The 288,358-nt window shown below is 42.1% G+C and overlaps 1 protein-coding gene and 1 long non-coding RNA gene across 8 annotated transcripts; one reads left to right on the top strand and one right to left on the bottom strand.

Moving 5' to 3' along the window:
• Window positions 1-114,083: 114,083 nt before the first annotated feature.
• Window positions 114,084-263,794, top strand: KCNMB2 (potassium calcium-activated channel subfamily M regulatory beta subunit 2). 7 transcript variants are annotated; one of them, XM_061353552.1, is made up of 5 exons: window positions 114,101-114,481; window positions 247,449-247,559; window positions 252,498-252,668; window positions 255,108-255,303; window positions 261,645-263,794. In XM_061353552.1, the coding sequence occupies exons 1-5, from the start codon at window positions 114,444-114,446 to the stop codon at window positions 261,927-261,929; spliced, it is 801 nt and encodes a 266-aa protein (XP_061209536.1). In that variant the 5' UTR covers window positions 114,101-114,443; the 3' UTR covers window positions 261,930-263,794. The 7 variants fall into 7 exon arrangements, with proteins under 7 accessions (XP_061209540.1, XP_061209538.1, XP_061209536.1 ...); XM_061353555.1 differs by lacking the exon at window positions 114,101-114,481 and adding an exon at window positions 162,219-163,011 and having other exon boundaries at window positions 252,519-252,668; XM_061353553.1 differs by lacking the exon at window positions 114,101-114,481 and adding an exon at window positions 162,224-163,011.
• LOC133212307 (uncharacterized) lies at window positions 173,463-222,030 on the bottom strand. Its single transcript, XR_009725452.1, has 4 exons — window positions 221,895-222,030; window positions 177,029-177,158; window positions 176,804-176,952; window positions 173,463-176,450 (listed from the first exon to the last, which is right to left on the bottom strand). It is a non-coding gene; the product is annotated as an uncharacterized LOC133212307 (long non-coding RNA).
• Window positions 263,795-288,358: the final 24,564 nt, after the last annotated feature.

Below are 288,358 nucleotides of genomic sequence, written 5' to 3'. Positions count from 1 at the left end.
TGGTGCACTTTTGTCTTTGGGACAAAAGAGAAGCTGTGGTGGGCAAGGGGACTGATGGCTGTGAGTTTTGGGAAGAAGCTGTAGTGTTTGCATGTCACAGAGGGAAAGTTTGCATAATGAGTGATATGTTCCCGGGTGGTATTATAGGCCCATTCCATCAACAAAATATTTAACAAATCTCTACTGACATCAGCTCCCAGTAGGCTCATACGTTATGGTGCCGTGGAGATAAAATCAAAACCATGTGATTGCTGTCCTGCTTGGTGAGGTGACCAAAGGGACTCAGATTACAAGCCCTGGCAGCTGGGGGTCACTTCTGGGGACCTTGGCTGGCATCATAGAGCAGGAGGTGTGGAGAGGAGAGAACACCAGCCTGTTTAATGCTCTTGAGTCTGGGAGATCTTGTCATGCAGAAAATCTTGCAAATCGTGCAGCTTGCAAAACCAAGCCAGCATCCTGCGCTCGTGCGGAAGCAACTGCCTTCCTTGGTCCTGCCTGGCCACAGCTGCACTGGTGGTTCAGTCAGGTCCAGGGGGAATCCTACACACGGAGGGCTGCTTCCTTCTCTCCTTTGCAGCTGGTCCCTCTGACTGCCATCTGGAAATACCTTTCCTCCTGCATCAGCGCCAAGGAACAGCTTGCTTACACCTTGCTTCTGTGCTACAGGGCTCCATGGCTCTCCCTCTTGCCAAATTCCTCCCAGCAGTCCCCAGTGAACAGCTCAGCTCTCTCTTCACTTGCATGTTTTTACTGCCTGTCTATAAGCTTTCCAAAAAGTGCTTCATCCTTAGAAAAATATCCTTCCTTTTAGCATTTTGATGTTGTTTGCCCAGCAAAAGCCTTGAAGAGATATGGATTCTGAACCATCACGATTTTAAAGAGGGCCTAGAGAGATCATAGTGCTGATTTTAAACAGATGGGCCTTGACAGTAAAAGATACCTTGATTAAATTAAATCTGTGCTCAGCAAAGCTCTGACATAACTACGGTGACCCTATTTATGGAAGATGCCATTGTATCGGTAATCTGTAACACACAGTACTCTGCTTAGGCTCAGTTGGGTGTTGCCTGAAGGAAATAAACAGCACTGTGAAACATAAAACCTTTTCTTTTTTCCTTTTTTATTTTTGCTGTTTTCTGAAGCAAGTTATGCAGCAGGTAAGGTTTTCTTTGCAAGGAAGTAATTATGCCACATAGCAAGTGCCATGGGAACAGTAGGGCTCTGAGCACCCGTTCCCAGCTGCCTCCACGGGGAGCTCCCCAGGGAGGCCCAGCCATGCCAGCTCCTGCGCCTCGGAAAGTGCTGTAGCACCGGAGAGAGCTGAGAGCAGAAATGCAAGATATGCATTTAAACTTTAAAAATTAATGTTGACATTTATTTTTAAATGTGAGTTGGCAGCTCTCCAGTGGTTCACTGAGTACATTAACTCAGTCAAACGCCCATTACTTCCTCCCTACTAACAAGAATGTTTTGAGAAGAAAAGCTTTGCAAGCTTTCAGCAAAGCATATACCCCCTTCTTTTTTTTTCTCACCTAAGCTGCTGAATGCAAAACCTATTTATAGAGAGTGGATCAGAGACAGGCTTGTAGAAAATCTAGACCAGGGTGCTTCAAAATTTAGAAGCAAGAAAGGATTGTCTGAGGGCCAAGATTTAAAATCAGAAATATGGGTTCAGCCTTGACTTTCCTCTGTGAATCTCAGCAACCCCATACTGCTTCCCACCAGCCCTCCCAGCAAGGCTGAGAAGCCTTGGTATACTTCTCCATTCAGTTGGCTCTGATCTTCACTATCATCTTAGAGAGTCACAGTAATACAAATAATTTCCCAGGAAAGTTCATACCTGATTTTGTCCCTAGATGCTATCCTGACACACCATTGACCTATGAGTCTCCAGCTAGGGCTGTCCCTCCCCTGTATGAGCCCCAGGTCCTAAGCTGTTTCTGACAACAAACACCAAGCCCAGTGCTTTTGCAACAGCATTTGTGATATTTGGGGTGCAGTAGTTCTTTGAATACAACTGTGCAATAATGAGTACATTTTTGCAGCTGTCTTTTGGACATGGGGGATGTAACTACAGAGCTGCTTGGGGAATTTCTAGCTCATCCGCTGTTATAATATCACAGCATTCAGACATATGAGCTGACAAATTCTGTGGTTGTAAACAGCAGAGGCTTGCTGAGAATCTGGACACTAGTGTATAAAATGGGAATACTTTCCTTATGTGAAGACAAGTGAAATCCATATGGTCTTTCCAGGCATCCTCTCAGCCCACTGGAAAGCCTGCAGCTGCTACATGGGAATAGTGTAATTCCTATACTGCCAGCTCCCATAACGATTTAGCACTGAATAGTGCATTAGATACTGGTTTCAGAAGCTAGCTCTGTGAGCCTATGGAAATAGGTTTTAGGCTACACTGCTGCTGTAATGGAATGAGAAAAGAACACCCTTAAATAAATCTTTCATGATTACGAGTATGTCATCTACAGACCTCTGGTTCCCAGACCTGCTCTGAGCACAGAAGCCAATTAATTTCCAGAAAGAGAAGACAAAATCAGCTCCACTGGTGTATTTCCCAGCAGATACCAAGGAAAGACAGAATAACTGGAGTCCTTGGCTTTTGTCCCACATCGTGCCAAATCAACCGAGATCAGATTTTGACCTAATTACAGCTTTTAATTATTTTCCCCTTCAATATATGTTTTAAAATGTTTTCTTCTGAGGAAAAAAAAAAAAAAAAAAGGATGTGGTTTCGTTTTCGAGGAAACTGTGCTGCAGTGCGTAAGGAGCCAAATCCTGTTGTGCGGGTGATAAACCTGCAGGGAACCACTGGGGTTCCAGAGGGCAGGAAGGGACCAAGAGACATGAAGCTGTGCACACCTAGCCCACCTCTGCTGTAACGGCTACATAGGGCCAACAAGAGCAAAATCCATTGATAATGCGTTCTTCTACACGTTATTACTTCTCTCATAGGTTATATTCATATTAGTAAATTAATTAAGCCCAAGAGGTGAAAGTCCAGAGCCTTCCGCGCAATGCTTGGCATGAGGAGGCAACCTTTGTTGCAGTGAGGCTGTCACATTCAGGGGCCTTTTCTTCCTCCTGCAGCAACCACAGCAGCAACCTTAGGGATGATTTGAGATAAGACTTCTGCTTTACTGACCCTGTACGCTTCCCATACAAGAAGAACCTTTACATTGCTTTGGAGAGAACAGGATTATTTTTACCCAGATGGCAGGAGAACAATGTTGCAGATAACTGATACTGAAAGCCCTGTTAAGCTATGTTGCTGTTCAATCTTTGCCATATATTTTAGCAAAATACTTACTCTCCATGCAAAATCTCATTTAAAAAAACCCCAAAAATTAAAATGGAAACATTCACCCTTCCTATCTCATAAGTTTATTGCATGTGTTGCATGTGGGTGGTGAGCATGTTAGGTACAATTTAGAGCATAATTTCCTGAGAATTGAAATGTCACCAAGAAAAGGATTATAAATAATGAAACTTTGAAAGGAATCTGTGATCTTTGTAACAGATAATCATATTTTAATTCTGACTTATTGCTCATTCAATTGCCTACAGTTAGGAAAAAAACCCAATTCCTTTACTGACTGTATGGTAATCAGATGAATCAGATTAAAAGCAATCAACATCATAGCTTGGAAAACATATACCAGTGTTCAGTGATGCGAGTAAAGCCCATGAATCTACTTCAGTTTGTGGCCCTTTTTACTGTTTTTCCTCAAGTACTTATAATATGCCTATGTTCATAAAAATGTTAGTTGGAGAGTTTTCTAAAGTTACTGCGGATCACAGAATTGTTGAGGTTAGAAAACCAAGTTCATTGAACAAGTCCTGCTGAGGTAGGCTGGTAGGAGAAGCTGGAAATCTTTTTTCCTCCCTGTAGGTTTTTTTGAAGATCCGGCCAAGTACCAAAATTAGCATGCAATCACATGGTTGCTCAATCATGGATTTGGAAGAACAACTATTGAATGGTAAATAGTCACAGTGAATAGTTTATCCATAGCCCCAACAGGCATGAGTATGCTGGCATAATGCTTTGGATCTGATCTGAATATAAAAAAAAAATAAAATAAAATAGAGAGACATCAAACACTGCCTTTGTATAATTAGAAAGAGTAAAATTGGACAAAATGCATCAAATAAATTATTGCAAATGCTTTGCCTAATGACTGATATCACAAAGATACCCTGCAGAGGCCAAGAAAAACAAGGCTGGAGGATTTTGATACTTAGACTTGCTCTGATTTTCGTTCCAAAAGCCTTGCAGTTTTATACTAGGGAATTTCCAATAGCTGGGGCTTTTTGCAGCTAGAGGACCAGATCAGAAGAATTTCTGATTTGAGCACACTTCCAGCCAATCACCAAGAAGCCAACAAGGTAAAACAAGCCATAAGGGTAAGTTTTTTTGTAAAGTCCGTCACCGCTGCAAAGCAAAGCTGTATCCCAGAGCGTCCACCAGCACATGGGCAGGGAGGGAGGGAGGACCTGAGGATACATTTGCCTCCCCTCCTAACTTCTTGCCTTTTGCCACAGCTTTTGAATTTCCCGGTTCCCCTTACCCACTGCTGCTGAATTATACACATGCTGACGTCCTCACGCACACATCATTCAAAAGCAAAATAAATAAAAAGCTGCAGAACAACTTCCAAATAATGCAGTTATTTGTAATAACTTCAGTATTAAGTATAAGTAATAACCTCAGTCATTTTCTGCTCCAGAACCCTTATTTCTGGTCCTCCATCATCCTGTTTTTTGCTGAACAAAATCAAGATTGGTGCTTTATAATTCTCTTCTTAAAGGGGAATGTACAACACTAGGGCTACAGCTTGAAGTGATTCACCCAGGAAGACTCCACAAACATAGAGGGTACTACAGGATCACAGAGCAAGTCCTCATCACTCTTAAAGCTGCATCCCAGTTTCCATTGGCCTTACACCGAGGTCGCATATTTGACCCATGAGCGTGTGAATCTCTAGGTAGCTGGGTGCTAGGAACTGCCCGAAACACACCACAGCCCTGCAAATAACTTTTTTTCTTGTTCAGAGGCTATCCAAAAGAAGTTAGGGGAGGTGGAATAAAAAAGGAAAATAAATCACTTTGCATTGATGCAAGGCAGCAGCTTTTCCATGTTTTCTTGGCAAGAAACAATAAAGCTAACTAGCAAAAAAAAAAGCGTCCATTTAAGATCTGACTAAACAGTCCCTTTGTGTGTTTGTTAACCCTGTTCCTGCCCAAAGCTGGGCTACTCTATACATGAGAATATCATTTTGAAAATCAAAAAAAGGGAGGCCATCTTTCCCCCTTTCTCTTCCCTTCTTCTCTCTACCAACCAGACTCCCAAGCAGTTCACTGCCAGACACCCTTTGCATCTCTGCAACCTCCCTTACTGCCCACCTCTTCTTTTTTTCACAGTTTTCTTTTAGGTGAGAACCCATCCTTTCTGGGGGAGATGTTCTGCCTCAAAAACACAATTATTTGAGACTTTGGTATTGGCCTAATCTAGTATTTTATGTTATTCCTTCAATTACAGTGAATCACCTTAGTATTAAAAAGGAAGAAAACAGGGAAATGAATAATCCCATCTGTGCTGCTATAAGACCTGACCAGAAACCATCACATACCAGCTTCAAACCATATTCTCCAGAAAAACAATGTTTCCACAAATTTAGACTCCTGGTGATAGCCATACACTTCCGCAGGTAAACACAAAGAGCCAGAGCAATGCTTTGGTTTGGGTCTGTCCTGGGATGCTCTGTGCCAGCACGTGAGACAGCTTTACTGTCCAAAAGGTGAGTATTTGTGTGAAAACAGGATGTTTCCAAACAAGAGGCAAGTTTAATTTCTTACACACTGCAAAACCGATTGGTAATTTTTTTAAATAACTACATATGTTTTATTATCTTGGACTTTTTCATGACTCACATCTCTAATTGTGCTAGTAATTATTAGCTCAGGTAATGAAAGCTTTGGAAACAAGATTGTGTGGGAGTATTTCAAGTCATGAGTTAAGTCTTTTAACTCAGTAATTGCCAATGATTAATTCATTTTTCTATTCAACTGCTGAAAAGCTGAAATATTATTTCCTTGAATTGTATTTGTGCTTGGCAGTTCTGAGTTAATTACTACTCTGTGAACACCCTTAAATCAAATCCAGAGGTTTCCAGGTATACGTACCATGAGGGCGTGGTAAATCCTTCAGCATCTTCCTGGAAAAGGATTACTGAACTTGACTGATGATGGTGTTCTTCTGAAGGTGTACCTGTTATGTGCTTACAGCCATTAAAGGCACTACAACTGCAACGGTAGTAAAGAGCTTAGCCTTGTGGAAGTTCTCACATAAATAAGGATTATACTTATGAATGTCTGGTTTGGAAATCATCCACCTTAATTTTTTGGGGTGGAGACAAGGTCTTGGTCAAAATCCTGGAAAAATACATGCGCATAAATTGCTGGTTCACTTGCTACAGCTGGTGGAAGAAGCCACAATTCCCCCAGAAACTGTAACAACCGCAGTTTACGATTGAGCTAATGTGGCCTAGGATTTGGGCTGATTTGGCCCACTTCAGTAATTTCAGCTCCAGATATGGTTCTCTTACCTGAGCAGTAGGGTAGAGTGCACAAAGAGAGGGACACGGGGAAGACCAAGAAGGTGGAAAGGGTAAAAAGGACAGCAAAAAGAACACAGAAAGAGGGATTCAGGGCAGCCTAGCACACAGCCAAGCACTTCAGCTGCTCTCCTAAATCATGCCTTTCCCACAGCACTGCTGGTTTCCCTGCCAGGACCATACGAAAACATCTCTATAAAAGACAGAAGGACTGAGGACAAGAAATACCAAAGGGGCATTTTTACCGGTAGCAAGAAATAACCTTTTCAAACCCACGGAGAGCATCTCTGTCAGAGTGCTAATCCTCCTACTTAGTGTCAGCATGGGTCTTTGTCATTAGCAGCTGATTTCCTCTTCCTTAAAGATTCTCCCAAGCTGCTTCATGGCCCAGTTGATCTTTGCTTTCCTGGTTCAGGGCTTGGGGAGCCTGCTAAAAAAGCATCCCCCTTGCCCCAAGGGTAACAGCGGCACTTGCCAGTACGGCACTCTACTGTGACTTCCCAGCAGAGGAATATCACCCAACAGGAAAGTAACAGCCATGTTTGTAAAGAGACCAACATATGTTCTGAGCCTCAAACAACGTGTTACAATTTCTGTAATGCACTGAAGCCCACTCCTAATCCTGATCCTTGCTTCTAGCACATTTTCTGTATTTTCTCCATTGAGCCTCAAGTAAGATACATAAAAAACACTAAGAGCAGAACTGTGACCCAACACTGCCCTTTCCAAGAGCAGAAACAAGTCCTCCAGCTTTCCTTGCTCACACTGAACAACCCCAAACACTATGCAATGCAGTCTCAGGTGTTCTGGCTTGCCTCAGATCTTGCTGTCTGTCTCTCTGGCTCAGTGAAATGGCTCTAACAAGAGAGGCAGATGGTGCTGAACATGTAGCCTTGAGGTTGGGCCACTCTTCTGGGGGGAAAGGTTTGAGCCCATCAGTGTGGGGTAACCCCACTACTACCTCCTGCTCCCCTTTCCTGCAGAATGCTCCAGAATACTAATGCCTTCTCAAATGCTCCCTATCCTTGTTAACTTTTTCAAGCCCTGCTGCCAAGCAATAACAGTGAACAACCCCCATCTGATCATCAGAACATGCCCCATTCCCCCCCCCCCCCCCTTTTCTTTTTCTTTCTCTCTGTTCTTTTATTTTGAAAGAAAATGTCAGATGCACACAATCTGGGTGAGCAAGGTAGGACCTTGACCCTAACTGAGGAGAGGCCTCCACTTGTACCCCTGATGCAGATGCCTGCACAGCAAGACAATACTGAAGGTACAGTCCTCTACTAGGTATCGCCTGTGGCTCATTCCAAGCTGGAAATGTTGCCTAGATCACCCCTCCACACTGTCAGAGAGAAGCCAGCCAGCCTGGGTCCTTGATACCCTGTCTTTCTAGATGGCAGAAATGGTGGGAACTACCTTGAAGATGCCCAAAACACTGAGTTTGTCTAATCCTCTGCCTTGGGCACAGCCTGGCAAGCAGACGCAAGACCTTCTGAGCTGGACAGCTGTTGGAGGAGCCTGCTCAGATACAGACCTACTCATCTAGAAGTTGTATTTGGGCCCAAAAAACCTCCTCGCCTTTCATCTCTCTCAATTAGAATACTGTATTCCCGTATTTATTGTAGTCTACTACTCCCTATTGGCAATCCAAGATTTACTAAAAATTAACGTCTTGTTAACCAGAGACACTTATTCAGACTTTTAAAGTTCTTGGGTGCAAATTAACTCGGAATTCTAAATAAAAAGAAAACAAATGTCTCTACTAAATCTTGTAGAGCATTTTTTTCAGTGGCTGTTAAACTGAAAATTATTTCCTTTTCCTCATCTGGTATGAGCACAACTCCCTGCTGCTGTTCAAAGCAGTACAGAAAATTTTAATCAAACTTGTTTGGTTTTTCTCTGCATCATTACACTAAAGTAAATCAATAGATTTCAGGTGGGAGGAAGAAATACATGATTTTCTTGTTAGCGCTTTGTGCTATCATCTTTCTTCATTACAGACACCTGGTACCCAGGTCAGAATACACGTTTTAACATACAGACCAACTTTTAAACTGCCTTCTTTATTATTCATGTTTTTCGAGTGCTGTTGGTAACTGTCACATCAGAGAACTGGTAGGTTATAAGTGGAATCATTTAAAATTGCTCATTTTAGTAATAACACAGCACTATTCATATTTTATTCAGTATTTAGCAGTCCACAGGAGACTCTTATGCTTTCTTATTTGCCAGATTGTCTCTTCTAAATGCCACTGTCAACCATTCACATCCAGTTCATCCTCCTGAGCAAAATGGGTTTCATAAAGCCTACCATAACCAAAAAAGCTAAACAGATGGTATGCTGCATCCTTGCAGTTTCCTCAGGCTTGAGTTTCAGCCCTTTAAAATAATAGTTCCCCTTGAAGTAAGCGTGTTTCTTTATATTAAAACATGAAATATAATAATTACAGAGACTACAGAACAATTCACTCAGTCATTGAGTAAGCAAGATAAATAAATCCAGGAGCAGGTAACTAGACAGTAGAGAGGCCTGCAGGTTTTCTGCTAGCATGTATAGCGTCAGTTTATGTGAAGCATGGTGTCAGCCTTCTGGGTTGGCCTTTGACAGTATCAGCTCTGAGAGACAAGCTCAGAGCTCCAGCTGTGGAGCTTTTCCAACTTACTCTTACAGCTGCCTCTTCCTCATCATGCAGAAAAGTGGTGTGCCACACCCCCTGTCCCACCTCACAGTCCTCATTGTAGCCTAAATTGGTGCCAAAGATTACTTTGTGGTTAATGCCAGGTCATAACAACATCCTTCCGTACCGTGTACGGCTATATTTCCCTTTGCCTTGACCTAGCTTTAAGGGCTGTTAACCAGCACCAGGCAAATGGTGTTTTAAACTATTGGAGCCCTAGCTTGCATCACTACTCTGCATGCAGACAGAGCTTTACAGCTGCCCTCAAGAGGGTTTGCAGACCATACCATTGGGTGCATAATACCCCCAGGCGCTCCTCTCTGGGCCGGACAGTACCTACAGATGCCCTTGCAAATGGTACCTTGGCATTATCCTACACACCTAAACACAGCTTTGATTCAAGGTGGTCCCGGCTATGTGCAGAGAACTAGACTCAGATTTAAGTCCCTGTTTTTAGTTTTGCTGGAGCAGTACTTGTCTTAAGCTAATTGACTCCCCATGACAATTCCGTGTATAGAAGTGAAGAAAGCAAGTGTTTCAGTACAAGACTCACAGAAAGCATCAGTGACTTAAACGTCTCAAGTGACATGTCATCACTGGCACATATGCCATCACACCCATTTGCACCACAGCCTGCGGACAATGGTCCAGGGCAATGTAGAGCCTTGTAGCACATGGTTTCTGTTGTCTGCTAACATGGCCCTTGTGGCTTCACTAGCACCAGGCTTCAAAACCAAAACCTGTGCTTCACAACAGCAAGGCATCATTAGGCACGCAGCAAATAGAACAAGAAAAGTGAGGAAAAATGTGGGAAGCAGCATGAATGCTTTTGGGCCTGAGCTTTTGCTCTGAGAGAAAGCTAAACTGCAGTCCACCTCCTCTGGCCAGAGTTAAATACATAACAATAATAATTGGGGTCCTGCAGTCAGAGTGCTTGCAGCCCCATGCAAACAAAACTGCAGCAGCGTCATCCTTGTCAGGACCAGCCCTGCTCTTCCTTGCCTCCCCATCACCCGGGCAGCCTCTGTTTTCCCCCTTTCCAACATTTTTGGGAGAAAGATGGAGGATACCAAATGCCCCCTGCCATGAACTTCTGCCCCCAACAGTGTAAGACATAGCCTCCTGCAGAGTGAAGGCATTTACTCCCACTGGAAAAACATCTCCAAGCATGGGTACCTGAACAGAGATCAACAAAGCCATAGTTAGTGATCTCAACAGATACTGTAGTTTAAATGCTGACTTAGAAGAATTCAGCACCTCAGAAAATTCAAGCCATTCCAGGGATGGTCACAGCGTGTCAAGATCCCGAGCTAGTGCCAAGGAAGTGGCAGGTCTATATGGCACAACCACTGTTGTTCAGATTAAGACTGGTGCCTGGGCAGCTGTGTGAACTGTTGGTCTTCCCACCAGTACCATCAACAGACTCAAAAGGTTCTGTGCATCAGCCCTACCCACTGCCTCTCCAGGAGCAGCTTTCTGTGGAGATTTAACTTGATCAACATACCACTCCTCTTCTTTGAGAAGTCCCAGCCATGAAAAGCTGCCTGTGGGTATCTTGCAAGCTGGTGACCCTGAAGCCTGGATTACAGAGGGAAATTAAAAATGCTGGTCTATGCAGTCATAGCTTCTAGTTTGGGATGGCTAGTTCTTCTGTTTTCATCTCCTTTCCCATCTGATTTATTTGGATTATAAACTCTAACCCTTACTACAGTTTATACAGTTCTTATCATAAGGAAGTTCTAATCTCTGTGTGGATAACTGTAATATAAATGAGAGTAAATCAACATCATAAGAATATATTAGTTAAACTGTTTCAGTCAAGGAGATTAAGAGAAAAAGATTATACTGGCATTAAACTTTAAAAAGTTCAATAAATGCAATCTATTTGCATATTCCTTTTTTGAGGAATATTATTTAGTTGCAGTTTATAGAATGGCTTTGCAATGAACTTCAAAGCTTTATCTGAAGGATTCCCTTTCTCTGATACAGCCACCTCTGAGGTTGGCCCATGACAGCTGTTCAGCCTCACACTGGGACACTAGTAATAATAGTACTTGCAGCACTTACATAGTGTTTTATACTTTCAGAGCTCTTTAATTAATTAGTTACAGGGTTACAGTAAGGATTCAGGCAGGATGTGCAAAAGAAAATTGTATCCAATGGAAACTACAGGGAGAATTCAGGGAACTGTAATGTAATTACACAATTTGGAATCTGGCCAGAGCACTGCTGCTGGAAATGCCATGGGATCTCTAATGACCACATGTGGTCAGGACCTTGCCTTCTCATCTGCTCCAAAAGATGAGGTGAGCCCTAACAAACTGCTCTCAGTCATGAGGTACAGGAAAAGGATGATTATACGAAATCCGTTTCCCCCCCAGATGCCTTGTAGCTACAGGCGCTGAGCTGGGCTCAGCGGAGCCACAGGCACTTCTGTCAAGTCAGACCTCAGAACTTCAAAATGCTTTTCAGTTAAACAGTTCCAACTTCTGGTGATATTTACAAATAATCTACCCCATCAGTCTATTAACTGGTCTTAATTGAGTTAAAATCCCCAATCAATTAGTCATCTTAGCCATTCCCCTCTGAGCCCCCCAGCACTCACACGCGTACCCTCATTTTAGCTAAAACAGGCACATCAGGTGGTTGCGTTGCTGAGCTACAACATTTCTCCATGCCAAATTGGAAATGTTTAAAGCTTTGTAAACACGCAAATGTCACAAGGGGCCAATTTTAGGATGCACAAAAGAGGGACCACTAATTAGAAAGAAGGGGGAGAAAGTGATTATAATTCCCGCTCACCTCAGTGGTGCTGCAGGAAAGAAAGCAAAATGCTGACAAAAACCAGCCAGTCTTGCCAACAGTATTTGACGTGTGCCATGTAGTACTGGGCTGGTGGGGAAAGGGACATTTCAGCTTCACAAACTGTGCAGGGCAGTAAGCCCCACGTGCTGGTTTTGGGCAGAACACCCACCACCTGATGCTTTTTCACACAGCTGGATTTCTGCAGTGTTTAAATTCTCAGCAACACGTGAAAGTGGGTGCTGAGGGATCTTTGGCTAGTTTTGAAACACAACGTGCAAGAAGAGGCTCCTGGCAGCTGCCTGCCTGAGCAGCTTGAGAACTCAAGCTCAGTACAAAGAGCCCTAGAGCAGCTTAGGAATGGTCTGAAGGGAAAACGAGGAGCTGAGCAGCCTGCCTGGGAAGCTGAGGACCAAGAAGTCTCTTGTGCCTGTCAAGGAAGTCAGATTCTTAGGCTTCATAATCAGCTTTCACGATGACTACCAAGAGCTGAAGGTGCAAGGGGTAAGGAGGTACTTTGTTACAAACATTAAAAAAAAAAAAGAACAATTGGAAAAATGGATTTCTTTTTCTCAGAAAATGTTACATTTTTTAATCAGTTCTCCAACAGGTTAGCAGAGAGCTTCTCACGAGCTCTTCTGACAAGCTCCTGCATCCCTCAGCTCGCTAAGTGTTACTCAACCCTCCATGGCCTCAGCGCAGAATAATGAGTCACAACACGACTCATTGCTCAGCCATGCACAGCTCCAGCCCTGGCAGCAGCTCCAGCACGGAAGCTGTGAGCAGCCTCTTGCTGCACCAGATTTGCCTTTGGAAACCCTTTGTTGCTGATAACTGCACTGTGCTGCAGCCCTACTCCTGGGTTCACCCACCTCGGTGCTGTACCCAACACATCTGTTCCTTCCTTCTCTTTGTCACAGCAGTACCTGGAAGCTTTCCTGGAGAGCCTCAAGGGACCTGAGCAAAGAAGATATATTTTCTCCTGCCTTACGCTGTCCTCAGAGGAAATCTATGAAAGTCACTGTTCCCGTACATGGGCACCTCTTCTAGAGCAGCACCAATGGCTATTAATTACGTTCCCAATTTTGCATTCTGCTTCAACATGTGGGATGCACAGGAGCTTTATTTTTTGCTATATACATTGGTAGGTAAGCAACAGAAACATAAAGACAGCTCTTGATAACGTCACACTCTTTGACGGACTGCAGGGGCTGACTCCTCTCATTTACACCTCTCTCGTATAACCATCACTCTAACAATTTCCATGGATTTATTCTTGATTTGTGCTAGCATAAGTAAAACCAAGCTTAGACTTTTGCTTCCATTTTCAACTCTGGAGGACTTTCATCTCTTGTAGTCCTTTTCAGTTCACAGCTGAGCATGTCTGGGGTTAATTCATCCAGTATATTAATTCTGGTTGTGTTTGTAAAACACTGTCATTGGTGGGGAATACTCTTCATGCCTGAACACTGCATTGGCCACACAAATGAGTCCCAAGCGCAGATTGCCCTGCATACACATTTTCACTCAACACCACCAACACAGCCCTTTTTAAAACAACAATCCTCTGCCTATTAGTATGTTCAGCCAGCTATAATTAGGTTGTTTGCTCAGTACCCAGCTTTGACATGCCGTTGGCAGTCATCACATTTGTTGTTTCTCTGCAGAAGATTTTCATGCCTTGCTTAAGCAACAGGGACCCCAATATCCCCACCCAGCCCTAGTGTACCCAAAATGGTCTCCTCCACCCGAAAAGACAGAAACCAGTGTTTGAACTTGGAATCTCCAAGGCATATTCTGTAAATTAGATGTGGCAGCTGGTTTTGCATAGCTTAGAGAGCCCTTTTGTTGAATTAAAACTCATTGCTCCTTAGATTATGGCTTGGAAATTACCAGGCAGCAGAGAGTTGGAGGAGGAAAGAGACGTCTTCTCATTAGAGGCTGCTGCTTGTTGGGTGAAAATAAAAGGTCTGAACCTAAACAACTCCGGGTGGCACAACAGGACACAGTGAGGACATGGGATTCAATCTCAGCATGATGGATGCATTCAGCATTCAGCTCTGCCATACCTATGCTCTAATGAGCTGCCAGGTCACAAGGGCATCAGCAGTGCTAGTTTGCTTTTACTGAAAAGGGCTCAGTGCTCTGTGTTGGGTAATGAGCTTCCTTACACACACAGAAACAAGCACAAAAAACTGCAGCGTGTGTCTCCAGCAACACAGGCTACTGCAAACACAGCACGTCTGACCCCTGTCACCTCACAAGCCATTCACAAAATCTGGAGACATATTCAAGATCTCAGCTGTCATCTCTGAAGTGCTCAATACCCCAATAATATGACACCCATGTGGGTACTTAAAGCTCCCAGGTACAAGGTGTTTCCCACATGACTGCTGTTTTGGCACAGTGGAGCTCTCCTCAGTGGTGGGCTTGTCCCTGCAACACCAAATTTTACAGGGAGCTGTATGTGGTGGGACAGACAACTGGGAAAAACAAGCAGGGCAACATTTCTAGCACAAGGCTGATTTTCCAGAATTAGCTATTATTAATGTGAAAAAGTATAACACATTCTTAAAACTCTTCCAAAACCAAGGCACTGCTGAGCACTTTCTTTCCCAAAAGCAGTTACAGAAGGACGGAGGCTCAGGGGGGCATGTTGCAGGAGCTCCACAGTCACTGCCAAGAGGAGCATGGAACAGCAGCCCACAGGGAAAACCATTTCACAGCAAAAACTCAAGGGGACTATAATCTGAGGGAATTCAGCTCAGTCATTCCTGTGGCTTTGGGCTCCTTCTAATGAGGCCCACCAGTTCACCACTGTTCTACCTCTCTCCTTACAGAGAAAGTTTTGTAAGGCAGCATGTCTCTCATGAGCCTCTGATTTTCCTCTTGCAGAAGACAGTCTCACTCCAGTGGGAGGCTGGGGAGGAGAGAGCACTGTAACAGGTCCTGGGCTCTTTGGGGTGGGTGGATGAGGAGAACATAAGAAAACGGGCTGTAGTGTGCAATGAAGGAAAACATAAGCCAGCTATAAAAGCTAATGAAGTCTGTGACATCTCTCTGAGAGGGTCAGATGCAAATGTGAGGAGCAGAGACTTCATAGAGCTTATTAAGGAGGCGCACACACAGACACTTACAGACCATCTGTACAGACAGTCACTGTGCTGCCCCTGGGATGCTGTCCTAAAGTCTCTGCAGCCATGCTGGTGACACGGGGCACGAACTGGTGGCTTTCAACCCTGTCAGATGGCACCAGAACTGAGATGCATCTTCTGTGGATGTTTTTATTTTTTGCAGTTTTTGTAGAAAGACACACTGTTAGATCTGAGGTACTCCCAAGAGCCTGGACACATTTTGTATGTTTTCTTGCAAGTTCATACTCCAAGTACAGCTTTTATGCTATGCACAGTCAGGCAGTGAGTCCAAAAGAGAGTGGGGCATGATGCTGGTATACTGACTTTGGGTGATCTTACAGTGACTGGGGCAGAACTCGCTCTCAAGTGAACAGGGTGAGAGAGACAAAGGGTTTTGCATGCATAGCCTGCCCTCGGAAGAGGCTGAGGCACTATGAGTCCATACCTAGTCCTGCTCTACCCCTTTCTGGCTGCATATAACAAGCAGTAAATCACAATATTAAAATGGTGCAGCCTATTCCCATTGCCTTCCACACTTCCTAGAGAAACAAGCCAATTTCTGTACTTATCCAAAGTCAGGACAAGCCAAGGAAAGACCAGAGAAGGACTGACTTCTCAAATCAGCAGACAACAGGAACAGAAACTGGCTTCGCTTCAGCACCGTTTTGCTGTGTACCCAAGTCTCTCTCATAACACTGAAGCTTGGGCAGAAAACAAGTCATCTCCCTGAGCTGTCAGCTCCCCAGGAGGAATTACCATCAGCAATACTGGGCAGCAGTGCAACCCGTCTCTCCATCACACAACCTACTGCACAGTTCCACGTGGACTTCTGTTACATTAACTCATTTTACTTTTCTAGATACATTATCTTTTAGTGAAAGGAAGGGAATTAAGTTTCACCAAGGAGCTTTTCAACAAGCTGTCACCACCTCAATGATTTAGGGTAGGCAGAACACCTCATATTCCCAATTGCCCTCATGCCACCGCAAGCTGCCAGTTGGTGTGAAAGCATAGTTCACTATAGCATCTGGAAAGGTTAGAGTTGAAGTGTTTTCATGGAAAGATAATCATGCCATAAGACAAATGCCTCATCAGGAGAAAGTGGCAGCTCCTGAATGAGGACAGTTATTGTATAAGACATTTCTTTAACTAGAGGAAGCAGGTTAATATGCCTCCAAATTACCTACTTATCACACCATATAATGATCAATTTCCAGTGTAATTTTCACCATGCTTTTTATACCATGTTTGGAAATCCATTCAGAGATCAGTGAATCCTTATTTGTGAATTTTTACAGCAGCAAGTCAAAAACTAATTAAAGAAAGCCACAACTAAGCAAAAGACCATGTAACGAGGCAAAATAATTTGAGATGGGCGTTTAAAACACGTTCTATGCAAACCCTTGTCAGTTCAGATTTAACATATCACTTTGACATTTCGTCTTTTGCAGCTTGAATGGGAAAGACTGAAGAGGGAGTGTGCTTTGGGTTCCAGCAGGAAAAGCAGAAGGTGACAGTGGAGAGGAGAGGAGCTCAGAGCAAAAAGCTAGCAAGAAGCACAAAAGGCATTTAAAAAATGTCTTGAAGGAATTATCAGCACAAGGTAGGTATAAAAGCATGAGAGAGTTCATGCAGGAGCCCTGGGAGAAGAGTCAGAGAGGCAGCTTGTTGTGAAGGAAGCCAACAACGGTGTAAGAATTGGAGAGGGCTGGAAAAAGCCACAAAAGCACTGTGAGAAAAAAGGGTGATGCCACTCAAAAGAGATGAAAAGTTAAAGGCAAGTGCTTTTAAGAGCACCACACATAAGGAGAGTGATGGAGTGATGGTGAATTTGAGACTGTCAGAATGAGGAGCAATTTCCTTTCAGGAAATATGAGACCTTTAAAAATAAAATCCACTGTTGAACACTTTCCAATGGACTCTAAATAACAAGCAACTCTTTTTAAGCTTTTCAATGACTTGCAAAGCAGCCTAGATTATTCTTACTGCAATATCTTCCTTCTTCCTCTCCTCGGCTGAAAGTCCTCCTTCCCAGGCTTGCTGCATGACAGGATGGGAACCTGCTCACGGGGTGTGCTGAGAACAGTCCCCTCCAAAATCCCTCCCTGCACAGCCTCTGCCCTGAGGTACTTGGGAATAAACTTTCACCAAGCATCTCACACCTGATCAGAAGATTCAAACCAGCTACATTTCCTCCTCAGCAACTCTCAAGTCATCCAAGATATATATATTAGCCTTGCTGACAAGACCTACTTTGGGCCGTGTTGCTTCTCACCCACCACCTTGCTCTAATAACAGTTACATTTTACAATTTTCAAAAGCCATCAACATCATCGATCTTTCAGACTGAATATACTTGTCTTCTATTATATGCGTTGAATTGCTTGTGCCACAATTAAGTCTTTATTTAGCTGAAGGCAGCTTACCTCCATGGCAGTGTGTCATTTGTTCTCTAGCACAGTAATGATGGTATAGGTCTAAAAACCACATACGTAATTTTGAAAAAAAGAAAACAAAAAAAAAAAACCCAGCTCCAGCAGTTTCTGGTAAGGTGGACACACTCCACATGGCAAACTATCACTCTGGCAGGATAACTGGTTTGGTTTGATCAAAACTGCATGCTTTTGCAGAATTGAGTGTCTCGCAGTGCTCACAGATCAGCATTATAAGAGAAGACTGTCTTCGTCAGATCTGTCATGAAAACTGAAAAAGGACAGACTGGACTGTACTGAGTAAAAATGAAGGGACTTCCTCTAAATCCAAAAGACCATGTGCCTTATTTATCCTGAAGCTACATTTAGCCTCTACTGTAAATTTCTCTACAATCTAATTTGATATCTTCTATTAAAGAGAAGGAAAGCTGCTAGAGACAACTGATGTCTCCCTGCCTTTTTCAAGAGGCCACAATAAAATAAGCACTGCTACATCATGCAGACAATGAAAAATGAATTAATGCTACCTGCACTTTTAATTGGAAAATACATATAATTTTATTGCCACCTAGTAAAATGACTCTTGAAGTCTATGGCTGACACACTCCAGGTCTGCATATAGGAAAGGGGGTAGAGACCATGGCAAGTATCTGTCCTGATGGCCTCATCTCCCAGCTGCAGCACTTGTGAGCATCGAGTCCTGCTTGGGCAGAAGCATCTCTCCCAGAAAAACACCCCACCTTGTTGTAAACCCTGGAAACGCACAGCTTTCCACTGCCCTGTGCAAGTAGTTTCGAAAGCCAGCTGCACTCCCTGCAAGCACTGTGCCCATCAGTAAGTTTTTACTGATTATTCATAGTATCTCCCAGACTTTCTGCACCTGGATCCTTTGTGGTGATACTCTAAAACTCCTGGCATTTAAAATCATCCCTGTCTCACTTGATGGACATTTGTAAAAGATATGTTTTGATTTGCAGAACAAAACCAAATTTGGTCTAGAATCCTGCCATCTGGTGACTCCAAATAATTCTTACATATGGTTACGAAGGCTTGCATCTTTTACGTTGCTTTGCTGCATTACTTAACTGCTGGTCAGCTATCTGCCCTTCCACAGCCCTTTACTTTGTGTATTACACAACTCGGAATAAAAAAGGGTCCTTTCAGCTGAAGACAGCAGTTTTGTCATTGTTTTACAAGCAAAACTAAGATGACGCACGTAGGCAAGAGACTTGGCCAAAACCACTAGGCATGCCAGAAAAAAAGGATGAGATCCAACTCTCAATCTTTTGCATCCACTTTGAAACAACACTACCACCAGCCCACTAACAGGCTTGGTTTGGGTTTTATAAGGTAAACTCCTACTCTGTTACAATACAAAAGGAGGAAAAATGTAGCCAGTCTTTATGTCATTAGACAGAAGATGCATCATCATCTTAAAAGGACTTTGTGCCCCATTGTTCTGTGCAATGGAACAGAAACAGGCTTAGAAAACAGCTGGCATTCACCCTGTCCCAGTCTTCCTTCACCTCTTGGGGCCTTTCAGTGCCATTTAGTGTGTCCCTTCATGGCAGATACCAGGTCACCACCCAACTCCCTCATATCAGTACTGCATGGGCTACACAGCCATGGCTTACAAACAAGGTAACTAAGGGGATACCTGGGGAAAATTCCAGCTCAAGCCTTCCCTGCTCCCTAGCACAGCCTCAGACACACAGCCTAGCTATCTTTACATGCCCCTCTTGCAAGGTGGGAAAATAAAAGTTCCTCCCTGAAGGGACTCTGGCATCACCTGCTTTTAAAATAAAAATGAGATGTTCATGCAGCCAGACCTGATTTGCTGATAAAACAGCCATCATGGCAGCCAGCCTGCAGGTATTGAAACAGAGGGCTCAGCTCTGCCTCCCAGCTTGATGCTGCAGCTGGAGCAGACGCACCCTGCTCAAGTATCCTGCCTACGCAGCTGCTCTGGGAGCAGGTCCCAAACTCGGGTCTGCCACATGAGTCCTCTCTCCAAACCACTCCGCTTTCTTTGGCATGTGTCAGATTGAGAGAACCTGCCTGCTGTCCCAGCTCACCCAAAACACCATACTCATGATTTTAGCCCTGGAAACAGGAGGAAAATGCAGCCTAGAGTCTGAACCAGAATCATCAAGTGATGTAAACAAGATTTTATTAAGATTCAGATCACATAATTTATGCAGCCTGTGCTCTTTTGCAGCTAAAACAAGGGCCAGCTCTGCAGCTAGCAATTCCTCCCACTACATTCAGGGAAACTGAGATAGTCCTGAGGATACATGTCATGATTTTCTTTATTTGCAAAATCCAGCATATGCCACAATGGCCTGAGCAGCAGGGCACAGGATCCTCTCTATACCAGAGATGTCAGACAGTTTCAGGAAAACAGGGAAAACCACCATCCTAGAGAGTGACAGCCACTTTGAAAGCAACCCAAACCTTTCCCTCATCTGTCCAGTGGGTGAAAAGGAAGGAGAGGAGAGAGTTTCAGATCACCAAGGCATGTGAAATTGTATGCTGTTCTTTCCTTCTCCTCTCCCCCTTCTCATAAGTGTCTTGGAGTGTGATTGCCCCCAGAGGTACAAACACATATATTGAAGGTGTCCTGTTTGTTATCCCACAAGAAACCCTCTACTGTTATTACCAAAGAGGTGGTTAAATGAGAAAACCTTCTCTTGGAAGCCTCCTTTCACACTCAGCTCAATCTGATAATATTTTCATTCCTAGTGAAGGGCTTGTGCAAATAGAGACTGCTGCCGATGGAGGAAGAAAAAAACCAAACTAAACTGCACTTGCACTGCTAAAGACTCAAAAACCAGACGTAAAAATAACAGGCTGGCTATCTTTGAGACCCTTGGCTGAAAAAGGAAGTATTATCATCATCATGGAAGGTGTCCTTGTCCATGACAGGAATACTGGAAGTAGATGAACTTTAAGGGACCTTACAATCCAAACCATTCTGTAATCCTATGATTATTTATCTTCCTGTTATTTTCTGACAGAGCTGAAACACATGGAACCCAATGCCACCAGCTCCCTTGAGCTCAGTACCCCAAACACTGAAGTTCCAACTGAGCTCTGCCCCAGGTCCATCTCATCTTTTTTACTGCCTTCCAGATTCTCTGCTTGGATCCAGCCTCAGCACTGCAGAAAATAATAGTGGGCAGCATTCTGCATCTCACAGCATGCATCCACAAAAGGACAAAGAGCTTGTATGCTCAAACAGCCACAGGGCTTCCCAGGGCTTCCCAGCTTCAGACCTCCCATATATTGAGATGAAGTTGGAGAATGGGTGGGAAGCCCGAGACCCAATAGACGGATTCATGTTCAACCATCCTGAGGGATGGAAAGTCTGTGGCTCTGAGGTTTTGGTCCCAATCCCATACTGGGTGTAACTGTGAAAGCAAAACAATGTTCCCTAAAGTAAGCATGATCAGGCTTTCTCCATAAATGTTATTTATGGAGGGCAGGGCTGTGCGAGTGAAAAGCTAAGGAGAATTTCCATTCTGCCTGAACAACTCACAAACCATAGATTAAGTGATGAAGTTTAGTGACTGGGAATCTTGCCCAAACTCAATCTTAGTGAAGAAATTAGCAGACTAGTTTAATGGGTCAATGTTTTAACTCTGTTCTGTGATGCAACAGCAGAGATGTGAAGTTTGGAGGTGGCTATGTACGTCTCACAGAGATTTTCTACAAGTTCGTGTCTGACTTGTGCACCCCCATGTGAAAGCAAGCTACCTCCCCTGCCCACAACAACCTGGCAGAATATCATAACAGAGTAATCAAACGTGTGAAAAATAGTCAATCCTGCTCCCTATTTTCCTACCCTAAGAAGTATATTTTTACAATTATCACACTGCCATGTTGAGCAGTTAAACAAGGATGCAAGTTCAGTTTTGTCTCAGTTCACTGCTTAACAGCTGTTGCTATATATATATATATATTTTACAGTGCTCCCAAATGGTTTCTCCTGAGAAAGCAGGCAATAGCGGGTGCATACTTTTTGCTTTAGATGGATTTGTTTTCACTACATGCAGAAAACAATAAAACAGATCAGACAAAAAGGGTGAATCAGAGAAAATAGGGAAAAAATAGCAATCATTCTGGAGGAGATGAAAGCAAACCAATATGTCTGCAATTTTATACCCAAAATGCTCACCTCTGAGTGCTATGAGACCCCTCAGCACAGCTCCGACACCCTGGTGCACCGGGTGATTACCCAAAGCTCATGTAAGTCTGTGGGCATACATCTACCAATCAGCTGGCTTCAGTTCAGCCTTTAGTCATGCATGAAGATGACTGAAAACTTGAAGAAAACCATTCACACAAAAGGAAGGGTGAGAAAGGCATGAGGAGGAGGGATGTTTCTTACATTAACATTTCTGAAAACCAGCTTCTTCTGCAGCTCTCACTAAAGCTGGGGCAGCAAGAACAGGTTTTGGGAAGCCTCTCATTTGGGCAGCACTGAAGAGCATTTGTTCATTTTTAATTGAGCATGTCCTTAAATATGTCCATTAATTAGGGACAAAATTCTCAAACTAGTTTGCATTCCTACCGTTGTCTGGGGCAGTGTGTGGAGAGGGGGTGAAAACTTCAGACAAGTCCATTTGCAGCTGAGCTCCATCTGAGGGTAACAACTTATCACAGGAAAACCTGGAAGAAAAAAGTGAATAACTGAGATAAAGTGCCTTTGATGCTGAGAGCAGCACAGCATGCAGCAGCTATGGCTGCAGCCTGCTGCCAGGAGCTCCCACCAACACTTGTTGGGAGGGCCAACACTGATATCCCCTATGTCACTTTGGAGACAGATAAACCAATTTATGGTAGTAAATTTGTTGCCACGGGGTGCCCATATTTCTGACACCAACTCTGCGGTCACCATATCGTAAAGTGCAGGATACAAGATAGGCTCCAAAATCATTATTTAGGGACCATACTCTACCAGCAGCAAAACCCCTAAAACACAACTTGAAGAGCCCTGGAAGTGACCATTAAGTGCTACCGGACCTCTGCATTGAGCATCTTGCTCATGGTGCTCTGCCCCTAAAGCCCCCATGACCCTACATCCGTGGGCGTTCCTGGAGCTGCCCTAGATTCCCAGGGCATGGAGCATCTCACTGATCTGCTCATTAAAAAAATCTGATTTTGAAAATGAGCCCCATGGTGTTGTGTTCAATGCAGGAGTGGTACTCAGCGACAGACTGCCTGCGAAAAGCTGTGGAGGTGAAGGGAAATTATAGTCCTTCATTTACACAGCTTTCTTGCATTTGATTAGTGTGGGGGTAGAGGAAAGCAAAGACAAATGCAGCCACTCTCTTCCCCACACACCCACCCCAATCGCCCTGGCTCGTTACGAACTGCATCCTCTCAAGCACTGCTTAGGCAAAGCTGTGTTCCCATGGTTACGCCGAGGATTTTCTGCCGAGGGCTGCACGTGATGCAAGCAGAGTGACTCGGCTGATATGCTAAACACAAAGCGGAGTCCCCTTCCAGACCCAAAGATGCATGCTAGGAGTGAGCACCCCCAGGGAGCTGAGCTCTCAGTGAATCACTACAGCAGCCAGGCAGGGCTCGGGTATTTTGAGTGAGCATTTCCATGGCAGAGCGGTTGGAACTAGATGATCTTAATGTCCTTTCCAACCCAAACCATTCTGTGATTCTATGATTCTATTCTATGGTGCAGATAAAGACGTTTCTTCCCCCACACCACTGTAGGCTTCACCTGCAGGTTGCTCTTGCTGTGACACCAAGCACCCTCCTGCTCACTCCTTCCAGGGTAGCTGCAGACCTGATTTTAAACTGACATGCAGTGAGAAAATAGAGGAAATAGTTCCTTAAAAAAAAAAAAAAAAAAAAAAACCAAACAAACAAACAAAAAAAAACCAAACCACCCCAAAAGAAGCAGCCAGAGCTGACACTGTGTTATGGAACCTACACTGAACACCCTGGTGGGCCTAGCAAATTTGATAGTGTGAGAAATGCAAGCAGGGCAGGCGTCTTGAATGGCAAAGATGTTCTGTCTGTTATGAAACATGAGCAGGAATCCAAATGGAGACCCGAGAAGGATCGTGCTGGTTCATGTCACAGCTGCTAGAAAGAGGGAGAAATTTCAAGTCCCACATGAAAGGTGGTTCCTCAGTATGATGAGGCAGCACATAACACTGCCCACCAAACAGCGCCCAGGGAGGGAGCAACAAAGCCCATGCTATTCCATGCTTCTAAAGACAGAATTCTTCCACATGAAATATATTCTGCATGTTGAACTACTTAAATTATTATTTCCATACAAAAGAAGTGGGAATGACATGTTTATATAAAAATAATTTGGAGTTTTGCTTTTGCTGGGTATCTCTGGCAAGAATCACAGTAATAATCAGAAATAGGTCTGGAAAGAAATTCAAGAAATTACTTAGCCCATCCTTTTTCCAAAAGCAGGCCCAGCCCTACATACACACTTCTCGTCAAAGGTCCCCACATGTTTTTAATGGCCCCAGTGTTGGATATGTGTGATGATCCACAGAAAATCTATTCGATTTCTTTTTTTAAATGCATGTTTTTTGAGAGGCTTTTGTCACACATCGGTCACCAAATCACAGTTTCACACAGAAGTAGTCCTCCTACTCCTGGAAAATTAAAACCTTCTCCAATGTCATTTGGTGGCAGGCAATGTGGGAAACAACTTGTATTCTCTGCATATTAAAACTTATTCCTCAGCCTTCAATCTTCCTGAACAGAAATGATACTGAAAACGTGCTCTGGGTATAATTAGTTTGGTGATTAATCATCAATGTGCAGTGATATGGTACCATTCCTTTTCTTTTGGGTTTGGAAAGAGCCATCCTCTTCAGCAGAAGGAAGCTCAGGATGATGCTACATCAACAGGCAGATCTGCAGGTACTCTGTAAGACCATCACACCTACCCATACTGGCTCTCATCAAAACCAGGGAAGAAACACCTGCCAACTGCTCTGCACGGTGAGCCCTCAGTCCTCACTTGGCTCTACCCCTCCACCAATAAAGCATTTTAATATTTCCAGGGCTATACTGTTGGCTTACACCCCCTTGCAAACACTGTCTTTGTTACTGCAAGTTGTGAATTTATTTCGCTTTCTCCAGGAGCTCTCATACCATCAAGATCAAATTTAAGGTGTTAATTAAATGGAATGTGTAACACTTTACAGCCCAACAGACAACAATTTGGCTAATGGCAATGGCTACAGGTGGGTTACAGCCGCGGGCAGAGAAGGCTCCGATTGCCCCCTGTTGGCATCTCACTTACCAATGTTCCTGTTTTCTTATATATTCCCCTTCTCCTTGGATTTCAATAATTATTTGACTACACCTCATTGACAGCACATATTCAATTTAAAGGCTTTACTTGTCAGCTTATATGTGCTTATCTGCAAAAATAATTCTCCATTTTTACAGTTTTCAGCTCCTCAGCCTCCCACATGTTCTTGAAGTTCAACTCTATTTTGTGGTCATCTTAATTCAACTGCTGCAGAGGAAGACACAGCAACTCCCAAGTTACCTAGCCGATGCTTTTTAACCAAACATCATAAAGAGCTCATGGTCGATCATAAACTCATCCAAGGCGACAGGAAGCACACCAGGTCAGAGTCTCTGCACCATAACAACGAGCCTGCAGCAAAACCCACTGCAAACACCTATCAGAAAAACCCCAGGAGTGCCCCAAGAGTGCCTCTGCCTTGCCCTGGTCTGTGCACCTTGTATGCCAATATAAAAATATATTTTAGAATAAAACTTTGCTCAGGAATTCTTTTGAAATAGTGAATTACACTTTCCCTGATAATTGGATGGCTTCTATTTTGATAAGCTTGTACTAAAAGTTGAGCTGATTGATTTGACAGAATAAGATATCTTCTAGGTACAAACTGTCCAAAAGCAGCATCAGATTTTCCAAACTGACTTACTATCAGTCTGAATGATTTTCATGTCAGTTGGAGTTGTTCATAGGAATTTGGTATTTGATACTGGAGATGCAGGGCTTGTTCATTAATTTGGACAAGATATATATAGATAGTGGTGTCCTATTTTGGCTGCTCTTATTGAAAAAATTTCCAGTGGGTATACTTATATGTAAAAGTTGAAAATGTCTTTCTAGGCACATTCTTTGCCAACAAACTCTAATTCCCTTCTTATGTGGAAGTCTTTGCAAACAAACTGATCTGTTACAATCTCCTCAGAACAAAATACAGGATGGGTGCAAACACCAGCAAAGCCAATCCAGGGTTTTATTTACTTATTTGCAGATATCTTCTTGAGGGATTTTCCCTGCTTCCATTAAGAGTTGCTTTGTTTTTTCTGCAGCAAACTCACCAATCCACCTCAGTTTCTGTCATGGTGGAATGGCAAACCCAGCAGAGAAACAGGGGATAAAGTCAAGTGAATGCATTAATATAGTACACACTCTTTGCTCCCCATATTTCCAGGTAACATTCAGTTTTAGCTCACTTCATAAGTATGAACAACTACACTGCTATAATAAAATTATATGCTAAGATAAAAAAATCTTCATCAGTGTTCAGACCCAGCACCTTTTCATTCTGGAAACTGCATTAGTCCCTCACCACATCATCACTACCTCTGCAATCACCAGCATCTCACATTAAACAGAACAGGTTAATTTTTCCAAGGCTGAATCATCACAGAATTAATCTACAATAGCCCATGCAGAATAAAAAGCTGGAGATGCATTTAAATATCCCCAAGGTAATTTGGTCAGTCAATGAACCAGTATCTTCTCCCCACTCACTGGTTGACTTGGCATCCATCACTTTAATTTTGTATCAGACACTCATTGTCTGGAACAATAACAGATGCATGATCCAAAGAAAGGAGCATCCCTTTGAATTGCTGGCACACAGTGTAACACTGTCATTATGCAGCATCGTGACGTAAGCCAAAACACCATTTTTAATGCATTCTCTGCAAAGAAATGATGGCATCCACAACTCTGCTACATAACTTTAGCAAGCTATTAAAACTGGTAGCACTCCTGGTTTGGCTTTATCCTGAGCAAGCTAACATGGATTGGTCTTAATTTTGAACACCTAGTTCCACAAATATAGATGTTGCTGACACTTTTTAAAATTATTTTTTTGCAGAATAACATTTTTAATGTTGAAATCAACTTTCCAGATTTACATAGAATCATAGAATGGTTGGGGTTGGAAAGGACCTTAAGATCATCTAGTTCCAGCTGGCCTTCTTGTCCCATTTCCTTCTTGCCAGCTTGTAGCAGGTGATCCTTGAATATTAACCAGCAGTGTTGGGAGCCCATGCCCTATAGGGCTTTATCCCATGGAATCTGACTGAGCAGGTTTCCTGAAGATATCAAAGTCTGTTCTCAAAGTCCAGGACAGTGAACTTGCTGCTCACTTGCCCTTCTTACTGCCTTGGAGATTTTGAACTCCACCATCTAGTGATCACTACAGCCAAGTGATGACTTAAGCAATAAAATGCTTATACAATTCATCAGCTGGGGCTGCCAGGCACACCTAGTGGTAATCTTGGGCTGCAAACCTCCAAGCACCAAAACAAACCAGTGCTCAGTGCAGTATATATCAAAGCTGAGGCTCAGGGGTTTGGCTTTCATTCAGATGTCCAAACATCTTTAATTTGCTGATTCCTGGCCTACACAAGAGGTAAAGTTTAAAGGTTAAGTGAAATGGCAACAAAATCAAAGACACTGATTTTTTAACAGGGCAAGAGAACACTGGTTTGCACCAGCTCTTTGGAAAGGGAATAATTGTAAATAAGCAGCCCCCACACCTTCCTCCCACATGTGCAGGCAAACACACTCTAAGCTGCAATCTCATTTCATTCAGCTCTGACAGCACCCAGTATTAAAGGTAATTAACCCTTTTTGTTTTTCCACTAATTCCAATGTATGGCATGCCTGCATTTTGCTCTTATATCTTTGTATCCCAATGCTTCTAACTCAGACCCATTAACCACTTAGGATAGAGACAAAAGCAGGAAAGAAGAGCTGTCATTACAGAATTATACTTGGGCAGCCCATCCTATAGGTACATGTGAGCTAAAGTGAGGGATCAACGCTGTCCCTTCAATGCATGCAGAGCCAGCACTAACATGTTGCCCACCTCCAGATAGAAGGCACTCGTGAGCAGCTGACCAACCTCCTACAGACTCTGGTGCCATCATATTTGTCTGTACCGAGCACACAACACTTCTGTAATGCAACATTCATTTGAATCCTGAAATCCCCACTCCAGACAAACAACACTGCCTATTTAGGTTACTTTAGCCCAAAATAAGCCTATGGCAATTACTTGTTCTGGGGAATAAAGCAAGCATAACTGCTTTCCACATAAGCTCAGCAGAACCTGTATCTCTGCGCTTGACCTTTCTCTTCATCACTAGTATTATTCAGAGAGCTGGGAACACACAGTCAATACAGATTTAGGAAATATCAGGGGGACTTAAAAATATAAAAGTCCAACATAGGCTCAGGTATCTTCCAAACACGAATACTATTCAGGCTTCCAAAAGAAGAGATATATATGTACTTATGCATATATATATGCATATACATACACATATACATACACAGGCACTCATACCATGGGCAGGGTACCTGGACACTACTGCAGAGCAAAAATAAGTTATTCCAGCAGCCCTACGGAAGGCTCCAGAAGGCTCCAGCCTTGCAGAGCCAACAATCAGGTTTGGACTCATGGCAGCTCCTCTGGCTGCAGCAGTGGGCATGACGAGGGCTATGTCAAGCTTCTGCAGCCTCTTTCCTGCCCTGCAAGAGAGAAGAGAATAGCTGCAAACCTCTGGAAAACTCCTCTCCAAGGCTCTGGGTGAATGCTGGGGCCAGCAACTCTCCAGCCATCCAAGCCAGTGCTCTTGTGCAGGGCCTGACCCAGGAGCAGTGTCACTGGCTGACAGGCTGTTGGCCACCACACAACTGTCCTCCTGCAACAGAGAATTTCAGTTCATTTCTCGTATGGGTGCTTTTTCCACTTCTGCAGCCACAGCAAGGACACTGACTTGGCTGCAGCACCCTGGTATGTGTGTGAGCACAGCCAGGAGCTGAGATAGAGCTGGGGACATGAAGGTGCTGAGACAGGGTTTCACCCCTCACCACTGCATGCCACTGGGGCCAGTCTCTCCACAGGGCAGGAAAAAGCTCGGCTGCTGTTACGAAACAGCATCTGAAAATGTGTTTCCATAGTGAAATTATGAGAGTCTTGACCTGCTTTGCAGGCAGCCTGGAACTCTGCCAGGCTGGTGAATCAAGTGATGCTGAACTGCCAAATCCACCAAACATCAAAGGAAATGAAGCTGTTCCTATGAGACTCGTTGTGCTCTCTGGCCACAGAAATGTTACATCAGAGCCAGGCAATGAGGTGCAGCAGGATCCCATGCAGGTCCTCAGCAGGACTAGCTGCCTCATCCAAACAACACTAACTTCTCTGCAGTACAAACCAACATGTCTACAAGTGACTGTGAAAAATCCATTGCAAATGTAATAGGAATGAATAAAAGGAGAGGTAAAAATAGCTAAGAAAAGGAAAAAGGTAGTGAAAGAATTAAGGCCATTTGCAAATGGTTTGTATTTCCAAAGAAATTCATTACTGATTGCCAGCTGTCTGAACCCTGAAACTTGGCATAACTACAACAGACACTGAATTTGATATAGACATTTGGTTCCCTGTATTAATCATGTAGAGTAGAAATGGAATGTGTTACTTATGCGTTTTCCTCATCACCTAAAGATTTGTCCCCATTAGACTTAATGGAAACCTTCCCTTTATTTTCCCTGTGGCCAAGACTTCAGCTCCAGAGCACACCAATGAAATCCAGGAGACATCACTGTGGGGAAAACCTCCACGCACCTGCAGCCCACCACACGACAAAGAAATTCAGACAGTGCAGGCTTATCTCTTGCACAGTCAGGACCAAAGTGGGCTGCACTTTTATTCATTACAGAGAACAGAAGTCCAAAAAGACCAAAGGAAGAGAACATCAGAATCAATGGGCTGCTTGTGCCAGAGAGTAGAGCAAGCACATAGAGGGAGAGCTGAGGAGCTAGGGAAGTGACAGATGGCTGGTGCGCCCTGGGCAGTCAGGACAGCCCTCTCTCAGGCAGCATTTACTGGACTGGATTATGTCAAGTGAAGCAAAATGGTCCCGTGTTACCTAAAAAGACATTGCAAGGTCAATGCACGTCTTTGTTTATAGTGAGAAAAAACTTTGAAGCACCACCAGTCTTGTACCCATGGCGCAAAAGCCAGGAGGGAAACAGGAGGTGATTCATTGCAGTATCTCTCCTTTCTCCTTCAAACACGAAACACCCACACAATTACTCTAAAACCATAGCACATCAGGGGAGCTAGTGTTATAATATGTGCCTTATGCCAGTATTGTTCTAGAAATGTCTTTTTTCTTTCTTTCAGCTACTCCCACAGGGCAGTAAGCACAATACATGTGCATAGATTCGGTGTGCCACAGACATCACAAAATGAGTCAGGTCCTCAGCTGGTATTGTTCAGTTTGACTGTCCTGAAGGTTTTAATTTTTTGTTTAATTTCTGTGCCTTCTTCCAAATATTTTCCCCTCATATTCTGCCTGCAACAATAGCACCATAATACATAATTGCATAATAGACATCTCTGCAGTCCCTCGCAAAAGAAAAAAGCAGATGTGCAGACGTTGCTGACAAAGCGGCTGTGTTTGGATGGCATTTTGCTTAACAATTCCTGACACCAGATTCCAAATCCTACCTTCACTTTGCCTTATAAAAATGGTTTCTCCTTCAATTCTGGTTATATGCCATACTCATCCTAAAAAGATGCTTTTGAATATCTTTATGCTGGGAGTGGATTCGCAGGTTATTTAAGTCTGATGCAGGAATGCCAGTCCCTGCCTCTGCACTCACAAGTCTCCACATCACATCATTCCCTGTGCACCACTAATCATTTTGACCCATTAGTGTTACCAGAGTTCACAGTTGCCTGCTGGAAAGGAACCCTCTTCCGATTTCTGAAAATGTTAAGCTTTTGCTAGAACTATTAATCCCACACATAAAAGAAAGCATTTTACCTTTTTTTTTTCCCCTCCATCATTCTGGGGAGAAAAAGCAGCTACATTTTGCCCTCTGCTTATTTAAAAGGTCCACTGATTATCTAAGCAGTGGAATTGGTTACATGGCATATTTCTATGTCTGGTTGTAGACACCACTTCATTTTTCTGACTCAGAGAATTGCACTGCATGCAGCTACGCTGCTGCAAAGCCCTCGAGTGATTTCCAAATCACATTGAACAAAACCATTTGATTCTTGCAAAATGTTATGTTTTGATCCATTGCAATGCATCCCAACACAAGAATTATCATACCAAGCCAGACCAAAGGTCATTCTAGCTCAAACCCAATGCCTTCCTGTGGCCCAGGAGAGAGCAAAAGTACAGGCAAAGCTTGCTTACTTCAGTAAACTGTCCTCCCTTCCAAATATCTGCAAGGAGTTTCTAGAAGTTATGTATGAACTATTAGCATCAAAAATCCTGTATGAGGAGTACCATGTTTCAACTGCATCAAAAGCACTGATTTCACTTGATGCTCTCTGGTTCCTGCATTAGACGAAAGAGTAAATGATTGTTTGCTGCCCACATTCTTCATACAGTTCCACAGCTTCCCTACTACCAGAATCTTCAAAGGAGTGCCAGAAAAGCACTGTAAGAGACAGTCTTATGACAAAGTTGCCATAAAGCTTTATGACAAAATCTTATGACAGAGTGTCTCATGACAAAGTTATGGTAATAACTTTCAGTGTGGCCATTTGTCACCCTCTGGAGGTGGCTAGGCAATAAAAGCCCAGCTGTCCAACTCCACTCCTGGCTGCTGAGGGGGAAGCCTTATAGGTCCCAAGGACAGGACCTGCTTGTTTACAGCCTACATCCAAGAATGGCAGGTTAGATCTCCTGGTCTTGCTACCTGTGTCATTACAGGGCATCGTACACAAAGACCTGCCATCCAGACTCCACGCCACAAACACCCAAGAGACCTGAAACATGCTATCTGCGAAAATCCTGTGAAACAGATCTGCGCTTACAAATACTCATTTTTTAAAGGGTTGTCCATGAACAAATACCATAGTGCAAACCCACCTCTTACCCCACAACAACTGAGCTCCCATGGTAAACACAAAATTTGCTGATTGCCTGTTAACTGAAATAACAGATTTAGTCTCTGTAAACAAATACTGGATATGGGGTGGAAAAGAGCCAAGTGATGAACTCTTTGCTATGTATTGATCTACCAGCAATGTGACAAATAGAAAGAAAGCTGAAAAGCTATCTATGTGCCTTATCTTACATATAACTAAAAATAGATCAAAATCTGCAGAAGAAGGAGGAAACAAAATACATTATTATCTATTTCTTACTTTACTGTGGTGGTTTCTGAAAGCATACTCTACCATGCTAGGATCTCTGTGAACACAGAAGGAAAAGACATGCTATCCCACATCACTGAGCTAAAGACTGATATTGCTTGAGTGAATTAGCATGGCCCTCTTGCTTAAAGTGCAGCCACCTCCATTTGTATCATCTGAAAGTAGTTTTCTTGTTTCTTGCACTTAATACAAAGGAAGAACCTAGGCAAAACCTAAGATGCTCCCATTTTTTTGGCATCTCTTAGTCATAATGCATCCAGCTCCTCTGCCTCTAAGGAAACTACCAGGCAAAGTGGACAGGCTCAGCAGAGCCCTCAAGTTTTGCTCACACAGACTGATCCTTCTGGCACCAACATGTGGTGTTGGTCCATGGCCTGCATCTGCAAAGCCTACACCACCAAGATCCAATGAGCAAAACACCACAAACACTTTTTCTTTGTCAGCACCTGTGTTACTGAATGAAGTGCTTTCCATACTAATGCTCACAACCCATTTAACAAGTGCCACCATGAGCTGGGACATGTATCTTCCTTGCGAGTGACCATACACAGACACGTGGAGGAAAGAAGCCAGTGGCTGGGTGACAACAGGGTCATTCTCTTTGCACCACTTGGCTTTGTCTTACAAAAACCCCTCATGTCTGGGAGGGCTACTGAAAAGCAACTTAGCAAAGAGGCATGAGGAAGCAGTGCAGGTGTTGACAGATCAGTTTGCAGAAGGTGACCACTGAATTTCACAAGCTGAGCTGAAATATTGGTCAGAGGCCAAGCTGTCTGTCTCTTTGTCTTTCCTGATATTTCATCACAAGCTTTACTCTGCTAGAGAAGACAGCCATGCAAACAGGACAGCATTTGGAGTTCAGCAGAATTGCATAACTCCAGTTATCTTACATACATCTGTGCTTATTTACCCAAAAGGGGAGTCTGCTTCAAAAAAGCAATCATCAGCATCTGCTTCTGAAAGGATTATTGCTTTATTCCCATCTTTCTGAGGAGTCAGGTAAAAAACCCATCATAACCCAGGTTAATGTGTTCTTTGCAAAACCTGCAATTCCTGCCACAAAAAAATGTAACACAGACTTCACTTTCCCTGGGTCACTTAGTGATAGCAGCTTCATTAAATTCAGCAGCACATTTCCACCAAAGAACTTGGACCACTATTCCCATTTAAAGGGGCAGTAAAAGAAACGTGCATTCCCAGTAGAGCTTGCAGTGCCATTCTCTTCCCTTTACCTCATCAAAAGACACAGAACAAAAAGAAACTTTTAAACTTTCACATCTAAGATGTGAAGAAAAATATTAAGAGGACATTAAGCACTTTTCTGATCTCCAAATTAGTAAAAGGATAACTCCTGAATGCTGGCTGTTTTCCATTGGACTTCCACTTAGCCCATTTAATTCTTTAAATCTGAAGTGACAAGATCTGCCTGTTCCTTTTGAAGGGCTGTTTTGAAATATTTAAGCATGTGTTGGCTCCTTAGCTCTACAAGAATAAGTTTAGTATTTCAGTTGCATATGCTCCTTCCCCCTCCACATTGCTATTTGGGACTTGCTTGTGAAGCCCAGAAACAAAGAACACAACTTCAGTGAAACACCTCTGGAAGGACTCACTCCATCAGTCTGTGCAGAAGCCCTTTTTGGCACGAGCAGCTATTTCAGAGAAAGTTCTTACAAAAGCTACATCTGTGCTCAAACAGCAGACTGAGCTGTACTAGGTAGTTAAATGCTACCATTATTATGCTGTCTAATGCCCCTTTAGTCCAAGTATGTCAAACATTTTTGACATCATGTATTTCTCTCATACTGACAATATTTTGGATCTCTTGAATCTTGTCAAACCATTGAGTCTAGTTTCACTTAGGTATTCCCCCACCTAGACAGCCCTGCTGTTCACCAAGGCTCTTATTCTTCAGCACAGCTTTTCTCTCTTAGGATTTCCTAATAAAGTTAACATCTTTGCATGTATTTTATACCTGCAATAATCAAAATGCTACAATAATCTCAACTGGTGACATGATGAAGCAGTCAGAAAGAGAAGATGCAGTAAAAATGGCACCTATCACAGATAGTTGTAGGACATGCATTCGCTAATGAACTGCCAGCCAAGAATTATTTGGGACGATTAGTAAGATATAATGACAGATGATGAATATCTTAAGAGCAACTCCATTCCTCCTACTTACTCTATGAGTGTAACAGAGCTGACCTTTTCATAATGCCTAGTAATTTTCATATTACATCCTGAAAACACAGCTAAAATGAGCATGCTGAATTGCAATATGGGACCACAAGGGACACACCAAGCAGAGGAAGAGTTAGCAAAACGTGACAAATTATTTATCTGCAACTTCACACTGAGGTTCAAGCCCATTTTGAGGTTCCGAATGATATATATTTGATGGATTCAGCTTAGCTGTATCAGACCAGCCTATAATCCACTTTATACCTGTCATATATTAGTTGATAATGCTTAAGAGAAGATTGGCAGGACAGAATGACATGATAACAGAATTACCTTCACCATCCTCCTTGGGTATATTGTTTATTGAACTCAGATCAAAACTAGTGAGTCAGTGTTCAGGACCTCATCACAACACAATCTGTTCAGAAACCACATCTCTCAGTTGCACAAATAACCTTCTTATTCCAGCTTGCCCAGCAGTTAGAAAAGGTTGAAAATAAGAATTGTTTGGGGATGAAAAATTGTTTGATTCACTTTGAGCTTTCTGAAAATAAGAAGGGATGGGATGCATTTCAAAACCCAAAATGTTCAATTAAAATAAAAATACCCAAAATTTATTCCTTGACAAATATTTAAATCAAATATTTCAGTCATTCTTTTTTTGTGTGTGTATGACTGGTGCTTTCCTTTCTTACTGAAATATTAGCTGAGGTTTATATTAATTTGCAAAATATATCAGTTAAGGTATTTTTTCATTTTCATCCAAAATTATCTTAAAATTACAATTGTATTTCATGTTCTTACACCTCACAGGCATTCTCTCTTTCCAGAAAGTACACAGGATTACCAGTGTTGAATGTGGACAGGCAATGATAGGCCAAAGATACACATATCTTTCTATGAACTTTCCTTGCACCCATAGAGGAGCACTTTGTATGAGCAACTGAAGTTTTCAAAAAGCATTGCCCATATCTAATGGGGACAACTTCAAAAGACTCAGCTGTAGCTAAGTGATACTGTGGTCAATCGCAATCAGTTGGTCAGGTCTGTTTCCTTCAGCTTTGCTGGATCTCTTCCTTTTTCTGTCCCTGCTAAAGATCTTTGTGAGCATTATCTTCTTGACTCTCCTTAGGCCCACAGTTAGGTTAAATGGGCAGACTGTCTCTGCAGAGGTTCACCTTCATCTGCTGCTTGGTGGGAATAGGGCACAAAAAGAACAACTGCTGACAAATAATAGAGCATCATGGGGTAGAGGTCCACAAGAAGCAAAAAGAGTTTTCTGGAACTAATGTGATATTCTTTCTTTAATCACCAAGTCAATTACAGCCACACGGCTCATTTCTTCTCCCATTGCTTTCCTGGACTATTTAAACTGAGAGTTTGTCAACGGACGGATTTTGGTCTGAGTTTGTCAGAGGTAAAGGCAGAGTGGCCTTAACAAAATAATGCCACAGCAGTCCACTTCACATCCCTTGTGCACATCTGTGAGGCGCCAAGAACACTTTTTGGTGTCATACAAAAATAATAAAGATAGATATAGTTAATAAATAGGTAAGTACATTTTCAGCCCTCTGAGCTCCTTATTTTCTTTAAGCGTAAGCCCATTTTTTACAGCTGACTGCTGTGATCTTCCAAAGGATGTGCTGATGTAGCTTGAACCAAGTTAATTTGCTTCCTTTTTTTTTTTTTTCCCCCAGGATTGCAGATGTCATCAAAAATAAACAGTACAAAGGGGGGGGGGGGAAAGAATAGGCAAAGCAGAAACTGATTCAGAAACTAATTAAAATAAAGCATAGCTCTCAAAACCTCTTTAAATTATTCAGATGTCACAATCCAAGGAAAAGCTGTTCTTTTCTAAGTGTTCTGCTTTTTTTTTTTCCTTCTTCCTCTCTGCTGAAATAACTAGTCTAATTAAATGTTGAAGATATCTCGTTCAGGTTACCACATTAGACAGCTTTAGAAGCATCTGGGGGTCTCCAAATTAGAGCATCTCTGAAAAGCTAAATACACGTTTGTTGCCAAAAGCGGTGAAATTCAGGACTCAGGAACTAAGAGGTGGGGAACCTGGTACAGCTGCCAATAGTCCCTATTCTTGAACAAAGTCATAACTGGGCACTGAACAATGAAGGGAGCAGCAGCTCCAGCACACTTGGAGGCTTGAGACTGAGTTATAGCGCAGGGATTCACAGTCCTTTTCTACTTGCCGTCAGCACAGAGGACAGCTGGTAGAGAGGCAATAAATGGCTTTTGCTGCTGCACCACTCCAGCCCCTCTGTGTGTATTTATTTACAATGAAGAACATGCAACCACCATGGCCATCATCTTGCAATGAAAGTACCAGGCAAAGGGATGCTTACTCTATTTCAAACCATAATACTGAAACCATTCTGCTGCCTCATTTGCAACAAATAACACAAATTCCAAATACAAGCTACCAAGAACTATTTCAGATTGATATAATCTTAGTGCATTAGTAAACTCTTCAAAGTTTTCATCCAGTTGGTAGTGTTTCCACCAAGAAAGTAATTTTCTAAAGCCTTCTTTTCATTCCATATCTCCTCAAGAGAAAATGTAGCAACCCCGAGTGCAGCAAGACAGGTCAGCATTTATCCACCACAGCAGCTCTCCTCCTGCCAGACGACGGGGATAGCTGAGCTCTGAGCCTTTTGCACCCTAAAGTAGGAACAAGGTCTCCAGTTTTGTTGAGGAGAAAAGAAAAAATTCCTTTAGCATGACCTTTTCTCCCCATGCAAATATTTAAGGGAAACACCCAAGAAAATAGCTATTTCTGGCTGGTTGTGGAGACATTTGTGCTGGCTGAACGTGCTAGCAATGCATTAAAAGACTGCAAGAGATCATAATTTCTGCTTTACCTATTTAATATCCCCAGCAGTTATCATTGCTGCCAGTGCACACCTTTCCTAACCTATAGAAAATACCTGAGCTCAGTTACTTTGCTGCTGCGTCTCAGTTCCTACAGTGCCAAGACATAACCTCCAATGCGAGGCTTCCCTCACCCTAGGAACCACTTCTTCTCACATTCATAAGTGCTTTTCTTATATTGTTCTCTGTCTTACAGATGCTCAGCCTTGTGTAAATCCTCCACCCATTTCTTGCCTCCAAATCCAGCCACTGCCCACAGGCCTTCAGCTTTGCTCACTGAATGGCTTCAGAGAGCCATTCGCAGAACAATCATCTTTCCTGCACCTGTCATTAAGTGTGCCATAAGTCAACCAGATATACTGAACCATTACAAAACCTCAACAGAGTGGAAAAAATCATTTGCTTTTCTGTCAACATAAAAACATTTTATCTTCATTGACAGTTTTATTTAGAAAAAATCTCTGCTATATTTTAATTTGTCTCTAATGGTAGCTCTCAGAAAGCAGTGTCTGCATGTTAAAGTTTAGTGTCTTAGCATCTGCTAATTTTCTTTTTCCACTTTTTGTTTTGTTTAACAGATATTCCAAAGAAAGAATGTTTCCGGGATTTTTTTGTTGTTGCAAAAAAAGCACATATTTCTGACAACGCTGCAAACTGGCTAATTACCAATGGCTGCTAAAACCAGCTTCCTCCATCAGCACTGAAATTTAAAGAGCCATCTTTAAGTCTTTGTCTGGTAGGACACCTACAATTTACTTTCAAGAGAGCATGTTACGCATTTTAGTGCAAAAAACAATGACTTGGAATGGAGTCAAAATGCAGGGGCTAGTGAAATAGTTTTGGATCTCTAATTTCAGTGAGCAGGCTTGGTGCTGAGGAAGGAGGCAGCACTAATGGTCTGAGGCCCTTCCGTCTGCAAAATAAGTGAAAGAAGTGAAGGTGTCATTGCTCTATCCATACTTCTGAGTTCATTCTGTCTTTCACTGTGACAGCATTAGCCAGGTTTTCTTCATTCAAGCCCACAATGAATTGGTGCATGGAGTGAGTACATAGAACAGCAGCTGAAGTTCTCAAAACTTACCTGACTTCTATAACATGCTTCCTTTAGAAATTGCAATACTTCTCATAACCTTCCAGATCTGATTTTGTGAATCAAAGTTCATAAAAATCTATAGGCCACATACTTGCTGGTATAAATTGGCTTGTAACAGGCTGGTACTCCAGTACAGGAGGTTGTCTCTCCTGCTAACCACTCCAAACATCAAGAAACACAATGCCAAAACCCCAGGAAAGGTGGCATGGAGATGGGAACATGGAGACAATCATCAGTTTTGGGGGGTAGTTCCCAGTACACAAAGATCTGTGTAAGACCATAATACATGTGAAACCAAACCCACTACACTCTTCTTTAAGAAGTTAAGCATGGCACAGGATTTTCAGTAACATCTGACAAAAAACTCACCAGAAGCTGTAAAATAAATAGTTTTAAAAGACGTTCCAAAGGGATTGTGCTGGCTTTGACTAGACACGGACAACAAGAATGGCGGTTGGTCTGAATTTCTGCAGGCTCTGTTTTTGTTTGTTTTGTTTTAAATCGTAACAATATGAAACTGATCTTCCAAAACACTTTCTTTTTTCTTTCTAAAAAATAAAATCCCAGAGCAAGAATATTTGTGCTGAAAAAAAGTCTCTCAGATGAATAGCTTTGTACATAAGAGGATAGAATTGCCTGAAATAGCTTTGTTTTGAAACAATGCATTGTCTCCCTGGAATTTTAGACATTCTTTAAGAAGGCAGCACTTGGCATTATATTTCATGCCTTTCAAAGTATCTATTTTCTTAGGAACTGAAGGAGGGGGATGGGAGAGAGATGATTTTCACTGAACGACTCTGCAGTTGTAAGGACTGCAAGCAGGAATATGAATAAAAACAGACAAGATTGAGTTATTCTTCACAAATGGCAATAGGAAAAGTAAAGAGACACTGTCTCCAGAGCATGTGTGTGAAGAGACACTTTCTTTGAAGAAAATCTTCTCTTTAATTAGTAAAATCCTATTTCAGCTTGACTGATAAATGTTGGAGAACTGCTTTCAGGTGAATGCAGGAGACCACAGCTGACAAATATCACAGCAGGACAATCACTCTATCATCTCAAATAGAGTCTCTGTGTTTTTTTATCAGTTTATTTTCCATTTCATGCATGCATGTTAAGCCTTTTTTTTGCTAGAGCACATACAATGTGGTAACGTTTGGACACAAGCCTCCAAAATGTGAAGGGTCTGAGCTAGTGGTCTGGTTCATATTTATCTGCCTCTAAAGTCCAAGGCAAAATCTCCAATTGCTCCAAGCCACACAACTTCACCCATCCCCTTTTCTCCCCTCTGTGTTACTTCACTTTGTGGTTTATGCCTGTTTCTACCATATCTTGCCAGAGGGCTGGCTCACACCTCAGCTTCCTGGCTTCATTTTCAGTTGGTAGTTAAATCCATCATTCTAATCGTTTTTCATTTGCATATTTCTTCTGAAGAAAGGTCTGTGGTGGGCACGTTATTACTCACTCTCTATTTCCAGTATAAATTTTAAGTCACCCCTTTGTCCCTCGTGCAGCCCACACACTGACGCAGCATCTTCTCACACTTCTCTCCCCCACAGGCAGCTCATGAAATTATACTCTTAAACCACACAGGAGATGATGGATGGCTGGTATTTATCTATTCTGTGAAGGACTGGCTTACTCAGAGACTGGTAATGGGTAAGAGAAGTTTTAGCTGGCTCAAGCACCGTGCAAGATGTGATGGCTGCCTACGTATAGATCCTTAATTGCTTAAAGAGTTGACTTCAGAAAAATACATTTCCATGACTGACAGGTTTACAGGCAGCCTCGGGCAAGGGGTCAAGGATCAGAGGCAGCTGATTGCCAGCTGGTGCTGAACACTACCAATTCATCAATCGGCACTACCCCAGAGGAGCATTGACTAGGGGGTTGTGTGCAAAATGTTCAGTAATAGGTTGCTAGAGAATGAAGCTGCTAAGGCGAACGGATTGAAAAGGTGGAGGAGGGTTTTCACCAAGGAATGGGAAAAGTGAAGTTGAATGTGGCATAAGCACCCTTGCCAGATAATAGTACCATAAGAGATTGAAAAACTAGCTGTAGAAATCTGTTTTTCTACTTTACCCCTCACATCAGTAATTGATTGCAGGAGATCACCCCACTGCAGACACACTTGTAAAATGCACTTGGCAACCTGTCTCACTTTCATGCCGGGGCTTGTTGGGGGCTTTTTGATCCTTGCCAAGGTGTTGAACAGGAGGCAAATAAATTTGCCTCAGGAAAAAAATCAGTTTGTAGAAGCTGCTTCATCATCTTCCTTCTGCTTTTCTGTAACAGTGTGGCAGTAACCATTTAAGTTTAGAAAGCATATTGTTACAGGATGTGTGGGATCTGCAAATACCATCTGAGGCCAAATTACAGTAAATCCTATTCTTAGTGTCATTAATGGAAGTGCTTCTTTCTCGTTGCAAAAACAAATGAAAGAAGGTCCATTAATTTTTCGGTCCTGGAGCAGTAAAAGAAGGCACTTTATAAAAAGGGAAGGAAGGACTCCAGTCAGGTACATGGGTAGCTTCAGACCTTGGCACATTGCTGAGCCCAAAAGCTGGAAACCAGTATGGGCTGTGAATGGGCAATGCTCAAGTTCTGCTTGTTGTTTTATATCTTAAATAAAAGCTCAATTTGAATCTGTAATTATGCTTGTGTTACCATTAGATTAGTTATTAAGGCCAAACATTGCAATAAACAGCTAATCATTATTTGTGCTGTTCCTGTCTGCCACTGGCCACTGACTGCATTACAGTAGAATAAATCAGAAGAAACAGATTTTCTACTACTATGAATTTGATAAGACATGAGACAGTAAATATGTCAATTGGTTTTAGCATTTACACTCCACGGACTTGGTAATCCCCTGATTTATACCAAAGTGAATTAGGAGCAAATCCACCTAAGACAATGGAGTTAAGATAGAGTAAATCAAGCCCTCTATTACCAAAAATCAAGTTTCCATTTGTAATAACAATATTAATTTAAATGAACTCACTTGATATTCTCACACCTCTGGAATGCACACATAATTTATGCCACGGGTTAATCTTGAGCAAACCTGTGTGTTTATGGCTTCTCAATCCACTCAAATTTGAATAACTACTTCAAATACAAGTTCATACACTGAAGCCAAGCCCAGGCATCCAGTTTAAGTTTAAAGCACATAGCAGGCTTCAGCCAGTCAAGCATGTTGTTACTGCCCATCTCTGTTACCTTGGGGTTCCATTTACATTTACATTTTTAGCTACACACCCACTTGTATTATGGCTGTGAAGGCTGGAAAAACTTCCAGTTAGAAGTGCAAGAGGCAGACCCCATTTCTGAGCCTGCCTCTTTAGCAGCTTTGGGGGTTAAACTCCTCCTGCTCTCTTGGTCTACCTTGCCAGGTTTTGTGCCTCAAGAAGTAACCAAAGCATCAGTTAACTGGTTTCCATATAAGACAGTAAAGAGGAAAAAACAGATCTCTTTCTAGTTTTATCCTGCAAAGACCCACATCCACTCAGTGTCTGAACATGAAAATACCTTGGTAATTTCACTGTAACAATGCATGTGAAAACGTTACAGGAAGAGACAGGGCTAAACCACATCCACCTAGAGATAACAAGTGGGGAGAAACCTCCAGAGGAAAAGAATGTTCCAAGGAGAAGATGCTTGCTTTTTTTCTAACCAAGATTTGCAAGTGGCAGAAAAAATTGATCAGCTTCTGGGTTATAAATCCTTTGTTCAGGGCTGGAGTGGAAGCAAACTGAAAACTAAATATGGTTACAAAACTATTACTCTAAGTTGCTGGCCATTGGTGACAGAGAGGGAAAGACAGTGGGAAAGGTCATTTTTGCCTTGAGAACTTGGCTGCAAGTGGCATGCGGGGATTGTCTGCCATGAAGTCAAAGGACCCAAGTCACCCTGATTTTTACCTCCCTGGAAATTTGGAAATTTAGTACCCAGGGCTCACCTCTGAGTCATGCTCCCTTGAGCATCAGACCCAAGGGAAGGATCTAATGTCACCTCGTCTGGAAAAGTGACAAAATCTTACACCTAAAGAATGCACGAAAACTACATCACCCAATCAAGTCTCTTCAAAAAAGATCACCCAGTGCAGTGTACAGGACTCTGACAGATAACATAAAGTACTGTCTTTAATAAATAGGACATCAAGTTCCTAGAGAAGTCTATTTCTTGTTGCTTCATAATGTAGTAGTGAAGACTGATAGCTACAATAATAATAATAAAAAAAATCTTAGCATGTCTGCATTTTCATATATTAGGAAGATTAGCAGAATACTTCCATCAGAAGTGCTGTAAACAGAAACAAATTATAGTTTGTGTATCCTGTGAGCTGCTAGTATTAAAAGTCTAAATATTTGATCAAACACATACATCAGATTTCTTTTCCTCAGCTCATAAAGCAAACAGTGCAACCAACAAGCTCTTGAAAGAAAAACAAGGACCCATCTCTGAGAGCTGGCTGTAGAGAAAGAGAATGCTCTGTACAGTCACAAGACTACTCCAAGACCTGAAAAGTCCTTCTCAATGAACCACAATGAATTAAAATTCATCCTGGCTTTGCGAGGCACCAGCTAAGCAACCACATGATGAACAAGAAAGTATGTTTTCGGGTATAGACCCAATTCTTTTGCTTGTGCAGAAGTAACACTTTGAGCCTGCCTTGAAACCCACCTTGACTTTCTGCAGATGTGGCCCTGCAAATTTTTGCCAAGATAAGGTCATGTTAGTGCATTACTTCAAGGGCAAAGTGAAGGCAGCAAGGCAAGGAGGCAACGAGGGAATGATGGGAGACAAGAGAAAAGGGGAAAAATAAGGAAAGAAAACTGAATGGGAAGGAGGGGAGTGAAATGAAAGCAAGTAGAGGAAAGCTGCTGAAAAAGGACCAAGGAAATCATCCCCACAGGACAATACACTTGTTTCCATTACTGTTCTGCTCTGAAGTCTTGGTTTGCAGATTCTGCATCACTCCTGACTGCCCAGAAACTCAGCCTCGGGAGAAACAATGCATCTGTCTGGGCCAGCATCCAGGATGCTGTCTGCCTAAGAACATTTTTAGTCAACTTGAGGTTACAATTCTTTGTTTCTAAAAATGTAACATTTGATAAAATCCCAGAGTGCTGACCTATTCCTTTGGCTTTTAAGAGAAAACCTAAAAAAAAAAAAAAAAAAAAAATCCTATGAAAATTGCACACTAAACCCATTTTAATTTCCAGTAACCAAGGGGAAAACAACCATAAGTGGAGGGAGGAGACACATATATAAGTAACTTTAAGGAGGTTATTAATTTTCCTTAATGAGGTTCTTTAACAGTATGATGGCTCATGCAATATAGATAAGCAGAAACAAATAAATTAAATAGATAACAAATGGAAAATTTACAAGAGAAAGGATTTAATAAAAAACTTGGGGGGGGGGGAAGGGGAAGAAATGAACTACCTACCCTCCTGATACCATTGGGCTCAGGTTTTTGCCCTTCATAAGCCATTTCTTTTGCCTACATCTTATGACAAGAAAAGTCTTTGGGAGTTCGTAGAGCTCCCTCATTCCCTCCAGTGACAGAGCTGGTACAACAAGGAGGCCAAATCTTTCCCATGTCTTCTTTCAGAACCTAGCTACAGACCCCTTTGTCACTCACCTGTCTTATCTCTTAGAAGCAAAACCCTTGCAGGAACTGCAAAAGGGGTGCTGTTGGGACAGATGTTGTGCAGAACAAGTACAATCTTCCACTGTAAATCTACTACAGATATAGGAAAGAGATCATAGTATAAAGTGGCTATGGGGCTATCTCTATTGCATTTTTAAATTTGGATTTCAATGCTTCTCTGTCAAGATGGCCCCCAGCATGGACAAGCATATGTATTTTTTGATTTTGAGGTTCTCCAATCTTGGCAGGTCTGTGCAGCAGTACATTAAGACCTGGAATAAGGGATGGCATGAATTGTACAGTTAAATCAAATGCACCTTACAGTATTTTTGTCATCATCTTTGTATTTAACACCATTATTTTAGAATTTTAAAAGTTATCAGAGCTAGGTGATACACCCAAAATGCACAATGGCTTTATTGAAATGCCACCTTTCTTTTGTCTTTCAACCTGAGAAAATGCTTCTACTCTTTAATGCCCATCATTGTGGCATTTGCTGATGCTTTGTTTTAATGATGACAATCTGTTGCAGCTCAGACATAGAACTTGCATTTTCCCCCAGACACCCAGTCATTTGTTTCTTTGTTCGTGTGCTTTATTTTTTATGGGGCCAGCTGCTTTGTGATCAGTGAAATGTCAGAAAAATCATCTTACCATAACAAAGCTAAAAATAAAATATTCAAGGAAGCAAACTCCCATGGAAAGCTTTAAAGCCCTAACAAGGGAGAATTCTCATCTTTGTGCACATGGGTGACTCACTGAAGCAAATGGGAATTACGTGACTGCATCAAAGACTTCAGTATGAAGAGCACAGATTTTCTCCCAGGTTTGGCCTTTTGGAACAAACTTACAAATAAGTTTTGAAGATTCTAGATAGAGATAAAACTGCTCAGTGGTGTCAGTCATCATCAGAATACAAGAACGATTTGAGTTACAGTATTTTCCTATGAAGATTAATTATGTGTTTAACATAATATGTCCTTAAATGCTTTTTATAAATCAAGCACTCACATTCAACTGTCCAATTTGCAAATCAAATGAATGGTACTTAAAGGTCAATGCAGATGTGTCTTTGCAAAGATAGATGTTAATTGACATAAAACTTGTTACAACTTGCAATATGAAAAAAAGCTGTTTCTGTAAATATTGCAATTAAACAGAATGTTGTTTTTCTAATTGTTCAAAAAGAAAGCCCCAAATTACCAGGAGGAAAGAAATTAGAGCAAACAGATCTGCGGAAAACGTTCTCATTTTAAGTATCAGTTAAAATATAAACTGCCTATGAAAACTTCACAGAGATATACTCATGATGAACCAAATTATCCTCTCGGGTTTCATAATTCTGTGAGTGAGTGCAATTAGTTAAAGGTGGTGGTGTTATAAAACTACATACTGTGGCTGGTGAGTTCTGAAGCTACTCCAGAAACCAAAGTCTGACACTAAACAACTATTGTGTTTGGGTATTAGGCAACAGGAAATCTGCCTGATGATAACTGAGTTACACCAAGCCCTGCAGCAGCCACTGAGACACTGTGTCCATTTAATCTGCAGATGGCAAAGTAGATAGGCCATTCACAGCTGCATGCATGAGGATATGACATCTTTGTCTATATTCATCTCATGGCTGGCTTCACATGACTCATTCAACCTTCTTTTCTATTACATGAAAGGGAAGTTAGCTGGCAAGACCTCTGGTGATTTTTAAATATGTACAGCCCTGCTGTGCTGTACATTTCAAGCAATACAATATAGAGCTACTCTCCATGTTCCTAAAGCTTTCATGCCACACAGTTGTGTAGGTCCACTGTATCTATGCAAATTCCCCATATGTGTCATTAGCTCATTTCCAAAGCAGTCCTGTTAGAACACACAGGCTGTGATGCCAAGAATATGACAAGTGGGTCAAATGTATGAAGACAGATACTGAGACAGACAACATCAGCAGACTTTGTTATCCCAGTTATCAAAAGGAAGATAGAAGACTCAAATACATAAATGACCTTAATTGAAAAAAAAGAAAAAAAAAAAAAAGAAAAAAAAAGAGAAGAGGGAAATATCTGCACTATCTGTTTCATAAAGACAAGCTGACAGCTAAGGCAAAACATGGCTATGCCCAAAGGCAGTAGGAGCAGTGCAACAGTCTTCCTAGCTCTACTCATCCTCTGCGGTTAAGAAAACACCATGGGTTTAGCTCCAAGTGCTGTTCAGAGTAGCTTGATTTTGAGATCTTGTGCTCTGCTTTTCAATCAGTATTCAGATAAATACATCTTCAAAGTGGCATATCACCAGGGGAAATATATTGAGCTTTTCATCATCTTTTCCTGGAAAAATGCAAAGAACCCTCGCAGGTTTGAGGACGTCCACCCAGTAGTACTATTTTCAGGTATAGCAGCTCCTTCAAACCTCAAAGGAGACTCTGTTTTGAAAAGAAAGACACATTCCCCCCTCAAACTCCCCGGAGAAGTAACTCCTAGAGTTAGGTGAGATACCGAATGTGAGGAAGAAACAGAAGCAGGAACCAGTCATGGTTAACAGTGGTCATACAGACCCCTCAGAGCAGGGTTTAACTGAGGATGCAAAAGGAAAATAGAAAAAAATAAAAGTAATCCTTCTTAAAACATTTTCATAAGGAAAAAAAATGCCCAAAACAAAAAAAAAAAAAAACAACAAACAAACAAAAAAACAGACAAATAAACAAAAAAACGACCCAAACATTTTCATGCTAAATTCTTATTTTGAAGTTCAGAGCCTGTTTCTTCCATAATGATCCCATCTGGGTTTTTCCATAATGATCCCATGCAGCCTTATACAAACTAAAATAATCAAACAAGAGTGGAATATTTTTCCCATAAATACTTCTCTCATGTGGACAGGAAGCTCCAGTTGCAGAAAGCCGAAGCTGAAGAGTTAGGCTCCAGCCCTACTGACAAGTTCTTCAAGATTTTATTGTTTGCATCTCTCTGCCCCATTAACTGCATGCTGCCTGCTGAAAGCTAAGGTCAGTATACTCAGAGCATAACACACTATCTGTAGAAAATAATTTGTGGAGATAGCATCTGTCCTGGAGAAGTGGAACCAGATCCTAGTGAACTGTTTTAAACCTCACAGATAAGTACGAAAGGCCACAGGCTTCTGTAAAATATATATTATCTCCACTTTTTGCGCATGCAAAAAGAAGCTAAATACTCAATATACTCTAAAGTATTTGAATATGTCCAGATGCTTTTGAAAGGCAAAATTAAGCTTTACAGAGGCTTTTTGATGATCAAGAGCCAGAACAGCATTCTGCTTGAAGCAAGTTCATTAACTGCGCTTGAGAAGAATTTTAACTTCAAAGACTGATGTGCTTGTGGGGCAGCAAAACAAAAACAATCTGTTCAAAAATTAAAAAATCTAAGCACAGTCAGACAGATTTTGATGTGTACCTGTGTTGACCAGGGAGCTGAATCACAGTAGCCACATCTGTGAGTTATACCATGTTTAGAACAGAAGGAAGTAACCAGAGTCTTGCAGAACTGGGAAACCAATAGAAATTCTTGGACGTTGCAAAGCACATCGAAAGCTGTGTCAGATCTTGGCACAGCTTCCCAAGACACATCACTTGTAGGGAACTCATGTATGTATGTTAACACTTTTCACTTTTCTATTTTCTTATAAAACAAGATCAGAGATGCTATTGGGTATGCCTAAAACCCTCCAGCAACAACAGTTTCAGTACTGTCCCTAGGCAAACTGCAGTTACAAACTTTGTGTCTTTCAGAACCCCTGTGCATTGAACTAAAAGAACATTTCCTTTAACAGATCAATGCTTATGACACACAGATAGCTCTATTTATTCATTAATCCTCCTGTGCTATTACCTCTTTGCGTGCATGAGATGTAAATTAAGATATTGATATGGATGTGGAAACTATGAATAGGTAAGGAGACATACAGGGCCCTGCTCATGCTGCTGATTCCTAGCACGAAATACCACAGGGTATCCGAATAGCAAGATGAATGTTCACATTTCTGCTAAGCAGGGGCAAAAGTGTCTCAGTCAAACTTAGAATTTAATGTCTAGCATGAAGGTAGTCCTGGATTACATTAACCACTTTCAGTGATAACTAAACTTATTTGCTGTGTTACCATGAGATAAAGCAGTGGTACTGCTACAATATAACCGTGGAGTTACTCTAGTTTGCAAGGAGCTGCTGGGTTTTTATCACACATCCATTGTAAGTTGCTGTGCACTGTTTCTGAAGTAATATCTTAGTAAGTAACCCACCAAAACTGCAGCAACCCCCTCACCACACAGGTCATTATCCCTGCAGGTGTAGTTGGTAAAGAGGAGCCAATCCCTCCTTTGGAAACAGAACAGAAATCTGAAATCTTGCAATCATACAGTGAGAAAGGCAGAAACACTTTTGAAATTGCTTTTCATTCTCTTACAATCCCGCTCTTAACCCTTCACTCCACTGGTAGGAAATCGACATTTACAGGCACTATCTCTCAACTGTAAACCTGACAACAGAATTAACAGTTCTGGTAATTAGTAGGAAAAGTACCTCGCCAGGCACAAGGCTCAAAGTGAAAGGTGCCTTTTCCTTCTCCACGGTCAGGGTATGGGTAAAATCATAAAAATAGTGAATTGCTTCTGATTTGAACAGAGGAGAGACAGCTGAGCCACAGATTTTAGCTCAGCAAATTGTAGTCAGATACTCTATAAAGACACCTGTTAACCTATACATCAAAGCTTATTAAAAACAATGTAAGTATATTAGAAGAATATACTTGTAAATTAGATATACTGCAGACAGTTAACAGGAATAAAAGAGGTTAAGTGGACACTAGTCATGCTTTCAAAACCAGAGGAGAGTTTGGTACTCATCTGAACCGCTTCAGACACAAAACACTCTCCCCTCCCAACAATGCAGAAACTAAAAGTATGAATCTTGGGCTGAGAGGCTTGCTGACCACTTTTAAAATTAACACCACCATAATGGTTGGGCTTGTGATCTTAAAGGTCTTTTCCAACTCTGTTAATTCCATGATTCTTTATTTCTTGAGATGAAAAAGCATGAAGAACTACCTGAAAAACAGATGTTCACACTTCCTTGCACTTGGTGTACAACATTTGGCAGCAGAGCAATTCCAAGGAACCCAGAGCCCCAGCTGTATTAACAGCATTACAGATAAGTGATAAAAACAATCATGGATGTGCTATGTGCTCACTGTTGCAGAAATGGTCTTATTGTCTTTGTGAAGAAAAATTACTTTTCTATCGAAGTGGACATTTCCAGCAAAAAAGCACGCTTAAGTTGGAAAGTGATCGGTTTCAAATGATTCCTGTTTGGAATACAAAAACTGATTAAAAAAAACCAAAACCAAAACCAAACCAAAACCAACCTCACAAAATTGAACAAAAAATCCCCAACCAACAAAAACAAAACAAAACAAAAAACAGAGGAACACGCACTGGTGAAGATTTAAGAAATTAAACAAAAACTCACATACACAACGCTCCTCCTCCCCCCAACAACAAGCAGAAAACACAACTACAGAAGAAGAAACCATGAGTGCGCTCTTTGTTTTTGTTGTTTTTTTTTTTTTTTCCTCTGTCAGGAGGAAATACAGCCTCCCAACCAGCTGTTCTCACTATTCAGAATGAGTAAATATTGAAGCAAAACAGAAACAAGCAGTACGGAAATATTCTTGAGGAATGATAGACTATGTAGGGGCCTAGTCTACAATTCTAAGGGTAAATTACAGCAAAACCCTCTTTCTAGATAGCCATTAAGAAAAAATTCAGAAGATGGGCTGACAGAGCAGAAAGCTACACAGCACTGCACCATATCAGCAGCAGCCTCAGGAAAGCACTTTGAGGACACGGATGACACACACAATGACTTACCAGGAGTAACATGACACAGCAAAGCAGCACAATAAAATAGCATGAGGAAGAACTACCCTCATTTGTTACTAATTAAACTTTGGAAAATACTGAAAATCAATATGGGTTCAAATTTTAAACTAGTTCTCCTTTGTATTTGAAAGCATTATTTTTTATGTGTATTAATAATAGCCAAGATAAGCAATTCTGAGTGTTAGCAGCTACCCTAGAACATGATGAGGCAGCCATTGTTCTTTTTGTGCTCCTAATCTAAATATACAGAGAAAGCACTGGGGAAAGAAAATGTTATTATTCCCACCTTAGAGCTGGAGAATTGAGATAGATAAGAACTGAACAATTTTCCACCCGCAGAAGGGAAGTCCATGGCAGAAGCTGGGACAGAATGCAAATTTCTACAGCTATTTTTAAAACAGTTTTGTTGGCATAATTGTTTTTTAACTGCACAGGTTGCAAAGGAATCTTGAGGAACACTTATGGAAAGTGAACCTTAAATGTGCTATTCAGCTAAGAGCCCTTTCATGGTAAAAAGGTGGATAGAGAGAGATTCTGTGCAGCTAACTTCAGAAAATCATAAAGTGGAAAGAGTGACAAAAGTAATGGAAGAATGTACGATTCAAGCAAAAGTGAAATGCAGTCACGTCAGATACCACGAGCACAAACTGCAGCATGTGATGGAAGATGGTACCCAAGCACAGCTGGGTGGTCTGTTAGCAAGATGTCAACTAAAGTCACTGCATACAGCAGTGTCACTGTGATCATCTAAAATAACTGCGATGACTGATTAACAAGGTGAGATTTAGATGGAAGGTATGGGGTTTTTTGCTGAAAAAGAGCTATAAATTCTGAGGATCATATGCTGCCACAAATGTAACAAAACCTAACATGCACTGTTGGTACCACACTGGACTAAATGTGTTTCCACCCACCAATAGAGGTACAATTTCAAGACTGGCTGTGCAGAAATCCAAACATATTGAGATTTACTGAGGAAGACAAAATTATAGGCTGACTGCACTGCAGACCACAATCACAGTATTAATGTGGTTTGACCTTTTATCAAAACCCTCACCAGAGGAAAAAAAAACATACTGTGCTTGATTCCAACCTCAGATTTGTTATTATATAAGTCTATTTGGTTAGGAACAATTCGGTTAAGTATAGCACTTAAAGATGTGTCTCAAAGGATTTCTTTCCCACAATTCTTGTATGTTGATGGGATACTAATAGAGTGTTGCAATTACGGTTCCAGTTACCCAAGATTTTAAACAAAACACCAATACTTATATGCAACAAAACCAGCTCCTTCTTTTCGTATGGTAATTCTGCATTCATAAACAGCTAGACAGAAGAGATTTAAGAGGTAACCATCACTGGTTTATATTACTCTAATTTGTAAACTGCTTTTACAAAGTAACAGCTTTTCTACCTTTAAAAGCAAGGAAGTGTTGCCTGGGTTGTGGAAAGTCCTTATTAGCACATGAACTCCGGCAGAGTAACAGTTAGGGGCTGTGTTTCTCACTGCTGCAGCTGTAGCTAGTTCTGCCAGTAATATGGTTAAGACCAAGGGCTACGCCTGCCCCACAGCCAGGTGGAAGCCCTAGTGTTGCATGGTGCAGAGGTATAGAAATGTACCAGCCTGAGACACCTTCATACAGCAGCGGCTGGCACCAATGCTGCCAGAGACACAGAACATGTGCTCACAGCAGAGAGTTCTGCAAGGATGAATCAAAACTAAGCTGAAGCAGCAATGGCTGCAGAATATCACTAGACAGACTGCTTTGCTTATTTAGCTCTGCTTTTCCCTGAATGCACGTTACGTTTCATCCCATTGAACAAAAGGATTGAGACCAAGCATAGTATACTTATGGGTGTCTGTGTATTTGTGGCTGAATACAGATATGACGGTGATGGGTGGCTTTGCTGGTTGCTGTGCCCTATCAGATCTTCCTTGTGTTGACTTTGCCAGCCTGATAGACACGGCAGAGATGTTATCAGGATTTATCAGCAAAAGCAATGTCAGAATAAGACCCTATGCACTTCCCACTACAGCCTGCGGTAAAAACATGATTTCCTATTTGGGAGTTACTAATCTATCACACATTAATTAATTGTATAGACTGTAGATAGAGCACGGTTAAACAAACTCAGTAGAGAGAGGAATCTGAAGCCACTCCAATATCCTGGGGGCTTCTCATAGCTCTGCCCTTCATATTCAGAAATGTCATTCTCTAAAGTAGGTCTTACATCTTTAGAAGATGAGCACGGGAAAGAGCTCTCATCTGGGATATAGACACAGTTTCAGGCAAAATAGCAAGAGTGGTTGCTCTAGTTCAAATGAGGGCTTACCATTACGTTCTGTGCATTTCAAATGTGAGTTTGATTTTGTAATGATATTGCATGACATTTTCTGAGTCTCTGGGGGCTGAATGGAGGATTTAAGAAATAAATATATTAGCAGGAATAGAAATAATATATATAATATATTAGCAACTTAGAAGAAAAATATATATATACATTTTTCCTGATTGACAACTTATGTGTGCCACCTACAAAGGCTTGTGTTTCTCTGCTGTGGATTTTCCCAGGCTCTGAGGTACTTCAATTAATTGCCATTTATATAACCAATGCAACCCTTTCTCAAGGGCAATGAAAGCTCTGACTCAGGAGAAAGTCATTAGAGCCCTTTCATCACTCAGGAGCAGGACCAGTGACTAAAAAGCATAATATTTCATTTGGGTTTAGTCTCATCTCTGCAGCACATTGTAACAGGCAGCTCTCTTTGCTGACTAGTTTTTGTTTGCAGACTTCAGCAGTGTACTTCAAAAGCTCCCTGTCCTAATGAAAGTGCTATGCCTGTCTTTTATCATATCCTTTGTTCTGAAGTTTAGCCCACATTCCCAAATGTAAGATGAAGACTAGAAAAATTTATTCAGCATGACAAAACAGTCATTGTGTTAGAGAAAATGTAGCATGTGTGTAAGTGAAAACGTTAGAGAAAGAAACTCCTAATAAAGAGTAGACCTACTGAGATACATTTTTCTCTTAACATAGTGGCCCTGGCCAAAAAAAAAGGAACAGGGAAGCAGAATGGTCATATAGAAAGGAAAGGTTCATCCAAGCCCAGCTTTAAGGAATCCTGTTAAACAAGGCCAGAGATATGTGACAGGATGTAGCTCATCAGCTGCTCATGAATGCTTTGCCCTTGGCTCTATAAACATCATGGCCCAACTTCTTTGGGATCAAAGGAAGCTAAAACAACCTTTAAAGAAATAAAGTGCTGGAAGAAAAAAAAAAAAAAAACAAAAAAAAACCTGTATCTGTAAGGTGCTTTATTAAAAAAAAGCTTTTCCTTGGCTGATTTCTGTCTGATTCAAGAAATTATTTTTAAGGTTTAGTAACGGTTTGCAGTTGTATCTTTGGGATATATTTTTGAGTTTGAAAAGAAGAGGTTTAACAGAAAGGCTGTAGTCTCAGGATTATTTATATCTCACTACGATTACAAAATTTAGTATTTCTACTTAGCAAGCTCAGTCTAGTCTTAGCGTTCTTTCTGGTGAGACTTACACAATGCTCACACCTACTTCTTAGGTCTGATTTCTCTAACAGCACTTTAGACTACATTTGCACAGGTTAATTAGCCATTCCAGAACAGCACAACAAGCACTTTTCAATCTTCATCTCTTTTTCTGTTACCTGAAGTGGATTTAGTTAGAATAAATCTTCTCTCCCAGTTTTCTATGCAGCTTTGAAGAGCTACTCATGCTCCAGGATATTAGGATAAAATTCTTCACTGAAAGGGTAGTCAGGCACTGGAACAGGCTTCCCAGGGAAGTGGTGGATTCATTGTCCCTGAAGACATTAAAAACCACATTGATGAGGCCCTTAGTGACATGGTTTAGTAGTGGACTTGGCAGTCCTAGGGTAACAACTGAACCTGATGATCTTAGAGATCTTTTCCAACCTAGTTGATTCTACAATTCTACATGGCATTTGTCTCTTAAAAGCCCGATTTACCTGGGGTTTGAACTGCAGAGTCCTGGCAGGAGGGCAGCACACACCACATCAAGCCTCCTGCGAAACTCATAGCTGTATGTCAGACATAAAAAAAACACCCACAGATCCATCTACAAGTGAGAGTGCTCTGTATCTGTTCTCCGAGAGCCTTTTCTCAGAGAGGCCCTGTGCTCCCTGCACTCTCAAGAAGTACCTTCACAGCATGAACACTCAGCTGTGACTTTGATACACCAGAAACTCACCTTCACTAGCTAGGATCTACTGCGTTTTTCAAATACAACAGATCACACCGAGCAAAGCAACAATGACACTACATGTCTGCATTTCCTGATTGCATTTATTTACATTGCTGCTCCAGTTAATTAGTGACAGCACTCTTTCAGTTTCACTCTCTGTGTAGACCCTCAGTAACTCACTCTCAACTATAAACCTGCCTTATCCTTTTTCTCTTACTTCACAGCTGGCAACCCAAACTGGTCTCTATCCTCAAAGTATCTTCTTATTTGTAATCTGGGTGGCCTTAATCTACTAACTCACACTCAAGATGAATTATTTGTAAAAGGTAAAAAACAATTTTTAGACTTCCACAAAGAGTATGAGCTGTTTTGTTCCAGTTAGTTAAAGACCACTGGTCCCTACGGGTCTGAGCAGGTTACAGATCCCTGGTACGTGCACATATTTTCTTTAACTGAAAAGTCTCCAGCTTAAAGAAATTTATCTCTCTCACTTGTTCATTTTACTACTCAACTTCAATCAAAACTACCTCCACTGAAGTCATTCTACAGATTTCATTTCTGTACTTAAACACACCATCTATCCTCACTTGTACCACCTCCTTCCTCCTACTCATTTAAATGGGCTGTTATGCCAGGGTAGATTAATGTCACATTCGTTTCCCTTGATTTAAACAGTGTTTGATTATATCTGTCAGGATATACTTCTCTTTAAGTATGTGTTCTTGCCTGACGTGTTAATCTGATGGAGTAAATGGACCTAGAGACATGGCCTAATCATTGCACAATATTAAACAGTTAAGGCAAGGTTCAGGCTTCCAGGTACAGACTTGTATTAGTAATCTCTACAGGTGGTGGAAAACATGCTAGGTTTTGATGGTATAATGGCCAAAACTCAAAAGGAAACCAGCATTCTCCAAGCATGAGATATTCAGCAAATACCACATTTCCTACATTTTTACTTTTTTTTTTTTTTTTTTTTTTGAGTTAGCCTTAGAAAAAGCTGCTTCGTCTCCAGTGCAACTTCAAAGCTGGGCCATCAGCCATGAAAGCTGCCTTTCTTAAACTGAAGAAGGAAAGTTGAGCTTTTGCCCTGTGGCCAGCCTCCCCAACACTCCCCTGGGGAAGGGGAGCTGGATGGACCATGTCACCTCCTTCAACACACAACCCCATGGAAGCAAAGCAAAGCCTCATGTTTTAGGCCAGAACTTACTGGAGAAGATTCAGACCCTCCTTCAGGGTCATAGCTTTTTTTGGGGTACAGTGTGTGTTAGGCAAGGATTTAGTAAATGTATGATCATAGAATCATAGAGTAGTTAGGATTGAAAAGGACCTTAAGATCATCTAGTTCCAACCCCCCGCCATGGGCAGGGACGCCTCACACTAGACCATGTCACCCAAGGCTTTGTCCAGCCTGGCCTTGAACACTGCCAGGGATGGCAGTACTGTACCTTTGTTGTGTACTTCCATGTCTGTTGCTGTCCTTCAGGTTACTGCAGCCATTGCCTTCATAAAAGAATTATTGGGATTGCTAATACTGGCCTTCATTCTCTGCACCTCAGCCCAGGGCCAAATCCATTGTAAAGACCCTTACTCAAAACTGTCCTATCACAGATAGATTCATGATTTATACTGAAAAAGAAGGAAATAAAATGGAGAATAAACTTCCCTGAAGTGAATACATCAGGTAAGGATGAAAATCTTCTCTACCAAAAAAAAAATAATCTTTCCTCAGCAACCTATATTTGTGATAGGTCACAAACAAGGAAGCAAAGGGAATGCTGAAGAGATAAATGAAGGCTTCCTAATAATACTAGATGCACTAGATTTTTTTCTTAGCTGCAATTTTATGACTAAACATAACAGTTCTTATGAATGATAGTAGTAAAGAACCATAAAGCTGACAGCATAATGTATGATTGTGGTCCAAAAGACTGAAAGATAAATGCATGAGGAGAGAAGAAAGCTAGCCCAGAAAGGAATTGTTCTAGAGCTCTGCAATAAGGGACTTGTTAAATAGTTTTGTGGCAGTTACACCCAGTATCAGGTGTACATACTATGGAAGTAACCATGATAACAGCTTCATATTTCTCTAGCACCTTCTTTTTAAGTAGATCATTATTTATATAGCACCTGAGTGTGGGCTAGACATCTCCTATAGGAATTTACAATCTCATTTTATTCATTATGTTCATTTACAGTGGTAAAAAGAGCGATTTATATCTAGAGAAAGACAAGCAGTAAGAGTGGAAAACAACAGGGAAATGCACTGCAAGAAAAAGAAGCATAAAATCAGGATCCCAGAGGGCTTATTCACTGAGAAGTTTGGGGTGACTTCCTTCTGCTACAAAGAACAGTTGCTTTGGAGTGAAGGTATATTATGTTATACTTGATATCAGTACAAATACTTCCTATGCATATTCATTGTGTTCAAACTCATTCCTCATTCACATTCATTGGATCAAGCCTGATCCAGGGGACAGCAACTTTCTCAGCAATGGGAAAATGTGGTTAGCTATACACCAAATCAAAAGCTAACAACACTAAACCACAGAACATTCATCACTAGTCCAGCTCCAGAGAACAAGACAGCTCAGCAAAGTGGGAGGACAGGTGGACTTGTGAAGTCCACACTGAAGCCGAGTTAAATTCCATCAGAGAAGATGCACTGACCACAGGAAAGGAGGTAGCTCCAATCCATTGCTAGCCAGTTCTGCTGCATGTCTGTAGCCTCCCTGGGTCAGCCTGGGTCCCTTGGCAGCCCACATGTGAGAAGAGTGCACAGATCCCAGGGAGAATGCCCAACAAATTCCCTTCTCCACAATCATTAATGAATTGTACAAGAGAAAAGGAAGCATTGATATTGAACCTAATATGCAACTTGGTTATTTCCAGCCCTTGATCTCTTGTTTTATGTTTCATTACCATAACATCAAGGTTTCCCAAAGCCACCTGAAACAGAATACTGGTAAAATGTTTTCTTTGTCTATTAAAATGACACATTTTTGAACCAAAAAGGTTTATTGATTGTATAAGCGTGAGAGTGAGTTGCTCCTAATCACATGCCTAAAAACAAAGGAGGTTTTGGGGCAAGCACGGAAGCATGGTGAGGCTCTAAAGAAGGTTTGGGAAGGATCTTATTCACTATTAAGAGAAGCTTAATGGTAATAGGAAAAATATTGGTTGAGAAAATCCTCTAGCAACTGGAGTAGCAGTGATTCACCACTTATTCTGCATGTATTAGATCTGATGACAGTATGCAAGACCTCACCCATCCATCAAATGGTTTTCATCATCATTCATCTGTCCATGTAGGTAATGGGATAGTGGTATTTACAAGGCTGTATACAGTAATGATTTCTACTTAACAAATCAGACATAGTATTAATTACTTTCTTTCACCCTCATAGAATGCCACGACAAAGGTATTTTATCATCACTTCTGTCAAATCACCATTCTACTCCCTTTAACCCTTAGTCCTTTCATACTGGCTAGCAGCTATCCAGACAGTCTCCCATGTAGCCAGTACTATTGCACATATAACAAGCTACTCATAGGCACAGTATTACTCATGAACACTGTCTATAGCTATTTTGACAAAATCCACAAAGAAAAGAAAAAGAGAAATTGTAGTTAGTTGGCAGATAAAAAATATCTTTCAATTAAAATGAGATTGCATGAATTCAATCATATAAGCCAAAATACTCTTTCCTAAACAATGTTCTAACATGGCTCTTTTCACAAGCATTGATAGGTATGCAACATATAGTTGTATATGTGTGTTGGGAGAAAGTTTTTAGAATTGTTCATCTCGAGTGGAAGGTGGATGTTACATAATCAAAATAACTGTGCATAGAGAAACAAATGAAAAGAAAACAAACCCAGCCACTATCCACACTCAGCTCCATGAACAAAGTGTTAGGCTGAGCCAAGCACTGCTATCAATTTTCTTTGCTTAATGAAAAGGTTTTCCGAGCTGTAGTCCTTTCTGCTTCTCTGTGGATTGACAATACATTCTGACCTAACTGATGCTGATTACTGTTTCGATTATGCAAGGTTGACAGAAACAGTATTTCTTCAAACCACAACCTGTTGTTAAGTACAGAGCTATTGTAGTGTAACTCTGTGTTACAAAGGCCTTTTCATATCACATGTTCCTCATCTGCTTTGAACCACCAGCCAGCCTCTCACATGGCAATAGGAAGACCTGGGAGGCTGTCCTGCCATCACATCTGCAATATCACCACTCGGAAATAAAACAGAACCATCTGGAAGTCTTGGTTCAACGTGAAAACCAGATGAGACACATACTAAAACTTTAAATCTCTAAAGACAAATATGAAGTAAGCACCACAAACAAGAGATTGACTGGGTGGGAACTCTTTAGCTCCCCCTTATCCCCCTAAGGCTTCAGCTGAGCACTACCAGAACTGGCACAAGAAACCACATCCTTATTGCAAAACAGAAAACTTTAAACAGGATTACTGTGTACAACTTGTATCTACCCGACAGCTATTTCTATTTGGAGGATCTGGTAATTTACCAAAGCAGGGGCAGAGTCTGTGCTGCTTGAGCCAGGCCTGTGCTCAAAGGCATTACATACAGCCTTTCCTCTGGCTCCTCTCAAAGCATCTTGCATACTCAAAACTTTGATTGTATTTGTTGATCCCATACATCAGTGTCCTTTCCACCATTTACATTTCATAGTCTAACAGCTGAGACACATTCTCCCAAGCTTTGATAGCACACTAGATGCTCATTTTTATAAGTGCACTATGGGCTGTATTTCCCAAGGTGAGCTTCAGACGTCCCTTCCCCCCACAACAAATCAGCCTGGTCGATGCAGAGTGCAGTTAATCTCACAGGACTGTGTGAAATAGAAAAATATCAGGCTGATGTCTGACATGCTGTGCCATTGCCAAGTGCAACACACAGCAATGTGTCCTGAGTGCCAGAAGTGGGAAATGAAGAAGAAGTAAAATTGCAAGCACATGGAATGTTTTTGAGGGAAAAATGAAGGTGGAAATTCCAGTGTGAGAGGGAGAAGAAAGCATATTCAACTGAGGAGAAGAGCACCCACTGTCACCCATGCCTGAGCTGTCACTGCGGGAACTGCTCTGAGGCTACTCAGTGCTTTACCTCCCACTTGGTTTCAGCATCACTGTGCCAGGCAGCCATTTCAGGGGAGACCCTCCTAAGTGCTTTACTTTGCTCATGTGATCAGTGTTGCTATAGTTTGTGGGAAACCTCAATACCCTCTAAATTAGACACATCCTTGCTAAACCAGCTGTGAAACATGCTTGTACCTGCAGAGCCTTAGGGAATGGGGAAAAAAAAAAAAAAAAAAACCAACCAAGAAAACACCACTAAATGAAAAGAAGCCTTTTCCAAAGAATATTAAAGGAGAACTAACATGGTTTTCACATACTGGGTGGGGAGTTCTGAGTCAGCACAAGGAAGTGATTGTTTCTCTACACCACCTCAAACCGCTCCCAACTATACCAAGCCTCTGAGTGAATCTTCTCTCAGAAAGAACAAACTAACTGCTAAAACATCTTCCTGGGTTTTCGTTCCCCATTTAGCTTATATTCACCTCAGCTATCTGCTGCCAGAAAAACATTGCAGCAAGTGACAGGGCACCACTGGCACTGGTAAGTGTTGCCTGGGCCCTGCTGCATGCCAGACAGATGACCCCTCGCCCATCAGCCACCAGCCCTCTCAAGTCTCTGCTGACCTTACAAAGAGCAAAACCTCCATGATTGCTTGGAGGATTACTTTCTGTAAATCTGTTATATCCAGGGACTCAGCTGCCAAGCTGTGGGTTGCTGCATGACAAATAACCAAAACAAAACATTGCTGGATGTGATTATTCTGCAGGAGCCTACGTGCTGGCATGGTGCCACAAAAGGCACAGCAAGATGGAGGTGGGACAGAAACATGTGAAAAGCCATGCTCCAACCAATTGCCAGAAAAAAACCGGCATTTCTTGTGCACTCACGTTTTTATTTTTGTGGCAACCAAGTGGGACCTAGGGTTCTATAGCTCCATGAACCACAAATTTTCACACTAGGATATTACAGGTAATCTACTTCTATGCTAGTGAAAATACGCTGCGGTCCTAAACTTGCCCAACACAAGCACAACTCCGCTCAGTGAACAGCTACGGAGAGGATAGTACTCAGCCAGTGTCCTGCAATGTGAACTACCCTCATTACCCCAATTTCTTCTTGGTTTTCTCTGAAGAAAAATGTGTACCTTCTTTGCCAGCCACTTGGAACTTACACTGGGTTATCTGTAGTCAGGCAACTTGATGCCTGCCCAGGGCCCAGCACTTGGCTCTGACACTTAGGGGTAGGCCTTTGCTTGTCAGTCAAATCTGAGGTGTAGACTTTTGTCTAAAAAGTACTGTATCAGCATCCTGAATGGCCACCTAATGGCACCAATGATCAGTGGGACAATGCCCATGCTATGCAGGTTTCCTACTTAAACTAAAAAAACCATGGAAAAGGCAACAGATGAACTGACCTCTTTAAAATCAACAGAGGGACAAGTAAAACCACAGCTCTCCCAAGCTCTGAGCCACAGATTTATTCTTGGAGCCACAGAGTACAGCTCTAAGAAGTTGCTTGAATTCAAAAGCCTGTGTGGGTGAATAAGAGCAGCAACTCTTTCTAGTTCCCTTTTACTATGCGAGATAATTCTTGTGTATGTCACGTCATTGATGCATCCTTTCACTTGGGTGGCTTTCCTGCATTCTGATTATCTGTTTGTGCAGGACAAATAGATTTGGTTGTGAATTACTCACAGTGCTGTGCACGGAAAATACGAATTATGTTTGCTATTCTTGAGCTACTGGGATCCTATATCAATATTGTGTAGGAAACAGTTATGGACACATGCCTCGTGGATAACTATGCTTTGCCATCACACTGCTAAAAACTGTACACACTCTAAAACTGATTGTGACTTACATAATGTGGAAGTCTTTGCCAATGGAAACTGTACTCACAAAACAATTCCTTAAGACATGCAGCCCCACTGGCATTTGCATATTTCTATGCTTCATTTAAAAGGGTCTGCTATGTGCTGCGGCTTATTTTCCAGACAAGGGTAAGTCATGTTTTGCTAGCTCTTCAATTTGTAACAAATTTACTCTCCGTTACTTCCAGTTTGCTGTGAACACTGCTGCTGCAACACTGTTCCATTTAGATAAACAAGTAAGTGGCACAGACCCTTGGAAACTGTTACCACAGGTATTCAGGACATAGCTGGCAAGAAGAATGTTGTGGGTTTTATTCCCCTGGGGCAAGCAAAAAGATTGTGTAAAACCAAGCCAAAAAAAAAAAAAATAAAAAAAAAATTCAAAAATACAGATGAAAAGAAAATTCAGCATAAGCCTTTTCCAAAGCTGTTCCGCAGTGAATCTCTGAGATGACAGGCTGAGAACGTGTCTGGGTTTCTGCTGACATTATCATGGCTGGTAAGGCTTTGGCAAATAAGTAGCAGGGAATGATCAAGCAAAACAGCTTTTGCCTTCTTAGCTGGGCTTGAAATAGACCTCCAGCTGCATCTCACATAACCTTAGCAGGAAATTTCACCATTTGAAAGCAGCCCTGGAGCAACCTCCGAAGCAGAGCTGGGAGACCACTGTACCAACACAGAATACTGCTTCACGGAAACAAAAATGCTTTGCAAAAGGATACTGATTATCGTAACAAGGCAAATCAGGGAAGTGTATAATAGAAACCCAGTGATGACCTTGGGTGCTGGGAACTCACCTGACAGGCTGATTGCCACCAATCTAGGAGCCCTGCTTTCCAAAATCCTATTTTCTTTCATTTCTTTGCCAATTAGGCTGTAGCTCCCGGGTAATGAACACTGCCTGGTCTCTGGTTGTGCAGAGGAGTTTCCCCCCTCCTTCTCAGTGGCTTGTTTTCTGACTTTTTTTTCCCCTACAAGCCGGTTCCAAATATGAATTTCAGCTTTTATTTCTAGCAATAAAATCCAGATCCTAATTTACTACAGATATCTATATCTCCATTGATGATAAGGTTAACACCTGACTGAAGGTACCAGGTTGTATTTCAGGAAACAGTGTGATCTGACTTCAGCTCCAGCCAGGCCAGGATTTGGGGAGCTCAGGGTAGAAACTATACTTTTGAATTTCCTTCAGTATGGTGCTTGACTTTTATCCACAGCTTTCTGTTAAAATCCAAGCACTATCAGATTGCATAATCTTTTGTCATGTGTTACTTTAAACATTTACTGCTTGTCATTTCCTCTTTTGGATCTGTGTAGAAACGTCTCTAATGATGCTATCCTAAAAGCAAGTTAATACAAACTTATAAAAGCCTATTAGCCTGTAAGTGGTCACACTGATTTAAATGGAAAGACTCCAGCTGACTTCATGCAAAGCTGAATCAAGTCAGTAATGAAGGTTGCAAATTCAGGTTTGGTTCAGTCACACGCAAGTTCAGAGACTTGTCTAGATCTGTTGAATATGTGAAATCACCAAGACTTTCACACTTTGCAAGAGCAAATGCTACCATAAGAGTCCTGAAAATGAGGATGCTGAAAGAGAGCCTTCACATGACATGTCGCTATACTGAGAACTGAAACAAGAAAGGAGAAAAAAGTGCATTTGGTATAGAAGTCAATATAATCTCATAAAGAGAATTTCCCCACCCTGGATGCTCATCTTTATTTAACTTCCTTTATGGCATCTGCTCTTTTCATCTGAAGAAACAGTATGCTTCTCACTGCTTTCTCAGGAGCTAGCCTTCGTCCGAATTGTAATCTTAACCCCATATATTATTAGTTACATGTCTACTGCCATTAGCTCCTCTCCTCAACAAAAGGCTTCTGCTCCCTTATTAACAATATTTCGTTGCTTCATGGATAGATGTAAAATGACAAAAGCATGCTAAATAATGAACAACACAATGAAAGCCCCTTGGATTTTCCTATTCTACCCATAGTACAGGACAAGAATAAGAAGACATTTCATGAAATTAGAAAGGCTACAAAGGCAGACACAGATTAAAGGAAAGGCTTTTCGTTTTTGAGCATAGCTTAGAACCAGCATGTGAAATTAACTGCTGCCTACTCAGAGATGAGGAAGAATGAGATCATATTTTCTGTGTCCTTATTTCATGTGGGATCTAGCAATACTCATTCCCAAGGAAAAATCTGAAATAAAGTAACAAGGAAACTTCTTAGTTAAAAGGGAAGTTGAAACAGGAGGTGTTGATCTGCACAAGGCCCTTATAGAAGCTGTTGGCTGCTGACTGGCTTGATTAGCCTTAACAAAACTCTTAAGGAGGCTTACAATAAGACACCTGAAAAGCAGATGGGGGCAAGTGAGATAATAAGGAAAAGGGAGAGGCCAAGGAAAGAAGGGAGAGATGCAGAATCAACAAGCTGAAGACCTTCAGAAATCTGGGTGGACTTCTGGAGTAGGATGGGCAGTTCTGTGTATCCCACAGCAGTAATGTTTGAGGCAACTCACCAATGCCTTGCTGAACTGGGGCACATAGGAACAATGGATTCCTGAACAAACAGGGGGTACTGAGTTGTCAGTGCTTGCCCCAGCCTCAGGAGAGAGGGGCAGAAGCCAGGTGCTGAGCCACTGCCTGCCAGAACACAAAAGCCAGGTAACCCTAGAAGCAGTCCAAGCTCCACACTACTGTGTGAGTTGCAGTTGGCCATAAACACTCATCCGTACAGCTTTTATTATTCAGAAAACTGCAGTATGCTACATTATGTGGTGCCAAGCATCTTTAAATAAGAAAACTGAATCATAGAATCATAGAATAGTTAGGGTTCGAAAGGACCTTAAGATCATCAAGTTCCAACCCCCCTGCCATGGGCAGGGACACCTCGCTCTAAACCATGTCACCCAAGGCCTCGTCTAACCTGGCCTTGAACACTGCCAGGGATGGAGCATTCACAACCTCCCTGGGCAACCCATTCCAGTGCCTCACCACCCTAACAGGAAAGAATTTCCTCCTTATATCCAATCTAAACTTCCCCTGTTTAAGTTTTAACCCATTACCCCTTGTCCTGTCACTACAGTCCCTAATGAAGAGTCCATCCCCAGCATCCCTATAGGCCCCCTTCAGATACTGGAAGGCTACTATGAGGTCTCCACGCAGCCTTCTCTTCTCCAGGCTGAACAGCCCCAACTTTCTCAGCCTCTCTTCATATGGGAGGTGCTCCAGTCCCCTGATCATCCTCGTGGCCCTCCTCTGGACTTGTTCCAACAGATCCATGTCCTTTTTATGTTGAGGACACCAGAACTGCACACAATACTCCAAGTGAGGTCTCACGAGAGCAGAGTAGAGGGCAGGATCACCTCCTTTGAACTGCTGGTCACACTCCTTTTGATGCAGCCCAGGATACGGTTGGCTTTCTGGGCTGCAAGCACACACTGAAGCCGGCTCATGTTCATTTTCTCATCAACCAGCACCCCCAAGTCCTTCTCCTCAGGGCTGCTCTGAATCTCTTCTCTGCCCAGCCTGTAGCTGTGCCTGGAATTGCTCCGACCCAGGTGTAGGACCTTGCACTTGGCATGGTTAAACTTCATGAGGTTGGCATCAGCCCACCTCACAAGCGTGTCAAGGTCCCTCTGGATGGCATTCCTTCCCTCCAGCGTATCAACCAAACCACACAGCTTGGTGTCATCGGCAAACTTGCTGAGGGTGCACTCAATCCCACTGTCCATGTCAGCGACGAAGATGTTAAACAAGACCGGTCCCAACACTGATCCCTGAGGGACACCACTCATTACTGGGCTCCAGCCGGACATTGAGCCATTGAGCACAACTCTTTGTGTGCGGCCATCCATCCAGTTCTTTATACACCAAGTGGTCCATTCATCAAATTGATGTCTCTCCAATTTAGAGACAAGGATGTCGTGTGGGACAGTGTTGAACACTTTACACAAGTCCAGGTAGATGACATCAACTGCTTTACTGCTGTCCATCAGTTCTGTAGCCCCATCATAGAAGGCCACCAAATTTGTCAGGCAGGATTTCCCCTTGGTGAAGCCATGCTGGCTGTCACCAAGCACCCTGTTGTTTTTCATGTGCCTTAGCATGCCTTCCAGGAGAATCTGCTCCAAGATTTTGCCAGGCACAGAGGTGAGACTGGTCTGTAATTGCCCGGGTCATCCATTTTCTCCTTCTTGAAAATGGGGGTTATATTTCCCTTTTTCCAGTCATTTGGAACTTCACCTGACTGCCATGATTTTTCAAATATGATGGCCAGTGGTTTAGCAAATTCATTTGCCAGCTCCTTCAGGACCCACGGATGGATTTCATCAGAACCCATGGACCTGTGCACGTTTGGATTTTTAAGATTGTCTCAGTCCAATTCCTCTCCTACAGTGGGCCCAAGGTTTCCAGTCTCACAGTCCCTGCGTCTGCCTTCCAAGACTTGGGTGGTGCGGTCAGCGCCTTTGCCAGTGAAGACCGAGATAAAAAAGTCATTCAGAACCTCAGCCTTCTCCAAATCCTGTGTAGCTAGTTCACCCGAGAGCTTCCTGAGGGGGCCTACATTCTCCCTAGTCTGTTTTTTATTTGCTATGTACTTGTAGAATCCCTTCCTGTTATCCTTAATATCTCTAGCTATGTTTAATTCTAACTGGGCCTTAGCTTTCCTAACCTGGTCCCTAGCTTCCTGGACAACATCCCTGTACTCTTCCCAGGCCCCCTGTCCTTGCTTTCACTTTCTATAAGACTCTTTTTTCATTTGAATTTTCCTCAGCAGCAATTTATCCATCCAAGGAGGTCTCCTGGCCCTCCTGCTGCACTTCCTCCTAGTTGGGATGCAACACTCCTGAGCTTGTAGCAGGTGATCCTTGAAGACCAACCAAGAGTCTTGAGCCCCCCTGCCCTCTAGGGCTATATCCCATAGAACCTTACAAAGCAGGTTCCTGAAGAGGCCAAAGTCTGCTCTCTTGAAGTCTAGGGCAGTGAGCTTGCTGCACGCTCTTCTCACTATCCTAAGGATCTCAAATTCAACCATGTCGTGATCGCTGCATCCAAGGCTGCCCTGGAGCACCACATTTCCAACGAGCCCTTCCCTGTTGGTGAGCACAAGGTCAAGCATGGCACCTCTCCTTGTTGGTTCCTCTATTACTTGCAGAAGGAAGTTGTCTTCCACACAACCGAGGAACCTCCTGGATTGCTTGTGCCGGGCCGTACCATCATTCCAACAGATGTCAGGGTGGTTGAAGTCACCCGTGAGAACGAGGGCCTGTGAGCGTGAGGCTTTTCCTATCTGCCTATAGAGTGCTTCATCCACAGATTCCTCTTGATCAAGTGATCTGTAACATATCCCCACAGTAATGTCTCCCACTGCTGTTTTCCCTTTAATCCTGACCCACAAACTCTCTGTTAACAGCTCACCTGTCCCCAGGCAGAGTTCCATACACTCCAGCCTATCCCTAACATAAAGAGCAACTCCCCCTCCCTGCCTGCCAGGCCTGTCTTTTCTAAAGAGTCTGTAACCTTCCTTTCCAACACTCCAGTCATAGGAGCCATCCCACCATGTTTCTGTGATGCGTATTATATCATACCCCCATAGACGTGCACACATCTCTAATTCCTCCTGTTTGTTCCCCATGCTATGGGCATTTGTATAGAGGCATCTGAGTCGAGCTCCAAATGAAGCCAGCTCATTGGCTGGAGCAGCTGGAATATCTCTACATTGCTCCAAGCATTTATTATAGGTGCTGGCAATTGACTGGGTGTGTTGTGATGCAATGATGCCCCCCTCCCCCAACACATCTAGCTTAAAGCCTCCCTGACCAGTCTGGCAAGCCTTCTACCAATACTGCCTCCCCTTCAGGCCAGCTCCACCAGCCCCCGCTAGACCTGGCCTACAAACTTGGGTCCCATGTTCAAGACATCCAAACCCCTGACTATGACACCACCCTTCTAACCATTTATTAACCTGGCTAATCCTCCTAGCTTTTTTTAGGTCCTCCCCTCTATCCTGGAGAATAGACAAAAAGACTATCTGAAGGTGGTCTAATCCTCTCTCATAGTAAACGTAATAATGAAACCATACTCAGCTCCTTTTGTAAACTTGTTTCAGTGCACATGAATTCCTGATGCTAACTTGATTTCTCCAGAGCAATTCCTGACAGCACTGCTAGTCACAGTCCTCTCCCTCCACTGGCATGAGCAGCTACCCTGCCTGGTCCCACTGCCATTTCTGCAAAGAGGCAATATAAAGACAAAAAAAGGACTGATGGGGAGTCCTGCATGGTAAGATGAAAATCACGTGGTATATTCAGAAGCATACAGCAGTAGCTGAAGATCCACTGGAAAAATTAATAGTGATAAGGGATGTTAATCTTCATGCTCTAGGGTATAAACTAATTGCCATCTGGAGTTATGGGAGGAAGTTTCCCTCTTTATACTAATACAGACTTTTATTGTTGCCTGGGAAAATTACATTTGGAAGAGGCTGTTCCTCTCCCTGATGCAATAACCTTTGTCAAAGACTGGATTCTCAGCTAGTGGATCAATGGCTTATTTTAGGATGACATTCCCGTGTTGATGTATCACCTTCCATTCAAATACACCCATTTGGTTTAACACCGATTAGCAAGGTAATGCCCCAAAGCCTTATATTTGTCAAACTGTTTGTTTACCCTTTTTATTCTGGAGATTAGTGCAGTCTTACATGCAAAGTGCCAGGGAACACATTCATTGCCCCATAACTCGACTATCATCTGAAAGGTTAGTGTTCCCTCCATGAGGCAGCAGTAATAGTGACACTGGTACAGGCCTAAGCCCTTTATGAATGAGTGGCATGGCAGGTCTATTTGAGCCCTTGCTGACACCTAGACTCTGTAATTCAGTCTGACAGATTGAGGCCATGTTCCAAATCTCACAAAAGCAGCAGAGGCGGGTATTGATTTTTCTGTTATTGTTGGTGATTTGCTGCTTCATTCCTTTAACAAATGTTAAAAAAAAAAAAGTCAACAGGAAGGTCACAGCTGCAGGCTGGCAGAGCACACAGCACTGTTTCCCCTGTTGCTCTGTCCTGCCTCTTTCTGATTCAGTGGGCATGTTCCACAGACCTTGAGCAACAACACTGCATAAATATGAAAAAATAGCCATGATGCTGCTAACAACCCAGAGGGACTGCAGGAGAAATCTGGTTCCAAGCATCTTTCACACTGCAACTTCGCATAATGCTCCCAAATCACAGTTCGGAGTAACAGCTGTATTTATAGCTTCTCCTGCACTAACTCGGCCAGTGTAGACCCAGTGTAGGTCCTATCACAGATGTACTGAATGATGCTGGCCATGTTCCTTTACTTCTCTGGGTACCATGTGGTACATCTGCATCATCTGCTGCATTTGTTTAGCAAGGTGGAAACAAATTAGTCCTGATGTACAAAGATGTGAAAGTGTCAATCTCCCATTAAAGCCAACAGAACTCAAACACCCAGGTCCCTTCCATAATCTTCTCTATTGGTTCCCGTGCTTTTGAGAGATTTATAATTTCCAATCATACCAGAGTAAACAAAAGATAAACCTTCATGGGTCTGTTACCTCTATCATACTTCATCTTGAAATGCTCAGGATTTCTTTTCTGGCAGTTAATTCAGGATAGAACATGTGCAGATTTATGTGTGGACTACTGGACAGGGCATTTCCATGCATGGAAGCATAAGACATTTGTAGTAATTCTCAGATAGATTCTGAATTTATTCAGTGTCTCCAAGTTTCCTTAAAAAACAAAAAAACAAAAAAACAACCACCAAAACACAACAAACAAAAAAACCCAACCCCTACACACTGAACACTGCTTCGTGTTTAGCACTGTGTGAAAAAAACAGTTGCAGTTGCTCAGGATTGGGTATTTTTGTTTCTTGGGGGACAGGCCAGACTGCCCCCATGTATCCTTGGTAGAGCAAAGAAACAAAACATCAAGCACTTTAATGGTATGCTGATGTCTCTAGTCTAAGTACAGAATACATAAGGGATTTTTTTTTAGCAGACTTTCAGACTTCGAGATAAGTAATATCTTTGTACTGTGAACGGAGCCATTTTTACTAGAACAGGGCTTTGACAAACAGCTTCCTACGCAATTTGTCATGATGAATGTCATGAATACTGTCTGAATACTGATATCTTTCACTATTTTTTGTTAGGCTTCATGTAAAGATTTTATGTATTTAATTCAGCAACGGCATTGATAAGCAGATATAAATCTTTGGAGTGGCTACTGATGAAAAACTCCTTTAATATCACATTGATGTCTGTGCTGTGTTAGGCTTCAATAGTATTTACATTTTATCCTTTTTCATGAGCTCAATGACATTGCAGTGATTGTTCTTAAAGTGATTGAAAAACACTGACAATTGAAAAATACAATACTGTCCTGGGAACACTGACAAATCTGGAGTAACTCTGTTGTTTGTAGTGAAGAAAATCGTGCATTATTGGGAGTGCTATTCAGCCATCGGATTGTGTTATACCGATGACTACCAGTAAGGAGAAATACAGCTACTTAGCTTCCTACATGTCTTTGTCCTTTCTTTTCAAAATCCTTGACTTGTGTGCCAAAATAAGTATTTTCCCATCCGTGATGCCAGTAAATGCCAGTGATGTGCAATACATTCTTCTGGCACTGGCTCACGAGAAGCATTTTCTGCTTTCCCAGAGGATGGTCCAGCAAAGAAGAAACCTGCTCCTGCATGTGTCACTGGTCAAAGAGAAGGAAGCAGGACCACCAGAATCAGCAGAAATCTTGACCTACTGCTCCTGATACTGCTGACCTTCCCATCAGCTGGCCTCAAAAAAACCATAAGGGCATGTCTTTAATGACAAATCTCCAGCAGGGAGTTTGCAACATGGGCTACACAGGACAGCTGTGGGCTGAACAAACATCTGTTTCAGCTAGAAAACACTGAGCTACCCATGGGTTTGCTTTTACCAGTTGTAGCATTAGGTGTTCTACTACCTTTTTCAATTTTTTTTTTTAATATTTAAAAATAGATGTGATATTTCTGAGGAGGTAAGTCACTGTTTGCTCTGTCTCTCAGGAGTTCATCTGTGCTCCCAGGCAGGACAGACTCCTTTTAAAAAGGTGTGAGGATGTGAGGTTTAATTCCCACAGTGCTACTGCATTTCTATTTTACACAGTCTGGCCTGGAGATGATAACAGCAGTGGGAGCACATCACTTCGCACCTTAAGGATGCTGGCTTTTATCTCACAGGGATGCTGACATGTCAATGGACGCAGCTTATTAGCAGTCCTGTAGCCCCACTGAAAGGGAAGGTGTGACTTTTCACTGTTTCTACTAGCACTGTGCCAAGAGGTCACAGCAAAGGCTGAAGGAAGTAGGATCACACTGTGGGTGTAAGCACAAGCAGGTAGTCAGCAGTAATGTATTTAGCCAAAATATCAAAGCAGAGAGACATAGAATAAATATGAAGGCAGAGAGAGATGATGTGATTGGCCCAAGGTCAAAGAATAGCTCTTTGCCAGAGCTGGAAATACAGCTCTCATGAGTGCATCTACAGAGCTCTGCTGATCCTCTGAGCAGTTTTCCTGCGAGTGGGATACGTTCCTATTTTGTTAGTATTTTGTTTGTGTGCAGCTATAATTGTGAGCTTGTCATGGTAAATTGCTGCATGAAACTTGGTCCTATTTAGACTATTACTTCTTCACAACATGTAAGAAGTCTAGAGGGAATGCCGTACAAGCATTATTCATGTTACACCTCATGGGCAAGATAAACAGCACAAGAATTGAACGAACACCAGGGCACATTAATGGGAAAGGTTATGCATCTTCAACTAGCCTATGAACTTTTCCATTTTCCTAACAGAAATTGTGTCTATTGATATTTTATTTTAAATTGGGCTGAAAGAGAGCAAGGAGGAAAGTTTAATCAGAAGGTTGTCAACAAACTATATTCGCTTAAAGATCAGTAGACAGAGGCCACTGCTTGCAGTTTAATATAAAATTCATACAGATAGTATTTTTTGTACCATTACTCCTAATTTTATACAACTTTCCTCACTGTTGGGAGACCCATGGTTAGCTGTTAGAAAAAGTTGTGCTAACTGAAATAATGATAGCTACAGAAACGCTTTCTGCTGTTAATAGATACAAATCACTGCCATCTTATCAATTAAGCAGATGAGGAGCCACCATCTTTGCCTTTGGATTCACCATCCTCAGCAGTTCCTACTCTTTCTCCTGGCATGATCCCGTGTGACATTCAGCCCTTGATTTACATAATAAGCTCTACTGAGCTTTGTTTAACTCCTGTAACATCTCTTATTCCTAATGCAAGCGATTAACAGTAACACCATAGCAGTGCAAAGCCTCACATGCTGTCCAGCTTGGTGACAAAGTAAACATTCACCATTATCTTCACAGTCAACTGAGATTTAAGAATTTGAATTAGAAGAGACCACTGTGTCACCTAGCTGTCAAAGGTTAACTTTAGCTGAATAGACGTATATCTACCCTCCAGAAAAGCTTCTCTTCCTATCAGGTGCATAGGAGTTGATCGTCCTGCTTCACAATGGCCTTACTTCACAGTGCCCTTTCCCCTCTAACCCAGATACCCCTGTATCAAGCTCAACAGCCTGCTATTTCTGGTGATCATTGATAGCCTATTTTTATTAACATAGACAAACAACCCAAACAAAAAAAAAAAACCCACAAACAAAAAACCCATAACAACAGCAACAAATAAAAAAACCAAAACAAAACAACAATAAACCAAAAACAAACAAACAAACAAACAAACACAAAACCACACACAACCAAAACCAAACAATAAACACTGATCCTTCACTGAAGTACTTCCTGAACCTTGCCTTTTATCTTTTCAGTGTTGGGAAATTCCCATTTTTCAGTGACAATATCAGCCAGGGATGGAAGGAAATATTGTTCATCTTAGATTAGTATAAATCTGTTGACCTAAGGAGAGCTTACTTTCTCAGAAGAGAGTATTAACACTTGTGATGACACAAGAAAGAACTCAGAAAGGCAGGAGAAGTTGAAAAGTAACACAAAGCAAGATGTACTTGCATCTCATGGTTGCTTTTTCCCTGCCCACACTGGCTGACCTGATGACAGCATCATTTACAACAGGAGATGAGCTTAGCCCATGAATGATGGCAGCTGCTTGGTAGGCTGGTGAAAGGAAAGATAGGCAAGGATTTGGTAAATGTATGATCATAGAATCATAGAATAGTTAAGGTTGGAAAGGACCTTAAGATCATCAAGTTCCAACCCCCCCTGCCATGGGCAAGGACACCTAACACTAAACCATCTCACCCAAGGCTTTGTCCAGCCTGGCCTTGAACACTGCCAGGGATGGAGCATTCACAACTTCCCTGGGCAACCCATTCCAGTGCCTCACCACCCTCACAGTAAAGAACTTCTTCCTTATATCCAGTCTAAACTTCCCCTGTTTAAGTTTTAACCCATTACCCCTTGTCCTGTCACTACAGTCCCTAATGAAGAGTCCCTCCCCAGCATCCCTATAGGCCCCCTTCAGATACTGGAAGGCTGCTATGGGGTCTCCACGCAGCCTTCTCTTCTCCAGGCTGAACAGCCCCAACTTTCAACATTCCTACACTCACAGTTGTAATACTGGCAAGGGAAGCAGAAGACCCAGGAATCTGGGGAAATTTGGAGGGAGAGGATAGCAGAAAGATTCATATCTGAACAGTCATATACTTCATTGTCCAATGACATAATGAAGTCCGTACAGGTTCTTTCATAAAAAAATTAGCAGATTTAGGTGATGTTGTTTGTTGGTTTGTTTGGGTTTGTTGGGGTTTTTTTTGTGGTTTGTTTGGTTGCTGTTGGTGGGTTTGGTTGGTTGGAGGAAGGGTTAGTTTGGGGTTTTGGGTTGGCTTTCTTTTTTTTTTTTTTTGGAGGGCGGGTTGCTTGTGTGTTTTTTTTGTTTTTTAATAAAATGCTAATTCAAAGTCAATAGTAAATACCTGTAATTTTACAAGTAGCAGGACAGACAAAGTTGGCCCAGAATACAAAATATATTAGAACAGGGAGCAAATCAAGAAGTGCTTATAAACTTCTGGTGTTGAAGCCTGAGGAACAGCAAATGAGGAACACTCCAGTCAGCTACAGAAAGACTCTCCAGTCAAAAAAACAAAAAACAAACAAAACACAAACACAAACACAAAAAAACAATCTAAAAATAGAAAGGAAAATGCAAAGTCTTTGTTGTGAGCAGGTGTGTTAAGTCCTTACACTGGGAAGAAATATAGTCAAAACAGTAAAATTGTTTAGTAGATAGTATAAAATCCAAGGAGAACAGAAAGAATAGTTTAGAAGGAAATAATTTGAAATCAACAGAAGGAAGCACCCTGGCTAGTTATTTATTCTTGAAAATTATAACAAATATCTAAATTCCTTTTCAGTTCTGGCCTTCAAGCAATTAGAAGGCAGGTTCATTTAGAAGTCCACATAATATCAGTTCACTTGCACAAAATATCCTTTACAGTGAGATTAAGCTCTTGAGTCACTTCAGTAGTTTGGAAAATACCACTTTGAGGCCAAATGTAATACCAGACCAAAGCTACACCAACCAAACCCTCCTCTTTATTCTGCCATTCCACACTTCAAATTGAAATATATTCTATATGAACAATCAAGAGCATAACTTTCAAAGCTTACAAGACCTTCCTGCTCATAACAGAGAAAAGCAGATCTACCATTACCTGTTGGGTGTTTAATCAGATGATCTAATCTTCTGCTCTTTTCCTAAAATCTTGTTTCTCCCAAAATGAGACAGTTGACACGTAGCTCCCAGCAGACCCTTGTTATTACATGGCTCTTCCAAGAACATAAATACCAGTCTCTTTCTCCACAGTGGAGCTACTCAACAAAAGTAAAAGTGTACCATTTTCACAGGATCTTTTGCGCTGTGAAATCCTGATCTGCAGCCAGCTCACACCTCTCCAAGCAGAACCAGCCTACTCCTACATTGCACATAGGCATTCGGTGACATCTCTGAACATTTCCAGCGCTTCATTAAAGCACTAAACTTTGAATGTCACATTTCTAGTCTCACAGTCCTTGCTGGCCTCTAAGCTGTAGAAATCCCAGCAGTTCGATACAACAATGGTTATTTTATCATATAGGAAATAACATTGATGAAAAATTTACTTCCTATGAGCACCTACAGCATAATATACAAATTACTTAGCAAACAAACGTCATTAAACTTTGCTTAATAATCTTATAGCAACTGGCAAACATACAGTTCAATAAGTGCCTTACATTTAATTTCTATATTTAATTCCAAGGGCGAGCATGTATTATTATAAGATATGGAACACAACAGTTGGAGTAAGTGATTAAAAGACCTCAGAAGCCTAAACAAAAGTCAAGCTGGAAAATGGTGCTGAAAATTGCCTGGATATGGAGTTTACAGTCATTTTAAGGGCTAGGCAGTTTCAGGATGTCATCTGTAGGTGTTTAATGACCAGCAGGTCTGTATTGGCCTGGAAAAACACAAATACAAGTGGAAAACATGAAACAAATTTCCTATTAGTAAGAGGGCAACTTTTGGAGGATTTCACACTCCTTTAGATATAGCCTTGCAGGTACTGAAGTGATAAAACGAAAAAAAAAAAAAAAAGAACAAAACTGTGGTGAAGTCACAAAGGTAACTATTTCCCATCTGCTGGTCAGCTTGTCTTGACTATGTGGATGAGAAAATCTGAACTGGAAGAAGGATAACGAGTAAGCCTCCTTGTATTCAGGACAAGTTGATGAATAAGAGTTACAGTCATGGATGTAAAGAATGACTATAACCAAGCCATAGTATGACACATTAAAAATAAGAAAATAGTTTATAATTATTAGAAGCACAAAATGTAATTCAAAGTTCACTAAAGGAATGAAATATACACATTAATGTCTTGTTCTGATTTAAAAGTGAGTCATTGGAGAAGGGACCAAAACTTAAAGCCACATACTGAAATGGAGAGAATAAGTTTTCACAGTTCTATTCAAGAAGGGAGAATTATACTAAAAATACAAGATTTAACAGGCTAAATAAGTAGCTGTTGTTATAACATCACAGTCAGAAACCTCATTGAATTCAACAGTTAAAATAAATAATAAACAAATTGGAGATGATGTATTCCAGGACTGTTTTATCATGTTCTCAGTTACTATATACTGACCTCAGCAGCACTCATTTGATTCTGACCAGTCAGCTCCACTCACCATATACAAAGACAGGTACCACACAGAGCTTCCTAAATACTTTATCTCTTTGCCAATGAAATACAACGACTTCCCAGTAACTGTGATGATAACAATGCAAAGATCCTAAGCCTAAAGAAACATGCCAGAAAATCAACATCTTTTTATATGAAAAACTCAAAGAAAATCCTCATGTATATTTTTTAAATGGGGAAAACTGATTTTCTCCCCCATCATGAGACTGAAGCTGGTTTCAAACTTTTCAACATTTTGATATTAGCCAAAATATTTTGAATAGCTATACTCTTTAACAGAAACTGAAATGATAACTGAGACAAAGACGTCAACTGATGGCCCACAGGCTGCCACAGTTGTCATCTCCCAACTCAGAATCTGAGCTTATCACATAAAAAAAACCTATTTGTTAAGAAACAGACACACAAAGGACTTTAACTTGAGTTATCTTGTCCAGGTAACCAACACCTGGCAGCCTTACAATACTTCGATTTATAAGCCTCAAAGCTGAAGTAATGCCTTTTAAATACATCTGAACTGGCACAAGTCTGTGTGAAATCAATAGGCAGCATTCATTTAACAAGAGATTGAAATTATGCCAATCCTGACTGAACTAGAAGGTCAAATAAACAGATTTCAAAAACAAGGTTTGGCAAAATTAATTGATCTTTTATATGCTTCTCAAATTATATCTTTAGTTCTGGGAACCCATAACAGGAGCTGGAGCTCTCCAGTGTCTAGATCACATCACTTTAATTTAGTAATGATGCCATTGATGCAAAACACAGACGTAACAGGCTCTGTGGTTTGCCCACATTTGTTCACATTTTCTAACCAGTACAACAGCTTCTGGAGGAAAGAAAGGAAGGTGCTTTGTCCTGTATTGGATTTGCAAGCTGTAGGTCTTTACTTCTGTGCTTGAAACCAAGTTTCATACCTCTGCTGCACTAGTAAGGAAAAGTCCCGGGCATCTGAACCCCTCATTTATGCTGGGGGAGAAGCAAAGGCACCATGCCCGACACTTCTTTAGCACACTTTCCCTCTTCCACCTGCATTCTACCCTACCTACTTTGAGATAACAACAGTTAGCATCATTGGCTTTGGTATGGAGCCTTCTCTTTGTAAAGGCACGGAGCTTTAGCTTTTCAGGATAGTAAACATTTTTCCTCTCCATTAAGAGAAGATTGCTTGGTGACCTTATTGCAGCCTTCCAATATCTGAAGGGGGGCTACAAGAATGCCAGAGAGGGACTCTTCATCAGGGACTGTTGCGACAGGATGAGGGGCAATGGGTTTAAACTTAAACAGGGAAGTTCAGGTTAGACATAAGGAAGAAATTCTTTACTGTGAAGGTGGTGAGACACTGGAACAGGTTGCCCAGAGAAGTGGTAAATGCTCTATCTCTGGCAGTGTTCAAGGCCAGTTTGGACACAGCACTGGGGACATGGTGTAATGTGAGGCATCCTTGTCCATGTCAAGAGGGTTGAAACTAGGTGTTCTTGAGGTCCTTTCCAACTCTAATCATTCAACAGTTATGATTCTCACCATCAACTATAAATAATGACCATCATTGATCTGGCTGCTGCTACATTTTAATTCTCCATTACTACATGAATATGTGAGGGGGCAGTCTTTGCCTAGAAGAGTTGACCAACTAAATAGCAAGGAGCAGGGGAAAAAAAAGCATAAATATCCTGCACCTCACTCTTGGCTGTGGGACCACAAAATGGACAGACAAGTCTGTGGAAGCCAGGGCTGATCTCTAGTCCCTGAAGCGCACCTCCTTCTCAGCACAGAGGGGAAAACACGACCCCTCAAAAGAAAAATCATCCCCAGTTAAGATAACCTGAAATTCGTCGATGAAGAGGCACTTACTGAAGAAGGGCCAGGTACTGAAGACAAAAGAAACCAGCATACACTAACTGTTTCCACATAATTGCTCCTAAGTTTCCATGAACGATCCAGATCTTACGCTATTTATCTGTGCAAGAAGGAAAATACAGCTCACCTGCTTAGATTATACTGTTGCTGATGGATTAAGACTTAAAGCAAGCCTTGTCATCTTTTATAAGGCATAACATTAGAACACACTAGTAAGACATAAACTGCACCATTGCTTGGTAACATCAGATTTTTCAATTATTATTATTCCAGTCATCATCATGCTGGAACACGTAAAGATTTAAAAGGCAAATACCATAATTATACCCACAGGAGGAGTTTGTGGAGGTGCTGGGTTCACAGGTACATACTCTATGGTTTGGGATTCTTTTTAAAAGGCAGTGCATTAATAATTCAGGCATTCAGGCTTCTATTACCTTTCCTTCTTGTAAATATTTGAATCAATACATTCAAATATATCTCATCTTATCCTGTCTTATTTATTTTAGAAATCCTAACAGTCTGATAGTAACCTTACTGAGACTCAAGTCTGCGGTGGTGAAGGGAGAAACTCACTTTTTCTATTGGCAGTTGTGTACTAACTGGTTACAATTCAGCTGCTATATTTGCATGAAATTCAGCTCAAGAAGCTTTGGGAAATTAATTACACTGTTTTACTTAATTCCTGAACTTTTTATGATGTTGCATTTGTGCAGAGTTAAGTCCAGTGGTGCCAAATTTGCGTCTGAAATACGAAAGCAGGTAAACAATTTCTCTTTATTTTCCACATCCAAAAAATTTGCCCAAATCCTGATCTTAGTTATTTCTGGGAGGAAAAAAACAGAAAAAAAGAAAAAGAGAAAAAATGTACACCTCTTTCAGAGGCTGTAATGCTTTTTCCTTCTGTCACTCAAAAGATTTTTAAGTGGTATTTTATTGGCGTTTATTGTGATTTGGTAGTACTATCAATTACTTAATATTTTGTTACCTGAAAATAATTCTTTCTTCACCAAAGCAGGTATGCTCTGCTTAAGAACTACTATAGTACCATTTCTGTTTCAGTGGGGCTTCACTACACTAAATATTCCTGTTATATTGCTTTTCTCCCTATAACCTTGACATATTTTAGTTATAAAAAGTAGATTAAAAGTACAGCACTTTTTAAATTCTGTTTTAAGTCTCTCGCTAATCTTAATGGTTTAACAGCACTGTGCTTCAGTTATTTTTCAAAAATACAAATTAGTATGAAATTTATTCCACGTTTCATTTACTTACAAAAACCATGGTGCTGGCCAATGTTTTTGATGCTCATAATGTGAAACTGCTTCAATAAGTATAAAAAAGGTATAAGACTCATTGAGAACATCCTGGCTCAGGTAGTTAACTTTTATTACAACCAGCAGAGAATTAGCTGGTAACTGCAGTGTCATTATATAGAACTTAAATATAAATGAAAGTAGAATCTAACCTGTGACCTCATGACCTGCGAGGAGATGTCCTGGTTTAAATGTCAGGGTTTTCTTACATTTTGTTTAGTCAGTGCAAAAAAAAATCTGAACTTGAATGTATTCACACCTTCAAGGCTCAAAATCAATCCCCAAAATTGTTCAACTGGAAACATCAGAAAGCCATCGCTTGTGGATGCTTTACACACCAAGTTCAGCAGCCCTTTACTCTGCCGTGGTGGGACATGCTGAAGAAAGTAAAATGTTGCCTGGTGCCAGCAGGAAAACACCTTCAGGCACAAATGAACGCCTTCCTGCCTGGGGAACTACACTCTCCAAGGGATGGAAACATTATACAGTGAGAAATCCAGGATGAGCCACTGACTGAAGTAGCAGAACAGGTTCTGTTCTACAATTTGGAAATCTAGTAGGACAAAATGGGAAAGAATAAGACTATTTCAGAATCCTGAAAAAATATTCTGGTTTTCATGGAGCCTAAATTACACAAGGGTGTGTTCATCTCTCAGTAATTTTTCTTTTCCTTCTCCTCTGAAAGGCTGCACAAATTTACTAAGGCTGCTTGTTTACTAAGTTACAGGAAGCCCTGCATACCACATCCCACACCGATGATCTGATCCAAAGCCCCTCAAGGAAAGTAAGGCTTACGTCAGCACCTTTGGATGCAGTTGAAAGGAATTTGGTTGGTTTTGGTTGTTTTTTTCCAAAGAAACATGCTGACAAACTTGGCACATTCATAGTGTGAAATCCAGACATTAATGGGTAGTATATCTGTACCAGGGTAGAGGCAGGATTAAGATAGTCCTAGTATGGCAATTCTGATCTTCTGTCCCCAGCAGTGTCATCGGCTGCAGAAATGGTGGTGGTGGTGGGTACTGCTACTGAAAGCCCCTGACAGATGCCTGCTTGCCCACCCATTTCCTCCCCTCCTGGGAGATGCAGCTGGGTTTGACCTTCAAACTTTCCAAGGGATAGTGCCACATACCAAGTGACACAGAAGCAGAGCTCTGAACTGGATAGAATCCATTGATTCCAGTCTGTAGGTGGAATCTGCCCCTGTAAAACAAACAAGTCATTCTGACTATGCCTACTACCCCGCCTACTTTTCCCTACCACTAGTAGATAGTTTCAGTCAATATAACATTTCTTTTTCCTTTAATCTATCACTTACTTGACCTCTGAACAACCACAAATGAAAAAGGTATTGGAACCATTTAATGTTTCAAGCAATACAGCTGCCTGGACTAACTACTACTGAATAACCAAGAGGAAAGGGAAGGTTTAAAACATTTCAGTGCTTAGAATCAGGGAATATGATAAGATCCTAAAAGTATGATTCAGGCTGCTGACCTGTAATGGCTTGGCTTCGGGAATGAAGACTTGGGAAGGGCTTTACCCACACTTACTACAAGCACAATGATTAAGGGAAATGTGGGATAGGCAAATCCCATTGGAAAAAAAAAGCTGCTTGGTCATTCAGGTTGTTTCCGAGCAAGACTGTCGTCTCTTGGGTCAATCTCGAGCAACCAGCGTCCTGAACCGCCTGCATGCAGGGCTGGATCTGCAGCTTCCAGTGCACCTTATCACCTGCTGTTTCGTCCCTCACCTGTTGCTACAGGGCTTTGCAAGTGAGAGTAAACCCTTCGGGCCTGCACAGTGGATTTTCTAGGTGAGGCACAGCATGTGCAGAACTGGCCCCAGCCTTTACACCTGAGGTTCATCTGCCACAGCCTAGCTAGCTAGGACCGAGACAGCAAAGTCCTCAGGTCACAGGTTTTGTAAGAGTGTCCTTCTCTTAGATGGAAGACCATACAAGGCTAGACGAGCTCCATCTGCCCAGGTTTGAAGTTAGAGTTGTCCTTCTCCTAGGATGGTTGCCTGAAAGCAAGTGTGAAGATGGCTTGGGTTCGCAAACGAAGATTTAGGAAGGGCTTTACCCACTCTTTCTGAACAAGACTGTCATCTCCTGGGTCAATCCTGAACTACCAATGTCTCAACAGCACAACATCAAGTGTCTAGACGGGATTCTGACACTGACTTAAAGGTGTTCAGTCATAAGCCCGCAGATGGTAGCCTTGCACTAGTGGCTCCTCAGCCAAGCGCACGCACCAGGGATCTGAACCTGCGGTTCCTCTCGTACTGAGCAGGATTACCATTGCAGCAACACATCATCAGTAGGGTAAAACTAACTTGTCTCACAACAGTCTAATCCCAGCTCACGTTCCCTATTAGTGGGTGAACAATCCAAAGCTTGGTGAATTCTGCTCCACAATGTTAGGAAGAGCTGACATCAAAGGATCAAAACGCAATGTTGCTATGAACAAGCCAGTTATTCCTGTGGTAACTTTTCTGATACCTTCTACTTAAAACCCAAAAAGCCAGAAGGATCGTGAGGCCCTGCTCTCACGGTCAGCCCTCGGTGAAATACCACTACTCTGACCGTTTTTTCACTTACCCGGTGAGGCGGGGGGCGAGCCCCAAGAAGGGCTCTCACTTCTGGGGCCAAGTGCCCAGCATGTACCGGGCACGACCCTCTCTGGGGACAGCAGCAGGTGGGAAGTTTGGCTGGGGCAGTATACTTGTCAAAGAGTAATGCAGGTGTCCTAAGGAAACCTCCCATGGAGCAGAAGGGCAAAAGCTCACATGATCTTGATCTTCTGAGCTGTAAATGCTGGATATTTGACATGTTCATGAGAACCCTAAAAATAAATTAACTTCAGTTTTAGAAACCTTTGTATCCCTGAAGGCCAGCTCACCACTGGCACTACAGTTTTTTATCTCAGCAGTTAACAAGCAGCCTGGAATCATTATGGAAGTATCTGTAGCTATTCTGCTACAACAGGAGGGGAATCAGGGATAATTACAGGCTGAAGGAGCTGCATAATACAGCATGCAACCTCAATAGCACATTGTGTCCTGATTACCACCGCAGAAACTAGGGCTGAACTGATATTATAGTTTTAAATTCAGATGTCTTTATTCTGTCTCTTAGAATGTGAGGCAGGAACAACCAATTCAGAGATGAAAAAAATTGGTCAGGGGCTTGGAAAGAATTGTATTGTCTTCTGGCTGGCAGCCTGACTGCTGCTGGTTTCTGTGAAGTGCTGTGTATAATAAATATGTGAAAAGGCCTTTGAGAAGGCTAGATTCCCCTCCTAAGTTCTTCATTAGAAGGCTTAAATTTCTGGACACCACTTTCTTCCAATTATCACAAGGGATCAGGAAACCTATTTCCACTGACTGCTGCCCAAGAGGTAAATAATGCCAGGTCCTGGCAAAAGAGAAAGGACAAAAAGAGGAACAGCTACTCATTCCGATGTTCAGAGGCTGCAAAAGGGTGGATTTTAAAAGGAACACAACCTGCTACGTATTCACATGTCCAAGTAGGGTTTGGGTTTAGTTGCAGATCTTCAAAAGGAATATTTTCAATCATGTCTTTACAGGGTCCCCAAACTTTTTAGCTTACTCCCCAAATGATTTTTTAATTCTCTTCTTCTAGAGAGGTTAGTCCTTGCTGAGCATCCTATGCTCTGTCTCTTCTGGCACCTTCCCCACCATCAGTCTAAGCAGCTTGTCACAGTCATTTTAGTTTGGTTTTGACATAATTTCTCACTGCATTACATTGCAAATGGATTAAACTAATTTATCTTCTTATGTTAGCAAACAATTTTTAGTGAAGTGGCTTCCTTCGAAAACACTCTTTTTCACATTCTGCTGTATGTAAAATGCCCATAGAGCTTCTTCCAGAACTCATTATTTATCATGTCTGATGCAAAGATCAAAGGCATAAAGGACAGATAAAGCTGTATTTTCCTCAGAAGTAGACTTCAAGATATCCCAACAATGATCTGTCACAGACATGCAGGTGTATCTGTATATTCATATTCAAGTATATATATAGACGTATACATATATTAGTGCTCACTTCATATTTCTGCTCTTTATAGCCATTCTTCTGAATGAAACTATTAGGTGCCATTTCAAGTCGATTTCACTGGATGAAGGTACCTGTGTACTTGTACAGTGCTGAAGCATCTCTTTGGTGACCACAGACACCTAAGTGCTGCCAAAACGTCACACAAGGCTAAATACAGCCAAATATTTTCATTGGGCAAGTGTGCCAAGAGGCCACAATCAGAAACATGAGTCATTGAATCACTAGCCCTTACATAAAGAAAAACCTCTTGATATTTTAGCATTCGTTATCCTACCAGTAAATAGCCTGAGGGTGCACATGGATTTGGAAGAGAACATAGCCATGACAGCTGACCCCGACAGAAGAACTATTCCATATCCCCTTCCAGCTGGGGCAAGAAGGAAGGGTGGGGGGACATTTGGAGTTATGACATTTCTCTTCCTAAGCAACTGTCACAGGTGATGGAGGCCTTGCCTTTCTAGAGATGGCTGAACACCTGCCTGACAATGGGAAGTGGTTAATGAATTCCTCGGTTTGCTTTGCTCGTGCATGGATTTCACTTAACCTATTAAACAGTCTTTATCTCAGTCCACATGTTTTCTCTTTCACTTCTCCAGTTCTTTCCCCCCACCCTGATGGGGTTGGAGCAAGAGAGTGGCTGCATGGAGCTTAGTCGCCAGCTGGGGTTAAACCACGACAATAACAAACCAAATATTTATATTAGTGAATTTTTTGTCTTTTACTAATATTTTAAGGGGCTGTGGTTTGGGGTTTTTTTTATTTGTTTGTTTTTGTAGTTTTTGTTGTCTTTTTTTTAATGTGTGGTTTTTTTTTTCCTTTTTAATCACATAGCATTAACTAATATTCATATCAAAATGAGTGACCTGACTATGTATTGTGTATGGTATTCAGGTTGATGCATATGGTACAGAAGTTTAATTTTTATTCTGAATTAATTAAGAATTAATGACTACTTAGAGTCTTAGTCATGTCTTGAAATGCTATTTTTCTCAAAGGAAGGCAGTGGCAGAATTAGTCAACTCTGAGTAGTACAATTAGACGCAGCTTCATGAAAAGCATGAAGAGTTCAGCACATTAAAGGATATCATTTTTCTGAGCATGTTATGTGCAGCGAATGAACCTTTTGTATGTCTCCAAACCATTAAAAAATAATTTATTTCTCATTCAGTCTTACATATTGTATTAGAACTTCAGCTATCCAAGTATCCTTCATTCTTCAGTCATTAAAATTAATATATAAGCATACTCCAGAGCACAGCTGGACCCACAGTTCAAATAGCTTTCAGCACAGCAGAAGTTTCTGAAGGGATGCAGAACCCTTCAGTCATAACTTCTCCAATATCCTACCAAATGTCATTTTTCCTCACTTGTCTCTATGCAAGGATAATAAGCAACAAGGAGGCAGTAAGGAATTTTAAAAAGAAGCCTGGTTTGGCATATTGCTCAGTTTATGGTAGCCTGAGGTTTGAAGAGACTGTACAGCACTCCTTTGTGGGTATATTTTGTGGGCTGGCAGCTGAAGAGCATGAAAAGGAACTTTTGTGCTAGATGAGAAAACAGCACCCAGGAACTCACCCACAAGACAACCCATCTTCCTTAGGTAAGGGTGCATTGCAAGTAGGTATAAAAAGCTGAGATCCCAAGAACATTATTCCTGATGCATTCTCCACTGAGGATTATTAAACAATGACAGTTTGCTTGTCACCCAGGGTTAAATGCATCCCATGGAGAGGAATTACACAGGCCCATATGCCACATTGCTAGAGCCAAGCAAATATTTTTCTGAAATATTTTATTCACAAAAAGGACTTATTTCTCAACTGAAATTATTTGCAAACACAGATCAAATTCACTGAATTGCCTCAGAGGTTTAATAAAAGAAGGGAAAACAAGCTTCTAAAAATAATATCTGTTAATATTTTAATTGTGTGGTTTGAAACAACAAGCCTCATCTTTCCATTTTGTATCAAAATAATTTCTTTTACATTTGGCATAAGAACATAATCCAACAGAAGATCTCTATAAGCAGGAATCTTCCCTCCCTACATTTTGCACCAAAGTTTAATTTCACACAAAATTAATTTCTGAGGTTTGTGGAAAAAGGGGTCATCTACATTGAAAAATACAGTTATCCTAATGTTTTAGGGCCTGACTCCAATTTAAGTAAATGGGAAAAAAGATATTCTCCAGTGAAAACTGCAAGGCTAGGCCAGAGTTTATGAACTGTGAAACCAAGGTGCTAAACTATACATGTCTTGGACAGATGACAATGTGAAAAGAGCAGAAACTGCAAGAATGCCTGCTGATGTCCTACAAGAAACAAGATCAACACTTTTCAAAAGCTCAGAAAGTTCCCAAGTCAGGAAGATAATTCCCATATTAAAAAATTAAGAATGTTATTCCACTTATGGAGGCTTAAATTTGCTAAAGCTAGGAATTGGCTTTGGGCTAATTTAATCTAAAACCATGGGAATACAGAAATACACAGAAAACAATGCCAAGAGACAATCAGAGTTCAAAACCTTCCAGGAGATGAACAGATGATGCCAGTCATCACTGGAACAAAGTAAAAAAAGGAGATGAAATTTGAGGGGAACAAACACATTTACAGCCCCAGCTAAATAAAACCTCTAACTCTCCTACAGTGCATTAATGTTTATCGAGCAACAGAAATACAAAGAAAAATGAGACAGTGACATTATAGCCACCCACAGCCTTCCACAGGTTATGCTTGTAGGCATAAAAGATGAAGTGGTTTAATACCTTCTAATAAGATTGACTCGTACAACCTATTCTCATCTGTGGCATTCATATTGGCACAATGTGAACGTCCTCACTCAAGCAGACTTAAGGATACCTACACTGTCACAACTTGCCATTGTGTGAGCAGAACATTTGGAGGGAAACCTAAAATATTTCCACATCAGACAGGCAATATATCTGGGATCTCAGCTACTAAGTATCCTAAATCATTGTACCTATAAAGCAGATTATGTGATGCATGAGCCAGGGAGAGCAGAGAACCAAATCTGCCAAATGAGAGGGAGAGCCCTTCCTACCGTATAAACCCACCATAGGGCTCACTGGGAGGCCAAAACAGTCATGTTACTGAAGTGATACCCTACATCTCACCCTTCCCTCCCTGATTATCCTACCTCAGCTGCGCAACTCACTTCTTCAATGTCTATGAATTCCAAGATGGAAAGGCCGTTCATCTTCTGCTGCCAGTGTGGTCACCAGACAGGACTGGGGCCCTGGGACATATAAAGTCTGCAGATACAGATGTGGAAGCAAGCAGGGACATAGCCACAAGCAGGGCGTTATAAATGGGGAATTTATAACGGTCACCTTTATTAGCAAGTGGATCCCCAAAAGCCACTAATACCTATTTCACTGTATCATTTTATCCAGGGCAATTCTGTGGCTGGAAGTCAACAGCGAAGATGCCTGCAGACCTCATTTTAACTAGTACTTAGAAAGTCCAGAAACACTGAAGAGATCACTACCGTTGTTCCATCCTGCTGTGCATGGGAATTTTGTCCTTCTCTGTCACATCATCTTTCTTCAACATCCCCTGCTTATTCAGTAAAAAGGGTAGGAACCATTCCCAGAAAAAGCAACTCACTGCTTTCCTTAGACATCCTCACTTGAAAAAATCTCTCAGCCTTTTCCATCTCTGTTGAGGCTGAGCTCTGACAATAGCATTATTTGTTTCCTTGCGCATTTTACTGGAATATGGGACATCACACGAGATTTGCATGACTCATGAGAGCATACCTTCACTTTTATAAGCAGCACTATATTATTCTCATTTTACACATGCAAAAATTGACACAGAAGGGGATTAAAAAAAAAAACCCTTGTTCCCTCACGTTTTTAGGATAATTATTTTACACACATGAAACTGGGGCAGGGCCTTGAAAAATGCACCTTTTAGTGCCTAGTAGCAGAAGGCTCAGTATTTTAAGAGCCTTTGACCTCAGAAGCCCAAGTTTTGCCAAAACCTCCTACACATCAGTGAAGCTGCCTCCACAGCAGAGAGATGAGGTTGACTGCCAGGAGCACAAGGGACCAGCCTCCATGGAGCTTAGGTGCACAGAGGAGGTCCTGGCATATTCTCAGTCTGTATTTTGGACAGACTGGAAAAGCATCTCCAGAAAGTAGCCCCATGGTCTTCACTTAGCCTGAAGGATGTGTATGAGTAAGAGGTTTGGTGTTCCTAAGGTGGGCAGCTCTTTCTCACAGAAAGGTCAAACTGTGGTGTCTTTACATTGTCACCTGAATTATTTGTGCAACTCTGTCAGCTAGATATTAGCTACCAACAGAGGAAATACAGTCCTTCACTTACTAGTGACAGCACCCGAGTGAATGGCATTGAGATCTTTGCTGTCTGAGATCTTGAGTATTATCTTCTAATTTCAGCCCAAGTGATTAAAATCTGGTATGATTAAAAGGATCAAAAGCTGTAAACAGTCGCAGTCAGCCTCTCTCCCGACAGAAAGCCAGCAAATACAGAAGATGCAAGTTCTATTTTGGATCCTAAAATAAAGACCAGCACAAGGCTTGTGATTTAAAAGCCTCCATGTTTGCCTCATTCAAATTTTCCCTCCTCAGACCTACTCACTGATAAGTCGGCAGCTATTCTGAAAATGGATCCACAAAGAGCTAGAAGCAGTCATATAAGCAAGCAGATTCATTGCCAGATTTTGGTGTGAACAGTAATTGTCTTTTTCATCCATGACAGAGAAGTTAACCTACACAGAATGATAGAGGAAACAAAAGTACGAGGTAGGGAACGATGCTTTGCACTGTTTTCTTTTTCTTCCTTTCTTTGTTCCTTCTTTCACATAAAAATGATGATATGCACACACAGAAGCCCAGTTTGGTATCTCCAGCCCCAGAAATCCTGGTACATATCAGCAGAACTCACTTGCTTTCAGCACAGCAAGAGCCAGTTTCTATCAGTTGAAGTGTCTTAATCAGATGAACATAAATACAGGCCTTTTTAGCACATGAAGAAACATCTTAGCTAGAGCAGCAGATATCTGATGAAACTCCTCTAAAATAATCAATGCTTATCAGTGTAATATATAAAAAAATAAAAATGGGAGGGGGAGGAGAAAATGAAGCCAAATCATTAAAGGGTGATCAGGCATTAGAAAAGGCTTCTCAGGGAAGTGGTGGAATTACCGTCCTTGGAAGTGTTCAAAAACAGTGTAGATGAGGCCCTTAGTGACACGGTTTAGAAGTGACCTAGGCAGTCCTAGGTTGACAACTGAACTTGATGATCTTAAAGGTCTTTTCCAACCTAGTTGATTCAAGGATTCTAGAAATCACTACTGAATTTTAAAGTGTATCCATATTCAATTCAGATGGTTTCAGAAATATTGTTATCAGTCAATCAATATAATCTACAAGTGAAAGTCTAAATATGTCCAGAAAATGCTATAGTCTCCTCCAGATTTGCTTAACCTGGAATGTAATGCAGTCATTACTGGGACAGATGGCCAGATGACATCAGTTTTGGATTACTTTGTTTCCTGGAATGGCATTGTACCAATATATGCAAGTATGTTGTCCCACCATTTGGTCACCCTCCCAATTTTCCAGTATCAATGACTTAAAACTCCTCTAAGCAGCATGTTATTATGTGAAATCCTTGGCCTTTATATTTGAAGAAAGCAAGTTTTAGTCATTAAGATCAGACACAAAAGCATGAGAACATGACCTCTAAGGTACTGAAATAAAGTCCAACTTCACTGAAGGCTTTTTGTTTAACATAACCTTCAAGCCTGTCTTGTTTTGTATTTTCCTGACCAGTCCTGATTCCCAGTAAAATGCCTTTATTTTCCATCAGGGAACTGTCAAATAAAATGCATCCCCAAACTGAAATGTTGATAGAGCTAATTTTAAAAAAACAAGATCAATTTTAATAACACCTCATATGCTTTAAGAGCAGTGGAAATGAACAAAAACAGTCTTTAGCCATAGCTGCAATTCAGACACAGAACTGTAGCAAGGCTGATGCAAACTAGATGATACGAAACAGTAATATGTAAATAGCAATAACATGAATAGTGATTTACACTGTGCATTGAGAGAAATGTAAGCAACAAGACAAGTCCATTGCATTTTTGGAATTTTTCTAGCTTTAACTTCATGTTTTATTGTCAAAGGATATGGCATCTATGAAGATCTGAATCAACTGATGTGTCACAATAAGCCATAGGGTTTCGAATAGAGCATTTTTAATAATTTTTAGCTGATCAGTACATACAAATTAAAATAACAGTCCTATATTGCTGAGTATATTTATACTGATGTCTACACTAGAGGGCTTCAGGTTTATAACCCTTTAACTCATACAGCTCTATACTGCTTCATTATGCAATTTTGTAAAACTACAAATATGCAGGAAAGTTTACATTAATTTGGAAAGCAATTTGGAATCCAATTCTTTCAGAAGTGTGTTTTTTTTTTTTTAAAAAAGAGTCCCACAGCTTCAACTGTCTAAAAACTTCAGTACCTTTTCATTCCCTCAGCCAGCTCATTTGAAGCGCTTCCTTTAACGACATGTATATTGGCATTGACTGCTCTGAAATTAATTTTAGTTAGGTCAGAAATTGATTGCCTATTAAAAAAATCTTCTATAGATCAGTGGATAGCTCATGGTCATTGGAAAATATTTCTCCCTCCCACTTTCCCACTTAATCCTGCTCTGTTTGGGGTTGTCTACTTCAGAGAGGGAAAAAAAAACTCCAAAAAAATCCAAACACCCAAAAACAAACAAACAAAAAAAACCCAACAAAAAACCAAAAAAACAACCAAACACACCCCACACAAAACACACCACGGAAAATAGAAATGAGACAGGTAAATTTCCCCGCACCCCATAATTTTGCATCACTGTGGACTTCGGATACCACGACCCAATTCCTTTAAGCCTTACATTAAGGAGTAAGAATTTTTTTCAACAAAAAACAAGCACTATTGGAAAGGTCCATAGCAAGGGGCTGTTCAACAGTTATCCAAAATCCTGTTTTCTTCTGAATTTAAAGTTGATGAGAATCTGTCCCAGAAGGAGAAACAAATCATTTGTTAATTTGTTTCAAATAAGAATCACAATATCTCACAGGATAAGTATATTTAAAATCCTATTAATTTTACTGTTACTAAAAAGCAATTTTCAGTCATCCTATTCAATGCATTTCCAGCTCTGTGTGGATCTCAGCAGCCACTGAAATCATGATACCTTTTTCTTTGGATTCAGGAAGCTGAAGACACCATTGGCATCTGACACTGGATTACATGTTACCAGCATGTTGCTTGGACTCAAATTTCATCTAGCTGCCTCAAACAATGATGATGTGGGTACATGCATTATTTTAACTCTGTCTTCTTAGAAGCCTTGTGTTGGTGATTTTTTTTCAGATACACAATACCTGGAAATATGCTGAATTTTCCTGATAATACGTTAAAATAAATTTGCCTGGAAAAGTAGGACTAAAGTTTCCAAACTAAACGGATAGCTATCACATATTTAGGCCAGAGTTTACATCTGGGCTAGACCAGCCAAGTGATATTTAAATCTAAAAATATATGACAATTTATATCAGTTGAGAATCAAAGCAGCTGTTTCTAATGGGATTTCATTCAAAGCAATTAGAAAACAAAGTTGGAAACCCTATCATCTCGTTAGTTTTCCAAGGCCTATTATCCAGTCTGTGCATTGCTTCTAGGGAAATAGGGATCTTCTCCAATTACTCATTCTTAATTCATATGCCAGGCTCCCCAAGCTTCTCCATCCACGACTGCACATGACACAGAAAGAAGCAGCTGCATCACCTAGTGGCTAAAGCAAAGCCTTCAGAGGAACAAGGACACTTGTGAGAACGGGGCTGCTTCTCCCAGCTCTTCAGTCTCTCACATTTACAATGCACAAAATTAATTGCATGAAATATGCAGAAATTTTATTGTGCATATTTTATTTAGAGAATTAGTGCCTGAATATGTAAATATAAATTAGCTCCTCAATGGGGACTACCTTCTCTTCCCAGGTATAAGAGAGAGGGAGCCACCACACAAGAACTGACAGAGGCTGGTCATTCACAGAACTGCAGTTAAAAGCTTCACCTCCTGACCCCTGGACATGGCCACTGGAACAGAAGAGAAACATTTCTTCTCTCAAGCCCAGCCTACTAAGCCTACTAAGTCTCACATGCTCTTCACCTGGTCAGCAAAACTTGTGTGACTTCACTGTATGGGAATTGTACTCAGGTCTGCCATCTGCATCAACTTGAGTAGGAGTCACTACGGAAGTAGGATGGAGCATTATTTTGGATGCAGTTAAAGACAGGCTTTTTTTTCCCCTCCATAGAACTGTATATCCAAACAGATCATCACACTGAAGATAGAGGACTTGCCGTTCTGTACCTCTGAGTACAATTATTATGCACAAGTTTTAATATCATATTATTATTAGATCTGACTGGGATTTTTATCTCCTCAAAGAAATTTGCAGTGGTGGGGGGTCAGGGGTAGGGTGGGACGACAACAACAAAACTCACAAAAAAAACCCAAAAAAAACCCCACACAAGATGACCAGATTTTGCCAGACTGTAATTTGCCACAGGAAGTACTTTCTGGTTTCTTCACCATGTTTAGTACTTTGTGGAAGCCATGAAACAGAATGTAGCATGGGATACATACACCACACTGCAAAACTATCTAATCCATGCTGCTGAAGAGAGGCAAGAGACACCTGGACTAAAATTTTCTTAGCACATTCCCAAGGTGTGTAATACTATACTGGTTCTAAAAAAACCAACCAAACAAAGAAGTCAATATTTCTATACTACATTGCTCTTCAGAGCTCCATGTTCATAAAAATTTTCAATATTCATTCCAGTTCAGGACAGAAACTTATCAGACAAGAAGAATTTTCTGTGGGTCCAGTGTTAACACAGCTCTAATAATATTTATATTTTACGCTACAGGTTCTCTCCCAGAATGTCTTACATTTCAGTACTTTCGGGACAGGACAAGCATCAGGAATTTGTAGGCAATTATTCTCTTTCAATATCTTAATTCTAAAGGAACCCTGAGCACTGTTACTAAATACAAAGTGAAGGAACCCAGAGCACTGTTACCAAATACAAAGTGAGAAACATGCCTCCTACATAAAATGTTACAAGCTCTCCAACACAGGTGGTTGGGTTGGTTTCTTTCTGCTATTTTTCTCCCTTGAACCAAGAGGGAAAAAACTAAAAACAACCCTCCATGAACTGCATATCTTTAGAATAAAAATTAAACCCTTTTATAGACAGGCTGTGGCATGAAGTCTTCCGAGTACCAAAAATGCTGCCAATAAAAGTTCTATGTACACATACAAAGGTTGTTAATACTCATGGTATTTTCAAGCCTGACACCTGGAACTTCATGACACATGTCAGATTTCCACAGCCCCCTAGGAAAGCTGTGTGCCCAGAGGTCTTTGTCAGACACTTCCTCTGATTCATATTCTCTACAACATGTGCTTATATCACTGTTACTCTGGTTAATAAACTGATCCTGAAAACATGCCACAAATCACCATCATGAAAAAGTTTATGACTCAACTTCCTGACTGGATTCAAAGTTCAAATGATAAACTCATCAGTGGTTGTACTGCTCTTCTGGCTAGTTCAAAATCTGTTACTAGCTGAGAACTATTAATCTTCCAAAAAGAAACTACAACACCTTACTTCAGATGATAGCTTTGTGGTGGGGAATGCAAGAAAAGTCATATGGCTGCCATTGCTGACCCTTGCCATTAAAATGCCATTTACCAACTCTTCAAATCAGGGATTCAAATCCAGTGGGTAGCTCGCCAACAAGATCAAAGGCAGTAGGAACTCTGCCCAAGTAAGTATTAGTAAATGCACAAATAAGGCACTTATCCAGAATGCAAATATTTCTTCGTTATTCAGCATGTGGAATTCCCATTGAAGGAAATGAAAGTACCATGTGTGCAGAAAATGCAAGCAATATCTACAGCATAGATCAAGGGAAAGAATTTTGCCTGCAGTGTTACAAAATCTTATTCATATAGCTCAAGAACCTCAGGCTGTGGAGAAAAAAAAAAAAAAAAGGCTGCACATACTCTGTGAGAATCACATCATCCACATTTCAAAACCCTCTGAACTGGAATAAGGTTTTTTTTTCCATGCAAAACCCATCAAGCTTCTTCATTTCTTCAGCTTAGTAACTGAAACAGAGATTGAGGTTTTGCAAATAAAACTAGGCTAATTCTTATACTCAAAAGCATCATGATATCCTTAAATGACAATAACTTAGTTTTATATTTCAGAAATGCAGCATTTCTAATGCTAAACCTACAGGCAAACTGACTTTTGCAGCACATTTATAACTTTTTGTACAAGAATATGGTACCTGCTTCTGTGTCGGCACTCCTACAGGACAGAAGTACTTTATTTATTTCACCATTCCAATATGGAAATCTGAGACCTTGCTCTCCTGTAGCCAAGATTCAGAATTGGACTTTATTTACAAGTAATTCAAGGCTTCACTTGACTGAAAGATGCATCTTTCATAGACAATGATTTTACTTGTAAACTTAAAAGCTGGATAAGTGACAAACTGATTCAAATACATCTGTAACTAAATGGCTGAGGTATGAATCATTATCATTCATAGAGGTCAGACTACCCAAGCTTCAGCAAAGTTCTTCTAATGGTTAATATTCTTGAAAGTGTTTGCAAATACCCCAAGTTGCATGTTGTTTTCTCATTGTCATTCACCATTTGCTATTCGCTGTCAAAATGTTTCAGTCATTAAACTAGAGAGCAGAAAACATACCACATGCCCAATCACACACTGTGAATAATAAAAGTAGACAATTTGTGAACGGTTTGTGAACAAAGTCAGATCTGGAACAGAATTCATACGAACCTTTTAGCAGACATCTGAATAACAGACCTCTTCCCATTGAGAAACAATGATTTACAGGTTGCTTCTCAATTAAAAGAAAACAGTTAAATTCATCAAACTTTACGATTTGAAAAGTACTATTAGTATAGTCCTAATATTTCATCTCTATTTCTGCTTTCAAAGCAGCTGTCAGGAGACAGCTTCAATTTACCTTTTCTGTTCTGACAAAAATAACATTTGTTGTAACTTTAAGTTGAAAATGCTTATTTGGAACATATGTCAAAACACATTACAAGTGAATATTGATTATCTCAGAACCAAGAATCTTAAGTCCACAAAACACAAGAAAATGTTAAATATTACAAGAAACCTAAGCATGTAAAGATAAGTTCAATGGGTTCAGCTTTAATTCTGTCCACCATACTTTTCAGAAAACAGCTGAGAATAGACTGAAATTCGTAATTGTTCAATATTCAGTAAGAAAGTGGTTTGCTATTTTGTTCTCTATCAGAGAAGCTGTACAAAGCTTTCTTACTGAACCAGCACCCACACATTTTGTAGCAAAGATGCAAGTGACCATCTAGTTCTGACTTCTCTTATAGAGTCACACAAAAAGAGCCAAAAATTTACTTTTGCAAGCATTCATATTACTCGGTCTGAATATTTGCAGAAAGCTAGATCAACAGGAAAGAAAACATAAAGCCTCCAAAGCACTTGTAACTAGGATTGCTTTTAGTGTTATCAGCCACACAGCTCACACACAAATGGAGTAGATTACCACAATGGCTAGGGTGTGTTCATTACACAGTTTTCCCATTTGTTTAAAGATTGATATTCTCATGGCAACTCTTTGGACTAACATCAGTGCAACCAATGGCAAAACACAGCATTAGACCTTCATAGTGTGCGTGCTACAACATAAATCTACACTGCCCACATCTGTTCTCAGTATAGAATACCCCTTCCCTAAAGCAGGAGTTTTACAGCTGATCAGATTACATTTTCCATGTTCTGCTCATGGTGCTCATTTTAGATGGAATTTTTTCTACACAGAAGATGAGCACAAGGCCTGTGTGCTATTTAAGCAGCAATTAAGCCCTCAGAAATAGGTCTTAAGTGATGCATAAGCTGTTGTCAGCTCTCTAAATTTCACCCTATGTAATTTCTTCCATCACCCACTCACATTATGTTATTGTCTATGGCTTCAGAAAATTACTACTAGTGCATTCATAACTTCCATTCAACAAAGAGGCTCAATGATTGTTTTCTTTAACGCCCTCTATGCTTCCCATATTGGCTGCTGTGCTTTTTCAAGTACATTTCCCCAGTACGAAATTTCTCTTCCATCTTATATGAGGAGTATAATTTAGAATTTACCCTGCAATATCTCATCAGGGAAAAAGAACTGGATATGCACTATTTCCATTCTTAACATTATAGTGACCTCTAGAGTATGAAGTGCTGCACACCCGATAAATCAGCTGGATAACTAAGAGAAGCAGAAAGTAAGATGCAGACTATCATGAGCTGCTTGCTCTCAGGAAAGGTCCTGGAAACAAGGCACTGAGGCAGCATAGAGCCCTCAAGGCTGAGACAGATCTGGGTCAGCTGGTAACTTGGGAAAGGCATCTGTCCATGCCTTAGCCTTCATGGCTAGTTCCAAGAGTCCCACAACAACCCCATGCAGTATCTTATATTTTGATTCACATCCCAAGGGCCTAGAAAACTTAAGGCTTAGATTGGCAACACCTCACATAGCATCAGTTGTTTTCTCTTATTTCCACTTTGCAAAATAATAGTACTTTAAGGTCTGAACACATTCTGAGCTATATATCCTCCACTGAAAGCATTCCTGTAGCAATCTACGGTATGTACTTAGTTCTCTTGATTAATATCAGTTTCCTTTGTTTTCTCTTTTACTTTGTCTGAACACTTACTAAAATATCAATTCAAATATTTCCTAAATATGAGTGTGATTTTGTAAGTTTGGTTTTGGTGTTTTTTTTAAAGGAATCAGAAGCACATTTCAAAAAGACTCAGCTTAAAAGTAGACTTTATTTGTCATCACCTAGATTTCTGGAGGAAACTCCTGTGATAGCTTATTGGTGAATTACTAAAATACAGCTTCACCCTAAGAATGAGAACAGAAAACAACTGCTTTACACCATGTTGACTGGACTGCCTCTTAGGTATAGTAGAGATATAAAAAGACCAAACAACATGTCAGTAAGGGCAAGGGAATTCATTACAAGACGTATTGCTCCCATTCAGGCCCCAGTCAGACCAGAAGAACGATATGGGCAACCCCTTCAATTTTCAAGACCTACCCTCAGAATTAGCTTGCTAAGTTACATTGTCACTCAAGTGCCTAAACATTTCATTTTACAAACCAAGTACAGAATTGTCAGGACCTTTGAAACTGTCTTGCAATCAGAGACATTTGGGGTGATAGTTTTATTTGCACAGTAATTGCCTTTAACAACATATGATAGCTCTTCATATTCAGCAATATTTTTTTTTCTTTCTTTTCCAGTGTAAGTCAGCTATTTTTGTTCACTCTTTCCCTTATGTGAAGCCAGGCCAATCTGTAACAAACAGGTACGGTCACAGGCAAGCCCTGTGAACTTCTGACTGGAAAGCAGTAAGCAATTTTCTTTGATCTTCTGTACTACTTCAGCACAGCTCACAGTAAATTTAAGAACAGCATTGGTGAAAGCTTTTCTGTTAAAAGAAGTCCTCTAAGAATTACACTAATACTTAAAAAGCACTTCGAAGAGGTATGTTGCACTACAAAAAGCTTCTCTATGATTTTAAAAATAGCATTTTCCAATAAGATGAAAAGAAAGCCTCATGCTTAAGGTTTCAAAAGGTAGACAGCTTGTACTGATTTTCTACATTAATTCCATTTATGAACAAACCCAGCACATACTTTTTCATAAAACCATAAATAGCTCAACCATCAATAAACACAGGTCAGCACTGAGGTTTTTCAAACAGTAAGGAGCAAGTGAAATGGCAGGGTCCACAACCAACTTGGTATTAAAACATAGGGCACAGAGTTCAAGTAATAAAGGATACAATAGGTTTCTGGAGAAAGGAATTATTTTTTCCAGACTAGCTTATACACCAACAGCATAGATGGACATGGCAACCAGCAAGCAGCAGTCAGGGACAGGCTCACCTGGCTTTAGCTGAAACCACTCTGCACTAGGAGACTAGACAGACACAGCACCCACTGACCACAGCTGCAGTCACACACAACAGAAGCACAAGTACTTACCACCTCTGCAGCAGTGCTAGCAACTTGACCATCCTCAGAAGCAGGAGTCTGATCCCACGAGGACAATCCCCTTGACTAGAAGGCACCTAGCAGTCACCACATGCCCATAAAGGCCCTGCTGTAAATCCTCAAGTTCTTGCACATCTTATTGAGCAACTAAAGATAACACTACCCTTTTACTATAGGATGAAACCAAGCTAAAACAATGCAAAACTCTCTAGAAGCCACCACAGTAAGGCTGCAGGTGTTTCAGATTAATCCTGAAGACTGCAGGGAAGTTAATGCTCAGCCCTGCAGCTGTGAGGCACCTCCAGGTGATGGGCCTTAAACTGCATCTTCTTTTCCTAAGGGGGTCACTTATCTGAAGCAGTACATACAGCTCTTCTCTGAACCCACTTTTGGTCTTGCTCTGTGAGAGCCTCTGTGTGAGCCTCCCAAGCAGTTCCAAGGTGTCTCTATGGCTGCATGCTGAGATATCCTATCCCCAAGCCTTAGCACATATTCAGGCTGATGAATGGTCATGGTACAGAACAAGATGAGTATGGTAGGTATGCCTGAAGTGCAGAGTCACCCTCAGCATGTGGAGTCATAGAGGACTTAACCAGTGACATGTCATGTTGTCTGTAATTCCATTCAAGGCAGAAGACACCCCAGAGGGAAAGGATCTGATTCAGATGCAAAGAAGCATAGAGGGCTGGAAGTGTGTCCCTGTACCACTTTGGAGCTAAAGACCCACACACAAACACACAAACACACACGCAAGGCTGTGATGCAAATCACACAGCAGAAATTAAATCTCCAGAGGAAGTCTACAGCTGGGTCAGTGTGGGGAGGTGGGTTGCACAGTCTGTGAGCATTGCTATGAACAGATATCAGTGATGGAGTGGCTGCAATCTGACCTAGAAGGAAGCCACCAAAGCCTGCAATTTATTTATGTGTTTTACGTGTTACCTCCTAAAATAAAAATCAATATGTGCCAGACTGGTGATGTTTAAATGTATAATTCCCTTTATAGTGAACTGATGCTTCCCCCTGCCTGCATGATAAGCAGTTCTGGGAACACAGAGTAGGAAAAGACCTTGGAGAGGAGATAAGAGCGGCTCGAGAGACTTGAGGTTACTGGAGGCACTGGAGGAAGAAACGGGAAAATCAAACTCTTAAAAACTGCTCAAGGTCAAAACCAATGTGCATTGTTGAGATGTACTGCTTTGTTTCCTAATCTCAGAGTTAAGAAAAATAGAAGAGCAGACTCATTGTGTGCATTCTTCAGGGCGGGACTGGGAGATGAACAAGTAGATAAGTAACCAAAAGTCAACAGTCCAAGAGACAATAAGAAAAGCAAAAGGGAGAGCGAGAGGACAAACCATGCCAAGAAGGTGAGCGGCGCTCTTCCAAGACTGAGCTGTGCATGCAAAATGAGCCATAGTGGCACCCTGTTTTCATAGGAGCTGAAGGAAATAACTCTGCATGGAACAAATACAAAAGTCAGGGGTTAATCTTCATTCTTACTGTCATGTGAAATGGGAGGATGCAGTTATCTTTTTTTAAGAGTACCTGAGCTGGTCAGCAGTCATTGCCACACTCTAACCACTATGCTGTTTGTAATATTTTACTTTTTTTCTTTTTTTTTTACATCTCTGATTGTGTTTCAGCCTATTCCTGACCCAGAAATGAAAATAATTAACCCTGCTGTTATTATTCATTATCTAGTCTCTTCCTTATGTAATAAATGTTTGCCTCTTGACTGAGGAGCAGTGGGCAATGACTGAAGTCTTGTGGGCAAAGCTGGGGGACACTGCCAGCAAGCCTTTATAAATATAAGTAGAAAGGGTGATACATTGGACACTGTGCTTTGTTATAGTTTGTAAGAGTCTCAAAGTATGCTGGGTTTGTATCTATGCTCTACCATGCTGCTCCTTATTGAATAACTTGCATATTTAAAAAAACAGTGATGTTCCTGTCTCTTCAGTGGCATACACTTGGGTGCCAACCTGTGTGATTAGACCGGGTCACAAATGTACAAGGAAATGCAGTGGATAGTGTAACAGCACTGGGGACATAGGGGTGGGGCAGAAATATCCCAACTTGGACTGAATGGAAAGCTTAACATGACACAAAGTCATTACATGAATAATTTTTTTCTGTTGATAAAACTAAGCCAACTTTTCCAGCAGGGACAAATAATCACGGGACAGTGTCCTACTATGAGACCACACTCGCAATCCCACCTGAAAATTTAGTATACAGTGCTATGGTGGGGACTACTGGTGCCACAGGCCTGCAGAAAGCACCTAAGAGATCCCTTTGCCCTTACAAGAGAAAGCATCCACATCTAGGAGAACTTGAAACATGTGCCATCTAGGGCATTCACAGGGTTGTTGCTTTGGCTACACACCAGTTCCTCCTCAGGGATGAGTAATAGTCATTTATAATGCTGTTTCTCAAAAAGTTAAGCCAGTTTACGCAGGCCACCAGAAGACAAAGTCAAGCCCCCTTACTGTGCTGCTAGGTCCTTTGTGCACCAACACAAGCATTTGTCTGGCCAAGATTTTCCTTTGTAGTGTAAGTTTCAACACAGATCTGTTTCTTGGCCGCCTTTTCTGAAAGAGCATGGAGGAAGGAAACATATAGGATACGGAAAGAGAATGGGCAGACAGCAGCACAATCATCCAGAAGTAGTGACAGCTTTTCATGACTTTAGATGATTATGAAATTATGGCACAAGTTGTATGATACCATTCTTGGATGGCTGGATAACTAGAACTTCCTAAGTAAGGATCACAAGTGATAAATATTTAATGAGCTAATAGATATACACGACATGCAGTTAATACTCTTTCTGAGAACAAATGTCTAATTATTCAATTCCTCTAAAATACAGTCATTTGTTAAACATGCATGTGAGCAAAGCAGTCTAATGTGAACATCTGAGATTAGTTAATAATGAAGAACATGAATGTGGTCAAAATGCAGAATCATTCAGAAAATGCAGAATCATTCAGAACCAAAACAACATCAGTTGGACATCAACAATGTTTTTCTGGCATTCAACCAGTTCTCTGAGGATTTTATGAAGTTCTAAGGCTTTGTTGTATCAGGTTCCTTTCTGATGTTTGGAAGCCAGGTATCGTAAAAAGTTTAAAGGCTGGGGAAGGGGGGAGAAAGGAGGCAGTGAAGAGGGGGAAACATCATGGAAGGAATGCTTCTTTCCAGCTCAAAAGAATCTATTGAGGAAAAAATGGCAATTTTCTCATTGAACTCTGAGGCCTTGCTGTCCGAGGTGCGAGTTCTCAATCCGACTTTCCTAGCATAATCCTCTGTAAAAAAGTAGATAATGGTATGTACTTAGGGTGACAGCCATAGGAGGGATTTTCCCCAAAAGAGTTTGAAACATTACTGTTTAATTCTCACTGTATGAATAGAGTCTGTGAACTGAACTTCCACAAAGGCATGCTTTGAAAGACTTCAGAATATTTATTTACTTTAACTCATGTTTATTGTCCTCACCTAAGTTCTACTCGAGGTTGAGTTTTATTTGAATGTGAAACCAGTTTTGGTCAGATTCAAGGCCCATCAGGTGAATGAATGAAGTCTCTCTGTCTCACTACATCAGCTCAGGGCTTATCCTTGAGGGCAGATTCTCAAAAGATTTCAGAGAAAATTTCAAGTGTTCTCTATGTCCATCCAGGGCTACCCAGTTACCAGAAACAGTCAACCACCACGCTAGGGGACAATCAGCACCCAAGCTGTGATCATCAAAGGTTGAGTTAGATTCTGGTCACTTATTTGGGTGCCTATATAGAAATGAGGCTCTCTCCATATCTTGCCTAGGGCAAGCAGCCTCAGAGAACAGGATTTACCAGCTTCTAGATCTGTCTGGGTTCCAGAGGCATTACTCATGAAAAATTCAAAGAATGGAAAAATAAACAAATGGTAAAATAAAAGAAAAGAAAAGAAAGATCAAACAATACCTTTACTAGATTAAAACTTGACTCATGGATTTTTGATGTTTTGGGGTTTTTTTAACCAGTTTAAATTTAAAACTGTTAAATTAACAGGCCCATCATATTTATTTATTGATATGTCAAGCAGCACTGAGCGAGTTTATAGGCAGAATTGTGTATGATGTAAATATAAAAGGGTATCTCAGACAACTGCAGCATTCCCCATAGCAACAAGTCACGTGAATTCTTCAGAAAATGTAAATAAAACCATAAAGTCATGACATTGTGCATGAAAAATCCTGCAGAGTAGATGCCCTACAGATATGAACTCTGTAATAATCTATCCTCCTTGGAAGCCTAGGTGAATTTTTCCCCCACAGCTTTGTGCGTATGTGTGTCTGGAAGGAGTTTCCTTCATTTAATAGCTTGCATTCTGTCCTGGGGCTTGTTAGTACAAAGGAGACAAGTCTAATTTTGCTAATCCATGCTGTGAAGGGAGTCAAACAGCATTTCCTATATTCTCTGCCAGTATGAAACAAAATCACACTTCTATCAGGTTCTTAATACTATCTCACAAGATAAACTTCTGTTGCTAATAATACCTGACACATCTATGTATGAGCAGACCAAAAAAAACTTCAGGACAAATTGATCCCTGATGCAACTGTATTGAATTTACTGGAATTAAACTAGTACTAACCTGGCATATTATGGGGTCAATTCAATAAGCTGGAGAGCCTCTTCTTCCTGCAGGCTCACTCTGACAGTCAATGTTAACAGTGCCAAGCAGAGCTCTTGCCACTTTCCTAGTCACCAAAAGCTTGAACTGGGATTACACAACAGTGACAGACAGCTATTGTAAGGATTCTGTTTTTCCTTCCTCCTCTTCAGACAGCAGAAATCTGGGCAAGGAAGAAAAGCTCAAGTCAGTGTAGTTTACCAGTTCCTCATGGGGGTTTCTGCCAGCATCTAAAAAGTCAATGGGAACACCTCAAAACCACCAGAACAGCAGATTTTAGGAGAGCGGTAGAAGAAGAGGTGAACTATCAATACAAAAACTGCAATTTTGCAAAGGAGATTAGGAAGAACATGTGAATCTCAGAGGGACCCTCAATACCAAAGTCCCTTACCAGAGTTCAGAATTCTGCTAAATCTGGCCTAATTTGCTTCAAATTATTAAACACAATGGATTACCTTTTCTTACCTTCTAATCCATCAGAAATAAGTAATTGCCCAAATAATTACTTTTTATTTTTCCTAAGGTGGAAGCGTAACAACACTTTCCAAAATCTACTTTTGTTGATTTTACTAGTTTCGGGAATGGGGCAGGGGGTAAGTGCTGCCATTTCAGAGACTCTGACCTTTCCAGCTTTCCCTCTTTCAAAATCAATAATACATTTCTCTTCACTTGGGAGACACTTATGGAAGAGGAGAGAAAATACTGTTCAAGAAGTACAATCTTTTGTATCAATACTTTCAAGTTTACGAGATCCATAATCTGATCAATGCCCATGTGTGATCCTACTTTTTTTGGGTGGGATCTGTATTTCATTGTTGATCTGGACAGCTCAGGACTGGACTCATCAGAGAACTGTAGAATCTGCTTCAACCCTAGTATCAATAATGTCAGCAACCAACTTTGGCAAGGGCCGCAAAACACACCCACCTCCAAAAGCTTGATGACCCTGCTTAAATAGAGCTCAAATACAAGGCAGGAGTGGGTAGGGGAGAATCTTGACTTAAGGAATACAGTCAGACTTGTTTCAAACGATGAAATCTGAATCTAATTGCAAATCTTTATTTGTGCATTGTGTTAATAGCAGGAAGGCTCCCTGCAACCATGGAGCTAAGACAACAGACTAAAACAGGTGCATACAGGAGAAGGACATCCATGCAACACGAAGGTCTTCTCATTACAATGGCAGTTAAAAGGCTCAGGAACAGGCTAAGTGAGGCTTCACACTTGTAGCGTATGAGCAACAGAAGCCCTCTCTTTCCTCATTTAGGTACAAACTCCTCTGCACCTCAGGATTTTTGTACTGCACTGTTATATACTGGCTAGGCTGGTAGATAACAGTGGTGTATGTATCTTTATCTTGCCTTAATAATTAGTAAGCAAGCTCCTCCCACCTCCAATGGAGAAATTAGCATGTCAAGACAGCCTTTACCCCGTTCATCACTGAACAAGTGAGACAGAAGAGCACTGAAGTTAGGAGCAATATTTTGCAAATATAAAGTTTGCTCATCTGGTTACTGACTAAGGACACTAAAGCAAATGAAACTGTCCCAGAGTTCACCTCCCTCTCCCACTGATATTCTTGCCTGGCAGTAACTTTGAACTCCACACAATAAGTCCTCATGTCATGTAGTGAGAGGAGAAAGATCACATCAATCTACTGAGATACCACCTGTCTGAGGTATTGTAGGGTACTTGAGAGAATATACTTTGCAATTTATAGCATCACTACACAACGGTTCATCTTAAATGACATGTTCATAGAAGACAGACCACAGAAGTGCTACCTTTTTGGCAAAATATTTTACAATATAACGTAGTTCAACAGATTGGAAATTACCTAGACCAATATTCAGGGCTGCTTTGACAAACAAACATTGTACTTTACATATCTCCTAATTGCAAGGGCATCAACTTGCAGCTTCTGCAGCCAGCACTATAACTTGGAACAACATATATTCTGCCAAGGTGAGCAACTCCAGAGAGGAGGCACAGGAGAGGCTTCAGATAGCTGTAGGGGTGATGGCCATTAGTGATCATACATCTGAAATTCAAAGAGGTGGTTACTTTTATGAGGCATGTTTCTCTGTCCATCTTTGGGCCTGCTTCCTACCTGGCTGAGAAACATGTCCATGAAAGAGGCTGGCAGACCACCACCACCAAATACATCTGCTGGGGCCCCTGTGGACACAGACCCCTTGCAGCAAGTGCAAGCTTTGCAGAATTAAGCTCTTCCCAGGCTATTTGTCAGATTGTCTGTACTGATAACCTTCGCAACTGTAGGATCTCAGACATGTGCACGAGGCAATATTTGCTCATTTATTGTTATATGTATTTGGCAATAAATGGCAAGAATATGACCATTATCAATGAACAATACTTAAAAAAAAGTAGCTTTATACTAAAGCAATGACTCTGAAAACAGATACTGTACTGCATATAATGACAAGAAAATATCTATCTATTGTTGAAATAACCTTTCTAAAAAGAACATTGCAGGCCCTGGTGTTCTCTATAGATGTTAAAGGAAATCTCTCATCATCACCATCCCAAAGAAATAAGTGCACTATTTTGGATAAGTGCCCATGTCTCAAACACACCATACAGTGTCTATGTCTTCACAATGTGTTAGATATATTAAAATGTTTATGACATTTACATGAGCTATGTGGAAACTTCTTGGTGCCATTTACAGTCCCACAGAAAGACAATTCTGGAAGTTATCCAACATAAATGATTGAAACTGCCATTCCTCAGTGACCAGGGCTGCAGAAACTCGGAGTACAAACTGTATTAATGTGCCCTATTCACACTATCCCTGTGGCTATCCTCACATACACGCATTGCACAGATATTCTAGTCCACAGAAGGAAAGCACTTCCTTGGGGCAAATGAGCAGAATCAGTGAGAACAAGGCTTAGAGGCAGCAGGTTCACAGGAAACTATACCTCAAAACTAAATGCCAGAGATGGAAGATGCAATGGAACAGCAGAATGAAATTGAAGGCAGAACCCCAAATCTTTAAACATTCAGAATAGCAATACTGCATGGTAGAAAAACACAAAGGGAGTGTCAGATTCAAAGGAGGGGAGGGAGAGCAGACAGAAATAATCAGCTTTGAAATAAGTTCGGAGACAGGGAAAAATAAGAAAAGAAAAACAAACAAACAAAAACCAAAACAAAAGGCAAAACAAAATCAGGAAGAAACTAACAAAAAAAACCCAACAAACCAAAACAACAACAACAAAAAAAAACCCAACAAAACAAAAACAAAACCAAAACAACATTCCATTGCAGAAGATGTGACTGGCCCTTGGTATGCTGCAGCTCTTCAGTTCCCAAGACAGGGTGCCAACAGGAGGCACATTCAGTGAAAGTGCCCTTGGTAAAGGCTACCAGGAGGCTGAGGGCAGAGCCCAGCAGAGAAATGAACTCCTGGCTAAAGACTAGAGCATTTCTGTGTGAATAAAGGATGTAAACTGAGGTCATGCTGAGTGTAGAGCTCCAAGGTGAAACACACATGGATTTTCCAAGGGATTAATGGGTCTTTTATTTCCTCTCCAAACTGTTGCACTGGCAGCAGCTACCAAACCAGTTGCATCTATGCTGAGAAACCTAAAGGAATTGGGCAATGTACAGTCATTTTAAAGAGATTTAGGTCAGGTCTGGTCAGGTTTTTCTATGTTAGTAGCAAGAACAGAATCTGTTCATTTGTTCTCTTACTGGAGCTGGTGGTGTGCCTCCTGTTTTCCCATAGTTTACTCATTCACATCCCACATATATTGGGTTACAGGATTTAGTTTCCTTCCTATTAAAATTCAGCCCTTATAAGGTGGAAATTGCAAGGAGAGACCTTTACGCAGCAACACTCATCAAAAGTTTGAAAGACAAGATGTAAAAATCATGTGGGCAGGTATTATCCAAGCCAGTGTTGCATAAATGAGGTGAGAATAAGCCATAAGGGTACTGGCTCTACCTTTCAGCTGAGCAGCATCACCCACACAAGCTCATTATCAGAGCTCACACTCTGGTCTGGCACTACTGTAATCTGGGATAACAGCCATCATTCAATATTGCTTTCCTCCTGCTCTTATAAGGCCAGTACTTCCTTCACATGTTACCAGATAGAATGAAAACATCATGAACAGATGAGAGCACAGCAGAAATTCCCAGGATTTCCCTAGGAGTTAGCAGTCCTAGGGAGTCTGTGCTAAGAAGCAGTACATCCCTTACAGTCCCAGGCATCACCCACGAGAAAGGCTGAGACATTTTGCCTAAAACCAAGTTAGATGCAATGGATAGATAACATTGGAAGGGAATCAGCAAGGACCCTAATTCAGTTATCTACATTTGGGTGTAAAATCTCAGAGTGAGTTTGGATGACCATAAAACATTTTAGCTAAGTACTGACTAGGTTTGGAAATATGCCTTCCCCTTTCATTTCCAGTACACCTATAATCTGGCTGTGATCTTAACTGTACTTTTTATCCAGAGGAAATGAGATTGCATCTTTTACGCACTAAACATTGCTCACAACCTCCCAAGGAACTTGGCTGCATGAGGAATCATCCAATATGTTGGAATAGCCTCTGGGCCAAGGTCATTTCTTTAATCTCATCTCTTCTAAATATTATTTCCATGAGACACATCATTCCTTTTTTGCACCTATTACCTGGAGGTGTTTGCTTGGCTGCCTTTGCTGGTTTTACAGAAATAAACTGTATTTTTAGAGTTCTGGTACTGTTGCTTTTTGTTACCAGAGATGCTCAGGAAATGTAGCAGAACCATGTTAAGTTACAGGATTTTTTAGGTAAATCGCATTTAAACTCCCAAGAATGGATGGCCAACAAAGCCTCCAGAGAATTGTTCTGACAGCAAATTCTCTGGTTAGGATTTTTGCAACTTCTTGTAAATCTGCAATTGACTGCCCTCAGCTATCTGTTTGCATTTATTGTAGCAAACTGAAGATTTATTTTATTACATTTGAATTCTTTCTGTAGGGTGCTTTAGCCTTATCAAATCTTCCAAAAATTTTTAAAGCTAAACAGACGAAGCTGCCTTGAAAGTTATCCCTGCAGGTAAAGGTCTTCCTTTTCCTTTTTTTTCTCACAGCTCTTCACCCCAAATTTTCAACATGCCTTTGGAGCTACTGTCAGTAGGACTTGACACCAAAGGCATGGAAATACAGGTGTGCGAGGATTTCTGTAGTGGTAATACCATTTCTTCTATCCTGTGAAGCATTTCTAACTGTATTCAGGATTGCATCAGGCCTTTCCCATTTCCACTTCTATGTTTTTAATACTGCTCCCCTTTTGACTAATCATAAAATAGGAATGGAGAAGCTTCAAGGAAGGGCAAAATCCAGTTATTAACATGCAAAAGACATTAATGAGGATACAGATCAAATAAAATTTAGTGGAAAGAGGACATAAATTAGAACTGACATTAACAGATGTTTATGAAAACTAAATGGAAAAGAGATTGCAAAGGTTTACTTTGTCTCACACTGTATCAACAAGAGGTGCACCAATGAAATTAAATGGCAAAGAAGACGGGATGATAGGAAATCTTATTTCCCAGAACACATAATTAATTTTTGATGTATTTTCCATGAATCACTATAAGGCCGAATTAACAGGATTTAAAAAATGTCAGGATGTTTCTATCAATAAGAATATCCAGGTACATTTAACCACAAATAAAATGCAGGAGGTACAATAACCTTCAAGGAATCTATAAGTGCTGAAAAAACCTAACTTCTGTCATTAAAAACATATCCTTTGAAAGCACCTCACACAAATATGATCTGTTGATGAAAGCAAGAAGGTGAATTTGATGCTGCATTTAGGAGAGTTATCTGTATATTCCTACACATCTAGGTTGGGATTTTCCATCAACCCCACAAAAGAATACATTTTTCTTCAAAAGTGCAGTTCTGCTCACTGTTGGATTGTTTTCATGTTTATGTTTGCTTTCTCTTGTTAGGGCTAATCTGTTAATTAAAAGATAATAAAGTGGAAAATCTCCCTCCCTCTCCATCCCCTCCTCCCCCCATTTAAAGCCTCTTTTTTGTATAATCCTTTTCACATTGCTGGGCACACTATTAATGTATTATTTTTGTTGTTGCTTTCAAAGAATATTCAGTATAAAAGCAGCCTTCCAGTATCTGAAGGGGGCCTACAAGGATGCTGGAGAGGGGCTCTTCATTAGGGACTGTAGTGATAGGACAAGGGGTAATGGGTTAAAACTTAAACAGGGGAAGTTCAGGTTAGATATAAGGAAGAAGTTCTTTACTATGAGGGTGGTAAGGCACTGGAACAGGTTGTCCAAGGAACTGGGAAATGCTCCATCCCTGGCAGTGTTCAAGGGCAGATTGGACAGAGCTTTGAGATACATAGTCTAGTATAAGAAATCCCTCCCATGGCAGGGGCGTTGGAACAAGGTGGTCCTAAGGTCCTTTCCAACACTAGCCATTCTATGATTCTATGATTGTGTAACCTATACCACAAAAAGCTTCAGCACTGATACAGGTGATATTGAGCGGATATCTTGAATAACATCAGGCAGGTGCCGGTGGTACGCTCAGAACTGAGCTTGTACCGTGCTAAACTGTTACCGATGATGAACCAAAGTCAGTTTGTAGTCATTTCTTGCTCCTGAAGGAGCAGGACCCCGTGATGGTGACCCTGTGGCAGCTGGGCCTGTCCCAGCACAGACCAGGGTGCCACGTTCATCTCATTGAGCAGTTCGGGATGATGGGGCCCGGCCGCCATCCCCCTTGACGAGCTCCCGAGTGACGAGTGCCAGAGTCAGCCGCAGCCTGGCATGGTCAGACAGGGCCACGGTGGCGAGAAGTGACACTGAAACAAAGACTTGCGCCTCCGCAACGCGCCCCTAGCCCCGGGTGGGGAACGGCGACGGACGCCTCTCATTGCAATGGAGACGGCGCCATCTCGCGGCCGCGGCTCCGCTGGCGGGGGAGATCCGCCACCGCCATATCCCCACCGCGGGCGTCGCTGCCGCTCTCCTACCGCGCCGCAGCGGCCTCAGGCACCACGAGGCCGGCCTCCCCCTGCATGAGCCAGGGTGCTCTAACGGAGTCCGTGCGGGAGCCGACCCGAAAGGGGCGTTTCTAGTGCCGGGGCAGCTCCAAACTTCTTGAAGGAAGCAACGCTCACCGGGAAAATGTGTTTCTGGGCTTACAGAGCCATTCTGGGGAGCGCTGTTTGTTCGCAACGTGTCAGCTGGAGCCTAGGTGTTGGCCCGTTCTAGGCTGTGCCCGGCTCTTTCAGCACACGTCAGAGGTCCTGAACCTGGGAAATCTGCATCAGACACATGGGAAGCAAGCGCACGGCGCCGTGGCAGCCAGTCATCCCTGTGATGGTGGCTTTGGTCAGTTATAAACAAACTGGCTGGGTGGAGATCTCCATCTGAGGAATCCCGGCTTGCTCATCCCAAATTGCATCCTGTTCCTGTGACTCACTGTGCTGCAGAAAGCAGCTGTCCCGAGAAGGCTGTGAAATGGACACGTTGGATGACATGCTCCCTGGGAGATCAATTTTTCAAATGGATTATCTCAGGAGGATCAATAGTGTAGTCAAACATCACAAAACTACAGTGTGCATGGCATTTTCTTGATGAAAATGTGGGGTGGAGGGTGCTGGGTCTCTGTGAGAAAGGATTAAGAAAAAAACAAAGGAGAGATAACTTAGGGAGGGGTGTGGGTGAGAGGAAGGGAGAGAGAGAGGAGAGAGACCAGAGAGGAAAATAATGTGAAGAGGCTTTAATATTTTACTGAACAGGAGGGACAAATTCAACCCCTCAGTTCACCAACTCACTTTCCACCCTAATCACGTTATTGTTCTTAATTAACTTTACTACCACCTGTTGACCCAAGACCTGCAGCTCGCTGGCAGTCCCAAGAAACAAGTGAGATCCCTCATTCCCAATCCTGTCTGCAAACAGTGCATTCTGACTCTTTAGAAGGAGCTGCACAGATGCCCTTCACCATTTTTGACACCATTGAGATTCCTGTGCAGCAGTTACAACACAGCTATATGGGCCTGACCGATAGTGGAAAAATTATTGTTGATTGCAAAGAATTTACAGTACAGCAGATTGATTCCTCTGTTTCTATTTTCCTCTTATGCTTCCCAAGAGTAAATTTTACTGCTTCAAAATATTACAGAGTAGCCTTCAGGCTTTTCATGGTTACTAGTCTTTTACGTCATCCTTTAATCTTCTGTAAATCACTTTGTGACATCTTTTCTAAAATGCTTTATTGCCAGTTCCTCTCTGCTTTCCCAGGGACCCCGCTGCTATTGTGAGAACAAATTTCATTTGCATTGATCTCTGTTCCCAAGCAATGCAGAGTACAATCAGCTCCACGACTTTACGGAGCTCATTAGGAATTCATTGCAATGGACATCACCCCACTTCACATGCCTTTATGCTGTATAAACCAGTGTGTATTAATGTATAAGAAGTTTGTGGCCCAAGCCCATAGAGTGATTCCAGAGCTGAAAGATTAATGGGCAAAGTCTGAGGGCACAAATCCAAAAATTAGACTTAGGAAGTGCCTACTCAGCTGTCACATCACGTGTGGCCTGAACTCCAGAGAAACCTGGGTTTGTAACACTGAAGCCTGTAAAGTTGGACCACAGTACTGGAGTGTGTAATGCTGTGCAAGGCATCTACTTTCTCTACAAGTGAACAGATCTGATCTGGCAGTCACAGACTTGTTCACTGATGACTTTGAATAAATCAGTTAAAGTCAAAGTTGTGCAAGTTCTCATCTCTACCCTGTTGGGCTCTTTTGAATAGCTGTCCATTAAGGGTGAATTGTGTTGTGTTAAGAACTGGAAGTCCTGCCTCCATGTCTGCATATCTCCTCCACCACCAGAAGCAGAAGTAATGAGACTTAGCTATGAAACCGCTATTGTGGGAATGCCTTCCAGTGCTCATCCAAAGAGGAAAGTACTTTAATGCTTTCAGCCTGGCAGCAGGACACAGGCACTGAGATAGCCATCAAACTGCAATCTGCAAACTACTGATGCTTCACTGAGGCAAGGATGGGGATCACAGAATCATATTAAAGAGCCAAACCTATAAGATTTTCAGCTACAAAGCTGTGTTTTGATCAAAAGGCAAAGAAAAAGGTGCAATTGGAGGGTCTGTCAGTAGCAAGCATGAACAGCAGTAGAAAAATAATCTGACTGGACTGGGTCAACATATATTAAAAGCTGATTTTGAAAGGGAAAGTGTCAACACTGCACAGATATAGGGGTGGCACAATGGCATTACAGTTACCAGGTGAGTAGTGAGAGCAAGGCCATCACAACACTCCTTCAAAGGGAAGAAATTTATTGAGCTAAAAAATTCTTCTATGCAAAATACTGGAAGTGACACATCAACTGAAACATTAACTATGGAAAATATATAATAATGGCCCATCTTGTATTTGACCTCCTGTATAGACTGGATTAGACGGACTTAAATCATTTTTCCCTTATCCATCTTCTGAGATGCTCTAATTCAAGGATAAACACATACAGATAGAAGAAAACCACGTTGACGTGTCAGCACGGAGCTTCTTCTAAATGAACAGGAAAAGGGAAAACGAATTTTATTTAAAGCTTCACAGAGAAATCTGTTTCCCACTGTAACAGCTCCCTGGTGTGCAAAGGACCACACTCAATGAGTAAGTTGATCAGCAAAACATGCCAGTGAGACAAGCACAGCAAATTAGTAATGGCCTTGTCCTGAAGAATCAAAGCCTGACTGGAGTGCTGCTAGCCTAAAGCTGTCTTTACCTCTACAGAACAACTGCCCCAGAATAAGGCCAACAGCCATAAAAACACACCCTTAGTGTCAGTGCATCTGTGCAGACTGGAGAGTAGGGGCTTTCAATGCCTTTACCCTCTAAGTACCTTCCCAGCTGTAACCAGCTTTCCACCACAGCTCCTGCTGTATGGAATAACCAGCTAGACCAGTGGTTGGGTGCCATACAGTTACACTAGATAGTCAGTCTCCACCTAGAAATCCTTCTAGACAATCTTAAAATCATACGAGATAATCTGCTCCTCACACCTCTTTTCCCCATACAATGTCCTGAGCCACCCATTCTTACCACTTGCCTTGTGCCAGCCCTGTTGCTATCTACCTTGAGACCCAGTTCAGGTAGTTAAATGGGCAGAAAACACTTCCCCCTATCTATGGATTTACTTTACAGCCCTTTTAATTCCCTAAACCAGCTCATCATGTGTGCAGGCAAGCAGCAATGCAAAAGAGTTTGTGTACAGAATAAGATGCAATCATATACTTAACCACAATTAATTACAACAGCTAAGTATATATTATGCTCAAGTATTAATAAATTTAATACACAGAATGATACAGAAAGGGGAGAACAGGATAATTTCACTATTCTGGCGGTAACTGGCCAGTGATTCTCCGAATCACTATAAACCATGTCCTTGCTTGCATGTATAGCAGGGTTTGGTAATCCTGATACAGTCACTTATGCTGCTGGCAATGCTGTATTAATAATGAGGAAGAAAATATTCTACTTCAAGGTACATAAAGGCCCATTGTAAAGTAGTAGCCTAAATATGATTGTGCTTGAATTAGTCCACTGATTTTCCTTTGCAAGGTGACCAGCTCTGTGAACAGTGAGAAAGTACAAAACCAAACAAAGCCATAGCTGGCAATTACTCTAAACACTTGCACGAACTGGGCTCATTAAAAGTAATTGGGAGGCATGTAAATGATATTCTTCCATTAACCTGGCTCAATTATTCAGTTGGTGTGTCAAGTTTTTCCCAGCTATAAAGGCAGGACATGTGGATGCTTTTTTGAGAGAAATTTATAAAGGGGGGTAAAAAGTATATTGCTTTGTAACTGCATGTTGTGCCAGACCAAAATGAGCACTCAATCAAAAAAAAGACTCTTTAAAAATGGGGTCACTCCTGCATTCTTTTAAAGGTCTGGTTTTCTACACAAGGACTTCAGCAGTGTAACTAAATTGTCCTCTCCCTCTGAAATCAGTTCTTACCCTTCATACAGTGCTTTAAGACCTCAGTCTTAAAACCTTGGCCAGATTCTGCTCTAGGATTTGCATGGGGCTCCACTGCATTGCAGGGGAGACATGAATCTAACTTTTCATTCTGACTGGGGGTGTTACTTTTCCCCAGTTTTCAGATTAAAGGAAATGTGTAATTCAGGGGTGGGAACACTTCTGCCTCTCCTGGCCTTTAATCCCAAAGCCACTATTTACTGAATGACCTTCGTTTCGCAGTCTGAATGGAAAGGCTATCTGGTTTGAGAGGAGCACACATGGGGGAAAACTCCTTCCAAAAACAAGATTTGGAGCTAGATATGCTGACTGCAGATATGTTGATTGTAGTTTTCAAGGAGCACCAAGGATATAGGCATGCCTGCTCCATTGGGTATAAGCGGATTTGGGAACAACATGCCCTAAGGTCTCTGAATATCCCAGGTGAGAACCAGATTCTTTTCTCCCATAAGCTAACTATTCACCTTTCTACATGATCTGTTTGTCTCCTTAAACAACTTTTAAAAAGCCCTTCAGCGTATCACCTCAGCATGTGGAGATGGAAAACTGCAATAGCAAGGTGTCACAGAAGGGGAGAATAAGATTACCTTTAATAGGACCACTCTAAACCTTACTGCCTGCAGCAGTTCTTTCACACCTCTGCTACTGGATACAGCATTTTCTGGCTGTACGCTCAAGGCAGACTTCATATACCCTGCTGAATGGAACAACCTTAATTTCTGTCAGCCTCCCTGAATTAGTTCCAGATTTATTCTGAGGCAAGGGGAGAATCTGGTCCTAACTGTCTGAAAACAAATGAGTTTATTACACACTGGGAATTTTCAAAGGTGACACATCCTTCAGTTTTCCTTTCTGACTAACATTTGGCAAAATGTAACTGTGAAAACTTTTTAATTTGAAACAAATTGTTTGTTATTTGTTCCAAGCTACATATTAAACGTCAGTGACAAAAGTTTCCATACAGCTTTTGTGGGCTCACATGCATAGCTACTCTATGACCTACCCCAAGGAGCAGCCTTGGAGCTTGGAAAAGCTTAATCCACCGAGGCAAGGGGGTGAAAACACAGCTGGTCCCAGCAGCTTCTGTTGTTGCAGTAAATCCCACTGTGCCCTTCTGCATGTCCCTTCAGCCTTAAAGTCTTTTGAAGGTGAAACCATGAGCTCTCCTTCTCAATGCAGTTCTTTTTTGGCACTAAGAAACACACTGAGGTAAAGACAGTTTGGTATATTTTCCTTGTTTACTCATCAGCCTCTTAAAAAATTAAGTTATTAATCAAACAAGCATTCACCTCCACTGCATTAAGGCTTTCTGGCCAGAAAGTCATATAGGTGGTTATTTCAAATATGACTCTGCTTCCATTGAAGAATTTTGGAAAAAAAAAACAAACCAACAATCTGAATTATGGACATGGATAAATGCACCTTGTAATAATTACTGCCTAGTATTACACTTTTAAAGCAGTCAGCTGAGCTTCTAGTTTGAATTTCACTAATTTGCTTACTTGGTCCAAACCAAAAAAAAAAAAAGAAAAAGCAACTCCCCTCTACCACACACACACACACACTCATCATGTAGTTTTTCTGAGATCTACACATAAAGTAAAACATTGCTTGAAAGAAGGAAGAGAAGTCTGCAGCAAAATTGTTTTGTAACGGATGTATCAATGGAAAAAGTTAGTAACTGGGAGTGTTCTCTTTCCCTGTCTTGAAGTTGCTATTAGTGCTGGTCTTTAGGGTGTAGCTTTCCTCTTGGGCTTCTGTGTTTGTTTTACGTATTGCTTTCCTCTTCCTTTTGGTGAGAAGCCTTTTTATGATCAAGCAAGATAATACTGAGCAGCAGCACTGAATCTGCAGGACAAAATGAGCCTTTGCTTTAAATATCCAGGAGACAAATGGAGGTAAGTAGAAACAAACTGATTAAGCTGTTTGGGCTCGGGAATTACTGTCAGTTCATTATTCAGCAGTTACTAATGATTAGTACATTGGATTTGTTTTGTGGGTTTTTTTCCCCCTATTTGACTGCAATGTTAAGAATTTAACTAGAGTCTGGTATGGAAATACACTGAAGTTGTAATTGCGTTCGCCCTTTGGTAGGGATTACAAAGTTGGTTAGAACAGAAATCCTTTAAGCAGGGTTTCCTAGGCCTTCATGGCAGACCTTAAACACATTTTCCTTTCTCCTTTTCCCTCATTTTGCAAAGCGTCTCTGTTTTTCTGATTCAGTGATCACACTGTATCTAATAGGAGAGATACCCTGCTCCTATTATCTTCCTCTATTTCATATATATTATACAGGTTGTATTTGCTCAGCTGTATTGGATCCTATTATAAAAGCAGGGTGCAGAGGGCAGTTTCTGGATGCACAATGAATCTCTGTAACTAATAAAATATAGCACCTGCTCTGCTGCAAGTATCAATGTGAAGCCAGAGTTGATAGGGTAAGTGATTCTATTTCATAATCCTATAATGTTGACACAGTTTGGTGGTACCGCCTAAAAGAAAGAGATACTCAGAGGTAAGCTGGACTTTGAGATAAATTGAAAATGGTGTATTTAAAGGAAAATTACTCAGTACAGGGTTTGATGACGTGCAGATCTTTTACTCATAGGTTGTCATATCTGGCAGGTAGGTGGATGAAAACTCCTGTTTATTGTGTTGTACAAAGGTGGTGAATAGTTTAGAGAAGCAAGGGGTGCATGTCCAAACAAGACTCCACATGTGCATCAACAGCAGGCAATAAAAGACTAAATATTCTTGACACTCCTTCTCTCTGTTTTGTAAATTATCTTCTAATAATCCTGAAATTTACTGAGATGTAGTTGTTTGGTTTTTTTTTCTGTACCGTTCAATAAATACTTCTGATGTCAAACCTCAAGTTACATTAGCTTTGCATGCACACCTATGTTATGTTTTTGATCTTCAACTGCACTATTATGGTTTTTAGAGCCAGGTTTTCAGACTCAATTGCCAAAAAAGAAAACATTGTTATTTACTGTTTTGTGATCATTCGATCCTATGTCTATTTGAAAGTTTTCGAGGAAAATATTGACAGCAAACGATTGCAGGTTAAATAACACAAAGCTTGTTCATATAAGAAATAGAATGAATAGTTTTTAGAATTGACAAACTTTTTAGTTTAGTCTCTTCTGTTCACATAGACCAGACACTATTCTCCCTCCTGTTGTGAAGTACCAGAAAGCAGAGTTGCATTTTAGTGCCTGAAGGATATGTAACATCACAGGACGCTAGCTCTGTGACAGTGTTAGAGAAAGACATCCTTGAACTGGGGATATATGAGTTAGCTTTCTGTTGGTCACATTACCTCTGACTTCTGTTCTCCTCCTGTCTGATCTCCTGTCCCACGTAGAGCTGAAGCTCCTTGGGGCAGAGACCTTCCCTGGCTCGATGTTCATATACTTCTTGCAAGTGTCTTGCTCTTATATGGCAGCACAGCAAAGATAACAAATCAGATGCACTCGATTTATTCATCCCTTCCCACAGCAAAAAGCTCACTAAAGTTATGGAAGCTATTACATGGTAGTACCAGATTTCGACATATGACTGTCAGTTCATTGGTTTCATGGAAACACTGAGTTAAACTGCATTTATGTTGGCAAATCCATGCTCAGAGAGCTGAGTCACTCTGTGCAGAGCAGCAGCTATTACTGCTTTTGAATATTTGCTTTTCCAAGGTACATTCTTCCTCTTCCACCAAAGGCTTGGCTACGCTTCTTGCTGCAGATGTTTGCTTTTCCTACACTGCACTGAGACAAAAACAGGCAGTCACACTTCCAAGCTATCAGACTGGTGACAAGGGAAGAGAGCAAAAGTCCCGTGTCAGGAGCAATCCCAAAAGACAGGCATGGGTTATGTTTATAACCTCAAACCATTGCTACAGACAAAAAAACAGGGATGCAGGATCACTGTAAACCTATATAGTTCCTTTCACTGCCTGATTTTAAACTCACTTATACCAGTGAGTATTTTTACTGGCTTTTCAGTTTCTCTTTTTGCACAGCTTGAAATACTGCCCACAGCCTGTGTAAAAATCCAAAGTGGCAGGTTTTGGACGCATGGAAATAACCTGTTGCAGTCATCAAAGCTACATTGAGGTACTCAGAGTGAAATAGGACCAGTCACCCCTTCTGTCCTGATCTCTCAGCTGGAGCACAAACCTTGGAATTCAGCTGTTAGCAGCTGCTACTTGCAAGTCCCTCTGCTTGATTATTCTAGTTGGATTTCTAATATGAAGACAGACTCATGCTAACTTTAGAATACAAAGGTTAAGAAAAATAATACACAAAGAATGTACAAAACAATATGCACCTGTAAAATAAAAATGTGCTGGGAATCAGTGGAGAATGATGAGAAGGAAACATTAGAGCAGCCAACAATTAAATAAAAAAAGCCAGCATAATACTAAACAGTCACAGGAAGATAAAAAAATAAAATAAAACCACTTTGAAAACCTCTCAATTGGAAGGCACTGCAGAAGAGCCAACTGGTCCCAAAGCAAGCTGTAAGAAGGCATAATGAGGTCTGCAGACAAATGTGAACAGGAGATATCTTAAAAAAAAAGGGGCAAAATATTCCTGTAAGTAACGTCTGAAATGGCAGAAAGTAAAATGCTTTCAAAAGAAAAACATTGGGAACAGGCAAAGACTAAATATTAAAATGATTTTTCCAGTTTCTTCTAACCATAGCTTGACATTTGGCAAGAATTTAAATTATTTTTCAAGCTTATTTAGAAAAAACGTATTTGCTTTCCCATCCCCTCAATTAGAGAAAAATCATCCCATGATTTTATGTCGAAAATTAGCTGATGAATGTCATGTCATATATCACTGATTCTGCACCTGACAGGAATCAAAGCAGACATTTTGAAAGGCAAGTGTCTTTGAACTGCTAATTTTTCTTAACAAAGAAAGTGTTTCAGTAGTTATTTCTTAATGGAAACTCTGCTTTTACCTGAAAGGCTTTTCTGCTACCTTATTCCTGGACAGTATGAAGCTATGTTAAAACCAAGAGTAATCTATTTATATCTGATTATACTGTGATGTTTAAAAAAGTGGGGAAAATGTACAGTGTTTCTTGCATATTGAAAGCTTCTGGTGATTTGTTGAGAAATACTGGCAAAGGTAACTCAGAGATGTTTTGTTCTTTTGGATACATGTGCAGACATTAAAAAGCATATGTGAAAATTCTGAGTGTGAGAGTAGGATTTTAGTTCAATTTCTTTGCCCCCAGGAATTTCTTCTCTTAATTTCTTCTTCCTTAACTGTCTCTTTGGGGCTTCATGCTGAGAGAGATTTAAAATACCCAGACAAAAGCTGTACTCAACCAAACCTACACAGACAAGAGCAGTTACCAATCAGGAGAATATGTCATAAGGAGAAAAAACTAGGAAGTGGTAGGCCAGCAGTTTAGCACTGACTCTAATTCATCACATTCAAGTACTTTGGGTAAGGTTCAAAGAAAACAAAACAAAAAAAAAACAAAACAAAAGCAACAGACAACAAACACCCAGACTGCAGTGCAACCCCTAAGAGCCTCAAATCTTTTGTCTTGCATACTTCACAAACTTTAATGCTTCTTAAGTGATGCCAAAAAGTGAAACTCTAGGAGTCTTGGGTTATAAGCAAGTAGTATATATGTATCTGCTCTGCTTGGCACAGGAAATTTTGATCTGCCAGAGATGTTGTTCAGTATAGTCAATATCTGGCAGGCTATATCTTGCAAATTAGGAAACTTCAGACTAGAAAAATACTGGAATATGAGGTTGTGAAGAATGTCAAACTGATGTAGAGAGCTGCTGGTAAGTCAGGAATTGATGGTAAACCTGCAGTACCTGATAAGGACAAACAAGTTTTATTCTATCACTGGAATTTCCCAGGATTAAATGGAGCAGATTCAGAAATTTAAAAAAAAAAAAAAAGAAATAAATAAATAGGAAAAATAATTAATATCCTCTGATTTATATTCCATGAACTCAAGAAGGGGATACAAGCTTTGTGCTAGCACCTCAAACTGCATGAGAGCGCAAGTTAAAGAGGGTAGATCCTCATTTTCCTCAGAGCTACTTTAATACAACTTTACACATACATGCTGAATAAGAATGTCAGTCCTATTAACTAGTTCCATTTCTGGCTTTTCCTTCATCTTTCTGTGAAGTACAGAATTTTGGAAAAATGTTTAAAACATACTATAAGTAGTACAATTCAGAAACTGAATAAATGGTAACACCCAAGAGTCAATTACTCTTCCTCAGTAAATATGAGGGCATTCAGAGGCACTGCCATGCAGCAGAGCCTGGGATGATCTCTGCCTCTTCTGTGAAAAACTCTTCTTGTTGTTTTATCTCATCCATTTACAAGCATTCTTCCTTTCCAACCACTTGCAGTCCCTACAAGAGTGTTTAGGAATTGTGTTAATTTGGCTGTTAAAGAGCCCATAATGTGATAATGATATGCTTATGTGTTTCTGTTACTCTAGCACTGACTGGTTGAACTCCATGTGGGTGCCAGATTGATAGCACTGGTAGGATGCTAGGTTGCAGGAAGCAATTTGATGCCATTCCCAAGAGCTACTGAAAGAAGTGACTGGACCTGAAGTGTGGAACATATGGCAACTTTCTAGAAGAATGACTACAGTCATTAGTAATGGCTGTGGCACTGAGCTGTAGGGTTTTGGGGAGGCACTTTAACCCCCTCCATAAAAATCATGCTCAAGGATGAAAAACAGAAGTAAAAGAAGAGGAGGGTGTACCAAACAACAGAGTTCAGTCCATTTTACCTTATGCCTTGAATAGGCAAAGAAGGAGCTGAGCAGTTTCAGTGAAATCAGTAATAAGCCACTGCAGAAGAACTTCTCAGTATGTGCCTGGGAAATAGCAAAACAGGGAAACATGAAGTCAGTGGAGCAACTTTACTGTAAACTCTGAAATTATGTATTCTAGGAGAGGCTGAGTACAGTTAAAGGGAGTGCAGATGGGATGTATAAAGGGTTATGGCCATGCTTAATCATTGTACAGATTAAAAAGCCCTGGTATGTTAATAAAGGCAAGCGCCAGTGGGTGAGCAACATCCTCTGCTAGGATGTGTGCTGTCTGGCCTGCATAGGTTGGAAGTAAACACTCCCATCCCTGTCACAGTACAGTCTCTCTTGGAGAACTATAGGCTGATCACATTTGTTACAATTCAGATTTAAAGCCAATCGCATAAGTGCATCAGACCAAAAATCCCATCCAGCCAAAATTCATCTGTGCACATTACCAATAACAGCCTTACAGGCAAAAGATAGCATGTAACTCCCATTTTCCAGTGCTGAGATTTGCATGTCCCCAAAGGATCATCATGTTTCCTCGAAGCATTAATAAACCACACAGTGGATGTGTTTGGCATCAGATTAACCACATAGAAAGAGGCTACTAGCTGAACAGTTGTATTTTTGTGAAGCACATATTTTGCTTTTTACCTAATGGTGGCTAATTCTGGAATATCCATCACTGCTAATGTTGAAAAACAGGTTATACAAAGCAGAGAGAAGTGGTGCAGGTAAAGATGAACCTGCCATGGGGCAGCAGATGGACCAGGTGACCTTTAAGGGGCCTCCCAGTCTCCATTTTCTACAGTTTCTCTAATTTAATGCTTCTGTTTCACTGACCAGACAGCTGGTCCTGTATTAGTCAACAGATAACAGAAGTGATGCAAGATGGCTTAGCTGGGGCCAGTTTGGAGTGTTTGCTTTCATTTTATGAGCAGTCATCCAGCTCTGGAGGAGAGCTAACAGGCTACATGGACAGCCAGTTTTTGTCTATGTTTTCAGACAGCTGAAAAAGCTGAAATTTGTCCCAGCAAAACAAAGGTTGTGCAGGCAAACACTAACCATTTTATAGCTTTTTACATGGTTGCCTACATTAGTCTGTGATACCATTTGAATGACATTGTATTGGTATTGCTATCACAATACCAACTTTTAAGTGAGGAAATGGACTTCTGTATGTTTGGAGGCAGAAATTATAAAAACTAGAATAAAAAAAATGTCAGTTTCTGATCTTACCCTCCAGCTGAGCCCTGAGAAATTCAGTCTCTTATGAAAGGCAGGTATCAGCATGTTCAAGTATGACCCAGGCTAATGCAGTTAACCCTCAATTTTTGAGTATATCATGGCCCTGTCTGTTTGCAATTTACTAAGCTCACCAGTTTCAGGTATGGAGGCTGTCTGGAAACGATGGAGCACTTGTCTGTGTGCTACTGTCAGCACTGGGAAAAGGAGCAAGGGCTTTGCCATTCTGCTCCCATGCTGCGCTGAGTGAAGTCAGTTGCCCAGTAGGAGGAAAATGGGTCCTTCAAAAGTTGTTCCTTAGCAGAAAGACCAAGCCATAAAGCAGGGATTTAGCTTATCCAAGACTGGCTGCTTTCCTTGCACCCTGACACACACTTAGAGCCCTACTTCCTGCTCTGTCCCAGGGACGTGCTCAGCAGCCTGTGCACCTTCTCCTCCTCAAAGCTTTGCTTCAAGTTGGAGCACTGCTACACATTGATTTCAGCTTGGCTACCAGCTCTGCAGTTTCAGGAGACACAATTTCAGATGAACACAGACTGATGGTTTGGTTGCTGGGGGTATATTCTTCTGTGTCTAAATTTTGTTCCTCCTGAAATACGAAAGGTTTTGCATTTTTGATATTTGATTTAAAAATTTGAACCTCTGAGTAAGTTACACCTTGCAAAACTAGCCTGGTGACGTATGTTGGTCAGCTTAACAGCAGAAGATCCAAAATGTCTAATATTTTCCAGTGTGCCAACCAGATAGCCAAACATTTTGGGGACACATTTACCATGGCTTCAAGCCTAGTTCTTCAAGTGCAGGTCATGCTGCATCTACTCCAGGTACTCTGAAATTCCTGTGTTCCTGCCCTTAGTGCACTTGGTATCCCAATTTGGTATTCCTTCTTACAGATGTGTTATTCTTTTTGGCAGACATACAACAGGTTTCAGTTTCCCTGAATTCTGCCTGTTTCACATGTATTTAATAAGTTCAGGAGTTCTGTTAACAGACTGAAAGTCCTGGATTTAGAGATAGCACAAAGCAAATAATCTTGAAAACGTGTGTATTTGAACAAGAAGAGCCAAGTCCTCATCTGGCAAGGAAACTTTCATCTTTCCATAGCAGTTTTTCTCCAAACTTACAGTCTCAATTATACACAGAGGAAACCTAAAATTTATCTGAGTCAGAAAATATCCGCATTTTAGTTCTTTCACTGCTAAGAAATATATACAGCTGCTCCCATTATTCCAGAGGGGTTGGTTTGTTGTTGGGTTTTTTAAAATCATCCCCTGGTTTCATTTTAGGGTTTGGTTTTGGTGGTGTTTTTTTTGGAGTTTAGGTTCACAATAAATCAAAACCTGTGCATACAGTTCAGTTCAGATTCACGTGTTGAGACACGGGTCCCTCTCAAGTATGTGCAGGAGTTAAATCATGTCCATGTAAGGGGATTGGCAGTAGCCCTGGAAATATCTGTCCTCTTTCCCAGTTTGCACTCATGAGCCATACTTACAGCTCACTTCTTTTATAAAATCAAATAAACATTTTGTCTGCAGGCATCAGATATTGTCTCAATAACCATCCCTATATCAGTGTGCTGCTGCATAGGATAGGAAGTGAGGCTCTGAAATACGTTTTGTGGTTTGAGTGTCTTACACTCTTAAGATTCATGGTACTATTAGAAGATCCTTTTTCTCTCTCTCTCATCTTTTACTCAATACTGAACAAAGCCAAACAAATGGTAGTTACAGTTCTCTGTTATCCTGCTCTTTTCTCATACCTATGCAGTGTTTTCAAAATCAATGCTTACATTTTGTCAGTCATCATTAAACTGTTTTTCAGAGCTCTAAATCTCTTGATTTAGAGATTGCTCAAGCTGATGAGGTAATAAAGAACCAAACTGCTTCAGGCACTGATGGCTCAGCTGTGTGAACAGAAACACACAAAAATTACCTTCCTGTAAGCCCTTGCCACCAGCCCCAGCCTGTGGCTGATACTCCTCCACCATTCCCACAGCTCTGTCCCTGAGCTCCTGCTCACTTTAATGAGTTTACTTTGCCTCCTGGAGCATATTTCTGACTCACCCTTTGCCTCTTTTTACTCATTCAAAGTATATGCTTGTGCCATGTTAACTGCATTAGCTGTACTGCCCTAGGGAACCAGCTACTGACTGCTTTGTGCTGTGCTGGGGGCATATGTGAGCTTTGCAGCCTTGCCACCAAGCCAGAGAGACACATGCCCAGATTTCTGCCCCTCTGTATACCACCCCACCCCCCATTATTAATAAGGTATACCTTATTACATGTTTTTGTTAAGCCACGAATACAGCAGCAGTTTTAGCAGGTCTCGGTACATTAGATTAGGATTGATCCTAACGTAATGCTAAAGCAGTGCTCAAGCAGGACAGGCTTTCAGGTTTTGATGGCCATCTGTGTTTCCAGGTTCTGGTAAGAAAACGGTATTGAAAAAGCATTTGCAACAATTTATAATCTGCTTTTGTGGATTCAGATAGATCAGATAAACATCTGAGCACGTTTGTTGAAGCAAACTGTCATTCTGAACAGCTGGAGGTTTAGCTGTCCCCAGAGTAGAGTCCATCAAACCTACAGATGTGGCAAACTGCCAGACAGCTGCATGTGTGTCAATTTGATGGTCATACAGGAATGCCCTTGGGGCAGGAGAGCATTAATGATGGCTCTCTGAACCCCGAAGTGCCTCATTTTTGAGCTTCCGATAGATATATAATTCTTTTTCCATTTTCACTTTGTTCTTAGGGCTTCACTCTTCTTTTAAACCTTCTAAAGGAACTCCTTGCAACATAGATGTGCATTACCCTTTCACAAGGAAAACAATCTCTTTCAGAAAAATAAATACTGGATTCTATTTAGCAATGCCCCTCATGTATATCTCTCTCTCTTCTTCTCTAAATATTAGTTCATAAAACAGCTTTCTGTTTTCTGAACTAGAGCAGTTTCATTGCCATAATCCAGGTAGCACAGATTTTTTCCTGTAGTGATGCTCTAATGCTAATCTGCAAGAGTGGAAGGCAATTAGCTATCCTAACAAATTACTTTTGTCCTTGGATGTAACAAGACAGAAAAGAGAGTGCCCCTAGCTAATTGGAAACACTAGACAGATATCCATAATGTTCTATATGTGAAGTCTAGTGTTGGAGATGTTATTAACATTCAGTTTAATTCCTGCAAAATTAAAACTAAGCTTCATACTCATTTTCAAGCAGAAACCTTCTTGGAAATAGCTTGACATGGTGTTTTGAAAGATGTCAAGAGATCACCTCTTCATAATGACCAGGGAGATATGGATCCAAATGATGATACCTGGATATTTATATGAATGACTATTTTCAGAGCTGCCTGTCACAGCTAACTATATACAATACACATCAAGCTTATAAAACCAGAAACACACATCACTTACTCTGCACCTGTCCATGAAAATGGATGGAAGGATACCAAAGTTGAAGTCGAGCAGTCTAGTGTGAAATTTAAGAGCCACTGTGTGAAATACAACATTTGGTGGACACTGTCCTTAGTTACAGTTAAAACCACTAATGAACTCTTAGCGTACAGACCCAAGGGCTGAGGACATTGCACACAATACAGCAGCCAGTCTAGACACTATTTCTGCATTCACGTCCTCTTCCACTAAAGGAGAGAGTTAGGGTTAAAACAGTGGATTTAAAGGATTTAGTTTCAATCATCAGGCCTGATACAGATACAGAGCACAGTCACCATGGGTCACATCCCTTACCTGGAGATTTTCCCTATTCATTACAGCCCTCACTGGCATTTATTCCATCTTGTATGCACATGCTAGACCAACCAGTCACATGCTGCCTCACATTACGTTATGCAGCTGAAGATGCTCAGCCAGAGCTACACAGATCACCCTTGACTGACAAAAGGAAAGTAAAATTTGGAAAAAGAGTCCTATAAAATTTGAGAATTTAGTTTATCTTCAAAGAATGGTGTGACAAGATTGCTATTCAGCCAGCCTGTACAATGGCAAATCAGTGGGTACATGGGGTGCAGGACCAGGGACATGGAGACAGGACAACTGGAACATGCAGCACTTCCATGCTTGACGTGCGACTTTCCTTGTCACACTCTGATCAGACCAAGAAAGCTCTTCTCACCCTGTGAACCCTAGTGCCCAGTGAGCAGACAACGTGCAGATCTAGGCCAGAGTGAGAAAACAGCATCTGCCAACACATATGCAAGAACTGTTGCACCCACAGCTGAGTTCAGTACAAATAGTGCGGGGGGGGGGGGGGGGAAGGGAGAGGCACAAAAATGCAATTAGCATCTAACAACTGGATCTTGGTAGAGTCACCTTCAGACTAGTCAGGCACAAGCCTACTTAATCTGCCTGCTTTTCCAGAGCACTGATCACTATGTATCTTTGCATCATGGCCATCCATCACACCACTAGTTTCTCATCTAAATACTGCCAACAGCACTGTGAGTAGCCTAGTGTTGACACTCCCTCCCTCTCTCTCTGCATCTTATTATTTAGGTTGCTGCTGGCAAAGAAAAGGAATGTGGCTGTGTCCATAGTGACATTAGCAGAACTGTCAGCTTAATCAACGCTGATCCTTCCCCCTTCAGCCCTTCTTCTCTGCTGCTCCTTTTTGAGGCAGCAGAAGATCCCTGTAAATTCAGCACTGTTCTGAATCATCCAGAAATACTGCTCATTTTCCAGTAAGCCTTGGTAACCTGACTGCATTCAAGTCCCCCTCAGCCACCCAATATCCCACAAGCAGAGCCATTGCCAGGGGTCCTGGAGCCCATGTCTCCCCTGGTCAGCAGGAACTTCTCTGGCAGCAAGCTGGCAAAACAAGGAGCTCTTCTGCTTTCTGCAGATTAATTATGGGGAAAACAGGATTACAACAATACTAAAGGCAGAGCAGACCACCTGAGAGGCCAGGTGCTTTGAGAGACCTTTCCACAACCAAAGAAACTGTTGATTTTCCAAAAGCTAGGAAGCTGGGATGTTTGTAAATACTCCCTAATATCTTCCATTTCAACAAAACATGCTCTTTCAGTTTGGAAAGATCAGGCAAACCTCCACAAGCAATGCTGCTTATTGCCACCTAAGCCATTACTGAGCGACAGTGCAGTCTGCAGAGGGGAACAAAGCCACAGACAATACTTTCTAATGCAAACTACAGAGGACTCATCATGAGGTGGTCCTCCTGGACTCCAGGTGCCCCATTAAGTCAGGCAGAACCGGCAGGCATATGCATGTGAGTACAAAGTACAGAGCAGCAGCTGCCAATGCTGCCTTTCAATGTCCTCAGGACTTCAGTAGGACAGGGAATAAAATCAGCCTCTCCACCTCATCCAGACCCTTACCACCTTGTCTCAGCAGCATACCCTTGATTTTTGATAATACAGTTGTAAGCAATGTCTTACAGAGGCAGCTTGTTTGATATTTTTGTTCGTGTAGGGTTTAATTATTTTTTTTTAAGACAGTTTTCAGAAACGGGGATTTTATATTTTTTCTCTTCAGTTCACCAGACTGACACACCAATTCGTGATGTCTCCTGTTGATACAGTATGTCAGTCAGCTGGAACTAGATTCCACATAACAAAGCATTAATGCAATTGTAGAGGGAGCATCATAGCAAAGATAGACATTCTTGGAAAACTAGTATTCAAAAAGTTTCAGCATCTGTAATTCTCCTTCTTTGTCTTGTATCTTGCAAGTTTGGTGTATGGTGTTTGCACACCCTCATATCTCTCTCACAGTGCTTCTACCACTTGTCAGCACATTTTGGTACTCGGCCTATGACTAAGATCACTCCCCCCTGTTATCATCTAACATTCCCTAGAGTTATCTGCAAGAGGGTATCTTGAGCGCAGTTGATCTGCTTCAGCAGCATTCAGCCACAGGTACTGAAGAGTCAGCACAGCCACTTGCTTTGCATACCTGAACCACAGCCAAGGTATTCCATGTGCTAGGGACAGGAGTGGTCATACTTTGAGGCTTGGCACACTCAAATGTTATATTTCTTGCAAGTTGTCTCATCATAACATAGACATGTTCTCACAGTATAGATGTGTTCATTGTAGTGGTACTAGTAGGGTTGTTTGTAAACTTTCTGTTTTCCACTGTGTCTCCCCATGCTTCTCTTCTTTGCAAAATAGTCAAGGAAAATTTAATACTAAGTTGCTGCTCACAAGTTTCCCTAAGACTTTGAGAGTTAGAGAAAGGTTTGTTTCTTTCCTCCCATGACAAAATAACCCCCTCCAAGCAGCACTGCAGCAGTAACGTGTTACTGCATTTCAGGAGGAGTAATTCCATCTGATCAGTATTCCCACCAGTGTGGCTGCAGAGAGCTGTTCGTTTAGCATCTGTAGATCACACAGCAGTATGAACCTAATCAACTCTGTGTCTCAATTTTCAAATCTCATCTAAAAGCGTTTCTTGTCTCCCTTGTCAGTACTGCTTAACTTTCCTCTTCTGCTAAGCTAGTATTTAATTCACTGGCTGTGGCTAGCACTGACAGGCGACATAGTTTGTAAGACTGGCCTGGGGCCAGTCTTGAGCTGTAGGACTCTGATCCTAACAGTCCCACAAGCTTGGACAAAACACTATGTCTCAGTTTCCCCATCTTTGACATAAGAGTAACGTTTCTACTGCCAAGGGAGCCTGGAATAATTATGCTCTAGAAATATTCAATGCTAAACACTTCTAACAGTTAATTTATCATGTTAATAGAATAATGGCTTGCAGGAGTAAGAGACTTGAGAATAGCCCTAGAGTTACAGGATTGGGTTGGAGTACAGGACAAATGACTTCTATTCCTGGCTCTTACCCAGGTAACAGGGGAGACCATAGACAACGTTTTGACTTCAAACCTCCACCTTTAGAATAGGAAATAAAAGTTTTCATTCTATGGAGGCTACATCATTCTTATTTGTGAGTTTGCAAAGGTATTGATTACTGCTACACATACAGTTCTAGTATGGATTCAGTTTATAAATAAAGGACAAGAAGGAATTACTGCAGTTAGGAGAGGCTTTGCAACACTCACTCAATGTCTGTTTTCTTGTATTTAATGAAATCGTGCACACCAGAATTAATGCAACAAGGGAAATGGCTATCACAGCCAATGCTGACTGCACTGACTTCAGTAGTTGTTCATGACACTGAGCAAGACAGGTATTACTTGTGCCCCTTTCACTGAAAATAAAGAGAGCACTGTCAGACCTAACACCTGCTAAAAAAAAACCAAAAGTCAGTTTGCCTACAGTCTGGAAAACAAGCTGACGTGCTTTGTGGATTTTTTTGGCTTGTTTTCCAGGCAAATATTTCTACCACATTTCAAAGAGTTAAAGTAGTGCCATGCCTGATCTCCTACAGAAGTTTTAAAGGACCATGTGGAAGTCCAACAGATGTAATCGATGTCAACTGGTGTGTGAAGGCTGAGTGTGTTCCACTGCCTTTCACTGCCCAGCTCCACAGCTGCCCAGATGTGTCTGTGAAATTCCACTCCAAATGCTTTGCTTCTTTTGGTGTTTCCTGTGGAAACATTTGAACAGCTCATCTGCTCTTTGAGCAATTAATGGACTCCATGAAGCATCTGGTGAGTGGAGCTCTACAGGGCCCCTCCTTTACAGCAGCTCACACCCTGTGGCACACATACACTTCTGGCCTATGGTCAGTAGGTGACCAGCTGGTGCAAATCACATTCTGTGGAGTTACGCTGACACACAGCAGCTGGCTAGTGCTCTTGTCAGTTTTCATAGGCCTTGATCTCATAGACACATATATTGATTTACAACATCAGTAATGTGGCTTCTCTGTAGATGAATGCCTAGGCCTGAACAAAACATTTTTTTTTTTTGCAATAGTGCAAGTTCATCTGTTAAGAAATAAAGAGGCTGTTCCTGCAGCCCTCTTCATCCTCCCTCTAGACCATAGTTTAGACTTAGATCACAGAAGACTTTTTATTTTTTTTTACCCAATAGGTCAAGAATAGCTGCAGTAGCAAAGATGCCCACTTGAAGATATCAGCTAGGTGCTGGCGCTGTAGGCTCAGTGATAAGGAAGTCCTTGGTTAATGCAGAATATGCCTTGGTGGAGGTGGTTGGACAAGAAGATGGGATTGAGCCATCTCTCTTCTCCCAGAAAAAGACACCCAGTCACAGAGCTCAGGGTTTTGAGGCAATGGAACTAATCAGGGAGTGGGAATCAAAGCCTCATTCTGCCAGTTGTATCCTTTTGAAAGCTGGCAGCAATGATACTCCCTTCCCTGCATTATGCTGCTCTCAAGAGCAAGAAAGAGAGCTCTCAGTGGTGCTGCTCAAGTAAGAGAGCAAGCAACAGTCTGAAGCCTACATGTACATTCCTGTTCTTTTCAAAGCACTCCACCTGCACAGTCTTATTCATTATTCATGTACATTATACCTGTATTAACAATAAATTTGTTGCTGTCTTGCTTTAATTGCTATGCTAGTCCTGCTATCCTGCTTGGTTCCACACACAACTTCCTACTGGAATATTCAGTTTTGATTAAAGAACAAGGAGTTTGTAGACCTGCATGATGTCGCTGCTTATCACACGAGAGCAAGGCAAATGGCACTTTCTTCAACAATTATACCTCAGTGCCCTGACCCACCACCATCAGCCTGCCCTAGCGCCCTCTGCAGCCAAAAACCTTTTGTGGAAGTGTCGAGACACTGCCAAAAGTATCCAGTGAGATTGGCAAATGATTCAGAAACGGCTGCAGGAGTGAGAAATGTTCTCTGCTTGTTTGGAATTCATGACCAGCATTATGAACCAGCAAGTGAAAATACAATCACCATTATAAGCGCTGACATCTAAAGGCACTACCTTTCAGCTTGCAAGGCCCGAGGAGAGCTGTGATGAATTAGCTTGCTAGCTCAATAGTGGCAGGGCATGGTGAAAATACTAAGTTTCCATAATACCTGTGTTGCATGAAAGCTTTTGTACAAAGCATAACTGCAGCTTGTGTAAATTGAAGGTAACAGGAGATGAAGAAAAGCACGGTAAAAGAAAGCAAATGGTTAGGAGGAAAGCATAAAAATCAAGGTGTCTCTGGTGGGGCAGCAGTGAGAGACTTGTCTCACTTGTGAAAATTATTTCCATTCTCTTTTCTCTCTAGTTACGACACTATTGCCTGTTTGCCTGTTTTATTCCAGGATTGGCTTCTAACACATACATCTGTAAAAGGTCCTGTGCAAATGGAATATGAAAATCAGCTGCACCTCCTAGACACCAGTGTAACATCATTGCCCCAAGCTGCAGAGGGAAGGTCTTGCATGAAAAGGAAAGCCAGTAGGATGCGGCAGAGAGCTGAGGTCCCTTGTCAAGGGATGTTTCTGTCCTTCTGTTGTTCTATTTATGCTAGGATCAATAGAAAGGGTTGGGAAAGAATGCCTTCACACAAAAAGCTGGTCAGATCTAACTTGAATCAGTTTATGGCTATATTTCCCATCTGTCCTACGCAGTGTCCTTCTACCAGCTCAGCTTTTGCCATAGCCCCCTTACTGCAGGAGCCATGCAACTCAAGAATGCCTCAACCCACAGAATTAGATGAATTCATCATTGGCCTAAGCAATGAAAGGCAGAAGCCAGGCAAAGTCTTCATGTATTCATCAGCTTTCCCAGTAAATGGACAGAGATTCTCATTTCCCTATCTCATTTCTCCTCAAAGAGAAGTAGCAGAGCTCTATTTGGAGAGCAGGTAACATATGGCCATCTCATCCCTGTGTTCAAACATTTGAGACCTGTTCCCTTGGCCAGAAACTAGCTACAGTCGTAAAACTCAGCCATGTGCCCCAGCCCCTTGTGAAGGGTTGGACTGACCTGACTCTCCTCAGAGCTCCTTATCCTCTCTTAATTCCACTTCTTTGCTCAGAGCTTCCCCTCCTAAACAGAGAGAAAACAAATGTCTCTCCAAGACAGACACTGAAGGCAGCCTGAGCTTCATTACTATATTAATAAGGAAATTAAGACTAATTGGAGGAAGTGTTGTTACCTCCATATATAGCATTATACTAAATTGCTGCACTATTTCTAGCATGCATATTCTGTCATGAATGCTTCAAAAACAACACCAGTTCAGGTCCACAGCAATGACAAAAGTCTGTAGAGGACAAATTAATTTCTTAGCTTATATAACTGCTAAAGTCAGACAGAGAAGTGATTTAATTTAAACACAAAATTAGTTTCATGGAAGGAAAATATCAGGCATAAAGAACTGTTGAATATTTCAGAAAAAGGTGTCTGGAAAAGCAGCTGGAAGAAGCAGCCAGCTGAGCTCCAGTGATCAGCGAGGGAGAACTTCTAATAACTAATCATGTCAGCACAGATGTCAGATTCTCTCCCTTCTTTAGCCAAGTCAGAATAAGATCAGGACATGACCAGTTCCCCACAGAAGTTTTAATCATATATCAAGATTTACAGACACACACACACACAAAAGTATTATCTGGGAAAAACTTGCCCTATAGTGAGAGGGACTATTCAGTGATAAGGCTGATCTCTACCATGCATAGATCCCCTCCATGGAACAGAGCTATTTAGTTTTTCTCTAGGGTAACTTGCTCCTCAGGAGCCTGGGGCTGCCTTGGAGCAGTGGCAGAGGTATAGGAGAACAGAGCAGAAAGAGGAGCTGGGGATGCAGCAGAGGTTCTGGGGGAGCAGGTAGGGAGAAGGGTATGGGCAGGCTGGGGGTGCAGGTATGGCCACAAGGCAGCCTCTGGTTTAATAAGATAAGGAGGCATATCTGAAGTACAAACTGGCTGACCTTTCCCCTTCCCTACCTGCTGGGATGGTGAGTGATAAGAAGGATTCCTCCAAGAAATTGGCTCTGCTAAGTCTATTAGGTCTGACACAGATGGTGGGTCTCACCACAGAAGGGAAGAACGGTCCTGAGATGCAGGAAGGTTGGGTCCATTCTGGTTTCATCCCCAAATCCTCTGACACTAGGAAAATGGCACCCTGTCCCTGAGCCCCAGAGTTCTGTGGGACCCCGACAGCACTTTCTTTTAGCCCCCTGTGCTCCCGACTTTAGGCTTTTAGGGACAGAGAATGCCCCCGACAGCTTGCGCCATTCTGCCACCTCCGGCCCAGGGCCTCTAGGTGCTGCTATACCACCAGCAATGGATTTCCCTGCAGGAGGAAAGGAAAGGGGATGGCAATAGCTTCCTTATGTTGCAGTAGGAAACTGCAGCACTTCTGGATCACCAGAAAGTGCATTTTTTAAAAAGCATCTTATTCATTCTTGTGTGAATCAGCACGCAGGCAAGGCTATCCATCCATATTTACTGACGGGATTGCAGCAGAGGGGATAAGCCTGTGCAGCACGTTCTGAATCACATTTTGACTACATGACAGCTATAGTTTAGCTTTTCACACAAAGAGAAAAAGAAGAGGTTAAACTGATCCGATGGCATTGTCATGATAGGAGTTAACTCTGTTAGGTCAAGAACAAGAACACAAGTGATTTGTCACAGAGAACAGTAATCCATATGGAGCTGATGCTTGAAGGAGAGTCTTAAAGCTTCAGGCATTAACAAATTAACATTTGCCTAATTAGATATTGATCACTATCACAAAGCACGTCATGACCACCATAAGCTTACCACACTGCACTAACCAGTGATGAAAAATTAGAACATGTACCAGAAAGCATATTAGTTGCTTCTCCTCTAGGAGGTTTACTCAGACATTTAACGAATCTGAGTCTCATCCTGCTGTTTCCTAAATGAATAACAAATACTGCCTTGTCTCCCAAGGGCTACCTCACAGTTTTCCTCTTCGTAGACATACTGTAATTTTCACCTTACATTAAGATAAAGTGTTGTTCCTCCTTTCCTGATGCCCTAAATGAAGTAAATTTTAGGTGTTTATTACCCAGCTGATCCCATGCCAGCTGGGACAACCAAGGAAGGTAGTTTTGGCTTACCATCAGTAGAGAAATGCTGTATTGGTAGTATCTTTTTGTATGTATCCCATGATGTGCAAGATACAGCATGAATTCGTTGTGGCCAGATGAACCTTTAACACTATCCCACAAATATGCTGTGGTCACTGAAACAGTAAGCAGCCAATCCTTGAGTAATGAAAACTAATAAAGCTCATGTTGCATTTCTCAGAGTGCACATATACATATATAAGCAGTTTAACACTATACATGCTGCAGAGAGGAAGAAACAAGAAGATGGTAATATCTTGTAAGTTTACTCTGGTTCAGCTGGTTCATGTGACCTCTCTGAAAGTGCCAAAAGGCAGATGTATTTCCTTTGAAATATTAATCCCAGCTTAGTGAAGGGATGGTGCATGATCAGGCACAAGCCTTGGAGAATGACTTTTTAATTTTTGCACCTGGGAACCCTCCTCTCAACAAATGTGTTTAATGTCTATACGTGATCTCTGGTGGTTGTTTGTATGCCGATGCGAGAGAATTACGTGATGCTGACCATAGAATGAGAAGGACTCAGATGTGCAGTGGCAAAGAGCTATGGTATTGTGCAGAGATGGGAGCAATTGGAAGGTGCTCTTCTGCAGCATAGTCTGACAAAGTGATCCTAGGAGATATAGAAGGCATCTACCTCAGGGAGGGAAATGCCTTGTACAGTTAGTACATTTGGTACATTTAATTATTACTGGACAGGAACCACACAGACACTTCTCAGTTGCAGCATCATCCAAGCAATCCAGCAAGAATATCAAACTGTGGATAGGAGGTCGTGGGCACATACAGACGACATCACCAAAGGGAGACAAACCTACATTCGTCTGGGTCCTGCCCACCCTCTGCACAGCAGGGAGGAAAGGTCCTTTACAATCTATACCACCTACCTGATAGATCTGTGGCAGATTCCCTGCACCTGCTGAAAAACTTAGATTTCTCTTTTGTCCGTTCTCTCTAACAAGTGTGTTGACGTTTGCCCCATGTCACTTATGCGGTTGTGACAAGACTTGAAAACTGAGAGCAGGTACCTGTGTTCAACCAGGATGGAGGCTGTGGTCCATGCTTGGACACTGGTTGGGAGCTGGTACTTTGCTGAACACATCTGCTGACTGTTTCCACTGCCTGCACTCTACTGCCACAGCAGACTGAGCCTTCAATTTTGAGCAGTTCCCACACAAAAGTGAATTTACATCATTTTCCCTCCAGCCTGTTTCAGAGCCATGCTGTTAACCTGCCTTTGCCAGTTCCCTTCATTCCTATGCTGTTTCATACAGCCTATGGCAAACTTCCCATTTGTGTGAATACAGAGCCTCCAGGCAAAACTTTCAGCAAAGTGAAGCTTCCTGGTTGCTAAGCAGGGAAAGGCATCTGGAGAATACAGATCTGATGCCAGAGGTCTTAGTTCCTACAGAGGCATAAGCCCCCCGCAGTATGCTGCTGTTCCTAGATGGGCATTGGTGCAGTAACTGACCCGGCTGCCATCACTGCTCAAGCACAAGACAAGTCCTGATGAACAGATTGACAGGCTTCCAAAAGATGATTTCATGTAGAATCAGTTTTGACTTCTTAGCTGCTAGCCAAATCCTCACACTATACTTCCTCCTGTGTGCCCATGCACACACCACAGATTCTTTGCATTGGGAATTGGAACTCTATTCCTAATTTTTATGATACATGGTTTTTGAGTGGAGAGAAGGCAGTTTGCACTTTTCAATACTGCATGTGTCTGCATGCATGTTCTGCATCTAAGGCAGTTTTAATAATATCCAGTAATCTGTTTTTGCTGAAAAAGAATGGGTACCAAACCCTGTCTTCTTCAGCACTACAGATATCATCCCTTGCCCTGTCTTGCAGTACTTACTGCAATTAAGTTTTATGTTAAATGTCAGAGTCCATTTTCTGTGTCAGGCATTGCCTCAGCAAATTTGGCTAAAGATTGAGTATTTGAATCTGTGGGAATTGAGCCAGAATTTATAGTAGAAACAGATTTAATTTTTCACTGAATTCTATCCTAACAAATATCGGCGGGTGGGATAACTACTTGCTGGGTGAAATATACTTTTTTAATCATATAATTTGTTCTGAAGTACAGTTTCTGATGTATTAATGACACCTTGCAAACTGAAAAACTAGGGCTTTCCCCTTCCAGCCTTTAACACAGATGAGGTGCTATGTTTGGGATTACTAATTCAGCCTCATGGTAAACTTTCCTGAAATACAGAGCTAATTCTCTGTTTTGATTGCAGCAATTATCTTGAAAGACCTCCTATAACTCTGTGCTGCTTGTGGCCAAAGGTTGCCATGAGCTACATCATGTTATCAGAGCTAAGGGCTGTTGAGAAAGCCAAGGCTGTCTTCCTCCAAGAGTCGATGGCACCCCACTGCCTTACACTCATGGCTGAGAACTGACATTGCAAGAGTCCAGCAAAGCAGAACCTGCTCATAACTGAGCACAGGCTCACTGAAGCCAGAAAACACTTTCTGTTAGAAGTATTACTGCTAAAAGTGGATTTAGGACAGCTTTTTCAATGCTTTCTCTCAGGCAGGTTATTCAGCAAGTTGTCCTAGGCTCTGAGTGCGCTTTTTCTGCCCAGTGTGGACAAGCTGTTTCCTTAATCAAAAATCCCCTTATGTCAGATATGTCACATTCGTCTTTCTGGCTCCTTGCTGCATGCTCATCTCAGCTTTACTTTCTAGTTAGCTGACCCTTAAAACCCTTCTTAACATAAAAATCTAACATTTGCCACCATGACAGGGTGATGTCTTTGTCCCTCTTAGTCAGAGGCAGCTGTACCCTGGTGTTTTTTTTCTGCCCCTCTCCTCTCTCTCTTCCTTTCCTGTCTCTATAATGGATTATGGAGCCTCATTCAACATGCAGGTTCAGTTCAGAAGAACTAAGAGGAAAACATCGAATACACGTCAGTCATTATTACTGTAGGTGGGTCATATGTTAACAAGACAAACTCCTAATTTTCTGAGGACAAAATTATATTTCACACAGCGAAGAACCTTCATTGTGGACATGCAGGAGACAGAAGTATCCACTACAGACATCTCAGGCTCTCAGAGGCTGTTCACAATCTAGCATTAGGTGTGCTTGTTGGCCCAGTCTACCAACACTGGCCTAAAAGAGACAGTGCCACCTCTGAGGCAGACAGACATTTTCTGTCAAATGCCCAGGATTCAAACATACGCAATATAGAGGCTGAGTATGCTTCAGCATGCTTTCTAATAAGTTATTTCTCAGCAGTAAAACTAAAAAAATGGAAATTTTAATGAAACAAGACAACAGTGATGATACCATTGTACGCATCTGGAGTAATGAAAGTATAAAATGGATAAACATTGGCATGTCTAATACCTATAATAAATTCTAGGATGTTGAAAAGGCTGCACGACATCAGTAAATAGCAGTTCATAACACTAATGACCACAGTCTCATAGAAAAAAAGTAATATTTAGAGTAATTGGAAAAAATTGTCCCAGAATACAGAAACCACCACAGGATCATATAAAATGGATACATCCAATATGCAAAATAATCAGAGCAGTTCTCCTGCTTGTCTTCAGCTCCTTGACTTACACTGTATCTCACAGAACACCTTCTACTCTTTTGGTTTCATCCTTACATGTGCAGTGGGGGTGACTTCTGCTGATGATAAAGAGATTTTAATTCCTATGGCTTTAGCATTAGCAAATTCTGTGCAGATGCCTCTACTTGACAAGCAGGATACTTTGTTACAGAAAAAAAAAATTTATGCTGCTTAAAAGTGAACATGTTTATAATAAGACAGGGAAAGGAAAAAGATACTCTGTGACACAGTCACAGGAAACTATCTGAAGCACTGTCTATGGGGACAGCATTGTTGCTGGTTTGCCCAGGGTCACTTTGCCCTCCCTTGCCCCACATGTGTCCTGCTGAGAGTGGGCAGCATGTTAGACATGACCCCGGTGATAGGGCAGAAAACTGCAGCATGGGCTCTTGAGGGTGGCAGCCTTGCAGGGCAGGACTCTGATAGCTGCATCCACCTCTAGTGCTGTGCTGCTCAGATCAAACTTCAAGTCCACTGTTTTCAAAGACAAAGGGATAGATGTATCATTCTTAGCCAGTCAGCCCTCACTTCAGAGTTCACTATTAGGCCAAAATTAAAAACAACAAATCTGCAGAGGTCTAACAGCCCCAAATTCAGCAATATATTGTAAAAAGTCATAGCAGCTGTGCAGAGTCCCTCTGCAGATAAAGAGCAAAGGAGTGAAACCAGGTATCTGTCGGCATTAGCAGACTAATAACAATGTCTCACAGAAAGTAAGGCTGTGACTCATCCTTCAGAGTTTCCTCATCATTTTCCAGCAAGGGAACAGGGGCACAGTAATAGTGTTTGTAAAAGAGATTCCTTTAACCCTAAGATCATGCTCCAGTCACAGCTGCCCCTGTAAGAGGCACTTGCAATGCAGCCCAGCTTAATGCCATGAAATCAGACCCAGCCACAAAGATATTTCATGAGCCCTTCTCCTCCTCAAAGAGCAGTCAAAATATACTCTGCTGTCACACAGAGCTTAGCTTTGCAGCAGATGTGGTATGTTTGCAAGTGATAGCCATTCCCATCATGTATTGAAATTAATTTCTCAGACAAAAATCTGCTTTATTGGGAATGAAACTGAGCGGCTGACACAACAACACAAGCACAAGTGTGCAGCCAGCAGGACAGCAACATTTGTGATTAGGCATCCTTTCCCAATGTTGCCTTCCCCCCAGTATGAGCTACAGTGCAATTTTTCCAAGACAACTAAGTGCACATATTTTTCTCTTTCCAGTTGACTGCTGCAGAGTGGCTATGCTTGAGAAAATTAGTTTTTATCATTTTAATCATCTAATCTTCATAAACCTTTTAACACAAAACCAAGAACTACTTAACGCACAGCAAGATAATTAATATTGAAAATAAACTCTGCAGGAGAACCATAATACCTGCTGCCTTGCATTAGGGTCCCAGAATAATGAAGTAGTCGGGAGCGTTAAGGAAGTTTGTAAGAATAACATAAACAATACCAACACTTCCATTTGTTTCAGATAAATCTCATCAAGAGGCTACTTAATATATTGATAAAAGTTATCATGCTCCAGTATGCCTTGAGAATAACTTCAACTGTGTCCCTGCTGAAATCTTAGTGACTCTTAAAAAAAAAGAATCTTCAATTTTCAAAATTGTCACTTTAGACAGCAAAAAATGCAAGTATTTACCTGGCCTGAAAGAGAAGAATTTGCCTTTTTCTCTTGCCCCCCCAAGCCACAACTGAGTGAGAGAAGCATTTGCAGCTGGAACTTGTTAGGAACAACCTTGGAGGGGTCAGACTAGCTTAGCTCTGCTCCCCTTCCCCAGGACAAAAGCTTTTCATCTGGACCAGGGGCCCAAGAGGAGGCTTTCTGCTGCCCTGAGGGAGAGTAAAGCCAGATATTCCTTTTCCCAGCAAACAGCAAATTCTTTCTTTTTTCTTTTTTCTTTTTTTTCCAGAGTGTGGGGAGATACAGCAACTAATCCTCTCTGCTAAACGCACCTACCCCTAAGCAATAGCATGTAACTCATTAATGCTGAGAACTAGGTGCTGCCAGCAAAGACTGAAAGGACCCCTAAATGCCAAAAAATCATGCGTGTACTTATGGAGCACTTAACACCTTCAAAGTACTATACAAACATTAACTAATTATTTAAGGAACTGATTACTGACAGAAAGGTGTTTATTCCTTTTCCTGATCACACACTGGGTGAATGTGAGATCCTTTGAAGGACCTTGTTAAACTTGTTAGGGCTGCTGCTTGCTTTGTGGGATTAAGGGCTGGTGTTCTGGGGTGGGGGACCACCTTCATCTTGCCTGGTCAAGGGAGGATGCTCAGCTCAGGAGGACCCCATGACAGTGGCCCCTGTCCTGACTCAGACCCTGCATTTACAATTCACAAGGGGCCATTTCCAGATTTGGCATCTCCAAACTCTGTGGCAGTCAGGTATGCATAAATCTGTGCGACTAATAGGTGTGCATGAAAAGTTTGTTATCTGCTACAGTTACAGTCACTTCACAAAGGACAACTCAAAGATACGCGGTTAAAATCCTGTACTGAAATAGGAGGTGGTGGGAAGGAAATCAAACAAGAACACAGATTCAGGCAACGGATAAGGATCTCAGGGAAAAGAAATTAAAAAAAAAAAAAATAAAAAGAGTGAATTAATGCTGCCAAAAGATTTAAAGGGAATGTGCAAGACACTTACATGAGTGTTGGGGGAAGACAAGCAAAAATCTGAGAGAGAAAGTATGTCCATTAATTAGTAAATTAGGGTGGGTATGAAACTAGTGATGACAAGAATCTGTCTTTAATGAGACAAACAAAAGGAATGTGAACAATTCAGAAAGGAGGAAAAGCTAATAAAACATTTTTTCTTAGTAACATGTGAAAAAATTCTTGAGGGAAAATGAGCCTGCATGAAAATCAGCTGGTACAGATGCACCAGGTTATTGAGGGAAGTGGTGAAAATGCCACACTGCATGTGATAATTTCTCCTGATTTGTGACCAGAATACTAAGAATTGGCTAAAGAAAACTCTATACAGACACTAAAAGAAGAAATAGATGATTCCAAAGCACTGCTTTCTAAAAACCTACATTTTACCCTTTCTAAACTAAAGAAATCTGTGTTGTTTTGGAATGCAGTGAAGGCAAGGAATATGAAGACAAGTGGCACAACAGGGACCATCAAAACGCCCCTGCAATAGTCCCTGGGCGGCTGCAGTCCCTTGTGGCAATGGCTGCTGCTACCTGGCAACCTGTTGCTAAATCTGTTATGAGACTCCACACAGGAGGTCCTCATCCTGGCCATGCCACCAGAGAGAACACCCTGGGAGCGATGCCTGGCAGGTAATAGGATTCTTTGCAGATGGTGTAGAGCAAGACATGCCAATGCACAGCTTTCTGAGATATTCTGGGTGACCTTGCACAACATAAGAGCAGCTGTTTTCAGGAAGTGCAGAGACCACAACCCCTGCAGCTCTCCAGAAAAATGGCACCCCAGGTGCCATTTGGGATCCCAACCATTTTGGGGCAGAAATCCTGCCTGAGCTTCCCTGACACAATAAAGATAGAACTGCCAATTAGCTAGTCCTATAGAGTAGGATTAACTTCACAGTGCCCCCAAAACCCCATATTTAGAGGTTTTAATACACCCAGCTACCTTGGAGGCAATTCTGGTCATGGGTCTTTGTCTTGCATGGGAGCTGGCCCCGGCAGCACGAAGCCTCAGGCAGCGTCAGTCTAGCAAGAATAAATCTCACAAGACAAACTTGATTGCTTTTTTGATAGAAACAGAAAATTAATGGATGAAGGGAATGCTGGAGCTGTAATGTATTTGCATCTGAGAAGTTCATTTGATACTGTGCTTCATGAAATCTTTCTAGAAAAATTAATTTAAAGCAGCTTGGAGATGAACACTGTCTTCTTGATTGAAAACAGGCTGCAAGGCTATAAAGAGAGATTAACAGTGAGTGGCAAAGCATGGAGCTGTGAATGCTCCATCCCTGGCAGTGTTCAAGGCCAGGTTGGATGGAGTCTTGGGTGACATGGTTTAGTGTGAAGTGTCCCTGCCCATGGCAGGGGGGTTGGAACTAGATGATCTTAATGGTCCTTTCCAATCCTAACTATTCTATGGTTCTATGAGAAGACCATAGAAGAACCACAAAGCTCACATGTAAATAAATTATATTTAATATCTTCACTGTTCATCTAGAAATGGAGGAAGAAGCAACACTTCAATAAAATATGCAGAGGAGATTAAATTAGGAGGAACTAGCATCCTCCACTAAAGATGCAACAGATCCAGAGAGAGAAGCAGCTGGGTCAGGACATTATAAAATGAAGTCAGGGTTAGTTACAGAACAGGAGAATTTGACCAGTTTTCCTCTTCACTGGAACAAAACAGATCAAATGATTTTCACTGGTGGAAGGAAAGGAGATTTCGGTCATGATTTTGCATGTCTGTTTCTGCAGATGTGAATCTTGCTAGCTGAAGACTCATGAAAATCCACTTCTACCCCAGCATCCTTCCTAAACAGAAGGTTTGGTATACACATCCAGTTGTACAATTTGGATATTTTCTATGTTAGCGGCATAAGGCAGGGTTTTGACTTCCACATGGGTGATGGTGCTTAAGAGTTCAGACTGCAGTCTTCAGGACAGATGTACACTCCCAGAATTTCATTTTTAAAAATCCAACTTGGCATTTTAGAATCTGCATGATAAATATCTGAAACAGAAAAGTACATGGAATCCCTTCTTCTCCCTCAAAAGTTGTGGGTAGAAGTTAGAAGTGAGATATGGCAGCAAAAGGGCACTGCAGTTTGGGGCTGCTCAGGTTCAGACCACTTTTATGCAGCTCTGTTGTTCCTGCACCTGGAACGCTCTGTTCAGTTCTGGGAAACTCATTAGTGAGGAGATATTGAAAAATTGTAGTGAGTTCAGAGAAGAGCAACAAAAATTATCAAGGGGATGGAGAGATTCATTTGAAAAGAAAGATTAAAGGAGCTAAATCAGTACTGGAAGGACTGAATTTGTAATATACTGTTACTCAGAAAAATGGCTACAGAGAGATGTTACAATCCAGTGTTCAAAGGTATAAGCACCAAAGACAGGAAAGAATTAAGTAGCACAATGGGGTGTGAAAGAAAGCACGAGGAGTCATAAGTGAGAAAGGGAAATGTTAGACTAAATATCTAGAAAGAAAAAAAAATCCCAACCAGGGAAGCCTCATAGGTTGCAACACCTGAAGTTAGAGTGAAAAAAAGCCAGATGATGTGCAATGGAGGATGATGGCCCAGTCCTCTCAGAGAGCCAGGAGATCAACTTGCTTCTTAATGCTTTCTGTGGGAATGGCACAAATCCCTCAGTGGGAGGTTACATGACAGCAATTAATGTTTGAATATGTATGAGACTATTGTTCACCGTGAGCTTTGGTGATGGTATAATTTCCTTCATATAAGTTCAAATTTCCTCTAGTGAGCATTTGTTCAGAATAAAGAATTTGGAATCTGGTCTCTAGACATTTTTTTCCTTGATTATCTGAGAGTTTTTATGTCTGGGGTTACTGTGGGATACAGACAGACTACCTGCTCTATGAAAATCTTTAAATTTAATCTCTTACACCTGCAGCCAATTGTTACCACTCTACAGAAGTGCACCTTTATGTTCTTAAGTGTAGCTGCTCTGTGCCAACTGCAACAAACTCAGCACAGATATCCTCAATGCCTTGTCCAAGCCAATACAAGTTATTCTTCAGGATTTCAGCCTCCCAAGGGCTGTGTAGCCAATGCAAAACAGCATCTTGGTTTTCTCATCTATTTTGTTTTACTTCATCCGCTGTATTGCTTTCACTTTCACCTCTCAAATCTTGATTAAATCAAGTCAGAACCTTGCACTCATTAGTGTAACACATTTTGCATTGTTACACGTGTACCCATTATAACTGGTTTTTGTAAAGTACTTTGTGAGCTATCTATTTCCAGAACTATATACGGTCTACATGTTTTCAGCTGAGATCAGCTTTTATGTGTTCAGTATCACTCAGGTTCTGTTTACTGGTAATTTTCTGTGCGCTGGAAAATGTAGTTTGGTCCTTCGCCACTCATAGTGACAATTAATTAAAGCAATTCATGTGAAGTAAATCAACTTCCATGAGTGATTAAACAAAGGGAAAGACCAGACAGTCCACAATATCTACCTTGGATATAAGCTTATACTATCAGAGGGAAAAAGTGGAAGCAAATGAAATTCAGCATCTTTGGGAGTACTGTTTGTCCTCACCCAAAAAGTAGCAGCCTGGAAGAAGCTACTTTTGTAGCACTGAGAGCTAACTTTTTTCACTTGTCCCATGGGAAACTCCTAAAATGAGCAAACTTGTAGAGAGCTTATCTGGAGGGAGATCACAGGCTTGCCCTCCAAATAGTTGCAACCACTGGGGCGAGTTCTGCCTACCCAGCCTCTGCAACTGCCAAATATGAATTTTTAATCTTTGCATAAAGCCAGAGATACAGTCAAATGACTTTGTATTACTGTCATCTGTATTCTTCCTCCGGACACTTTCATTTCTCTTGCTTTGAGTAATATTTGTCTTCTCATTAAAATTTCTTCTTCGTTAGAGTGCATTCCAATATAATTTCCTTCTAAACCAAGCTCATGGTACAGCCTGACTTGAATAAACCTGAATAAGAATTGCATAATCTGTATTATTAATCTGTATTGTTAAGTATATGAAACCCATTATAATTGAATTTTATTCTACTTCAACTGTTTACAAACATTGTTCACTGCAATAGATTATGTATTTTATTTGATTGTGCCACTAATGATTGAAAAGCTAGTACCATTTTGTGCTAAACCCATTTTTGGCTTGCATGAGAAGTGACATGACTTAAAACTCTTCTGGAGAGTCACAAGATACTTTTCTAATTTTCTGCTGTTTAAGTGTTGAGCTCTCCCTAAACTGAAACCATGCTATCTTTAGAAACACTTTGTATCATTCAGACTATCTTCAGCCTCTCAGAGTGGGGCAGGATTTTAGTCAAATACTCATTCTTAATTGAATTTGGAGGCCAGATGTGTTGCAGCACCAGAAACCTTGTTGTTCTCAGTAATTTACAAGACCCCCCTTCACCCAGGCAAGCCCGGTGCTTTTGCATTTTCAGAGAAGAGCTTTTGCACCCAGAGCTCCCCCTCTTGTGAGTGTGCTTAAATGCCCTCACTGACTGCCTGGCAGGTTTTTTCTGGACAATAAGATCAGAAGATGCAGAATTACTTAGGAAAAGGACCTCCTGAGACTTCAGATACTGAAGAGAACTGGAAAATCTGGCAGCACACTGCTGTTTTGGTGCAAGGTCAGTTAGATAAGGTCAGTTGGGACGTTAAATCTAGCCATTGCCTAGTTTGTCATCAGGTTTTATAACAGCAACAAGGGAGCCTAATATACCAGAGTTTCCATAAGAAAAAATATTAAAACCAAGACAGTATTTTCATCAAGATTTATAGAAAATGTACTTCTTTTTATGTGCCTTTTCTCAGATACATTTACCCTGTATAGCATTAACAGAGATATATGTACTTACTATATCTGGGCTCTGATCAGTTTTTTCTTCTCATATGTTTATCTTGTCACTCTTGTTCTATGCAAGTTATATTGTATATTGTCATCCTAAAAGCTGTCCTTCAGACATAAGTAACAATTTGCTGAAGATGCTGACAGGACCAGCAACTGAAGTGTCTTGCAGGGAATCCTCAAAACAAGCAAAGCTTTTTGCCACCACTGCATCACAAATACTGTGGCTTTCCCTTGAGCCTCCCCTGTTACAGAAAGTCAGTAACTGGGAGCTGAATTCATGGCCCCAAACATGCATATTGGCTGGTTAAATTTAATAATTGAATAAAAGAGTATCATGCTAGTAAAGGAAAAAGAAAGGATTTGTCCTAAGTGGAAGAGAGGTTTTGGCAGAAATCAAAATGCAGGTGATGTGCTCAGCATCTTCAAGATGTGATTGTTTATGTCTTTGACTATAAATAATACATCACAGGCATTGACAAATGGAGCTTCACAAAAGCCTCGTGAAGTAAATCAGCAGTTGTTATCCAGGTCGGAGAGGGAGATGGGGCATAAAAAGGTTAAGCAACTTGACCAAGAGTATACAGCAAGCCTGTGGTAAAGTGCAGATCCTGTGATGCCCAAGTCTATGCTGGTAACCACAAACCCTTTCCCTCACAATTTCTTTTTGACTGTTACCAACTGCAAAGGAATGGCCACTGATAATGCATTTGGATACTAAGTTGTCAGGAGGATGTGAAGCTAGGAGATAAATTAATGATTTTTATGTTCTGTGATAGATTTATAGAGAATCTCAGAGGTTTTTATTTGGACAGTCTCAGTTCCGCCATGCCTTTCCGGTTTCATCTATTGAACTTTTTTGGTAATTATAAAGCTCTCTAGAGAGACTAGGGATCTGAAATGTTTTGGGGTGGAATTAAGCAGTATAGTGTGATTCTGTCTTTATAATAGGAAGGCCTTTGTTTTGTGCTTATAGAGATTTGAGCAGGAACTGTTCTCTTTGTATTAATTGTGCATTATGACTCATAGTAAACTTACTGCATTTTCTAAACTATTTTATAAGCATCATGAAATGTTTAGAGGTTTCATATATCTTGAAGTGTGAGATTTTGTCCACCTCTACACCATACACCTCTGTGTATGTAGGGATGGCTTTAAGATTATATGTCAGGAGATCAGCTGGTAACGCAGAGATGATCTTGCAGGCATTTATGTTTACTATGATTTATGACAGTTTACTGTGATTTGAAAACACTGAGGTCTGAATCAGGTTAATTCACATAGTCTGGATTCAGTAAAAGCAGGATCTCATTGCTCTAACTGCCTTGCCCCTTCTTCCTTCCTTGCATGACATCCTGACTGTGCGGCTGATTACGTCTAGACCTCTAGTCCTACAGCTGGCTCAGTGCAAGCAGGCCATGGTCTTAGAAGGCAGTTCTGTTGAAGGCTGCACTCAAGTCAAGAATTTTTTTGCTTCTAGGGTAGAGGATGCCAGCACAATGACAACGATCAAATGCCTTGCTATCCTGTAATGAGAGGCATGACAGAAGTGAAAACCATTACTATTATTGCTGTCCTTTGAAATGTAGTCCCTGTGGGAGCTGACATTTGCATGTGATGAGGTCTGCTATCAGCCTGGGAAGCCAGGATTCAAGATCAGTGGCTCACAGACAGTTTGTGCCGTGCATTGAGGAGGTAAAGCTTTTGTTAGTGGAGAACAGTTCTGCAGAGCTCTGGAAGGAGCAGTTCCTGTAGCTACAGGAGAAGAGCTGGTACAAGGTCAAAGCTCTTCGAAACGACAAAGAAAAAACAATACATGCATGTATGCATCCATGCACACATGTGTGACATCCGTGTGCATATGCAAGTAGGTTTGTGGATTTAATTAACTCTTAGGTTCCCATTTGGAGAAAAAAAGTATAAAGTTGCAGAATACATTCTCATCTTTGTGTGAACTCAGTTTCATTAACCTTAAAAGAGGAAAGAGGAAGGATTTAAAGCACTGCAATAAGTCTGAATGGAAGATGAATCCCTTGCAAAATCCTTGTGCTAAATCAAACTGATTTTAGTTAAACAAGCTCATAAACTCCTCCATCACACAAACTATTATTTTTACACTCTCAATACTGAAAAACGGCCAAATCTATTATCATTGTTTTTAACCTGGCAAAGACCTTTGCTCATGGCCTGAGGTGCTGCCTGCCAAGCTTCAGGACTGAAGCAGATTTTTATGCTTAAAGCCTTGTAGACACAAGCCCCTGGGGGGGAAAAAAAAAAAAAGGAAGAGTTTATCACTGACAAGTTGGCACAATCTTAACTGGTGTTGAGCAGCTGGAGAATCTGGAAAGCACATCAGACTTGGAGTCAGTGGAGAAAAGAGGAAACTGCTGTTACCAGAGCCTTGCCATAAAAGGAACAAATGAAAGGGAGAGGTGAGCAGGCAGAGCACTTCAAAGATGGCGCAGTTTGCAGATGTGCAAAGTATGGTGATAAAACCACTAGAAACCAGCTAGCAATATGACTAATGAAGTGGAATTGCCTTTTGGTTCTTGGGACTGACACTCAACTGTATCCCAACAGGATCACTAGAGATCCAAGCGCAGAAAAAAGCCAACACTGAAAAATTGCCTTCTCACTGTCCTCCCAAAAACCACCATGTCCAGCAAACACTGATAATCTGAACTTCACAGCCATGCTGGTGTCCTGGCATTTTAGTGGGTAAGGTGGGTGAAGGAAGCAAAAAGGAAGAGAAGTGGGGGAATAGGATCGATGGCATGCAGAATTTAAAGCAAATGTTTAGGAATACATTGTGAGTGGGAACCTGAACAGGAGGACAGGCCCCAGCCCCCAGGAATTTCCTGAAATCCTGGGAATGCCTGCAATGCAAACCCATGGTCAGAGTGAGAGTTCATTTCTCAGCACAAATGTTTTGTGTCCCTGCTATACAGGGTCCTCCTGAAAAGGAGCTTGGTGCTTCAAGCTAATACTCAGCAGCAAATGGAGGTGGTTTCAAGCACCAGAAATGCCCAACGATTAACTCAACAATTGCCAGAATAAGTGTTATGCATGGAAGAATATTTGGCATATTTCCAGGTCTTAGCAAATACAAAACCCCATCAGTCTAAAGAAGCATTAGGAGTTTATGATGTGGAAATAACTGGCTGGTGTGTGACGCATTTCCAGTTTATGGTGAGCCATCTATTAGAAGAAAATGTTTTAGACATTCTGGGGCTGGACTCACCCTCACTGCTGCAGGCCAAATGCCATGAACATGAGGAGAGTGTTTCAGAAACCGAACAGCCTACCATGTGCAAAGAGGGAAGAGATCAAAGAACATTAGGCATAATTACTTCTCAGCTATTTAGTACTCAGATAAGGTGATGGAGCAAAGTCTTCAGTAATAGCTGAGTTGTGCAGGTTATGTCTGCTATGGTGTCGTCTTTCCTGGCCTTATCTCAATCTGAGGCATCTAGTGGATGGATGGAAACCTTTTACAATGTGACCATTTGACTTGAAGCAAGCTCTCAGAGCAAGAGGGAATCTGCCGAAATGGCAAAAGTGAGGGGACTGCTTTCAGTGTATCTATTTTAGCAGCAACAAAAACAGGGGCTTAGTCATGTTCAGCAACCAAGGTCAGCATGACCTTGGGTTTGAGTAGCAGCACCCTATCCCCTCCAGTGGAGTTGAGGATCTCACAGCACTCCATGGACACTGCCTGATTTTACAATTGCCTTCAGCAGTAGAAAAAATATTTGCTTTACAAATGAGCAAACTAAAACACAATGAAATAAAGTCTTGCCCAAGAAGTCAACAGCTCATTCAGCAGCTACAGAGATTATGACTGCCTCTCTCCCTTCAGTTGCATTCCCCTTGGGAGTAAGCTGGGGAAAAGTATTAGAATCTACATTCACACATACTGCTCAGACAAAAGGTGGCAATGAATCTTTCAGCACCAGAGTAATTACAAATGGTATTCACAAGATCCGTAATAATTTCCTTAATCAGAAAGTTTCAAAGGACTACAGTGAAGATCTCTCTGCCTGAGAAGCTCTACTACTAGGTGTCACAGAGCACCTGAAGGAAGGGAGGTGTGATCTGAGCCCTTTTCCTCAGAGAAACTGTCTCCTCTGCACTGATTACAGATCTAGGCTTATTTTCCCATCTTTAACTCTATGACACTAAAAACTTCCCAAAATCAAATGTGTTTTCCTCTCTCCTGAAGTACCAGGTACGTCTCAAATGCATATAGAATCTGGACACTCACAATTGTATTTTCATTTCAGACAATACCACATGGGTACAGGGCAGTACACTCTTCATGGTCTGAAATTCTTAAAAGGTACAGCTACTTGTAGGAACAGAGAGTCCCCTTTGCTTTGTGTCTTGATTATGATAGTAAATTTATGGACTTTGCAAGTACTTTCATGCACAGAAGGCAGGATCAGTTGCAGGATGAGCTGTGGAAATGGTTGCTCAGATAGGAACAGCTCTTTGACTGGCATCTTTGCAGCTTCAGTCACTCCTAAGCAAATGTTTCAAGATGTCCTTTCATGGGTAACATGACATCTCAGCCATACTATTTCTCAGCTAGCCTTCCTTACATGAGCTAAGGAGACATATACTTTATGCTAGTAGAACATTTCACTCTGCTCTATAAGTGTTGTGGCATTATGCTCTAATCCCACTACCTACTGAGAAACATCACCGTGGCACAGAGCTGTGGCATTTTCCAGCAGATGTGAGCAAGTCCCATCAAAGCAGAAGCCATCCTCAATACATGTAGTGCATGAGCATAGCCTTGAGCTGCCAACCGCATCTCTGCATCTTGGTGGTGCAAGTAGTAGAAGGGCAGAAGTTTTTGATGCACTCTGACTGGGGTAAAATCATGCATTAAGTCTCTGACGAGTCTGCAACTGCAAATCCCGAGAGCACTGGCCTGTGAACAATACTGCAGCAGAGCAGCAGCCCTGTCTGCAGCACTGCATGCTTTGCTTGTGTATGCCACAGCCCTCTGAAGGGACACTTCTTGGTTCACGGCTGCTTTCCAGATGAAGGTGGCAGAGGCTACTGGAAGTCACTTAGCAAGAGAGACTAAGAAGGAAAAAGAGGAAAAGAACTGCAAATGCTGAGCTGATGCCTGCCTGCTGCTGCTGTTTCCTGGGAGCTGAGGATCAGACCAATTCTAATTTCAGGATTTAGATAAAAGTTTCGGTCACAGGGTCATGACTCCTTCAGTTGCAAGAAAGACTGGCTTTTTTTTCTGTGGGGCAAGAACAAGAGAGCAGCTGCACTTCTGTGCCTGCCCAACTCAGAGCAAGCTGATTCTTTCATCCAGAGGTCATAAAGATGCTGACACCCACAGATGTGCACACCAGGGATATTCACACATGGACTCATAGAGCTGGCCTTCAGTAGGTGTTTTCTACACTCCTGACTGGTGTGAAGTCTCTTCTGAGAGCCCTCTTCAGACACGCTCTTGCAGGAGGTAGGATTTCTCAGCATCATTGCGAGACTAACAATCTCCTGACAAGAGCAGAAAAACAGAGGACTGGGGGAGGTTCTGCATCTCTGAGCCCAACCCTCTGCAATCACAGGCCACCATTTCATAAGATCCCTTTTATCCAGCAGTAAAACTGTGTCTTAAAACCAGTTTGGTTTTACTTTGGTTTTACTTCCCCCACTTCTCTTCTCTTTGCCAAGACCCATTTAGTGCCTCATTCTTATGTCTGGAAACCTCAGAATTTCCAACCTAAGTTTAATCATGACCCATTTATACCTATTTGTTCCTGTGCCGATGCTGTTCTTGAGTTGAAATAGCTCTTCTCACTCTCCGCTGTTAAGTCTTCTCCCCCCTGCATTTATAAACAACAATCACATCTCTCAAAGCCAAATAAAGGCTGCATTTGCTACATTTCTTTGCAGCTGTTCCTATTTTGACAGATCTTTTCTGAATTTGTGTATCAGGACTATCTCCTGCTCCAGGCAGGATCTCATCAGACCCTGGATCAGCGATGTTCTGTGAACCATCGGTTCACAAATTCCTTCTCCAGGGCCCCTCAGTACACCTCAGGACAGCTAACTTAATTTTCTTCTCCTCTATAAATTCTAAAAAATAATACTTATTATGCATGACATGATTTTCCAGTGTTCACACTTTCCCTTTGTGCCATCACAATCCTCTTCATGCTTCTGTCTCTCCTGCTGAGCCTTTGAGACTATCCCGTCCTTTTAATACAGTTTTCTGGACCTCCACTACTGTGATAACCCACCCTAATTTCATTTTAGCCACAAATGTTAACGTGTCTCATTTTGTGCCAGGAACATTGGAATTCTAAATGCAATCAAGTTCCCCCACTAACCCTAAAGGGAGTCTAGGGGCAGACACTGCACCCCAAACACATTATATACTCTCCCTAGCTCTCCAGACATTTCCTGCACAATTACGTTAATCCCTGTTTCTCCAGTTTGATTAATCTTTTCACTATGTCAAATACCTTGTAAAAGTCCAGAGAGATTAGATCTACTGCACAGGTTTTGTCAAGAAAATCAATTATCTTATCAAATAAAATCATCAAATTCATCTGATACAATATACCTTTGATAAAGCTGTATTGCATTCTTTCCTTCAAAAAGAAGTTCTTTTCCTTCATAAAGCTTTGTGTAACTTTGAGGTCAGACAAACCAGCCTTCAGTCACATTGATCAGATTTTTCTCTTAAATATACTAAGCAAGTACTATAGAGAGGAGTGAAAGAAGCAGTGTTCCATCTGGAGACATATTCCCTACATATTGGCCCCAGCAAAGCCACAGCAGAATAGCACCTAACCTCTATTACCTGCTTTTCTACCTTTTTTTTCATGTTTGGAGTTTTTTACGTTCTTTACTTCAAAAGTGGTTTGAAATCAGGCTTTTACAGTGTCAAAGTACAGAATCAGGGGTTTAGGAATCAAACAGACCAAGTTCAAGAAAAATTTATGTAAGCACTGTATTTCCACAGGACCAGCAGATACAAAATGCTGTATCTTTTCTCATGGCAATTAGGGGATCTGTTCCCTGAAACAGGCCAGAGAATTGCAAGGTGCATAGAAGTAGGTGATTAGAAATGAAAATAAAATTGAGAATATTACATGTGCTTTTTTGCTTGCGTTTGATCCAGTTGTCTGGGTGCTGCAGCTAACTGGCTATTAGAGATACACAGCCTTCTGGCTACGCATCTAATTCTTAAGCATTTCTATGTCCAGTGAAACACCAACACAGGCTGCCCAGAGAAGTTGTGGCTGCCCCATCCCTGGCAGTGTTCAAGGCCAGCTTGGATGGGCCTCTGAGGAACCTGGTCTAGTGAAAGGTGTCCCTGCCCATGGCAGGAGGGTTGGAACTGGATGATCTTTAAGGTCCCTTCCAACACAAGCCATTCTATGATTCTATGATATCCTTTGGTCACTCATGGAAAAGGACATGGATTTGGGAACCTGAGAGGCTCCTGTGTGCTAAATTTGTGTTAGCAAGTTTTTAATATTAACATCTTTCTCTTCCTTGCTGTCCCTTCTCCCTTCATCCTACCCACCACCAACAAATTCTTTTTCTTTGCTCAGCCAGGGCAGCTTTTTCACTTTTCCTCCTCAAACCTTTGGTGCCCCTCCTTATTTTGTGATATTACTATATCTTAGGATGGCCAGATGTGACTGTATCCTGACGGATAATAAACAGCACCAGCTTTTCATAGATCTAGTCTATGAGTAAGCCCTAAGGAAATCACTAGCCCAAGAGAGGTACAATTTACATGAGGGAAGAAGATGGGGACAGAGGAGAGTAGAAGACCATGAGCTGGAGGGGCTTCAGTCCCAGAAATGCTGTGCCTTGTACAGGTTACATCACATCTTTATGCTTTGTTTTTTGCTTTCTTGTGGCTGACTGTCCATGGCAATGATACACTCCTGAGCCAGCTCCTCAGCACCTTTGTTAAGCACAGCACTTGGCCAGAGCTCTGCATCTCATCTTCCCTCCTTATTATCCATGCTGAGACGTAGGAGACTGTTTCAGTAACTACTGAGAAATGCTGCACAGGACTGCATTATGGCATTTTACTGTTCATATTACAGACAAACAATAAAGTTGACGAGTTAATGCAAATACAGAAAAATGAGGGTATTTCACTTGCATTGTTCTAGGAGCTCCTCAAGCAGCCATGGAAGGACAATTAAACTATTCTTATAAAAAATAAAATGAATGGTCGGGGACTGGAATTAGAAGAGAAAGTAATCAAATTGAAACATGATTATTATCAAAGACAGACTCTAATGGGATACCAGAGTCCAGTTGAAAGTTCAGGCAAATTTGAACTTAGTGCCAAAGAAAACCACTTAATTGTCTTTGTTTCACAGAACAGTTTTATGAATCTAGTAGGGAAATTTTAACAAATCTGATTATGCAGGGGGAAAAGCTGTTGTCATAATTAATCTGATTCAGAAATCAGATGCCAGCAAAGGGAGAAATTTCCCTCTCGTTTATATTCCTGTCAAACCACTGAACTTCAGGAAAGTTTTAGACTTCCTTTGTGAAACTATCTTGCTTGACAGTAACTGGGCTTATACTTAGATTTAGGTGATTCTCCCAGGATACTCAAACATTATTGAGTGTTATTATTAAATGGAAAAGAGATCTCTGGAGCAAAACCCCACTTCAGGATTTAAGATTTTAAGAGTAAAATGTGTACATTTAAAGTCAGGAATTATACCAGACAGTAGTAATTGTACAGTAGAGAATATATCTCATACATATCTCACCAAATACATACACACAGAATCTTGATCCTCTATTTCATTAAAAATGGCTATATTAAAAATTAATACCATGAAATTTCTTCACAGTATCTCAAATATTTCAAGGAATATCCCAGTAGCTAAAATATTAGTAATAAAATACTGAAATAAAATTCATGGATAACTTTGGGCAGACAGTGTTTTTTTTTTTCAGTGATTGCACAGCTCTTGACACAATGAAGGAGTCCCTGAAAGGGAACCCAGAAAGGACCAAGCCATCCAAAATAATTAATGCACATGATTGAGTTCTTTGCAAAAGACAGGAAAGAAAAAGTAGATCTTCATCTTTTGGACTTAAACCTGTACTATCATGGTGTCTGGGAAAGACATCACCTACTATCTACCAGTCTAGTAACACTGGGTTCCTAATTGGCTCCAGATTAACAATTCTTCACGTCATCCCATGTTTGTCAAGGCCAAATTCTGCCCATTTCCACTAGCACAGGTAGGATTAACTGTATCGACTGCTGAAGTGTTGCTCTGTACTAATGCAGGTAGAGCTGAGAGCTGAATTGGGTTTCCATTTCTTTACCCCTGTGAAAGGTACAGTTTGGATTTCCTCTGTCTTGGAATCCTATCTTGACAAAAGCACACAAGTATCTCATTACTGACCTCATACATGAATGCAGCCCTTTCCTTGGAACCCTCTGCTGCTATGAACCCATGCTGTCTGCCTCCCACCAGTAGGCAAGTGGCTCTTGTGTGAAACAGCTTTTCACACAGATACTTTAAATCCTGCAGGCTAGGTGCAAGGCAGACACCCATCACTGACACAGGGCATCGAGGCTCTCACACCATGCAGTCTGGGGGAGATTTCAGTGTGCTCTTTACTGGGAAAGGCTATACCAGGATCGGGCAGGATGCCTGGGAAAAGCAAAGCCTCATCACAGGGTGCTTCATGCTCCAGGGCCATCTCTGCCATCCCCAACATACTCCCAGTTCTCCTCTGCAACAGCTACACTATACCATGCCCATACACATCCACAAAGAGAGAGAAAACCATGCTTTGATACTGGGTAGGACATTTCACACTTGACAGATTTTCCACTGAATTCTTCACAGGTTAAGAGATCTCCCTACACACATAGGTCTCCCGATCCTTCCATATCAGCCAGCAACTAAACCTGATCAGAGCAGAGGTTTTGCACTGGACCAAGAGGAACAGAGATACTTCGCTTGTTTGATGAACTTGATCCTGTTAACATCAATGAGACATCTGAGGGGATGTTATCCTGTTGCAGTTGTCTGCCTCCATTCTGCAGACAGTACATTATGTCTGAAGAACCAGGCAAGTATTCCAAAGAGTCACCCTTCCTTTGCTAAGGGATTAAGTTAGAGCTTGCTGCTGGAGGCTGAGCATGGCTTAAGCCCCGCAGCCTAGCAGGGGTTAATGACCCCACTGACCACACCAGTGAGGAGAGTGAAGCAGGAGCCAGTGGGCATCAGAAGCGAAGAAGGAAAAGGGTTGCTTTAGTTCTCTGTGCAAAACTAATAGCAGCTTTTGGGGGGTGAGGACAGGTAAACAGACCTGCTGTCTGAGATAAATGGGACTCGGGATTTTTCCTGCACTTCCATGCTTTCCTCAAAGGGTATTGCATTTCCAGGCACTGGGGTTTTTTTACTAGTTTACTGCACCAAGAGCTATTTGAAATCTAAGCATAAGAACTAGGTAAAGAAAAGACATCCTTCCTTCTGTGGGCTGGAGTGAAATGGACTGGAGGAGTGAGTCAAGGGTTAGAGATGCAATGTGTGTGGTGTGTGTGCATGTGTGAGGCACATTAGGGTGCTTCCATCTTTCAGCACAGGCAGCTGAAGCCAAAACACATCCCCAGAGCCTGATCCTGCAGGGTCACACTGGCACTGGGGCATTAGTTGCAAAAATAAAGACTTTCTGGGACTGTTCTTACAAGTTTGTTTTATCCACTAGCCATTAAAACATAGCTCGTTTCTGTGGTCTACATTTTCAGCTGGGAGCCCCTGCAATAGAAGGGCAGGATTTGTGTACTGCTGGATAAATCCTCAAGCAGTGTTTTTTGTGAAGGATATGGCCCTCATCCTGATAGGGATGAACTCCACAGCTTGCAGTGCAGCTTCTGCACCTGAAATTTCACAGTTTTAGAGTCAAGGTTATTTCCAAGGGTCCAAAAATAGAGCAAGTACAGACACAAAAATCTAGAGAATCTACTTAAGACTCCTCAGAGTAAAGGTCAGATTATAGGTGTATCTATGGACAAGTTGTTCCTTTTTCTTTTCCCTGCTTTTAAAATAACCTGAAGTAGAGAAACAATGTAGCATTACTTCAGTGAGCATAATGAGTATAAAATCATTTCAAATAGATGTAAACAAATAGCATTAAGTAATGAAAACCAGAGGTAACTCACTGGCTAAATTCCTCTGGAGTCCTATTCACTTCAGGCTTTGATAATACATTAATATTTTGCATACGCAGAGTTGAAAAATGTATCAGAGAGGATGGAAAAAAAGAGATTTATCAATGAAAAAAAAGCGTGTTTATGGCAAAGGAGTATCCTTGTAGCCTGTGTTAAAAGCAAACCTTTATCACTCTGCCTCTTTCCTCTTGGAAACCATCTGCTTGATTTCCAAATACCATTTCCCCCCCCTGCCCCCTGCCAAATCATTTATCCATAAACATATCTTGTGTCCTCAGCTACTTTGCTGATGGGTAAGAGGTGGCAGCTTTGTATAGGGGCTGTAAGCTTTTCACATGGGGGAAATAACTTAGTACGAAACCCATACATGTTTTAAGATGGATGTTTAAGATCAGATGTTGCCCTCAGTGGTATAAATCCCGAACAGCTCTACTTCAGTAAATACAGTCGAATCCCTTTGGTCACTCCAGGTTTACACAGGAAAACTGAGGACAGATTTTGAAGCTCGGTGAGTTTTTAGATTCACAACCGTAAATCCTCTGTCAGTAGCTTTGGTGGGAACCACACACCCTGAAGGAGCATGCGAGCACCTGATACAGACTAGGTCAATAAAATCAAAAAGCTGCATCTTATGAGAGATTTCTCCTGTCCCCACCTGCCCATTTGCTCCAAACAGGCTGGGCTTTGAACTCAGCCCAATGCTCGTCCTGCTCCCCAGCTGCTTCTTCACCCTCCAAGCAGGGCTGCATCACCTGCAACATCCCATGTAAGCATCCATGGTGATCACAGACACAAGAGCCAGAGAACATCAAAACACAGATGGGGGAAAATGGAAGAAAAATTGTCTCCTGGCACCTTGTTCTCAGGCCAGCACAACCCTGAGCTCTCCTGGAGGGTGCAAACCCCCAGCTCCCTGCACAGTCCTGGTAATTAATGCACAGCGTGTCCTGGCATTAGCCTGGAGGCAACCACTGCCTCCACAACCTGAGGGGAAACAAGGGCCCATCGTGGGTGAGGTGCTGCTCTGCCCTTCCTGCACAGGCGTGCCTCTGCGCACCTCCGCAGCTAAAAGGCAGCTCTAATGCCCATGCCAGAGCAAGTATTGTGAGATGTGCTGCTTGTCCTCAGTTTAGGAAAACTGAGAGGGGCTTATGGAGCCAGTGAAGTTATGACAGCTGTGCTGAGACCTTGATGGCTCTGACATCTTAGACACATATAGAAAACAGCCTTTCTTTCTGGATGCCTTGTAGTCCAAAAAAGAAAAGTAAAATGTCTGCAAGATGGTTGTGAGGACATTGCAAGAGAGGTTGTGCCTTCAGTAGCAGACGTATAAGACCAGCAACATACAGCACAAAACACACTGCACAATACAGAAGCTACTTCGGGCAGTTTTAGGCTCTTGCTATTCTGAATTTCAAGTTTATCAGGAAGTCAGGAACAATATAAGCTTAACAAAACCGTATTTCAGTCATCTTGTTTCAGTTCTCAGGTAAAGCTCACAAAGCACTTTATAAAGGCAGAGGATTATTCTTAGCTTACAAGTGGGGAAACTGAGGTACAGTGCTGCAAAATGACCTCTGCACATTACAGATGCTGAGTTCCAGCCTATTTACCTGTCTGCTTCTGTTATTGTTTCATTGAACACTCCTCTCACTCAGGCACAGCAAAGTCCCCTTCCCTCCCCCTGTGCATGTTTTCTCCACAACTTGATCTTTCACACCTGGCATGTAGAGCTTAGCATACAGCACCAAGCCATCAAAGAACCCAAACAGGCATTTCACTGATGCAAAAGACCTTTCAAAAAGAGAGAGAACAGAAATAGCAGCATGAGCTTCATCAGAGAAGTGACTATTCCACCAAAGCAAAGCAGCAGCTGAGTAAAGAATAAAAGGAAGACCAGATTAAAGGAGATACTTGAATCCTGAAGAAAGGATTGCTCTGCATAGCAAGTGATTTGTAGGGGAGTGGAAAAAAAGGCAAGGAAAGAATTATCTAGCAATATCTTGCTGAAGTGGCTGGAGATGTAATATTAACATAGGAATAGGAAAGCATGGCTAGGAAAATCTGTCAAGAGCTGGTGGAGAAACAGCTAGGCACTGTATGTAAAATCAGAGAGTATTTAAGTGGCCAATTTGGGTTTTCTATGAAAGGTGAATAGCACAATGCATTATCCATCAGAAAGCAAGGAAATCACAGCAGCGTTGATTGGAGCAGTGCTTCAGGAAATTATTGAACAAGCAAGAAACAACCTCTGATCACAGCATTCCGGGAGAGGAGTAAATTTGGAGAATTGCACACAGCGCTTAGAACAACATGGGCTACAAATGTTTGAACAGTAATCCATTGCTTAACAAATGGGAAAGCAGCAGGCAGCAATTGCTGCTCAGCAGAACTGTTCAGAGCAGGAAACCATCTCTGCCCAACAGTTGCACACAAAATCAGGCTTTGAAAGCACTGGTATTGAGACCCAAACTGAGGAGAGTAAAATCACTGAAGTGTGAAATCAGGTTGGAATTACTCATCACTCAGCCTGGAGACCATCCCCAGCAACTGCGTGTGCATCCTCAGATACATATTTTACTAACCTTTAAGCAGTAAACATTCACTGGGTCCAGAAAGCAGCATTGTGTAAGTATCCTGTTTTGTTGGATTCTGTTTTGTTGCCATTCAAACTTATAGTCAATCTTCAGTGATTTATTGAAGAGGATTGGGCACACCAGAAAATCATTTAATTTTGTTGTCTCTGCCAAAAGAATTCAATAGTTTACCCATCATTGTGAAAGATGCTCTTTGAGTCTGGATTTCCCTTCCAAGTAATCATAAAAGGATGTCTGACCTATGCCTGAGCAGAAAACATATCAAAGTCAGTAGAGGGGTCCCTGTTTGCACCAGTAGAAGCAGTATGAAGAGTTAAAAAAAAGATTTATTCTGATAACTGTCTTAAGTATGTCCCCTCTCTGCTGCTCCTTGATACCACTGAGGACTAACACTGATGCAGTATGTAGAAGCTTTGATGTTTCTGAAAATTAGCTCTGTTTTATGGTACATTTGCTCTAGGTAACATCCCAGCTGGCAAGTATTAATTAACTGGCACATCTAGAAGTGCAGGGAAAAAGTAAGCTCTTGAAGACAGAAAGCAAAGGATGGGTTAAAGAGTCTTTATTTCTGCAAGCAAGTATATATACTCTGTTCCCCATCCGCCCCCGTAAAGTATGAAATGTAGCAGATGTTCTGAGAACAGCTAGCCTGCAGACTCTATATAAATGAAGGTTGAGTTAGGGAAGAAGAAGGCAGAATAATGTTTACAAGAGAAGAGCAAGAAGATTTCCGACACCTGGGCAAGTTAATGATGGCAGATGGCAAAAGTTGAAGGCAAAGAGAAGGAGCAGTGCGCACCAACAGCTGTCGAACAAATGGGGAGTAGAAAGACCTCCACTGAAACTGCACAGGAAGAATTTAATACTGGCAGTTCTGTAAGAATGATAGTGTGACTATGCAAAGAGGAGCCTGTGTTTTAACTCCTCAGACAACTATTGTCAAAAGTACTCAGTGGATTGTCAACTAAAGAGATTTTCACAGCAAGAAGCCACGTATTTGCATCAAATATCATCAGCCTGCCGAGCAGCAACTTCTGGGTCATTTAACAACACTCCAGATGTAGTTATTTTCTCCTAGGCAAGTGGCTCAAAAAGAGCTATGCAAGAAAAAGACAGAATTGGCATGTAAAGGGGGACAATCACACAGTATGTGAAAGTGATTAGCTAGTCAGTGTAATATAACTCAGTTAAATGAGCAGATTTCCAGGACCTACATTCTATGATTCTCAGCATGAGAGATACTGCAAGACTATGGCCAAACACAGGGTTGCATTTCACCATCAGTAAACAAGTGATTTCTGACTTTATGCTAAAGGTAATGATCTATGACTAGTCACTCAGAATAACCTGAGTGATTTCCTGTGGCAGCATGTCAGCTGTTGCACTCTGAAGGTGTAGAAGACACAGGTGCTGCCTGTTTTACCACTGGAAAAAGGAGGGAGACAGCCAGAGCTGTAAATGCAGGGACTGACTTCAACCAACTTTCTTGATAATTCTTTCATTTAAAAGACAGAGATGGGGTTAATGCATTTAGCCAAGACAACTGTTAGGAATTTATCTGCCCCTACATTATACTCACCCTTTTTAGGAAATAGCTGCCCTCTCCAAAACTCAGTCCTGAGTTCAGACACCACAAACCCTGAGAGTATCTAGACATGTATGACAGAATTCGGCTTCTTTAGAAGGATCCCTCTTAATGTTAAGACTAACTTTCATATACACTGTACTTATATATACTTAATATAACCTGTTACCTGCCGTGCACATCTCAGCTGTATTATTTGCCAGCCTAAAGCTGCAGTGACCACTGAGACTCTACAGAGAGACCCAACATGGAAGAGCTATCAACAGATCATTCCTGCAATTCCTTTAATACCCAATTCACACCAAGTATCTATGGATTAGTGAGACACCATGCTGCTGTTTCAAAAAGACTCAGCAAGTGGGTAGAAAGGATGCTGTCTGATAGGTAAGCAACTTCAGAACAAATTCACACTGCTCTTAGAGAATTTGTCACCACAGGGGAAGAAAAGGTTACTGTATGTGAACCTGCATCTTTAATTACATTGTGTACTTCCCTATGCAATTAGAAATGTGCATTTGTAACAGATAGCTACACTTTCTAGTTATGTACCTATCAAATTCTTGTTATAATTAGGATGACTCATAATGAAATTATACACTAGTTGCTCCATTCATTATATTGTTTGACTTACAGTGAGCATGCAAACTACAAATCTCCTGAATTCTTCCCATTCATCATCCTCCTTGGCCATTTCGTTAGCAAATACCGGTCAGAAACAGAAGCACTTATTGCAACTCCTTTGCAGGCAGTGAGTTTTCTCAAAGAGGGTCTACCACTGCAGGGCTCAGTAGCAATCTCAGCCCCTACAGGAGTCAATAGGGTTTTGCTGATGGAGGGCAAAGTTCAAGTACATGTGTGCCCTCTGTTTCAACAGGACAATTGTACTTTGCAGCATTCTCACAGTCCAGGAAGACAGAAAATTGTCATACCAGATCAGAGCAGTGCTCCACCACTCTTTGTATCTTCTCTTCAGCAAAGAGCAGATTGGTGCATCAGAAAAATACAACAACAGTAGAACCCTGGTAAAGACAGGGAGGAGTTCCAACACTGATGGGACTGATGGCAGCTGCTGCTGTTGTTCAGCGATTAGAAAAAGTCTGGGGAAAGGGCAAGTATCACAGAATATCTCCCTAACACTGAACCATTTTGAACTAATCAGACCCTATATGATCTTTCTCATCATTCCCTTTTAGCCTAACTCTTGCACCTTGAATAGTTTACCTCTCCCTTTCAGTTACTACCTGACATTAATAAGGACGTTACTCAGCCCTCACAGGTAGTTATCATGTGTTGACCACATTCAATTGACTTTAACCTACTGCAAAGGATTGAAGCCTTTGGGATTGCTGTGGCAGGGAGATCCATGGCTAGTTTGTTTACTGCATAAGGGAGGAGCTGGGGTAGTCATTCAAATTTTTATGAGCCCCCAACATGCCTAAAGGGGGAACTGTGAACATGGGTTGCAAAGATCACCTGCTTTAACCTGTCTTTGAACACTGTTGTGCCCAGTTCAGCACTACAATACCACAAAAGAGCATCAAGAAAGTCTGTACCCCTAAATTTGTGTATCTCCAATAGGAATCTAATGTCTTTTGAACTGTTGTGTCATACCACTTGCAAATCAATTAATGAGACAGAAGTATATTGCTCAGGACAAGGAGAACTTTTTTTCCCCTTTTTTCTTTCCTGCCTTAAGGTGAATGTAATGCTTATGAAAGATGCTAGATAGACGGCAGTGAAAAAGTGAATTATTCACAAAGCAGGTATTGTTCTGGCAGCCATGCTAGCAGTCAGCATGTAATTGTGCACCTTGAAATTCATGCCTACAAACTTTGAAGTCCCCTTTGCTCACATCAGTTTTGGGAGAAACTTAAGGTTCTAATAATCCCCCACTCTAAATGGAGAAACAGAACTGGAGCCTCAAGACCTCCCCTCCAAAACTGATTGTGTAAAGTGCAGAGGTGAAAAGGGGAAGAGAGGATGTCCAAGAGTGACAGCAAGTAAAGGCAGACCTGTTATGAGCAGTGCTAATTCAGGGACAAATGTCATGCTTGTCATAGCCCCAGATGTCCCCATCAGCATCTATGGCTTGCCTGCACCAGCAACAACCTTGCTTTCACTCAAGTTTCCATGAAGGCAAATTCATAAAGGAGACCTGCAGACCACACTGAGCACACACACTGACATGGTGTTTGGTAAAGCCCTTAGCACTGTGGGCATCTGTGCGGGTGGCAGGAAGTCATCTGGGAAAAAAAAAAAAGGATGGTTTAAGTTGGCCATTTTTCCCTCCAGGAACAAGGCAGAATTTACCACTTGTTCAGCACAGACCAGCAGCCTCTTCTGCAAGAGCAACTTTCAAATAGTCTGTAACAGTCACAGTAGAACACAAATCCAAATCTAAGCTTCTCAAAGGAGAAGAATTAGACCTTAACTAGCCCTCAGTGCCCTCAATCCCTAACATTTAAAAACCTAATGCATATTAGTGTTCTCTTAACCCCTTCGTTCTCCATGGTCTGAGGCACAGCTGGGTTTTCACTGTGATCTGCTTTGCCCTTTAATCTCTCTAAATGTCTTTCATTTCTGAGATGTCTCCATGCATGGTATATTCATTGTAAACCAAGGGCCGTGAATTAGGTGGTACCAAAACATCAGGCAGATGCTAAACAAGCAGCAAAAGAGCTAACTTGCTCTCTCACAGCCTGCCTTGGCACCAACTTGTCTCTCCAGTCCTTCAGCCTGCGCGTCGGTGCTGCTGGCACCATCTGTGCTAGTGGCTTTTACTTTTGTCCACTAGGGACCACACTGGGATCAACAACACTGAAGTAACAGCAGATGTTAACACACATTGATCCATCTTGACCTGGGCTGATTATTGACCGACAACCAAGAAGAAAAAGGCTCCAAGACCTCAGAAGAGCACTAATGTCTCTGTCCTGGGATCTACCGATGTGCACAGTTTTACTGAAAACAGTCTCCAACAGCATCCTCTCACCACTGCTCTTCTCCACATCACAGGCACCGCAAATGCCATGCATTGCTTGTGTTTCTTCTGCTTATCCCAGATGCTGTCAACTTGCAAATTTAGATTCTAAGACCCTGCTATCTGCAAACTGTGTTTTGCCTTTTAGTAAGTGTAGTGGACATCTGTCACTCTGTAAATACAAACCAAAGTATAGTCCATACATCCCCTTCATTCACTTTGTGCCACATCTGCCTTATGGAGTTTTATGAACTTTCAGCTGCCAATCGCTGCTTCCACTTATGCCTGCGACAGCCTCTGCTCACAGTGGGGGTGGATGCTGTCGCGTTCCTCTTGCCGTTCACATCAGTCCTGAGAGCTACGGCACCTTCCATTCCCGCGAGTGATTTTCTCCTCAGTTTCAAAACAATGTGTGAAACCCTGCTCTGCAGAAACAGTAGCCTCAGTAAGTTTAAGGATGACTGAAGCTATTTCCTCCACTGGGGAGGTTTAAAAACTATGGAGGGATGAATGGAGTTAGACCTATCGCTGCATTTCTAGCAGACATCCTATTACAGCACTGAATAAAAGCAGGAATGACATGTCTAGCCTAGGTTAATAAACCCTACTAAGTGCAATGCCTTAAAAGCACTATGAAACAGCCTTAAGTCAGCTTGAGATAACTAATTTCAAGCATAGCTGTCTAGTGTGCCTGTCATTCCTATTGTCCTTCCAAACTATTTCAGACATTTTGAGCAGGGAGTACTAAGCTATGAGTTAGCAGGGGTTGTGACATTAATGGTCAAAAAAGGTTTAAGCACCAGGAGGGAACAATGACAGCGCTTGACAACTGGTGGCAGTTTGGAGGATTCTGCTGGATCTCTGTTTATTAATAATTAGGCTTCGCCTCGGAGGAAGATGTGACAACTATCGGAGGTAGGATTTGCATGGGAAACAAAGGGAGCTGTTGCTGTTCGGTGCCTATTGTTTGTGTTTTGATCACTGGCTTTCCGAGCACAGCCAGGTGCAGTCGGCAGCGGTGAGGCGGCTGTGGGGAGGGGGTGATAGGAAGGGGGGAGAGCCAAGGGGGGAATACTGCTAACATCCCTGCAGTTTATGGCAGAAATGCCTTGAGGACAAATTGGCTCAAATCTTGCTGCCTGCTGAGTGTGCATTCCACATCGCCATTCCCACGGAGTAAAATACATAGAGGTCATGCAGAAAACACTTTACTCCTTTTCTACTGAGCCAGCTGGGCTGTTTCTGAGATGGGAGAAGACAGAGGAGAAGCTGCCCTAAAATAAATGGGGAAGAAGAAAGCTATGGAGCCTGTAAGATGAGGGAGACATGCTATTAATGTGTCAAATGTGTCTGGAGTGCCACCGATGTCACTTGAAAAGGGGAAAACAGAGGCAGGGGGGTGGGGTGTGCATGTGTTTGCGGAAGGGTTTTTCTGGGTGAGGAACTCCTCAGGTTATAACCTATTGCAAAAAAAAGGTGTGATGTGTCCATCCATTTTGCATAATCAAAGCTTCTTCTGCACTGTTGGCATTGTCTTGCTTGGTGAGAATTGTAGTTTCAGACAGAAAAAGCTACTATTTCCTCCTGTGCCACTGCCAGCCCCCTGCCACTCTTCCTCCCTCTGAGATAAAACAGTGTGGGAAAGGGTGCAAACAACGGTTAGTTGGATGCTGAAAGGGTTGTGAGTGAGGGCTGAGGGGGGGAATGAGCACCCAGTAGTATAACAGGAAAGCTTCCCCTTGAAACTGCTTGCTTCTTCCCAGTCAGAAGTTCAAGAGATGATATGCAAAGTTAGAAGCCTCATGTACTTTTTGAGGATGCGCCTGTTTATCATTACCAGCCAAGGAAATGTCCGAACATCAGAGTCAGATCTACATGGCAAAACAGGCAGCGAGGTTGCATGGGGTCCTTGTCAGTGCAGGGCTGCAAGTTTGCATTTTTGTCACTGTATATGACCCCCACCAAGATAAGTAACAAGAACTGAATGAATTAAAATCTTACGTCCCCGTGTATGTAAAATCCTTATGATGGTTATATTTGATGCAAGTGCGATATTCCCTGTGTTGATGGATTGTTTTGACTTGTGTGTTAAAGTTTCATTCCCAAACAACAGAGAGACTTAAGAGTGAGTGGTATTTAGTAACAATAAAATGTTCTGCTTGCCGAAGTGCTTCTCATAGGAGCATTTAAAAATGCACTTAAAGAAGTGAAGAATCATATCTTGCAGTAAGAGCTATGGTATCACTTGCTGTGTTAAGTTTTAAAATTAAGGTTATGGTGTCATTTTAAATCTACTTTAATATGGGAGTCATTAAGCATACTTTACAATACTGTTGTCAACGGTTCACAACTCAGAGAATTGTGTTAGATTGATTGTTTTCATTAAATCTTCATTAGAAAAAGAATCCCTATCTAGCAGGGACTTACCCAGTAATTTGAATTTACTCATCCTAACTAATGTCCCCTTTAAGGAGAATTCAGTGTACTATACTACATTGTAAATAGGTCATGATATAATTCGTTTAATGACAAAACACCAATGAAAATTTAACAGCTAAAATGCTAAATGCATTCCTTCAAAATAAACACAGACTGTGCCAAAGAGAAGCAGCTATATTGGATCAGGAAGGGTGAGAATTTTTCTTAGGTAACATAACATAAATATTCTCCATTTGATCCAAGCAACAACTTTTCAGTCAATTGCATTACTTTGCATTGCAAATTGGGGGGGGAAATAATTTCTACCTGTGTTATTTACACTACTGAATAACAGTGATAACAGTGAAAACTTTCTCTCAAAGAAACTGTTTCTAGTGGTTTGCAGTATGGACCAAAGAGATATTATGCAGAGATATTAAATCTGTGTCAGAAATGAGCAATGTATGTGGAAATCGAGTATGTATTTTTTCCTTCTTGTCTCACTTCTGTCCAGAGGCTTAGACTATTTTACTTTGTTTTACTTCAGCGCCTTTCTGAGGGAAGGGGCTGAATGTGTAAAACCACAAGGAAGTCAAAAACTGAGTTCAGCCCATGCCCAGCTGCATAATTCTCAGGGGACTTGGGCAAGTCCCCCAACCTCTTTGCAAAAGGGACAGTGTAATAACCCTGCTTTTCAACTAGTGCACTCTCCTCACCTTTGAGGAAGGAGTACTAGTGATGCAATAGAAATACAGATGGTGGTGTTCAGGGAATGAGGCTGAATGTAGAGCTCCAGATAAGGCAAACTGCTAAACAAATTTTTGCAGCAGGAGCAGGTTAATATTTCAGGCATTTTCAAGTGCAAAATAAGACATAACGCAAATCCCATGATCCAGAACTAAATCTGTTTTCAGAACTAGACCACTTACAAAAACTTCTGCCAGCAACAAATATCCATTCATCTAGGGCCTGTCAGAAGTGACTCCAAAATTTCTCATCATTCCCTTTGCTCCATCGCTAGAGAGCAGATGCTGAACCAAATTGCATCATATTGATTCACTGTGCTGAGAAACAATTTCTCTGTTTACTTCAGAAGCTCCATGAGTACTTTTTGCCACAAACCTCAATCACCCTTCTGCTTATGGATTGTCTATGGAGCTCATGCAATTTTCTAATTTATTTACTTGATATTTGAGAATTTCTTCAGTGTACGGCTCTTGGCTTACAGATCTTTTGGGAATGGCAAATGTTTGCAAATTCATACTGTGTTGCTTAGTTCAGTCATGTGGTGTTCCTTGATTAGATGATGTGTGTAGTTAACTTAGAGAAAGTGAATTGCAAATTTCACAACCAAATATACTGTTTCATATTGGATTTCCATTCCTATCTGAGCAGTCAGGTTTAAAATTCATGTCTTGCAAGTAGTCGTATGAGCAACACATAAGCACTGAAGTGTTCCCACTAGACAGATGTGAGAGCCAGGTTAAACAGCTTTGTTTCATATGAATATTCATGAAAAGTGTTTGAATTCTTGAAGCTCTGTTAAAATGAATAGTCAACATCATCCATCACACACTGCATGGGCCATTCTCTTACAGTGCTTGCTATGTCCCTGTATTTTCCCTAACTCTCCCTGTGGAAAATGTGCAGCCAAATTGAAAGGAAAAAACACCATCATGGAAATTTCTAAATTTCCCACATTGTAGCCTCTCCTGTTGTGCTTGTCTTGCGCATTGCATGACATGAAGACAGCCAACAGGGAGGGCAGCAAAAGAGCATCAACACTGATGCACTGAGTGCAGGAGAGAAAACACTGAAAGAGCGAACAAATAAGGGTGACCACTGGCAGAGCAGGGGCCAGCTGCACAGCGGGTGTACATAGGAAGTAAGGATTGACACAGTGTGAGTACATAAAAACACCAATACAGTTTTTAACAACAAATCTAGTTATTTTGGGTCATTAATGCCAAAGTTTATGGTCTTACAAGACCCAGTCCATGGCAAGCCCTGGAGTTGTCACTCCCAGTTCTTCCCTGTGCAGGTAGGTGCTACATGGATGCTCACCACAGGTGCAGTCAAGCAAGTGGGTGATGTGGTTTAACTTTTGTCATGCAGGGGTCTGATGACATGCCAAGGAGCTATGGAAGACTTGTGAAAGTAACAGACAAAAAGAAAACTAACTAACATCTGGTGCACTGTTTAAAAGCAGTGAAAATCAGTTGGGCGAAGAATTTCTGTCAAGTGCTTTTTACCAGAGATAAAACAAAAAATCACCTGTCAAAACACCAAGCTCTTTTGACTCAGAAACAAATGAGGAGGAAAAGGTTATAAAACATGACTATATTTGCCTTTTGAATGATTTTCTTTCTGTACTTATGCCATATAGAAGGAAACCTCAAGTCTCCTACTGAGTGAGCTATATTGTTCAACTACTTTACATAGCAAGTCAGGTGTGTGCTGGATCAACGAGGTTGCTGTGACTGCACAGAATGAACCAGTAGTGTTAAGACTCCATTAGATGGTCTTTTTTACATTTTCAGTTATTTTAAAGTCCAACCATCCTATATATTTATTCTAAAAACAGAAACATGACTACATTGCACACAGCAAGCACTGTGTGCAAGGCACACAGCGAGAGCCACTATGGACGATACACATGCATTCGTATTATATCAGGGTACATTTAAAACTGCTTAGGGAGAGTAAGAGAATGAAAAGAATCAGAGGAACTAAAATCAAAGCAAACACAGAGTACCTTTGCTAGGGCAAAAATTGACTCAATGTAATCTGGAATGAAATCCTGAAATGAAACTCCCCTGAATACCACTAAAATTCCTATTAGATCTTCAAATACTTTTTCTTTCTTAATATAAACCTGTCCTATTACTCATAATTAACCCACATCTCTGCTTGTGCCAAGCAGAATAATTTTGTGTGGACCACTTTTAAAGAAGCAGTTAATTATTAGAGAGAAAACACAGAAAAAGTCAAATTCCAACTCTCTATGCTCATATTGCTGGTTGCCCCTCTGGCCCGTGCTTTAGTGCCTTTGATGCTTGGCTGGGAGCAAAGAGCTTCCACTGATAAGCTCCACAGGAACACACAGCAACATCTTGCAGCTGTATCATCTTCTTCTAAGACCCTTGAAAGGCTGAAGGCAGCAACAGTCACAAGTGCACCTGGGCATCCCCACTGTTTACTTATCATCTTCTAGAACCTCACAGGAGGGATATGGCAACTCTGAGGTCCTCATCAGCCTTTCAAAACTACTCCAGTAAATGCACAAGCTCTTTAGGTAATCATTTGCATCACATAACTGAACAAAACCTCATCAAAGCTTGCACCAGCCTATCCTACCTACTGAATCCTTGGCCCTGACCTGAACCACAGCTCCCCATGATGGAACTGGAAGATCCAAAAACAGTGGGGAAGGTGTCCTTCAGAGGAAAGGAGAAACACTTCAAACTGTCTCTAAACCTTAAGCGTCTCCAAAACACTGAAATTGGGTTATAGCAGAATCTCCAGACTGTGGACGTGATGGGCATAAGGAGCCAAGACCTCTATCCTGACCATTCCCAGGTACACAGCAATTTTGTCTGAACTCAATGTCCCTCCCACTCTGTGTGCTCTAAGTCAACCACTGGCAGAAAGGTTTTGAAGACCAGAGGAGACAAAAGAGCATTTGTCCCATTTCCCCAATTTCCTTTCAGTGGATCAGTGATTCAGAGGGGGGCTGAAACCTAAAGTGGTTCATCTGTCCAAGGTCACCATCCAGGCACTGTCCTTGCATGCTTGCTGAGGCGCGGTACCAAAGAAGGGACAAGATAACATTGCCTGCCTTAAAGAAGTATTGCAGAAAACATTCAGTATACTTGGCTGTACTTTACTTGCGGGCAAGCTATTTTCCACCTCAGCAGAGTGGTACTCCTTACTGACAACCATTAGTTATTTGCAAATTTAGATAGACCTTATAAACGCCAAGCTCCTGAGTGAATAAATAATGTTTCAGAGCAATAATTTGGAATAAATCAAACTAGGAATGGTGAGAAGGCCAGGAGTATCATCCCTTTGGGGATTCCTACCACTTCTAATTAATATGTGGTACTTAAAGCATCACAACCCATGGTTAAACCAAAGTCAGAAGAAATAAAGGATTATTAAGTCCTTCCAGAGATTTGTGTCCCTCTCCATCCACAGTGCTTCTTAGTGCCCCTGCCAAATAGACTGACTCTCTGACCTCAGTTAGGAATGTATGATTTTTTTGGGAGGGACAGCCCAGGGGACCCAGCAGCCAGGCTGCCCTCGTAGCTTGCAGCTGCCCCAGGGCTCACATTGTCCCTTGTTATCCCACTCCATTCCCATTCCCATCCAGCCACCCTCTCCAGCACCTTCCCAGGCTCTCCTGGCCCTCTGGTGAGCCAGTTCAGCCTCCCAAAAACTGTGCTTTGGTTTTGGCTGGCTGAGGGATCCCAGTTGAGAGCCAACAAACACCAAAGCTGGTGTAACAAAAGCAGAAGAACATAGCGGGGGGTGAGATATGGAGAGCAAGGAGCAGTTGCAGTCCTGGCATGTCTAAACACTCTTAAATTATTCTATCTTAATGACTTAGTGAGGCAGCTGCAGAAGGAGGCTTCAGATAACCACATCTTAACCATGGCATCAGTGAGCACAGACAAGCTGTTGTCCCTTTTGCCCGACAAATATAGAAGATTTGAAGGGCAAAAAAGGACAACAGCTTGTCTGTGCTTCTTGGTCTTCTATCACTGGGGCCATCTAGCTATTGATGAGCAGTTCTTAAGATTATTATGTTGAATTCCAGAGCTGCTGTTGTGATGATGGGGAAAGAACAAATTCAGCTGCGAAAAACAGTCCTTGCAAATCAGATTTAAGGAGGCTGCATTCAGCCTGGAGAAGGCTCAAGGGGAGACCTTATAATTGCTTCTAGTGCCTAAAGGGGACCTAGAAGTAACCTGGAGAGGAACTTTTTACACAGGCATCTAGTGATAGGACAAGGAGGGAAGGCTTTAAACTAAAAGAGGGGAGATTTAGCTTAGATATTGTGAAAAAAATCTTTACTATGAGGGTGGTGAGGCCCTGGCACAGGTTGCCCAGAGAAGCTGTGGCTGCCCCATCCCTGTCAGTGTTCAAGGCCAGGTTAGGTGGAGCTTTGAGCAACCTGGTCTAGTGGAAGGTGTCCCTGCACATGGCAAGGGGGGTGGCACTGAATGAGCTTTAAGGTCCTTTCCAACCCAAACCATTCTGTGATTCTATGATCTGGCAAAGTTTACTGATCCAGGAAATAAGAGCTTCAGGAATAAAACCTAAGAGGAAAAATCACTTCGACTAGGACATCTTTCAATTCCTTCAACAGAGCATACGTATTTCAAGGCACAGGAAGCAATAATCCAAGCAAGGAACAAAGGAAGTTCATTTTTAACCATAGCATTTTACTAACTGGAGCATCTGCAACTGAAAGGTTCCCTCACTTTTTAAAAACCATGCTACTGATGCAAAGGGTGTAGTGTAAAATTCTGACAAACTCCCCCTCTTCACTGGCTTCCATATAAGATGTTGATCTTGCTGCTACTTTGCTCTTTAAAAGCTCTGCTGCTCTCCTAATTATTAATTGCATGAAACATGTATTCTCCCATCTTGCAAAAAGCATCACAAGACATACTCTCTGGTGGTGAAATCCACAGAAAGTCATATTTGGTAGAGTTTAATTAAGATAATCCAGTAATTTGTAGGCAGCTGATTGGGGAGGATTTTGTCACAGGTAAACAGGCTTTGAAAAAAAAAAATAAATTGCTTTTATCTCTTCTTGCTTTCTGTTTTAGTTGTATTTCAAGTGGATTAGCATAATCTTTCCCCCGCCAAACTCCACAACCCTCTCTATTCCATCATTGTTCTAATTTTACAGGAAGAAAATGACTGAAAGCAATTAATTAAAAATCTCTTCAGAGATGCATACGTGGATGCACTTATTCACTAAGAACTCACAAAATAACTGTGCATTTTAAAGCAATTTATCTGGTGCATTAAGCGTGAACAGGATGTCTTTGTTACGTACGCCCAGTTTTAGATGGTTCCCTACACAAGTATGCTTGTGTAGAGATATCTGCAGTAATTCAGCTCAGTCAGAGAAGATCCCCTTTGAAACTAGGTTTGAGTTTCTAGGCAGGTTTTATTTTTCCTTTTTCCTGTGTGCTGAAGTTGACTGTTTCAAGTGAGGAGTCTTTCCCTGCTGGGACATGGATTGTCAAAAGCCATCACAGAACTTGCAAAATTCTGTCATCACACCAGAAGCCCTAATTCTGCTCCAGAATCATTCAGAGAAAATTCCCAATATTTGGCAACAGAAGTTTTCTCAACAAAGACATTCTGACAAACTGAAACATCATTCTCTGAACACACGGACACCCACCTGGGGGACAGTGCTAACACAAACAGTAAACTACTGGCAGGGGTGAATTTATCATCAGCAAGAAGACACAAGTGTCTTCACACTATAACGTTGAAGTAGGCTATTCATAACTCCTAAGGTCTATCAAAAAGGTAAATTCCCATGTTGTAAGGTTTATTTGATTTCCTATGAACCAAATAAAAACTATAAATTTTCTTGAATTCACGGTAAGGGAGAAGGAAGCCAAGACTCTTGATCTCAAAGCTGTGCACTTCCTCAATAAAATCCCAGCACATCAATGCTATGAATGTAAATAAGTGCTGGCACCAGTGTGAGGTGCAGAGGTTCTCCTAGCAGAGAAGGAAGAAGTTTTCTCTGCAGAGATCTTCCTGCTCTGTCGTGAGAGTTCATCTCTAGAGTCAACGCAGCAGCCCTGCTAGTCTGCAAGCACACTTCCCAGGCAATATAAATATACCGAGGAAAGTTCCTAGAAGATTTCACATACTTCTCTTTTGAGCAGGAAATCTTGGACAAAGGAATTTTTTTTTGTCTCTCTTTGTTTCTAAGTTCACTTATACCTTTTCTAGCCTCCATTAAAACATGCTGCTGTCTACTCTTTCCCCTCTTTGTGGACTCTTTCTACTCTCTGCTCTCTTGTTTTTATTTAAAACCCCTCACATATCACAGCCTGTTGGTCACTAGCCAGGTATCCAGATGGTACTTATGTACCACATTCGTAGGTGCCTTAGAAATAGCAGACAGAGAAGGAAAAAATATCACTGGGAGGCTTCAGATGCTCTTTTTGATAAGTGGCAATTGTAGACCTAATTAGCTGGTTCCCTCTTTCGGAGAAGCTGGGTAAGTAACAACAGTTGCATTCCCAAGGAGAAAACAGCCAAGGACACATCTCTCGCTGTCAGGTCTTAGCTTTCCACTCAGACCAGTGTCAGGCAGATGGCTTGTCAATCTACCCTTCTTTGAAAGGCACCAGGTTTTGTCTGGGTTTGAAGGTTTTTCTCAGTGCCCATCATCGTACTGCCTCAGCACCACTACGCTGTGTCAACTACTTTTGCACAGACAGCTGATTTATAGAATAAAGAACAAACAATGCTCACCTTAATTATGTGAGTATCCCTCCAGCAATAATCAGGCTAATTGCCTCAGTAAGGCCAGCAGGATTTGGCTTTAAATCAACTATCAAAATTATTTAAGCATAAGTGCACGAATTCCTTTGCAACTCCAAGGCCCACTTGTTAAACATTATTTATATCTCAGAAATGCTGTTTCTTTTCTCTCTTGCATTTGACAAGGAGAAAAGTAGAAAGATGAGGTGTCAGGAGCACCTGTGTGAGTAGGGGGCTGAACCCATCCCAAATTCAATGGTAGGGAAAATGTGTCTCCTTCCCCTTTGCTGAAACACCTCAAGAAGTCTGCCCGTGGGAACTCCAAGCTGCATCATGCCTGGGGATCCCACCAGCCTGTGCATGTCCTTCTGGGGATGGCACAGAACTGCAGAGGAATCTGCCATGAAAGGAACCATTGCCCAAACCTGCTGCATCTGCATGTTTGACTTGTACCTTAAAGCATGAGATAACATCCTTTAAAACATTTAGCTTGTTCAGTAAAACTGATGCATGCTCTATTTACCTATAGAAATTTCTAGGGCTTTTTTTTTCACTCATATTAAGTAATCTATGTGTTTAATGTGGCAAATGATACAGAAGTACCAGCAGCTTCATTTTAGCAATTGGCTCTAGAGGGAGCAGAGGGCAAAAGTCCTCAGAATTAGCTGGTGTGGTGCACTGGATGCTGCCCATACAAAGGCACCTGGATAAGGCACTGATACGAAAGGCTTGAAATTCTACCTCCACCAAGGGGTATGTGGCACAGAACCACTGTCAAGGCCAAGATCTTCAATCAGTCTTTCAGACAGCTGTCTTTTTAAATAATGTTTTGCAGTGTTTCAACTGGGCTAGAACCCCAGTCTAGATCTGTCCCATAAGTAAGGTCAAGCTATTCTTGCTTGCCATGTATCTCAGTGCAGGAGAGCCTTTCTGTGACCCACAGCAGGAGCAACAGGTGACATGAAGGTGCACTGTGAGCCTCTAGGGTCTTTAATTAAAAACCCAACATGCTTATGGAGTTGAGGGACACTTAAGGGCTAGGGGGTAGTTAAGGTGGTCAAGGAACAGTGTTTTGTACCTACAGTCTGCCTTGGTTCTGCTGAGGCATTTAAGCCTCTTACTGGAGCTAAAGGTTTTTCATAAGCAGTCCCAGTTCATCGCCTCCCATCTTACAAAAATCTCTACATGTCTCTAATGCTTTTCACTGTCAATCTCAACACTCTTTTTATATCCATTAAAGACTTTATGAAATAGGATGACCAGAAATGAAAAAAGATTCTGAGGATAGAGCATGCAATTGATTTATGTTAATGGCATTGTAATAATATTTTCAGTGTTTGATTTATTTTTCATTCTGTACACAGCTGAAATGCTGATTACTTCTCTATTCCTCTCTCATTTATAGAACAGCCACTTACAAAGGGCTCCATGAATTTGTTCTCGGGTCCATCTCCAAAGCAGTTAAAATATAATTAATTTAAAATCCACTAACACACAAGAAGTTGAGGTGATTCTTTTCCAATCAATCTTACTAGAATTCATCAGTGAGCTTCACTCGCTGTCATGCTTCTCATACATTTGTCTTTGTACAGCTCCTCTGACTTCACTGGCTTTGACACATTTAACAACTGCTAATACTAAAAAAACTCCCACCCTGTAATTTCTATTGAACGATACTGCAAGCCTTAGAAACCCCCCATTTGTACACAAATAAATATCACAGTTACCTGCAACAGCATCCTTAATGGCTTTTGCATTTATTTGTACTGATAACTTTCATCCCTTGTACACATCAGAGATATAAAAAAGCTGTGTGCCAAGATGTGTTAGTTTATAAAGGCAATCAGAGAATAAATATTACTGCTTAATTTTTCCTTCATAATATATTCTGCCTTGAAGACTATATGAGGTGTCAAATCACCTTACTCTAAAAGGATTAGAATATGAAAAGTATCCCTCAGTGATGAAGGGCAATAAAAAAAAAAAGGCTATTTTTATGGAGGAGTTTGATAATAGAAGAGATTATAGAGCATGGTGCCAACAATAGCCTGAGACTGAACACAAGAAATTTTTATAGTCCTGTTTGTCAACTAAATATGAACAAATTGTTTTGGACTAAGAACAGCCTGATTCTTGTCTCTAAGTTGATACAAATTCAAATACAGGTATTTCATCAGAGGTATGACAAAGCAACTTGCTCTTCTGTTCATTACAAGTTGGCTGTGCACTGCCTTATTTTGGCTGGAGGGAGACAGAAATACAATATCACAAATTTGGGGATCTGCTGAAAGCTGGAAACACCAACAATAATGACACTTTGTCTTCAAAGACTTGCTAAAATTAAGGGCTATATTTTCAAAGCAGCTTGGCATCAAGAGCACCTTTAGACTTCCCTGGCAAATGGAGAACTGAGAACATGAAATAAAATGTCTTTCATTTTCAGCCAGCCCCTATAAACAACTAGCCGTCATCGCACCTTTCCTACAGGTTAGAAAACAGGCATGATGTGGACAAGTGATTTTATGTGAAGGAATTTCAAGGTTGCAAATGGTCACATAAACCCGTTTTGTAACAGTGTAACCTAAAATCAAAAGTCTCTATATTTTGTGATTAAAACCTGGCATTTCAAGCAGAGGCACAGGAGCGAGTCCCCAGCATGAGATCCAAATGTGTATCTGTATATTTGGCTTATGAGACAGCACAGCTAGTATACAGCAATATTCGTAGACCTTTATGCATGATACATAACACGAAGTAGTTACTGAATTAATAAGCATAATTTTATCTAATTGGCATATTTTTATTATTTATGTGTGTTATGGTAGCCAATTAAACCTCCAGTTGTGCCAGGTTGAAGACAAGCATATAGCCTTAAAGACCGATTAAATGCATTTAGACATTACGTATGAGTGCAACACTTGCAAAAGGCATTGGACAACCCCATGGAGACTGCCCAAGCTATGGGAGGAGAAACAGCACCTGAGTTCTCCCATCCCTGTGAATGCACCAGTGCACTTTGGAGGGGTACTGGGCCCTGCACAGAGGGCAACCTACCAGGAAAATGAACTCGACAGGGCTGAAGCCCATAAGCATCACATCATATCAAGACATCTGGCCAGTGCTCAGTCAGGATTGAGCTCCTTGCTGCAGCCAGAGCCTTCCTACAGGCACTTCTCACTTCACTTATTGTCCCTCCTGAGCAGGACTGCAAATCAACTGCAGTCTGACAGGTCTGAGTATATCTTTCACAGAAGAAATTGAATCCCAAGCATACACGTTTGCTGTGTTAGTTTTGCACCTAGATATATATGTATTTTTGCAGTGCCTCAGAGGGACAGGGCAACAATTAGCTGGCCACGTTTGAGATACCATTGCACTATCCTGCTGGGCATTCCATTTTCCTTATATGCAGAGATACCTACTGTATCAAGCCAGTGATGTGCAGCAAGAGAAAACATGCCAGCTCCGGTTAACATAGTGTATACTGTTATGAAAGCAATAATCTTTAGCCACCTTTGCTCTTGCAGGCTGTTGGCCATCCTGCAGAGTCAAGGGCATTGACCCAACACTGGGTATAGCCCAGGAGCATGCTGAGCAAAGAACAGGCATTGTGCTTTGTACAGAGAAGCCTGCACAGACCTGGGCAACTAAACACGCACACACACATTCCCTCTGGCTGCTTCACATTCCTGGAGGGGTTATTCATATTTCTAAACTATTTGGTGTAAGCAGCAGAGAGGGATGAAAGATTGGGACAGCAGCAGCTGTAAACGAATTGCCCTATCAGAGGTACTGAATGATAACTTTGCAGCTGTCTGAGGCAGACTGAGCAATCACTAGTATCCTGGGGTGGAGAGAAGTAGAGCAGAAGTGGCCTGGCCAGGAAAGTAAAAGCTGGAAGAGTAATTGGTGACCATACTCTTTTCTAGCTCTTTCTCTCCGACTGTATTTTTTCAGGAGGGTGGAGGTGGTGGGGGTAGGGATGTGTATTCAGAGCATCACGGAACCAGATCATTAGCTCTTCTCAAAGAACTTGTTGCCTGCCATTAAATAGTGCTAGTATCATAAATCCAGAACATTTTCATTCATAAGATTTCCTAGTATATACAGACACAAATCTTCCCTTTCTAAAATAGTATCTGCATTTCAGATTCTCAAGCATACATTTCCAGGGATAGTGGGGTTTTTTTCTATTACTTCTTATGTGTTATATTTCTGGCTTTCATATGCACATGACCAGGAAACATTCGCTTATCCAGAGTTCCTTTTGCTCTCTAACTCATCTTTTTAATCTATAACTTATTTTATTTCCAGATATGAAAAAGCAGATACAAATTATATCTGACAGCATCTCCCCAGCTCCTGAGATTTCAGATGTGTCTTGCTCTGTGGTACCTCTTTTGCCAAATCTGTGTGAATAGAACAGAACATATGTCGCAAAACCAGCATTTTATCATAAATTAACCCTGATTTCTTCATTCAAATTCTAGTGATATTGTCCAATTACTTCACTTTCTGCTAATTTCTGATTGTCGTTACTATCCATCCTCACAACTGAAGAATCAAACAAACAGGCTATTATGTGCGAAAAGTAGTTTTTAACATAAGATGGCGAAACATAAAAACAAATGCTGAAACCAATAAATTTCTGCAAATGCAAAGCTACAGCTGTCATCCGTATCATCAAGAGTAGCAACAGCATTACAGCTAAAAATGAAAATTCTCAAATTCAATCAATCTTCCAAGATTGTACAGTACTTACTGTACCAGCCCATAGAAAGAGCTGATCCCTCTTGGGGTCAATGTTTCAGCTGAAAAGGTGTGGGAAGAAGGATGACATTTTCATATTTGAAAGCAGATGAGCAGAGGCACAGAAGAATGACCTGTATTGTCCAAAACCACACAGGAAGCCTAAAACAAAGTTAGCAGTCAGTCTCGCAAATCCCAGCACAATGACTAAACCCCAAGTAATGTCTCCTACTCCTACATTCATAGAATTGCACCCATTTTTGCCTTATCCCCTCAGGTCAGTGCACCTGTGGGGGCTGCCTCCTCAAAAAGACAAATGCTCTGTCTAGACACAGTCCTGTCTTCAAAGCCAGACAGCAATATTCTTCCTGAGAAAATACAAGAAATTCCTTAATTGGTAAATGCAGGATAATCTGTGCCAATGAAGGTCTGACAGAGATTAACTTTAAGCCTTGAAACATGAATTTTTTATGGCTGCTCCAAAATTTAATTTATCTGTGTTAAATATTATTAAACAAAGCATTCGCATTACCCATCGACACATCCGCTCCATCTCAGGAATCACACTCCCTCACCCAACCATTCGGTTACCTATTTAATTAGCACGTTTTTTTGATGGACATTAGAGGATTATGAGAGCCACAGGCTTTTCAGTTGATGAGTACTACCAGGTTAATGAAGGAGGAGAATAGAGAGGAGCACAGCATATTTGTAACTAGTCCTAGTATCCACAAGTGAGATTTTAGATCAAGGTAAATAATGCTGAAATGCTGCCAGAGTTCTTTCTCTGGATCTCTGAATGGTTTCCCTTTACTGTTGCCATGCCAAGTTTCAAATTTGCTTTTGTGCCAAACTTCATACAGGCAAATTTGCAGAGAATTCATTTCAAAGTCTGACTTACACTAATATGTCTGAGCATCAGTGCTATGGCTGCTCTTTCTGCGATCCCTTAAATGAGGAACAATAAAGCCAGATTTATTTTTATCTGATCACAGCTAAGCCCTAGATTTTGCGTAAACAGATACCAAATGCACCCAAAACTCTTAACCATCTTTTTTTTTAACAACATAAAACAAAGGTAGGAGGGAAGGGAAACTTCATTGTGACTGCATTGTCTCTTTACAGGAACACTTTAAACTTCCTGTTCAAGGTTTGTTTTCCTATTACAGCTCCCAGAAACTCACATAATGCTCCAGCTGAGATCAGCAGAATCAGGCAGCTGAAGGAAATCTGTGACAAGAAACCCATGTGGAAAACCCATTATTTTTATATGCATATTTCCAAAGTTATTATCAAATATAAAAATAATATCTTATCAGAACTAAAGCATTTCTTTTCCCTTGAGTATCTATCCAAAGATATTAAGATGCCCAAAGCACTTCTAGTGCTGAGAACTGGGAGAAGACATGTGCAAGGGGTGCCTGGCCACAAGCAGCAGGAGAAGCTCCTTGGCCTCAGATCGGGTCATCCTGCTTCCCACCACAGCATCACCTCCTGGGGAGAGGTGAAGACTGGCCAGAAAGCTGTAGCTAATTAGAAGTAATTAACACAGCTAGAAATCCATCCCGGGCAGCTATTAGAGAGACACTCAAGGAAAAGGCAGGGGAAGATGAATCTAGACTGTTTTTCACTTTGGGTGGCTACTCAGCAAAGAAATGTCAGTGGGAGAGTCGCTTCCCCTTCCTCTCTCATGTGCTGAGGACAAATACTGGTGCAAGTTATCTGCCATCTGCACTCACCCCCTACCTGTCTCTACCACTCCCTCTGCAGCTACCTCCAAATATCACAGATCATCCTTTGCCCTCTCTGCTCCCTCCCCGTGGTCTCATTAGAAGGAGGCTTCCTTCACCCCAAGCCCAGACTGCTGTGGTGCTCACTAGACAAGAGAGAAGGGTAAACATGCTTTGTTTCAGGTACCTCATTAGAGACATACCTTGAAGGGACCAGACGTACATTAAAAATGGCCTTTGACACTGTCTGCCTCTGATGAACTAATGAAAAGGGTTATAAGGCAAGGCCCAAGCCAGGATTCTGGTGTTTCAGGGCCAGCCTGTCCAGTGGAAAGCAAGCACTGCTCCCAGCCAGGTTTCACAGATTTCAGAAAGTGCAGTGTTTCCCAAGCCTCCCCTTTCCCACTCCCCACCATAAAACAAAGCTCTGTGTCATTTACCCAAATGGCAGCTGCAGCTCATTTGGAGGCAGCCCAATTTTTCAGATTTGCACTTGCATTCATGGACATTTAGCCTTTTTATAAACACATAATGAGTCTGGTTCAGCTGGGGATAAGCCAGGGCTGCTTCTTTCCTTGTAGCAAAGCTCCCATTGCAATGAATTCATGCATGGCATGAAAGCATGCAGCCTGGGCAGAGGGGATCCAAAAGCAGTAACTCAGTTTTCACTACCCAACAAGATACACAAAACTCACGGAAAGTTGCTTTTTCTGCTGTTTGAAACAAAAAAAGACAGTACATTCCTTTTCCTCTCAGGCAGCAACCTGACCCTGCCCCTTGAAGCCCCTGCTATGCAGCCCTTTAAAAACAGCAAACCATCCAAACAAATACTCAGAAAAGCCCCAGGCAGCCTTTTCCAGCTTTTCCTTCACTGTTGGGCATCCAGGCAGGACAATCCTGCTGCCAGCTATAGCTGGCTGAACTTTCCCCTACCACAGAGCCAGTATCCACATCATTGGAGTGGCCCATTTGTGATGTAGCCCAGGTGAGAAGCAATCAGTGTACTACACTAATCACTTCCACACTAACTAGCTTTATGTGTTTTTGCCATAGGAACTCCTCTGCAGTCCAGCAGATAATGACTTTTGGGCAATGCAAGCCATACACCTACTGCTGGGCACTCACTGGTCAACACTGACAGAGCCAGCGCAGTCTTCTGCCAGCTGTTACTTTGCCCCACTCAGCTATAATTCACTTTTGCATGCATTTTCTTGCACTGTCCTGTCATGAAGAGACACAGGTAAAGAGCGTATCACCTAGGTAAAATTATCCTTCTCTGCTTCAATCCCATTTTCCATCATTACATGTTCCCCTTGACCACAGTGAACAGCTGATCTTTCGCAGCACATGCTCTGTAAAGGTGGGTAGACGTTTACAGTGCCACTCAAGATAAGTTAAGGCTTTTAATCTTTCAGAACAATTTGCCTCACCAGCTGTTAGCTGTCAGAGTCTGCTCCAGCTGACTAAGACCCTCTGGTATCTAAGTGTCTAAAATGTATAGTGCACTTAAAACCTGTTCAGTTCTCATTAATTCTCTCTAGATAGCAGTGGAATATGCAAATATTTGCAGCCCCTCACCCAAAACCGTGCTGTAGAGGGCTTTATCTGAAGTTGCAGGGAGGGTGTAAAACCACAAGAGCACAAGAAGCCCACAGGGGAAGCAAGTCTAAGAATAAACAAAAAAAAAAAACCCAAAAAGGTAAAAACAACCAACCCCAACCTCCCCATGCCCCAACCCCCCACCCCCAACCCACCATATAAAAGGGGAAAAAAAAAAGAAAAAGAGAGAAAAAGAGAAAACCAAACCAACAAAGCCCACAGCCTTCTTCCAGGCAGTGCTGTGGCAGCACACTGCCACATGCTGATGCAGACGTTAGGTCTGGGTGGTTAAATCCTTTTTCCCTCCTCTGGGCAGGCAACCTTTCATGGTCAGACACCAACATGGGACTTTAGGCTGTCCACCTAATAATACTTACAAATACAGAATAACCAGAAAATGGAGGGTTGAGAGCATGAAAACATCACTTTAGAATTCAGAGGGGGGAAAAGTATAAAGCACTCATTTTTAAGTACATGACCAGTCTCAATACAAAGTACATTTAAAGCAAAATTATCTGGACTAGGGCAGAGACAAGTCAGTTAATCCTTTTACTTGGAGCACGTAGTTATTTCCTAGGATGTTTTTTTCCTTATTCCATGCAAGCCTTTGTATCATGGGGGTCTTAATCTTCAGCACAATTAAGGATCATTGGATTTTCATTTTCACAGTTACTTTGATCTCATCTTGCTGGCAGAAAAGCAGCTGCTAGCCCCACTTGTCCACAGTATTAGTTTTTCCATTGTCTTTACAGAAGCTATATATCTACTGACTGGCTTTTGCCATGATTTAAAAACATCATCCCAGTAAGGTTGTTATCTTTCAGCAATATTTCACAGATATCATGAAACTGGTTTATACTGACATCTTACTTAGCATCCGGCTAACAAGACAATTGCAGGGAGATATTGCCAGAGATATAAGGCCATTATAAAATAAATAAAGAGCTTTAAAGCTTAACAGGTTGCTTTCTGTAGAAGGGATCATAGTGAAGCTCCTGGGCACAAAATAGCCACTTGTTATACAAAGGCTGAAGTGGAAAGTGCCCCTTAATGTATAAAATAAATCCTAGAGAGTGGCTGAACAACAGCTCAATTCTAAGCTGAAGTTTTTCATGGCTTCTTGAATTATCTAATTTGCCAGAAGTGAGTGACTGCTTCTGGGAGTGTAAGGGTGCTAATATTGCATTCTGGAGTGATTAAGGTTTATGATGTAAATCTCTATAAGAGTGTTTTTAAAATGCATATTACTTTACTTTCTTGATAAACTATGATGGCTCCTTAGGAGCCATTAATACAAATTAGGGTGCACACCATACATAGTAGAAAGCCTCATGAAAAGTACTTCTTCCACATGCAGGGTAATCTGCTTTTAAATTATATTAACTACTGCAGCTGTGATGTTTTTCCTCAAGTCTCAGGGATCAGATCACTTTTATAAAAACATTTCCTTACTGAATTTCATTTCTTCAGATAAAAGCTCAGTTTTAAGTTGTGCAAGCAGGAGGTGAAAAGCTGGAGACTGCAAACTGCAGGCAGGGGAACACAAACACCTTTCATTTGTACCAGTTAAAAATCCCCAGATACTTTTCATAAATAATTTCTATAATCTAAAAAATATGTTGCTATGCACATGCAGAGCAAAGTTTCTTGCTTGTTGCTCTTACCTCCAGGTCCTTATTTTCAGTGTCTTTTTTTAACATACTGCAGCTACCTTTGCCCTGCACAGCAAGCTCACTGGGACAAATTTGTTTTCTATAGGCACAGTGGGCTTAGCTGTTTATTTACTGCACCATAGAACTACTGCAAACGTTATCACCGCCTGGAAAACCCTACCCTGGTGTATATTAAATGGACAAAAAGAGAGAAAGAAAAGTTCCATTGACTTCAATTAGAGTCAGGTCAAATCACAACATTTCATCTTGGCCTCCATTGAGCTCATTCAAGGCAAAATGAGGTCTTGAGCCAGGCACACTCTGACAGACAAAATCAGGGGACCTGGAAATAGGATGGTTGCTGGGACAATGGTGTAAACATTAGCTCAGCTATAATTACAGATGTGTTCTTCTAAAGATCTGTGGCTAAAAATAGTGGCTGAGGAAAATCTGAGTGAAAACTCCAGGATCTGTCCCATACTGAATAAAGCAACCTTGTAATCACTGCGAGTGACACATGATCTTCTCCAATCAGTTATTACAGGTCAAGGGAGGATGGCTTCATATGTGTATTGTAACAAATAGAAAGACTGAATAAAAACCACCTTCATACAGGGAAAAGACCTGATGATGGATTTTGTTTCGCTTTTACAATGGAAGGATCCCCAAACCTCTCCATGCTGTGTCCTTGCAGCAAAATTCCCCATGCTCCAGTGCTCCTACGTCAGTCACAGAAAAGCAATCTCCTCTTGTGGCTGGGTACAGGGTAATGCCACTTTGCAAACCTTGCCAGGTGCTTGTAAAATATGGCTGGGATCAAAATAGCCATGAGGAGTGGACAGGAGGAAAACACAGAGGGCAGCTGTGTGCACTTAGAAAGTGGAAGAGCTGTAAGCTGCTGTAGCATTCATCCATCCTATATGGTCAGCTAAATTAATTTGGGGTTTCTACAAAACCAAGGGGAAAATTCTTTGGCAGATGATACTTTCCAATCACCAGTTACAATTTTTTCTAGCTTTTATAGTGTCATAACTTGATACCAATTATGCATTTGAAAACTACACACTGGAATAAAGCTGCTAGCTTTATATACCACATTTTTGCTCACTAGAAGATTGCAACAGGCAGCAATGCACAACACCAAGGAGGGCTTGTTTATGTGTTAAACCTGCAGGTATCTATCTACAAAGTTCTTTATTCATCAGTGATATATCCTTCTGCTGCTACTTGTGCTATTGAGCACATCCTATACACATACATGTATCTTCTTGACAGCCTGAGACAGGCAGGATTTGGAGAGAAATGCTCTTATACAAAATAACTTCAAGCCAACTCCCTGCATCATGTCCAGTTTCCATCATCTTCATTTTTGACCCCCATCTCCATCATTATCACGTTCTGCCTGAAAGCTTTGTGGTTTCAGACTTTGGCAAGACTTGTTGAAAGCAACAAAATTAAAATGTGTTAAAGCCTTTTTCAATGGCTCATTTGTCTCACATGATCCATGATGAAATTTCTGAAGGAGTGTTTTCTTTCCCTGCAGCTCTTCCCTCTCATTTTTTTCCTATAATGAACCTACTTGCCTTAAGTACAAACTTTTACCTTTTCACACCCTTTGCACAGAAGAAGTTTAGTTTTACTATGGCAACCATGCGTCAAAGGTAGGATCCTTTCAGACTTTTGTTTCTCTCTCTCTCCTTTGAGCAAAGACTGAAATATATGTGGTAGAGAGGCTTGTAAAATCCAGTTTCTACAGATGTCGGTCTGAACTGTTTCCTTATTTATGAGGAGCATTGGACAGAGCAGGCAGATGCAGTGTCACATTAGCTGTGCTTGTCTTGCAGGTGCAGGGCAGACGGCTTTGGATGTGCTCCAGGCACCCGGGCACCAAAGAGAAAGGCTGTCAGAATAATGTTGCACTTTTATTATATGAAAAGCAGCGTGAAGCACCGGGTTCCTGATTGCTTCTTGCATGGAGAGGAGCAGCACTATAAAAGATTATAGTACAACTGGGAGGTATAGAGAGGGTGATAATTTATCTGATAATGTCTGATAACAGTGTATAGTGTATTCATTTGCATAAATACTGAGACACTCTCAGAGTTTATCACTTTCTGCACAGTTTTAGTCTCTACACAATTACACAGGAAGGCCTTCAGTTGCCAGGGCATGTTGTTGTGGTTTTTTTTTCTTGTTAAGCTCAGCAAGCATTTGAGCAGTATTCCATTAACCCAGGTCTAGGAGGTGGTTTTGGCATAGGATGCTCCTGTTGCTGCCATATCCAGTGCCTCCAGTCATTGGCTTTGTGCCTGGTTTGACGCGAAGCATCAGCAGGGCTGTGCGAGACAGACAGTTGTAGGCAAACAGATCGGGGTGCTATAAAATTAACACCCAAGTGTCGGGAAGAGCGCGAAAGCTAAAAATACTCACTGTGCGCCTACAGCCAAATTTGGAACTTGCATTAAAGAGGCTTTTTCTGTCTCCTCACCCTAGCTCCAGGCCATCTCCTTCCAGAGCTTTATTTCCAGAAACACACTCAGCCACCGCCCTGACTGCTTTGGGTGGCCATTGGTGCCCCTTTTCACAGCTCTCTCAGAGGTGGCAGCTGAGCAGCACAGCTCCAAAGCTGTTGGCAACTGCAAGCAAGAGTGCCAATAGTCACTTTTGCAGCACTTTCCCACCTTGCTTTCTAGAACTCTCCAGGCAGATCAACAAAATACTGAAAACACTTGAGTCTTACTCTCTTGGAGTTGTGTGAAAGTAGAACTGGGAGAACTGGAGAGAGCATAAAAGAGAGAATTACCCTGCAAAATGTCTAAGATGATAACCATTTAATGTATCTGCAATTCTGCTAGAGAGATTCACAACCATGTGTAATGGGCTGTGATCTTCCAAGAACATTTTCTTCAAAGTGTTTGCAAAGTGGATTTTGTAACTATATGGAGGGGCAGAGACAGGTACATCTTAGCTGTATTGTGCTGTGACTGTGCTCAACCGCAGAAAGTGAAGTACAAATTCAAGCTACAGATCTGCAGAAACAACAGGCAGAAGCTAAATGTCATGCAGGAGTGTACTAAAAAAACATTATAAGAAAGTGTTTTGTTTCCTTTCTCTGCAGCACTGCTGTTCCTTTCATTTAAAATTGACAGATGGAGTTAAATTTACAAGTATCAAGGACGTAGGAAAAGTTGATAATAGCCATGGGCTCAATCTATAGGGATTGATCCTGCCACTGATTGAGCTGTCTTCCATTAAACAGCTGATAGAAATTCCAAGTGCTCAATTTACCTTTCCAGTGCAGGATTTTTTACCCAAACTTCCTCTCTGCCCACTCCAGGACTGTCAGAAAATCTGCCCATATTGCTAAAGACTTCATTTCCCTGATTACTGTAGCAATCCAACACATTGATCAAGTACAGGCAAAAATTCTTTGAGCAATCAGGGTGACCACAGCGTCTCATGGGGATTTTTGATGAAGCCAAAGAGGTTTCCTCTCAGTATGAGAGCTCCCAGAAATTATCTGAAGACACTTTAAAAGCAGTCTCACTGGACCTGCTAGTCACGACATTGCCCAGAAGCCTGCAATGATTTTCGTGTGTGGGGATCTTTATTTCCAGAAGTGCACACACAAATTCAGGTTGCTGCAACAGTCCCTGATGAGACATTTTTGTGAGGACAAAATGCTGTCACTAGATACCACAAGCAGCTCTCCTCCACCTCCAACCCCTTCAGTCTGTCTTCCCATCCCCAGAAAGTCTGGTTGCATCAATCCACCTGAGGTATTTCAACCACTCTGACCCATTACCAATCAATTAACTAGTTAAGAGGTTTCCTCTCAAGCTAAAAATTGAAAGTTCAGCAACTATTATTTTAAACAGAACACCAAAACGGATCTCCTGTAGCCTGTTAAACCTTCCCTGAGGTTTCAAAGGACCTTGACAAAAGCTGAAAGGACCTTGTTAAAAACTGTCACACATCAACGTTGTATTTAGCCAGTTATAAAGCAGCCTGTTCCCCAGCAGCAGCTGCACCAAATGACATCCCACTTGACCCATAGCCACACGTAGAGAGGACCAGAGCCCCCACCAGGACCAGGGCTTTAACATAACACTAACAGACCCTTAACATAACATGAGTTTTAAACCACGCAATTACTCCCTGGTACCAAGGGGTACAACATAAAGGAGGAAAGCAGGCTGAGGTCACTGTGTTTTGATCAAGGACATGCGTCTCCTGCTTTGGAAATCAGGCAGGGTGGTATTTGGAGGTTTTCTTTTGTCACAATCAGTGTAGGGCAATCATGGAAATTAGATCACAGAGAGACAAGCAATGAGTAAAAACCCTTGGAAAATTGGGACAAAGTATCTCTCTGATAAAACAATCACCAAGATTAGCACTGGGTAGCTCCAGCCTCAACAACCTCAGCTGAAATATGACTGAAGTCTGGTGTGCGAGCAGTCAGCCAGGAAGGGGAAACTATTTCAGCTCAGGGTTATTTCTATTTTTAACACTTCTATGTTTATTTCTGCATTTCAAACAAAATGCAGGGAAGTCAACTACCTGTGCACTAGGTGAAACTGCAGAGGAAAGACAGACTTTTCTTCAGTGGAAAAGTCAATGATAACCAGGGCAAGTAAAGCCACCCTTCTACCCACCTGGTAAATTCTTCTCCAGGCAATTCTGAGACAAATCATCAACAGGTTATGATCGCTAGATGTTGATTACGGAGCCTATGTTTCATCTGATGATTTTTAGGTCAACTCTTAGACATTCACATCAGAAAAAGAGTTCTTAGCAAAATGTAGCTATTTTTCCTCCCAGTTCTTTTAGCAATCTTACCCTTGACCAAGAAATAGTTGGCAAATAAAGCAGCTACCCTCTTATCCTTGGGAGATGGTTCACCCAGACACATTATGGCAGGCAACTACATTGTAGCAAGTAGTTAGCAATAATGAATAATTAATAAATGATGTATTTGTGTCTCAATACCCCAAGGTCTCTGGGCATCTTCACAGAAAATAATTAAAACAATATATTACAAATAAGATTACAAGTCCCTGGGCAAGTGGATATACATAAAACCACAGCAATGCAAAAACAAAAAGGATGTGAATGTGATGTAGAAGCTAAAAAGTTCTTGTGCTTTGCTCTACAGACTGCACAGCTGCTGATCATGCACCACACACCACCCTAGGATGTGAAGAAGCCAAAGGCAAATAACAGCCCTAGAAAGCAATATTCACAAGCCTGACTATCATGAAAACATCTTAATGCTAAAGAATGATAGCTAAGGAGGGAAAACACAGGTTTGCAGGCTATACAGATGCCCAAGACCATGAGTGAAACCAGTGTGAGATGCAGGTACCTCCTGGCTATATCTCCTGTGAGGGCCTTTTCTAGCCAAACTTCCAGCAATTCAAATGGCCTGGGGGCAAAGAGCAATTCCTGAACATCTCTAGTACCGTGTGTCTTACATAGAGCTGCCCATTACAACTGCCAAGAGCTGGGCCAGACACCATCATTAACATAAAGAGGCAGGTTGTATCTTTTATCTTTGTATCTGTTTATCTTTGGGATAATCAGAGCCTTTCCCAGGCACAGCCTTAATTGGGAGTTAAAGTAAGCAGCCTCCTCTCCTGCTGTATACAAACAGACAAACTCTTTTCAGACCTCTTTCATACCTACTTGAATAAGATGATCACCTCAGCAAAACACAGTAGGCTAAAAACAATTTTTTCTCAGCTTCCTGGTGGAGTCACGAGGAAAGGTTTCCAGCTTCCATTTGAGAAGCCACATGAATTACATTTAAATAAAAGAATTCACCAGTTTGAACAGTTGTGAGCAAAATGCAGAATGACTCTGAGGTTGTTAAGTCTCAGGGAGCAGAAGGGAAAAGTGGCTATTTGCAACCTGGAGCACCTCTGTCCTTTCCATGCAGATGCTCAAAGAAACCTCTTCCCAGATTTTAATTTCTCTCTCAATGGTGCAACATGAAGGTTCCTGGAGGCTTGAAACCTAATATTTAATAGCTCTAGTTATGAGCACTGCGAAGCTTTCCCCACCAGAGAGAAAAAGCATATCTGTCACATATGCCCATATATCCAGCCTATAGAGTTACCATTTGCCACATTATGCTTTCAGTTGTACAGCACGGTTTAGCAATGCTACAACTTCACTGCGTCTTAAGCAAGAACAAAAATCTCCCACTGACTTAAACTCAGTGATCTACCTGAAAACAAACCCCATACCTCTAAAGACAACTCAGCTTGCCGTCCAGGTGATGATATGTGGTAAAGAAAGTGGCAAAACCTGCATGCCTAGGAGCAGAGGAAGGGAAAGCTTCCTTCAGCAGTGCTCACAGTTGGTTCATCTTCACTCAGTTGGGAAATTTCACCTTGATTTTTATTGTTTATCTCATTACATTCCCTATTACATCTGTAATTGTCTCAGAGAAGCTCATCATTAAGTTTATCTTTTCTGAACTCATCCCCAGGGCTCAATGCAGTGATGAGGAAAGTGTGAACATCCTTATGCATTAACGTAAAACTTGCCAACATCAATGCTTCCCCACCTCCTTGGGCAATGACGCTTTTATAGAGGGGAGGAAGCTGAAAGTAAGACTTGGGTGAATGTATTCAAACTTTTGCATAGGTGTAGCTGCTTATAGTTATGCCATTATGCAAGAGAAGTGGTGAGCCAATGGCTGAGGAAAGGTTGACTCTTTTCCACGCTTTCAGCTGCTGAAGTCCCTTTGGTGGCAGGTCAGGATCAGCCAATGCTAACGCCCAAGCACTGGTACTAGTGGAAACCTTGGCAAGAGAGGCTCTGCAGGGGCACAGGACCACCTCTGAGGCCTCTGGCTGCCTGCAGGAACAGCACCACGCCATCTACATCAAGAGGACACCACCAGTGTCCCAACATCACCTGTCATAAGGACAAGTTTGCAGGGAGCCTCAGATCGTACCAGGCTGGATGGAGGATGCTGAGTTCTGGCCACAGCTCACTAAGGGTGAGGATTTAGGTACAAAGCGTAGTTCTAGAAAGGTTGCCATGCCCTTACACTTACCAAAATGTAAGCTTGAGGTCCAATAATGCACATGCTGTTGAGCTTAGAGGTTCTCCTTCTTCATACTTGAATGCTGAAACAATTTTTAAATGTAGGGGTTTTGTCTGTTTGCCTGGAGAACTGTGATTAGTATGTGCTATCACACAGAAAGCGTGTAAACAATTACTGCTCCAGAGCTGTTCAACTAGGCTGCTTCCAGTGAGGTTTTTGGTGAGGTCTCTTTGTTTTTGTATTGTTGTGGAGATTTTGGGGTCTGTTTTTGTTATTGTTGCTTTGATTGAATTTTCTTGGGGTTTGGTTTGTTTGGGGTTTTTTGAGTTTTATTTTGTTGTTTTGTTTTGTTTTTTTTTTTAACAGTAGATTAAAGGGTTGTTTCTGTAGGAGACAGACATCTTAATAATGTTGAAAATGAAATGTCCTGAATCAGAGGCTAGGAATGTCTTATTTCACGCACTAGCTACTGAATGATGAATTAATAACAGTATCTCAAATATATCTTCCATCAATATGCTTATTCAGATTCCATCAGCATTTAATTAGCATAAATTATTTGACATGACGAGAATTCAGGCAGTCATCAAAAAGAACACTTCTCTTATAAGCTACTGAAGTTCTTGTGGTTTCTGCAAGGCAGCAATTCCTTCACCATTTGACACCCCAGCACCCCCCGCCCCCCAAAAAAATTTCATCACAAATCAAATATTTTCACAGTAAATTTAGAGCTTAGTTTTCCCTGATTTTCTGAGAATAGGATATTGGATCTTTGGGTTTGATTCAGGTTATCTTCTAAGTTTTATGCCAAGCAATAGCAGTTATACAAACGAAATAACAGCAGTATCTAGCTGCAGAGGGACCTTCAACAGTCCCTGTAATACTACAGTGAGGTGGTGTATCAGTAAACCACGTAAGCCGTTTCTCATTTAAGCATCTTAATTCAAGAGAAAATGCTTATGACTATGCTAAAGAGCCTGGGTTTGGGTTTTTGAGGTGTTTTTTTTTTAAAGTCTCATAGCAGTACAAAAGGTCTTACTGCTTTGCCTTCAAAAGGGTGCAAAGAAAAGCAGACTGAATCCAGGAAGGGGAAAGTTAGACAGTAGAAATGTCAGACAAATGACCAGAATGAAGAGAAGGGAAAGAACAGCTGTAGTTCCCCGTTGGGATGAACAGCATCAAAATACTCATGTGCAAAAAGAAGAGAACCAAGCAAGAGGGAAAGACAAGGACACGCAGGCTCCCTAACAGCAGAAACAGAGATCGCTTTTTCTGTGTGCCTTTCTTTCTGAAACTGAGAGAGATGCCTGCTTTAACCTACAACAAAGAGCTAAAAAAGCCAGATGAGGGAAACCAACAAATGTTATTTGCATTAAGTATCCCATTAAAAGCATATTATACTATTGGTTTTGTGTCACATGTTTTTATCCAAATGTATTCTTTTGTCCTGAAGTTTTGTTCAATGAAAAAGTTGATTCTAAATCTTTGATGCATTTATTCTTTAAACTAGAACAAGGATTGCTAAGAAGTGTCCAGATCCCCAGCCTATTTCTCCAGGGAGGTCAGGAAGGGCAGTGCACCAGCATCAGTGCTGCTGGGCAGGCTAGAGCAGCAGAGCTGCACGTACGTCTGCAACTAGCTTCTTCTAGAGGCTACCAACAACTGCAGAAGCTTTCTGATCTGTAGTAAGAGCAGATCCTAGCCCCAAAGGTCTTGGGCAGTTTGTAATAAGAGGCTGACTTCTCCTTTGCTTCATATGAAGGAGAAAGAACAGCTATAGAAATAAATGGAATTAATATATACTGCAAGTGATGGGGAAAAGATGAGCCCTGCATTCAGTTACATTGTTCCAGCTCATATGATCCACTCCAAATTAGTTAATATAAAGCTCACTATCCAAGAGCCCTCCCTGCTATTATTACAAATTGCAGTATAGCAACACCACTAAGCACCACGCAATCTTGCAGCAAGCAGCTTTTTGTTCGCCAAAGAGTTCACAAGAGACCAAATAAGCAAAGGAGAAATAATAATAGCACAAAGTGCCCAAGCTTAGGAAGCAAGTCAGTAACTGAGGCTGGAATACAACCTATGTCCTCCTTGTCCTTGCTGTATGCAGTGGACTCCACAACATGCCTTTTTGTTGGCTAGTTTCTTTTAATGAAAGATGCTGTGCTAAGACTCCAGTATTAATAGCTGTAGTTTCCCCAGGTGTCATACAGGTCTACAAAGGCTGACAAATAAAACAGCAAGTATGGAACAGTGCCTTGAACAGGGCAGGTCTTTCATAAACTAGCAAATAATGGTTGTCATCATAGAAAGAGCAAAGATCACCCACAAAAAGCAGTATTATGCAAACCTGTTTCCAAAACACGCAACATTCATGTCCACAGCCAAGTAGTTGTGAATATTTGTGCAGCCCATCTCAAACCTTGGTCAGAGAACAACTCTCATTTGGGGTTTTCCCATTAAAGCAAATCACTTACCAATGTGTTTGAACCTCAGAGCCTGGAAAGGGGAACTGTGGCATCAGCATTTTCGTATCTCCATTCGCTTCCATCCCATCTTTCTTCAGAACTGAATGGCTCAAGAACGATTTTTCAAAAGCAAGTAATAGTGGCCCTCAATCATTCCCACCCACCTCAAAATATTATTGAAAGTGGGAAGACAAAACCATCATCCCTCCTTTGTGCACAGTGCAACACATTTAAACTACGTGACCTACACATCTTTGGGTAGACATTCACACCACAGAATGTTGCCAGGAGCAGCTCCCAGCAGCAGAAGTAACAGCACAGACAGGAGCTTGGGTACCACCAAGTCTCTGGCATTTTTACAGCAGGGACTGAGATTTTCAAAATAGAAATTAACTGTCCAAGCCTATGTGGATTGGGCTCCTAACTTCTTGGGGTTTTTTGGTTGGTTAGTTTTCTTTGGGGTTTGGGTTTTTTTTTTTCTATTTGGTTTTGTTTGGGGGGTGGGTGGGGGTGAGGGGGGTAGGTTTTTTGGTTGTTATTTTTGGGGGTTTGGGGTTTTTTGTTTGTTTGTTTTAAACATCCAGGCCAGAATTAGTAACAAAAGCATTTCCTTTTTTCATCCTCCCTTGGCTTTTACATTTTTCATTACACAAGTACAAAGCAATATTGCACTGAGACAAGCAGTCAAAGCTAAACTGAAACACCACTTCTGCTATAATCCCTCTCTTTCAGTTTCTTGTTTCCCCTTCTTATGACATTCTCAAAAGGCTTATTAATAACAACTGGGAAGACAGATCTTTCCCATCTCTTAACTGTCTAATGGGTAAGCTTTCCATGGAATGTATTACTGAGTTTTCTTCCCCAGATGCCACCCCTCCATGCCTCACTCCTCAAGAGCAGTGGTACTTCCAGAAATCAAGTTAGCTCCATTTACTGTGCTATATCCGCCATTCTCGACAAACCACCCTTCATTGCCTTAATGTTCTCATTATGTTTGATGCATTGCATCACTGTTCACTTATTATAGCATTTTAACTTGGGTTCAGATTATACATCACCAGTGGAGCTCACTGGGATAAAGGGCAATGAATGCTTTAATTGCCTGATAAATTATTAAGGACACTCCTTTAATTGGGTAATGTGGTGTTTACATCTTTGAAGCAAATACTTACGGAATTTGCATGGGTGCAGATTTTTGCTAAACACACAGCTACCAGCTACCATTTCCCTTGAGACTAATAGTTTTATCAGGCCATTAAAATAGACACCACACAGGATAGATTGCACCAACTGGAACAGAGAGGCAAGCTTCCATCAAAGTCAAAAGAAGTACATTGACTTACATCAGCTGAGGGACTGGTCTTCTGCATCCAATGGATTTCACTCAGAGCAATGTGAAATAGCAGGAGACCTACATTTTACACTGCTTTAGCTAACCTAATTCATTTGAACTGAAATGGGTCACAGTGTACCTACACAAGAAGTTCAGCAGCAGACCCAGCTTCAGAAAGAGCACAGGGAAAATGCAGCTGGGGAGAGCAAGTGCGTATTGCGTTAAACAAAGCCTGGCATTACAGAAACCTGGTCTTCTGGCTGCATTTGCAATGAAGGTCAAAAATAAAACATCCCCTGGAAGGGCACAGCTCAAGAACCCCTTGCAGCTTATAGGGAAAAACCGGGGGTCTACAGCTGAGAGGGAGAAGCACACTCTTGCTTGAGAACTCGCTGCTCTCAGATTTCTGTTCATCTCTGTATTTTGAAACTGGGATTTCTTCAAGTTTTGCAACATCCTGTTTTTCCTGAGCTGTGTGAATGTGAAAATATTTGTCCCATCCTGTCCAGCCATATGGTATACTTCTTGCTTATTAAAATAGAGAGAAGGGAGCAGATTGTCTAGGACGAAGATTTGTGTTGCTTAGAAGTATTCAAGAAATGGGCTTTTCAACATTTCAAAGGTGTTTCATATCTATTTGTTATCAGCTTTTGGTAACACAGTGTGCCTGAGCTCAGACTCTGCATACAAAACACCACTGAAATGAATCGTACTTTATCTCACTCTGACTTGATTCCTGCACGTTGAGCTCTTCACAGGTTCAAGGTAAAGAGTTACTAAGCCTACAGAGGACAGAGTCACTCTTATTTCTGAAACTATGTAGTGGTTCCACTTACAGCTGGTTTTGGCACAATCTCCCTGTGATTCCTGGCAGTCCATCCTGGAACCATCAGGGCTACGTGACAAGTAGTGGGCAGGAACATGCAAAGAGCTCTTTGGGGAGGTGAAGATAGGGGAAACAAGACCATACTAATGCCTAGTTTAGCAATTTGGGTAGAGACACCCCTTTCACTAAAGGGGCTTGTACTTGCAGAGAGACACAGTGGGGGTGTGTGTGATTGCACCCAAGTAAGATTAGCTGGAAGATGGGCACCACCATCAGCAAGTAGATCTAATGGGGGGTCCTCTCCCGCAGCCCTCAGGTATATCTTGTGACTTCCTTCTCTCCCCAGAAATATCTTTCACCAGAATTGCCACCAGGGCCACCTGGCTTTCACTTTATTTAAGGCTCCACTCTCATTCCTCTATGGCCAGAGGACCACAAAGCAATCAAGGGAAAAACGTACATCTACACACATATATGCATATGTATCTATAACACACTCCTAAGAAAAGAGGACACTTTGGTGTCTTCTTTACCTGTCAAGAGGCTACTGTGTTTTGTTGGGGTCAGGATTCAGCCCCATGTCATGCCATACGGCCCTGTTGCACAGCAATAGATTAGTTTGGCCCCAATTTCCTGCAACACTTGCATGAGAACACAGTTAAGCCTTACAAATAAAAGAGCTCTCTGCCTTTTCAAGGGCTGCTGAAAAAAAAATACAGTCACAAACCTACTGCTTACTGTCAGTGAGTCTCAATTACAAAGTCAAATTAAGTGAAATCCCAGCGGATGCTTCCTTACAAAAGCGGAGGTTGAACCAGTGCATCCAGAAAAATACCTAATTCAACATTTAGACCTTAAGAAAATCAATCCCTGCAAACATGCATCCAAATTAAAATAAGTGTAGGTGGAGAAATTCCTCAGGTTAATGCTTCCAAACAGATCAATGTGCAAACTCCTGTGAATTGATTTCCTGGAGCTCCAACTCCACATTAGGTCCTCCTAATCTGCCATGGACCTATGAAACCAGGGAGTGAGGTTATTATTGTTCCTGTTCCTCCTTCTTGTTTTCTTCTCCCTCCAGACTCTGGCCACTTGCTCACCCCCTCCAGGCAACCCCAGAACAGCCTTCCCTCTCCCTGTTGCCTCTCCATCTCGTTCTCCACTACAGAGTAGTTATCCTAGTCATTCAAGAGGTTTCTACCCTGGCTAACTGCTTTCCTGCTGCAAAGGGCAGGGCTTACAGCAGAAGAAAAGGCACAGTAACATCTAGAGCCTGGGCATGAGCAAAGCCCAACACAGCTGTCAGGGGACGGTCAGTGAAATCCAGATGTGCAGGGAAAACAAAATCCCCTTCCCCATCCAGCTGTGAAGCAGGCACTGTTTATTCATTCATTTTAACATTTCCCCTCTACCATGCCGCTTAAACGGGTGCTGGAAAGAGCTCACCCAGCAGTGCCCTTGTTTTCATGGGATACATCCCACCTCTTTTCACTGACAATCTTTTAAACTGCATCCCAATTGGGTCCATTTGCCAGTCAAAACATCATTATGTTGCTCAGTCAGTTATAACTGCAGGGCAGCTAAGCCCCTTTATACTGATTGTGCTGTTAGTGGGTGCAAAGACACTCATTCAGTGACTCAATAACCATTAGTTACCTCAAGGTAAAGTTTACCTCCAACACCCATGCTATCAGAAGACAGTACTCAGAGAGCAGAACAATGAAGAGAAATAAAACAGATTTAAATGCATGTTTTGGGGATGGTGGTAGTGGTGTTTTTTAAGTGCCTTCAGGGCCTTTAGTTTCACACACAGTTGGCAGTGAAGCCCCACAGGGACCCTTGAACAGGGGAACACTAGGTGGAGCGGGATTCCTGCCTGCAAAGCCTCCTGGAGGAGAGACATATCATACCATCACCTTTTTCCTGTGCCAAGGGCCTGAGAAAACCCTGCGGCTGACAGTTTACAGGACGGGGGCCCAGGCACCAGCCTGATAGCTCACTGCCAAATTTGGCCTTTCCCCTAACAGCTCTTTGGAAATTTAATGGGTGCCATTTATCACTTCAGCTGCAAAATCTCTGCATTTCATCCTGCTTTTGATGCCCATGTGCAACTGGGCTTTTTACTTGCTTGTGTTTTACACTGCCTAGGTCTGCTGTTCTCACTTTCATATTAGCTTTACCACCGTCCTCTACAAATTGGAACTTTACAATACAAAATATTGCAGGTGCAAAGTGACTGCCCTGTTCATCTGTAAAGAAAGTCCTATACAGTAAAGTGCAGTAACAGCCTGTAAGGCACTGCACCAACTCACTGGTTTAAAATCCTCAGTGCTGGGATCAAATTGTCTTTAGGGTTATTCCCACAACAAAATCAATACCATCTCCAGTGGGGAGGGCAGCGCAACAAACTGCCAAGCAGAAAGACAGCCATGCAGTCAAACAGCCACTGCTGACCTGCCTGTTGGGCTCTGCTGCCTGTGCTCGAGCCTACATGCACAGCAGCAGCTCACCAGCCTGGGCTGTGTGCAGCGCTCATAGGGAACACAACCTGCAAATAGGGAGCAAAGCTTCCTACCTCCTTGCACCACCATTCTTGCATGCCTGTTGTTAGTGATACAGAAGCAGGACTACTATGGTATATGGCACAAAAATATATGCACAAGGCTTTAGAGGGCTAGAGTTGTAATGATCCAAAGGTCTTGCTGGAAACATGAGGCTCACCAGGATGGAGGCTTGCTCTGAGGTGAGTACAGTGAAGAGGATGGTGGAGAAAAGGACTTGTCTTCCTGGAGAAACATTTCAAGTTTACCTTCAAGGAAAAAGATCCTATTGTGTTTTCCATACTCCACCACAGCCCTGTTGGTAGCTTCCTCACCTGGCTGCAGACTCAGTGGTGTGTCACACAGCTGTAATGTGACATTAGAGGACAAAAAAGGGTGCACATAAAACCTGCTCCAAGTCATAAATGATCCAGAATGCTATAGGCTGACAAAAATGCAGGCTGAAAATAACACAGAGTTTAATTTGTAGTGTTCTACAAACTATTACAAACAGGCAGTGGCAAATACCTTCCAATTTTGCTTCTACTTCAAGGCATTTCTCATCAGTCTTTGCCAAGATGACCATCTATCACATCTCTTTGCATGTGCCGGAAATAACAGGCATGTTGCATCTGATTATGTTGCTTTATCTCTACCAGTGTTTTAGGACCCCTTCCCATTTTGGTTAAGATAATCTGATAAAATTATTTCTGAGCAAGTTGCTACAGCAGAGGGACTAAACTGTCTAGCAGAGGCCAAATCTAGTGTAATCAAACATGCTGCTTTTGTATTTCAGGCACTGATTTCAAGGGGTACAAGTGCACCATTTCTCTGATGTCAGAGGCAAAGCAAAATTCAAACTCAGAAAAGTTTTAGAAGAGTCAGGTGCCCCATATTGTGCAAAAGGAGTACAGGAGCAGGGAGGAAAGAAATACCAAACCTTCTCCTAGCAGGACCAAAGCTGGATCCAAATTTGATCATCTCTCCTCAAAAGCTGGAACAGTTTAAACAGAGCCTTTTTAAACTACCAGCCTCCACACCCCATAGCTGTGGGTGGCAGGACCTCACTCCATCCTAAGCCCTGCAGCTCTGGCACGTGGGCTTGCAGCCAAACTCCTGCTCTCTGCCTGCCCCTGCACCAGCAGCCTCCAGCCACAGCCACACAGGCACCAAGAAAATGATAGATTTCCACAAATACAACTCCTTTCATTTAGTATTAAGTTTCTCCACAACAGAGGGCTGGAGAGGGTAGATAAATACCCTTGGACCAAGGGATCTGCAGAGCTGCTGCAGAGCAGGGTGAGACACAACCTTGCAGTGTGTACTCAGGAACTCGCTCTCAACACATGGCTAAATTGCTCCAGTCAAGTCATTTGTTGTGTCATGTTTCAGCAACAGAAGTGACAACACTCTGGGAAGCAACCTTTGATACTCATATTGGAACCATAAGCATCAGAGCACTGAGGCTCTAGTTCTTCAGCATCAAAGCTACTATGTCAGGAAGAGCAATGCCGTTGTATGCTGAAACATCACACCTCAATAGTCCAAAACCTGGCATGGGATTCCCTGGTAGAAACTCTTCCTAAGGCCAACCCAGCTGTGTGCTCTCCCATCTCAAGTTCCAGGTTGGACACTGGCAGAATCAGAACACATTTTAGAAGACCAGTGTTTCTGCTTGCTAAGCATCTAATATCTCTTGTAGAGATGAACAAATAATGAAGTTTCCAGTCTGATGGACAAAGAAGGTCAGAGATGAAAAATTTAATTGAAGTTGATATGAAAAGGACATTTTTTATTTAAATGATAAAATCCACGTTTCATTTCAAGTCTACTTTAAATATTTTAAAATCTAGTGCTTTTTTAAATTAAGTGACATTTTTAAACTGGAAAACTACCCCAAAACAGAGTCTAAGAGTTTAATTTTTAAAGTACTGAAACAGTATTTGGTGATCTTTAAAACAATAGAGTTTCAGAAGACCTCCTCCTAACTGCAGCCAAAACTATGACTTTGATTTAGGCCATTTTTGAGAAAAGTTTGGGTACTTTGAAGCAGAAAAATTCTACTAAGGTTCATTGAGCCCTATTGCTGGAGATGTCAAATGGAGGTGTAGCTTGCAAAGACCTGCACATCCACCTGATCTGAGGCAGTCTTCACAAGGCAGCAAATCTATTTCTTCGTGGACCAAGTGGGTAATTTTGCAGTAAATGATCCTTGGTTGGTCAATTTACCTTTGACTACAACTATTTTTTTGTCATCCAGATGTATATCCTGAGAGAAAGATATCTCCCCCCATGCTCCTAGTTATAAACAATAAGAAAAAAAATGAAGGGGAATATCATTTTATCCATAATCCAGCCCTCTCCCCTGAACAGCAGGATCTGACAGCCTGCAGCTCCAGTCCCAGCACACACCAGAGCCATGCAAATACTTTGGTTGGGTAAGCCATGGAGGCAATTAGGCTAAACCACACAGTTAAGACCAGAGTTTGGGCATCCCAAGAAAATCTCCTACTTTCAAATTATCCAAGTACAGCAATGGAGGCTTGTATCACTGATGGTTCCTGGGTAATCATATTCATGACTATCCAGGAATAATTTCAGCAATGAGTTGGCTCAGCAGCATGGCCTTCCTCCCTGTGGCATGACAGTGGTCTGCTGGAGCAGGCACAGGCTGAACTGCTCAATGCTTTTAGAGGACTCGGAGGGAGGTGGCATACCCTGCAATGAGACTGCCAGAAGGGGCATTGAGCTTAGCATACCAAATATCTGCAAGGAAGAGGGGTTGCTGGACTGGCGGAGAAGAGCACTCAGGAAGTGTTAGTGACAACTTCTGCAGCCTGTTGCCCATCCTTCCCCTCCCTACAATTCTTCACAAAAAAAAACCAACTTACATAGAAGGGTCAACAGCAGAAGTGTGTCATCTAGTCTGCCTACAGGGATTGGAAAATTGGTATGAATTACCCTTTCTAGTAATTACTTGATCCTACCTAATTTGTAGTAGATGATGTTGACCTCAATAGACCAAATCTAGGCTTCTTAGCCTACACCATGTCTTTACACTGTTTCCTAGCTCCGTTGCAGAGCTACTTTCCAGCTCTGTTACATCCTGGCTCACTTCCACTCTGGCTCCACAACATCTCCTCTGAGAGTCCTGCCAACTGCACAAAGCAAACCTAAGCGATTCCACGCCACTCAGTGAAGTGGGTGTTTCCTTCATACTGCCCCAAAATGTTGCAAATGCTCCAGAAAGGACAAAGATGTCCCCCACCCTGGAAGTCCAGGGAGATTTACATCCTCCTGCATGTACAGTTTCAGAGAGATCAGGGCTGTTTGACATGCCAGCCCAAACTAGTGTCCAGAGAAGAAAGTAAACTGCAGTGTAAAGGAGGTAGCACTGTGGATAATCCCAAGCAAGTTCTAAGGGATATCAGTACTATGACATATATAAATGGATTTTTCAGACTGAGCTAATGGCCGCTTGTCTCAAATAGCAAAATTAACATCCCATTAGGTTTGCTAAATAATTCATGGCAATACATTTGATGGAGTAGCAAGTTCCTACAGTGAATCATCAGTTTCACATTATTGCTCTGACAGTAACTAAGATTATGTCTTAAACGAAGGCATTTTTCATTTTTTCCACCATCCACACCCAGATTCTTCTAGGGCTTGAAGCCTCACCTTTCCTATTGCCCCAAGCTACATTTAAGGGATAAAAGGAATTGTTGCTGTGAAGATTTTACTTTAAAGCGATTTAACCATACATAGAAGCTTAAATTACTGTTCAATTTGTTTCCAACAATGAAACACAATTTGAGCTCTGCAAACCTTTTGCAATGAAACAATGCAGAACCACTTTTTAGTCATGCAAATGAAATGAGAGTTGAAAAGCGTTCTGGGGACCATGAACTTTTTGCCAAAACTCAAAGCAAGGATTTCTGTTGTCAATCAAAAAGCACAAACTTCCAAATTGTCTTTTGTGTGTGTGCATTGTAGAGAGAAGGGCAAACCAGACAGAGTAAACATTTCCAGCAGTCTTTGAGATACCCAGCATATCAAGTATTGTGGGAGGGATGCAAACAGTTTCCAAAGAACCTTCTGAACAGATGCATGGCATTACCACAAGTTGGGAGGGGAAAAAAACAGTTTTCCATTTGTCATTGACGCACCAACCTTTACTAAATCCACTCTTTTTTTTTTTTTTATTATAGTATGTGAAACCAGAGCAGAGTCTCAAAGAACAAGACACTGGCAAAAAAAAACACAACATTCACTGTGTTTTACTTTCTAGTCTGAACTGTTTTCTCTTAATGTTCAAGCACACTCTTCTCCCAGAGCAAACCCACTGTCACTCCAACAAGCCTGGGGAGCAATCCCAGGCTTGGCCCAAGCCTATAAGGATGCTGGGGAGGGACTCTTCATTAGTGACTGTAGTAATAGTACAAGGGGTAACGGGTTAAAACTTAAACAGGGGAAGTTTAGATTGGATATAAAGAGGAAGTTTGTTACTGTGAGGGTGGTGAGGCACTGGAATGGATTGCCCAGGGAAGTTGTGAATGCTCCATCCCTGGCGGTGTTCAAGGCCGGGTTGGACAGAGCCTTGGGTGGCATGCTTTAGTGTGAGGTGTCTCTGGCCATGGCAGGGGTGTTGGAACTAGATGATCTTAAGGTCCTTTCCAACCCTAACTATTCTATGATTCTAAGACAGCCAAAGACAAGCTGGCTCCTGGAATCAGCAGCTTTTTGCTTTAGCATTTGAAAGCCTCACTAATTGCTTTTTATTAAACATGTATTTATACACAGAAAACCTATAAGCAGTGGCTGGGACACATGTTGGTTTGGAAACCAGGAGCCTGCAACTGTGCCTCCTACTGGTTCCATCATTCTGTTTATTTGTGCAATTGTGTTTTACATCCTCCCCTGCACAGGAGGTATCATTAAAGCCACCTGGAAACGCAAAGTGCCATTCACCACACAGCCAGCTGACAGTGAAGACACTAACCCCAGTCTTGCAGGATAATTTATTCCTTAAATTTGGTTTTACATCTGTCAAACCCACTTTAAATTCCACCTCTGCTCCCCAGGGATGGGCAATTCAGTACATATGTGGAACCCCCTCTCTGGCCTTCCCTGGAAATACTAGTGCTATGGCCAGGAGTGCTGACCTTCAGATCAGAGCACCCATGACATTGCAAAGTCAGACTTTCATGGCACCCCATACACAAAATATTAGGCCCAAAAGGAGCAAGTGAAGGGAGAGAGCCAGACAGTATTTTCCTGTTTGAACTGAAACATTTTGTAAACAAGGTTTAGTAGGCTTTGGATAAAATTTGAGCTCTATAGCCCTAATCTTAGAGATTACTAGACATTCTCTTATTGCTAAGGGATCAAAGATGAATAGCCATTTTGGCCTGTGCTTCCACAGCAGCTTTTACAACATTAGATATAATGACCAGGTTCTCAGCTGGTATAAACTGCTTCAACTTTATTTTCTCCACTAGCAATAAGACAGTTCATATCATCCAAGGACTTCTCACAAGGTCAGCATTACAGATCTCATTAAATTATATACATTTATTGAATTTTTTGTTTCTGCTGAGATCACAGATGCTAACCAACACATTAAGATATTGTCCCTGCAACAAACACAGGAAAACTTTGCAGCTGTGGGCTCACAGCCTCAGCTTGTGGGTCTCTCTATGAGACAGACTATGATGCTCAAGAGATATGCAGCTAGCTGGAGGTGGCTCAGCAACCAGCGACATTCCCCAGAGTGAACAAACTTGCCATCCTCTGCACAGATAATACAGTGTATGCTTTATCTCTCAGACTTCAGTTTAGTCCAGAGCTACAACCCATTGTGAAGGCCACCAAGGAAGTCCAATTTAAAAGCTTTTGAAAGATACAAACTATAGAGGTGCTCTAAGAACAAAGTATTAGTTCCATCTATGCTTCTCTGATAACGCAGCCAGATAAACTGCAGCAGTGATATGTCCTGCAGTGAAAGTAGGTAGCATCCATCATAAGAGTCGAACAGCAGAGGTTGAGAGACACACTGCAGGCACTTCTCTTGCATTATAAAAAAATAACAAAAAACAGTAAATGGGAGATATTGGTGATGGACAGAAAAAGTCTGGAGAACACTTGAGCACAATGTCAAAACCTATGAGCCACTGAAAAGGTTTGCCGTTTTGTAAGCTAAATGGCTATTCATTCTATGAAGACGGTGACAGCACTAACAAGATTTATCAGCAGCATCTACTCTGGACTCAATGAAAAACTGCCCCAGCAAAAACCTGGTAGCTCTGCTGACATCTATTACTTTTATTGGAAGACCGTCTCTGATAACCAAATTCATTAGGAATTTCAGCAATTAATTTCTTCAAAAAAAAACTTCTGCATATGAATGCAGCACAGACAGATGCAAATGGGAGCTTTGGAAATACAGCATTATATGAAACTAGGGCTACATTTGTCAGTGGGTGTAGCAAGGAGAGAGGTTTAAACAGGGAGTTTCTGTAAAGCACATTTATAAGTGAGACAGCATACTACTAAATAGCTTGTGCTACCACTGGAGTTTGTATTTAGGCTCCACTTAGTTCCAGTAAGGTCAATACAGTAAGGAGAGGCTGATGCCATTGCCTTCAGGTGCAGTAATTAGTGTTCTTCATTGTTCATTTTTCTTGACCAAAGTCTACACATGTTCAAATTAGACACAAAACAAAAGCAAGAAACTTTACTCATGCAGAGTTAGCAGAGCAGGATCCAACATCCCTCCCTCTGAGTTTTTCCACCTAAGCTGCTGGGTCAGGCAGGCTTGGCTGTAACAATGAGCACCATCTCCCTGCCAAGTCCTGGTGAGCAAGGTTGGGAAACTGCAGTAACTATCACTTCTAATTTTCGTTCCAACCTGACAGAGCAGAGGTATGAAAGGAGCAGTTTCCCCCGGCTGCTCTCCCAAGGCAGAGTGGCCACAGGCAGGGCCTTTCGGACATCCCCAGCGCACGTGAGTTCAAAGTGTTTCTATATTCCCAGCCCACAGCTTCCCCAAAATTTGGGTTTGTGATTGCTGCTTTGCACAAGCACTGGGCAAGCTCCAACGTGGAGCAAAGCAGGGCTGGAAAGTTGAAACACAGCAAAGAGACAATGCTTGCTAGCGGGAGGGATTCCCCAGCTGCATCTGTCCCAGTCAGCAAAGCTGCTCCCCAGGTTCAGATGCTCATGACACACACAGCAAGGCATCAGAGATGGCCATGCAAGGTGAGGAGCAGGCCACCTCTAAGCACCCTCCACACCATAAGACTGTCTCATCCCCAGGCTTTGGACGCAGGGTGTTTGTAGGCCATGCTAAGAGATTTAGAGAATACCATTCCAAGCATTCAGAGTGTAAGCCTAGACACAAAGCACTGTGCAGCAACTGAGCAGCCCACTTTGCCTTTACACAGGCTGGTAAGCAGCTGATTCTCCCTATTACCTGATCCAGGGAGGTCCAAGAGAGCTCCCTTTGTGGCATGCAAAATTATGAGATGGTGGCTTCAGGCAGGAGCAGACGGCAGGGTCCAGGCAGGGGTAGCTTTGAACTCTCCCACAAATCCCTCACCTCCTACAATCTGACCTAACACTGGCATCATTCATAATCTCAGCACAGTGACGCACTTCTCTTGCTCTTTAACTTCGGTCTAAGGAGCCACAGAGCTGTGAAGGGAGGACAGCGTGGTGCCAGCAGGAGTGGAAGCTGATGAAACCCATAAGCTCTCTTGGCACTTTCCTACTAAACCATGCCCTTTCTCTAGCTATGGGGCACAATTCACATTGGTTTTTTTTAAGGCAGAAAGGGCTTATTACATGGAACCAGTTCAACCCCCTGTGATATATGTGCCAGCATGTTCCAGCTGGGATTTCAGGTGCATCCTTTGGAGAGGGGTTAGAGCCATCCTGGCAGTTCATGCTGTCATGGCAGCTGGGCACTGCTTGTTGCGCATGACAAAGTGCTTGAGCCTGGACAGCCCCATCCAGGCAGGGGAAAGGGATGTACTGGCAGTATGTATAACCCATAGAAGGTGTGCTTCCAACTCTAACATGGACTTGGAGTGGTGGAGGGAGGGGATCTGGTCCCCACATAGAGCTCTATGCTCTACCTGGATCATCAGATTTCCTGCCTTCAAAAAACCCAGTAGGAAATTGTATTCAAGAGTGAAACTGTGCTCAAACCCATTGGTTTCCACAACTGCTCATTCAGCAGCCTAATAACAGCAAAAATTAAGAGGTCATGCACAAGACCAGTGGTATCCTCTGGCACAGCAAGATGAAGCTTTTAGCAACAAGGTCACACAGAAATTCCCAAGTTTACCATGTAACATCATCCCATCCCTACACAACCTTACAGGGCTCTCAGAAAAGGAAACAGCATCTCTTGTACAAATCTGTGTGCATTTCAGTGCATTAATGAAGTTCTCAGCTCTCTGTCCATATTAAAAGGACACACTACACCATACCTTAAAAAGTCAGGGAGTGCAACAGCCTCTGACTTCTGACAGCAAATTACTCCTTTAATCCTCACAGAGACATTCAGTCTGGTGCTGAAGGCCTAAACTCTACACCTAATCCTGCTGCTGACCTAGAGATCTCATCAAATGCAGAGGGCTGCACAATGTTTATAAATCGTGAACCATCAGCCTGGCTGCTTCCTAGCCTCTACTGATGCACACAGGTAAAGATTTCCTACCCCCCAGTCCCTCCTTTCCCCCCAGGCAGGGCTGAGGTGCGTGTACAACACTTGCACACCCAAAGCAGCAGCAAACAAAAAAAAAAAAACACAAACCAAAACCACACCCAACCAAAAACACAACCAAAACAACCACAATATAGATATATAGCAACTTGGTTTTAGTGTCATATCTTTACTACTGGATGACCAGTTTTGCTAAATTGCATATCTAACCCTCCAGAGAGCCACAGACCAACAACACTGGGAGTACATTGTTATTGCAATGGACAGGTGAGAAAAGGTACCTTGCAGACCTTGGAGTCCCTCCCATGCAAGGGGAGGCAAAGATTCTCAGCGATAGCAAGTGACACAGTGCATTTAACTAAAACTCCATTGGAATAAGAGGAATAAGGGCTGACAAGCCTGTTGTTCTAACAAAAAGTTTATCATGGTCTCTGTGGAAATGAGGTGTCCTTCCCTGCACCAACTGGCAAACGTGAAGAGACAAGGCAAGTAGGTTGGCTAGAATCTCAATTACATGACACAGGGACAGACAACAAGGGTGCTACATTCAACTTTGCTACAATACTTCAAAACCCTTAAAAGGCAGTTTCAAGCAAAAGACTAAAATGCAAATCTTACTTCTTACCAGCTAGAAAAGAACAAAGATTCTCCCACAATGGCCTCTGAAAGATTAGGCACACTATTGTTAATGCTGTGTGAGAAGTAGACATTAATTAATGCTGAATTGTAAAGAAATTCAGTAGTATCCCATACGGCACTCCTGCCGCTGCAACAACAAACTCATGAATAAAAAAAATTAAAAACATATATCAGAAGGCAAAGTTAATGATCTTCCACTTATTATTATATGTGAGCAACATATACCATTAGACTAGAATGAAAAAGGAGGAACATATCTTGGCTTTTGTTACAGGATAAGATCACAGCCCAAAGCACAACTTTTACTAAGAATGTTTATCAAGTGACTTCAAAAGATACGTGCTGTGACCCTGATCCAGACACTTAATATCTGCCACCCAGTAGATTTTTATGTCTACAAAATGGTAAGAGCAGCACTTACCTTCTGAAAATTGAAAGTCAGGTTTAGATGTGGAGACCACTTTGTTGCTCTGTCCTTGCATGGTGGATGATACAACAGTTGGGGACATCCTTGAGACTCCTCCAGCTATAGCAAGTAGACAGTGAAATCACATGTCAGGATAGCATGAGGGGGCATTTAGGAGTAGCCCTTGTGGAGGAGGACCTGGGTATAGTGACTGACAGGAGGAGTGGAAGCCCAGCAAGAGGTGGTTATGGCCAATCAAGATGAAAATTGGGCTCAAAGGAAGAGCCAGAGGTGAGACAAGACCAGCTGAAATGGATGAAGTAGACCAAGCAGCACAGGGCTAGTCAACCAAAATTGCATTTGTGCTGACAGAAGCAGGTTGAGGCTTTTTGCATTACCAAAGATTTAAAAAACACCCAGGGGTCTAGGATTGCATAATCATCCTAAACCACAAGTGCCAAAGCCACAGCTGCAGTAAATCAGTGATGCTCCAAGGACACCTGAGAGTGGCTCAGCTCCATGAGCCGCAGTGGCCCAGGGACACCAGCTTTTCTCTTCAGCATTTCCTTGTTCCCAAGACATGTCACCTTGCAAATTAACCCAGCCTGACACTCATCATGGTGCAGCTGCAGCTGCAGTGAACCTTTCTTGCAAGTTCCCATCTCAGATATTTATTTCAGTAGTTCTTGCTTTCATCTCTTCACTATTTTTACTACTTCCATTAGTCTTTTTGGCTTGAACTGAACAGTTTCCCTTCACATTATTTCCATCATTGCTTTGCCTGTTTCTGATACGTGTGTCAGTGACTCTAAAATTCCACAAAGCTTAACTAAATCCATACTGTCTGGTAAACAACAGCAGTGTTAAAAAAAAACAACACCAAACAACCAACAAACAATGAGAAGTTTATTAATGTAGCATCAGATGAATTTCTGGTTTATATAATTATGCATTGAATTTAAAGAGAGATGTCATGCAGGCAATCTTTGGAGTCATAATAGACAATGTGTAAGAAAGAACAAAGGAAAAATAATTTTAATAAAACATTATGCCCCAAGCAAGAAATGTGCTTCATGTATCATGCATGAGTAAAGATAGTTATTTGATGTAAAACAGAATTGTGACCTTGCTGAAAAGTGTTCATTACCTAACGCTGTGATAAGCAAATTAATGGATTTTGGAATGGTGCAAATAACAGTAATAATCATTTTGGTTCCTGGCATTTGCTTGCTGACAGCTTTAGCAGAAAGTGTTTTGTATTATTATTTATAAAAGGGATTGCAAACAGAATTCCACATAACCTTAAAGACATTACAGAAATGTATGTCTAGTGCAAGCGTATATTACTCATGAGTAATCAAGGTTTTGTAAGGGCTGATAAGCCAAGCAGTCAAAGCTCAGAAATAAAACGCTGCCTGCCAGAAGAGCATATGTTTTATGCAACAACATGTATGTACATGTTGCTATCAAGTATGCATCATTCTGGTGTTTGAATCTGTACATAGGAAGGCTGTGATTATGGTTACTATGGAAATTACACAGCTTCATATGCATTTTGCACATGATAAACTGTTTTGTGACAATTATTCTGTTGATATTATGGGAATTGCAGAACTCCTGGGAATTGTTGAATTGCCAGCTTTGGACATCACCCTCTTTGCAGAAAGTCTCTCCTTTGCTAAACAATAAGGGCTGTCTCTAATTAACTCTTCCAGTAGGCCCCCAGTTCCATTCCTAGCCCTTCCGAGCTGGAATGGAGCTGCCCAGAGCCCCAGAACCCTGCTTTCCAGCGTGGCTCTACCTCAAAATACCAGCAACAAATTTGCACTTCAGCAGCTGATGGAGAAAGTTCACCCTTCCCACCCCCTCAGCCAGACTGCAGAGCACTGGGGAAGGGCTACAAGAATTATGTGTTATTTGGAGTGAAAATTTACTGCAAGAGTGACTGCTGCTCCTGAAGGTATTGGACAGATAGAGAAAAGCTGACGGTTTCACAATGAGAGCACCAAAGCACTCTGCCCTAGCTGAAGGATGTGCTGCCAAAACTTCAGAAAGGCAGCAGGAAACACTGTAAAGGTTTGCCTAATGAGGTGAACAGGGGGGTTACCTCATTAAACCTGCACAAAACCTCAATTAGGTCTTCTGAGCAGCTTTCAATGGAGCAAGTATTCTGCATGGAGCTGGCAGAATTACCTTTGTTTTTCAAAGATCACAAATAGGTTTCTAAAACACCTTGATGTATTTAAAATGGTAATGTTATTAGACAAGTAGGTACAATAAAAGAAACATCTCTGCAAACAGAAAAACCCCAGGGATACACACATTCAAAATGCTACTGCAATTTTAAACCCTGATAATTGTGTTGTAATGTAAGCAGTTGCATCGTGCACATGAACATTGCAGCCAATGCATCACCACAGCATACCTTCAGCTCTGGCTTCAGTGATTTCCCTCAGCAAAGTACCCTCTGGTTGCAGTAGGCTTAAACATAACTCATAGCACGACTGATTGCGTATGCCAAAATGAGTTTAATGGGCAAACATGGCTTCTCTGTAGCTGTCTGTGCAAGACTAGCAGAAGGAGAAAGCCTTGTGCTGTGGGGCAGCTCTGGGCACTGGCTCAAATGCTGTCATGATTTATTAAAAAAACCCACTAGAATAAGCAACTTTTCTAACAGAAAATTTCCCTCCTCTAAGTAAAACAAATTAAAAGAGGGCTGAAAAACAAACCTGACTACACTCTTGCAGGCTGTCATTGCTTTCATCAGGCTTGCTCTGAATTTTGCAGCTTCAGAGGCTATATGTAAAATACATTCAATCTTCCCTGGGTCCAAGACATTTCTTCTCACCCAACAACACCCAGGCTTACGTCCAGCAGCTCACACAGAAGCTGCCCCACACTCAGCCTACTTGCCCCAGGGACAGAGCAAACAAGCCACCTTCCTCCCTGCCACCTCTTCACAAGCTAATGAATGCAGTAAATCACCAGCAAGCAAATGAAAAACACCTCTGTACCATGGAGGGACTAGAATTAACAACAAAAATTGCCTGGAGCAATTGAATTTGGTACGTGGCAACCAGCATCTCCCCAAAGCTGGACTGGAAGCTGCAAACAGCCAGGATTATGTGAGCAGTGGCCAAAGCACTATAGGTGATCCCCCTATAGCTGACAGGTCCTCCAATGAGTTTGCTGATCATGCTTTCCATACAGTTTCAACTGAAAGTACTCATAGTGAGTACCTGATACAGGCTGAGTTTCCAGGGGGAAAGCTTCACAGCTTTCAAGCAGCAGTCTGGAGACATATTTTAACCACCTTACAGGCTCTGAAGCATGTAATTGAAAAGCTTTAGTAACCCCATACTTTGGAGGAAGAGCTGGAAATTTTGGCAGGAGGGTTTTGCTGTCAGAAATGTGTCTTTTGCTGTTTCTAGAGGGTGAAAAAGCCAGCTGCTATCTAACCTATCAAGGTGTGCAAGCACTCAGTAAAGGTCACCTCAAAAGTAGCTGCCAAATTCTGCAGCTGGGCTTGTTCCTGGATGTCCTTCTTCCCATCAGACCCCAGAAGGGGACAGTGCCCCTCACAAGCCCTCAGGTTTCAGGGGAGAAAGCAGCAGCTCATTCTGTTCATATCCTTCCAGCAGAACATCCCCAAGCATGTCCTTAAGCCCCAACCTTCTTGCTGAGTGCTCTGGGCTGGGTACATCCCACCAGCACCACAGAATGTCTGGCCCTTATGCAAGGCGGTGCCAGAGCTACTTGCTGCCCTCCAGGGACTCCAGTATGACGTGGGATCACCCACAGTCAGGATCAGAGTCTGTTTTTACCCACACCTGTACCCATCCCCCAGGCCTTCCAGCAGCACTACAGTTGTAGTCATTATCACCCCCAAGAGTGTTGCAATTTTCTGTACATTCAGTTCCTCAATTACATTGATTATCACATTTAACATTCCTGGTGCGACAGGAACAGACTAAAAATAATAAGCTTCTACTTTCCTAATACAAATGAAGCCCATTTGTACTACTGAGAGTGTGGCGGGCTCATTGTTGCACAGTAAAGAAGCTTTCATCTCAAGAGATCCAATTCATAAAAAATACTTGCTAAGGCTGTGCACATTTTTTTCCCCTTTCACTACCACTGACATTCCTCTAAGTTCAAATCCAATATGGGGTTAGACCAGCAGTTAAAATAAAATGGAAGAGGTAAAAGCAAAAAAGAAAAGAATCACCCCTTGCCACCCCAGGCTGTGGGCACCAGGACCCATGCACCTTCCACTGCTATAAATAGCTGCAGTCACCTTTGCTCCATTTCCCAAACTATAAAAACACTGCAATAGAGATAGAAACAACAAAACACTATACATAAATTATTTATTTTTTCTTTATATGAATTTGTAACCAAACCCACCATAACACAGCCGAGGAGATGCTGTTGCAGCACGTGCAGGGGAACCACTGAAGGCTGCAGGCACAAGGTGACGGGTAAAGCAAAACCAGATTTTGATGCTCCAAGTCACAATGGCATGATTAAAATATATAACAAAAATTGAGATCTGTTCCTCTGGCTGCTCCAGAGCTTCCTCAAAAGTAAACAGTCTTCAGGTTTGCCCACCACCTCCACAGGGCAGGACAGGCTCCAAGGGAACATACCCTGCTTCAGGAGAGTTGTGTGGTAGGACATGGCACTTGGGCTCTGCTTCAACACCCATTTGGGAGAGATGCAGCTCCTGCTACCCCTGGGCAACCTGCTTTTCTCAGCCTGCAGCTTTCAGCCACACCATGGTCACAGAATGGCACTGGGTATTAGAGATCCCAACATCTAATACCAGTGCTGTCGTATCTGACATCTCTCCATCCTTCCCTTCATCAAGGGAGCCTGGAAATGAAGACAGATGGGATATATCCCATAGACATCCCTCCTCTCAGGGGATTCATCTGCTTCTCCACTTCCCTCTCACCAAGAGGCACAGGCAGAGAGAGATCTGACAGTGGCAAAGGCTTTGCTCTTTCTGTCAAGCTTCAGAAAGAAAACTAAGTCAGGAAAGAGCAGAAGAGAGGCTTCCCCTTGTGTTTCCCTCCATGCCTGAAATGGTAGCACTCAACCACACAGCAAATCAGGGACATGGTGGGATCTCACCTGCCCTCCCATACCTCAGCACCCACAGTGGCAGCAGGAGAGCAGGACAGAGGAATGATGAGCATCTCTCCCCTTTTCCCCTGATTGAGGGGGGTCAGGCCTTGCTTATCACAACTTTGATTATCAAAAATCCCATCCCTTATCCAAAACGAGGTCATGGGTCACTTACATCAAAAATTATCTTGATTATCTTACCCTCATTTATCAGAACAAGCTCATTATCAGCCATATTACTTAGTAAACAGAGGTTTGTACACTTTTACTTAGTAAACAGAGGTTTGTGCACTTTAGGATTTGTTGATTGGGTAGCACATTGACATACAAGATTTTGCTGCTAAGATTTAAACACCCTGAAACCGCATGTGTAAATCTGAGTAGGGCTCGATCAGGCCTCCCCAAAGAGATGCTGGGTCTCTCCTGTCCAGGTATTAGAGATGGGAACAGAAGTTTTACCTCAAATCACAGTCGCCCATAGTACACTACAGCCCTACTGCTAGAACTGCCTGCAGGAGCCTTCCTCCGGCTGCTGGGTGCTTCTTGCGGTTAAGCAAGATTTAACAACAGCTCAAAAGCCTCCTGCAGGGATAAAAGACTTCATGGATCTGGAGTTTTGTTGCTGTTTGTTGTATTCATTCAGAGGAATTAGTGCCATGGGACAGAGAGCACGTAAGACTAATGAGAATATGGAGAGGAAGAAGACTTGCCTAGTGTCTTGGCTATGGACCTGCCCCAGACTTCATCCTCCCTCTGCTGGCTTCTGCTAAGAGCCATCTGAAGGCTGTTGGCAGAGAAATCTGAAAATGATTTTTAATTCCTTATTCATCTGGTGAAAGGAACTGAAAGCAGCTCAGCTGCGCCCAGTTAGAATTCAGTCTGTCCCCTTATCTACCCTGCTGGGCTCAGCATCATGGATGCCCACACACAGAAGCACCACCCTCCTAGTGCAGGTGCTGTGTGCATGCAGAGACAGAGGTCCACAAGACACACAACATGAACACTCTTATCTATCCTCGTACTGTTGCCTTGTCCCTCTAACCCTGGGAAGCTCTCACTGCAGAGCATGTCAGCCTTGGGCGTTCATGGGTCAAACTCTTCACTTACACTTACTTTTTGAACACAGTTACCAGCTATTTCAAACATGAAGTGTTCTCAGCCTTACCTTGGATCAACTTTTCCAGCAATGCTGGTTCCAGGAAAAAAAACAAACCAACCAGCCCACACACAAACCCACAATCAGATCTTTAGTGAACACCTTCCCTCTGACTCAAGCAGCTGCTGGAAAACACACAACATTTTGCTGCATGCCGAGGAGGGGTCAGACAGCAGGGCTTCATTACCAGAGCAAGAGAGCATCAAGCAACCAGGCACACCTATTGCAGAAAGCGACCCTCTCTCTTAATCTTTGTAATTGGCAATCAGTCCCATAAAAGGCCAGAAATCTCGCTTATTAAACTCAAACTGCTGAGCCTCTTGTTAGATGGCAGCAGCATCTGTGCCTGTGGGTTTATTTATCCTGCAGACAGGGTTACCAACCCTGGAGCAGCAGAAAGGATTTCTAGGAGAGACAGTGCAGCTGGTGTACATTTCCTTTCCACAGGGTGATACCATGCTGTTTCACAGAGAGGCTGCTTCCCACACGCATCAGAAAATATCCAGTATAGCTGCATCCACACAAGGCATATGTTCCTGTATAAGGTATCTATATGGTGTTGCTCTTCTTCCTGCTTTCACTGTATTTTATCTTTAAATTGGAGAGCTTTTTTTGTAGCAAATCAGAGAGGAACAGCGAGTTACCAAGGAGATTCTCTGATGAATCAGACACTGACTGGTATAAGACCTAGACAGGCTATAGCTTCTTAATTTGTGAGACCTTACGTTTTAGACAGGGGAAAAAAGATCCTATCACAACCAACTGTGGACCACTCCAGCAAAAACAGCGTTTAATTTTGCCATAGAAGCAAATAGCAAGTGCACAGCGTAGGAAATCAGTGAGCAGTCAGAAATGAATGGAAGTGTCTCTCTGGCACACTCTTGACTCAGAAAAGCAAATACCATCCAAGGACAAAGTGGTCGGATGGAGGTGACTGAGGGAAAGCCTGGGAAGCCCCTGATTTCACACCAGCATGTGCAAGGATACACAGGGATGAGAGAGTACTGGAGAAAGAGCTGCGCGCCTGCTTCCCCACAGCCCTGGCATCTCGGAAAGTAAAGGTTGCACAGCCAGGTGAAGTGCTGTACATGTGCCAGCCGTGGGCTCAGCAGAATACTGTGACTGCTCCAACCCTGAGCCTGCTTTTCTGACTGACTCCTGCAGTTTTCTTCTGAGGAGCAGGCGAGAAGGATGAATTTTGCCAAATGACAGCAAAGGCAAGGACTTCGCACCAGGCATCATGCCCTCACAAGGATGGCCATCATGTCACGGAGAAGACCAGGCAGAGAGGGATGCATGGGCAGAGCAGAAGGGAAGAGGAGTTTTTATAAAGGTGGGGATAACAAGGAGCTTCATGAAATAAAGTTTGGAGAGAGAAAGCCCAGCTTTTTCGGGCTGAATTTTTTCAGAGGGTCTTCACACCCACTTCCTTCTGGCAGCTCATTTCTGAGTAACTACTGAATGCTGGTGCTTCGCCTCTATTTAAAAACAGAGTAATTAAAACTGCCTGGGAACTGCAAGAGCAGTGAGAAATAATTGGAGACATCAAGAGACAAGATATATGGAAACTTGCTGCTTGTAGATAGGCCATTTTCCCAAAGGTGGAAGCCACAGAAGTATGTAGATGAGAGGGGAAATCTCTCTGTCAGATCCCATTGAAATCTCCATTTTGGGCACTGCTGCTCCGCTGCTAAGGTAAACACGATCCTTTCTGGGGGAAGCTGCAGGATGCACCAAGGTGCTTGGGATAGGGACGGTGTTGAGAAGTATCAGGGAGTAAAGATTAAAGTGTGCGTTAGAGCAAATTCAGGCTTTACTGCTAAGTGCACCCTGGAAAAGGATTTCCTAGAGTGATTGAGTGATTGCATCTGACAAGTGGCTGGCACGAGCCAGGCTTTAACCAAGGATTCGGGTGAAGGACAGTTTATAGGCAAACAGTTTCAAGTGCTGTTTTGAGACATATATTGCACTTGTTCATCTGAGGAATGAATAGCTGTTGGTAGCATTTGTTGGCTGGAGTTAACATCTTACGGTAATGTTTTAGTGATGTATATTTTGATGTTATTACTGGGGGGGGGAGGGGGGGTCAGGGGAGGGGAAAGGAGGGGAAACAATTTCTGAAATTACCCTGCTGGCCTCACGTAGAAAGCAAACTACTCCAGAGTGCTGCAATAGAGAACAAAAACAGCGTATAGGCTGGGAAGGGGCACAAGGAACACTTCCTGACAGCAAGCTGCTTGAGGCACCACAGAAAGAAGTTGACAGGAAATTCCTAGGCATGGTTCACAACCAGATGATAACAAACTCTGTGTCCCCCTCCAGCTTCGCACACAGCAGCTTGTACAGCATCTACTTGCTTCACTTCCCAGCTGTGCCGGACAAATTAAAGGTGTAGCAGCAGCAAATTTTAATTTGACAGGCTGCCAGCTCTCATGCATTCAGTGGGCTATTGGGTCTTATTTGACTTCATATTTATGATCTTTATTCACTTCAGCATGAAGCTGGAGTTGCTTATATGTTTGCATTTACAATGGAGAAGAGCTGAGGAAGCAGTAACTGCACACAAACTTCCCACAGGCAGAGCACAAACTTCCACGCACTCCCCAGCTTACAAGCATCATACCTCAGCACAACAGTACTGCTGTTCCATCCTTGGGCTGATTTGGTATACCCATATTCCCCAGAAAGCATTCAGTTTGTTTTTCTAAATGTGTACAAGCAGCAGCTGTTAGAATTTAAACCGTATCTTTACACAGGGGCTTCAGTGCAAGAACAGCAAACAGGCAGGTTAGGAATTTACACATTTAAGAGAGGAGATAGTGACAATTTAAATAATTTGTATAAAAACCTGCAGCTGAACAGAAAGAGTGTCCAGACAGGAACTTACATCTTCATTTCCACTGCTTTGCAGTAACTGTTAGCCTGGAAAGCCTAGAAAAGTCATCACTCATGACTTTTGCTATGCAGCAAAGCTGGTCTGAACACAGGGACTAATGGTAGCATGGCCACTGTATGGTGTGGTCCCTGGGGTGGGAGGGGGCCTGCATTCTGCCTTTGCTTGTGAATTTTGACTGCAGTAAATGAGTAGGAGGTTGATAATGGTCTGAACACTGCCTCTGTAGTTAGATTTGTTGCCACAAGCATTTGCCTCTGTAAGTACCCAGAATAAGGTCAAGGAAAGAGGTGAGGAATCAAGAGGAATATGAACTGCCAAGTAAAGGGTGACCTCCATCAAGCCATGGTGCTTGACAGAGCATCTGGTCCTTCAGTACTAAGATGGTGCTGGAATGGGGAGAGATTGTGTTACAGATACAGCTAGAATATAAACTGATGTAGTTTGCTCTGAACCTCTGCATGTGTACGTTCTTACATGGTGTTTCTGAGAAATCAGTTATTCTCAGCACATATAGCTTCTGTTGCTGAGCAGAGTCCAGGCACTGGGGAAACTTACAAAACAGCCATACAGATTAGCTCTTGGCCATAATCCACTCAGTCCCATCTGAAATCCTGTCTTTCCCCAGGAAGGCTTTGTTACTTTGCTAGAAATCCCCTTACTCACCACCTGCCCCTTGGCAGGGAAGACTGGTTTTGCCTCACAGGGATACTCTGCACTCACTTTAGCCATTGACTTTTCCCCACCCAAAAGAAGTGCTTAGTGGATCTTTTCCCCACCCAAAAGAAGTACAGGACGTATCCCCTGTGTCCCCAGCATGGTGCCCCAGCACCAGGAGTCCTGAGGCTGCAGTGAGATGAGGAAGTCAGGTTTGGGAGCAGGACTCTGAACCAGACCAACCCCTCACACACCCTGAAAGGCAAAGCTGAGCATCAGCACAGCAGGGAGGCACCCCATCCTCCCTGACAACCTTCTCTGAGTGACCCAGATTGCATCAATGGGCTCTGAAGTGAGCCCACAGCCAATGATTTTCAGATGGGAGAATAGAATTTTCAACATGAGGCCCAATAGAGGCAAGGAGCACAGCAATGGGAAAGGAAAACAGAAGGCCTCAGCACCCTTCCCACCTGCAACACTGGTAAATGTCTCTTATTCCTACCCTTTTGCTTTTAAAAAGGCTGGAGAAGTCATCCCTTGTCTACTACTTTGCATGCCAAGTGCAGGATATTGGGGAAAGCCCAATGCAGAGGACTGAACCTTGCCTTCCAGGATACTTTTCCAAAGCCCAGAGGCAGCCCAGCAAACTGGAGTAGAGCATGTGTCCAGAATGACCCAATATTTCTTCCCTTTATATTCAAGAGTCATTTCATAGATAAGTGTACCAATAACTAGGTGCTGCATGTTGTGCCAGCAGAGGAGCAGTGGTCCTTGGGAGGAGTCTCTTGGGTTTTGCACACTTGTTCAGAGGCTGCAAATGCAGAAACATTGATGCTTATAATATATCGCCAGAGGAAAGGCCAGAAGAGGTAGCAAACCCAAATCAGTGAAAGGGTCTGCATGATCCCCCAGACAAAATTATGCATGTCCCCCACCTACTGAAGTGCCCAGTCCCATGAGAGTCTCCCTTTGGGACACTGCAGCTCTGCAGTGCCTCTTGGGCTGAGCAATGCCTTTTGGCTCATGTAACCTTCTTTAAATGCATCAAGCATCTTCCTCTATGTAGGTGGGAGAATAGGACTGCAAGCCACAAGCACCATTATTCTGGGCATATGAACCACTTAGAGCAACATCACCTCTTAATGGAAGAAAGGCATCTCAGCAGTAGCTACACTATGAACCATTAGCTTACTGCCAGGCAGCTTGATCCTAGACTTTAACATGCATTTAACTAGAGGTCTGCAGCAGAGATATTACAGAAATGCACTTTTACAGGAATAGTTTTAGTGCCAATTGAACTCAGTGACAAAAGTCCCTCTAGCTCCCATGTAGCAGGGACTCGGTTCTGTGTAGCCACGTACAGCTAAACGCTGTTGGGTGGAATATTTGTTTGTTAAAGTATGAGGCAATGCAATTGCAGTAAGTGTTTCACAGGAAAAGCAGCAAGGTGGAAAGCGGCAACTTAGACAGAAAAATGACTTAATTACCATTTAGCTAAAGATTCTCCAGTAGATCTGAAAATCTGTGTTCCAGATGCTTGCAACCTTTGTGCTACAGACACACATCAACATTCTTTGCTGGGCTAGGTCCAGATCAAGTTGGCTTTACTCAGCACTACACTCGCCCTTCAGCCCAGGCACATAATTGCCACTTAGTGCTCAGAAATACCAATTCCCAGCTGCACTGCCAGGGTGCACAGGAGGCACAATGGGCCACATTTCTGCAATGTCCGTTTAACTCTCGATTTACTCTCAGCAGAGACATGCCCATTTCTAAAACAGGTCAGCTGCACCCCTCAGTTGGTAAGCTGTTCTTGCTAACTGGTATGCGTCCAACAGTAGTCTGATGCTCTTGCTAATATCAATAGAGATTTTAAATTGCCTTTAATTAGAGCTTTGGAAGATCCCACTGTTTCTCAGCAATTAGCTTCTGTACTGGGTTTATTTGAATTGAACAGTAGCCCTCTACACTCGAGATGTGACAAGCTTGGAAAACTGTTCATTTTTGCTTTTTTTACTCTGCTTCCAATTCTTAACTCCATTGCCAATGTGTAAAGGCTGACATGGAGACAAAATATGTCTGAGACAAGAATGAAAAATCTATGTCCTATCCACATGCTCACAGTTGGGTTTATTCTGCTTATAAACAGTCTACCTCTCTTAATATGCAGTTAATTCTCTCTGAATGAAGCTGCATGGTTTTGAGAAGCACTGAAAGTTTCAGGGGTGGGGGAGCACGATGGGAAGCATCCTACTGCTGCTGGCAGATCTGCTGGGTCCCAGCACTGCAAGCTGCCTCCCAGCAATTTAAAGGTCAGCATTAGGAAGCAAAGATTGCTCCTGGATGGGATTTGCTGTCAGCAGAATATCTTAAGGCAGAAGAAAGAGACCTGTCCCCAGCGCTTCCTGTTCCCACTCAGCACATGTCCATCCTTCAGTGTGTCCACACACATCCCCCTCCAGCTCTGTCATCCTTAGATTCTCACACAGGCAGTCATTTACCTCTCCAGCTGTCCTCAGTCTAGGACATCTGAAACTGCAAACACCCTTATCCCTACTGCATCTCCACATCCTTGCTGCCTCTAAGGCTCCTGCCTCTCCATACTGCCACCACACCAGCTCAAAAACTGTAGAGATGTACTTATGTGAGGGATGATATGCTCTCAGCACACCAAAACAAGCCTCCAGCCAAGTTATTAAAACCATTTAATGCCACTTCTAACTGGTACTGAAGTTACACTAAAAATACTTACAATTCATAAAATCATAGAATGGTTGGGGTTGGAAAGGACCTTCAGATCATCTAAGGTCTTGACATGGGCAGGGACACCTCACATCAGACCGTGTCACCCAAGACTGTCCAACCTGGCCATGAGCACTGCCAGGGACAGAACATTTACAACTTCTTTGAGCAACCCATTCCAGTGCCTCACCACCCTCACAGTAAAGAACTTCCTCCTTATATCTAACCTGAACTTCCCCTGTTTAAGTTTAAACCCATTATCTCTTGTCCTATCACTACAGTCCCTAATGAAGAGTCACTCCCCAGCATCCCTATAGGCCCCCTTCAAATACTGGAAGGCTGCTATGAGGTCTCCACACAGCCTCTTCTCCAGGCTGAACAGCCCCAACTTTCTCAGCCGACCTTCATACAAGAGGTGCTCCAGTCCCCTGATCATTCTCTTGGCCCACCTCTGGACTTGTTCCAACAGTTCCATGTCTTTTTTATGTTGAGGACACCAGAAATGCACACAATACTCCAAGTGAGGTCTCTCAAGAGCAGAGTAGAGGGGCAGGATCACCTCCTTCGACTTTTTGGTCATGCTCCTTTTGATGCAGCCCAGGATACAGTTGGGTTTCTGGGCTGCAAGTGCACACTGAATCCAGCTCATGTTCATTTTCTCATTGACCAACACCCCCAAGTCCTTCTTAGCAGGGCTGCTCAGAATCTCTTCTCTTCCCAACCTGTAGCTGTGCCTGGGATTGTTCCCACACAGGTGTAGGACCTTGCACTTCCAAAGATTTCGATCACTCTACAGTCTTAAAGCCACATAAGACTGTAGCTTTAACTGGGACTTCTGCTCCCAGTTACAACTCTGCCTTGTCTACAGGGAGCAAAAGCAGGGAAGGATGGCCCTCATTTTTCCTCCAAACAGATACTGATGGAAAAAGCAGAAAAACAGAACCTGGAAATTTTGTTTAAAAAATGTCCCTTATTGTGTTAGTCTTCTACAGTGATTATAAAATCGCTATTTCTTTCAAGGAGTTTTTCATTCAGTGCTTTCTTTAAAGTACACATCCACTCCTGATCTCACGGGCTCAAGCTGTACTCTTAGCATTTTCTGAATTGCAACTTTCTGATCCAGAAAAATAAGCAACACCATCAACAAAATAAGAGCACAGGTGCTGCTGAAATGACAATCACTCCTCAGGATCTGAGCCTGCAGTAACATAGCCCGAGACAGAAATCTACTGCCTGCACCATGCAGCAAAAGTGCCAGTTTCCCTCCATTCGAGGATTAAATAGATGGCCACATAACAGTTAGCTGACCTGTGTCTCTATCAAATGCTGTAAGTACTCAAGCAGCAACACAGCTTGACTTTAATTGCATAAGCACACAGCGTGTTCAAACTCCACTCAGGTCCACACTCAAGGATTTAAAGTAGTCTTTAGAGTAGTCACTGCCTCATGTACATTAATCTCCTTTGCATACACATAAGGTTCTTGAAAACTTTAGTTCCCATCCTTACTCCTCCAGTACAAGTCATGCACTCATTTTGATTCAACAGCATAAAAAGACCAGCAACTAATATCAGAGGGGTTGAAGAAAGCAAGACAAAAAGTTTAGGCAGAAAAGCTCTACCAGAATCTTGCATAAAGGATCAGGTGAGTTTAATGTACCCTGTTTTACCAGTGCACCAGAAAGCCACAGCTGGTTTGGAGCACTGCAGGAGGAATCCTCATGTCACACAGCAAGCATCCTCTCCAGAATGGCCATTTTTGTAGGCACCCAAATTACCTAGAAGTACTCAACCACAGCCATAAGTCAATCAAACCATCTGCAGCTTCCACAGGAAAACTCACGCAAGACAAATGCATCATTTTCATCATGGCTAACGGCCATGAACCTAGAGGCTGAAATTTTAGGTTATGCCAAGAAATACAGTAGTCAATAACAGATTCAGCCTACAAATAACTAGAAGGCCTGACCTGTGCAATCGGCTAAGGATAGAAGACTCATTTGTTTCTCATTTATGTATTATCTCTCAAAAACTAGCAAAATTGGCTCCCTCAGAGTTATATCTAATAAGTCATTGCTATATTCTAGCCCAAATTCCTAGAGTGATATGTCATTAGATCTGCTGTCTGGTACTACAGACAGCTGCTCCCATACAATAACACTGATTAGAGCACATATATTTGTGCAACTGGAAGAGTCTGAGCATCAGGAGAAGAAAAACGAGGTGCTCAGGTTGAGCAATTAACATCCTTAAAGACCCTGTAGACAGTCCTGAATATACAGTGTATGCTGTAAGGAAAGGTTGTTTATTTGGGTGGGATAGTAAGCAGGGAGAAGGGAAGGCAAGTCCCTCACTCCTGATCAAAAGTATTAAAGACTGGGGCTCCCTGTTGTAGGACCACTGCCAAGCTATTGCTTCTTCAGGAAACTGGATGAAATCCAGTGCTCAAAAATGTTGTCAATGGCATGGTTCTTAGGTGTCTTGAAGAAGAAGATAACACAGAAATATGGGCTATCATCCATTATTGCTGTCAGCTTTATACAACAAATGTCAGCATAACACAGCCAAGGCCGTATCCTTCTGATGATGGCAGCCTTGTAAAAGCCTGTCAGGCAACCTCATGCTGGGTCCCAGGTGAGGGCAGGATTACCATCAAGAACTATCAGGTACCGCAACTCTCAAAGCTCAAGTATCTATTCTTTCACACCTTCTCCAGATTTGCCTTTTCGTCCTCCACCTTCCTCTACTGAAACCTGTGGCTATGTCATGTTCACCCTCTGACTTAATAATGAGGCTTGCATCCCCTTGCACCAAGCACATTACCACCAGCACTTGTCCCCTTTGCAACGCTGTAACTAAAGTCTCTATTTCTCGTCTTATTTTCCCAATTTGAAAATGGCTTGGTGCCCACATGCATCTCCTCCTGGCTGCACCTTCATGTTTCCCCTAAGCTGCACCCCCAGCATTGCCTCTTAGTGGCCACAGGAGCACTCAGCCTCTGTCTCATGCTACTAATCCACTTTCCTATCTAGTACAGGAAGCACCATCAGCTTCCCTCAGCTTGGTCTTATTACTGAGAGTGGAAATTTCCAAATATTGACACATTTCAGCCTGAATAATATTCTATCATTGCCTATAAAGGTGGCTCTGTTTCACCTTCTACAATACATCAAAAATTACTTAGCTGCCTTAAAAATAACTCACACATAACAGTAGCAGAACCAGGCTATGCTTAGCACGGTCCGTCAGATAAACTAAAACACCAAGAACCCCATCTACTTATAACAAACAGTGATAGGCACAAATCAGTACACACATTTCTGGGCAGTTCTCCCATAAACACATGCCTACACAGGGAAGAAACCACATACATTCAGCCTAATTGAATAATAATGTTAATTACAGTAAACACAAAAATGGCACCTTGATGCAGTACAATAAACATAATTTACCCAGAAAGGGGAATACTAGGAGAAAAGATACTTTGCAAAATAATGTACAGATAAAAAAGGAACTACTACAGGCTACTGGATACTGTACCTTGGATGGAGTTCTGCCACTTGCTTACAAACATTCTGCCTTATTTCAAACAGCTCCCAATTTTTTGGTCCAATGCCATAAAAAAAAAGCTGCTTTCCTCAAAATGCCTCACCTAGAAACTACGCAAAACTGCTCCTAGCAACCACCTCAACTCTTCCTCAGTGAACTATTCTGTAGCCTCTTAATCTACCCTTGATCACAAGCACCTGGAACCTGGTGAGCACCTGGTCTGATTGCTCTAAATTGTCATAGTTTCATTAACTTTAACAGATCCCTGACAACAATTTGTATCAGCTGAGGACCTAGGATCTAATTCCTTTATTTGTTTGAGCCCAGCCCATGTTTGGAGATAATATAGTAGGGAAAAAGAAAAAAACATGCAAAGCTTTATTTCTTTTTAAGCTTGAAGCCAGGGCAGTGGTAGAAGTTAACTTGCTTGCAAGCAAAAAATTTTACTTTGTGATACATTGAGTGTACCTCTGAAATTCAGACAAGAGGGTTCACATCCACTTAATTTAGCAACAGCTTCAAGGGACAGTGAGCAAGAGGCAGAAGATGTCTTGGATGTTTTCATGTTGCTAAGGAAACTACCTCTGTGATGGCCATTGCTCACCACAGCTGGGTCGCTTGGGCTTTGCTTCTCAGAGTAAAGGATGAGTCATGGCTGGACAGAAAACTGAACAAACTTGCCAAAGACTGCTTTTATTGCCTACTTCCACTCAATTAACAGTTATATCTAACTCTTCAAATAGACACAGAAAAAAAAAATACCACCGCTATTTTTTCCACACGCTGTTACAGGTACTGGCAATGTTAGGGTGAACATTAGGATGTGTCATGCCAAAATGTCTTGATGACACAACACTGGATATCACTGTAAAACTTTGCTGAGTTGTAGTACTCCTTCCAGCTGCAGCTGCTGCATTAGGTGCTCTTAAGTTTGGGGTATTTGACCTCAGGATTCTCAGTTATGTTTCAAATTCTCTGTTAGTCCAAAGCTTGAAAGCTGCGATGAGTTAATATCCAAACCAACCTCTACACGTGAGGCTGCAGTACTCCAACGTTAACTCTAAGTGGTATGAGATTCCATCTGATGAACCCTGGCTCAGATGACTGATAGTTCTGTTTGTTGTTGCCAGCTGTGAAACAGCAGGGTGCCTGAGATGAGCATCCGCAGCATCCACTTCCACAAGCCAGGATGTTGTTCTTTGTTTCTGGATCTAGATAAAAATCCATCAGCCTTTTGGGAAGGAAAAGCATGTAAAGTTTCATGGCACAACAATGCCACGAGCTACTAAGTGACCATTCTGCCTGACATGATAGGAGTCTGGTGGGAATGCTGCTTCTGTGGGATTTTTGTTATTTTCTTGGTCTGATCTGCCAAAGAAGAGCTAATCTTATCTGATATCAGCCACATATTTTCAGATGACAGCATATAGAAATGGTTTATTTTAGATCCATCCAGCAACCTGAACACATAATCCTTTTTGCAAGGATTCAAAGCCAGCTCCTCAAAGACCTTCCCAAAACTTAATACAAGAGTATCAAGTGAACATTTGACTTTATATGCACTGATTATCTTTCTAATTATTTGTAAAAAGGGATGACTGATTTCTGAACTAAGACTTACTGAAGATGTAACAGCTTGGCATTTGAGCATCAGTGACTTTGTTTCAGTGATTTTTCTCATCCACTCCCTTAAGTAGAAGCTAGCTCCCATCACATAGCTCCAGGGCTAGCACCGTATCTTGAAGGGCCAACAGCGTACAGATGTTGGAAAAAGGCAGCAAAACATTCACATCTTCGACATGCAGGTCTATGTGGCCCACAGCAGAAACCTGTTGGAGCAAGACTCTCTGCATATCGTATTATCAATACTGCAGCATCATGCAGCATGTAACAGTTGCCTCCATGGCAACCAGACAACTGGACCCAACCTGAAATCATTTGCAGGCTTGTGCCTCCATTTTCCATAACACAACTGGTGCTAAAGAGAATTTTGTTTGTTTCCAGACTTCCTTAAAAAAAACTTCACCTGGCTTTGACCTCAAATCCTTCTGTTCTGACTGGGCTGAGAGAAGATTGTTCTTTAGGACTCAATCACTTGTTAATTCTCTTAAAGAGATTACTCAAATCTCCTAAACAAACATCAGACTAGATTTTGGGTTCAGCATAGGTGCTAAAATGACCTTGCTGATAAAATCAGCATGATCTAACCTCACAAGTTGGAGAGGGATGCCTTGGATGTAATTTTGACTCGGTTTGACCATCATGGTAAGTTATCTGACTGCTCTGCATCTCTGTTCCCCTATCTCTAGTATTCTTGCAGTGCTTCTTGAGAACCAGTACAGAAAATGTAAGATCTTCCAGACCTTTGTGGGAAACACAATATACTGACAAAGTCACTGGGGCTACACACAATCTGCTGTTTTCTTTTAATAATGTTTATTGCTTTTTCCTTTTCTCATATTTGAGCTCTCTGGTTCATTTCAGTGTCAGCACGAGGCTGGTTTGCACAGCATTCCAACTCCTGTGTTAATCAAAGTGCTATTGTTCAGAAGTGGATTTAGGTTGGTGCATTCGGCAGGGTGCTCTGGTACAGGTGCTAGGGCATGATATCATACCCCAGGGTCCTCTGTAGACTCACCCCCTTTGCCTGCTGCCTTTGGGTGATTTGCCCTCTGTGCAGCTATTAGCCAGACTTATTTATGTTCTATGTCTATCTGTGCAGTTTTCTTTCTGTCTCGCTTGGGTTTCAGAAATAATGAACCCTACAATGACAGATGTGGATTTTGGCTGTATAACAGACAAATTCTTAGGAACCAGGAGTAGCTCAGTGAGTTATGTATTTTTGTCATTGTGTTGTGGCCAGGAATGAAGCACAGAAGTTCTATCTGTGATGAGTTTTTCACAAAACATGGATCATTAAGTCAAAACTGTATCACTTTTAACCTATATCTCTTCTGCTGTTGTTCTGTTACAGTTCTTTAAACCTGGCAGATTTCATTGCAAAATCTCTAGCATCTATAATGGAAACAATTCCAAATCCAGTAAGAATTCACAGAATATAAAAAAAAATTAAAATATATCATTGGAGAGCAAAGCCCATTGTGACTGAAGCACTTCCATGTGCTTTCAAATCTCTTAGCCCTGTTTTCAGTCTAATTTATCCGTTTGCTAATTCAAATTTCCCAGTACCCAACTTACAATATCTAACCAAATATCACTCATGTGGAAACACATTCAAATTCTACAACAAGCTGGAACTTATGGCTTCAAAAGTCTTGTCAGCTTTGCTCTTCAACTGTCAACTTGTAATGGCGGGTATGCCTTCCTCTCCTCAAAAATGTATTAGTAGCATTCACTGTTCCCTTCCTGAACACTATGCTCCATTTCACTCTCACTGTTGTCCATTATGGCAAAATTATCCTATTTCCACTACAAGTATACCTTGATGAGAACGATAAACTTTTCTGAAAGATTTCTTCATATGTTATTCTTTAGTTTTCCTTTGTTATTAATAATTCAGTATATTTTTATAAAGAATGTTGACACTGTGATGTGCTGCACATAGACATTTCAAAGAATTTTGCTATGACAAAATATTGGGAATAGTGCACAGTAGTCAGAGCTGAGAAACTGCATTATACACTCTTGGCTTCTGATAAAAGGCCGAGCAATCTGATTTTGTTCTGATTGTGAGGGCTGCCATTTGAGGTGGCAGATCAGAAGGCCACATTCCATTACACCACCTTTGGTTCTCATGTCCCAGATGAGGCAGGGCTGGGTCTTGCTTCTGCATGGGGAATGCCATGCCGGGGGGGCACAGCGGATCCCGCCCTCTCTTATCCCAGCTGGGTTCCCAGGGATAAAAGCATCTGTAAGGACGCCAGACTGAGTCTGAAAGTGCATCTCCGGATGAGGCAGCTAAAATTCGCTTTGTGCTTGGTAGTGCTGGCTCCCTTCCCTCCACAGCTGTCTCTTTCACTCCTCAGGGGCTTGTATTTCTGTAAGCTAATTTAAGGAGAAAAGCCTCTTTAATCCGGTATCTTACAGACCCAGAGTATGGAGTTTTTTTTTATTTTAAATAAAATATGAATATTAAGTTCTTTAAGCAAGGACTTTGTCTTCCAATGTCTCTTAAAAGGACTTAGCATGTTGCTGGTATTAGAGGTGTAAATACTACAATAATGTAATACAGTTTGACTCTCAGAGACTTTTTTCATTAGGAATAGACTCACAAAGTGTATCTCTGTGTTGTGAAGGAAAAGGCTAAGGTATGAGGAGGGTTTCCCACGAAGTTATTTCTGAGCCTTGCCCTGGAAAAGCTTGGGATCAAGAACCTATTTTGATTTAGGTTTTCTTGTCATTCACAGGGCTTTTCTTGTTTTGATTCTGAATGCAAAGATGTGAAAAGTACTTAATAAAAAAAAATTCTTTTAGAAAAGAATATACTGAAAAAATAATTTAACAGAATAGTAATGGTCTTGTACCACAGAGCAAATTTAATACCAACTTTACAAATGTAGTAAGATCTCTGCAAAAGCAGAGAAGTTCAATCTGAAGTGCATTCTTGAGGCTGAGGCCAATGTCTATTCAGTACCATAGAAATACTTCATCAGCTTCGATACAAGGCAGATCAGGCATCCACTGCACTCGGATTGTCAGTGGCTGTTACTGTATTTGCCGAATATTCCACTCAAACTTGACACTGCCATTAAAGTAACATCCAATTTTCACAACAGCACAAATTCTCAGTATAGAAACATAGAATTCTATATGGGTTTATATTGAAAAGACCTTTAAGATCGTTGAGTCCAACCACTAACTTAGCACTGCCAAGTGCAGCACTAAACCCTGTGTGCTGCATATAGATGTCTTCTAAATCCTCCAGGGGCAGTGACTTCACCACTTCCCTGAGCAGCCTGGTCCAATGCTTGACAACCCTTTTGGTGAAATGTTTTTTCCTAATATCCAATATAAATCTCCCCTGGTGCAATTTGAGACCATTTCCTCTTGTGCTATCACTTGTTACTTAGAAGAAGAGACCAACACAAATCAGTCAGACAGGACCTGCCTTTTATAAACCCGTACTGATTGGCCCTGATCACATGGTTGTACTGTACATGCCTCACTATAGCACTCAAGATGATCTGCTCTGTAACCTTTCCTGGCACCCAAGATCAGACTGAGAGGTCTATAGCTCCTACTTCCAGCCACTCTTGTAGGCAGGCATCACAACTGCTAACTTCCAGTCAACTGAGACCTTCCTGCTGAGCCAGGACTGCTGATAAATGAAAGTGGCTCAGTGAGCACTTCCACCAGTTCCCTCAGTACTCTTGGGTGGATCCTGTGCGGCCCCATAGACTTGTGTGTGTCTAAGTGGTGTAGCAGGTTGCTGATCATGTCCCCTTGGATTAGGGGGTTTCAGCCAACTCCTCATCTGTGTCTCCCAATGCAGGGGTCTGGGTAGCTGAAGGAAAACTGGTTTTACTATGAAAGACTGAGGCAAAGGAAGTATTAAGTAACTCAGCCTTTACATCATCCGTTGTTACTATGTTTCCCCTGCATCCAATAAAGGATGGAGATTCTCCTTTTTTTTCATTTTGTTGCTAATATATAGAAATGTATAGCAACACTTTTTATTATCTTTTAGGCCATTAGCCAGATTAAGGTCTAGTTGGGTTTACAGAATATTTAATCTGCCTCTGCATCCTGGTTGAGTGGTCAGCAACAGACTCCCACCATGATAGCTGCCTTGGCTTCCAGCTCCTCCTGTTTGTTGCCCATGTTGTGAGCATTGGTGTAGATGCACCTCAGCTGGGCATCCCACCACCTTTTTTGTGGGAGAAGCCCTAATTTCTATGCGACCATTCTCAGACATTCCATCATTTCTAACATGTATCTAACATAACCCTACTGCTCTTAAATACAAAGAGCAGGAGGCACTGCTAGAGCCACTTCATTAAACAGGAACCAAGTTGGTTTAGAAAAATCACAAGTGGGTGGGAGGCAAATATCAGACCTTAAATGCAGTGTAATCAATAGGCAGACTCTACACACGAATCCTAGGCTAATCCTCTGAGGATCCCTAGAGTCAACAAGATACAGGTTGCCCATCTTGCAATGATTACACCACTGTGTTGCCATCCATTGTATTTCTCCTTTCACTAATGACCAGTTCATTGTACTCTAACTACTTCTTTACTACCCGTGTCAGCTGGAAATGATCACCTTCCTTACCCATAGATCCTAAAGGCTCCATGCCATAGTCCATGTGGAATTCAACAGCCTTCAATGTACATGGAAACGGTTGGCAAATGCAACTGCTGTGCATCCAGCTATCTAAGTCTATCATTTTTTGCAGGACCCACCAATATTTCCCAGTTGAGTGTTCCATTAACTTTTTCACCCCTTATTTCTTAAAAAAAGACCAGAAGTAATCTTAATCCCCCTTATCTTGCTACACTATTATCTTGCTACATTCCTGGTGGCTTCACACAGGGATTCTGTGGAACCATGTCTTTTCATTTAGCTCAAAATTGGCTTAGAGGAAGACAGTATAAAGAGGTCTTTCCTTGAGGAAGCTAGAAACAGACATGAAAGTTTTAGTTTGTGACTGATTTTAATTCAGATCAGATTAGAGGAGTGTTTGTTTTACTGTAGTTTAAGAGAAGGGAGCATCTCCTTTTTGAGATGGGGGATAGATTCTTATTTGATCCTCCCTTTAGATTAGTCCATTAGAGGAGCCCAGGATGATCCACACACCCTTGTGTGCTGGAACCAGCTATTAGCTCACCCCTGTTAACTCTGGGAAGACCATCACTACTGATCATGATGTCAGTAGTGTCCTTTCCCCTGATGAACTGAGAGTCTCTGCAATGGAAAAAGGAGGTGTTAAGATTGGCATCTGCTTAAATACAACTGCCCAGGAAGGAAACATACTGAATCCACTTTAGTGTAGGATTGAAGTAATTTTATGGATCATACGTTTGAAATAGCTTGTATATTAATAACTTCAGTACAGAAGCTTTCAACTTTGAAGCAAGCCTCTCAGTCTCTTGCTTCAGAAAGCACAGTCCAAAAGCTATTGATCTATTCATACGGATAAGCACTAAAGAGTTATCAGAATCCGTGCAAACATTCAGAAAAAGATTCAATATAAATAATAATAAATAAGTAAAGACCCAGGAAATAGAAAAGTACAATTTAAAACTAGTAGAAATGTTGAACCGAAGAATAGCTGCTTATAAGCATTTCTACAAAGGCAATTCTGAGAAAGGGAAAAGAGATTGCAAAAAGTAAGTGGATAGTTTCAGAGGTGGCAGACCAGACAAGCAACATCCAGCTCAAGGGAGATGGGCAATGGCTAGAAAGTGATGGAAGCAACACTGGATTTTTTTTCAGTTTTGATTTTATATATGAATTTAAAAGTACGTTGTACAAAACAAGGCCTGAGCACCATTATTGAACTCAACCCAGGGGAAAGTAAAGCAGCATGAGCACACGTATTCACATACATGTGTTTTCCATGGCTGGGCCATCTGATTTTGCACCCATGTTTTTTTCTGAGGTCAAGAAATGTTTTGACATGAGCCATGAGCCCTGTTTCCTTCATTTGCTGAGCCACTTTTCATCTGCCTTGGTTGCCCCTGAAGCTGCTATGAGAAGGGATGGGAATGGGTCATGCACCACCACCAGCCTTTCAAAGTACATATCAGCCAGTTCATCAGGTCAGGATTTAGGCTGATACCCATATGGTAGGCTTTGGGTCATGCTAATCCTACACTATGGTGTGGACAGCCTATCCTGAAAATATTTAAATTCTTCTTCAAGGCCTGTTGACATCCAGGAGCCCAATCTGTTCAGTGCTGGGTACAGCAGTAAATAAAGGCCAGCTCCAGCCCTGGGCAACTCACAACATACTCTAGTTTCATTTCAGGTATGGCACAGCCAAAAATATAGAGATAGGTTTAGACCAAGTGCCGTCTCACCCATTCCAGTGCATTGCATCTTACCCTGTAAAGTAAATCCCAGTTATGAGTAGCCATGCTCTGCTTGGCTTTAAATGAGGAATAGCAACATCCCAGTATTCTGAGGAGAAAAGGTCACAAGGCAATACAGTTTCATCTCACCCACTTTAGTGTACATGAAAATATTAAGAAATTGCAAAAAATGATAATAATTATCAGCTGGAAAAAAAGAACGGTTTACCCTGGAAGGCTTAGTCCTTCAGGAGAAGTTAATTAAGTTTTGCCAGAAAGATTTAAGCTTTTCCTAAAATAAGGAAATAGGCTCCATTACAGTCCCAATGCAGCAAAACAGACATATATTTCTGTGAACATCTGATGTGAATCAGCATTGTTTGCTTTCCAGTTACCACATCCCAGAAATGAAGCACCTCCTCTCCCTGCAGGCAGCCTCAGCACACCTGGAACATGAGTGAGCAGGAGTTTGGCACCAACCTGAACCTTATTGCTTCTTGGTGCAGCCATATAGACACAAAGCCAACCATCTACTGTGACTACAGGACAGTTGTTTGGCTGGCATAAGTTAATGCATCACTGCCAAAACCAGTGGAGAGGCCCTGACGGACACAGTAAGTGCAGATAGAACAGATCCAAGTGGTGGTGGGAAAGAAGAGAGAGTAGGAAAAGAGAGAAGGCAGCAGGCAAATAAGAGAGGGAGATCAGGAAGTGACCTCAGGTTATGAAACACAATATTTAAAAAAACACAGGGGAAAAAGTACTTTGTCAGACGACATCATTAAATTGTGGTGCTTCTTGGCAGAAGATCCAGTGAAGATTACAATCAGATATGGCTTGGGACAGAGATTAGACAGTTCTGAAACCTGCAGGGTACACGAGGTCCCACAGGCTGGTCACTTGCAGCTTGGTGCAGGTCCTCACGCCTGTACCAAGAACTCATCGGTGGGAACCTGGCCCTGCATGTGCTGAACCTGGGCTTTCGCCTGGCATCACTGCTCCTTACATACCTTCCAAGAGGGAGAAGCAGAGGGCAGGTCTCAGGCTGATTTAATTCAGCTCCACTGAAATCAAGCCAGACATCAGGATGAAGCTAAAAGACTGCTGAACTCAGTGCTGGAGAAAGGGTATAGCTGCTGAGTTTCGTACGTGGTCCAAAGGACACTGAGGTGAAGAAAAAGAGAGAAGGGTTAAAGGCTTAAAGAGCATTTTGATAAAACAAGATATTGTCAAAAAGTCAAGCAGAAGCCAAGATGTAGCCAGATCTGCTCTTATTTAACCTTCAGAGTGAGATCAGGTCTCAGCCTTTCTATTCTTGGTAACAGCTGATGAACACAGTGTAACAAGGCATTAATAAACATCTGCCCAGCTCTTAGATTAACATGGGGAAGAATTAACGGAGGTCTTAGCATGTTCATATTTTCTAATTATGGCAGATGACTTTATATATAAAAATAATAGGGAGAATGGAAATTGTCACTGACATCATGTGAACATATGTAAAGAAATCCAATCATTTAATTGGATTACATTTGGCTAAGGAGTCATATGAATAAAAAGCCCTTCTTAAAATTGTCAGTGTGTACTTCATGTTAAAAAGCTATTAAGATTAATATTCTTTTCAATTAATCAGTGGAAAATAAGTAATTTCTGAAACGTGTATTCCTGTGCCTTTGACCCTGAGAGGGACAGGGCTGGGAACAAAGCTTTCCACCAGGAGAGGTGAAGGCCACTGTCCCTTGTGTAGCTTCCTGGCTTTCTATATCCTCTCTGGACAACCCTTCGCTCAAGTTCCTCAAGTTGAGTTTTTTTACCACGACAATCCAAAATAATAAAACGATGCCCAGACTGAAGCCTGTGCTGTATTTTGGTTGTTGCTGACCATGGCTAAGCCAGCTCACGCATCAGCTCTGCTTCATGCAGTGCCCTCCACTCTACCACTGGTGATAAAATATCATCAGTGCTTCTGTGGGAACAATATCATACTATACCACTGAGATAAATAAAGCACAATTTAAACCTTGATATGTTTAAGCCTCCTAAGAGAGGGGGAAAGGCCTATAAAACTCCTGCTAAAACAAACATGGCTGTTTGAATCATTTGCAGCTTGTTAAGTAAACCCTGAAGCCAGCTTTTGTTGGGAGGTGCTGGCATTGGTATTAGAGAGCTGCTGGGGTTTAGGAAGGCTCTGGGCTGACTATGGCTGTTTCTCGGGGTTTTAAAATACACTTCATAATGTTCAGTTCAGTTAGGCAGTTTGGATCTTTCCTCCCAGAAACAGGAAAAATGACATAAAGCTACAATTATAGCGACAGATGGTCTGTTACACACAGAGCATTGCTAGTAATTTTGCTCCTTGCACATTGAAGAAGGAGATTTGGTGCGATGCTGGAAAGCCAAGAAAGTCCTCTGGTTCCCTCTTGTTTATCCAGAATGTGTTTCCTAATCCATTCTGATCTTCCAAAGCTATCAGTCAGAATTAATGAAAACAGAGCAAGGAAATGTTATTATTTCTATTAATTATAGAAGCAGATTTGTGCAACAAACAGAATTCATATCCCTATGGTGCTGCCTAAGTACCTATAATTCACCTGCTCCTCTCACAACAGCAGCATCTTCTTCACATTGTTTTACAAATTAGCAAACCTGAAATCACACCATGTACAGTGTGGTGAAATTTAGTTAACTGTAGGGGACCTGATCTGCTGAAATCCACAGGTGGTATTCCAGTGCTGCTTCTCACTGCAACTGAGTCACAGCTCCCAAATTAAGTACTCCTAGATCAGCTTCATGTTTTCCATAGAAGTGAAAATACAGTTTCTTGGGAAATACTGTGAGTTGCTTGCTGCCATTGCTGGTACTCTTCCAAGTACTGACAAGCTAACAGTTGGGAAGATATTCTTTCAGAGGTAAGCAGAAAGGGGGGACAGGGCACAGCTACAGCCAACCTGACTTTCCAGATCAGTCAACTGGCTTGTATTTACTACAGAATACAGTGGAGTAACATCCCACACATGGATATCTTTTCTCAGTAGCCCATGTTCAATATGTGCATACCCCATGGGACTTGAAGGTCAAAACCTTCAGAAACAGAACTGGTGGTGCTGTTTCCTGGTCAGTCCTTCCTCTCCTACCACCTTAACACCAGTGTTGGCATCTTGTGGAAAGATTAACAGCAGCAATGGGTTGGATGAGCATCTTCTGTCAAGCTATGGTCACCTTCATGTCAGACCAAGCCTGGGACTAGAAAGCCACAGAAGGAGCTGACTGGTGAAAGCACTGTTGCTCTAGCAGCAGTGAAGGAAGTGAGAGCTTTTAAGGTGGTGGTAGAAAAGCGAAATTCCTGAGGGCATAAAGAGGAGCTGGAAAGGTATGGAGTGGTAGTCATTCTAGCTCCACTTCAGCTCTCCACCTTCCATAGTATATAAACTTTGCTATTCCCTGCACCTGAGAAAGAGGAAGCAAATTGCTGATTCCAGGTTGGTAAATGCATTTGATAGCAGAGCTCCTGCAAGGAGCTCAGAGCTTTAAATCAGCAAACTGGTCTGACTGGGGAGCACTCTGGCAACTGAAATACACCCCAGTAGCAACATTTTCCAATAGCTGTAAGGTACCAACAGCAGACCATTTTTAATGGCAGCATATTCTGATAGCAAATGAACAAAAAAGGAAAAGTCAGGCACTTCTCTGGGCTATAGTGCAAAATGTTGATTTCTTTTGTCTACTACTCACAGTGCTGCTGGTGTTACATTTTAAGCATTTGACTCAGACATTTAGGTAGAAAAGCAATAATGCTTGACTTTGATTGAATATTGGACATGAATTTCCACTGTGACAAAAGGTGAAAAAAAAATACAAACAGCATGAAGAAATAAAAAAGCTAGTATTGCACAAAACGTTCCACATCAATTTTTAAATCAGATACTGAAAAATCTCTCTTTTGGATAGCATGAAGGTCAAAATTAAGTTTTTGAGCATTCTATCAGCAGGGATTATATTTAGATACTGAACCTCCCACCAGTTTAAGAAGAATATTTCTTCAATTACATCCAACATTAGTCCAGCTGTCAGGATTTCCCAGGGGACCACAGTAAATTGAAGAAATGCCTTTGCTCTGCTGCTGACAAGTTCTGTGGCATTGCCCTACCACTTCACATGCTTCTGCTTTCAGCTCCTGACATCACTGATGTAAATAAGAAGAGAAACAAGTACCTGGCCTCTTCTGAAGTACATATTAAAGAGCATGGAAATGATAGACTTCATTAAGCTGCTACATCAGCTTTAAAAGAAGAAATAAAAAAAGCTGAGCTAGGGAAAGCACGACAGCATTTCCAGTGTAAGGAGGAGGATCAGGTGGGGGTGAAAGTTAAAGTTTATACCCTATGAAATAAAAATGCAGTCCATCCTGCAGCAGCCTCTGATTATATTTTTCTGTAACTGAATTACTACTATCAGATTAATATGGGGGGGGAAACCCTCTGAACACACTAGGAAGGAAACTACTGGTTTTTATTTATTAACTACACCGTATTACAGTGTTACAACAGGGACAGCTCAAGTCATCTGCAGGTTGTTGGTTGTAACCTTAGCAAGTTTTCCTGCAGTTATGTTTGCTTACATTGATAGAAATAAATTTAAAATTAAAATACCAGCTTTTAGTAGCAAGATAGGATTTTGAGAATATCTGCACATGAGAAACATTTTTGGTTAAATTTACCTTAGCAGCCTCCTCAGTCACAAGCCCTGCTGTAAAGCACCTTTATAATGAGATACACACCCACTGTATTCTGTGGGAGGTGGAAATGGTCTTCAGGATTTCAAGGTTAATGTGAAAACATAGCTTTTCTGCATTTTGATTCAAGTGTAATTTATGTGATCGCTGGGGCTTAGGAATTCTTAGGAGAAACAGAGGCAGGAAGAGCTTTCATTAAAGCATCAGAAGGGTGAAAATTAACAGGCATTATTAATTAGGTTAAACTGTCCTAAAAATTAGAGAATACAGTCATAACCTACAAGTTCTGATTTTCAAAATCTATTTCCTTGCATTATTAATGGCAATATCAAATGCTTAGTAAAAGCCTCTTGTTGGGAAGAAGGTGGGTGGACAATCGCATGGCAAATGATGGACCCCTTATAGAAAAAGACCAGAGAAGATAAGATGGTGCAGGCTGAATCTGTGGTAATTATTTGAACAAATCCCATCTGCCTGGCACTCACGGGTCTTGCTTTCTTGGCAAGAGTGTGTTTTCAATGCACTTTTTAGCAGCCAGGATCTGTTTTTAATCTCCCTTGCGACTTTCAGCGTGCTAGGACAATGGATTTTGTCTTGATCCTGATAGTTCCTGTCATTCAGCAACTGCTGGGTGGCAGCTGGACAGCATCAGCAGCACAGCCCTGATGCCCAGAGCAAAGCCAGCAGAGTACAAGGATGATCAATCCCAGTGAGTTGCCATGGGGCTCTCCAGCTTGGCAGTGTCCCCAAGACAGAGATGAGACGTTTGGATGAATGTCACTACTTAATGGTGAGGAAATTTGTGCCTACAGCAGATAAACTCTTTCCCACTTTGTGAAGTTGTTCATATTGCAAGTGGCAGTTCCCAACACACCAACCAGCTACCCTCAACTGTGTGAAAGGGGATGGTGCACAGAACTGCTGGAAAACAGTGATTTTTTCCTGACGAAGAGTCCAACACATATGGATATCATGCATCCACACATGTAGACACATGGCATGTCCTGAACACCACCACTGTGTAAGGAGTTGTGAGAGATGGACAGGAAGCCAGCCACACTAAGATACCCATGCACAGCTTTGCAATTCCCCTCAGCAGTGGGGCAGAGGAGTGAGAAGCAGGAGAGGAAATAGTGGGATCTAAGGGCATGAGTTAGGAACTCTCCTGAATCTGCAATCTGCTCTGGTCATCAAAAGTTGGACTGCTGAGCAACAACATGGTCAGGTGAAGTGACTTGTGTAGGAGCAGCTGCTCAGTGCCAGATCTCACACTGACTTTGCTAGAAAGGCAGTTCTTGCTAAAGTATGTTGCACTTGAACATCTGTACCAAGAGGGATATCTTCCAGGAGCTACTACAAAATAACTTCCCACAAGTGGCCCCACAACCAAAAATCTATTTCTGAATACTGACAGCTGGCCCAGTAACCAAAAATGTATTCCTGCACCCTGACAATTTCAGCGTGCTGCCAGTGCATGGTTTTGCCATCACCAATTCCTTCAGGCAGTTTTGCCCAGCGCTGTTGAAAAGGAAAACATTCACTATACCCTGGGGGAAAGAAGTGTGGAAGTCCTGTTATCACTGACAGAAGTTTTGTCTCTAATTCCCCATCTGCTCTTCTGAATGTTAAACTACAGTATTGGCACATAAGCTTAAATGATAAATAGGGATTCCAAATAGAAAGCAACAAAACATTAGTCAGATAGGCTGGTGGTGTCTGCAAAAATGTGGTGTGGGCGCTCATGTTTCAGAAAAGGGAAATTATAGGACAAAATAATGTTGTTATGTGATGTTGGTTGAGGGGAAATGCTAGGACAGAATAGGATGAAGTAATGGGTCAAAAGCAGACTTATTTATTTCTTTGATCTTTAATCCATATGGCATCCTGCACAGCTCCTCCTTCTTATTCTTATTGTTATTTGTGTTTAGCAGCCAAGTAAGAAAGCACATAAGGCAAGAAATCCGAAAAGAGAGTAATAATGTGATGCATAGTATTAACTCATTGGTTTTGGAAATATCCATTTATCTTGGTTAAATAAAAGCTTAGCCCAAGTACTAAGCCAAGTAATCACGATTAGGGAGAGAAAAAGTCATTCACCTCTTTGGAAACCCAATACTCTTCAACAGTAATAACACTGCAGTTAACATTTTTTGAAGCTGGACTATTGCTGTAATTAATATAGATTGTTGCCGTATGAGGAGTGGAAACATCTGTGTCTGCTCCTACCCTCATTTTCATTTGTAGACCAACTATGAGACCAAAATACTACAAAATACAAATGGGGTTCTGTTTCATAGGCATGGCCCCTTCACTGTTCAGAATGCTCCGCTGGCCTCAGAGGACTGATGAGATATTGTTACCTTTGTTGGTTCAAAACTGTGTAGAGGGAATATGTACACTGCTCTCTCTTAGACAGACTGCTTTTGTTCTTTTTCACTATCTTTTTTCCTGACCCTCAAAAGTTGGTTTTATGCTAAAAAGTGTATTACAAGAACACACCTATACAGAGAGCCTCAAGTTCTCAAGTTATTGTTTTTTTTTAAGGAGGTTAAATCTGTATCTGTACCATCCAGTGTATCATGCACTGAATTCATCCACAATGCATGTGATTTAGAGCTTACACTGATTTGTGACCTATTAGGTTGATGCAGCACTGTACTAAGCCCGGCTCATAATTCTCATCTCAGTAGTCATTTGACTCACTGACTCTGCCAATTTTCCCATCCACTTCATACCACCACTTCTGTAGATTTCATTACTACCTTTCTGCAGTATGCAGCCATTCCTACTCTCTCTTGTGTGTGTGCATATCCGTATTTTCTTTTATATTATGTTCCCTGTCTTTCTAATACCCTGCCTTAATGTAACACACTTAGTTTCTAACTTTCTCCCAGTCTTGCCTATCAGACTGGTTCTGATCTGTGTCCAAACTATGAACGTATCCAATAGAAACACTTCCTTTAGCTCTTTAAGCTAAAAATTGTCCTCTGGGACATGCACCTTCCCTGTAGGAATTAGAATTTTTCACTTTTCTGTTTAGTCAGGCAGTATGTTTCTGTCCCTAATATTCTGTGCCTTGGAAATCCCTACCAGTAGCAAAGCAAACAAGGAGCTCCAGAGAGCACCTGCATGAGTTCAACAGTCCAGGGACATGCAGCCGTAGTGCACACAACTTAGACTCAAAAGCTAACAGGTGTCTGACTCTACAAAAATAAAATCTAAAAAATAAGGACACTTGAAATCTTCAGTTGTGTGAAAATTACATTAAATGTATGCAGGAGAAAAAGTGGGCATGAAATCCTGTTTTGTGAATTTGACACATCAGTTCATCATATTTAACAAAGAGGGCTACTGGTGATGAAGTCTCTGTCCTGAAAGGATAAGGAGCCACCACAGAGTGTTTATGCTGTAGAATGTACCTTTTTGCTATAAGACAGAAAGGAAGGAGGCTCATGAGACCTAAGCTGGGTGTTTGTTTTTACTACAGAGGTGCTTACTTTACAGCTCCATACCTCAGTACCGCAGTATGGAGGTATTATATCTGTCTTTCTCCATCAAGACCTTTCCTTAGTTTCAAGGGAGACAAGTAATTTCTACTCAGTGTCTGTTATAACCAAGTTTTCAAGCTGAAGAGGTCAGAACTATTCACAACCTGTCTGTAGACATCCCTTTGCATTCAGAGGTTCTCTAGCAGGTCCAAAGGACCAGTCATGAGGGAAGTATGACAGCCAGGCAGATAGAGACCCAAGCTCACACTTCTCTCATCTCTCCAACCTGGCAATCTCAGAAATTTAGATCTCAACTAACTGTTCTTTGCATATACCACCATATGTAATACATCACTGACTAACAGCCAGGGAAACTCAACCAGCACATAGTTAAATCACTTGCTTGAATTTCCAGATCACACTGGTAGGGCTGATGCAGAACTCCTGGTCTTCTTCCTTGGCCACTGTTTTGGATCCGATCTTTTACTAACTTACCTGCACAAACCCAGTGCAAAAGTGGTTTCCTGAAATGGCGAAGTAGCTTTAGACCAATACCCAAAGCCAACCTGCTTACTGGGAGAGCAGTGTGGGCTGCTGGACTTGAGCACCAGTCTGGACCAGGGATGAAGCCAGTAAAAAGCTGGTGCAAATCACCTCCTTGCTCTGTGCCTGTGTCTCACCTGTACTTTTGCAGTACTGACGGATATCTCTGCATAATGGTTCTTAGTAAGATGTGACATGTGAAACCTCAGCAGCAGTCTAGCACTCATGCTGACTGCCCACCCATCAGCAGTGCATGCATTTGGCCAGCTGCAGTCTGTTACATCTTTGTAAAAATTAACAAAGAAACTAAATGAAGACTGCTGTCTTTTCCACAGAAAATAAAGCCAAACAACAGCTAAAGCTGGGGAGGGGAGGGAGGATAAGGGGAGCAGAGAAAGCAGACCAAAGGCAACATAAGAGTTGTATTTATTTTTTAATCCTATCTCTTTTAGTGTCTGTGATGAACGCTGTAACTAAAGGAATCTAACTGAATTAGAATTTCAATATGTCCTGAGCAGATTGGAGCTGTTTCCATTCATGAGCAGCACGTCCCAGCTGTAATTGCCTGCTTGCTTATCCACACAGCTCTTTACAGCTAATCCAAATGCGGACTCAAAAATAAATAGTGCCAGTGCATTCACTTCCCGCTGGGTAGTAGTTTTAGCTCGCCTCTGCTTTTGCTTTGTTCCGGCTGGTGCTCTCAATGGCACAGGGACTGACTCAAAGGAGATAAAAGATGATTGACCTGCTCAAGGAATTAGGTGGCAGAGAAAACACTCCTGCTGTATCTGCCCTGCCTGCTTGTGCTTTTCCTCTGGGTGCTGCTTTGAGTCTGTTATCTTTCTCTGCCCTCACCTCTCTTCCCAGCTGCATCATTCGTGTGATCTGTTTCTCCTTCGTGGCTTCCCTAAGGGCTGCTAGTGCCCACCCTGTCCCCAGCAATGCCTCACCCTTCTTCTCCCTCAGCTCCCACTTGGAAACACACCATCAGGGTTTTAGCACTACTTTTCTGAAAATAAACACTCTCTTCAGGGATATTTAAAAGCTGTGTACTTCTCAGATCAGGTCTTCTCTGGAAGGGTGTAAAGCTGAGGCACAGCTGCACAAAGCTGGAGCTAGAACGGATGTCCCCATGAATGGGATATGGCACTTCCTCAAAGCAAGGCTCTGCCTTTGCTCTCTGATATGGAAATCTCTCCTCCCTCCACGCTGGGTGGAAGGTGGCTCTCCACCATCTTTTAGGCTATTTTCTTCACTACATCCACTGCAGATTTTGGATAAGTCTCAGCAGCCTCTGTGCCTCTGTTCACCGCCTGTAAATTGGTAGTGCCAACATCCTGTTGCATCACAGTTTGGGGATGTAAATCCCAGGTTCTGGGGTAATAGTGGTGAAGGGACATGAGTCAAGTCAGAAGCCACTTCAGCACAGTTAGAAGTCTCCAGCTGAACTGCACAACTGATTAGTCTCAAAAATTGTCTTTCTCGTACCCAAAAGAGCCTCATCTAAGATCTGGTCAAGTAGATACCCACAAAATCTCAGCTGGGAAAGAGGTCATTCTCTCTTTCATGAAGAGAGACTGCCTCCAGTGTGGAGCTAGAGCTGGAAACACCTCAGCCCTGGGAGTGAAGGAACAATGCAACAGTAAGCCACCAACTCCTTTCTCTCAGCTTTTCTCCATTTCCCACTAGGTTTGTCATGGCTTGACAGCAAAACACAGAGCATCTTCACTGCCAGCCGGCCTGGTCCAGGGCCATACAGCTCCTCTGGTGTGGTGCAGCACCCAAAGTGATATATCCTTCTGCAGTTACAGAGATGTAAAGGGTTGCTAAAATGTAAAGGATTGCAAGAAATGAGGTAGTGTAGCACTTTGCCTGCCTTCATTCTCCTTCCCAGGATCCTTCCTCATCAGTGTAACACTACTTGGTCTTTGGCAGAGCATATCTCCCCATAAAACTCTCTTGACTCAGATGGGGGCATATTGCAGGGGTATGACCCAGCTCTTGCTACTGCTGTGCCCTCTCCCAAAGCCAGCCCATTTCACAGGCAGATTGCGCCCTTCTCTAAAGGCAGAGGGCAACTGAGATGATGAATATAGTGCTTGTCCAATGTGTCACTTGCTACGTAAATTCAAATTCAGCACAGAAAGCTAAAAATGTTTGCAGAGTTCTGGTAGGCAAAGGGGACAATTATCCTCAGCTGTTCCTCACAAATGCTGATCCCCAGTGACTGCAATGTGCCAAGAGAGGCATTGCCTCGTGCTTGGATTGTAAACTCATCACCACCAAAACATGAGGATGGTAATAAGGGCTGGCTCTTCATTAGATGCTCTGCTACCTGGAGATAGCCTGAAAGTATCTTCTGTCAGGTACAGTGACGGAACTAGCACATCACTTGTACTACATCCCAGATGAGGAAGCTGAGTTCATAGTGTCAGTTCTCCAAGGTAGCCAGAAGAAGAAAAGTTTGGACTTTCTTGCTTGTGATGACAGATAGTAGCTCACTCCTTTTTAGCTGATCTGGGGACACAGGAGTTTCTTCAGAGAGTTGATGTTTCAGTGAACTAATCAGAATAATTCAGCCTAACACAGTGTGGCCAAGGCGAGTGAAAAGTCATCTTGGGGATAGTAATGTATAGGAAGAGGCACTGGGGGGGGAAGAAAAAGAAAGAAAAGAAAAAGTGGAGAAGGAAGTTAAAGTCAGAAAGATCAGAAAGAGTAAAGACTATAAAGTCTACAGCCGTGCTGTGTGGGCTACTTAGACTAGCATTAGGAAGGTAGATCTTGGGAAAGAGCTTAGGAAAGCAGCCTAGGAATGAAAAACATTAAAAGGCAAGGCTTGAAAGTTTTTTGAAAATGCAGAAAGACAGCACTCAAGAAAAAACATCAGGAGATGTAAACCTGGAAGATTTAGAGGTTACTTTGGAATATTTATTTTTGAAGTGTGAATATATTGTGATTTGTCACATAGCAAAGAGGTATAGATATCTCAGCCTGTCTGAATCTCTTAGTCCTGTATATACTGGGAGAGGGAAGTAACAATTGTAAGGGATAACTTCAAGTTAAATGAAATTTTGCCTTTGAAAACAAACACAAATGCTGCTGTATTCCACACACAGCTAAGCTGCATCCCCATATAATGGCTTCAGTTGTCACTGGCAGCCCTGTTCTCCTCCTCCTTTGGACATGGAGTGTCCTAGACATGTCTGTGCCATGGGCTCCCAGTCAGACTGCCTGTGTATCTCCCTCATTCAACTAGAAAACTAGGTGGAGAGCTCAGCTCTGAGCTCTGGGTAGATTTAGGAGAAGGGCTAGAAATAGAGGTGAATTCAATAATGAAGCATCATTAGCCTCAGTCTCCCTAAACTCTTGTCAGTACATTAACACCAGCTGCCCACTGTCCATTTTCCCCTTGCCATAATAAGGAACCCCAAATTCAAGGTCATCTGCTAGTTGGATTAGTCAGTTAGTACAGCCAGAGCTCCTGAGATGCTCCAATGAGAACAGTTATTTATGTCACTCTCTCCTGCAACATGTCCATTAGCTTGCAGTACAGCAAAGTCTGGTCACGAGGCAGTAATGCACCATTTGATATTGCTGTTGCTGCTTCACAGTTTAGTGTTGCTGCTTCTAGAGCATTAAATGATCCTTAAGTGGTAATTTTCTTCTACTAATGCAGATGCATTTCCTTTATGAGTTATCTTTTTGCTTTTCTTGGTCTATGCTTCCTGTTCTTCTCTTATGGCCACACAAGTGGGATTGGTGCAAGCAGGTACTGTGCTCAGATGGAAACCTGCAGAGAAAACAAGTATTTTGACTACACAAAAACCACTGACCTCTGAATTGTGCCAGAACAGGGGAATTGCCAGCTAGATGTTCACCTGGTTTCTTGTTTCAGTGCTAGCTTGCAAGACCTCCCTTGGTATATATGCACTGGAGCTTTTGTGTCACACCACAGCCACAGCCACAGCCACAGCCACAGCCACAGCAGGTCTCACCCAGATACCCCAGGTTTCTCCTCACACTCTCCCTGGTGTAGCTCTGTTTCCATCCACCCTTGCATGTTGTCATGGACCATTCTTTTGAGTCAGACATTTCAGGAACTGGTTTTTGTCCTGGGTCCAGCTCTTACATTCTTTCAATACCAGGACTAGAAAACTCCCCTGGATCATCTCCTGAATCAGACAGGACCATCAGTTACCTCCACCATTCTGCCTGCAGAAATATTCCATGCATCCAAAAGCCAGACTACCCAGCAGTCAGGCTATACTTCAACAGGCCATTTTATTTATTCTTCCATTTTTTCATGACACAGTATTTCTCCCTGTTTTCCAGCTCAGCAAAGTCATAGGAAAACATACTACCATGAGACATAGGTGTGGGTAAGACTATCGGGGCATAACTGTTTATATTCAGTAAACTCACTTTAAAATTAACCACTGTCCCCTTGCAGGTTGTATTTGATGCCTGGTTTCAGACTCTTCCTTTTCCCATAGGTGGAAATTTTTCCCAAAAATGTCTCACTGGCCATGAGAAAGACCAAATATCTCCTATCACCCGATAGCAGACGTCCTGTCTGTCCAGGAACTTGGCACTGACCATTACATTGTGGCATAGGGAGAGGATAACATGTGGGCTAGCAGAAAAACTTCAGGGCTCAGCTGGAACTGCCACAGGGTTCAGATGAATCCTCTAGCTGAGGAATACTGGGATGAGACATCCAGAGCACTTGACAGCATGAACAATGTAGGATGTGTGTGTGTGTGTGTGTGTGTGTGTGTGTGTGTGTGTGTTCAGACAAAGCTTAAGAGGTCAATGATCATATCTTTAGGTAATTCTTTAGCTCTTGCTGGCTTTTGATGACTCAGGTTGCCTTTTATAATGCAAAATTAATGCAAGTGCTTCCCTTTTTACAAGGGACCACATTGCCCAGGAAAAGAAATGCCATAAGGGGAGCAAAGCTCATTAGTTTGGTGCCATAAATGATTCTCCTAGGTCTCAAAAACCCTATGATTAACATAAACATAGATAGAGACAACTACAAATAAATACACATATAAAACCCAACTATCCATCTAAAAACATGGTCTGCAATACTCTCTTTGGCTGTTCACAGATGTGGTAACCTAGAGGTCAGGGACATTTAATACCAGTCATGACATAAACCAAAGCCTGAGGAAGGAAAGCAGCCAGCCCAGAGTGAAACTGAGAACTACAAAGCACATAATATACCTCTCAGAGTACCAACTAAGGGATTTTAATATTCAGCCTAAAACTCTAAGCAAACGTCACCCCCTCATGTTTTCTTCACACTGCAGTCTTCTCGCAGGCAGTTGCTGTTGGGTGGATGTGTTGACATTCTTTTGGACAGGGCAAGGTAGTTCTAATCTTATAGGAGCTATCTTGAGTCTTCATTCTGCAATGGTTGGAAAAGTGGAAGCCTTGTCAGGTTTTCCAGTGAGTTACTTAAAATTCACCAGAAGATAATGTTCAAGAGGAGGATGAGAATGGGGGAAGATAGGAGGAGTGTGTCAGCCCTGGGTAGACCCACTGTATCAACATCGTGGACCCTTAAAGCTGCTTCTCAGCCAGTATGAAACGATGAAGTGCCCTAGGTGTAGGCGTACACAGGAGAGTGTACACTTTTTACTTGGCATTTCTCTCTTAAACATTGTGCATTTATTCGGAGCAGATGTAAATGCAAAGAATGAGGCATGTTTTGTAAAAACCAAAGGCAGGTCTCCTTCCCTGTATCTGTGGAAACCACACCAAGAGACAACAGTGTTGATGCCACACTGGGTAAATAATGAAGGAGACAGGATTGTTCACACAAAGTCAAGCAGGAAGCCCAGAGTTCAACACAGCATGCTGACTCTAGCAAAAGTCACATCAAATACAGCAGTTTCCTGGTAACCTGCTGTATGGGAATAACACCCACAGACTCCTGGGAGTCAAAAAGCAGCTTGAAGCACCTCTTCTAAACTGATTTAACAGGTATTGTCATGACTTTAGGTGCTCCATCTGTTCCAGCAATGGCACAATCTACTTCCACTCTAAATGCTAGGCTGACAACCTGCATTAGTTTGTTTCATAGGCTGATTACTTGTTGCGTGATAAAAATTAGTTGCCAGCAGCTGACTCAGAGAGGCAACAGGCAAAACAAAGAAAAGTAGCTCTATTTGTTTTCCCAGAAATGAGAGAGGGGACAGGGAAGGAATGGACTCCAAAGCCCTCCTTTGGGATTAAGTCGGGAGAGAAGAAAGGTATGGAAGTTTGCTACCTGACCTGGTGGGGCAATACCTAGTCATGTAGGTTGCAACTGTTCTAGGTTACAAGTCCTCCAACAGCCTTCAAAGAAAGGTCTTGGGGAATCTGTATTGTTACTGTTCCACAAAAGGCTCTTACCTCACAGTTAACCCCCATCTAAAGGAACCACTGATTTTAGTAATTTATGTCTGACCTCGGGAGTGGCAGCGTTAATGTCATCAATATTACAATTTTACACATAATTTAATGTGAGATTATGTGTTAAATAGTGACAGCTTGGATTGCCCCATTAATAAAGCTGGTAGCATTAATGCTGTCACATATGGACTGCTTCAGGGCACTGACACTGGTCTCAAATCACTCTTTGATTTGGTGGGAAGAGAAATACCCCTTTTCCTACTCCGGCATCCCCTCATGGGACAGACCCTTCTCACCCACTTACTGCCCCAGCAGTGCTCCTGTAATTTGCTCTGGAGCTTGCAAATCCACCTCCCTGCCCAGGCAGTCCTGTCCAGGTGCCCCTGTAGACTTAAACAGCAGCAGAAGCTGCTGATCACCTCTAATGTGTGCCCAAGTTTTGCTTAATTAACAACAGACTCTCTGATAGCATTTGCCACCTTCTCCTGATGGCTCTGGGACCACGCAGGCTGCGGTAGCACAGCCAGCCAGGCTTTCCTGTCACGCAGCTCATGTGTGAAGTCCTAAAGGGTGCAGTGGCAAATATGTAATATTATTTTCCAGCATTAAAGGACTCAGCCTGGGACAGGTCTCAGCCCAGTATCAGATGTGGCCTCTAGGCCTCAGGCAGTTGTTCTGAGCCCTTCTGCATTGCTCCCTGCAGAAAAACCAGCTCGTTCAGTACAGGCTCAGTGGTCCTGTTGTGCTGTCTGAGGTAGTGAGTGCAATCTCACACACCAGAGTAAGGATTAGACCCAAGATCCTGCAACACAAATTTCTGTCCATTATCACTATAAGACACTTCTCAGACCCTGGCAGATGCTATTTCACCTTCTAAACTATAGTTATTTCAGGAAGGAAGAGCTTCATCTTGTTTATTCCCCAATACTTAACTAGAGCAGTTGTAAGGAAAGTGACTTTTTGGCTCTCAGAGCTGCAGTGATGACTACGGAGTGAGGGAAAGGGCTGAGGGAGATTCCACTGCTTCTTTGTCTCTTTTTTTGGACCTCTTTCTTGTCCAATTTGCTGTGCATGAAAGCACAAAAGTTTTGTGAAATACTACCTCGAGCAAGGTTCCAACCTGCAAGTCCCAGTCCCGGGCCAGCATCTCTGAGCATGGCAACAGGATCCCAGAAAGGAGGAGGTGACAGGGTGACCAGCTTGGCCAGTTTGCCCACCCAGCTGCCCAGCTGAGGTGTGAGCTTTACCTCGGTCTGCTTCACAGTGGGGCTCTGGGCTGACTCTAGATGGAAAGGCCAGTCCCTTGGCACCCATCAGCCTGTCTGCGTACAGATGGATTTTAGCTCCCATCCACATCAGTCTTCCCCCCAGCCATCTCTACAGGATTTAAATATCCTCCCAAGATCACCACTATTCAAATATTTAAATTAGCCCTTTGTACGATTATGTAGATAGTGACATTACAGACTTTTCAGACAAGGAGCACTGGGGAATTGATGTGCCTTCTCTGCTGACAGCATCAACAGTCAAGTTTAGTTTTCAGTGAGATGAAGAACTCAGTGTATGAAAAGCTTCAACACTGAAGTATTTGGTGTCTGGAATATTTGTTATTTTTCTTAACTTTTTCCCTGAATGCAGTAAAAGCACAAAGTGCTGTGCCATGAAGTAATACAAAATACAGCCCCCGTCAGGAAGGGTTCAGTTCTCAGGGACTGAGATTTTAGCTGAGCCTCACTAAACTCAGCAGCAGATTAGGAGGAGCTACAAGGGGAGCTGTAGCCTCACTAGAAGAGCCTGAGAGAAGGTAGCAGCCCTCATATGCTGCTGTGAAACAAAGAAGCCCCAGGGCAGAAATCTAACTGGTCTGGCCAAATGCCCCCAGAACAGCAATTTCTCTGTGGGAAAAGATATCTTTGTCACATCAGATACACTTCCAAAGAATATTGCATTTATGCCTCATACTTGTGCCTCATTCAGACACCTTCCTGGAGAACCTCACCTTACTTAGAACTGCAGTACAACCAATTGATTGCAATGAACATGTATGTGTTTAAACAATAACCACGTTGTCCCCCAAAAATGTTGCCATAAGAACACTGGCTGCAGCTATTAACTTTTTTTAAACTACCAAATATTTCTGGTGCATGGTGGAAATCCTTTGCAGTGTGGAGCATAGCTAAGCCTGATTAGCCAGCATCCCATTTTCCCAGTGGAGCTAATGAGATCTGTCCTTCGTTCACACACACTGGTCTGTCATTCCCATTATTTTACATCTCACCTTGAGTTAAGAAAAGATACATCTTCAGGGTTCACTGGGCACAGCCACAGTGGATTTGGCACACTGGATGTAATATGGTCTGCCACGTTGGATGGGCAGTGACAAAAATTGTCCCTCTTCCCCCAGGTCCTTCCATCGTCCCACTGCAGCAAGCAAAGCCAACACTGGGCAATCCTCTAAAATGTTTATTTGGACCAGTGGCCGGAGCTCTACATCTTACAGACATGATGAGAAAAGGTAAACAGCATCTATGCTGATTGTCTCTTACAGGTTTGAATCTTTAGGAATGTGGCCTGTAGCTTCACTTCAGTGGTGGCTCTAGAGAAGGAGGAAGGATACAAAGGGTGTCCTCTCTTTGCCTTTCACCTCCCAGCTAGTGCTCCACTGACAAGAGGACCAGCCAATGAGTACCAGGGTTAACATGCCAAGCCAAAACAGAGTGGAGGGACAATGCCAGAGCCATGGCCAAAGTCTTCCTTCTTCAGCAGCACACTGACCATCTTTGAGGTCAATACAGACACACTTCACATTTAAAAGCACACTAATCACTAGCACAGATTTGCAACCCCGGCTCCAATGCCTGTGAAGCCTTTATGCCTTTTGCAAGTGTCCTGCTTCCTGCCCACATGACTGCCTTCTCTTCCTACACACACACACACACACAAACACACACACACGCTGCCTTGTGTCCCCCCTGCCGATTCGTCGCCCTACCTAAGTTTTACACATCTGGATGATGTACCCAGCTGTCAGAAATGCTTTCTCTTTGTATGTGTGCATGTGTGAGGACAAGCATGTATGCAGTACATTGCACAATAGTTGGGGGATGAGAAGTAGCCTAAGAATGAGCTGGTAGCCATCAGCTCACTTACATGGTGTAGCTGGAGGGAATAGGGTGAAGGAGACAGAAGACTAAATGAGTTACTGGATCTCCCAGGGGAGCAGGGAATAGAGGAAAGGGAAAGAGAGGTTTTAAGTCTGCAGATAAAGGAAGCACTCAGTTGGGAATGAAAGAAATTAAATATCATTGATGAAAGAATAATTGTCAGCAATGCTCAGACTCATCCTTCCAAAATCTCTCTCCTTTGTAGTGAGATTTGCTGGACAGCTTGTCTTGTCACAACCGGACACATTTCCCTTTCTTTTCTTTCCTTTCCCCCTTCCCTCCCTTGCCTCCTCTCCTTCAGTTCCTCTTGCAGTCACTATCAAACATAATCACAAAATATCAAATTCCAGTGAAACAGAAACAGACCTCTATGTATCTACAGTGACAATTAGTAAAACACACTCTTCAGATATTCTGATGAGACATTACTGCTGGCACCTCCTTGGGAAAATGCTGTCATGAGTTCAGGCAGCAGGGCTGCCCTCAGGATGCCAAATTTCTTTGGAGAATTGTCCCATTTGCTGAACGTTTTCTGCAAAAGCAGCAGAGGTGCTCAGCTCCTTTGATAATTCAATCCCAAACATATTTTGAAGCAAGACCAGCTTGGCAGCAGGTTTCCGTGAACTTCCATTTGGAGCTGGTTATCTGACTGCCTCCTGTACTTCTTCAAGTTTCCTCTTTAATTGAATTTTCCAATATCAGTAAACACCTCAGCATGAGGTAATTTGAGTGACATCTGTATAACAACTGCGATATCAGAGAAGTGAATGCCAGTTCAAAGTCACTCTAAATAATTCAGGCCAGCTGGTATCCCCATCAGACAAACCCCATTACTGTGCAGTTGCTGGAGGAGGCAGCATCTCCCTCAGTGCCACACCATGGTCCATTTGCAAGGGAAAGAATTTGAGGGTAATTTGTGTTTATTTAAAGAAAAAAGTAATTTAAGGTGCCTGGAAACTGAACCTCTTTGCAGAGCCCCTAGATCTACCCATTTTGGAACAAAATAAGAATTGTTGTGCTGGGTCAGAAGATTACTTTAGCCTCTCCTGCTCTATGTGGCTGTGCCCAGTTGCAAACTCTTTGCATACAGGACCATTCCTAATACATGCCTATAAATGAATCACATTCCCTGAGCTACAAAGCTCTCTTGTGTCAGCAGAGGCCAGAGCAAGTTAGATTGCCTCATCCTTCCAGTGAGTGAGTGCTAAAAGATCATGTACCTCATGATGGTAAATAAAGCTCTTGGCTTCAGCAAATATGGGCAACCCTACAGAAGATGCGGAACTTATTTATTAAGGCTGGTAGGCTCAGGTCAGCATAGTAACTCTCCTTGGCTGTTTCACATTGAGGTTAACAGAACCTGGGCTGTCTAATTTCATCACATAGGTCCTCCCTAAGCCCTCCTCTGGAGATCACATTGCAGAGGGATCCCCATGCTGCTGCTGTGCAGAGGTATGGAGAGGGAAATCTCTGCTGTGTGCCCAGCAGGCACAGTCACGTCCATGTTTCCTTTCTGGCAGCCGATCCGGGATAGAGCAGACAGCCCATATCCTCTGAGCAGTTTGGCAAAAGCAACATGGAGATTCAGCAGGAGAGAATTTCATTTTGGAAACAATCAAGGGAGCAAAGACCTTTTGTCCTTGGAGGCTTGTCTTCTATTAAATGTCTTTGCACAGGTGGAAAGACCCCATGTTCTGACAGCTGGGACTTCTTTAAAAACAAACAGCCCCCCTCAGTGTCATATTTGCAAAGTTATCACAGGTAATTGCAACTCTTAGATGGAGTCACCTAGATGAGTAGTGTCTGGGATGCAGCGATCTGTACTTAAGCATACTGCAGCAGTCAGCTAATTGTGCCTGTGCAGCCCTGGGATCCAAAATCAGCCAGCTAAGCATGGCACTCTTCCAGCTCACCAAGCAGAAAGAGGACCCTGGGCTGTGTCAAAAGTTCAGACATACACGGAATCCCCCCCCCTCCCAGGAGCAACACACACACCTGTGCAGGCCCCCACTGCCACTCCAGATAAGGAGACTCCGAAGCTGCTCTGTTAGATGCATCACACTCTGGCATGTGCCAGAACACCGCGTGTCTCAGCATGTGTTACCCCATTGAAGGGATTCAGGAGAAAGGCCTCAGGGGCACCAAGCTACCACTTTTCTTGATGTTCAGGGCTTTGAATAACAAATATTTGTAGAAGAACAACTGAATGACTGCTCCAAGCATGATCTCTAAGGCAGAGCTTTATTTAGCTTTATTTACTATATGGCAGGTGCGATATCCACCTGGCGGGTGGTCACCCCATACTATCCCTTTTGCCAGAAGCCTGCCAGTTAGATGATTTCTACACCACACCCTTCAACCCATCCTTTTTTTACCTCTCACTTCATGTTTCTTGGCTCAAGGCCACATGGGAAATATTTGTAACCATTCTCAATTAGACGTTTGTTTTTAAATTGTCCATTTGTATCCCTTTTATGTCCTAGCTGTTCTGATGACATTAGTGAGCGATTGTACTGCGTCTGCTTTATGTCTACATGCTGACATAAGTTATGCTGTGTGATCGGTTAATGTGCTGGAACTGCACGACAATCTCTGCCTTCCTGCCTGCTTCCATTTGGGAGCAATGCAAATCCTAAGAGCAGCTCTCAGAGTTAAATACAGTTTGATAAATAATAATAGAAAAGTAGCATCAGACTATTACTCTACATTACTTCTTTGAAGGCAATTGCATCTGCCAGTTCACAATATATCTTTTCTCACCAACACCAGAGAAAATTTTGACATGCTGAATTACCATTTCATTTCCAACTAGGAAAACACTGACAAGATTTAAAGGATGGTTTTGAAAAGAAAGCATGGGCATCTAAAGATGTGAATTACAGTTGGATGAAGAAACCTTCAGGGGTCTTAGTTATAGGAAACTACTGACAACAGTATCATCTAAGCAAGATTTTTGCTACAAAACCCCACACCATATGTGCTTTTCCTGAATATGACTCATCACCTAAATACATATCAAATTTCAATTTCAGGGATTTTATGATTAAACCTATTTTCTTGTTTCTACTCTGTTCATGTCTGGTTTTACATCTGCCTTAACTCCATTTCTTTGTCCCTATTAGTGAATGTAAGCTATACGTTTGGTCTGACATTGTGCTTATTTCCAAGGCTGAGTAAAACTTGGTGGTTTCAGCAAAAATGAGTGGTGAGTTTGCTAGAGCCCAAAGTGATGTTGATGTTGCTCACCTGCCATTTTGCAGACAGTAGAAGAGGAACTTCCTCCACGTGTACTACTATGCCCATGTTATGGTGGTGCCAGGGCTCAGAGGTGTGCGGTTCACATGCTTCGGGTGCTGCCTGGATGATTCAAAAGAACTGTAGCAGAAAACACAGGAGATTTTGACCAGCCTCAGGTCTGTAAGTACATTTTAAACTCACAAAGTTTGAGTGTGTTTGAAATGTACTCAAATATTTCCTTCTTCACTATTGTGTCCTCATGACTCATTGAATCATCAAAGGCTCAGAGATGAAAGAAGGACTTATGGTTAGAAAATGCAAAGGACTCTCTGCTGAAGGGGGAATGGTTTGTTGTATCTTCCTTCTTTTTTTTTTTTTTTTTAAATCCCAGAACAAATAGCTCTGGTGAATAATTTTCTGCGAGGGTTTTCACTGTAATGAGTAACTGGGCTTCCAAAAAGCTATTTTACAAATAAAGTAAATAAGCTCTCAATCAAAAACCCCACAGAAATCAATTGCAAAATCCCCATAGTGTTTCATGTGCTTTGAGTCACACTCAGGGCAGAAAATCGCCTAAACCACTAGCCTGTGGGGAATGGAAATAGAATGTGGTCCTTTCAGATAATTTTAGTGATGCTTTTCTTCAGGCTGATTTCTACGTATGGAAACATAAGACCTGAACTGAAGAAAAGACACCTCATATACCTAAACTTCTAGCAGCCTCAGATGGCATTGACAGGTCAAATTCAGCTATCATATAATTCAACTGAGCCAATGAAGCTGTACCAAAGAAGGATTTACTGAGCTGGCACAAGTGTCTAATCTTTATATTTGCTATAAGAGGTTTTTACCTTTTCAGAAATGGCTGTAATTTATTTTGGAGATGAATAAGTTTCCACCAGGTCAGAATGAATCCAATGAAAAAGGACACCTGAGGACCCTTAAGCCTTTCTCTCCCACAAGATGGGTATGGAGGTGGAATTACCCACCCTGTAAAAACTTATTTGATTAGATATGAACTTCACATAAGAATGTATTATTTTCAATCTCAGAAATATTTACCAAAAAATCAGGGATCACGATCTACTGGACAAAAGGAAAACAGTTACAGCCCTAAAAGCTGGAGAAGACCGGGCCATACTCCTCGGGCTGGCCATGATGGTGTGCTCTGTCATGATGTACTTTCTCCTGGGAATCACCCTGCTGCGGTCTTACATGCAAAGGTAATTTCATGATGGTTTACCCTGATCTCCCTTCATGTGCCTTATTCTTTCAACTCTTTTTCTTAAAGTTGGGTTTTGGTTTTTTTTACTTTGGTCAGCATAGGCCTGATCCTGCATTTCCTTACCCCAGTATAAACTAGGTATACTTACACAGAAAGCATGTTGGGTAATACCAGTGCAAGTAAGGGAAGAATTAGTTCCCTGTTTGACAAAACCTTGATCCATAGGCTTTAAACCTGCCACAGTTCAACACTAGTATAATACCCATATCAGGCAGTCAGCTGAACTCTGTAAGCCTCTCGGGGGTGATGCTGCAAAGCCTGGATTCAGGAGAAAACAGCAGAAATAGTTAGTGGCCTCAAGAAACTACAGATTTACAAATGAAGAATGGAGAATTAATTTGGGAAAGAAATCAAGCTGCTCTGTATGTATGCATGCATGTAGCTTTCCATGTAGGCTATTACTTTCATTTTAACAAGTGAAATCTTCCTGAAATATAGCATTTTGCTGAAAGTGAAAGATCATCTTTCATCATTACTGCACTGCACTTAATTTTTCTGAGGCCATCTCTGGCTTCCTTCTCTGCCATGAAGCAGAAAATTTGACCTGGGATTCATTAGCATTTGAAATCAGTTCATAAGCACCAGCCCTATTAAAACTCCAGCCCAGACTGTAACAAGACTGTCAGCAGTGCTTTTTCCACCCTGATGACTGGATGTGTAACTAGGGATCAAAACATCAGTCTGTCATGTTAAAACCACCCTGAGGCAGTAGCCAGTACTTGGCATGTTTTGGCTTACCCACCATTGGCTTCTTCTTTAGGCATGTACAATAAGGGCATACCAGTTAACCGGTATGAATGTCCTCAATTATACCAGTGCAACTGCAGGGAAATATCCCTTCTTGACCTTGCAATGATAAGGAAAATGTAGTCATGCCTGAGGGTGAAGAGCACTGATCTGCAGTACCTTATTTGTATGATAAAGGTATTTGTTCTTTTTTAAATCCAAGTAAAGTTAAGTTGAAAACAGAGACCAAGAACTGTTAAGTATCCAAGAGCATTTGCTTTTCCAACTTGTTCTCCCCTACCTTTCAGCAATATCAGGGTCAATTGCAAAGGCTGTTAAGGTCAAAATTGCTCATGTGGAAAGATATGACTTATATTGCAAACTATATGAAAAATTGCCAAAAGCACCTATGAAGTATCAAATATTCCACCTTCACAAGTCTGTTGCAGGTAGATGTTACTTTATTACCCCCATGCATGAATGAAGCAATAGTCAGAAAGGTGAAAGTGAGAAGAAGACAACCTAGGAGTCTTTGCTATCACTTCTCTTCACACAGTCAGATCTCCTTAGGGATTATTCTCCTTTACAGACAGCAGCACCGCTTCAAATAATACTGACTTGCAGGAAAAAAATAAGCAAATAAACTTTTCATTTGATTTTCCCCCACAAATTGTAGCATAATTTAAATGTAAAACTGAAAATACAAGGAGAATAACTGCCAAAGTAACATAGCAGGAGAATTTGTCATAAATCTTTGATATTACATATCATGTAAAGCCTTTCGTAGGTTTGTCAAGGGACAAGCAGACCCCTAGCCCATTTATAATGAGCAGGACAACCATGCTGAGTGTAAGCTGAGGTGCTAAGTGGGACTGAAACCTTCCCCCAGACCATGAAAGGTTTTCTTCACAGAACCCTCAGTGTGCCCTTCCCATGGCTCTCATCCCCAAGGAAAATTCAGCCATAGGTATTTAAATGCATGCAAGAAACCCAGGTGAACACTGCCAGTGCACACCAAGGCTCTGTCATTCAGTTTTAGCCTCTGGTAAATTTGAGATAGAACAATTTCAACAGCTGACTTAACTTACGGAAAAACAAGCAAAGTGCCACTAGAAAAAGTCTTTCCACAGGGACAGCTGCATGCAGAACCACTTATGTGTTACTGTGCCTTTATGCATATCGGTATGTGTACCCTGGTAAGTCAAAGTTGTTGTCCCAGCCTTCACTTTAAACTGAATGAGGTTCGTTGTTTAACCATTATGTCTTGGTCCAGGGTGTCCTGTCATGCAGCACTGCATGCACTTTACTCTTCACCATGGCAGGCTGCTCAGTTTTCTTCTCTGATATCTCTGCTGGTTCCATTTGGTTTCAAATATACATTCTCCAGACTAAAAGTTCCTTTGCCCTTTTCATTTATACATAGACATAAGTGAGTCGCGTAATTTTGTTCCCAAAGCACAAACTTCAGGTACAGAATAATACAGTCTGTGATGTGTGATGTGTGAAAGTCCAACCTTCACTCAAAGCCCTGCAACACGTACTGTCTCCTACAAGACACCGCTTGGTATATCCCTGATGGAAAGCCTGACCTGCATTTTGTGCTTATTGCCCATTCTTGCCATGCTCTAACGTGTCTTTTTTTCCTACTTAGTGTCTGGACAGAAGAGGCTCAGTGCTCGCTTCTCAATGCATCCATCACAGAAACCTTCAACTGCTCATTTAGCTGTGGTCCAGACTGCTGGAAAATTTCCCAGTACCCGTGCCTCCAGGTGTATGTCAATCTCACCTCTTCCGGCCAGAAGCTTCTGCTCTACCACACCGAGGAAACAATGAAAATTAATTCTGAGGTAGGAGTACAGAATAAAATTTCTTCCTAAATGGGTTTCCAGAGGGTTGCTCACCTTGTTTTACGCATTCTTCGCTTTAAAGCAATATCAGCCTTCCAGCTCCTGCTTCACTGGTAAATACAGAGCAGAGAACGCAGAAGTCAGTGCACAGACTGAGCTCACATCTCTGGAGGGGGCAGATTTCCACCTCTATCCTAAACAGGAGGATGAGCTCTTCCTTCACGGGGCAATATCCCCTGAGGGCTGGAGTCTTCCTCATCCTTTGCAAGTGTTTTACAGTTGCAAGCTAGCGCTGAGCACATGTCACATTGATATTCTTGTGGAGCTGTGGACAAGTCACTTACCACCAGGATATGAATGCATGATAGTGAACACACCTAGTAATATGCACAGAACATCCACAGGGGTGAGAATGGAAATGGCCTTGTTACTACTGGGCCAGGCAAGGCAACAGGGAGAGACGCGAGCCTTGTGTCTAGCAGCAGATGTGTCTCTGTTTCAATATCTGGTGACAAATTCTGCATCCTGAGCATCTCCTCTGAGGTCAGCTGTGCCACTGGGGTCAAGGCAGACCATTTAGCCCTGTAGATGGTGCAAAGATGCCAAAAATGTGCTGAGCAGAGACTATCAAGATAAAAGCAGCAGCATAAAATGAAAAGGCCCAGCTTTGGGGCATGTATAAGCCAGGGAGTCAGCCCATATTTCTCATACAACTCCCCTGATTCCAGACATTAAACAAACAAACAGAAAGTATTTTTAACAGATCTGAAGAAGAATTCCTCTGTCTCCTTCAGCAAATACAAAATCCATTATAACTCCATCCAAGTGGGATGGAGACAGCTCCTGTCTGGAGGCTATAATGAACACAGCAGATGCACAGAATGCATCTCCCTTCCAGCCCACACCCACAGCTGTGCAGCTGATGCAATGCTGTGTATCAAACCAGGCAAGCAACCGCCTCTTTGTTAGGGAGTGGTGGTGGCCAGGGAGGGTGTTTGCTCTCTCCATGCAGCACGGCAGGATCAGACTAAGAAATATCCCTCTCCCCACCTTCCTACCTTCATATATACAGCACCTGGGTACCTAAGACTGCAAACTGCAGTGAGCCTGGACGCAGCTAAGTCATTTGACTTACAAGTACTAGATTTGCATTAACTACTTAGTTATCCAAGGTCATTGAACGTCCAAATATGGGTGCTTGGCAAAGCACAGCCTGTCACAGCAGAGCCTCGGTTCAAGCTACTGACAATGTAACCTATTGTGTTTCTATTTATGGCAGCATTTCAGTAGACCAAATTACTTCTGCATATTAAGATGAAGTGTTATTAAAATCAGTCAAAGCATGGCATGGTTGCACTGGGCCAGTTATACTGATAGATAATTAGCTCCTGTGGCTGAGAGAAAAAGCTCTATGGATCTGAAGTGTGAAATGGGGAACAGTGCCCCCACCTTCTCCTCCAGATCAACATCAGTGCAGAAAGGAGGCACTTGCCATGTTTGTTAAGCCTGTGGCAGTACAGACCCAGCGTTCTGCTGGGGCAGAAGCAAAATCCAGCAACGCTCATGCGACAGTTTGATTAAAACAGATCAAATCGGTCTCTCTGCTCCACTGGATTCAAATAAATCTCCACATTCTTTTATTGATGACTTTTACTTGCTGAAATGGACTTTGAAATTCTCCCACATGCCGCCTCCTCTTAATTTAATGTAGGCATAGTTAATGCTTCTCCAGCCCAAGGTTGTTTTACAAGTTAAACTCTGCTCTCAGGAGGATTCCTAGGTTTTCCTGACATGGTGCTGGCTATGTGACCTGAATCCAAATGCAGCTTTGAATCGAAGTTTGCAGTGCCTATAAAATACCTTGCTTCTTGTGCCTAGCTGGCATCAGCAGAGACTCCAAGCCCAGACCAGCACCAACCCATCTCAGCTTCTGGAGGGGTGCTCCCTCTCCCCCAGCTGGAAAGCAGCTCCATGCAGCTGGAAGAACAGCCTTGAGCACTCCAGCTGGATGCTAGCCGTCTCTTCCTATCCACCTACTCAGGCCCGTGTTTCCTATCTTTGTTCTTGCCAAATAAACAAAATAGTAGCTGTCCCTGTCTCACTGAGCTGTGACAGTAGCGGGGAGACTGCAGAACACAGTGCTTACCCTCCGAGGCCAACACCAGTGACCTTCAGAAGGTCAGCATCCCCCCACCAACCTCTGCCTTACTGAGCACCACCACACATGCAGAGCAACATCTGGAGCCCATCATTCCCCTGTCCCCACCAGGTAGCACAGATAGAGCAAAATGCACTTTGACACTAAATAATGATTAAACTGGGAGACTTGCTGTCTAAGCTAATAAGGTATAGCAAGGAATAGGTGAAATTTATCTACAGAGTGCTGCTGCCCATGTCTGGTGAGAATCACTGCTAAGTAAGTGGATACCAGTTGAACTACTCAAGTGTTTCCCAGGAAAGCACATGGGATTTTTCATGGCTTTTCGTTGCTCTCACCATGCATACTTTATTTCCAGCCTTCAGAAGAAGCCAAGCTCCTTGTCAATGCTACAGCTATTGCAACTTAAATGCTTTCACAGATACACTTTCCTTCCTCAGCTGTCAGAGGCTGTAAAAGCCTCTGCAAGAAAATTGGATGCTGTCCCCTCATGCCCAAACCACAGAGCCAGGCTGTCACCCTGAGGAATGGCTAAGATAGTTAAAACAATGATAGAGGCCCCACTTAAATCCTATGCTATATCATTTTTATTATATTATTATTGTGCTATACTTTTTTTATCATTTGAGCTACTGTTAATTTATAACACATGCTCCATAAGTGAGGTAACAAGCAGGACTGAATCACCAGAATCACTGTTATGCCAGCTTTAACTGCTTGAGATTCAAAAATTATGGGGGATGTCGTGGTCTCCTACTGAAGGTTCAGGTGTTTATAACAGAGGGGTAATTTGCCTGGTGCAGGGAAGTCACAATATTCAGCTGCTGTTCCCAGCACAACCATTTCTGGGCTGGGACCAGAGAATTCAGTCTGCAGGAATCAGTATCAGACCAGCTCAGACAAAAGGCTCCTCCTTCAGCCCCCTGTTCAAACCTGTTACCCTTTTCAGAAGAGACGTAAATTGATGCCACAATTCTTGCAAAGATTGCCACAGCATGTATTTTTCCCAGGCTCAGCATGGACACAAACTCCAGTGGCAGACATATGACAAGAGTCATGTCTTTCACTACCCAGTCAGTCATTGACTTAAATGAAACTGCCCCCAGCTTGTCTGGAGATGCTGTGTGATCTCTATCCTTGGAGATACTTGTAACTTGACTGGACAAGTCCTGAGCAACTCTGTACTATGCAGGGCATTGCACTGGACACATCAGTTCATACAGGCTACCTATCCAACCCTTTAAAAAAGGAAAGTAGAGCTGGAAACATAAAAGTAAGGTCTCTGTATAACTGTCATAAAAATAAGGTCTCTCTATAACTGTCTAGTACATCCTTCTTGTGATCAGGTTGCAAGTAACACAAGAACCTCTTTTCTCATTTTGTATCACAGAATCCTCACTTGAGGTAGAGGACCAGTCATTATTTACTTTCAGATTTGCAGATTTCCAAGTGTTTGACAATGCAGACATTGTGATAAAACAGCAGATTTAGTAGTCTAGGTTCACAGGTACAGTGTAACAATTGCAGATCTAAAATTCCCTGACAGACATTGAACTAAATGAAGACCAAACCAAAGAAAACAAAGACATCCCATTATCCACACCTCCATACATGTTTGCCAATGACCTGCGCAACACAGCAGTCACCAGCATGGCAGTCAGCCCTGTATTATCCCTGGGATCTCAGTGGGGAAGCCAAAGTACGGAAGTAGGTCAGAAGCACCCTATAATTATAACTTAATGCACACAGAAAGTCCTTGTGCAAAGGAGTTCCTTGAAGCTGAGACCAAGATGCCTCCCAGAGCTCAGAAGAACTGGAACAAGTCAGCTGGTGTGTGGAGTAAAGGGCACCCATGGCTTTAAGACCATAGCCAGGAGAGAGAGATGGTTTCAGCACAAAAAGGCTGGCTCAGAAACCTCTCCCTGCACAACTGTACTTCTGGGAGATTCACTCTCTCAGACCCTCATGTCATGAGCAGCCCACCCAGCTCAATATGGCTGGTGGCTCTGTGCCATCAGGTGTAGAAGGCAACAGCTGAAGTTCTGCTTGAGCATCAGGTTTCCTTTGAAAATGCTTGGACTATATTCAGACTTGCAAGAAGTCGGACCTCCCCCCACTGCACTCCTGGGACATTTCCACAGTCCTTGAATCCAACAATCTGTCATCATCTGGACTTTTACATGCCTGCTGCTTTCTGTCAAAAGAGAAGGGCTGGACTTTGGAAAGAGTTACCAAGTCCTAATTTAATCCCTTCCCGCAGAATATTTCATGGGACTTCAAGAAACAAAAGTGTGTAGCACCAAGTTTGCAAGAGGGGAAAAAAAAAAAGGCAGGGGAAAAGAAATCTGAGCTGAAAACACTGCTGTTAGACAGTGATAGCACAAAATATAGTAAAAGAATGAGGTACTCTTCACTGAGAAATTTCCCCTACTTATTAGACTATGATCTATTAGAGTCATAGGCACTGGAAGAGGGCTGTGGTTTTAGGCATTTAAGACAAAGATGGGCAGAGTACAAGAGAATATCCTGGAGCAGGCCTGCACAAGAAAGAAGATGAATGAAATACTACCACTGATATTTTCCATCTATAATTTTTGGAGCTCCATGAAATATTCATAATGGCAATGCCGCCATGCTCTACCCTTATAGCTCCGCTCTGCTAACACCAATCTTTCTGCTGTGCTTCAAATCATATTCTGTGCTAATAAACTTGCCAATGAATCAATCAAATCCTGTTACGAGGTTAATCCTTTGATCATTATTAGGACTAGAGATATGTCACAGTACATTACAAAAAAAGTCAGTGTAGTCATGAAAAAGAACAGTGGGGCTTTTATAAAGTATGCCCATTAAGCCAGTAATAATCAAAAGCCATGGGTCACATTATTTCAATCAAAACATCTTTTTTCCTTTGCAAAGCTCACTTTCATTTAATTATTTGGAGCTACTTTAGGTGCTCACCAAGGACAAGCAGTGCGGGCAAGGAGCATGGTGGGACCCACAATCACCCCGTAACTGCAAGGGAGCCATGACCTGCTGGGTCTCCCCATGCACATTCAAGTAGTTAAGCAGCAGATTTCCACCCCTCCTGAAGCAGTCAATCAAAACCCTGTACAGGTGTAGAAACCCTTCAGGTGTGGAGGGGCATGTCTAGACATGAGGAGAGAGTGAGGTGCCCGGTGCTGCTCCTGTCAATCCTTTTCCAGATCAGCAGCAGCAACAGCAAATTCAGGTCTTTCTGCTCTAGGTCAAAATGCAGATGTGGCCTCCGTCATTGCATGTCTGCCCATCACCTCACAAGCCCACACTAGATCTTTATAGGAAATGGTCAGCACAGGCCCAGGCTACTGACCTACACATCCCATGAAATATCTGTAATGCATGGACTCCATAAGCCTATTTTTATATTAATTTGCCCTTAATATTTTTTGAGAATTCTAGTTTGAAACTGTATTAGATAAAGCTACCCTCAAACCTTTTTTTTCTCAGTGACTGAGACTGAAATTCAAGCAGCATCTTCAGAGAAAACAAATTGTTGGATTTAGACTGGGGTCCAGGGCAAAAACAATACAAAGACCCATCCTGGTACCCAGGCTTATCTTCAGTTAGAAGTTGAATGAAAGTCTAAAGGGTTTTCAAGAGGAAAACAGTACTTTCTCCTAAACTATCTGTTTTTCTCTAATTGAGGAATTACCCCCATGGGGAAATCGGTATAAAGGTCTCTCATCAGCCTTCTCTGCAAGTGAACTCCTGTGCCCTCTATGATCACTTTGATCCAATCCATGTGAGATATAAACTACCAGATTTTTATTTACAGAGAGTCAGTTACCCATCTAATTGCAAGCATATGCATGCCACTTTAGATGAAGAGGTACTTCATCCGTTCCATTTTAGCATGTGTAAATTAGCAATAATAATATATTCACCTAACTCACGAGGCCACTGTGCAGATTAAAGCATTAATGTTTGTACAGTATTTGGATGTTCTCCAATGGGAAATTCTGTAGATGCGCAAAACATTGTTTTGTCTGTGATAAATTTATTATTAGGCTTAATAGTATTCCAATTCTATTAAGACTATTATGAAAAGCATAATCATCTTGAAATTTTCCTGCTTGTCACCTGAAAAGAGACATTGTATCTGGTTTGGAAATACATTTTTCTTCCTCTAATTTCTTCCCAGTGTTCATACATACCCAAATGTGGCAAGAATTATGAGGAATCCATGTCACTGGTGAACGTCGTGATGGAAAACTTCAGAAAGTACCAACGCTTCTCCTGCTTCTACGACCCTGAAGGCGTGCAGAAGAATGTGATACTAACCAAACTGTACAGCTACAACGTGCTGTTCCACTCCCTCTTCTGGCCCACGTGCATGATGATTGGTGGGGTCGCCATTGTCGCGATGGTAAAGCTGACTCAATACCTTTCCCTCCTCTGTGAGAGAATCCAAAGGATCAACAGATAAAAAGGAAAATTTCTCTGAGATTTAAGTACAATGAAAACACTGTTTTCTCATTCTTCACCAAAGAACCTTAAGTTTGTAACGTGCAAGTCTGGTATAAGTTCCTTACTATATTCTTATGAGTAGAGCAATAATGCAAATGCTGTTCTATATGCAAACATGTTACTATTATGCAGACAACTGAAAAAATACTGTTTTGTGTTGACTGTCTATATGATCTTGTTCTATGCTGAGACTAGTATTTCTTTCTTTTCTATGGCCAAATTAGGGCTCAGTGTGACCATTTGCCAAGCTTAGTCAATTGGTATTTTCAGCGTAAAAGGATTCTGGAAAAAAAATCACTGATGGCCAAAGGGCAGCCAACCACTTTGTGCATCATTGAGGTCTCACATCTGTCTGAGCCCATTCAATTGATTTATGGCTTTGCTTTTTTATTATTGGCTCCAGGGGGAAAGGGGAAGCGTTGATAGTGAGGGGGTTTATGGTAACACAGCACAAAAGGGACGTATTTTTGAAGACAGAATAAGCATATGTTATTTTCAGCCTTGGTAGGACTTGGTGATGTTTTGTGTTTGCTCCCCCAGGTCAGAAGTAATTTGTACCCTGTAGTGTTTCAGGTCTTTTGGAAAACACTTCAGAGTTTTATTTCATTGACTGCTATGATTTCCTCCTGTCTTACCCACATCACCTTTGTCACTCACAGAAGCTGAAAAGAAAAAAGAAAACCACAAAATCACCTTGTTCCATTTTCTAGTCTGAGCTCTATTGATGGAGGTGGGACCAGAACTCCTATATAAAGGTTTATCACTCATTTGTCTTGTATTTGCTACCATATCACTGTAAAGAAAAAAAAAATAACACAATCGGCTATTTTTTCATTTTTTACTTCCAACTATTTTAGATTTTTTTACTTGATATATATACAGATATATATATAAAGAAAAAGCTATATTGTACCTAGTTGTGTATTGGAACTTGATTATGGGGGGGGTGTTTGTTTTTACCCACTGGAAAGCAAAAAGTACAACTCATTTATAACCTTCATCCTTGGATAATATCATAACATGGAGGAGCAACACTGCAGGATCTTATCCAATATTCACGATATTATTTCAGTCAAAAGTCTCTGTTGCTGTGACATCAGAATTGACAAAAATCTCATCAAGTTCTGTGGTTTTATTATTTGAATTGTTAGATAATCATCATAATGCGTCTGGAAATCTCTCCTGACCTTAACTCAGTTTGCAGTGCTGGCTGACGTGAATTATGATTTAAAGGCTCAGGTGCAATGATTTATTGGAAAAACTGAGATTCTGACTAAAATGTTGTCCTGTCTGTCAAACATTTACCACAGGGATCTTGCCAGTATAAATTCGTATGTGCTATAGTCACGATTTCTGCATAACCTTTTTATTCCCCTGTAGAAAGCATTCCTTCTTATGTTTTAAAGATAACTCTCTCAGTTTCTCACTTCGCACCCAGCCTGAAGGACAAACCCAAGGCAGCTCTTGTAAGCACCTTGTGACTCAGTATTCAATCTCTCAAAGAAAACATTTACAGACCTATTCAAACCAAGAAACATTTTCCCTGACAAAAAAGACTGCAAAGCAAGCACTCTGCCTAGCTCCTCTATAGGTACCTTTCCACAATGTAGCATTAACATTTTCAAGACGTTACAAAACTTTACAAGTCATGCAAGTGTAACCTGAGCTGCAGAAAAGAGAGTTCTCAGCACTGAAAATGAACCTGCAATCTTGTAATCAGTAGTATTATTTTCCATAGGTAAATAAACTCCTGGAGGGTGGGGATATAATGAGTGCTCCGAAAGTATGTAATAAAAATATTAAATTAAATCTTCCAGATTTCAATATGCCTTCAGGTCTGGCCTGTTTCATCAGACTTTTTTCTTTTATAGCATCTATTACCAAGAAGCAAGGAATGCCAATACAACAAGGAATTCGTTCCTTGTCCAGCTCTCTGCATCAGCTCAGTCATTAATGCCAAAGGAAGGACCATGCTGCCAATCACAGTTCACAAATCGGGAATGGTGGATGGCATCACCAGCCAAGAGCTGTGATGGCTTTTTCACAGCATTACTTACACTGACATTGGCTGTTTACTTGACCTGTGATAAAGTAGCTCTTTGGGTGTGTGTATGACATTTTCAGCACCTGTGTTTGTGTGTTTAGGTTCTGTTGACAGGAAAGCTGATTGTTCCTGATATTTACATATCAAGAACTGCTTTCAACAGGTTGCACCATAAACATTTCTCCAGCACTCCTGTGGGTGAAACATCTTGATGCTGTTGCAGTCTATAATCATTTTGTTGACAGTAACAGCAAGATCTGTGGGGTAGCAAAACAACTTGAGTAACCGGATGGAGTGAGGCAAAACAGTAATTTTAAAGGGAATTACCCACCTGATCACTGGCACAGTTAACCCCTTACTGGAGTGTTAGCATTGAAAACGTGATTTTTGACAACTCCTGCTGTCCCAAAGAGAGGTTGTGTTTCAGTGGGGATATTAGCTTGTGCTATTTCTTATCATTTTAATATCATGTTTATCCCCTGCAAAAAGAACTGTAGGCAGCTCAAATGAGAAACACATGGTAGTGATCCAGCAAATCTACTCTCTTTGAGACTGGTCCCAACTCTTCTCAACACAAACATTTCATATTTCAGTGCCTTAGCTGGGCTTTCAGGACAGTTGGCAACAGCTAATGATGCAAAACCGTGGAAGAGAATGGTGTGATATGAAAATGGTAATGCAGCATCCAACATCTTTTATGAGCCTGAGAGGCACCCTTGCAGGGTTTAAAGCATGTATAATTATTCCAGGTGCCCAATTCACATAGTCTTTTAGTAGTTGTTATTTCCTTAATTAGATTATTTATGTCAGGTCTTATTTCTCTTCTGGAACATCTAAATCTGAAGTGTGAACATTCCTGCAGTAGCAATCTGAAACTTGGCACCTTGCAGCAGACTTGCTAAATGTCACCAGCTATGACAATGGAGAGCTTATTTTGGTTTAGCTTTTCCAACTGAGAAGACATCACTTTATCTCGCAAAAGGTACCCAGAGTGCAACTCCAGTGTGAGCTTGATGTGACTACAAAGAGGAGAGATGGCTCAAGAAACACAAGAGCCTTCACATCTCAAAACACAAATGCAGTGACTTCAAACCTGAGACACAAAAAGGGAATGAAGTTCCAAGGCAAGGCTGGGGATGCTGCTGGCTTTGCCTCCTCCCCATCTCCATTCTCATCACCAGCCACAGAAAAGCCCAATGAGGAAGCTGCTGAGAAAGACCTGGCTTGTGAAAGCCTGGTCCACAGATTCCTGCACTTTTTTGACTATAAAAGCTGTGGCCTCACAGCAATACAACTGTTCTAATATAAACTCTAAAGGAAATGGCAATTTCAAGGTAATAGTACCTTAAAAATTGATCATCTAATTTCCCTTCTCATACAGTCATGGTCTTACTAAAATAGCTGCCGCCATTCAAGCAGACTGAGCCAATACCTTTGCAGTAACACAATTTTTTCATAGACTCTGTGTCTGAGCACAGTAGCATCAGCACTCCATCAGCCACCGCGCTGTCCATCTAACGAAGATCTGAGGAAAAAAAAAGCCTTTCTGCTCCACTGAACGCTTGTCAATTCCCAACACTAGATTTTGCAGAAAGAAACCATGCGCAGCTTGCGGTGTACTCAAACATCTCACAACTGGATACAAAGTTTGACAGACTGCTTTTGTTGCACAGGAATGAGTGAAAAGCAGGGAGGGTAAACACCAATTATTTTGTTTCAGTGTTTTGGAAACAAAATGTTTCCTTTTTTCAGTTTCAATTGACCTTGCCTTTTAAAATCCAGGGTGGGGCTAGGGGTTTAGTAGGAAAGATTGAAACTGTCATCTCAGAACATCTCTGATTATTACTACGAGCAAAGAAAAGCATAGTGCCTTCCTCAGAGTGTAACAGCTACTAAATTAGGAGACACCAGGAAGGAAAGGAGCCCCTGTGTGGGGTAGCAGCCACCCCAGACATCAGCTTCTCTCCTGAGCACAAACATCCCCATAGAAGATACTGCTCCGCAGTCAGGCCATATGATTCTATTGTTTGAGCTGCTGCAAATTAGGGAGGACCCTGCAGGCAGAGCCCATGGCCAGTACATCTGGGCAGTTGGACTTGACATGCCGTTTTAGCCCCAGGACATGGCCAGAACAATGCTTGGCCCATTATGAGTTGGCTCTCCTAAGCTATGTTCTCTCTTGTGTTTTGAGGTGTGGGTGCCAGTTGCTGGCCAGCAAAGCTGCACTGCCTCTCACCACATGCCAGTCCTCCAACAAGCTGCTCTTTGGTCCTGATCTGCAGTTGCTGAATGTAAAACAAACCTCATTTCACACAATGGATTTTATCATTCAGAAATTATCTAGGGGGAAAAAAAAAAAGATTGGAAATGCTGCCAGGTGAATTCACACCAGGCTTTTTTAAATGAATCAAATATCTCTGAACACTGGAAAATGTGTTAACATTAGCAGAATCCTCTATACAAGCTTGTCTACTTTTTATAGTGGTCTATTTTCATACAGGGAGCTGGTGAGTATGTATTTTTAACTGAACTACATTTATTCAAGTTGAGAATTTAGCCCAGTGATTTTATTGTAACAGAGGGCAAGAGACGCCCATTCTAAAATGCTCTGTAAAGTCTGTATGTCCATCAATACAAAAGTGTGGCCATTTCCAGGCAGAAAAGCAGCAAATGCCTCATAAAAGGGATGATCAGAGATGGTGAATCAGCTTTCTCATCCAAGCATAGAAAAGGTTTACTTTGGAAGAAAAATAGGTGAGACGTAGAAACATCTCCAGGAGGAGTCAGGCAGCTCAGTTTTCTGATTTTTGTTGGGGTTTTTCTGTTTTTTGTTTTTGTTTGGGTTTTTTTTTTTTGGGGGGGGCAGACATGTTCACCCCCTAAAAACATAAAAAAATAATAATAATAATAAAAGGCTATTTTTCCAGGAGCACCTCCATTTTTAACACATTTTTGCCATTCAGTTCAACCCAAAATTACTTTTTAACTACATCATTTCATTTCAGAAAGTTAATTAATTTGGTTTGGAAGAAATAGACAAACAAGACTTGAACCCAAAGGAATCCTCTGCTGTCCCACTGAGCTACTTGTAGTGACCCAACTTTTGGGGGGGTTTTTCAGTTTGCAGAAAACATTAAAGATTTTCTTATTTTCATCCCATACACAGGATCAGGGGGGTAATAAAACTGCAACTGCAACAACAACAAAACCAACCAGCCAAAATGCTGTGGAACTGAAAACACTCTTTCCACATGTCTCAGGCTAAAATGCTCAAGAAAAAGTCTCCTAGGGTGGGTTTTCTAATATATCAGGCGATAACATACAAGAGGAAGGTGGTGAGAGGTTTCATCATCTGTCTTCTAAAAGTCCCCAACCTGGCTATTCTTTTCCATAACTACAGTTACTATTCTGTATTCAATTACAAAAGCACTTTTTAATACTCAGCTGTCTGCACACAAACCCAGATCACAAGAAAGGATGTGCTGTGCAGGAGACTGCTAGGCAGCTCCAGACCCAAAACTGAGTGGGCAAAGACAAGCACTTTGAAAGCCTTCCATGTGAAGGCATTTATGGTTTTAATCACCATGCACATAAACTGTGTTATATTCATCACTAATCAAAGTCTGATGACTTAAGCAGAAACTCCTTAATCACTCCTCTCACAAGCAAGAGTTTGAAGCCATTGATACAGCAAAGCAGCTGAACAATACAAAAGGAGTGTTTTAAAGCTGCAGAAGGCTGCAAAACCCAACACTGAGGGATTCCTGTTGTAACTGAGTGCCATTCCCTCTGCACCACTTACTTGACATGCTCAAAGATGGGTTAGAAAGCAAATTAGTATCAGCAGTAGAGCATTTCCCACCACCACACACTCTTTTCTCCCCAGCACAAGCTGGTTCCTAGCACCTGCACAGAGAAGTTTCTTGGTCTCAGCTTCAGACATTATCTCCTACCCAACAGTGAAACAGACTAGGAAACTTGAGGAAAGTCCCATTAGTACAATTCTTTTATTAAACATCCTTCAGGAGGGATAGAAAAACATGCAGGGAAAAAGGCAAATAGAAAACATGAATAAGTTAGCTGCTCTGTTTTCCTCAGGAGAAATGAGGATCCTCTACTTCCACATGGGGTTTTCAAGGGCACAAGACATTTGAGGGCTTCACTGTGTATGGGCAGCACTGAGTGATGTGATCTGATCAACCAAGACACACCAGACACATATCCCTTGGTCTAGCGATAGCCATCTGAACTGCTGTCAGACCCGTCCCTGGAGGTACACCCAAACACAAGTCCAAGGCCACGAAACTCTTATACAGGTGGCATGCTCTGTTCAGAAGTAGTGACCAGGATTTCATTTCATGGGCACAATGCATGGCCCTTCACATATCTCCACTTCTCAAGGAGCAGCTGCTTATTAGTCCTGGTGAACCAGGTGTTAAAAGTTCTGAGTTATTCAGTATCAAAACCAAAAAAAGAAAAACTTTCAAGGAAAGATAGTGTCCAGCCTGGACACGACTTTGTTTCTCTAACAGCCAAACCTCCACCAACTTTAATTTAGGGTTCAAGAGCAGCCCAACAAGTGAATTAACATGGAAAGCAAGTACTTTCTCCAACAGCAGTGCTGTTCATATTTGTGTACTCTGTGCCCACTTCATACTGGGCCCATCATTAACTTATTGGCAAGCTCAAAAAATCAATTGCAGGAAGTTGTGCTGTTGACCTGAAGGGTTGACCTTCTACAAAGTCACTGGTGATTTTTTTCCTCCTCTGTTGATCAAAACCAAGAATCTGAAGACAGACCTTGACCTCCCACTCCGTGGCACAGAGTGAACACACTGCATTTATTTTTCGGTATACAATTGCTCATGTCACCTCAGTACATAGCCACAGCAATCACCCAAGGCACTAAGATAAACCAGCAGACATGGTTCCCCCCACCTGGGCAGCAGGAAAGGAGGGACCACAAACATTACAAAGCTCACATGGAGGGCAGCAGAAACACTGGGCTGGGCTCTGGTGATAGCAGTACCTGGCAGCATCAGAGGAAGGACATCCCAACACTTGGTAGGCAACTGCCCCAAGTACAGGTCTTGTCAAATGAACAGGAACCAAGCCAGAAGCTATGATGGAGTTGGCTGTGAATGGAGAATTTGATCAACCTTGTTTAAAAAACTGATTTGCTGTTAATACTCCACCACACTCTGTTCTTCACTGACAGTGGAGGACACTGGGCAGAGCCATCTAGGGGGCTTTCCCCGTGCTAAGGAGCATCAAAATTAGAGCCAGCGCTAGAGGGAATTCGAATCCTCTCCTGTCAAAACCAGCAGGGCTTCACATATCTCTGACCAGCAGGTTAATCCTGAGAGAGTAGCTAGGAGTGAGGAACTGCAGCCCGTGTTGCAGAGGGGCACAGGGGAACCTGGGCTGCATCGAGTGTCCCTGCTTCAACAGCAAGTGGTGCTTGCTCCTGAACAATGTCTATGCACAGGAATGTGGGACCCACTGCTCCTGAATTTCCAGTGTCCAGCCACTAGTTCTGTGCCGAATAGTCACCTTAAGAGAAAACATCTGCAGTCCCATATTTCTGCTGCCATTTCTAATAGTCCTTCATCTTGAGCCAATAACACTTTGGCCACAAATAGCAAATTAACAATCTAGGAGATCTGCTGTTCCCTCATACCCTTTCAAAGTCCCCCTTCTGGCCTCTCTCCAGGTGAGAATCTGATCATGCTCATCAACACATGCAAGAAAGCAGAAGCAAAGCCAAAATGGCATTTGCTTTCCATTATCAGAGCCATGCAAACTGCATCAGCATCAGCTCAAATTCAAGTGCTTGAACAAGGAGTTTCTGGGGACACCAGCCCTTTGACTTTTGTACTGACCCTCACCATCTGCAGCTTGCTATGGACCCATCACCACAAATGACTCAAGGGTCACCAAAGGGAACTGTGAGGAAGGAGCAGCCAGGGCCCTCTCATCCAGTCACTGGCCATTAACATTTCTGCTAGGCTGAGCTACATTCCCAGTCCTCAAACACCGATATCCCATGCCTGAGCTTGAGAACCCTCTAAGCTTTCACACCTCATGTCAAGACCCAGACAGGAAGTGACAGTCCACCCTAGTCATGCCATCAGGCACATTCACAAAGTTACAAATAGCCACTTCATTTCTTCTGCATCTGTGGTGCAGATATATTGGTGAAGATCCTTACCCTGCAGAGGTTATGTGCACACACCCATGGGTGGGCTTGCTCTCTTCTCTTCTACGTGACTAGAAATAGGCACCTCTCTTCTTACCTGGTGTTGCCTTGGCTGTTTAACAAGCTAACCCAACAATTACTTACAGCCTTGGATAAAAACCTCCTGTTCTGATGCTGTTGTTTACGTGGACAAGACTATAATTGCACCCTAAAAAGAAACCCCAACTCTACACTTAAAAGAACATCATTTAGCTTGCAAAAGCCAACACTCAAGAGTTACAAAATGCCAGAAACAGAACTGCCTGAATAGCCCCATGCAGCACCGCTTGTATATCAGCATTATGATACAGGCTGTAACTACACAGTGAGATATCATTTTCCACAGAACCCCTGGCCTTGCCCTAGATAAATGACATTTAGTTATGAAGTCATTCTTTGACACCCTTTTTAACCCTTGTCATTCCATGTGTGCCCTCAATACCTTTTTGCACTGCTGCCAAATGCTGCTCTGACAGCAGACTGCTTGGCTCCTTCAAGGCACAAAGCAGCTCCATCCAGTGATAGCCACACAACCCCCAAGCACCCCAGCTCAGAGATGGACACCATCAGACACTCAGATTAAGCTGGCTTTCCACGACAGAGTATCATGTAAAGTAGCTGTGAGGCTCTGGTACACAGGGGATGGCCACAGCTAAGGTACCATATGGTCAGAGAAAGGATGGAAGAGGGAGACATGTTGATGTTCTCTAGAGGAGGACACTGCTATCATGCCTGTGAGGGTAATGAGCATTAAGTTAAGGGAGACTGATAGAGAGTCCTCTTCTCCCCCAGATCCTTTTCCTGCCCAACATCAGTGAAACTGCCAGGCTGGTTCAATGCAAATGCTCTGCTCTGAGCAGGGCACAGCCCAAGCAAATAATTACCCTGTGAAAAACAACCTTAAGGAACTATCCTGTCAAGCCCAGACTGATTATCTTCAGACATTTCTGACCCCTGGGAAGCAGGGACAGTTTGCTTTTAGTTTTTTACTCCATTGTGTCATGACCTCAGGTAAGTGCCTGTCACCAAACCACCCACTGCACCCCACTGCCAGAGAGGTTCCCAGTGAAGGCCAGCCCCTCCATCAACCCTGCTTCAAGAGCCCATCTAAGCCAACTCACCCACCTCTCCCTAGAAAAGTCCAATGACTATTTTTGAGGCAGAGCAGATAGAGAAGAATGAGGGCAGTAAATGGATTTACCCCAAAACTCTTACCTCTGGCCAGTTCCCACATAAAATAAAAATCTATTGACAGTGACTACAGCCATGAGATACTCTGTTCCTTCAGATCATCCTGGCCTTTCCCATATGCCAGGACAAAGATCAAGGTGTTCGTGCACTTGAAAAAGTTGGAACTGATCAAAACCAGCCATGATCCCACAGACTGTGGGCTGGTAGCCCATAGAATCACAGAGATTTCTTCCCCACAATAACCCATGAGTGTCCACTGGGATTTACCATTCGTTGTCAGCTGGCAGCAGCCATGGTGTACATCACCATATTCTAGGAAAATGTGGAGAAACACGGTAAAGCAAAGCAACAACTGGGAAGAAATGAAACAAAACTAATTGACTTACATGGATTGTTTCAAAACTTTCCCTCTGCAGTAAGTACTGCTTCACAGACTGGACATAGTGTCACAGACTCTTTCTCACTGGTCCTTGTTTCAGTGACTCCACCTGACTCCATTTGGTTCAAAGCTGGCAGAGTTCCCGCTCAGTGACTCCAGAACATCTCCAGCATAGGAAATACAAAGAATTAATACAACCTCAATGCCTAACACATTTGCATTGTGTAGCATTTCCTGTTTCTTGGGAAGGAAATCAGCATATGCAAGATGCAAATCCTTAACCTTTCTAAACTGAAAAAAATTAATTACATTTATCTTCTTACTATTATATGGTTTTATGGAGGATGAGAGCCTAGCAGCACAGTAAGATGGAAACTGTGTAGCAGATCAAGACTTTTCTATGCACCCTCCTTCACTGTGGGTTTTGAGCTGGGCCTTTACCTCACCTTCCATGTACAATTGTAATTGGGGTACCCCTGAAGTACAAGTCCTGCTGCTAGCTATGTGGTTCAGAGGGCAGCTGCAAAAAGAAGGAAGCAGGAGACTGAAATAACTAAAACCAGCAAAATTCCATGCAAGTCCCAGAGCTCCCTTTCATAGAAAAGTCAGTGACACAGAAAATTATCCTGCAGTAAAGTCATCTCTCCCATGCTAACCAGCATCAGCTGGTTGCTTCCCCATGCCACATCCATCTGGGAGTCTCCCACTGCAGACCATGAGCTCTTTGGACACAAAGCCATCTTCTGCCCTGGTTTTACAGCACTGAGTACAGCTGAGCCTTGACATACACAGCTGAAGCTACCTTACAGTTGCCAATGTAAGCGTGAACCCCATAGGCAACATCATAGCTGATTTTCTAGTGTAAAAAAACCTTCTCTGTGGCCTGAAGCATGGGATGGTTGGGTCTTGGTGCTTTTCAACATGCTGAATCCCTGCAGGGTGGAAACTGCACAGGGTACAACCACATAACCTTTTTTATGGTCTACCAGCCACAAGAAAGCAATTTTAACCCATCAGCCAAGGGCTCATCCACAGAACACAGGGCTGAGTTGTCATGGCAGGCTTGTTAGGGTAACGCTTAGGAAAGAGGTAGATAGATTTTTGGTGAGGGTCTATTTTCAATGCTATTTTCATACCTCTGCAATCTGTTTGTACATGATTCACCTTCTCAGTGGTGATGAAAGGCAGCACCCTTGAAGGCTTTTGACTGCCTTTTAATTAAGCTGTTTAAACTGATAAATTCAGCTAGGGAAAATTCCTTAGAAAGAGCGATGATTTTATTAAACAGAGCAACTCTCAGGCCACAGCCAATCTGGAAGAGCAAATTCCTGGACACACTGCCACTCTCCTTTCCAAGTGCATTCCTGCAGTGCTAGTGGTGGTGGGTGAAAGCAATGGGGCCACCAGTAATGCCTTGAACCAGTGCTCTAGAGAGCTGGGGAGCCACATCTGCATGTCTGGATGGCCTTTTTTTATATATGTGATGGTCTGGCACAAGGACAACCTTTAAAAAAAATAGTGTATTTCTTTCCATAAATATAGCCTGTAAATGCACGTGCTGTGCTTGTGGGTAGAATGTCTCTCTTAACACAAATTTGGGTTTTCTGGAAGGTGGCTCAATCAGCAAAATAGAGGTGTGTCTTGCAGAAGGGGTTTGTAGCTGATCATGTCGCAGCTAAGAAAGGTTTCTTCCACAGGATATTTTCTGGAAAAATGAGTAACGAGAAGTTCTAAGTTTAATACATCCACAGTTTGGGCCCAGTTTTGCTTTTAAAGCCAAAGTCCAACCACATTCCTGCTGCTGGGGTGTGTACCCCAGGGCTGGGTCCTGCCAAGGGACTCACCAGGCAGCATCTACTCCTCCAATCCTATCTTTGGCAGTGAATGACTTAAATCCAGGTTTTTCTAGCCTGCTCTCCCAACCTAGCCTGCCCTGTGCATCTGGGACAGACACTAGTGCTCTCTAACTCAGTTTACCTTGGAGTTTCAATTAACCACATGAGTTAGACTGGGACCCATGGGACCAGCTGACAGCACAATGCAGGCAAACTCCAGGGCTCTACAAAACACCACTCTGAATCCAATTTTTCTTTACTACTTTAATTCACTTGATGCTTTTCCCTGGAGATTTTGACCCCTTCTCTTCCTTTCCCTGTTTTTCCTTCAGTCTTATCAATTATTCCAGCAGCTCCCAGCCCAGATCAGTTTTGCAGGGAGATACAGGCTCCTGCAGAGCAATTCTGTCCTGCTTGGGCAGAGAGTTAAAAAACAAATCCCTCCTGCTCCAGCCAGACCGAACACTCTTAGCAGGGAATGCTAAGGTACTGAAGTATATGAATTTCAATCATCCTGAAGTAAAAAATGAATTCCCTGCAGGAGCAGTACAGTTCCTTCCTCGGAGAGAAGCTGATTAGCAAGGTTAATTATGTACCTGCCAACAGCAGTCAGCGAGTGTTTGCCCATGCTTTTTAAGTGACAAGCACTGATAACAGGATCCTTGCTATACTCAGGTATCTAAGCACACATCGGCAGATAGAAGCTCCAGCCCTGCCAGGCTGGACTGGGAATTTGTGAGCAACAGGATCCAGAGCTGAGATCAGACAACTCAAATCATTGCTGAGCCAGACCAGCGCCTCCTGCGGCTGCTGTCAATGCATCACCTCTGCCCTGGGCACCAGCAAGGACGGTGCTACTGAGCATGAAGAGGCTGAGTGATTTGTTCAAGCCAAGCTTCTACATATTGATGCTTAAATCACTCTTGCATGGTTATGAGAAAAATAAAAAATAAGAAATCACCATTCAAATTTAATGCTGCAAGCAGGGATTTGGCAATGGGAGCTTTCCCTGTGCCAAATCACAGGGTTGTAAGAGCTCAGACCCAGAGAAACAAGTAAGGTGACAGCAGCCACTGAAAGAGCATGGCAGCAAGCAAGCCAGCAACATCAGTCCTCATTTCCTCCAGGTACCACACACAGCTTTGCAGGATTGCACCCTTCAGCTTGGTCTGGACCACTGAGGAAGCTCAGAAGCAGCTGTGTCCTCATGTACAACCATTGAAAGGTTTCCACAGTAACACACCTTTCTACAGGTATCAGAGATATTTCTCACAGAAGCAGGATAACTGATTTTTCAAGTAAAATATTTTTATAGCAGATAATAGTATTTCTTATCCCAAAATTTTCAAAGGCACACTGTGACAGTATCAATAACATTTTGCCTTAAAAGATACAAATAAGGGCATTTGACCTCTTCAGATAAGGATTTTATGGTTGAAATGCAAAGAAACTTATTTCTCACTTTCATTCATTTTCTATTATAAACATATCAAATGTCATTTTGTTATCAAAGCAGTTATCACGCAGCTGTGGTGTTCGCATTAACCTGAACTGTCATGTTGAGAGAAACCACAAACCAGACTGCTGCACAGAGCAATAAATTCCAGGCTCCAGTTACCACATTTGGAGAAGGTATTTCATACTCTGAACACCCCAGCACACAACTCTGCTACTGGGCACAAGGAAGGAATTCACAGGGTTTCAGCCCCTGGGGATGTGGGCTTACAGAGCAAAAGGACAGTGGAGAGGCCAAGGAAATTCCTACTCCATTTGCTCTGGGAGACTTGTGCTCAGCTTTGTCAAGGGCAATTGGTTTTGGCATGGAGCAGAGCCTGCAGCAATAACAGCTCAGCAGGGAAAGCACCTGAAGGCTGGGTAATGTTTTAGGTTTGATAGCTGAATTAGGCTATTTCAATTGCTTGTGTGTCCCAAGGGAGTAGATAAGGGCTGGAGCTAGGTGCTGTGAGGATGTGAGGGGCAGAGCAGCACATGCCAGAGCCTGCCAGAGAGCTGAGCTGGCCCGTGCAAGAGGGGCAGCTGAGGCACACTGTGCTCAGTCAATGGGTAATATATACTTCTCTTATAAAGGTGCATTTTCAAAGCCAGATGCTGAGCTTGTGTCCTTGGAGTCACAATTTGCCAATGTCTTTTTGGAGATGCAACTTTTGTGAATATTTCAAAATACAGGCTGCCATGCCTGGCTCGTACTGCAGTGCAGGCTTAGGTAATCGAACAGCTACAGGTGCATTCTGCCTCACTGAATTGCATTTGAAATACCAGGCACATACAAAACTCAGGTTTTGGAAGAGCCAGAAGAGCAGGGACATGTTACAGCCAGCATCTTTAGAGGCTGCTCTAAAGCCATTTCACAAATTCATCTTCTGAATGGCTGATAGCCCTTCAGAAGCAGAGAAACATTTGTTAAACAATAGAGTTGCTTGGGCTGTGCCTGCCACCCTTACCAAGGCACTGTGCTGGGTTGATGTCCTTCTTTAGCAGCATCCTCCCTCCGCCTCTGGACCCTAGTGGCCACACTACTGCCAGGGAGCCATCAAGTAGAGTCAGGCAGGCTGAGGGACCTGTAAATAAGTTTCCACCCATCTGACCTGGCCAAAACAGAAGAGACCTGTACATAAGCTTCACTTCCAGATCTGAGCAATAGCTAGCATGAGGCAGCACCCAACACAGGTCCTGGAGGAAAAGCAAATTTTCTAAAACATTATCCTCCAAAGGATACTAGGAGAAGGGGTGTTTGTAAACATAAATTCCGGAGATATTCTTATAAGTAATGAGACTGCTGCCTTTTTTCTTTTTGGAAAGATGGATGCGAAAGTACAAGTTGGGTGACTGTTCCTAAATGGCTGCAATGGAATGCACTGGATTAGTGCAACCATTCAAGATGGAAACCAGCTGCAAACTCTTACCTTCAAGAAATAAGTAAGCACAAGGTTGAGAAAAAATTGGGCAATGAGAGGCCTACAGGGCATCCAGAAAGAGCAGGCTGGGACACAGCTGAGTTTCTCAGTGCAAACCAATCCCACCACCTCTCTTCTTCACTTTGCGTTAATATTTGCTGCAGAAGCAGATGCTGAAGATGCACCCATAAAGGAGGACTCCTACCTGAGCAGGGCTGTGGTTCCCCACACTGCTGCAAGATGTCCCAGCCCCTAAAAGCTGCAGATTAGCTGTGTCATTGCTCATTGCTAAGAGACCTTCACAGCAGACTCTCCAAGAATTTAATCTATACACCTCAGCCACCTTATCAAAACTGTTCAAGATGTTTAGGTCATTAAGCAGCAACAGAGAATAATGAAAAAACCAAGCTTGCACATCACTATTATCTGCATTGTGCTGTACGGTTTCAAATTTCCAAACAAAACACTGCAGAGCAAAGCCAATGGGCATAAAAAGTAGAGAGAGTAAGGTCACTGATAAAGGGAGAACAGAGCTGAGTCTGTCACTCGGAGCTGATATGCATACATGACCTCCCCTGCAGCCTTTCTCTGCTCATTTACTTAATCAGCTTTGGGGTGAATTTAGTGGGGAATTCCAAGCCCAGAAAGCAGCCAGAGACCCTAGCACCTCCTAACATGGGGGCAGGGAAGGTTTCCCAGGGCTGGCTGTGTCAGTGACCCTTGATCCTGACGCAGCCAATGGTTTTCCTTGAACACTGGCTGCCAAACTCATCCCATATAAAAGCAGAGGTGGCCTGGGAGACATGACCCAGATCATTTGTATCTTAAAAATTCAGCTTGCAGCACTAAGCTACTGCATGTACTTGCTGCACATACTTCAGCAAAGCTTGACCTCTCCTCTCTGTGACTCTGAAGCACCTCAAGGCTTCCTTGCCTTCTTAGCACCAGTCACAGGAGGATAACAGCTTGAGGAAGGAAGCAGTGGCTGTGAGTGATGCAGCCCAGCACACATGACCTGTATGGTCACCGAAAATGAAGCATAAAAATTCTCTGCAACCCTTGCCCAGACAAAAGGTTTTGCAGTGTACCCAGTGCTGTGCACCCAATGTCAATTAGCACTAATGTGGGCTCAGGCTGCAGGAAGCTGAGAAAACAAAGCACTTCTGTTTTCCTGTGTGAAACAGCAGAAAGAAATTTTGTTTTTCTCAAAAAAATATTTAAATCTTTTTTCCCTTTTTATAAACCAAAAACAAGAACATCTTTGGCTGACAGATCAAAAGTAAATTGGATTTTGCTAAACAAAATGGAAACAAACTCCCTTAAAATGTGGGTTTTTTTCTTGTAAGACTTTTGATTACACATTTAAAACAGATCTTTAGGGCAAAAAAAAAAATGGTTTATCAAAAAAATTATCAACTGTGGCCAGGATGACTCAAAACTTGTGGCCACAGTACCTTCAGTATATAGAATGTGTGTGTATATATATATATATATATACACATACACAAACAGGTACTCCAGAAAGGTGACATATTATGAAAGCGTTTGAGTAACTAATTGAGAGTTAGGTCCTAATCCAGCCCTTGGCATTGCACAGGTCACTGCCCTTCTCTCCCATGTTGCCTCAAAACAGGAATCCTGTGGTCCCTGCTTACCCCATGAGCTGCTGTGAAATCCTGCAGCAGCAGAGAGCTGAAGGGTTAATGTGAACATTTGGGTGTTTATTTTAAGAAGAGCATAAAACCCTGACAGGCCATAATTGCAGTGTTGATAAGCAGGGAAAGAATATTTGATGTTACAAATACCACATGACTAATTGGTGCTGGAACAGATGTGCATGTAATTTGGGTGATGCGTACAGCACATATTACTGGCTTGTGCAGTGCAGCGGGGTGAGGGGGTGCTTCAAGCTGGGGCTGGAGGAGCACTCCTTCCTCACACATGGTCCACCCCAGCCATGCATCACCAGCACACGGGGTGCTCTTCCTCTTATTATTTGTCAATCTGACTTAATGGGAAAGTAAATAAATAAATGCCCATTTATATTCTTTGATTACCTTATTGGATTGGGCTTCTCAGTAGAGAATTATGGATGGTCCATAGACATGCTGGTGTTTTTTCAGACACTGGGCAAGACAGCCCTCAAAGGATGCCCTGGAATGTGGAGGGCGAGGTGGAAGAGAGATTTCTCTTTTTACAAAACCCACCCTCATTTTCTCATTCAGAAGACTACATTTTCCCCTAATTTTTTGAGCTAAAATGGAATTTAATAGCTTGTGCAGCAAAGAGCTCCAGAAACACAACCACCAAGCCCCAGATAAGAACAAGCCCCAGTAGCACTGCCAGCCCTCCTCTGCTCTATCAGTGGTTTGCTTCAAGCTAGAATGAAGCTTCAACCCCTGTTCTTTCTGCCCTTCTACATTTCTCCTCACTAGAGGTGTCCTTCCACACCCATCCAGTTGGGATGCTAAATGAGTTTAGATTTAGATTTTTGTTTTTAAGAACAGAATGACAATTTCATCACTGTGATTCTTTCCTCTTCTCCCCTTTCTCCCGCTGACCTTGTCTCTCCAGATTCTGTCCTCCAGCCCTCCTTAGAAAGGTCTCTCCACCCAGCTTTCAGAACTGATAGGAAATGCATAAGCGTATCATCTAGCATATTTAATAATGCTTTTCTTAAGAATTACTTTTATCTTCTCTAGTCCAGGGGGAATTTTGAACTATATTTAAACCAGAGCATGATGCGATAAGAGCTTTTAATTACTAAATAAAATGTGTGCATCAGGGTATGGAGTTTGACTCTTTTAAAGCTTCTTCAAGGAAGAATTCACCAGTGTATAAATGTGGTCACAACCAAAATTTCTGACACTCACCGGTGGGAGCAATTGTCACATGAAAGTAGAGAGAGTCCAAGAGAGAAAGCCTAAGGGCCAAGCTTGGGCAGCGACTTCCAATAGGAACTGCCTATGGGACCATAGACAGCCCAGCATTTGCCACAGTATATTTGCTGATGCCACAGCCTCCAGTACTGACCAGAAAGCCCACATCACAGCCAGATTTCAGAAAGAGCTCATAATTTTCCTCCAGTTGCAAACCTGACTCTTTATGCCATCTAGACCCATGGGGAGAATAAAGCCAATGCTGAAGCATTACCTGTAGTAACACAGACACTTTAGTAAAAACTGGCCACCTATTACTATTTCCATGCTCACACAGCTCCCAATTCTTCACAAGCATTGCCAACACCTTTGGTGTTATCCAGCTTACACACAAGAGCTTCCAATCCACCCACATAACTCTAACAGGATCATACACTCCTCATAACAGTTGGACAAAGTCAAAGGCACCTAACAAGAAACCACAGACAAGCAGGTTGCGGCCCATCCATTACCTTTTTTTTCAGTAGTCAGCAGATTTCACACTTGAAGGAACACCTCCATACTGCCCAACAGCCTGCCAGATTGGCTGTACTATCCTTATCTAGGGTCTCTAACAGCAACTGATTTAACCAAATCAATGGTTTATAGCTACAACTGAAGAAATTAATAACTTCCTTGAAGCTCTGTCAAAAGTCCTTTCCCACCAGCAGCTCCTTCTCTAACCACAGTTATAGCATAGCAGGCTTAAGGGCATCAGACAACAGACTTTAAACTTGCTTATGCTTGCCATAGTGCAGTAAATACCTGGGAAGAACAGCTGAGAACGAGGAAAAAGAGCACACACGGCAAAAAAAGCTAAAACCTTACAAATGAAGGATTACTCCTACCTCTGGTACTTTTAAAGAGTAGGACCCTAAATGCACTAATAGGCCTCAATCACACTGATCATCCTTACCTGGGACACCCCCACTTCCCCCAACACACACCCCTGTCCACACCTGACTATTGGCACAGCTGCTGCATTAAGGTTCTGTCCTTGGATCCAAGCATATTTGATTCCATTCCTGGTGAGTGGATGGGGATTTATGGTGTTAACTATGAATTCCTGCTAGAGCATAGAACTATTTTCCCATGGTAAGGAAGTAGGGTCTGGAGCACCTAACTCCATAAGGAACTAGTGCTATCCTTGAGCTCATCCCTGTCCCATCCTGTGTGTAGTGCTAGGGGTCATGATTTCACTTGTTTCGTTTTGCAAAGCTTGGTGCTTTACTGTAATAATGTTTTGGCTACAAGCTGTAGAAGAGGGGAATGATTATGGGGTTTGCTGTCTCTCAGAATTCAGCACAAGAGCTTGAGAGCAGCTGTAGCTGAAATGACAAAGTATTTACGTTGCTGTTTTGTCTATCACAGGTGTTTCTCTCTTCATACAGAAAAAGGTTTACTTGCATTACAGTAACATGTAAGTGTACATTGATTAAATCTATGGGCACCTGGTCCCACAGCCAAAAGGGAAAAAAAACCCTGCAGTTCATTCTCTATTCATATATTTATAGACTCACCATAGTTGAAGTATGATATCATTATTGTATTTATGTCACATGCAAGAGTAATGCAAAAGGATTTATTATACAAATGTGACATCATTATATTTTCACCGTTAACTCTCTGTGAGGTAAATCTGGAGGGCTTTACATAGATTTGGGGAGAGAGAGGGAATTGTTACTCTTTCCTTTTTTTTTTTTTTTTTTGGTGTTTTGTTGTTTTTTTTTTTTTTCCTGCTGTAATGCTGTACTCACCACATCTCTGCATTAAAAAACAGTAAATTTTTTGTAGGAATCATTCTGGAGTAAGTCCACTATGACTGAAGGTGAGATGATTTAGTACTTCATTTTAAATCCACTAATATTGATTTCTGAATGCTTTTTCTCCCCCAAGGCTACAAATCATGAATAGTTGTCAGGGTCTGGCAGTACACCCCTGTGGTCAGTATCCTTCAGTCCTCAGACAGCATCCAGCATCTCTGGGGAGAGCCCATGGACCCAGCATGGCTCCTGGGAATGGGGCAGCTCTGGACCTTCCACCCCAGCTTTGCAGCCCCCCCTGCAGGTAAGGTGACAACCAGCAAAGCAGCTGCTGGTTTGGCTCTGTTTGTCCTGATTCATAGATATCATGGATTATATCAACTTGGCTCAGAGTTAAAGGGCTGCTGTACCTCTGGGAATGAGGATGTTTTATCAGCTTTTTTACTTTTTCCTCTTCACTGCAAAATGATGTTGCTGTTCAAGCTTTTGAAGGCATGAAATCCCAGCTCCTTGCTCAGGTGGGTGACATTAACCTCCTAGGCACTCTCTGCTGGTGTGGTCGTGGTTTGAGCTGTGTCTACAGACTGCTGTGCTCTGAGGATACCCCTGTCTTCCTCTGGAGTTACAGCTCAGGGCCCTCACTGATCTTAACTCTCACAAGGAGAGATGTGACTAATGGTAAGAGGGGAGCAGCGCGCCACAATCCTCAGAACCAGCCTGAGCTGATGGGAGTGAAAACTAACAACTGATGTTCTCCTCACATCAAAGTGTCCCTGGAGTGCTGAATGCTCAGCTCCCCCCATTACCATTGCACGGGGGCCTGGGTATGTGACCTGAGCACTGACCTGCTCCTCTCCCAGCCCTGCTCATGGGAACCTCTTGCTGATTCATGTGAGTAGGCAGAAAAGAAAGAGGATCCTTTGGGAGGTGTTCTTCTAAGGCTTAACCTCTATCTCTGAGGGAGGATACTAAGAGGAAATAAGTGGGCAGCAGGATAGCTGACATCTGAGACCTGTGGTGGTGGAGAAAAAAAGCCTAGTGCAAAGACAGATAGTAGTAATGAAAGATTTGGGGATGCTGTACTCTCTGTAAGTATGGGAAATTGAGAGAGCGTTTTTACATGTCCAAAAGTTACTCTACCTCTTTGCATAGTCTGTGTAGCTGTCCAGATGGGAGACAATCAGGGCAACAGGATGTGGATGGCTGTAAGTTCAAGAAGTTTCCCCAGTAAGAAAGCAAAATTGCTCACAGCTTATGCTTTTCATTGGTGTCACTTGCTTACCAAGGACAATTTCCCAGGAGCTGCCCTGGCACCACCCACTGCCATGGGACAGGAGCTGAGGTGTAGTTACACTAGAGTAGCAGCAGAGCTCATCCCTAGTTCTGATTTAACTCACTGAAGTTTGTGCAAACCTAAGCTAAAAGTTAAGCTCAGAGTGGTTTAGGAAAAGCCTAGACTGGAGGCACAAGACAAACATTTTGAGAACAGAATGAGGTTTAACTACAGCTGATGATCCAACTTTGAAGCAGATAAATTACTTTGCAAAAAGAGTGGCACAGCCAAGCCTCTTTTCAATTACAGAAAGCTAACTCAATCAACTCCTATTCTTTTTAAATAGATCTGCTAGAGTACATGAATGTGCATAATATGTAGTCCATTTATTTCCAAGAGAAAGTTGCTTTATGGATTCACTGCAAAATCCTGAGGAAAAAAAATCAATAGAAAGTATCCACTCTTCCTGAAAATAAAAGCCATTTTTACTCCTTAAGTTCAATTTATTTTGCTCTGGCACTTAGTGACCTCGATTAAGACACTTTCAATGTGTATAGGAGCTTTTCTCCAATCAGCCTGACAAAAGTTTCTGTTCCTTAAGCCACAGGATTATCTACAGACCTGGAGAGACTTTGGGGGAAATCACGAAGCTGAAGCTCATCTTTGCAAGTGAAGGGTGACAGTTCCGTTTCTTATTGTTAGTTGAGGGGTGGAGAAGCCTATGAATGTCCTTGTTGCCTGTATTGCAGTATCAGCTCCAGACGATGTACTCTCCACCTCTGGTATGATTAATGTATATTTTGTATGGCCAGAACTAAAAGATTGGTCAGCCCAGTACAGCCTGTGGTAGCTAGACCCTGCTGAGCATGCCTGCAACACCCCCATTATGACATTCACTAGGGTCTGGGTCATTAGACATTCACTAGGGTCTGGGGGCTTGTGTGCCCAGCAGACCTAATCACTGCAGTGCAAGTGCTGAAGCAATGAATTCAGCAAGGGTTCTGGGAGCAGAATAATCCACTTGATCTCTCTTGCTTAAATATTTTGCTTTGATCAGGCAAAGAAAGGAAGCCCGAGTGGTTTTGCAGCATCTGTCACAACAGCACTGGGCAACATGTCCGCTGTTGTTCAAGATCTAAGCCTTAGTCACCAGTGCTTTGGGAAGTGGGGAGCTTACCAGCAGAAAGCAGAAGGCTCTGCCAGCCCCTTTTTATCTCTTTCAATGACTAGCTTGGCTCAACCATAGTTATTAGCTAGCAGAGTGGATGGTTTTCATTGTTAGGCAGCTGTAAGCAGGTGGTTGTGCTCAGAAATGAGACAAGACATGAAATGCATGTTTTTGGCATTTATATGAATCTGCTTATTCCCTATATGTACTACCACATGCAGTGTGCCTCCTTTTAAAGGGCTGTGCTATAAGATGCAGAACAATTGTACAGTGAGATAATGCTTTTTCTGTGGGTGGTAGGGTATCTCTCCAAGACACTGGAAGAAAATGGTGAAAGTACATAACAGAGCCTTTGCTTGTAGCTAGCCTGACATTATCATGCGCCTGTGTACAGACTGAATGGAAAATGTCATGTAAATACAATAGCACCTCTATATTCCCTTCATCCAGTTTCAGATGATGATACATGAACCAGGCGTGGGCAAGAACAGCAAGGTGCTATGCAAAAGACTGGCTCTTCTCAAGTGCTTTCAATTTGTTTATCAAAGAAAGTCACAAATAACTTCAGGTTGATTCAATATTTAAAGACAAATATTTTGCTTCATTTTCCGAGTTGTCCTTGACTGGGGGGGGGGGGGGAGAAAACAAAACTAATAAAAAGCAATCCACCACAAAACCAGAACCAACAACAACAGCAATAAACCCCTTCATATCAGAGGAAGAACAACCAACCAACAAAAAAAAAAGAGGTTCTGCAAACCTAAATATATAACTTGGACTATTCACATCCCTACATACGTAGTCAGTTGCCCAGAGTATAGAGCATGTAACTAATTAAACACTGCTCTTCAGTTATTTTAAATGAAGCTGTAATTGGGTTTTCAATAACAAGTGCCTCATATCTAATAGGTAAAACTGTCTCTGAGGTTGGTGAGGATAGGTATCTCAGACTAATTATCAGCCGACTAACAAATTAATGTGGGAAAGTGTCTATGCTAGCCTTAAAAATGTGTGACTACTTTACATTAATTGGCAGTCAATTAAATCGTGGTAAGAAGTGCCTAGAGTGGACACAATCAGAGGAAAAAGGATTCACTCTGTGTGATGTGTATGTTAATTTAAGTCATTATAACAGTCATTTCAAGGCTAAGTCTTTCTCAGTGTGACAAAGGATCAATCTTCATTCACATTCCAAGAATTGCTGTTAAAGCCATTTTTCACTTTTCCAAACAACAACAAAAAAAAAGTTACGGCCTTTTTGTCAGTGTACATATTGCAATTTTGGTTTTTAAGTGACCATTCTTTAAAGTTCTCCTATGATGACTCTGCCCAATACCTTGTGTTATAACTGGAAAACCCTATTCAGGGTGAGGATTTCCGCTCTTCCACCTTATCTGTGAAAGGCAGGTGGATTACGCAAAGTTAGAGAGGAAACTCTTCTCTTCAATGAGGCTGCTCCTGAGCATCGAACACCAAGATTTCATTTCTCTCATCTTGCTCATAAAATTGAAAAGCTCAGCAGATAAAAAGTGTGAAATAGGAATGAACAAAGAGGGAAGTGTATATATTTTATTGCTAGAACTTTCATCGGGACATTAAGGGTATTTGCTTCACTGAGAATTGTTATTATGTAAAATATATGGATTTCTTTTAGACCCTTTTCTTCATTCTTTATGATTAAAAAAAAAGTGTTAACAATGCTTTCAACTATTAGGGAACCACTTTGTGGTGTCTGAAATTAATGTAAATTGAAATGAGCACTTCAGGTACTGAGGTGAACTTCTGAAGTTTTCTGTGATGTGAAGAAAAGAAAGAACCAAAAAAAGCATTCAAATACTCATCAAAATGGGCCATTTCAGCTGCATGTTTTTTTCTGTTTTCAAAAGGCAGCTGAGGTGAGATTATCACAGCAGTTAAGAAACTGAAGTTTCACTGAGCTGGCACATCTAGATAAATTAAATCTGTTGTGAGATGTAAATGAATAAAGAAGATGGCAGAAAGGGGGAGGCTGCTCCCCCTTCTTGTCCCAAAATTCCCATCTCCTGCTTCGACAGGCAGTCCTGGCCAAATGTCCAGGTGAAGTGATGCCTGGGCACCATGCTAGTATTTTGTGGCTGGTCAATGTCCTCTGTCCTGCAGGAAAAGTCCTGGTTCTATCTATATTTACTGATGGTTTCACGCTGGACAGTGCTGGGTGGCTGGAGCTTGTCCTTCAATATGCAGCAAAAAGGTTAATAAATAAGACTTAGAGCTTTCTTCAGAGGCAACACAGGCACTCTCCATCTCCTTTAGACACTTCTGTCTTAATGTTAATAGTTTCATTCTGGTCTGGAGTTGCTGGTTGCTCCATGGACCATCTGCTACCAGCCCTCAAAAACCCTCTGCCAGCATGGCACTAGCTGCACTCCTTCCAGATGCTTATATCTGTGAAAAGATGTTGTGAAAACAAGCAAGTGAAAAGTATAGATTAAAAATTCACTTTTCCACATGAGCAGCTGCCATACTTGTTAAGAGGGTCTTCCCTCGGCTCAGCTAAGGGAAATGGAGAAAGGTCACTATGGGCAAAGCAGAGTTTTCTGTCTTAGTTTCCCTATTCACAATTAATCCAAATGTACCATGCTATTGTGAAATGCAATAGTAAAAAAAAAATGCCAGGAGTTTAAATAGTGCAAATGTAACACAGGCTTTGGGGTCAGAGAAAAATAGGTGGCAGCCTGGGTTTTCATAGGTCAAAACAGATATTTCCAGAGAAAAGTCTCTATTAGATTGAGAAAGGATGTTATGAGAAAATTGCAATGACAAAACTGCTAAGTAGTTTTCTATTCTAAGGCATAGGAGGTTTATAAAAGTCCCATGTGCTTTGGTTTTGATCATCTAGTCTGTTTTGTTAGCAAATATCACCATGTGCTGAGAAGCTAATTTTCAGCAAACCTTAGTACAGTCAGCAGGTTTGTTCTACCTTTAACTTCATCAGGATACATTCATTGTTTTTCTTTTTTTTCTTTTTGACTAAAGTACTGCAAATACTTGTGATCCTAATCTGAATAAATAATCTTGCACAGCAAACACAAGCTGCAGTCCCCAGTACCTGCATTGCACTGTCCTCCCTCCCACTTGTCGGGCACTGTGGAGGAATCATGACACATCAGTCACTGCAAACTCCCTTTGTACCTCAACATCTACATCAATTCCTTGACTTACTCTCAAGAGCAGAGTAAAACCAGCACTACTACACACCAGCTTTCCAAGCTGCAGCATTAGAGCCAGTTATCATTTGCGCCCATGTGCTGTAATTGGCCTTAGAAATGTGCATGGCTTAAATTTCTGGGCCTTAGCCCAGCTCTTGGTGAAAGTTCACTGCATGCCAAGGTCACTACAGCCCTTAGTGATCCAGCACAGAGGAAAAGGGAGGAAAGACTCCCTTTTCTGTTGTATTTCCCAGATACAATTAAACATCTGATACTTGCAAGTTATTAATTTGACTGGAACAGGGCAATGAAACCATCTGTGCTGAGTCCATTGTTTCAAGAGAGCATCCTTCTCCTCCAGTAGCATTTCAGAGAGCCTATGATCATCACTGGATGCAACCCAAGTCCATGGGGTCTGACTCCTGCTCAGGTTCCTGCCTGGCCTCTGCAGACCTGGCTGACCTCAAAGAATTCAAACGAACAACAGAGCATGGTCACCTAGTTGATAGTAATGTTAAGAGACTGATGGTAATTCGAATGCTAATTGAGGAAAATAGTTATTGACCGGACTCTTTCACATCCACTAAATAATGACAAAGTACTAAGGGTGTTGTGGGTGCTGGCGAAATAATCACAATAATGTGCTGAGAAAAATGCGGATTCCTTTTGGTAAATCTTTAACAGCAGCAAGAATTGCTCTAAAGGAAAAAGGGCTTTCTGTTCACAGTCCCAGGAAGTCAACTAATTTCTTTCTGTACAATTTATCATTGTTATAATAGCACTTAAAACTCCCAGTAAACGACAACTATGTATTTGTTTGGAGGCCACATACCACTGGAACATTTAAGATGCTTATATAAAATGTCATTCTCCCCCACTCACAACACCAAAAATTCTTTATTTTTAGCAAAAAAAAAAATATTATTATTTTTAGTAGCTTTAGTGTGAGATGAGGTCAGCCTTCCTCTAGTAGAATTCCCTAATACTTCAACAAGCAGGAAAATGAAAAGGCTGAGCTTCCATGAAGTCCCCTTTTCCTCCCATCCCTAGTGGGGATGGTGACCACCGTCGTAGGTGCACTGTGGTCTTTAAATATGGTTGAGAGCGCTCGGAGTCAGTGTGTGGCCCGTGACTTCAGGGAAGTGTAGAGAGAATGCTATTTTACGGTGGTATTTGGAACTAAATATTGGGTTTACAAATACCCTTCCCCAAAATTTAATGCTGTAGGAAGTCTCAACTCTCATTTTTCTTCTATCAACTCATCTTTGACTTGTTGCTCCTTTTCTTACTAGCAGAGGGGAAGGGGAGGAGGAAAGAGGTGTTCAAATGCCACTCTATCAAAGTCCTCACAATGTAACAGGAACTCAAAAATTCACAAAATTGGCCATCGGCTTTTGGCTGCAAATTTCACATTACATGCCAAGTATTACCATAGTATTAAAAACTCCTCCATCTTTATTGCCACAGAGCATATTG

Source organism: Neopsephotus bourkii, unplaced genomic scaffold (assembly GCF_033783945.1).
Source record: "Neopsephotus bourkii isolate Nb327-2 ecotype Australia unplaced genomic scaffold, CSIRO-AGI_Nbou_v1 NB_678, whole genome shotgun sequence".
NCBI classification, from domain to species: domain Eukaryota; kingdom Metazoa; phylum Chordata; class Aves; order Psittaciformes; family Psittacidae; genus Neopsephotus; species Neopsephotus bourkii.
Note: the sequence above shows the minus strand (reverse complement) of the source record. Positions and strands in the feature narration are given on the sequence as shown.

Bases quoted from the DNA above. Each gene is read 5' to 3' on its own strand.
- KCNMB2 (XM_061353550.1), top strand. From the start codon at position 213,688: ATGAGAGGGGAAATCTCTCTGTCAGATCCCATTGAAATCTCCATTTTG. The intron at 252,669-255,107 runs GTAATTTCATGA...TTTCCTACTTAG, and splicing joins CTGCGGTCTTACATGCAAAG to TGTCTGGACAGAAGAGGCTC. The intron at 255,304-261,644 runs GTAGGAGTACAG...ATTTCTTCCCAG, and splicing joins CAATGAAAATTAATTCTGAG to TGTTCATACATACCCAAATG.